Source organism: Biomphalaria glabrata, chromosome 3 (genome assembly GCF_947242115.1).
Source record: "Biomphalaria glabrata chromosome 3, xgBioGlab47.1, whole genome shotgun sequence".
Lineage (NCBI taxonomy): Eukaryota > Metazoa > Mollusca > Gastropoda > Planorbidae > Biomphalaria > Biomphalaria glabrata.
In genome coordinates, this window is record NC_074713.1 from 47,159,100 (window position 1) to 47,439,099 (window position 280,000).

A 280,000-nucleotide genomic window follows, 5' to 3' on the forward strand; every position below is an offset into this window, starting at 1 on the left:
CTTTTTGTGATGTTAAAGCGAACACATCTTTTTGTGATGTTAAAGCGAACACATCTTTTTGTGATGTTAAAGCGAACACATCTTTTTGTGATGTTAAAGCGAACACATCTTTTTGTGATGTTAAAGCGAACACATCTTTTTGTGATGTTAAAGCGAACACATCTTTTTGTGATGTTAAAGCGAACACATCTTTTTGTGATGTTAAAGCGAACATATCTTTTTGTGATGTTAAAGCGAACACTTCATCCACTGTGGGTCTATTCTGAACATTATCTTTGAGTGCTCGAAAGTATTTCAAATCTTCGTCTATTTGATCAGGCTTGCATCAGTTCAAATGATCCTCCAGCTTGGAGAATTTCATAGCATTGTTATTTAAAACTTTGTTGCACAAAGAGCACATAGTCATTGAAGCAAGGAATGGAATCAAATTTGAAATAATAAATCTTTATTATACTGTCTACAATTCTTTTTGGGTTCCGCCATGATTAATATTAGATTAAGATAAGATAACATTTAAATTTTATTGAAATAACAGGATTAAAATTTTAAGACTTAACTAAGCTACACATGATATGTGCATACAAATTAATTCCATTAATGTGAAATACAATTTCAAGTCTCGGACAGCTTAAATGAGATGTAGGGTACTATCGTAGACTCCCAATTCATTTTTTTTTTTGAGTCTTGCGTATTTTCTGGAACTCTTCGTAGACCCCTATGGTCTATATAGACCACTTTGGGAATCACTGGTTTAGGTCATGATAGAACAGAAATCCTTTTCACGAAATAAAAGACTTGAATACTCCAAGAAGAAATGACGAAACGATTGAATACACTTTATAAACACTCACTATAAATGTATAAGTTTATTTCAATATTTAATTCGTTAAAGTATTTAACATATCCACTGAAGGACGTATAATATCTTCCCTTGTATTTTAACTTCTTCATTGTACAGGAAAGAACGATAATTTTCTATTTGCAAAATGCTGCTAATTTGTTTTTAACTCCCTTTGCTATTTTTAATACTAATGAAAATTAACATCGACAAAATGTCTTGCTGTATCTCTGGGGGAACCTAGCCATGTCGTAAACAAGGCAGCATCTAATATCCTTTGTTATAGTGCGAAGCGTTTTAAATCAACTCGATTCCGTGGTCGTTATGTTTGAAATTACCTCTTGGATCTGTTCTAGCTGCTCCCTCCACAAGTACCGACCAGACAACATTCAAGTGTTATCATTGTGTTGATTATATTTTTTTCCCACTGTCTTCCAAATGTTTATAATAAACTTTATTGCTAAATCTGGGCATCTGACGCTTGGCCTAAGTTGTTTTCGACCATCTTTATAATGTATACGCATTTCTTGTAAAAAGTGGACAAGTTATAAAGTTTCCCTTTCAGACCTTGCGATCTATTGGTCATCTGTTTCTGTGCCCCACGGTTAACGAGGGTGTCATGTAGCCAGCACAACGACCAACCGCCTTTAACTATGTCATTACCCATTAGAGCTCGGTGGACTCAGAGGCACCCTAAGATCCCGAAATTAAATACCAGTCTCCACCAGGATTTGAACCCGGGACCGCCAGTTTCGAAGCCAAGCCTCCTCCTGACAAGCTATACTTAACCTTAAAATTTCAGGGATTGCATACAAAGCGTCGACCTTGGTAATCAAAGGAAGACCGGAATTATTTGTATTGCTATTATTTTAAATAACTTTTTAATGCGCATCTTTCATGCTAGACCATGCTCCGAGCGCTATGGTTGCTATGAAAAAGCGTTTCTAAAACGCATCTTTCATATTAAAGCATGCATAGAGTGCCATGGACTTGGAGTGGAGGGGGTATCTAAGAAAAGGTTTCCGGTGCTGCCCTTTAGGACCTCCACAAATCTCAGCTCGAGTCCCAGCCTCCACCAGGGCGTCAGGGGATGCTGCGGGCAAGGTCCGAACAGTCCATACTGGGAAAGTTTACATGTGCCGTTTATAAATAAATATGCATATCATTGACATTTCCGGTTATAAATTAATCTTAGAGAGAAAAAAAAAGGTTCAAACAGCTGTGTAGATATGTAAACATTATTTGTTTTAAAATCGTTTAACTTAAGAACAGAGAGACGAGGTAGATGGAGAGACAATTTACAAACAGACCTCAGAAGTGCAGACAGAGAGAGAGCTTAGAAATGAGTTTAAGTGCTTGAAGCGTCTGTTGAGGTCAGGCGAACTCAAAAGATTTAGATTTGTGAGTAGTTTGATTTGAAATTCAGTCTTTTCACCGAAAACCGCTGTTGTCGGGATCGGAAACCAGGTCGATTTATTGAAACTGAGTTTCGAATGGAAGCTAATTCAAGAAGCGCTTTTAGGGATATTTTATTTTGTGTTCGCTCGAGTTTCAATAGGGGAAAAAAACAACATAAAAATACTTTTTAAAAAAGCTTATTTTAAGTGCAATTGTATCAATTAGTTTGGATCAGTCATGTAATTAAATTAGCAATACATCTAACCGAGCAATAATAAATCTGTGCAATTAGAAATAGTTTTACCAATTGCTGTCGAGGACAAATGCAGACGGCGAAAAGAAAATCTTAATCGACCACCTGCGGACAATGGTTGTGCTTGCCCTGGATATGCAGGTGACAGCTTGGACTGCGCAGCCACGGGAAATACTGCATTCCTCACTAATTTTCGGACTCGAAGACTAGCCTTATTATATATATATACTAGCCTGACATTACCCGCGGCGTGCGGGTCTAAGTTTGTGTTTACTAATCTAGTGGATTGGATTTAAATGTATGTTAAACGTAGCTAATGATCCTTTCAAGTTTTTTTCTCTTTTGCTACGAAAATAAAATTAGTTTTGCGAAAATGGATTTACCCGAAGTCGATACATACATATCTATTAAAAACGAAAAGAGCGATAGCTTTGTTAAATGAATGGGATTATAAAGTGAACAATTAAACGAAATAATTTTTAGTACACGATTCATGAATGAATATAGATCTAGGCTTATCTCAACCCAGCTTCGCAGCTTTCGTAAACGAATGTAGTCTATTAAAAATGCTTTAGAAAACCAAATTTGAATGTTTATTTGATCAAAATAGGAAATGAATGGACTATAATTAGTAGTATAGTATAAAACTATCTGTGCTAAGAGAAGTTTTATCATCTTAGAGTTGAATTAGAGTTTTAGATCTAGGGATGGGATTATAAAGTAAACAATTAAACGAATTAATTTTTAGTAAGCGATTCATTACGGTATTGTCTAATGAAAGAATGTTTGTCAGGAAATCTGCAGTCACAGATATAACGAACTAATTAATTCAAAAAATGCTTTTGAAACACAAAATTGAAGGTTAATTTTATTATATAATAAAATCAATGGATCTTCTTTTGTATTTTCATGTGTCAAAGTAAAAACTATCTGCGCAAAGTGTATTTCTAAAAATTAGATCTAGGTCTAAATCCTTTCGATCTTTTCTATGTCAACATTGTAGACATGGCCTAGATCCATAAAATACTATAGCTGTAATAGAATTGGACAACTTTTTTTTTTTAGGGTCTTAAGTATTGTTTTAGGGCTACAATACATACACTAAGGTCTAAGTTTTATTTTATCAAGATTGGTTTTGATGTCTATAAGTAACATACATACATACACCTCACATTCTACTTTATAGTATAGATATATGCTGTACGCACGTTTATGCTTAGGGTTAGATTTTACTGGGCTTTAGGGTTAGGGTTTGGAAAAAAAATCGCCCCCCCCCCCACTCCAAAGTTCTGGATCCGCTAGTGAGTCAAACATCCCGTGATTGTGGATCCTTTTGGAAAGAAACACAACTATTTTGTTGTGCTTTGTTTAGTTGTTGTGTTTGTTCTGTCACTGTTTCATTAATTCAAGGCTCTTAGCTTCTAGTTGAAGAAGCACAAAACATTGTAGGCTCACAATACAAAGAAGATTTCGATCTAGTTCCAGTGGTCACAATCCTATTTGAAACCATTGCTGCGAAAAAAGGAAAACGGTGGGGAGGGGAAGGGGGTGTCGATTCAAGTACATCTTTCGTATATTATTATATCGTATATTTGGTCATCAATGTTAATACCGCCTTGTTTAGCTTTATAAGTTTCGTACTTATTCTCACAAATGATTTTTAGGCCTGTGTTAAAGTCCCTTCCTCCTGCAGGACAGCAGGGGACAATATTAATAATAATAATTAAATTTCTAGAGCGCTGTTAACCAACAAAATGTAGGCTTAAGACGCTGTGACAACATTACAAACATAAACACGAGAGAGAGAGAGAGAGAGAGAGAGAGAGAGAGAGAGAGAGAGAGAGAGCTTAAATGGCAAACTCATCTAAAAAAAAGTTTTAAACAGATAGATGTTAATGTTCCTCTTGAATATAGTGTAGCATGGTGTCTGTCTGAGATCAATGGGGAGTGAGTTCCAAACCACTAGAAGCGTTGAGTCCATTGAGTGCAGGGTTCTCTGAAGGACATATAGAGGGATCAGTTCACTAAGGTACAAGGACATGTATTTATTATAGATTACACTGATGATAAAGTGTGTCCACCTTGTAGTCAATTCTCGCTTTCACAAGACGCCAATGGAGTGTGCGCAAGAGAGCAGTAGCAGAATCTCGTCTTGTTTTTTCTTAGGACTATGCGTAAGGCGTTGTACTGAATACATGGCAGCTTGGCTATTTAGTTAAGGGATGGAAGTGAGCTCTATTCAAATTCGGGACCCTCATATCGACAGTCCGAAGGGCATCTCACGTGAACAGGCAGAGACCCCGACCTGTCTTCCAGATGTTCCTTCCAGTAACCAGTTGTTGTCAAATCTGTTTTGAGTAAGCTGACATCTGAAATGGTCTAAAAGGCGGGAGAAAAAAACTCTGTATACAGGGTAAGTGAGTCGCACGCCAAGTTATTAAACAACATGCTTGATCAAACTATTATAGTGGCCAGGTGCCACGAGTAAAGTGTCGTTTCTCGTTTCATCAATTTCTAGAACTTTCTGTTATGGCCACTCGTAAACACAGTTTTTGAGTTTAAACGTCATACCTGGCAAGCACACACACGCCCTATCTTACCTGGCCAACATTCCACACAGAGTTCATTGCCCGAGCTCGCGAAATGTCGCAATAGATCTAACTCTAACCCACAGAACTTACTTATAAGACATTTTTTTACGGTTAATGTAATACCATCATGGCTCTCTTTGGATTTCGCTTGCAACGATTCTCAAACGACAGTAGTTGTCCCTCCCCCGGTTCACAATTATTAACAACTTGGGTTCGTTTGTTATTTGTAACTAACATTCTAGCTAGGATTGTAATAACTTTCAATGTAAATTTGACCCTAGCAGTGCCGGTTTTAAAGAAGAACGAGGCTATCTGGTTATCAATAGAATACAAAGTTTCAACGCTTCCAGCAAAGACAAACGCTGACCCAGATCTCAACCACTAGGGATAAAAGTAAATAAAAGAAAAAAAAACAACTACAAATAGTACTAAAGACAAGGTGGTCAATAACTGGACTAATAGGTCACCGGGAAAGAGCTAGACATCTTTTTTTTTTTTTCACAAACTTTTAGAACGCACGCACACACAATCACATACACATTATATCTCTCACACACAATATATATTCACTCAGGTAAACACAGAAACATGAGCATAGTATGCGACAATGAGAAAAGGGTCTACTTCAATTAATATAGCAGCACTCTCCTCTTTGTTTACATTCTGGGGGGGGGGGGATAAGATCCACTTTTCTATTCTTTAAGCAATAAAATACAGCAAGAGATCAGGAGAAATATGGAGGCTAACTATGGAACCTTAAAAGAAAAACATTTGCCAATGAAAAGATGAACTCAAGTAAACAAAAGAAACGAGAACAGACACAAAATATATCTGTGAGATACGAAAAAAAAATTATTTTATTTTACTAGAGTATCACCATTTTTACAATCAATAAGCTTAGAGACACTTCAGCACAGAAGACTCAACAGTAATATGGGGATAGTATGATTACACATAAACACCGAAAAATAACTTACAAATGTTACAGAAAAAAAAAACTTAATAAAATAATCAGGCACATGAATATCTTACCCAGTGCCATTAAATCATGGAACGGGTTGCCTGAATCAGACAGGAAAACGAATGACTTAGCATAGTTTAAATCTCTATATTGAAAGGCCATTCTAAACTACCAAAACCTTAGAAATCTAATTAATGAAATGTGATGAAAAAAAAAAAGATATATGTTTATATACTATAAAAATAAAACCTAGCCTGTATACACAGAAAAAACCTAGCCTGTACACACACACAAAAACCTGGTCTTTACATATAATGTACTCAGGACCACAGGTCAACAAATGTTTCTAGAACTCGATTTAATGCCGAGGATACTCTATATCCCAACTCTCTCCTTTTTTTTTTTTTTAACAGACAATGACGTAATACTATTTGTGAGTGTGACGTCATAAATTGAATAGATGTTGAGATGGCGACACTGGACTTTTGAAACTAAGGTGACATAACGAAATGATGGAGAATAAAATGGACCTCCATAATGAACGGTCACGTGACAATATTGATAAAACAACGAACGAAACTGTCACGTGATAACCATTGTAGATCAAAATTAGATCTTAATTTGTATAGAAGAGATAGAGAAGCAATTAACTCAATGTTGTTTTGTGACGATTGCAGAATGAGGTCCATCCAGCCCTTATTCCTAAGAGATCAGTCCTGTCCTTTATATGAATGTAAGTTTGGCTTTGTTTTTTAAGTTTCGGAGGTTCGTTCAGAAATGAAGATTACTGCCACTTTACCTAAAAACAAAATCTGATGCGCTCGTTGGTCGTGGCCACATTCTTTATGCTTGCGAATCTTGGACTGGCTGCAGAACCCGAATTAAGTTGCTACAGCTTTGCGAGTCCTGTGGAGTTACCCTGTTTACAGATTTACTAGGTATCAAATATAAAGACTGCAACACAAACAAAGAGATTAGAAACAGGATCACAGCAGCAACCTGCTAACTACAGTCAAGAAACGCAAACTAAAACTTTATTGCCATATGAAAAAGTCCACAGGACTCGCAGAGCCCTTCCTTCAGGGAACAGTACCAGGAAAAAGGTGAGGCAGACAGCGGAAGCGATGATAAGAAGATAACATAAAAGAGTGGTCATTGAAAGAGAATCTATCCAAGGCAAAAGACAGGAATGGAGAGATATTGTTAACAGATCATGTGTAGTGCCCCATAGGTTCAACAGATAGGTGAAAGTGAAGGTGAAGCCCAAGCCTCCTACAAGACGTCATGGGCTATCAGCGAGCTGGATTTGAACTTGGGACCAATGTGACGACAATTCAAAGCTCATACCACACAGCCATCCCATTTTCAAACAGTGTATGTCATTGTAGTTCAAACTCGCTTAGAAATAGATATGTCTCAACATCTTTACATTCTGAAGGATCTACATTTCAAGAACCACTGCTTTAAAGTACATTAGATCTGTTGTATTTTTTAAATATATATTATTTTTTTTACAAACAACAAAACTTAACATACAAATAAATGTTTTTTATGTGAATGATTTTAAAAAGCTTCTTTAGAAACATTTCGGATTGAGAAGACGATTTTGTCGGAGCCTGTCAGGGCGCAGTTGATAACGTCAGACGATGAGTGTCATGAGGTGGGCGTGTTTCCTGCGGGCTGTTTCCGGCGTCACATTAAAATTTTCAGTAGTGTTTTTTTTTTCGTAAACAAAACAAAAAATATATAATAAATCGAGATTGAAGCCCTGGAAAGTAAATATGAGTTTAAAAATGGAGGTAACGGGGTCATGCGAATACAAAACAGCGGTTCTAGAACTGTTTAACATCTCATTATTTATGAAACGAGTGTATTTATTGAATTTTTTTGCTCTGTTTCTGGGGATGCCTGAGAAAAAAATTCAAAGAAAACCATTTTTTATTTTCAAATGAACTGTATGGTTAACTGGTGGTATGGGCTGCTGAGGGGATCCCTACCGCTCGGGGTTCATGATCGAATCCCGGCTCGAGCTGCTAGGATATCCCCTCTGCCTTCACCTTCACGTATCCCTAAGTCGGTTGGACCGTTAGGGCACCAATCACGATTTTTCAACCGCCTCTCTCCATTCCTCTGTCTTTAGCCTTGGATAGAACTTCTTTCGACGGCAGGGCTGTCCATTCTTTTCTGTTGCCATCACTTTCTCTGTCTCCCTCTTCTTCTTTTTCCTGGTACTGTTCCTTGAAGGAAGGTCTTTGAAAGCCCCGAAGACTTTGTAGTTGGGCCATAGAGTTTTAGTTTCCCTTTTCTTTTTTTTTACACTAGTTAGCAGGTCATGGTGGGGTTCCATGGCTGCAGTTACACTTGTCTCTAATCTCGCCGTTTGTGAATAGTCTTTACATGTCCACCAAAAGGAGGTTGGACAAAACGCCCTGAAGATGACATAGCATGAAAAAAAAAGCATAAATATATAGGTCGGTAGAATGTTGTCACGTGACTGTTGCTTCTAAAGACTCTTTAGCCCATGAAGTGTCATGAAGCCAGAAAGTATTTGAAGAGAACGACACTTAAGACAAGGAACGGGAGGGGGGAGGGGGGAAGTATTTTTGTGTCATCTTCACACATTCATCTATGTGGTTGTTTTTTGTTTTTTTAATTTATAATAGATGTCAAGCAGATCGCAGAGCTACATTACAGGATTGTCAGGGTAACTCATGCAGTGCTCAGTTTTAAAAGTCTTGGAAGAAAAAAATTACTACAGTATTACAAAGAGAGTTTGTGTTATCACACAAACTCAGAGCGCCCCCCCCCCCATCGGATCCACGTATTTGTAATGAATATTCAAGACACGATTTTTTTTTTATTTTCTAAAGTAATAATATTTCAACGTTTCATTTGGTTTTGTAAAAAAACAACATGTACCTTCAAAGTTGAAGATAATCTACTTGCTAGTTCAAATCTCCCGCTGGACGACGTGGGATAACAGCGAGAAGGTTATGAACCTCGAGACTATCGAACGACAGTCCAGCTCGCATACCATGTTACCTAAGGCCGGCCCTCCCCTCTATCATATATGACCATATGAGTCTCTAGGTCTAGATTCTAAGAAGTTATCATGTTATAAATTACAGACGTTCCTTCTCATCAGAAGACAATTAAAGACCTAACACGTATCCATGTGTCCATCTAGTCGTACATGGGAATAAGAAACTCTTGCTTTGATGTCGTCTTTCATTTTTTTTTATTTGAATACAAGTTTCCCATTTCAGACCAGAGGGCAGATGATGTAAAGGTCATCTGTTTCTATGGTCGTCTGTTAACGAAGGTGTCGTCTGGCCAGCATATCGACCAACCGACCTAACTTTCCCCAACTAAAGCCAGGTACCCATTAGAATAGGGTGGACTCTGGGCCAGGGGCATCCTAAAAAATCACAAAATTTTCGACTAAAAGGATTCAGATGGCTAGACCATTGTATGAGATGAACTGTTGGAGCTCTCAGATGACTTGACCAATATATGATATGAACTGCGCAGTGGTTTCCAAATTAGGGAGCTTTCCATATAGTTTTCTTTCTATTGGGGTGATTTGGGGCCAGTGTCTTGTACGTGCTTCTTGGTAAAGAGACCAGTTTTGAAGGACATGGTCAGCATTCTCTGGGGACACTCCACATGGGCATATTTCACTGGTTCCAATTTCCTTCTAGTTCTTTATGTGCTGGTATCCATTGAATAACAGTTTTATGGCTGTTGTTGTTGAGCTTTCTAAGTGCTGTCCTGAGTCGTTTCATATAGGAGGAATCAGAGTTTTCCAAACTTTGCAGGGTTGTTTTCGCATCAGTTAGAAAGACAATCTGACTGTGTGGGGTACTTGGATGATTTGCTGGCATGGTAGCAGCTAGTTCTAGTGCTTCCCTTTCTGCTCCCTTCCGCCCAGTGAAATGGGGAATGGGGAATGGGAATTTATTTTTAATCTAACGACCGTTTCCACCCGGGTTCCACTAAAACACAGAGTAGCTATGGTCATTGCATTTCCGAAAGTCCCTCATTAACGAGATGATCGTCTAATCACATCTGTTTTACGGGGTCACGGCTCCTTCAACTATTTCTTGCCTTTTCCTTGCCGTGGCGAGATCGTATGCCCGGTTCCACGAGGTAGTTTTTCATATTCCTACAATATATAGTCATTTACTGTTTCGTTAGTTCAGCGATGGTTCATATTACTTTCTCCCGATCCTATTTGCAAGGAACGTATTGAACTTTGAACTCTTGTTATGTTTAAATTCTTTTTAGTTAATATTTTTAAAAGAATGTTTATGGGTTAGGGTTAGAGCGCGTTTCACATAAATATAATTATATGATCTAGTTAAGAGAATGTTAGACTTTACGATACATAAATATGCGACATATAAATCATATAAATCAAGAGCGTTTGACCAATCTTCTATATCTATCTATCTATCTATCTATCTATCTATCTATCTATCTATCTATCTATCTATCTATCTATCTATCTATCTATCTATCTATCTATCTATCTATCTATCTATCTATCTATCTATCTATCTATCTATCTATTTATCTATCTATCTATCTATCTATAATATATATATATAAGCGGTTATTCTGTCAGTTTAATCAAGATATACACAAAACCTATATCTTGGTTAAACTGACAGAACAACCGCGCGCTCATATGGTGGCTCTGGGGGAGATTCCATAATTTGAAGATTTTGTTTTTATTTCAGAGAATAGATTACTCGAGCTAAGAGAAGCTGTCGTGGTGTCTTCCAAGTGCATGTAGTTTGTAAACTTATCATTTAGAAACATCGATAGGTGAAAGTACAAGAAAAACATTTTAAACTATATTTGTTTTAAAAGACAATAACTCCATCATTTAAAATTGATAATTAAAAAAAAATACTTTTAAAAATATTTGATTCAATTCGGGTATCGCACCCATGACACCATCAGTTGCTTGATTGCCTTGAAGTTGAACATTTCTGAATCGGCCAGCGGGAAGGCTAATGCGATTATTTATTGGTATGTTCATTATATGGACATCTAGATCTAACACTAGACCTAGAGTTATGACTTAAAACTCATAAGATCTATATTACATCAAATGCTTTATGTAATCTATATTACATTTACGTAAAAATATAAATAACGCTTATAAACTTTAAAAAAATTGAAGCAACTTTTAATTTTCTGTTATCGCATAATTACGGTAATACGTCCGACTACGTCATGTTGGCTCTAGACCTAGATACATTTGTTCGTTTCTAGCCGAATTTACATTTTTTATTTTTTTATTTTTTTTACTTTGAAAAATTATAACGGTCAAACTAGAGTTTTCCCAATGTGGTCAACGAGCTAGTAATCCTTTTCTCAGAGATATACATCAACTGTCTAGGAAAATCGTTAGAGCGGTATTAAAGATCACCCTCCATGATGGAGTGACTTGAACAGAGGTATTGTAAAAAAAGATTACCACTAGTGGTATGTCTTGTAATACTAGCAATGGTAAGCCTACCACAGTTTAAAAACCCTGTTTCTATACATTATCCTTCATCAGCATCATCATCATCAAACTCCATTTGAGAAAGGGCTTGAGAGGCTCAAATCCTCTCTTGCAAAAGCCCTGGACAGAAACCCTGCTGTCTTGCGTAGTGCAATATACATTATCCTTAGTGTTAGCTGTTAGTCATAACATCTTGTAAGAATTATAGTTCCAATTAGTCTGAAGAAAGTGGAGACAATTTTAGTAAAAGAAGGAATAGTATTTGTACAATTCTAATGAAAAACTTTTATAAAGGTAAATCAATAAGTTTTATTAGAAAATGTAAAATTAAAATATTTGATTTCAAAGTTTAAAAGATAAAGTTGTTTTTTGTTGTTGATGTTTTTTTTAGAGGCCCCCAAAAGGGGGGAAAACGCTATTAGTTAAGTGTGGAATGTCCATCTGTCCGTCCCGTTTATATCTCGTTAACTAGAAAAGATATTGAAAACCCGACATCAGGATATTTTAGATTTTAACGTGTTTTTTTTTACAAATGTATTGCCAAGTTATGTAAGTTCTGTCATACTAACTACTACATTTAGAAAAAATATATTCTATGCATATAAGTGGAACATAATTTAAAACAACAATTAAAAAGTAGTTTTTCATATTATCGCTTGAACTGCAGTATGATGCTGCATCTGTAAGACACTAAACTTAAATGTTTGTTTTTTTCTATGAGGTTTTGAATAAGAGATTGACCCTTTAGAAAACAATTAGAACAATAAGATAATCATTATATGAAATCAGTTAGGCCAGGTTCACATCTAACTTACATTCACTTTTACCTATCATTTGGCCTGCTGAACCGTTGGGGGCACCACACAAGATCTGTCAACCTTCTTTCTCCATTCTTCTCTGTCATTTGCCTTTGATAGTATTTCATTCTATTCTTTCTGAAAATATTGAAACCCGCCTTTTTACCTACCTGGGTGGACCACTTCGGGGAAGGATTTTGAGTTTGTGTTTCCGCACAGACTGTCTTTGTCACCTTGTTTTACATAATTTATAGTTTTCTTGTACAATATTTCAACAAATTTAGTAATTGGAATTTTGTTTTTATAATTTTGTAAAATTTGATACCTGATGGGGAGCTACATTGTATACCAATCCTCGATAATCTTCAAAGTTGATCTATCGACCGCGTTATGCAGTCTGCACGCAGACATTATTGTCTTGTGTGAGCTAGTGAAATGGATTGAGTTTAATTTAAGTTAAACAAAGAGAAATGTATCTCCTGATAATACTTTGAAACAATATCGACGGTCAGATGACAATCAACAAAAGGCTGTGAGAATGGAATAACCAAAAAGAGGCAGGTACAAATAGAGATCGAATGGCGGCTGATCATGCTTTTAGACTTAAGGCAGCAGACATCACATGTGAGTCCACATGTATTCCGATCACGCTAGACAACAACAAAAAATTCTAAACTAAATCGTGTGTGCAGATTTTTAAAACGGAAAACCGAATTGTAAACGTCTGAGACTTTTGTGAAGTTACATTTTTCCTTGAATGTAGATACAAATTGCATAGTTTGGAACCGTGTAGATGTAAACTCCGCTTCATTGTTAGGTGTTCTCCCATCTTTGACTTTATACTTAATTGAAAAGAAATCGGCTAATTGGAAGTCAGTCCTACCAGGTGCCAGATAATTTAAATAGATCGAACATTTCCTTGCGCAGTACTTCCCTCATCGATACAAACCAGTAGGTTTGAGGAGTTCACCCTTCCTCCAGAGCGCTGCAATCGATCAATTTCTAGGATCGCGTTGGACGTATGCTCAATAAGCTACGAATCTATCACTTGTCTGGTACAGTTGGAAAGGTCTGGGGTAAGAACGAAGGGGTCATCTAGGTGAACACTTTTTAAATGCATTTATAAAGAAAAAAAAAGTGAATGATCTGAATTCGAACTCCATGGCTTAAGCCCCCTCAAGCCAATACATTAAACACTGGACCAGAGAGAGAAGCTATGAAAACAAAGGTTTTATAGTTATCAATTTTTAATTTCAAACTTTTCTCTCTACAAATTATAAAGGGGACTAATTCAACTAATATCACTTTATCAGTCAAGTACAATTTCTTTCCTTTGTTCATGATAGGAAACAAAGTTGCCAAGAGTTATATAACTAATTGATTAATTTTTTAATTTTTTTTTTTTTGTCAGGTAAAAGGGTGTGGTAGAAATAGCATATATAAGATATACATCGGACATACAGCCTAATGCACTCTATATATGCTTTTAAGAAAGAAAGAGTATATGCTTTGCAAGGATTACTTTAAAAAAAAAAAAAAAAAAAAAACCCAGCCTGGCAATATTTGAAGTTTATATTTGTTAGAATGAACTAATTCAACATTTTTAACTTTAAAAAAAAAATACACAATAAGTGTAATCTCAACCTTGTTTTTATCTCCGAGTCATTTTAACTCTTAATCTCATCTTTACATTTTTATTAGACCAACTACTTATGTAGATCTACTGTTATTATCGCTCTTTGAACTTTGAGAACTATTTTTAGCGTTTACGTGATCTGCTGTTTACCTTTAGAATTTATCGTCTTTTTGTATTATCTTTTCCCAGCCTTTCACACAGCCCGGTCCTCCCCAGCCCCCATTTTTGTTTGGGTTGCTCATCCTTACATCTCATTAAATAGTAAATACGTTAAAACTCACACTCGTGAGTAAAAAAACAGAAACGCAAGTACACACGCACACGCGCACGCTCACGCTCTGATACATATATCCTGCGAGAGATAAGCCAGACCTCTTCATCCAGTGTAGGAGTCGATCAATATGTCAACACAGTCCTACCTGGCATTCAATCTCGCTGGCCAGATTGTTTCACCCATAGAAGTTAATTGAAAATATTTTTTTTTTTACTCTTTTTAAAATATAACTCTGGCTGATCCAATGCTTATTTCATTACCTTATTTCTATACTCTCTCTCTCTCTCTCTCTCTCTCTCTCTCTCTCTCTTTATCTCTCTCTCTCTTTCTCTCTCTCTCTCCTTTCCAACTCCATATAATACATTCTTTAGAAGATAGGATTTCACTTGGCTTTTCCATTGTTTGTTGAACAAGACTTAAGCTTAAGTTACATGATAGTGTTTTGTCTTGTCATAAACAAACTCAGAAACTTTTGTTAGCCTAGTTGAAAAGACAAAGGGATACGTCTGTTGTATTACCATTCAGTGTATAGCAGATTAGCAGTCAGACCGTGTCATCAATAGACAGATAGACAAATGGATAGATGGATAGATAGATAGATAGATAGATAGATAGATAGATAGATAGATAGATAGACAGGTAGACAGATAGATAAATAGATAGATTGATAGATAGATAGATAGATAGATAGATAGATAGACAGACAGACAGACAGACAGGTAGATAGATAGATAGATAGATAGATAGATAGATAGATAGATAGATAGATAGATAGATAGATAGATAGATAGATAGATAGATAGATATACAGACAGGTAGATAGATAGACAAATAGATAGATAGATAGATAGATAGATAGATAGATAGATAGATAGATAGATAGACAGACAGACAGGTAGATAGATAGATAGATAGATAGATAGATAGATAGATAGATAGATAGATAGATAGATAGATAGATAAATAGATAGATAGATAGATAGATAGATAGATAGATAGATAGATAGATAGATAGATAGATAGATAAACAGATAGACAGACAGACAGACAGACAGACAGATAGACAGACAGACAGACAGACAGACAGACAGACAGACAGATAGATAGATAGATAGATAGATAGATAGATAGATAGATAGATAGATAGATAGATAGATAGATAGATAGACAGACTATGGAGAGAAAGACAGTGAGAGAATGATAGATAGGTATATAGGTGCTTAACTAGGTAGGTACTTAACTAGGTAGATAGGTATTTAACTAGGTAGGTAGGTACTTAACTAGGTAGATAGGTACTTAACTACGTAGATAGGTACTTAACTAGGTAAATAGGTACTTAACTAGGTAGATAGGTACTTAACTAGGTAAATAGGTACTTAACTAGGTAAATAGGTACTTAACTAGGTAGATAGGTACTTAACTAGGTAGATAGGTACTTAACTAGATAGATAGGTACTTAACTAGGTAAATAAGGGGAGGGTAGTACGAAAAAGGATGGAGGAATGGATGCAAGAAAAGAACTTCTAGAACAGTAGCTGACCAACAAACGGACAGCCGTACTTTAGTTTAAACTCTCATCCTTGAGTGGACAAAAACAAACAAATCATTTTTTTTTTGGAAAAAAAAATAATTCGGCGTATCAGACGTAATTTAAGAATGTACATTTAATAAATACGTGAGAAGTTTCCAATGACCTTTCTTGTGTTTTAGATCAGCAAAACAAATCAAGAAAACATCAACAACAACAAAAAATTTCCACTGAAAGTGCTTAGGTACTCAGAACTTTATGCGCAGAAAGAGGTTAGGAGGTTGTGTTACACAGATACAGAAGGCGGTGGGGGAGCAAGGGAGGGAATACCTGACTGATTGTTTATTTCTGTGAATAAAGAACAACAGGGAAATAATCCTTCAATAACGCTATCGGAATTGATGTTCTCCCTTGGCAGGTTGAGTTGATGTGCTTGCAATGTTACAAGCAATCACTTCCATTACCCCAGAAATATCTAATCTCTACAGAACAGTCAGTTCAACTTCATATGACCTGGAACTGGGTTATACATTTGTTAAGGAATGCGTACACAGTTAAGTCAGTGCTCAAGTAGGGGTCGGCCACACTTGCCCTAAAAAGGGTTTTATGTGTCCCGACAATCTTTGACAATAAATAAAAAAAAAACAAGCAATAGAAACAAGCAATAGAAACAAGCAATAGAAAAAAAGAATACTTAAATTAAAACAAAAAAGCTCATCTAAGGGAAAGAACCGCTAATTACTGCAATTTATCTGTGGGTTTAGCTCCCTTTCAGTTCTTGCATGTATATGCATCTACCTATGGCTTGTTGACAGGGCAGCTTTCTTCTTCTTTCTCTTGCCTAATGCAGCTTCGTTTCTTTTGCACTTGGCGAAGTTCGTTCCAGCACGTACAGTCTGTCTCCATGCTGTCCGGTCTTGGACCATCTCCTCCCACATACTTTGTTCGATGACCGTGGTTCTCATATTTCGCTTACAGACATCTCTGTAGGTTTGTCTCGGGAGGCCCTTGGGCCTGACTCCCTCTGCAATGCTCAGCGTATAGGATTCTTCCATCTGGCACACGAGTGACATGTCACATGACCGAGTCAGCGTAGTCTTCTCTGTGTAAGATCATAGATGCTGTGCATACTGGCCTGTTTCAGAAGGTCCTGGTTAGAGATATGATACCTCCAGGAGATGCACATAATGCGTCACAGGCAGCGTAAGTGGAAGCTATTTAATATGTGTTCTTGATGCATGTAAGATGCCGAGCTCTCACTGCCATAAAGAAGTGTGCTCAGAACGCAGGCTTTGTAGACTAGGATTTTGGTTGCCGTAGTCAATTCGGTATTTTCCCACACACGTTTGGAGAGTTTTGCCATTGTTGCAGAAGCCTTTCCTATTATTTTTGTCAGCTCAGTGTCTAAATCTAGGTTGCTGGCTATTGTTGTTCCCAAGTATTTGAATTCCTGCACCACCGTAAGTGTGTGATTTCCAATATGTATCACTGGTATTTCTGCGACATATTGTGCCAGAATTTCGGTCTCAGAGAAGCTTATTGTAAGGCTAAACTCTTGACAAGCAGCTGCCAGAGCATTCACAAGCCTCTGCAATCCTTCTTGTGAATGAAATATGAGTGCGGCACCATCGGCGAACAGCAGTTCCCTAATCAAGATACGCGTCTCTTTGTTTTGGCTTTATGGCGTGCCAGGTTAAATAGCTAACCCTAACCCTATCTACTGTGGATATTATAAATAAAACATAATTAATTAGTTCTAAATTATTAACTAATTTGTTAATTTTTTAATTGATTCGTGTATTGTCATCGACTATAAATAATTATGCAAATTTTCAACTTGATCCGAGATTGGGACGTGGGGAAAAAAACGTGACAATCGTAATAACGGGATTAAATCCATATATACATGAAGTAGCATTTACTCTTTATTTCAAGAACAAAAAAAATAATTAATTACCAACAATTAATTTACTATTTTGGTTAAATTTTTTAAATTGATTCATGTCTTGCCAGAATCATTGAATAATTGTGCCAAGATTTTCCTTGATCCGAGAACGGGAGATGGAAATAAAAAAATATGTTCAAAATTTTTACCAGACAGACAAACAGACAGAGTGAGTTGATATAAGCTTTGAAAAAATATAGCCTTACTTTCATTTTTTTTTAGAAAATAATAACACAATATTAAGACTAAGACTAAGACTGCGTTATTGATCCTTACGGAAATTTGTTGTGATTTACAAGGACTCTGACCTAGTGAGGTACGAACGAGTTTTTGTACCGCTCCGTTCTTGTTTTGATTGACAGCAGTCACCCACTTCGCGACGACCTGACGTAGTTCTGATGAAGCAGGTAGCCGTTGTTTCAACAGAATTGTAATTAGCTTACTAATGAGATAGTCCGATCAACAGAATACAAGAAGAACAAAATAATTACCTAGTGCTTATAATCTTAAAAGTAAGTACAGTTCCTCTTTCAGACCTTGCGGTCTATAGGGCATCTGTTTCTGTGGCCCACGTCTGTCATGTGGCCAGCACAACGACCAACCGCCTTTACTTTTCCCCTTCACCGAGATTCGAAACTGGACCTTCGGTTAGGAAGTCAAGCGCTTTACCACTCAGCCACTGCGTCTTCCACTTATAGTCTTACTGCAACTAAAACCATCGCGAGCAGAGCTAGCAGTAACACTGGAATGAAGTGGATAATTTTATATATGTACTTTCAGCAACTTCATTTGATGACTGATTATCCAATTGTATGCGGAGATCTTCATTTAGAGGAGATTACAGAATTCCTCTTTATGAAATGAAATAGTTGAAGCGTTCAAGAAGAAATCGTAAAATAATCGCATAACACTGTCAGCAATAACACAGACTAACTACAGATTCTAATTCAATAATAGATTCACAATAGTAAACTGAACATGAAGCTTAAATTTTATTGACTCAAAAAGACGATTTTTTTTTGGGCCCTGAAATAAACTCATGTCCTCATTATAGATCTATTTAGGTGTTGTTTTTTCAAACTGAAAGCTCAAGAATATTTCTCTTGCCGAGAACGAATTATTTCCCTTTCATTAATTTACTCTTCTGTATAGAAACTTGAGCTACTAGATTACTAGATTGTAGATAACTTCTTGTTTACACTTTTCTAAAATCCGGAAAATATGTTTGGAGTTCTGGAAAGCGAGTGTTTTTTTTTTTTGTTGATGTTTTTTTTTTGGTAAGAGATTCAAGAATAATAAACAGAGAACTTCAAAGCGACATGTTTCCATTTTTGAATAAGTTTTGCATCGCCAATGATTTTTGCCCTTGCCAGCACATTTGGAATAATAAACTTATCAAACAAAAAATTTGGCTCTGTGTAATACATGTAGGCTACTGCCCCACCTGAATACTGATAACACCCACTAGAGGGCGACTTTAGATAATAGTGTCATTGTTTTAAATGTTGCACGAGCATTTTGTGCGGCCCGTTTTTTTTTTAGGCCCATCAAAAGGTTGCAGACTTTTGATGTCATAGTTTATAGTTCATGGGGCGGGGCCCAGAGACAGGAAGTAGATGAAGGAAAGGAATGATGAAGGAAAGAGAGATTGCCTGAAAATAAAAGCTTTTTAATGCCGTCTTTCACTTTGGTTTACATCGTGGCAGGGCCGGCCATAGGCATAGGCAAACTAGACAGCCGCCTAGGTCCTCCGTTTGGTGGAAACATGCATTAAATCTCAAACATAGTAGAACTCTGTGGCTCTATGTCTACTAGCCTAGCTCTTAACTTATTTATTGATTTAGATCTAGATTTAGGACAGTTTATAATTCAACTGTTTTAATTTTTTATTGCTTTTATATTTCAACCTCTCTATTCACTTCGTCTAAATCCTCCAATGACCTAAAGCCGGGTCTGATCATGGTTCAAATAGTTCTGATGAATGTAACGTGAGACTATACATTCGCTTCAATCAAAGTTCTACATGTTAAAAAAAGAGAGAAACCAATACAAAAGAATTAGCCTACAGTGAAGACTTCGCTATCAACTTGGTGCTAGTACTAGGCTAACTACAGACTTTGTCATCAATCTGTTGCTAGGACTAGGCTAACTACAGACTTTGTCATCAATCTGTTGCTAGGACTAGGCGAACTACAGACTTCGCCATCAATCGGTTGCTAGGACTAGCTACAGACTTCGCCATCAATCTGTTGCTAGGACTAGCTACAGACTTCGCCATCAATCTGTTGCTAGGACTAGCTACAGACTTCGCCATCAATCTGTTGCTAGGACTAGCTACAGACTTCGCCATCAATCTGTTGCTAGGACTAGGCTAACTACAGACTTTGTCATCAATCTGTTGCTAGGACTAGCTACAGACTTCGCCATCAATCTGTTGCTAGGACTAGCTACAGACTTCGCCATCAATCTGTTGCTAGGACTAGCTACAGACTTCGCCATTAATCTGTTGCTAGGACTAGGCTAACTACAGACTTCGCCATCAATCTGTTGCTAGGACTAGGCTAACTACAGACTTCGCCATCAATCTGTTGCTAGGACTAGGCTAACTACAGACTTCGCCATCAATCTGTTGCTAGGACTAGCTACAGACTTCGCCATCAATCTGTTTCTAGGACTAGGCTAACTACAGACTTTGTCATCAATCTGTTGCTAGGACTAGGCTAACTACAGACTTCGCCATCAATCTGTTGCTAGGACTAGCTACAGACTTCGCCATCAATCTGTTGCTAGGACTAACTACAGACTTCGCCATCAATCTGTTGCTAGGACTAGCTACAGACTTCGCCATCAATCTGTTGCTAGGACTAACTACAGACTTCGCCATCAATCTGTTGCTAGGACTAGCTACAGACTTCGCCATCAATCTGTTGCTAGGACTAGCTACAGACTTCGCCATCAATCTGTTGCTAGGACTAACTACAGACTTCGCCATCAATCTGTTGCTAGGACTAACTACAGACTTCGCCATCAATCTGTTGCTAGGACTAGCTACAGACTTCGCCATCAATCTGTTGCTAGGACTAGCTACAGACTTCGCCATCAATCTGTTGCTAGGACTAACTACAGACTTCGCCATCAATCTGTTGCTAGGACTAACTACAGACTTCGCCATCAATCTGTTGCTAGGACTAACTACAGACTTCGCCATCAATCTGTTGCTAGGACTAGCTACAGACTTCGCCATCAATCTGTTGCTAGGACTAGGCTAACTACAGACTTTGTCATCAATCTGTTGCTAGGACTAACTACAGACTTCGCCATCAATCTGTTGCTAGGACTAGCTACAGACTTCGCCATCAATCTGTTGCTAGGACTAGCTACAGACTTCGCCATCAATCTGTTGCTAGGACTAACTACAGACTTCGCCATCAATCTGTTGCTAGGACTAACTACAGACTTCGCCATCAATCTGTTGCTAGGACTAGCTACAGACTTCGCCATCAATCTGTTGCTAGGACTAACTACAGACTTCGCCATCAATCTGTTGCTAGGACTAACTACAGACTTCGCCATCAAACTGTTGCTAGGACTAACTACAGACCTAGCTAATGATGTAATGCACCACCCAAGTACCTCCACATTTAGGCCTATATCAAAATAAAGGTGTGAGCTGTTGAGTTTATTTGCAACGTATGGTATTATAAGATGAGCACAGCTCACAACAAAGGCGTAGTGTGAAAGAGAGAGAGAGAGAGAGAGAGAGAGAGAGAGAGAGAGAGAGAGAAGAAGAAGAAGAAAGGAGGAAGAAAGATGGTCAGAGAGGAAAAGCACAGGATGACATTCTCTCCTATACATATGTAAAGAACATAAGAAGCCAACATCTTCATCCTTCAGGGGAGGGGGGGGGAGGGTATTACCGATATAATGTGAACAAGACGATGGGGGTTTAAAGTAAATTGCAAAAGGGGGGGGGGAGATAGAGGTTGAACCACGATTACTCTTCCCAGCCAATTGACTTTACTGGATCAGGTCACGTGACATGAAGACATTGTTGAAGTTAGGTAGTTTTTGTTTTTTTGGCAACAATTTTTGTTTCAGTGAGATTTCAGTAAGAACATTTTTACAAAGCTGTCTGTCTGTCTGTCTGGTACAAATTGTGTACACGTTATTTCTTCCACTTCCCAGTCTCGGATCAAGTTGAAACTTGTTAATGGTAAGGATAAGATAATGGCTTTGATTCCGAAGAATTTGGAAGAGAGCATTGTATTAAACGACCCTGACCTGATTAGGATGACATTCAGATGACATTCAAACAACATTTCTTTTCTTATACCAAATTTAGTTATGTGTAACACAGACCAAGACATTTCTACAGAAATCGATTCACGTTGTTCCTTCACCCTTTAAATCATTTTTCGGATAAGATTCGAACTTCAAACGCTATGTGTTACAACCAAAACGCTATTTCCCGAGGCCTTAAATCTTCATCGGTTATCACGACATAGGCATGCTCGCTTTGGGCTTCTAACGCTGCTAAAACAATGCTGTGTTGTGTGTGTCTGTGTGTCTCTGTGTGTGTCTGTGTATCTGTGTGTGTGTGTGTGTGTCTGTGTCTGTGTGAGTACGTGTTAACATCATGTGTCAAGATGAGCTCTGTAGCCAGCCATTTATCAACCATCTTCCCCCCACTTCTTTCCGCAAGCCTTGGTAGACGGGAGGGTTAAAGGTCACAGACACATGCCAGGCAAGGTAAATAAAGAAATATGCTCGCCAATGATTAAGTTTACATTTTATGAACAAGTGCATCACGTGACCCAGCTCAAGACGGGAAAAAAAAAGGGGGGGGGGGTTTCTATGTTATAGGTACAAAAAACTTTGCAAGTGGAAGACAGATCATACACTTGAAACCATTTAACGTAACGCCGCTGATTGTTCACCTCCCCATTTCTGCACGTTATTTGTGTTCTCCCCTCCCCCTCCCTGTCCCTTTCTCTTCCTTACTTCCTGCCATTGTGGGTTAGAAAAACATTTCTCTCTCATTACGACTTGGATCTATTCCTCGTTCATCTTCTCTTTCTGTAGCCAGTGAGTTTCTCTTGCGTCTCTTTCCATCAATTGTCTAATCTTTCTGTCTTGTTCTGTCTTGCTGTGTCTTGTTTTTTTTTTTATCTTTTAATTTCACTTTCGTGTTCGCTCTATTCGTCGTCCTCCTCTCTCTTTCTCTCTCTCTCTTTACAACACCTCTATTCTAGTCACAACTTCATAAAGCAAGCTAAAATTTAGACACGGATCTCTCTCAAAAACAGCTTTAACGATTTCCCTAGAAGTTTAACAGTTGATGTGCATATCGCTGAGAAAAGAATTACTAGCTCGTTGGCCAGACTGGAAAAAAACTCTAATTTGACCGTTATAATTTTTCAAAGTAAAAAAAAAATGTACATTTGGCTTGAGAACTAGGTCTAGATCTTGATCTAACTTCGATTTTGAAAGGGCTATTGCCTTTATTCGCGTTCGGGAATATCAGAATGAAACGTATTATTGATTCAAGAGTTTAATAAATTTATGCTAAGGAAAATTTAGCGTATCATTACTAAGTCTAGATTTAAAGGCCTATCATTGTTTCTTTATTTCGCGGTTTGTGTTTTTATAGCGCTTTATCTTATAAAGAAACGTCCTCATTCAGCAGTTACAATAGTGGAGATTTTCACGCTGAAGTAAACAATGTCAAGGACACTTAACCGAACTTTACTGTTTTAACTCTCTACAGCATATCTGCAGATAGAGATATTTTTTTATTTAGCCTGTAAATGTTTACAAAGAAATAGAGAAATTAAAAGAGAGAGAAAAAGAGAGAGAGAGAGAGAAGAGAGAACAAAATTGTGAAATAGAGAGAGTAAATGAGAAATGGGAGAAAGAGAGAGAAAGAGAGAGAAAGTGAGAAGAAAGAGAGGACAGGGGAGAGTTGTGAAAGAGTGAGAGAAAGCTGAAATATGATTGTGAGAAGAGAGTTGTTAGGACTTTAAGATCCTCTTTTTGAAACAGTAAATGTGCACAATCTCACCAAGTGGGTTTGAGAACATGGCCAAGGAACTTAGGAACTGGTGTTTCAGAGGATAGAAAAAGGAACTTCTGTTTCGGAAGATAGAAAAAGCAACTTTTTTTTCAGAAGATAGAAAAATATTTTGTGTTTCAGAAGATAGAAAAATAATTTGTGTTTCAAAAGATAGAAAAAGCAACTTTTTTTTTTCAGAAGATAGAAAAAAGAAGATACATAAAGCCAAAGAACCTGTGTTCTAGAACATGGACAAGGAACATGTGTTTGAGAAGATGCTTCATAAGATGGCGAAGGAACTAGACCGCCAATCATTCATAACTCTAATTTTCAATGGAATTGAATACATAAATATAAGCACAAATAGACAGAAATCCTATGATATAGCTGTTATGGAGTGTGTGTAACTCTTTGGTGACGGTGGGAAGAGGTTAGCTATTGGTTGTGAACGATGCAAGATAGACGGAATTGTCGTCAGCCGTCTTAGATAGGGGAGACGACTTCATTTTGCCAGACTGAAAATTGTATTGTGCTATTGTAGCGAGTTAGATTTCATTCAAAATACCATTATATATTATTACTAAAGTCTAGTATGTTTTTACTGCATTTCATCTCAAGTTGAATTTGTTTTTCATAAAAGTTATATTTACTTTTGTTTACGAAGAAGTTATTCAAATTATTGTAAGTTGTAAAAGTTAAGTTGTCTACCAACAGTTTAGTGCTACAATACACAGACTGCGCACAGCATTCTACCCGTAGTATAATATAGGTAGAATGTATTAACATGTCGACTTACAATAACTCTTCCCACCGTCACCATAGAAACACAAACACGCGCCTTAAAAGCTTTAATACTATTACAAATAGCTCTAATTAACCTTTTGACATCAAGTTAGCCATTCATTTAACGAAATTACCTATACTTTATTTTTTTTTTAATCACGTCTATTTCGTCATCACATAATGTGCTCTTTTCTTTCTTCCCCGCTTACTCTCTTTCGAACACCGCTCACATATCCTCAAACCAAATTGTCTCAGATCTCCTGTCACCAAAATTCCTTCCACAGCCTGCAAAGGAAAGTTGGCCTTCCTCTGGCCTTGAAATACGTATTAAATCTCATCATGCAAACGTCCATCGATTCCTCCAGAGCCACGTGTCCAGCTGGTCTGCGTTCTTTAACCCCACGATCGTCCCCTATAATCCCCTGGACAAATCTGTGTCCAGATATAAAGATAACGCCTCGTTAATGTCTGCCCTCGGGAAATACGTGATCCTTTCCCCAAGAAAAAACAACTCTGTTCATCTAACGACCTGAAACAACAGCCCTAGTGATGTACTCATTATACAAAAATAAGGTCATGGTCTTTCGTTGGCTTGATTCAAAAAACTTGAAGCAGTCGCTTATCTTTTTGGGGAAATGGGAAATCCCATCATTAGAGAATTTACTTTTTGCTAATTATAGAATTAAGAGATGATAAATTGTTGATTCATTCCAGTTTCAAAAAAAAAAAAAACATTCCCTGCTTGTAAATTTCTAACGGAATGGAGAAAAGAACTTAGAAAATATAATGTTAAAATTTTAAAAAATATATATGGGCACTGTACTTAAAACAAAACGATATATAAAAGAGCACACGATATAAATATAGCATTTACTTTGTGGGGAAAATATTGAAAGGGTTTTGGAAATAATAAATAATGTAATATTTATGTACAGCAGAAATAATTAGATCAGGAGTGTTAATTATCGGAATGTTTTTTTTTTTTTTTAAATTGTATTGTGTGTGTGCTTGAGTGTGTATTTTGTTTCCCTATGTATTGACGTTACATAACGATATTTGTTTTTAAAATAAAGCCTTCTGGATAAGTAGAAACAAAAACTGTCTAAGGGCAGAGGTAAAGGAACTGTATAGGGGGTGTGCAGACATGGCAGAAAAACTATAAACAGTAAGCAGTTTGGTGTATCCGGTGTATAAAATAAAGAATGCCATGATAGGCTGTTATAACTTTTGTGCAAAGTAAAGTTCCCCTTTAAGACCTTGTGATCTATGAGGCAGATGATGTCAAAGTCATCTGTTTTTTTGTGGCCCAGGGTTAACGAGGGTGCCATGTAGCCAGATCAACGATCAACCTCCTTTACTTTTCCCCAATTAATATCAGGCACCCATTAAAGCTAGGTGGACTCAAAGGCACCCAAAGATCCAAAGATTTAAAATAAAAATCACACCAGGATTCGAACTCCGGACCCATGGTTCGGAAGCCAATCGCTTTACCACTCAGCCACCGCTATAGTTTTATCAATATCCCACTGCCTGGCAGTGGATATACTTACCATATCTTTGCTATTACATCTAGTTAGTTCCCCATTTGTTTTCAACTCAGTTTTAAGTCCTAGAGTGAGAGTCTAATACTTCCTTCATAATGAAATTACTTTGTCCTACAAATTGAAGAGCTTACAGACTTGTGTTCTAGAGAGCTAAAAAAAAACTCATATTACAATAAAAAAAAAAACCTAGCTTGCCAACACTTCCATTATGTCGTACACGGATACACCAAAGACACGCAAACTGTCTATACGTTTTCCGCCATGTACGACAATCTCCTAGTGAATGGAACTCCTGCTAAACACTGAAGCATCTAACTGAATAAGCAGATATGTAAATAACAGGATAAGCAGATATGCATAACAACTAGATAAACAGATAAGTACAACAGCCGGATAAAAGAATAAGCGAAAAAATAGATAAGTAAACAAGTGGATAAGTTGATAAATACAATGTGACTATATGTTGTCCTTTGTAATAAGAAAAAAAAAAGCATTTATTGTGACCAGTGTTAAAGTAAAAATGTGATCTCGATTTGATGTGAAATAATTCAATCTCGCTCTGTTACCCCTACCAGTGGTAAGGAAACTATTTGCACTTAGATCCCACTACCAATACGTTCCTAGACTGATTTGTGTTTCGTTTTGAGGTTCTAGTTGTCCCAACTAAAAATACAATCTGAGACAAACTCTCCGAACTTAAAGAGAACAGAAGGGAAGTATGTTCAGGATGAAAAGAAGAAAATAACTCGGGAAATTAATTATTCACGAAGACATTCGCAGAAAAAGATTAGTTCGCCCTACCCAGAGAAGTTCCCTGCGCGGCTGGCGCCCTACCCTGAGATGTTCCCCGTGAGGCTGGCGACTACCAATGATTGGAAAGGGATTAGCTTTGCTACGATTTATCTCCCTTACCCACAACTCTTCAGCTTGCAAGGTTCTGAATGAACTAAGACCCGGATAAGGAAACGTCAACAGTAAGACTCATCCACACAGACAGACACACACACATACATAATACTTTCAGCGTTACACATTGTCTTGCTTTTACTAGCCCACATTGCAAGATGAGTTAGCACTGCGTCATCACCGCTAATCCACAATAGTTGTCCAGGAAGTGTACAAATCACCAAATACTAATCCCAGGGCTTCTCCAAAAGTCGTCTGCTAATCCCAGAACCACTGATATATATAGAGAGAGAAAATTTAAAACGCAGACACCAATCAAAAGGATTTAATGTTTACACACGACATACTTACTAACCATGCAAAAGCACATTTAAATCATAAATATATATATATAGAGAGAGAGAGTGAGATGTCTCAATTTAATAGGCGGATCACATATATGGCATTCCTGATTAAATGAACTAATACTGCCATCAGTTACAGACATCGAACATTTCGTAGTATCTACACATTCTACATATTAAATGTAATTTCTTGCATAACGCAAATGTTGCTGTGCCTGTGTTTGTAGAGAAGATCTTATGTACCCGGTACATGAATGAATATAATAAGTGGTAGAAAATGTTCACTTGCTCATCTTCACCATGTGTTTGAGTAATCTCTGATCAGCCTCTGTCTAAATATCTACTGCTAGTATGTAAGACTTCACCACAGTATAAGCAACATGATAGACAGAGGTGCAGGTAATAAGGGGGATAACTACATGACAAGGACGGTAACTACATAACAAGGATGGTAACTACAAAAAGGGTGGTAACTATAAAACGAAGATGGGAACCATACCACAAGGATCGGAAATAAAGACGACCATGGGAACTACACCAAGGAATGTGACTCTGGATTGGTTGTCATATGTGTCAATACTTCTCCCTCAAAGACTATAAATTTAGGGACTTATTTCATACCAGAATATGCGACATTTAAAAGGTGAGGGGCCAGTAGTTTGAAAATATAAAGTGATAATCTGTAGCGTAGTTATCTAGGGTCTACATTTTACCTCGTGTCGGAATATCATGCTTACACGCATTAGTGCAATAATTATTTATTTAAAACAAAACTCCAGAAAATAATAATTATACTAAGAATCATTTATCATATTTTGTACTATTTATTGTAAGAATTTATATTTTTATTATTGCATTTGCAAGCATGCAAGATATATATATATATATAGAACCCCTTTAGGATCTTGCGATATATTGGGTCATCTGATTCAGTGTCCCACAGTTTACGAGGGTGTCAATTGCCTTTACTTTCCCTAATCATTGTCAGGTACCCATTAGAGCTGTATGGAAAAAGGGGCGCCCTAAAATGCCCGAAATTCAAATTCCCAGTTCTAACCGGGATTTTAGCCCGAGACCCATCCAAGCACTTTACCACTCAGCCACCAACCCCCCATTTTCATCAAATATTTTGACTTTTTTTCCCCGTTCAATAAACTTGTCTAGCTCCTACGGAAAAGTTGTTACATAATCCAACACACGCGTTTGTGTGTGTGTGCGTGTTGTGGTTATATAATACTGGGTTCTGGATGGGAAAAATAAAGATTCATTGAGTGTATGCGTCTTTGTGTGTGTGTGTGCGTAAAAATTACAGCACATGTTAGACGATAAATCTTCCTATTTACATTTGCCTAAGCAAATACTCTGTATTCACCACACTCACTTTTTTCTTGCTTTGATGTCAATGTTTACAGTGTCTAGTCTATTTACCTTTCTAATGTGTTGGGGCTACGTAGCAATAGGAGGATGGAAGTCTTTCATGGCTACATAGACTTAGGTAGACCAATAGTCAAACACTTTACAAGTGCAGCATGACATATATATTTCATAAGCGCATAGTGAAACCAATAGTTGACAAGGTAATGAAAAAAACAACATAAAAACAAAGCAGTAACTAGGAGAAAAAATCTTCGGTACATGAATAAGAAAATATTTGAGTGCATCAATAGGAAACCATTTCAATGCATCAATATGTAATAAAAATCCCGGGCATGCTACCCTGCCTCATAGTGGCGCCCGGGTGGAAACGAACGTAGGTAGCAAAACAAGACTCCCGTGGGGGTGCCAAAGGGGGTTCGAGAGCATTCTCATTGCACTGTGCGAGTTGTAAAAAAGCTCCCACAACCTTGTCACAATCCAGGCGCTGTTCCTCAAGGGGCGATTACATAAATGGCGTGTCCCGCTCGGTTAGCCTGGTATAGAAGACGAAAATGGCGGGGGTCTTAGTGTACGCGGCCTCTTGCCGTGAGTCTGACCCACCCGTGAGACAGAACAGTTTACACTGTTCTCTTTCAGGCCAGTGAAAGGGAGCTCTTGTTCACTTTTGCTGGCTTAGAGTTCCAAGAGCTGAAGGCTCAACTCTACCTGACAATTTCATGAAGAAAAAGTAATAAATTTAAAAAAAACATTTCAGTCCATAATAATCGTTGTTTTTTTTTTTGTTTTTTTTTTTGGGGGGGGGGGGGGGGGGGGGGGCTTAGTTGTTCGATGCTTAAGTTAAGCCTTCGGGACTTTAAGGGAAATACCGAAAATAAAATATAAAGGTTTGAGACAAAGCTGGCGTTTTTTTTTTTCGCGAATTGCAGGGTTCGGGCTGCGAATCTGTCAGAGCCGTTTCTTATCAAGGTCAAAGAAACTGGTGCACGAAATTTTTTGAGAATTTGTTTGACAGTTTCTGAGATCTCTTATAATAAGAACAAGGCTTCGAGTCCGAAGATAAATGAAGAGTGCAATATTTCACTCCTCAGCGCTTATAATATAGATCCATAATAAACGTGACCTCTATAATCTGTAAGAGAAGATGTAGACTGTGACGTGGAGAGTAAAGCGATTGGAACAGAGTCAACAGACACATCTAGTTTTACGTTTATTAGAGACATTGCGGTGAGCAAATCTATTCTGACTTCACATCTATCTCAATTATTACTTCACATTAGCCACAGAACATTGCATGTTAATAAAATACTTGCTAACGACTTTTACTGTTTCAAATGGCACATTTATTTATAACTGGAAAGTCCGTCTAGTCTTCATAAACGTCGCTACTTATCTAACTAACATCCGAAACAGCCTACTTCTATACTATCGCCATGTTGCTCTTCTTGTTCGCCTAGTCTACTACGTCATTCGTCTGTCTTACTACGTCACTACTTTGACCGTCGCTGAAAACAACACACACTATATTTGTCTAACAAAACTAACCTACTCTCTAAACTAGTACATAACAACATTTTTAGCTCTCCGCTTCACCATCTTAACAACAATCTTTTGACTAAAATGTCTACCAGATAAATTGCCGCAATACGCATGGCTGCCTGGTCGTGCGGTTTGCGCGCTGGACTATCGTTCGGACTTATCGATGGTCCCGGGTTCATACCCTGCCCTCTCCCATTCCACCATCGTCCCGTGGGAGGTTTGGACTAGGAAGTAAATTATCTTCAACTCTGAAGGAACATCTGAAACATGAAAAACAAACAAACAAGCCAAGCCAATTCTTTGGTCTCAGTTTCAAGAAGTATAACATTATAACAATGAAACTTAACAAAACAAAAACACTTTCATGAAATAACAACTCTATAACAATGGAACTTTTTAAAACAACACTTTCACAAAGTAAAAACAACACTATAACAATGGCGGCCAACACTTTTGCGTTGCCATGATGGAGCCCGCATCAACTGAGCTCTTGCAGGATGAGCGTTGTTGCTGCCGTGGGATTTTTACCTGAAGCAGGTGTTTGTAAACTTGCAAGACGACCTGGTCTAAACAAAGTCACACAAGGAGGGTAAACAAACCCCCCTCACCCTATTGAAACAAACACTAAAGCCGCTGTAGTAAAAGTCAGCTGCCACTGTTGTCATGGTTACAGGCTACGCTGAACAGCTCAGGAGCTAATTTTTTTTGAAAAGTTAAGATTATACTTGCTGTTATGTTAACATTATAACTAGAAAATAATAATGTTATTGTCTTATAATCAAAGGGAATTGAAAATAAACTAGCATCGTCCATTATTAGTCGAATAGCAAATTTTAGAGAGTAAAAAACTTTTTTTTTTCGCTTCGTTTTGATTAATAAATAAATGTTATTGACATGTAAACGCTGTGTCACGTGGTGTACGCACCAAGGTCTCAAGAGAAGTGTAAACAGGAATTTAAATTACATATTGGCTTCTCGCAGATTCAAGATTCTACACAAAATAGTAAACATGGAACGGGGGTAAATTAGAAATGAAAAGTTTTCTATGTTGTTTCTGCTACTAGAACTTTCGGTTTGAAAACATATATATAAATATAAGAAGTATTAGTTTCGGGTTCCACAAATCAGCATGTTCAGTCAACAAGTTTTAAGCTTCATGTTAAATACTTTTGTGAGTCCATTATTGAAACTAAGTTATATCGTGTGTTAATAGTGTGTGCTAAAACTCTTCATGATCTCTACTTGGAGAATTAAAATATTTTGTTTCGTAAAAAAAAAAGAAATCGTTCTATTTTTTTTACCTAAACAAAATTGTCCATCAGACTTTAAAATGTGGATTTATCCAATTCAACTTTTGAAAACACCCAGTCAACAGACCTATATATATATATATATATAACCTAGACTGGACATAGAGATCTCTAACACTACACAAAATGCTGAAACAAGGCTTTCTTTTGTAAAGTAGTTATGAAAAGTAAAGTTGTTGTTTTTTTTCAACCCTAACCTATGTAAGTGAGCATCGAAAATAAGATCACTTTCGTCTTTAATTATTATTTTGCAGTTTTTAGATACATAATCTAGATCTAGGTCATCAATCTATTTAAATCTAAAATCCTAAGATGATTAAAATCAACAGACTTAAATTATTTTGATCTAACATTTTCAAAACATTATCTCAATGAGGAAATGGCTTTATATCCTATATTTGAGTGAATATAAAATCTAGTTCTGTGATTACTATTATTAATACCCCATTCTATTTAAAATGATATTGCATAATTTCTAAACTTTGAAAACTAAAGATCATTACTTTTCTAGACAGAAAAGATCGATTTTTCTAAATTCGGGACGACTTTCATTACAGCTTGAAAAAGAGTTACGTAGATAAAATCTAAATATATAGGTCTGTGATCCGATCTTTATCAGGATAAGAATTTGTTTCCGATTCCCAGTCTAGGTATAATATATATAGGTTTGTGACTAAGACCTATTAATAACTCACTTTCATGTTGACTATGTTTTCAGCTTGGTTTATAATTTAATGTAAAGAAAAAAAAACTAAATTTTTATTTATGTATATATTTTAAATAATGATGGCGAGGATGGATAGAAGTTTTAGTTGCTCTTAATGCTGGGATGTTGTTTTTTTTAAGCGCTATGATCAAATAACTTTGGGAAGTTTGAGTTGGCAAGCGTCGAGACTCTAGCCGTGAGGGTCATTAAGCTCTTCCGCGATGCTGAGTACTTGAACTAGGAACAAATCCACAGGAGGTAACACCGAACTCAATGCTGGACATGAACACCGACGAAAGGTCAACAATCGATAAATGGAGTCGACTTTTAATACTCAAGAAGGGAACCGTCGAATGTCCTCTGTTACTAGCCGTCTGTCTATTACCTCTTATTTCGTACTGTCCTAATGAAGAGCGTCTTGTTGATAGCGTATCGAAGAGCATTCTTACTTTTTAAAAGATCTGTCACGTGACTTGTCACTAAGTCAAACTTTCCCATTATTCCCGAAACAAATAGTAAATCCTAATCATGTCATAACAACTTTAAAGATATCAGAGAGCTAACTGTCTGACAATGTCAACTAATACTTGAGAAACTTCATCGTGGCACTAATAATTGCAACTGAATTCACTGACAGATCTCAGCTGGATTAGCACACTGCTCATAAAATAATTATTCCTTTATTTATTATCTTATTATTAAAGCCAGCCTGGCATTTGACAGTATGTTTCCAGCCCAGCGTCACGTATTCATAAATCGAATCAAAAAAGCCAATTAGGCCAATTAATTTACTGCAGTTCTGCCGCGCCATTTTGTTTTTCCTTGAAGATGTGTTGACATTTTGCCGCGCTGAGCAAACATAATTTACACCACTTTCGCAGAACTAGACATTTCAATAGCATTCAATCTATTTTTAGACACAACGCTTTCCCGTTCAAATAAATTTCTCGGGAACTTAATGAGTAGCTCGTAAAGAGAGGCCGTAAAGTTGCCAGGAACTCGCCGACGAGACTCGCCAATCGCTGCAATGATTAGGTTAGAATGTATAAATCCGTGTGCGTGGTGTTATGGGCGGGGCGCGTTGATTGTCGCAATCAAACTATTCCTCTTAATAATATTGCCCAATAATACATTCAACAACAGAAAAATGGCTTCAGAAAATGTAAGGAAAAGAGAAAGCAGATTGCTAAGAAAAACATCGATGCCGTCTGATGCCGATATAGATAAGAGTTGTCCAACCTAAATTAAGCAAAGAGAAAAGTATAATTTTCGCTGCTGAGCTAAATAAAAATTTCGATGCTATGTAAGGCAAGAATATGGAAATCGTAACATACTATATAAATACAAAATATACAATCATTAAGACTATATATTGGAGATATATATTTATTTATATTTATCATGGTCGTAGCTAGGCGGAGTTCGAAAAAAAAATGGTGACAGTAGCTTTGCATTAGTTGTTTTTTTTTTAAAGAAGTTATTGTAGCTTCTCTATTCAGGTGGCTGCGCCCCAGTGGCGTAGATAGAGTATATGATGCCTGGTGCGGTACCTCATCTTGATGCCCCCCCCCCCCCAAAAAAAAAAAAAAAAACTAATTAATAACATTGCAAAACCTCTTCAAAATAATATGTATTCATAAATTAAATATTGTTAATTCAAAAAAAATCACTTTTACATAAACATACTACAAATTAATTTTACGCGGTTTCTTGCTGGCAAAAGTATCAATAATTTTATCGAAATCAATTTTTTCCACCAGCTCTTGTTCAATGGACAAAATGGCTAAATTAGTGAGTCGTAAATTTGTCATCGTTGATCGCAAGTAATTCTTGATCAGTTTAAGTTTGGAAAAACTTCTCTCGCATGTAGCGACGCTTACCGCAATAGTCAAAAATATGCAAATCATGATGACGATATTCGGGACTGAATCATCTAAATGATATTTTTTTTTTTTAAATTCAAGAGCTCAACAGGTCTTTGTTTTGGAAATTCGGAGGCTTCTGATGAAACTGTGACAAACCGTTGAAGCCTCTTTCGCTCCAGCAGAAATTCGTTTTTATCAATGTCGCTAGGAGTACTATCGAGATTGATTTCGACCTGAGGATTTAATAGCTGGGAAGGCGACAAAAATTCATATCTATCTGCTACATTATGAATTTGCTCGAATCGGGTGATTATTTCTTGAACAATCCTGTCCAAGGTAGAATAAATTTCCCTTCGTAGCTCTTCTTTGTGTGTAAGTACAGAGTAGTCACTTTTCTCACCAGGCATCTTTTTCTTATGGCCCATACGTTTTTGAGGTTCTGTACTGATTCTCAGATCTGAGCACACGCTTTCGGCAAAGGTAATGCTGGCTTCAGCGATGTCCTCTCGATTACTACTTAAAAATGTCTCTAATGTTTTTAGTTTGAGTGAGCAGTCTCGAATAGACAATCCTTGTTTTTGAAGGTAGAATTGCGCATCAATAATTTCAGTTAATACAGGAGCCCAAAATCCAAGATAGGTGACAAAATTAAAAGACTGAACAGCAACCAATAATCAACCTGCTTCAGATCTAGTCGATGAATTTTCATCTCTGCTAGTTAAACTCTCCAGGTTTTGTTGTCAATACTGTTCCCTAGTCTCAGGCAAACTTCAAGTTCCCTCCAAGCAAGCGATGACTGAATGTGAGCTCTGCTGGTCTCATGTTTTTCTATTTTCGGGGATAACCTCCACCACTCATTGAATCCATCTTTGGATTTAAATGAAGATGATGAAATCTTAACAAACGTGGCCCCTTTACATTTAAGGAGGGAGAGGGCTTTACTTACGGCCTACGAGCGCTACAAAAGGGGCGACTCTAGGCTACCCACCACAATCTTAGTGCAACAGTGGAGAGAGAGGAACCGTATAAAAATGCGATCGTTCCTCCACATTGCGGCCAATTTGTCAAAATAATCTGGGCTCTCCACTGATAGAATTCCTATTAGAAGAATTAATACTTGCCCACCGTGGAGGATATTTCCGGCCCCACAAATAAACATGTCCCTTATAGGGCAAGAGGGAGCCACCAAGAGGCGATAAACACCTGCCATACTCCAAAACTTGGCATCAGCTACACTAAAGTCCTACCCATCAGATGCCATTTTCTGCTATACCGATGGGTCGGTAATGAGGGACCACGATAGATCTGGATATGGGGCCCTTATAGACTACACAGACCGGACAGAACCAGAGATGCCGATTTCTCCGTCTGAGCTTAAAAGGGTTTTGAGGCGCCAGCCAGACTAGTCAGTCTTGAGCACTGTTCATCATTTTGTTTACGTTACAGTATTACAATTAACTAGTTAGTTTAAAAAAAAAAACTCGTAGAAAACAAAGGTTAGCTTATTTTAAAAAATTGACATAACAATAGAATTATTTCCAAAATTAAACTATTAAGAATCATAAAGAAATGAATAAACTAAGATAATTGTTTAGAGCTAGAGTTTAGAAATATATTTGTAAACTCAATATCTAGATTAAACCAATGGACTAAACATTGAAGTAAAAAAAGGTTGGCCTATCTTCTTCTTCTTCTTTATATTACAAAGCATCGATCAGTGTAGTAACAACATGTACCGTGTGTCCGAAATAAATTTAGTAAATTAGATTCAAACTGTTCTATAGCTTATATTGTATTGAAGAAATAGTCAAGGAGATGAAACAAAATAGCGACATGACTAGTTTATAAATCGTTAGTTCATGTTTAAAATACAGTTTGTATGTTTGTTCGTGTCCATACAATTAGTCGTTTTTACTGAAACGCTCAGGGAAATAGGAAATTAATACACACTGGGGGAATTTTGGTGCCCCTCTCCACTTGGTGCCCTGTGCGGCCCGCACCACCCGCACATTGGTAGCTACGCCACTGCAGTGCGCCCTTCTTGTGCATACCAAGCTGGAGCTTCGACGCCCACGAGTTTGCTGCCTCGTTTGGTGAGTCCATCAACCTAAACATAAAGGGGAGGTCATGCTTCAGACGTCCCCTAACGGAACTAATCCAGCTTCACAAATGGATGTAAATGGCCACTTCCATAATGTTGTTGACCACTTTGCCTACCTGGGCAGCTCGAGAGTCCAACGATGCAACACTGTCCTTAGAAATATACAACCGTTTCGCTAAGGCCGACAGCGCTTATGGTCGCCTCAAACTGAGAGTATGGCGGAATAGGTCTCTTCAAAGAGCAACAAAAATCAATGTTTATAAAGCAGCGGTTCTCATCACACTTTTGTATGGCTCTGAGACCTGGGTGTTCTATCAATATGTATCTAAGGCTCCTCTAAAGCGTCCATCAAAGGTGCCTTCGCTTGATAAGGAGAATAATGGTAAATATATATTGTTATGACTCTACATTTCGCACTGTCATTTGGCGCGACATTGTGTACCAGAGGACATGATAGAGAACAGAGGAAGGAAGATGGCCGATGATCAGCGATGTAAACAAGAAGGCCTGAGATGTGATTCTGGGTTTGGCTCTAGATGTAGTTTATAATTGATTATTAAACGTTCTGTTTTATATCACTTTCGTTGAGGTTAATTGCTAAGTTATAGCAATTGGTGTCAAAAGTGGGATCCTCAACGAAAGTGGAGAAGAAGGTCTAGATCTAGGTATAAGACATTGAACGATTCCATTTTCGGGTAGATCAACATAAGTTTTGGTTTTAGTTGATCAACGTTTTGATACGGGATGGCGTCTAAGAAAACACTTAGTCAACTGTCATTACAGGAACTTAGACAGGAACTGAGAGGGAGGGAGCTGAACGTAAGCGGCAACAAGAAGGCACTCATAGAACGTATTAGGCAAAGCATCATAGATGAAGAGCAGGATCCGGACACCTATTTGTTTGAAAAAGAACCGGATATGAGGGAGCATTTTCAATCGATGCAAGAACAAATGAAGGAAGACCTGAAATCAGTAAAGGATGAACTTAAAGACGAATTAGGTAATAAACTGAGCTCAATAGCAACCTTTGTGACCGAATAGAAAAATGACATAGACAGTTTCAAACAACAATTAAGAAATGAGGTCGCTGAATTAAGGTCCCAAATGGTGGGAGATGTTGATTCTAAAATTCAACAATTACGAAATGAAATGAAGGCGGAGCTGCAAAAGAAACAAGATGCGGGTGCCACTGTGACTGAAATGACAGGGAAGATTAAACCACCGGTGTTTGACGGCTCTGTGTCTTGGTCGGTGTATCGATTACAATTCGAGGCGGCGGCGCAAATCAACAGATGGGATACCCAGGCAGAGAAAGCAACTGGTCTTATGTTGGCACTCAGAGGCAAGGCAGCCGAATTGTTACAGACTATGACGGATCGGACAGACTACGATGCCATGGTCAAAACAATGGAACTACGATACGGCAATGAACACCTGCAGGAAGTTTTCAGGATGCAATTAAAGAATCGACAACAGAAAAACGGAGAGACATTACAGGAATTGGGAGCAGACGTAGAACGTCTCGCCCGTCTTGCCTACCCATCGGCAACACAGGAACTTCTGGATGTTCTGGTCACAGATGCTTTCATAGATGGAGTGCGAGATTCGGAACTTAAGAAAGCCATACGAATAAGCGGAAAACGGAAAATCAACGAAGCCCTCATCTATGCCCTGTCCTACGAGGCGGCCGAAGTTTCAGCGAGGAGCACACACTATTGTCGGACGTTAAATGTGGCGGAAGAGGAGGATCTGCCGAGGCGGATTCGAAGAAAAGGCTTTATGTGAACGGAAACATTATCAGACCTCAAGGCGTAGTAAAAAGACTTTTCGTTGTTGGAATTGTAACACTCCAGGTCATTTACGGAGGAATTGTAACATGTTGTTCCAAGGCCAAGGCTGTGCATCAGAACGTCAACCGCTACGATTCTACGGGCTTAGGGAGCAAGAACTGGCAACCCAGAAAATCGAAACTCCGAGAATAAAGACTCGTTTCAGAGTGTTAGAACAAAGCAGAACCTTGAGAGTGCAGGGAAAGATTGGTGCTGGTTCTTATAGGTTCCTCTTGGACACAGGGGCTACGCGGTCGATAGTTGGACCCAGTCTGATCGGATATCAGGAAATAATACGAGTGAATGACTACACTCTTAAAACGGCAGGTGGTGAACTGTTACCTATATTAGGACAGGTACGGCTTAATTTTAAAATAGGAAGTCAACCATTTAGTCATGATTTTCTGATCGCCAATGTTGTCGACGACTGCATCCTTGGTCTGGATTTTATGCAGGAATTCGGTTTATCTCTAAACATTGGAAGTGGAACTGTACAATATGGACACATAGTGTTTCCATTGCTTGATGATGGTGTGGAAGGCATTCAGGTGAAACGAATCGAACATACGACCATACCAAAATGGTCTAATCTGTCAGTAAACAGGTATCATAAAAGGGACAAACTGAAGTGGACCAAACTGGAAGGCCAGCTACATCCTAGAAGAGCGGAGATTGAAACATCAACCAATCATTGTTGTGGCTATACGGGTAGTTACAAGGAAAGTGTTGGTGGTGGCAGCGCCGTCCATGATCATAATGACAAATCAGATGCGTCTAGCTTTCAAGATAAAGAAAGTGGCACCCTTTTCAACGACAAGCGCAGACCCGAAAAGAAAACGCTAGATGAAGAAACTAGAGGAGTGACCTATAAGCAGAGTGAAACTATTGCTTTCGATGTCCTTGATATGAGTGCTTCAATGGGCATGATCAAATCAGACAACGTTGGGTCTGTGTCCAATACTACTGTTTGGCTACCAGTATTAACTGCAGACAGGAATCTAATAAGAACTGTACGGGCGGCACCTCGAATGAACAATGCAAATACCAGAAAAACCATCAACAGGTCTGGACTTGACAAACGTGTGTACGTCTGCCTTCACAAAGCAGAGTAAAAGATGAATCAATTTCAGCGGAAACTGGACACTGATAATGTGGGTAATGGACATGTGTAGAAAGGCATACCTTCTGGAGATGGCTGAAAATGACAGTGTGTTTATGACCTGGCCTCCAGTGGAACTCTAACTTTCTTGCCAGAACTTCATCTGCACTGACAATTCTGTAGCCCTGTCGAAAAGCTGGTCATGTTCGGGACGAACATAACTAAGGAGGGGGCAGTGTTATGACTCTACATTGCGCACTGTCATTTGGCGCGACATTGTGTACCAGAGGACATGATAGAGAACAGAGGAAGGAAGATGGCCGATGATTAGCGATGTAAACAAGAAGGCCTGAGCTGTGATTCTAAGTTTGGCTCTAGATGTAGTTTATAATTGATTATTAAACGTTCTGTTTTATATCACTTCCGTTGAGGTTAATTGCAAAGTTATAGCAATATAATGCGCCGTCTGTAAACTTATTTTCAATTTGATGTTAAGAAAACTAGTTATAGGACTAAATATTTAAAAAGAAATGCATTGGAGAGCTAACAAATTGTAAAATATAAATATTTTATACTATTTGTCTATATTTATTCTTTGTAAAATACTTTTTTTAAAAATATTTTTAAAAGATAGGATTTTCAGATTATTTTAATTGTGTAGTTTTTATAAATAAAATATGACATATTGATTATCCTCCCACTTAAACTATCAATGTGTTACATAAATTGTTTGACCATACATCATCACCATTACATAACAAGTCATACACACACACTGATATTATTTTTAAGAAATAAAAATACACTTAATGGATTCAAAGTTGCCCCTTATACCACAAAGAACGGTTTGACTTCCTATTTCTAGAAAGACTAACCCCCCCCCACCGGTGCCCCTCTTACTGCTACTGTTAGCGACGCCATTAAAAATTTAAATTGGACAGTTCCTAGCAAACTTTATCAAGGTATACATCTCTATCTCTATGGCCTCCTCAATCGCGAAACGACTATGGATCATCTCATGGAGGTTAAATGAATACCTGGGCATTAGCTGTGGTCGGGACGATGTCGTCCACACATCAGTTCCCCCCCCCCCCTTCACGCCGATACAGTTTGGGGTCAGCGGCATCGCAGGTTTTGCCAGGGTGTAGCACTGGGTGCTGCAAACTGCCCTAAGGTAGCCAGCATCTGATTTTTCCTCAGGGTTGACTCCCAAAGCCTTTCCCATGATTGGGTATAGCTGCAAGGCAACAGAGGTTTGTATTCAAAGTTTTCCTTCTCTTAGGTGGGTAGCCAGCCATAGCTAAAGAACCCCTCCTTCCCGAAGCTTACTGGTTAAGGCGCCAGTTACTTGCCTTTGCCCCGTCTCCTGTTTGTGAGAACAGTTCCGCCGGACTCAATATCTGAGCCACATGTGAAGGCCAGGAGTTGGACTGGTTGTCAGAGGCTATTTGAGACGCATGCCATTAGGAAGCATTTTATAGGTAGTGGAGTGCTTACATCCAGGCCCAAAAGTCCACACACAAAAAAAGGAGTAGACCAGAAATAAGAGGTACAGAAGCCAACAAAAAGATGCCAGGAAGCCCACAAAAAGGGAAAAGCCACCCCAACCCCCAACTCCACCCCCCCCCCACCCCAAAAAAAAAGGGGCTCAGAAGACCGCAAAAGGATGAAAGACCAAAAAAAAAGAGGCTCTGATGCCCATAAAAAAGGAGAATCCCGCAAAAAAAGGCCCAGAAGCCCACTAAAAATGAGGAAGCTCACAAAAGAGGCTCGGATGCCCAAAAATAGAGGCCCAGATTCCCTGCATTCAATGATTAAAGCTTTAATTGCTAATTTTAAAAATAACTTTTGTAAAACCAATAGATTATATCGTAATGGTTCTACATACTTCCCCCCCCCCACCCCTCCACTCCCTAGAGACTATAAAGTACATGAAGATCTAAAACAAATCCTCTCATTCGACCTCACTCGTGCTTTCTTTACTGTCCTTCAATCACGTGACCCTTTAATCTCAGTTTACGATTGACCCAGCAACTGGCCACTTCCTTGAATTTCCAGCGCTACTCTCAGCACCCAAAACCCTTCCAAGCGTCCTTCAAAAACAAACAAGCCGAGTGAAAGGCTCTAGCCAAGATGTTTCAGACGGCCTTTTTTTCTCCGCTAGCTCCCCTCCCATCTCTCTCTCTCTCTCTCTCTCTCATTATCCGTCCTCCTCAAGTCTCTTTTATTTCTCCTTCCATTTCAATGTGACCCAGACGAGAGTGTCTCTCAGGGCAGTGAGCTTGACCTTCAGTTTCAACTAGTTGAGTTTGAATTAAAATGTTACAGAATTATCTCGTAGCGGCTCTACGCCCCCCCCCCTTTTTTTTCCCCCCAAAAAAAGAAAAATACCTCTAATAGTTTTATGTTATTCGTCTATCTGTCTGTCCGTAGTAGGGATCTTAAAAACAATATAATAGTAGCGTTCCGACCCCGAAAAAAAACAAACCGCTATTAGTTTTATGCTGTTTGTTCGTCAGTTTGTTTAGATGTCAAAACTAAAAATCGCTATTTTAAATATTATTTCACCTTCTTCTGTATCGTGCTAAAAAATAGTTGACAAGTTTACTTTTTGTTTACTAAAAACTAACACTGTTGTTGTTGTTTAAATCAAGTATAAAGACTGTTTTTTTCATTCCTAAGCATATGCCCGAATCCCTCCCCCAACCCTTCTCTCTCTTCTCCCAAAACTTCCCTAAACCTTAGTGGGTGGGCTAGGCTGGAAGCAGACGTAGCCTACTTTTAGTGCAAAAAAAAAAAAACACACAACAAAAACACAATTTCTATAAAAATGTATTTCATAAAAAGTAAATAGAGATCAAAATTTAAACAACGTGCTGACACAGTCACGGTCTTAGAAAAAATTGTAAAAATAAATTTGGTTTTGAAAGGTCCAAACCGCACATTCATCATAACTCATAATGAGATACAGCCGTCTGTCAGCGCCGTTACTGTAATCAACACGGTAAATCGCTTCTTCTGGAGACCTTTTATCATCTCCCGCGGCCCCGTATCTCTACACCAGAAGCAATCCATGGAGAGCCTCCTGGTTTATTCCTGAATGGATGTCATTCACTCCAAAGGGTGGTGAGCGCAGACGTTCTCGTGTCCTTGACCTTGGCGCTCCTAGAATATAAATTAACAAAACAATAAAACTGACAGCACACTGTAAAAACCCAAACTCTGTGTACCTGTATATAGTACAAGCAGGGGGTACTGGTCGAGATGATCTTTTGTGTTAAGTTTTATGACTTAAAATAATTTATCATACACACACATATTATATTATTTTATCCATTTTTATTCTAAACAAATTGAGTACATTGATAAACCCAGAAGTCTGTGACCGACTGGAGTAGGCTACATTAACAAACCCAGAAATCTGTGTTAAACAAAATAAGTAGGCTACATTGATAAACCCAGATGTTAGAGTTTAATTAACACTTGATTTAAACATTGATAAACCCAGACTTTAGAATTTAACAAACTGAGAAAATTGACAAACCCAGCCTTATTTCATATGTTTTTATTTACTGAATTAAACCTTCTTATATTTTGATTTCCCCAAAAAATCGACTGAAAAAAAAAATTTGACTTTGCCTGGCTCCTGAGATCAGCCTAAAGACATTTAAAGTTAATGTGGAATCCTATATACCTGAACCTATTCCCTGCCCCAGTCTTCTAGTAATTTCTCAAATGAGTTTATCGGAAGGATCAGGAGTATACAGGGAGCCAACGGTGACTTGAAAGCAACCAACACTCCTTGCTGGGAATGTAAGATTTTCATCTATGATTACAACGTACAGAGCCTAAGAAATGCTTTGATTCTGGATAGAGGTAAGCTCAAACACGTGACTCAATCACGTGACCACGAACTCACGTGACCTCAAACACGTAATCTAATCCGAAATTTAGAAGAAGAAAAAAAAGGTCAAAATATTTTTTTTGTTTTAAACTATGACGTTCATTAGATGTGTGAACGTGCAGTCCAGCCAAGTCAAGTTCCCCTTTCAGACCTTGCGGTCAATGGGGCAGATGATCATGCACTGGCGGATCCATTTGGGAAAGGGGGGGGGGGGGAATTAGTTGCGATCGCCCCCCCCCCCCCCACTCGGTCGACTGCCCTGCCCACTCTAGCCATCTGCATTGGGGGGGGGGGCGATCCTATTTTTATGGAGAAATCATAGTTTGTGAACAAAATTAGTTGAATATTCTATATAAATAAGCTACATATTGATCTTTGAACCCATGTGTATATTATGTCGCACACAGACTCTGATCTCAAATGTTGTCAATAGTAAATATAAAATGAAAAAGGTTCTATCAGGTGGGAGGAACAATAAAAGGTCACTAATTTATATATGCTATAAATTAAATTCTTATATCGAAACGCCCCACCCCTTTTCTTTAATGCCAAATGCAATCATTAGCAGAGATTATAAAAAGGAGCGAGAATTAAACGTTTTCACTCTACCGCCCCCTCCCCTTTCCAGACGAAAACATGACGTTTTAAAACAGAATAATCAAATATGGCGATAGAGTTTATGTAATTGCACATGAATTTATCTTAGTCGTTTTAAACTTTGTTTTGGAAAATTTAGAATACATACGAAACGATTGAGTAACGATTGAGATTAGGGTTAGGGTTAGAGTTCTGAACCCAAATATTCTTTCCCTAATCGCCTTTTCCCAACCTTTACTTAATCTGATATTTTTCTATTGTATATAAAAAAAATTTGAATCACAATATATACTTGAATTCTAAAATTGCAAAAAATTTAGAGTAGAAAAATCTAATTGGTTTACATAAGTTCTCCTCCCACTTTGAATTATAGTTCTGTAACAAAACAAAGTTACAAACATGCCTATTGAACAAAATGCATCACTTACAAATGAGATTTTTTTTTACTAAATATTATTTTTCGATTAATTTTTTTTTTCGGCGGCGATCCTCAAAGTCTTAATTTAAATATGTTGAGTATCTTATCTTTTCAAGACCAAATCGGTTGTATTTGCAATGTAGTAAGGGCTTGTAAATTCATATTAGAATATTTTTCAAGTAAAACATTATTCAAAAGGTCCTTTTTAATAGGATGAATATTGAGCTGTAGATGTCAGGAGAATGCGTTTCTGCAGTGAAGAATTCAAGAAATCGCTTTTGACGTCGGGGCTCAGCCCCGATCCCCACTAGGAGAGCTTACAGCGCTCCCCAAGGCCCCCTAGCTGTTAAGAGAAAGGCCTCAACATGGCTGTTTTTGGTTTTATTTTTTTTATATTTTTTTTTTGGCGGTGATCCTCAAAGCCATAATCTAAATATGTGAGGTATCCTATATTTTCAAGGAACAAATCAATTGTATTTGCAATGTACTAAGATCCTATAAATACATATAAGAATATTTTTCAAGTAAAACATTATTCAAACGGTCCTTTTTTAATAGGATGAATAATGAGCTGTAGATGTCAGGAGAAAGCGGTTCTGCTGTGAAGAAGGCAAAAAACGCTTACAGCGCTCTCCCAGGCCCCCTAGCTGTCAAGGGAAAGGCATCAATATGGCTTTTTCTTTGTTTCGCCTAAGGTTGTGAAACACTGCTTTTTTTAAAAATTATAATATATATATTAGACATATATTAGACAATATTTTGTTTGCTGACAAATTTCTTTATGGACAATAAAGATTATTATTATTATTTTTATAATAATAATAATAATAATAATAATTATTATTATTATTATATACGCTGTACGCGCGTTTATGCTTAGGGTTAGGGTTTACTGGGCGTTAGGGTTAGGGTTTAGAAAAAAATATTCCCCCCCCCCCACCAGGGCCGGTCCTAACGATTGCGGGGCCCTATGCGAAACTGATTGCGCGGGGCCTAGTCTGGGTGGGAATAAGGATAATAAGTGTAAATTAAAATTTTGTATTAGAAAATAAATTCGACTTCAATCTTATATATTCTTTAATAAGTACAAAATTGCAATCAAATTAACTTTACTTTACGAACCTTGCAACCTATGGCACATTTATATGCCAGTGACTATAAAAGTAAATAAGATATTGGAACTTCCGATGAAGGGGAAAATTTAGCCCAATTATTACATTTTATTACATGAAAGCTAACAATGCTTTTGATCGCGCGTAGGATTGGCATTTTCCGCAATGAATGACACCCACAAATGACAATTCTGTCTATTGTTCGCGAGAGTTTAATAAATTCAGGAGATTTCCAGGAATTTTTCATATAAATTTGCAATTTAATAATTACACCTAGAATTAGCGCGGGGCCCACTGCGACCGCATCAACAGCATTATGCAATATCCGTGACTGTGGCATCTGGTGAAAGAAGCTTCTAGCGCCTCAATCTAATCAAGAATTACTTGAGGTCAACCATTCCTGAAGATAGATTGAAACATTTAGTAATTCTTGCTATTGAGCGTAATCTATGTAGGAAAAATAATTTTGATAATATACTGTATGACTTCGCTACATGCAAAGCTCGTTAGGTTAATTTGGTCGTGATTCTGTACGTAGTAAAGAATTAATACACTGCAAAGACGAATTTATTTTCAAATACAAACTCTTAATTTTCACTTATTATCCGTATCCCCACCCAACCCCGCGCAATCCATTTCGCATAGCGCTCCGCAATGGTTAGGGCCGGCCCTGGTTGTTAATACAATCAAAAGTCTGTTTACATTACAAGGTCTCTGAATTGATTTCAGCAGGAAAATCTCATCAAAGGGAGTCAAGCAGTCCTTCCCTCACGACCGGAACAGATTATCGCTCGCACTGGCCTTCACACACAAGATTACACGTGTAAAATACTAACCAGTCCTAGGTCAAGGGTCATAAAAACTATTTCTTGTGGCCGACTGATCTAATCATTCTCCCTACAGTCGAAGTGGCATGGGTCAGCAAAATGGCTGACGGTAGCCAGAAGCGACCTTCACATTGCGTCTTGCTATCGATAATCAAGGCGGAAATGATGTGTCCGATTTCTATTTTTGGAACAAATCGTTGTGTGTGTGGTTGCGACGCTTGGGGCTCAGATGTGAAATCGAGGCGAATCAGGACGCTGTTTGTTTGTAATGACCCAGCCAAAATATTTGTATCTGATATCTCAATGTAGAACTCTTAAACAAAATGTCTGTCATATAGTCACTATTGATAGCCTATCATTTATTGTTAGTATACCATTTATTTGTCATGGGGGGGGGGGGGGGGCGGGGAGGGGATGAATGGTTTAAACCACACTGAAGGCTAGATTTTGGAACTTCGGAATTTTCAGGAAGCCCTGCGTCCATCCAACTCTGATGGGTACAACACATAAGTTGGGGAAAGTAAATATGCTGGGTCGTCGTGTTGGCCACGTGACACTCTCGTTAACTGTAGGTCATAGAATCAGATCATGTTTTAAAAAAAATAATTAAAAAATTAACGACTTGGATAAGGTTGATGAGATTTTAGGAAACTAGTTATGTCCGGCTTAATAGTTGTAAGTAGCAAAACCTCCACGAGCAAAAATTTCTAGTCGTTTTTTAGCGGGAAATGACGCTATTAGTTTTATGTGGCCTGTCTGTCCGTCCTTCTGTACACCATTTTTACAACTATTTACTATTAATAGTAACAAACACGGGAGGCTCTTTATTAGGGGAGATGACGGATTACCATATTTTTTACAAATTTATGCACACAGTTTAACATTTTTTGCCCAAAAAATATTTTTTTTTACATTTTTATTGCTAAGGTAAATAAATTCTGACATACTAATTACTACATTTACACAAAAAAAAAGTTTACTTTTTTTTTAAAAGAAAAAAATCTATTTAGTATGCATATAAGTTTAGCATAATTTAAAACAACAATTAATAAGTAGTTTTTCATATTATCGAGAGACCCATCAAATCAACCGCAAGTTAAAATATATTTTTTTCTAGTGGATTTGATTAAGAGATTGACCCTTTTCAAAACAATTAGATCAATTACATATTCATTATAAGACATCAGTTAGGCCGGATTAACATTTAAATTCACATTCACTTTCACCTATCCTTTAGTCTGCTGGACAACTGGGGCACCACACAATACCTGTCAACCTTTTTTCTCCATTTTTCTCTGTCAATTGCCTTTGATAGAAATTCATTCTGATGTTCTTTCTGAATGACGTTTTACCTGCCTGGGTGAAACACTTCGGGGGCCGATTTTGAGTTTGTGTTTCCATACAAACTGTCTTTGTAACCTTGTTTTTATTATTATTTTACGATGAGTTAATATTGGCACTGAATCAACGTTCTACCAAATAGCAAGACGGGAAAGCAGTCAACAACTACTGCACATTGCACACTAAAATTGAAATCTGTTTTTTTTTTGTAACTAGAATGTTTAGTCAAATAATTTATCAGCTAAAAGCTAAGTTTATCCGATTGGATAATTTGACTACTAATCAACTCGCCCGTCACAGCTGTTGAAAACGTCCATTCCAAACTATTCTATGAAGACATAAATCAAAGATATGAAGGCATTCTTCGCTTGGATATTCCCGATTGAGTAGTGAGCTCTTTTGCGCGTAGACAAACTCCAATCCCAATCACAGATGAATCCATTCTAATACAGGAGCAGCTTATTGATATATCCCAAAAAACGAGGAACTTAAAATCAAACTTTGAATACCCACAAATCAAATTCTCGTTCCAATGTGTATATCCTGCCTAATGGCTCATTGTAAAGAAGTCCCTGACTGCTTTCTGTCTTCTTACTTTGGTGCTATGTGGATTTAGTGCCGTAATAAACCTCATCACAAATAGAGGAAACCGACTAGAAATTTGTGCTTGTGGAGATCTGCTGTTGGTATTTTCAGACATTAAGCAGGACGTTATATTATCTTGTTTAGCAAAGTCATTATTTCGCTTTAATTTTATGTTAAACAAAAGTTATAATTTCAATAAACAATAAACTTCAACAAAATTATTATTTTTTTTTGCATTTGATATTTATATACTATGCATTTCATTTAGGTGTCCGTTGTCAAACTTAGATTATAGAAAGGTGTGCCTGAGTAAAAAAAAAAAAAAAAAAAGATTACTTCTGTTTTAAGAAAAAAAGATCTTACAGTACTTAAATAAGCTTTGTTGTTGTTGTTTTTTTAAGTATGTTACATATTCTGCATGTTTGATAAATGTAACAGATAATTTAAGAACCAAAATATACAATTTAACAAGTAAATTATATAAGAATATAAGACATACTTATGTTTACAGTCATTTTTGTTTCCTTTTTTTTCTTAAAAGAGCATATTTAGGCCCCTAATACTTGTGGGTCTGTGCGCAATGTAACCCCATTGCGCCATTGCTTCTACGCCAGTGCTAATGTCTACATTAGGTTTATAGTTATATTTGTTCATTTCACCAATGAGATAACTTTTACTGGAAAACAAATTCTTTGCTATGCCCGTCAAGAAGAGAAAGGGATTTTTATTAACGTGTCTCTTTTTATTTATTTTTTTTTTCTTCGTAATTCTCTACACGTCTGATGATAGCCACGTGACTTTCATTTATAACGGTTCTCCGCAGAACCCCGCCATCTTAAAGGAATTTAAACAGTCTAAGCTAGCTTAGAGTGAACTCCCTTGCTGACATTTAATAACGCGTGCTAGAACAGAATGTCGGAAGCTAAGTAGTTGGTGACTAGTCATACTTTTTAATGGAGGAAAAGACAATAAATATAGACTAAGTATCACACCATCATATTTGTTTCGTTTATTTCAACTCGTAAGAAAATAAAAAATTAATTAAATAGAGATGTCTTGACATCAAAATATATCGAGAAATATCTTGACATTTACAGACAAAGATACCTTGACAATACTTGACATTAATATAGAGAGAGGGATATTTTGACGTTTAAAGACAGTTATGTCTTGACATCTCAATATATATATATATATATATATATATATATATATATATATATATATATATAAACATTTGCAGACAGTTTATTTTACATCAACATGTTCTTTTTCTTCTTCTTGAACTGTCAGGTACAGTTGAGCCTTCGGCTCCTGGAACGTAAGGCCATCAAAAGTGAACAAGAGCTCCCTCTCACTGGCCTGAATGAGAACAGTGTACACTGTTCCGTCTCACGGGTGGGTCAGACTTACGGCAAGAGACCGCGTACACTAAGACCCCCGTCTTTTCCCTTTTCTATACCAGGCTACCTGTGCGGGACACGCCATTTATGTAACGGCCCCTTGTGGAACAGCGCCTGGATTGTGACAAGGTTGTGGGAGCTTTTTTACAACTCCGCACAGTGCAATGATTATGCTCTCGCACCCCCTTAGGCACCCCCACGGGAGTCTTGTTTTGCTACCCTTTAGCCTAATCGTTTCCTCTTACGATCGTTTCCTCCCGGGCGCCACTATGAGGGAGGGTAGCATGCCCGGGGCATCAACATATATAGAGAAATATCTTGACATTTACAGACATTGATGTTTTATTAACATTATATAGAAATATAAAGACATCAATATATAGAGATGTCTTGACATATTTACATTTACAGACAATGATGTCTTCATATTAACATATAGAAAGGTCTAAACATAAATATATAGAGATGCCTTAACATGGACATTGTAGAGAGAAATCTTGAAATTTACAGACATTGATGATTTGTCATTAACATATAGAAATGTCTAAACATCAATATATAGATTTCTTGACATCAGGATTTATAGAAAGTTACAGAAAGTTAAATATATGTGATAAGAGTTGGTCTGCTTTGTCACACAGTAATAGTCACTGCACTCTTCCTAAGACGATTATTAATTAATATAACTTAAGTGATAATCATCATCACTAAATATGGACATAGCAAGCGAATAACTACAGGTGTTATCTGAAATATATTGACACAACTTTTGTGATTGAACACATATTGTTCAACTCAGTAGTTGTAGGCAACTTTAACATTTGAAGTCAATTTCAACTTCAACACACTTTCTGTTCTCTGTTTCAACACAGCTTCTGTAATTTATTTCAATACACTTTCTGCTATTTATTTCAATACACTTTCTGTTATTTATTTCAATACACTTTCTGCTATTTATTTCAATACACTTTCTGTTATTTATTTTAAAACAGCAACTGTAATCTTTTTTTTAGCAAAACTTATGTAATCTATTGAAATAAGTAAAGTTCCCCTTTCAGACCTTGCGATATATAGGGAAGATGATGTAAAGGTCATCTGTTTCTGTGGCTCGCAGTGTCATGTAGTCAGCACAACGACCAACCGCCTTTACTTTTCCCCAACTCATGTGAGGTAGGCTACACATTGGAGATGGGGCTCAGTGTTTAGGGCTGGGAGAAAATTAAAAAGAGTCAGCAGGATAAAGAATGATATACAAGGAAATAATAGAAGTTGGTCTGCAATGAGTGGCTGAAGTTAAAAGTGGCACAACTCACAAAATGAATGGATTAGAAAATTTGTTGGTATCATAATATTATTTTTTAAATTCTATCAACTACGCTAAAATAGGGCAGAAAATCAGTTTAAGGGTGAATATCTTAAGAAGAAGTGAGACCTAGTTATTATAATATATTAATTGTTAATGTTACAGAAATTCCATCAAATAAAAAAATCTTCTTTTCTTTAGAAAATATTTAAATTAAAAAAAAAAAAGCTTTTATTCTTTATTATTATTTTATCCTGTTGGGTTAGAGGCGAACCGCACACTCTCTCCCCTCCACGCTACGCCACTGATTCCAAGTAACCAAGCAGCCAATCTATATTAGACCTAACTGCAAAGTGCAAACATTTCAATGTTTAAAAGTAACGCGAGCTTTAAAATGAAACTGAAATTACAGTTTCTAGTTACGGATGAAATTTAACTAGCAGCTAACCTTTCAAACTTCATTTTATCTTTTCACTTTATTCTGGTCACTATATAACTTTTTTTGCTGTCGTTACGTTTCTGTTTAAACTAACTCAAAAGTAAAGTATCTGTAGATCTAGAGTGGCCTTCTCTTTTTGTTTGCTTTTATCTTTTCTTGCAGACGTCCCTTCATTTCTATCAATTTCTTTTTTTTCTCTTTCTCTCATCTCTTTGTCTTGCTATTCTCTATATCCGTCTCTCTCTCTCTCTCTCTCTCTGTCTCTCTCTAGTTCCTTTTCTCTTTGTCTCCTCTTCCGTTACTCTCGCTCTCTTTTTCTTTTGTTCTCTCTCTCTCTTTTTTTCTTTTACACTGTGTCCTTTTTCTTCACTTTTTTTAAAATTATTTCTTTATATATTTTTTCTATCCTTTTTCTTAATCTTTTCCCAATTTATTCTTTCAATCTATTTCCTTTCACTCTCTCTTTTTCTGTTACTGACGTTCTTCCTTTTTCTTTTTTTTTTCTCTCTCTTCATCCTTCATCCTCTACATCTAGACACTAGACCTAGACATTAGACCTAGACCTAGACACCAGACCTAGACACTAGACCTAGACACCAGACCTAGACACTAGACCTAGACACTAGACCTAGACACTGACACCGTTGGCGGCCTTAATTATTGCTTCGGCGGGAGTGTGTGCATAAGGGCCAGCAAGAGAGGTCCGAAGTCCACTCTGCTCATCACTTCCGCTGTTGGCTAGAGGGTCCTACAATGGGGAGTTGGTTTGACGAAGATTTTTTGACATCCCCAGTATCAGAACTGTCACTGGGTTCGACGCGATTCTCTACTAAGACGTTGGGGGACGGGCTAGATAGAACCTAGCTCATGGGCGCATAATGGCCGCCCGACTCAGCCCGCGAAGGCCGTGCCAGTCAGCCCAATTTTGCCCATTAGAGAGACCCGCGAATCAGCCGAGCTCCAGGAGAACCCGACCAACCCTCGAGTTGATGTCCAGCTCTATCCGCTTTTCGGAGAACCCGTAAGTTGCCGTTGCCCCGGGGCCTCACGTGGGTGGGGGTGGGGGGGGGGGCTGGACATAACCCCTTTGATTGCACTTTTACACTTGCCGGCTGCTCATTCATCAGCGGCAAGCAACCAGTACCCTTGGCCACCCCTCTGGAGAGCGGGGTGTTCATTCGGCGACCACGATGAGGTGGTAGTGGAACGCCGAGAGACCTAGACACTAGATCTAGACATTTAGTTTCAAGAAATACAACCAGGATAGAACTCTTACATGTAAGGCACAAAGCGGATCCAACTAGACACCAATGTCACCCGCCTCACCTTTTTTTTTACATTTCGCTCAACAGTATTATTGTATTCCACTATGGAGTTAGCTTTACTTCTGTCTGGTGCTCAATCTGGTCAAACAATTATGTCGGAATTGGACGCTCCCTTAACCCTTAAAGTGCTGAGCTGCGTTAAAATGAGTGCTTACAAAATGGAATTACAATTCTGATGTTTAGAGGCTAAACTACCACACGCGCTTTAAGGGTTAAAAAAGTTGACCGTCAACTAGATCTAGAATCAACAAGTAAATGATTTTCTTTTTTTTTTTTTCGATGAAATAAACAGCCTCGAGATATACTGGTTTCTATATTCCGTTAAGTATTTAATGTTTTAGGTTTTATATATAAAAAAATATTATGACTTTATGTTTTTATAACTTTTTTTTTACGACAGCAATTATTAGACAAACATCACAGCATTGGAAAAATACGTTAGAAAGAAAGAAAAAAATTATTATCGTTGTATTTCATCATCGACAGAGTTTCCAGTTACACACAAACTTGAATCTAGAACAAAACCCTGCCATTGTAATTGTATCTACAGAAAGAAACATAGATCCATAGCATAAAGCTTGAATTACTTGTATGTAGAATGATTATTTTATTTATTCATTTATTTTTACAAGATCGTTGATTGCGAAATACCCATAAATCTGAAAGTACATTTCGTAAATCCTGAATTCCTATTTTGTGTTGTTTTGTTGGTTTTTTTCTGGTAGCCTACATATAACAAAACTTTGAAACTCTTCATTGAGGATATACACAAAAAATTCACTACGTTTAAGAACTTTTGATTATCTTGAGTATATTGATTATGTGTATATTGTTATTATTTGTCATTTTGACTGCCTTTGTAGAGCTTGTGCTTTGTGACAAAACAAATAAAATGGTTCAACTTGAGAGTAAGAGTCCAAGTTCGGCATATGATTTCTTTGTTGTTTTTTAAGCAAGTTACTTACTAACCCCGGCGAAACTGATCTAACAGGTGAAGGGGTGAAGGCCTATTCCTGGCGCCTCAAAACCGGGAGCTTCTTACAGAAGAAGCTCGTCAGCCTAGTAAGGCGATCTAGGAGAGGGGTACCCTAGACTTCAAACCCCCGCTGCCTCGCGGTACTAAGCCTTCAGGAGACAACATCGAGTAAAAATCAGAAGTGAAACCTCTTAGGAGTTGGGAGTACAAACTATTATATCCCCTCCGGAGGCTTCTGCAACTGATTTGTTGCCAAATTTAATATGCGAAGCATTCCTTTGGATCGAATCAGCAAGGTCAGGAGAGGGACCATGACGCATGGGCCACCCATGACCCCTATGGTCCAGGAATGCGCCAACGAAGATGAAACTCTTGTGCTGCTGCAAAGCGGCTGAAAATTAGTGGTTCATATGAGTGCATCCAATGCCTTTCGGGACAGAAGTAGCCATATTTAAATGTTCAATGCCTCTAATATGTCTGTAAAGTTTTCACCACTCCTCAGCTATTATCAGACCTGGAAATATAGCTATGTTGGTGGACTTCTGACGTCACCCCATACGACTGAACAATGCTCATTTTTTAATGAGGATCTGCAAATGATAAATACCACCGTCTTGTTTGTTAGTACAGGCATAGCCCAGTAGAGTAGATAGTTGGAAAACTCGAGAACCTCTTATCGTGAGTAGTTATCGTAAGGAAGAACATTGTTGTTGTTATTATTATTATGTTACAAACATAAGCAGCAGTACCGCCCTCTGACAGACAATGAGAATGTTCCAAGGAATGTTAAGGACCTTGAAGGTATCTGTGATGTCAGTTGTTATTATCCCCTCGATTGATATTATTATTATAGGAATGAACTAATTTTCATTCTCTGGCACTGCCAAGGGTCGAGTTTCGTTAAAGAGAAACAAATTCAATTTAGTCTCCCTTTAAGTGTCCACTGAGAAATTTTCTGGTGATGTGGCAGGTCTGCAGCAGTGCTGCCCTCTGAAAGGAGAATTTTTTTTAGCATTATTTAGAGCCTCGAATGTGTTTGTGAGGTCTATAGTGTCCGTCACCTCGGTTAATATAACAACAGGGTATATTTGATTGCTTAGAGTATTTCCAGAGTCACTTAATTTCTTAGCGTAGGTTTTCATATTGTTATTATCATTATTATTATTAAAAGTTTATTATTATTATAATTATTCATCATCATTATCATCATCATCATCACACTCCATTTGAGTGAGGGCTTGAGAGGCTCAAAGCCTCAAATCCTCTCTTGCAAAAGTCCTGGACAGCAACCCTGCTGTCTTGCGTAGTGCATACATGTCGCCATACAGGTCGAGAATTTTTGGTTTCCCAGACCTGTCGAGGCGGAGATCAGCAAGTCTGGGGCAGTCAAACAGAATATGAGACACGGTTTCCTCTTCTTCCCCGCAGCGGGGGCACCGTGAATTATTATTAAAAGTTATTATTAAAGGGTATTCCCGATTCTTCCTTGTGAAAATAATAAAAAATTAGCAGAAAGTCTAAAATAGCAGACAGTCAAGGAATTATGATTATTTTTGACCCGTTGACCCCCTTAAATCAAACGAAAATCTGAAATCATTGTAACAATAATAAATAACACTGTTTAATTTGAAATGAACTCTGACACGTTCATTAATACTTTGAACACTGACTAAAAATATTTGTTTCCTCCACGTAACCGTCGGGCAATGTGTCACACTTTGAAGGGCATTCGATCTATAAATACTTCAAGTCTTCTGGTCGTTGTTTGACACTCGAGACCTGGTCAGTTCCTGACCTTTCAATCTTGAGCCTTGCAAACTTGTCATCTTTTAGACCAGTTTTCTTTCTTATAGGCCTGTGCCCTTTCCCCGAGGCGTTACAGAGACTACACAGTTTTTACAATATATATGTATTTATTATTATTATTTATTATTATTTTTGCGAGATTGGTGCGCGTGTGTGATGAAATCTATTACTTTTTAGACGAATTGGTGAGATTTAAGATTTCCAGTACCGTTCCCTATGAGAATTCTTACTATTCTGAAATCGATATAGTCACACTGTCTTCGGGCTAATTGGTTTAAAGCTTTTACAGATGCTCCCTCCTTGTGTGTATGTGTGTGCTAGTTTCTCCTGCCACTCTCTCAAGTGGAAAAGCAGCGCCAACCAGAACCACAGCTGACTTCAACTATGCACCATTCTACTGACGGATACACAGCGGGGAAAAAATGTATCACGTGACAAATAAATGATGTTTTAGAGCCCAGGTCTGATACATATATATATAATGTAACTAATGTTTAGAGCCCATTTCTGACAATGTTGCAGCGTGAGTTTAAGACATTATATTATACTATCTGCATATCACGGGTTGTTCTCAATAAACATTTCAAGCCATACAATTTTAACATTGATAAGTCAAATTGGTCCTGAATGTCCCCACTGGCCTTAATGTATGCCTGTAAAGATCAAGTATTAAAAGAAATATTATAATGATCACAGAGTTGACTTTAAAAAAAAAAAAGGGACCTCTGGAATCCCATAATGCATCATTAGCTTCGTGGGTTGAAAAAGAAAGCGTTTGGGAATCCAGTGTCCACGGCGCTGTAATACTAAATCAATAGAACCAGTTGTGCCCCCTGACAGTCCGGACAGTCCGGACACATACTCATTCGGGACAATTGTAACAGCAATTGAGTGACTCTATTCCTGTAGAACACTGTACACGCTCTTAACACTCCAGTAGTGTGGAATTCAAAGTTCAAGGCCGTGAGGATATGAGTATGTGTGCGCGCGCGTATGTGACTGTTGTATCCTCAGGTAAATGGAGTCTAGAAATAAACAAAATGGATGCCGGGAGAGATCTACACGGGGGAGGGGGGAGATTGAGAATTGTTAGCAAACTGCTTGACGGAAACACAACTGTAGCTCACAACTGATCCAAGTAAGCAGTCATGCCACGTCGATCACTCTTATTGTGTTTACAACATCCGGGTATGAAGTTCTGGAAACAGTCAGTGTCATTGAATGCCACTTTTAATGGCCGATCTTATTTCGTAACTAGACTTGTAGGTCAGTTTATGTTAATTTATGTAGTCTACAGCAGAGTTTCCCAAACTTCGGCCCGAGGGCTACATCCGGACCGTGACACCGGTATTATCCAGCCACACAAAACGTCTGCTTTTTGGACATGAATAACTTATTTTGTGTTCGAGAGTATATATACCTTTTATTATAATATAGTCAAAATCAAGTTAATATGAGATAAAATAAAGGTAGTAGACTTTAGGAATAATATAAATGGTATTCTGAACAAAATCTACAATAACTCTTCCTTTCAATCTCACGATCGGGAGTCGTCTGTCCTAACTAAGACCGATGACGACAGTACCACCTATGTTGCATCATTCAGAACCAATCGCAAACTTCTTCCCACCGTCACCATAGAAACACACACACTCCATAACAGTACCATTGGACTTTTTTTTCTGATGCCGCCCATCACCCGCGTGTCAGACCCTTGAGACGAAACTGCTGACTACTGTCTAAAAACACAAACTAAAACTTTATGAACACATCACAAGGTCTTCATGAAACAGTACCAGGAGAAAACAAAAAAGAGGCAGAGCAAGCGATGGGAAGACAACATCAAAGAATGGATGGGCCCGTCATTGAAAGAGGTTCTATCCAAGGCTAAAGACAGAGGAATGGAGAAAGACGGTCAGCAGATCATGTGTGGTTCAACGACTCCACATTCTAAGGGATAAGTAAATGTTTTCAGGGTCAGCCTTAAGCATAGGTAAAATAGGCAGGAGCCTAGGGCCTCCGATAGGTGGGGGCCTCGCACGGGGCTCAACACTATTTTGTTTTAGAGAAGAAAATGACCAAATCGGTCAACTTTGAAACGCTAATTGGAAGAAAAAGAAAAATTAGTAGCGCATCGACTCAAAATTCACATTTCCACCAAAAAATCTTGGTCCACTAATTGCCTATGTGCTTTCCCCCTAGCCTAGACGGATATATCCACGAGATGTCTTCGTAAACTCAAGTTGAGAATCTTTGACGTAGTGAAGGGGATATGCGACAGTTCAATATGCTATAAATAGATGTTTGCATAGTTACGTCATCGTGTTTCTTCTCCCAGAATTCAAGTAACATTGCCTCCCGTAGGGGATAAGGAATTACAGGCCATGAGTGGAGTCCCTTGGAACTGCCGACGGCTAAAGTAGATCCGATTTGCTCTCCATAGACAGAGATCTAGATCTCCAAGCCATCTAAACGTTCTAGGGAAAAGTCTTTTTTTTTTCTACAAATGTTATGTCTGCAACTAAAAGTTTATCTGTCTTTAATTCACACTGAAAAGAAAAGTGGAAATAACGAATCAGACACTAGACATAGATTGAGAGCTTTCTTTTTTCTCACAATCCAGGCGCCGTTCCTCAAGGAGCCGTTACGTAAATGGCGTGTCCTGCACGGTTAGCCTGGTATAGAAAAGGAAAATGGAAGTGGTCCCGGTGCACGCGGTCTCTGGTCGCGAATCTGACACCCCGCCAGACAGAACAGTGTACACTCATTCAGGCCGTGAAAGGGAGCTCTTGTTCACTTTTGCTGGCTTAGAGTTCCAAGAGCCGAAGGCTCAACTCTACCTGACAGTTTCAAGAAGAAGAAGAAGAATCCATTACAATGGAAAATGAGGGAATTTTCTTTACGTGAGTGATTGTATGTGTTTATGATTGTGTGTGATTGTATGTGTTTATGATTGTGTATGTGATTGTATGGGTCTCCTTTTTTACATCCATTTCACTAAGTATGTCCGTCTTTCCTGTGCGTCCTGTCTGTCCATTAGTAGAATGCCTTCTTGTAGCTAAGGGTACTAAACAGTTGAAGAAACAACAAACAATTGAAGGAAACCGTTGCGGGAAGATTCAAATGTTTAAAGCAAAGCGTTCTCATATTTTCTTATAAATGTTTTCATATATTTCTAGTCTTCTTTTTCTTCTTCTTCTAGCCAGCTTTATTGCTGCTGAGCTGTGAGCTCTTTTGCAGACTGTGACTGTGCCAAGGAAAAAAGTGTGCTGTTTTCTACAGTTGTTCAGCACTGCCGATATTTCTAGACTAAATTTAAACATTTTCATGATCAAGATTAAACATCAAATTGTTTATTTTAATACCATCATTTATTTTAAAAAGTTAGATTTTGTCTTTTAAGAGTTTTTCGAGTCTTTTTTTTTTTTTTTTGTTGTTTATTCGTTTGAAAATAATTGATAAATGAACTCAGTTTTTTTATACTCATTTGTTGTCATCGGCTATGAATAATTGTGCAAAGTTTCAACTTCATCCGACATGTGGGAGAAATAACGTGTACAAGATTTCAACTAGACAGAGTGAATCGATACAAAATTTGAAATAAAAAGTGAAGTCCAAAATTTTATACAATTTTATACATATTAAAAAAAAATTAATGTCAGCCATCGCTCAGGGGACACAATACGCAACTGGAATGTTTGATACTTGTAATTTCCACCGGCAGACATTCAAGTGTTGTTGCTGGCCCTGAATTTCCGCTGGAATCGAAGACCGAATTAGCTCTCGTAGCTTGAATCTGCTTGTCTCAGGCCGCTAGCCCTCCCATCTGGAGTATCGATTTAGCATTGCCCGTCCTGACAAGTAACGGCTGCTCAGCGCGCGATACTCTCAATGTCTTTTTTTTTCTTACCTCATCGTAAAATTAATGACATTTTTGGAGGGGGTATCGATACTACCTTTGGTTACGATATTATATCGCGTTTGATTCTTTGAGCTGGTGTTATTGGTGTAAACACTTCCTATGAAGCATAAGTATAAAAACTTTGTACATCTATATCTACACATTTAAGATTAATAAGGCTCAAGATTTTAGATATTAATAAGATTATCTTCGAGTTCGAAGATTAAGAATGAATACCGCGCTGTACAAAGATAAAGGCACATTCCTCTTTCCATATGCTAGGACAAATTTGTACAGATGCTCCTTCTTCCTAAGTGCTATTAGAGCATGGAATGGGTTGCCTGAGCTAGCCAGGAAAACCAGTGACTTGGCAGAATTTAAGTCATTGGTTAACATGCATGACTAGATGCATGACGCGTAGGACGTAATCATCTTTTTTTTTTAAGTAACGTCTGTATTTTATAAGATAAGATAGAAGATAAGACACAGTCATAGGACCTATAACATATTCGTACCACGAAAACAGTTCCCCTCTCAGACCTAGCGATCACCATGAAGACCAAAGGAATTATTATAAAATTTCAATTTCAAACAAAACCTGGCTGTAGGTCTACATTCTACATTGTATCGTCCAGTGTCGCACCCACTGACCTATATTTATACGTCTATGATTGCACCTAAAGTATTAGAAATGAATTGTGGGTATTTACCATGATCTTGTTAATACTAATCGTAATCATTATTATCCGTGAGGACATTTGTTTCGCAATTCTGACTTATTAATAACAATACATTAATAATGGCAATGTTTTAAGTTCCCATTCGATTTCAGGCGCAGAAAACGTACAATAGCCTACAATAACAGCAAATACTCAAAAACAAAGATTTACTGCTGCAGGGTAAAAGACTGTATTGAAAATACGAAAAACATGCATATATGTAAACATGCCGACCAAGTTAAACAAAGGACGTTTGGGTTACGAGGCCTTCATCAGCATACAAAACATAAAGACATTCGTAATTTTGCAACGAAGCCCGTCTCTATCCATTTTAATAACACACATCATAGGAGCACCACTGATTTCCTCGTCACTGCTATACAACAATGCAATGACAAAAAAGACCCGTCTGCAGATCGAAAACAAACTTATTTACATGTCAGGCACCCTCCAACCTAACGGGATCAACAATCATAACACTTTTATTTAATATGTGATGGGCATTAACACTAACTCCTTTTCCTATTCATCTTTGCCTGACATCTCCGCCCCCTTCCGATTTTTTTTGCGCTTTTACACCAGCGTAGCTCATTTCTTTTCTGCCTCGATAGAGAACAACATCGGAAGATAAGTTAACTTAAGACTATTTTGTGTTCATTCTTTTTTTGTTTGTTTGCTTGTTTTATAGCTGATGAAGGCCATGTTGCCTAAGTGTTTTTTGTTAAACTTGGTTTAGCTGGATTGCATATATGCATGCTTTTCGTTATGACTATTGGTAATAAATGTGTAACCTACGATGGCACACAATATATACTCATTACCTGTTCATTACTTGGTACTATTATTGTTTATTTTTTTTTTACAACTTTTTTTAAAATTTAGTGTGCTCAGCTTGTAGTAGCCTACTAGTTGAGTACGGTACATAAATGTTTCCTATTTTACAATTAAATCCCAGTGCTATTTTTTTTTTTATGTTTAAAGGGAGATAAATGAGGAAAATTATATGTTTACTACATGAACATCGGATTGTTTCCCTTTGTCTCTATTGTGTGGTACTTAAAAGCTAATACCAGTACTGTTTAATTCACATTATTTGAATAGTCAATATAAAAGTCTTTGTGCATATTTAGCAAATAAAATTATAATCTTTTAGACCTAAATACTACTTTTTTTTTTATGACCCTGCACCATTTCCAGTATCTTCCAATCTTGTGAATTATCTTCTTATCTTATATAATACAGACGTTATCAAATCCCAGTCCTAGTCCAAACCTCCTGCACCATGAAAGGGGTTGGGGGAATGACTGTGATAGTAAGTGTATGTGTTTTGAGTGGCTAGTAGTGCAGTGTGTGTGCCTGTGCATGAAATGACCAGTGGACCTTGAGTGTACATGGTTGAGTGAACAGCAGTGTGTCAGGACTGTGTGTAAAAGGAAGTCAGTTTAGAGAACATGTGGTTGGAGTAAAGAACAGAAATAGAGACGAATAAAATCATTGTGTTTAGTGTTGCTCATGTTGTGCTAGTGTCTATTACAATGACAGTCCAGAACAAATAGTGAACAACCAGAAAGTCAACTTATCCAAATAACAATGTAATGAATGTAAGCCATCTAACAAAGAATAATTTCTTGACCCTTTGATCATTGCACAATGAGACAACACGTGCACTGAAGAGGGGGAAAAAAACACTGACAATGCAGCTGTGGAGTGACCACAGAGGTTCCCAACCATGTCTTTCAAGTGCACATGCAGTATAGAGAGGCTCAGTCACTGGCCCAAGACAAACTCTGGAAAAAACATAAAATGTCTAGCTGGAATGGCAAAAACCACTTGGTTACCTATCCAGTTTAAATCCAGACTTGAACAGAGTTGTGTTTGCTAAACCCCTTAAAAGCAGAATGGAAACCTTCTTCCAGATACCAACGCCCCCCCCCCCCCCCCAACTGGTCCACAAAAAGAGATAGGACCATAGCACACTTTTAATAAAATCCTGATCTGGAAACAACTGGACAATTTATCCGATACAGAACGTAGGCCTATATGGATCACTGCTAATGACAGTTTATCTCTGATTTAGGACTAGATATATGACACGATCTTGAATGAGATTTACAGCAGTGCACATGGTCTTGAATATGAGAACATATACAGCAGTGCACAATCTTTTTAAACCCCTGCAGCTAGATACATTTCCAGCACATGTGTCACCAGCTACATCACTATGAAATGCAAAAGTTGCGTTTAATAATTAAAGATGTCCAATACAGAAGCAATCGTAAAAATAATATTTTTTAAATACCGGTACATTTAATAAATTATATACTGACCTATGCAAGTTGATTCATCTTTTGTCAAAATGTTTAAAAAATTATACCTAAGCTAAACAAAGAACTCTGAACAACAAAAAAAACAACCAACTAGCCCATTTCAAGTAAAAGTTTAATCATATAAAGTAATCAACATTATGTCCAACACAGTGAACTATCATTCATTCACTGACATTCCACTCAATAAATAGTTCAACTATGGTCATTATTTTTTTTTTTAAATTGTGTTCAACTAAATCACTCTGCTGCTATGGTTCTTCTTTTTGTTTGTTGGACTCAAGCAAGCCACTGATCAACTACATTGAGACTATTTATTTGTTCTTGGGTGGTGAAGCAAAGACAAACAGCTGATATGCTGACCACAGAACTCCTAAGGAAACCATTGAGACAACTGCTCTATATAATGGAGTATCAGCAGGCAGTTTCTGCCAGACAAGTAGGCCATCATCTCGCTGAAACAAAAACATGAAGATATTTTAAAGTTAATGAAAGAAGAATTCTGTAAAACTGTTTTTGTAAATGAAGCTTTGTTAGGTGAAAATGAAGAAATAAAATATAAGATACTGGTACTATTAACAGTTGCTTTATGTAGCGTATATTTTAATTAAAAATAGATAAATAAAACATACACAAAAAAGTCTTTGCTTTTCCATCAATTTAATAAAGTTGGGATGATTTGGAACAGGATATTTCCCTTGACCTGGCCTAGCAATTGGCTCAGCTAGTGAAGCAAATCGCCTAACAAGCACTCGGCTCATCATCTGAAAAAAAATAATTTCATAACCTGAGACAAACTTTATTTTTCTACTAAGTGGCTGGTAAAGTAATCTGACTCTTAGAAAGTGAAACATGACTCGTGCAAGATTCTGACATGATTGATCACATTGTGAGGGTCATCCAGTCTATTCAGCTTCTGTGTCAGCAAAGAAGTTTGATGAGGTTATACTAGAACCACTCCATTAACTCCAGTTTGGGCTAGGACATCTATTACAAGCACAATAGGCCTAGTTGATGCTTTTTTTTTAACATTGTAATTTTTATTAAGCATGACTTACTCTCCTTCTGAGGGAGGTACCAGTCAACTTTGAACTTACATATACTTGATAGAGAAAAAAACAATTTTATTTAAAATATTAAACCTGCAAAAAAAAATAAAAATGCTTGAATAGAATCTAGATCTATTCTAATTTAAAGATTAATTGTGATTGATGATAGCATGATCATATTTATATCATAGTTGAATCAATACCAATGTCTATCAATTTTATTCAATTCAATACAATATCTTGAATATAATAAACTCAAAAACAATGTGACAAAAAGTGAAAGATCAATAACATTAAATAACCCTAAAAATTCAGTATGGTACTACTAATCTAGATTTCAATTTTAATTTTAGAGTAGATCTAGATATAATATAGTAGAATTAATCTAGATTAGAGTAGAATATATTTGAATTCAAAGTTTTCAAAGGCCTTCTAGGTTGGTAGCCAGCCATGGCGAAAAAGCCCCTCCTGCCCAAAGCTTACAGGTTAAGGCACCAGTTACTCGCCTTTGCCCCTTCTGTTAGTGAAAACTGTTCCGCCTGACTCAATATCATTGAATATCTGACCCACATGTGAAAGCAAGGAGTTAGAATGGTTGTCAGAGGCTATTTGAGACGCATGCCTAGCTAGGAGAAGGGAAACTCTGAATTCAAACCTCTGCTTCCAAATGATGGAAAAAGCTTCAGAACGATGATCCATAATTTGCGACTGAAGGAGGCCATTAATAAGAGTAAAATAGATCTACTGTAGATTAGTACTCTAGAATCTAGAAAGTAAATTAAAGTTCTGTCTACTATTTCAGTATACTTCAAGAATCATGTGTACAGTGTTTCACTGTTTACACGTAGAGACTTAATTAGACTAAATTACTAAGAATCTATTCTATCTTAATATTAAAAGAATCTTAGTCGTCTTAGAAGCCTACTTTATAATTTTATTAACTTTAAAATAAAAGTGTAATATGAATATGATATATATTAGATATGTGAAAATCAGTAAGACCGGAAGTTAAAAAATGTCATTAAATTTTGAGATCGTTTTTTTCTTACTTTCTGTACATAGGCCCTTAATTGAAATCGATTATGATTTTAAATCCATTGGAATCGTGGCTAAAGGAGGTGAATATGGATACATTTTATATTGAGGAACATTTTTTTCATGTGGACTTTAAATAAAAATGTGTATTTTCTTACTTTTTGTGTACTTGAAAGTATATGTATTTTTCTTTTTACTGATACTCATTTCAGGCTACGTTTTAGAACTTGATTTTTTGTGTGCTAATAGAATATATATCTGGCCATATTTCTGCCAAGTTTTATCACGATACCACATTCACTTTAATTGTTATCGATTATAATGTTGATGCATAAATTTGCACTGCTCCCTATGGGATTTTTAATTTTTTTTGAAAACTAAACTATTTTAAGAATAAAAACTTGCATAGGCTAGTAGATATAGCAATTATGTATAGGTCTAAATAGATTTTAAAGAGTTTTTTGGGTCGCTTCTATTTTTTTTTTATTTTAAAGCGCGTTTGAAAAAAATTGTTTCAGGCTATTTTGATCCCACTTTTTAAATATTTTGTTAATTTCTCCCATCACAACGCCGCCATTTTGTCCACACCCCTCAGACATTTCTTGTAGCTCTAGACCCGATAATTTGTTTATTTTATCAATTTTTACATTCTAAACAAGTGAAGTTCATGATTATAAAGGAAATCAGATTTGTGAGCTAGAAATTTACTTATAATACTAGATCTACTATTAAATTTCTTATTTAATAAGTAGATTTATCCTCTACGAAACTCAATTCCAACTTTTTAACTTTTTGAGCGGGGCGTGTGTCTCGCTGGCTTAGCGAGCGAGACGCTCTCTACTTCGTTGTTCCATGTCAACCAATGTTAGGTCAAAACGCCACCAAAAAAATCATAACTTTCTAACTGTTTAACTTACATTCATAATTTATACACCATTGGAAAGTTCTTTCAAAGTATTTTAATAATGTACTAACGAAAAATTGTTTTTTCAAAGTAATTTTTTTATTTCACATCCCTATATTATATATATATATGAGTCTATTTAACTAGATTATAGAATATAGATAATATAGAATCAACATTTTGTAAAATTAATACCACCTCAACATCCCTAATAATAGGCAGCATTTACAGACCACCAAATTCTAGTTTAGAATACATGCAGGAACTATGTAATCAGATTACGACACTTAAAGAGACAAATAAAAATGCAGTTTTTTGGATTATGGGTGATTTCAACCTACCTGATATAAATTGGAAAACACTAACCATAGATAAACACCAAAACCTTAAGGACATAAATGAGCTTTTCATAGAAACTTTACACAACCTAAGTTTAGATCAAATCATTAAAAAGCCAACTAGATTAAACAACACATTAGATCTCTTCTTAACCAACAGACCTGGATTAGTAGTTGATTATGATATTATCCCTGGTCTATCAGACCATGAGATCATAAAAATACACAGTCAGATAAAAGCAGTAGCCAATATAAAACCCAAAAGAAAAATCTTACTCTGGAATAAATGTAACCTAACACAACTACACCAAGCTGCATTAAACTTTCAACAAACATTCTTATTAGAAAAAGACATTAACCATCCAGTCGATGACCTCTGGAATTTCATTAAAAACCATCTTAAAAGCATTATAGAAAATCAAATACCAACTAAATACACATCAAACAAAATAAATAAATGCTGGTTTAATAATAGACTAAAGAAGCTTTGTAAACAGAAGGAAAACCTATATAGAAAATTTAAAGAAACTAATGCAGAAAGAGTTTACAAAAAGTATATAAAAATTAAACACTTAACCCAAAAAGTAAGCAGACAGCTGCAGAGTGAATACATAAACAATGTAATATCTAAAGACAACAACAAAAACCTATGGTCATACATTAAGTCTAAGAAAATGGAAACAACAGGCGTAGCGCCATTAAAAGATGAACATAACATAATACATAATGATAATGAAACTAAAGCAAACATTCTAAACAAATACTTTGCATCAGCATTCTCAGCCCCAGGAGACAAAGACATATTACTGAATTTGAACCAAGTAGACAACATAGAAGATATAGTAGTACAAGAAAATGGAATTCAAAAACTATTAGCCAACACCAAACCAAATAAAGCTTCTGGACCTGATGGTATTCCAGCTAGATTACTCAAAGAACTAAGTAATGAGCTAGCCCCAGTATTCAAAATACTCTTTCAGGCTTCACTTAACCAGGGAAGAGTACCAAAGGACTGGAAAGAAGCTAATGTCACCCCCCTATTTAAAAAAGGAGAAAAATCTGACCCAGGAAACTACAGACCAGTATCACTTACCAGCATCACATGTAAAATCCTAGAACACATAATATGTAGCAACATCATAAACCACTTAGACAAACATAATGTCCTCACACCATACCAACATGGCTTTAGGAAATATAGATCATGTGAAACACAACTAATAGGACTAATTGATGATTTTTCAAAAGGTTTAGATAATAGTGAACAAATAGATGCTATCTTACTAGATTTTTCTAAGGCTTTTGACAAAGTTCACCACCATAGTTTACTTAAAAAATTAAAATATTTTGGCATTAATGGTCCACTGCATCAGTGGATTAAAGACTTTCTGATAGGGAGAGAACAAACTGTAATAATAAATGGCTCTAAATCAACACCGATAACAGTAAACTCAGGTGTACCTCAAGGAACAGTCTTGGGTCCACTACTATTTTTAATTTACATAAATGATTTACCAAATTGCATTACTTCAGGAACAAAAGTCAGATTATTTGCAGACGATTGCATAATATATAGAACAATAAAAGCAACACAAGACACAGATATTTTACAGAGAGAATTAGATGAATTACAGAAATGGGAATCAAATTGGAGCATGTCTTTCCACCCAGAAAAATGTCAGTTGTTAAGAGTAACAAAAAAACTAAAACAAATTAATTCCACTTATCTTATTCATGGCAAACCAGTAACACAGACTAAAAACGCAAAATACCTAGGTGTTATAATAAATGAAAAACTGTCATGGAATCCACATATTGATGAAACTACCAAAAAATCAAACAAAGCATTAGGATTTATTAAAAGAAATTTCTATAAATCAAATAAGAACATAAAACTAAAATGTTATTTAACCTTGGTTAGGCCAATAATAGAATATGCATCCTCTGTTTGGGACCCCTCAACTCAAGAAAACATTAAGAAACTAGAACAGACACAAAATAGAGCAGTGCGATTCATAACAAACGAATATTCACATTTGACTAGAGTAACACCTTTAGTAAAATCACTAAATTTAGAAAGCCTTCAGGACAGAAGGCTCAAAAGTAAAGTAGCAATAATACATAAAACACTGAACCATAATCTTCAAATACAAAAACAAAATTTAATAAAATACTCTGAAAGACACAAAGATAAAGGCACATTCCTCGTCCCATATGCTAGGACAAATTTGTACAAATACTCGTTCTTCCCTAGTGCTATTAGAGCATGGAATGGGTTGCCTGAGCTAGCCAGGAAAACCAGTGACTTGGCAGAATTTAAGTCATTGGTTAATATGCATGACTAAATGCATGACGCGTAGGACGTAATCATCTTCTTTTTTGAAGTAACGTCTGTATTATATAAGAAGATAAGAAGATTAGAGCTGGATCGATCACACTGACAATAATTTAGAACTTATTTTTATAATATTAATTAGAATCTAGATTTAGTCTAGAGTCTAGATCTGTCTGTTTAAGACTAGATCATCTATATTCTAGAAGTTAGAAGTATCGACGATCGTCAATCGTTATCGATAATAACTAAGCAAATGAGTATTTTTAATGAATCAGAATCGACATTAAATTTGCCTTATTATTTAGACTGGGACTACATTAACAATTCAGTTTAGTATGATATCATTAAATGGCGTTCATATTTGTTATATAAATTGGTTAAAATAATTAAACAAATAAGACATAGATCTAGATCTATAACAAACCTTGTAAGTTTGTACTTTCGATTTCCTAGGTTGTCCTTGGTCGGAGTTCGCAACGGTAGCCAGATTTTTTACGACCTCTGGTTTTCTTATCACGGCTCACGTAGACCATTTAATTTGGGCCAATGGTCCATAGACAATTACTATTATTATTAACATTTTACCACTTTTAATAACTATATGGAAACTGAAATCCTTTTATACTTGTTTTTATATTTTATTTCATTTTCCACACATTTCTGCACATTTTAGATCTAGATCTATACATTCTGATTGTTTTAGAAAATCTTTTCTTCTTATGTTTTAATGCCTACCTATTATGGACCAATAAAAAATGTATTAATTGTTTTGCCTTGTGGGCCGTAACATCTTCACAATACACATTATGGAACACGTCCCCTTCAATCGGGCATTATTATTATTATATTATGCTAGAAAAGAACGAATAATTATTCTCTGACACTGCCAGGGTCGAGTTTCGTTAAAGAGAAACAAAATCCAATGTTGTCTGATTTGTTGATTTTCTGGTGATGTGGCAGGTCTGCAGCAGTACCGCCCTCTGACAGTCAAAATAGTTCTATCCCAGTATAATAGGTAATCGGTTGATTCGAAGATCTGTTGCGGGGAATATGCCCTATTAGTAGTAAAGAGGCGTATCTTTCTTAATCAGATAATGTGTCAAAGCCAGGTGTTGATGTATTAATTTCGCTTCTTGGTTATGGCGACCGAAGTAGGCAGAATCTGATAAAGCTGAACATCCTGCCATCTAGTGTTCAATGGACTCACCCAACTTGTTTCCGCACTTTCGGCATTTGTCAACAACATCGAATTTAAGGATATTCTGTTCATAACTCTTAGTCCTAATAGCTAGGTCCTGTAGGCTATTACTATGTTACATCATTCTGTTTCAGGTTAGAGATGACCTGCTTTGAGCCGGTGACCTGTCAATTCATCCCCGGTCATTTCATCTTTGGTCACTTAATTCATCCCCGGTCGTTTCATTTCCAGTCATTTCATCCCCAATTAAATATGTTTTTTAGTCATTTTGTAATTGTGTTAAGGCTTTGACTTTAAGCCCTCATTTCATCTAATAAATAAATATGTTTGTTTAGAATATTTTTAAATATTGTTGACATGTTATTATAGTGTCCCCTTTTCTCTTCATACTTGTTGAGAATTGAAATTATCTTATCTTATTCTTCTTCAGCTGTCAGGTAGAGTTGAGCCCTCGGCTCTTGGAACTCTAGGCCAGCAAAAGTGAACAAGAGCTCCCTCTCACGGGTGGGTCAAACTCGCGGCAAGAGACCACATACACTAAGACCCCCGCCACTTTCCTTTTCTATACCAGGCTAACTGTGCGGGACACGCCATTTATGTAACGGCCTCTTGAGGAACAACGCCTGGATTGTGACAAGGTTTTGGGAGCTTTTTTACAACTCCGCACAGTGCAATGAGGATGCTCTCGCACCCCCTTAGGCACCTCCACGGGAGTCTTGTTTTGCTACCCTTTAGCCTAATCGTTTCCTCTTACGATCGTTTCCACCCGGGCGCCACTATGAGGCAGGGTAGCATGCCCGGGATCTTATCTTATATAATACAGACGTTACTTCAAAAAAAGAAGGTGATTACGTCCTACGCGTCATGCATTTAGTCATGCATATTAACCAATGACCTAAATTCTGCCAAGTCACTCGGTTTTCCTGGCTGGCTCAGGCAACCCATTCCATGCTCTAATAGCACTAGGGAATACATGTCAATAGGTGGATATATTGTAATGCGAGGTTTGTATTTAATTATATTGTTTCTGTTTGATGTAAGGATGTCAATATTATCCTGCGCATATTGATTGATGTAATGATCAAAGGCCAAGTTGTGGTGGAGGTAGAGACAATCTTTTGAGAGATACAAGTACGATTAGAATAATTATGATCATGCCGGTCTGCGCTCATGACGTATCATAAAAGGCCGAGGTTTGGTGGAAATGTTTTGAGAGATGAGAACGAATAGAATAATTTTTAATAAGTCCGTCATAACTTATCTCCTGACGGCCATCTTTCACTTTATCTTTATTTGTCAATCGTTCTTTCTTGAATTTGATAAATGACGTTGTATTCAAATTTGCCCTCACAAGCTTCTTTATTAGTATTTTTTTTAGAGGGGGGGGGGGTGCTGGCAAAGAATAGAATACGAAAAGTGGGGGTTGACCAAAAAAAAAAGGTTGAAGACCACTGATGTACAGCAATACGAATCAATGGATCGTCTTATGTACCTATCCATAGCCTATCTTATTGATTTCAATCAACACGCAAATAACAATTTTACATTATTTCTATTTCTAATAATTTCTATATCTATTGAGCCATGCCAAGAAAGCAGCCTTGTCACAATGTAATAGAGCCGGAAATTTAGTGGATGAGGTGATGAGAGCCAGTGTGGTTTTATAGATGGTACATCCGACATGAATTTCGTCAGTAGGCGATAGCTAGAAAAATGTAGGGATTTGAACCTGGACCTTTAAACTGTCTTGGTGGATCTCATTAAAGCTTTTGACACAGTAAATCGCGATAGTCTTTAGAGTATTCTTATCTAAGCTCGATGCGCTCCAAGGTTCCTAATTAATAGCTGTCTGGCTAATGGGAGCAGTGCTTTTGTTCGAGAGAGTGGCGGAATAAATCACCACTTTTGCCAATAAAAATTAGCGTGTAGCCTACCAAGCTGTGGATCTAACCTTCTGTATGGATCTGATCCACGGGGCTCGCAAAGACCTTCCTTCAGGGAACAGTGCCAGGAAAAAGAAGAAGAGGCAGACAGAAAAAGCGATGGGAGGACAACATTAAAGAATGGACGGGCCTAAACAAGGCAAAAAAAAAAAAAGGGAGGAATGGAGAAAGACGGTCGACAAATCTTGCTTGGTGCCCCAACGATCCAACAGACTAAGGGATAGGTATATTATAAAGGTAAAGGTAAAAATGGATCTGAGAAGTTGGTGCTACATAGAGCTAAGACTTCTTGAACGCTTTCATCAAAGGTATTTATACTTCATCAAGGGCCTACGTTAGCAAGACAGCTCTACAAATATTCTGGTGAGTGCCGGTACGGACCGTGTCGACTAGTGTAGAACTTAACGTGGTGCTGTTTATTCTGGACTGGGGAAGACCGTATGCCAAAGGAAATTTTCTGTTTGGTTAGCGGGAGAGTAGTCGGCTTAACAGAGCTGCCCCCGAAACACTTTAAAGACCATCTCATGCGCCATAGAGGTGAGCAGCAGTAGGGATCTCTTACAAAAGTTGCGGGCTACACATTGAGACCAAAAGGAAATGTAATACCGAGGCGTAGAAGACAAAAAGAACAAACAAAATATAACAATTTAAGAAAGATTTAAATCTATAATTTTTCTATGTGATCGTTTCCTTGTACTGGTATCACACTTGCGTGCAGTTTACGCTTAGCAGACCATCGAAACTAATCAATACCTCTAAATAATTAATTGGTACATATCACTGGCGATCCAGTTTTTTTTTTTTTTTTGTTGTTTTTTTTTTTGTATAGGCATTGTTAATTTCCTATTGGCTGTTTCCTAGGACACATATATTGGCGACAAAATGGAGGACCTAGAACATCTTGTCTTCCTGTAATCATACAGAATTCATAAGTTTCAATGTAAAAATTACCTGTGCACAAATGTGAATTTTAATCGACACAATTTATTTAAAGTTAGGTATTTTAGTTTCCATGAAGGCCTTTATGAAGGCTTACAAGATTGTGGATTATTGTAAATGGAAAGAAAACATAGGGCTTAAGACTTAGGCTAGTGAATTTAGTTAGTAAAAAAACAAAAACAAATAGAGATATAGACAATATAGTGATTATAGTTTAATATAGGTCTAATAGATCTATAGACTATAGCCTACTTTATAAACAAAATTTTAGAGCTAGATCTAGTAGTGAACATTTCTGACTCAAAATATTGATATGACTTTGATCTTATAAGTTTAAATACATTTCAAAATGCCGGTTGCTCAAGCTCGTTTGCAAATCCTGCAAGTTTGCAAACTACTGCAATGTGTTCGGAACAAAGATAAGCAACAGATTGAGAAGCTAATAGCTAAAGGAACACCTCATCTAATTAATTATAATGCCTCAGAACAAGGTTTAACAGCATTGACAGTAGCAGCAAAGGCCAACGATGATGATATGGTGGGATTTTTATTGGGTCTGGGTGCCCATCCTGATGTTGTGGACCTTCAGGGCAAAACACCATCAATGTGGGCAGCTGAGTTTGGAAATGTTGAATGTCTAGAGCGGTTGCTTGTTGCAGGTGCAGATATGACTGTCAGAGATATTGAAGGCAAAGGTAAGAGTTTTTTTTTTTATGACATACATAGATCCTAAACATATACTGTCTAACCTAATTTATGTCTGAAACATTTTAGCTTAAAAATATAGACCTAGACACACACAGGTGTTCATTCAAATTTATTAATTTTTTTAGCATGTAAAATAATTTACAGACATTATTTTTTTGTTCTCAAACTAATATCAGGTCCAGACACTGCTTATAACGTCAAGCGATGGAATAGCACACTCATGAAATAATTTCTTTTATATTCCCATTTTAGATATTTAAAATTGACAATTAGTGTCACCTGTGCTATGAATAGAAAAAAATGCTAATTTTTTAAATTGAAAATTGTTATGACTGTAATGTGCAAATGTTGAAAATTATAATCTTCAACCACAGGCATTATATTTTACTTGCTGACACCGACTGAGCGGCATTTGAAATGTTTAGACTTTGTTTTGAAACATGGAGCAGATGTCAACAGTACAAGTCTAGATGGCAATCCTGTGTTTGTTGAAGCCTGTAATCTTGCTGTCGACAATGAAAAAGCTTGTCTACGACTTTTAACTCATGGAGCTGACCCCAATGCTGCAGCGATGGTAAATTTTTAAAAAACATTTGTTTCAATATAGTTATGCTTAGCTTTAATAAATAGGAAGCACAGTGGCTTATTGGTAAAGCACTTGGCTTCCAAAGCAGGGGTCCCAGGTTGAATCCAGGTAATGACTGGGATTCTTAATTCAGGATCTTTAGTCTACCGAGCTCTAATGGGTACCTGACATTAGTTGGGGAAAAGTAAAGGTTGTAAAGGTGGTTGGTCATTGTTATGGTCACATGACACCCTCATTAACCATGGGCCACAGAAACAGATAACCTTTCATCATCTGCCCCAGAGACGCTGTTTTAATAAACATGAACAGAGCATAAGATTTTATTATATGTTCTAGATCAGTGATTGGTATGCATAATTCATTCTGTAGGAGCCTCATGCAATGCTTGTCAAAACCTCATTTAGGGTCGACTTCCAGTTTGGCATCAGATTTCCTTGTTTGAGACCCGATCTCTGTAACTGACTCCTAAAATCCATCTTAGTCATTTTTGTTGGGCCAAGTCTGACGGGTGCACCTTTTGCTTTATATCCCACTCATACATTTTTAGTTTTATCCAAGTTTATGTATAGGCTCTCTTATCTTATCTTATCTTATATAATACAGACGTTACTTCAAAAAAGAAGATGATTACGTCCTACGCGTCATGCATTTAGTCATGCATATTAACCAATGACTTAAATTCTGCCAAGTCACTGGTTTTCCTGGCTAGCTCAGGCAACCCATTCCATGCTCTAATAGCACTAGGGAAGAAGGAGTATTTGTACAAATTTGTCCTAGCATATGGGACGAGGAATGTGCCTTTATCTTTGTGTCTTTCAGAGTATTTTATTAAATTTTGTTTCTCTGTCATTTCTTGTATGCAAAAATAAAAATAAATTTCCTTATCTCCTTATTGTTATCATTCTTCCACTCAGTGCAGTACACTGTAGGATTATCTTGAAGAGAAAGCTGGAATTTGTCATGTGACAAGCTATTCACCTTTGATCATCGTAAGAACCATATTTAAAACTATTTTGCTGGACTCTTTATTGGTTCTGTTTTCTGTGTATGATCATAATAGGCAGCGCAGAAACCTTCTTCCAATTACCCCCTCCCTCCATGGGTCCTCAAAAGAGAATAGAAAACACTGAAGATCTTATCATGCCTCACACTTGTTACAATATCATTCAAGTAATTTTCTAAAACCTACTGGACAAAAACATACAGTTGTGAAACATTTTTTTTTTTATAAATTCTTCTTTTTGTTATAAATATATAGACAGTAATTTTGATGATGATTTCGATTCCACAGAAATCTGGCCGCACACCACTAATGGCTGCTTGCTCAAGTGGGGGTATTAAGGTTGTTGGTGCTCTGCTTGCTGCTGGGGCTAACCCCAATGCAATAGATTCAAAGAAAAATTGTGCAGGCCATTTTGCAGCAATGAATGGACATATAAAGGCTTTACAGTTAATGGCAGGTTATGGAGTGGACTTCAATAAAGTTGCCAATGATGGTGGCAATCCCATACACTATGCAGCTAAGACAGGGGAAGCTATGTGTATTAAATTCCTATCCCAAAGAGGTATGGACTTTTTAAATTTACAACAAAAAGGAATAAGGTGAAGTTGGGTGGGAGTTACTACAAAAAAAATTATGAGTGCACCTCCCCCCCCCCTTTTTTTAAAAATAAAAATAAAAGTGTATAAAGACAGCGCATTCATTCCATTCATAGAATTTCTCTAACAGCTGGTTTGTTTATTGGTTTTCAAACTCTGACCACATATGGACACTACATTAATGAAAAGCTGCTGGACTTGATATCCAACTTTCTCTAGTAGATCCTGTGGTGGAGTAGTAGAATCCAATGTTCAGATCCATACATTAGGCCTATACTTTTTTGTGTTTGTGGTGTCTTTTTAATATCAACTGGTTGTACAGCTAATATAGAATGATATAATCTATCATTTGTATTTAAATTGATCAATTAGAAATAAACTTCCTCCTATTGGTCCCTATAAAATCTACACACATCAAAATGGATTAAATATCTTTGAATAAAATGCACTTGCTAATAATAATTAGTATAAGGCATTTAATAGCAATTGATTTGGCTAGACTAGTTATAAAAATATTTATGATAATAATTTGGTTTGAAAGGAGTAGGCTTTATAATCTAATTGAATAGATTACAACAAAAAATTATTAAAATATTTTGAATCAAATTCAGCAAATATTGCTATGATAATGCTAGTTATCTGTGTTAACAGGTTGCAATCCTAAGATCAAAAATAATCATGGACATTTGCCCAAAGTGATAGCCAAGGAGGCAGGAAACAAAGCTGCAGGCACAGAAATCAGAAAAGCAGAAAAAAGTTTTGGCAAAGGCGGCAAAAATAATGACCCATGGGTTCTCCAGCTTTACGACTGGGCACAGGCCAGAAAGTCAATGCTGATCAGCGCATTTCAGTCTATCGATGTCGAAGATGTTGGCAAAATATCCATCACAGACTTTATTGATGTCATGACCACTAAGAATGCTCCTGTGGATGATGATCAACTCAAGATAGTCACCACCCTGCAGGATAAAAACAAAGAAGGCAGGATTGACTACAATGACTTCTTTGTGGCCAAGAAGTGGGTGAACAAAAACTTTGTGTACGAAGCGTTCGAGGGGAAAAAGAAGAAGAAAAAAGGAAAGAGGAAAGGTGGCAAAAAAGGAAAGTTCAAGCTGATAATGCCAATATGCATACAGGATGAGGGGCCTCGCCAGTTTGGAGGAGCTCCACCACTTGTCTATGTTCCTCAACACATACACTTCACAGACACAGGCAGATATGACAGAGACAAACCACCAAAGCATCCACTACAAGACGACTCAGGTAACATTTGATATAAACTTGGTTCTGGTACACAATTTTCTGTTTTTATTGTTATAATACAGTACCAGTGCCAAGTTATTGTGAACACCATAGTCATTACCAACATTTACTAATTGCTTTCAACCAAAAACTGTAATAGCACTGACACCCATTCATCCTTTCCATTTTCTCATTCATGGGTATATCCAACTCACTTATGTCAAACATGAAGTGTAGAGACCAAAATGGCAGATTGCTTGGCTACAGAGCTAAGGGTCTTTGGCTGGAGCTATGCCTGGTGCAGTCTTTAAAAATGTTCGGCCTTTTGTAAGTCACATTCTTTGCTGAAGAAACTGTTGGTGGCTTTTTATTGTTTTTTCTACTTAGACATAGCTGCCTGGTCATGCGGTTCTGGACTGTCATTTGGTTGTCTTGATGGTCCAGGGTTCATACCCTGCCTGCTGCCATCTCTCATCAACCTGTGGAAGGTTTGGACTAGGAAGTAGATTATCTTCAACTCTAAGGAAACATCCGATACTTGTAAAACATTTTACATTGTTATAAGCTTTTAATCATGGAAACAGATTAGGTCTTTCACCTTCAAGGTTTTGAAGAGAAAAAAAAAGCCCTTATGAAATAAAAACATTATAAAGTTCATATTTTAGTACAAGCTTAGCTTTGTAGTTGGATGATTATAATTAAATCATATAAAGATAAGATGACAAAGTCAAGGCTTTGTCATTAGAGCTTGAAATAGTATTATTGGATTTTTTAAAATTGATTAAAAAACAGTTTAAGTACTATTTCAGCTAACTAGAGTTTTTCTCCTTTACATTCTGTCAGAATGTTTAATTTAAAGTCTTTAAAAAAAATAAAAGAATATTTACAAAGGAAAATTTACTTTTTAAAGCTTCATATTTTTAAAAAAATGTATAACATTTAGTGTTGTTTTTTTTAAATATTAAAACTGTTTTACAATGCTACTGTTTAGTAAGTTTATTTTTCATATTACTTTCTCTAAGCTTGGTACATTGAAGCCCCAAGAAAATCTTATGTCAACATCAATGATGCTGTCAAAAACGGAGACATCGCTTCATTGAAAGATGCTTTCAAGCAAGGAGTCCCTGTGGACATAAGGGATAAATTTTACAAGACTCCACTGATGGTTGCATGCTTTATTTCTAATATTGACTTAGTCCGTTTCCTGCTGGAGAATGGGTAAGCTGAAATCTGTCTCTTCAGTACATTATTAATTTTCTCAGGTTTGTTGTACCTCTTGTTTTTTAAACAGAAAAATGTTCATATAGTCAGCCTAGCTACAGGGCAGTAACATGAAACCAATGGTTGTAATTAGTAGAAGTAGAAAACACCAAACTGTGGGAGATGGGTGGACAGAAAAATATAGAAGTGCAGATCTTAGAGAGGAAGTGGAGATGGATTGGTCACACCTTTAGAAAAGATACCAGCAACAGAGCTAGGCAGGCCTTAGAGTGGAACCCCCAGGGAACAAGACGCAGAGGAAGACCAAAAAGAGCATGGTGACGCAGTGTACTTGAAGAAGCAGAGAAGACCTGGAAGAATGGGAAACCATAAAAAAACTAGCAAGAGACCGTGGAGAGTGGCGTGTTTTTGTCGAGGCCCAAAGGAGTGATGATGATGATGATGATGATGAATGGTTGTAATGTTATAGGAAAGGGTCAGCTGTTAGGGTGTAACTTTACTTCATTTCTCACTGTTCTTCTGAACCTATTCTTTTATTACCTCATGTATTATCTTTAAAGTAATAGTAATATATTGTACTAGAAAAGAATGAATGGTGAAGCTACTGATATGTTTACAATAGGCTGTCTAAGTTGAATGTAGAAAAATTGTAAGCTGCACTGGTTACATGTTAAAGAAACAAGACCTTAATTAGTTTGTGTAAAGCTGGCTTACTAACCTTTGCTTGTCTTTAAAAGATAATGTTGTTCTTTCTAAAAATAAACTTCATAGAATCCTAAATGATGCTGGTAAAGTCATTGGCAAAAAACAAACCCCATTTAGGCCGTTGTTTGAGACAAACATCCATAAAAAAGCTTAAAAGATTCTAGAAATAAAAAATCACCCTTTGGGTCAGGATTTTGTGATTTTACCATCACAAAAGAAATACAAGACACAGATATCAAAGACAAACAGACACAAAAACTTTTGTGTTCCCCTGGCAATCAAATCATTAAATAGAAGCTATCTGATATAAACTTTTCACATGTAAATTATGAGTAAGTTTGGTGTGCATGTACATTTTGTTTTCTTATAGTTATAATATTTTGTTTGGTGTAATGCACAAATTGCAAGACAAATTTCCTTAAGGACAATAAAGATTATTATTATTATTATTAAAGGAATTCTCTGCATTATTGCTAAAACTTGCTACAAGACTCTGGGAGATGGTTCTAGGAAACAAAGTTGGATTATTAAAACGTAACTTAAAAACAAAACCATCATTTAAACAATCCAGAATGTGAATCATCAGATTAGCTGTTTAGAATCTGTAGATTATAGCTGACTTAAAAACATTAATTGGATTGTTTAGCTGCAACTGAGTTGTATTAAAATTTTAATTTTTCTTGTCATTAACCTGTCGTCTCTTCCAGTGCAAATGTGAATGCAAGAGATAACTTTAAATGGACACCTTTGCATCATGCTTGCCATGCTGGCCAGCTAGATATTGTCCAGCTCTTAATAGAGAATGGTGCTGAGATAGATGCCAGCTCTATCAACGGAGGCACTCCGCTTACTCGAGCCATTGAATGCTCCAAGGATACAGTGGTTCAGTATCTTATTGAGAGAGGTTGCAAGGTTCAGACTGAGAACAAGAAAGGTGACAACATGTTTGAATTTCTTTTCAACTTTAAACAAAATAATTTATTGGGTGCTAGTGTTAAAAAACCTATCATGATTATAAATAAGATCATCCTTGAAACTAATATTATTTTCTTAGTATGGAGCATGGTTACTGAGAGTGCAGGTTCAGAATTGATAACATTTTAAGAACTCAGTGATCCTAGCTCTATGGGTATATTTGTCGGGGAAAGAAGTACTTGCGTAGAGTAGAACACACGACTCTCTTTTGTTTCTCATTGGAGAAAATGTTAAACTTAAACTTCATACCAACTCTCCCAGTGTCAATTTTTTAAATTTGACAGTGTTGCTTTTTTTTTTTACTTAAATTTATATCATGCTTTTTCTGATTGACTAATTAATGATATTGTTTAAAAGCTTTTCTGATGTTAGTATTTATATTGAATTCTCACTGCCTTTGTTTATTTAAAGAGCATTGTAGTCCCAGCTAGAGCATGGTTACTATAACATGGATGACCAGAAATCAGAAATAATCAGAAGTCTGTATGGGGAGGAGTTACATCCTACTTATGAACTCTTGATATAAAACTGTTAACACATTTGGCTATCTAATTGTAGACATACTCTAGAGTAATTTGTAATTTATCAAGTGACACCAAACAAAGTATTAATACAAAAAGTGTGTGTTTTAATGTGTGAAGGGTGGAAGACAAGCCAAACTGGACAAGTTTAACAAGGGCAGAACATTGGGAAAAACTGACTTTTATTTAATAGAGCTGGAATTAATAAATGTAGCTTGTAAATTTTAAGATTTGAGGTGAAAATATTTAGGTTAACAATCTGTAAATTGAGAAGACAATAAAATAAATAAATTAATTAATTAAATAATTGATGTAACATAGACCTGAAACTTACTATTATGTTAAGAAAATAAATGCCATATGATATGTATATTGTTTTTAGCAGGATACCATGTATTTCTTTTTTAAAAAAAACCATTAATGGTTAATTTATGGGTATTAGAGCAGATGTAATTCTCTGTAGTAATTGTATATCATTGTTCATATCTCCACAGGATTAACGCCAATGGATCTTGCCTACTCCTGGGCTGACCCACGTGTTTTTGAGATTGTCCAGGCCAAGTGGGAGACTCTCAAGCCCAAAGATGACAAGAAAGGCAAAAAGCCAAAACCTAAAGCCAAAAAGGGAGAAAAGAAAGAAACTGGAGATTCAAAACAGGAACCGGTAGGTCTAAAAATAATGCTTATATTTATGCTTGCACATGAACATTTTTTACTGTAATCTACCATAGCTTTTATTTTTTCATTTAAAAGATCTAAATATCAGGGTTGCAGAAGCATAGTTTAAGTGTAGTAATGTGAGTCTCCACAAGTTTTTGAATAAAAAATCTGACTCCTAAAGTAAAAAAAAAGTAAATTTTCCCTTTCAGACCTTGTGATCTATAGAGCAGATGATGTAAAGGTCATCTGTTTCTTTGGGCCATGGTTAACAAGGATGTCATGTGGCCAGCACAATGACGAACTGGCTTTACCTTTCCCAAACTAGTGTCAGGTACTCATTAGAGCTGAGTGGACTCCCGAAATCCCTGACTCCCTAAAGTCACTCTGTAAATGCAATTCTGACTCTCTGACACTGCTAAATACAAATGATGCTGCTAAATACAAATGACAACTGTATTTACATTTTAATATTGGCTGTTTGTTTTTTTTCTAAATCAAGCTCAAACTGCCAGATGAAGATACATTACCTTTACCCAGACGAGGCTCTATTCTCCGCGCTGCCTCAGCTTTGGCTGGAGGTCTTGAAGTCATTGAAGACATCCGCTACATTCCTAAGAAAATCTGGACACCACAGAAAACTACCAAGGAGTTACTTCGAGATAAGGAAATCAAGAGAGAGAGGTTTGGCTGGGAAGTGGATTTCCCAGATTATGAGTCCCCCTTCCAAAAGAATATTTCTACAAAGCTGCAAGAGATCGCAGCAGAAGAGGCACCTAAAGACTAACTATTTATATAACACAGCGATGTATCAGCAATACTATTATTTTAATGGTGTAACTGTAGTGAGTTTTTTTCTGGGGACAGGGTGTTGGCTTCAGATACAAACAATCCCTTTTGATTTCTCTGTCGCAATTTTCAAGTTACTTTTGACTGTAATGTTTATTGTTGAGTGATTTGATGTTATTGTGACCCTGATGCTCACTGACCTATCAGGACTAAAGCAGTTATTGTTTTTTGTTTTTTTTTACATTCAACATGATTGAAATAGTGAATTCTTTTAAGTCTGGTCCAGAAGTTCAGTTGAAGAATCAGCCTATATGTTGTGTCCAGCTACAAAAGTTTTTCTGTCAGAATCAACACTATTCTTAGTGCTAAAACTATTAAAAAAACTATTTACACTTTTAAAAAATTCATTATTACATTTGTTTTCAATCTAGTCCAAAAATTAGGGAAGGCCTTGAGGAAAATCTTACAGATGAAGTTAATCATTGCTTGAGGGGAAATCCTTTTGGGTCTTGCTGTTTTTGTTAACATGATGTTCTTACCATTTCCACTCCACCAAAACATATTTTGTAATCCAAATGTAAACTACAACATTTACAAGTTGCAACAACAACAAGTGTTATATTTATTAAGTACTTTTGTTTTGTTGATTTTTTTTCTTTACTGTTAGCTATCATAGCTGCCTTTGAAGGGAAGCAAACAAAAAGTTCTTTTTTAAAAGTTGATTCATCTCCCTTTTGTTTTGTCTGTACTGTATACTCATTCCATTTGAAGGTAGCATATGTTTTACAAATGTCTGAAAGAAAATCTTTTCAAGTAGCACAAAGATTTATTTCATTTAAATTACCTGGATGACAATTTTGAGTATGCTTAAAAGACTGGCAATTAATTGACTTATTTTGGTACTCAAAGGCTTTAAGCCAACCAAGCATTAACCAAAATATTAGCACTAAATATTTTGGGACCAAAATTTTTTTAATTTGATTTCCCTATTTAATAGTTAATATTATTAATAAGCATAAAAATATGTAATAAAAAGATATAAAATACGTTTTCTTAAAGAGCTGATATTGAGACTGCTTAGTAATTATTGAACATTTCTACAACCTAAGAATCGACAGTTTATTAAAAATGTTTTTCTACAATGATTCTTTTCTTTCATACATTGACACAATTTTCGCCTTTACAGTTTTTGAAAATGATATAACTGTTATCTTACAGAAAAAGATATTTTTATTTTAAAATGACAAAGTTTTGCCCTAAAATGATACATTTTTACACTTAATTGACAGCATTTTTGTCTTTTACTGATGTGGTTTTGCCCTGTACTGATATTTCTTTGTCCCAAATTACATTCTTTTGTTTCCTTTACCCAAACTTTTCAGTATACAATGATTTAATCTACTCTCAAATGTGATAACAAACTTTTCCTTTATTTAAAAAAAATAATTTTTATATACATTTACAATATTAAACATAATATAATATTTCTGAAACTTTTGATATAATTTCTACTGTCTCTGTTATCATTCTGATGGATGTTTGAATAAAAACAGAAGCTAAACTTTTGTTTTAAATAATGCATTTTACAATCATTTATCAACGACTTATTGATATGATTCTTTGTTCCATCTTGCTGATGAAAAGCCAATCCGTTATTTTATTCCAGTGTTTTTGTTTTCAATACCAACAACAAAGCAATAAACAACGCCAATATGACTTGATGTTCAAACATTCTTTTCTTGTTCCATTGGTACGAGTATTTAGTATTCAATATTAAGAACAAGATATAAATCATGGGCTTATCTTGTATTAAATATGACTCCATTTTGTTTAATAGGTCTCTAAAGTTTTAGCTCAAATAATCACTATTATAACCATAATGGCTGACTTTTGGTGCTCTAGTCTGTTATTGTAATGGTGCTGCCTGCCAGTTTCCCACCACCCTTTGGGAGTTTTGGGCTAAGTAATAATTTTCAATTCTGAGGGAACATTAAAAACATATTAAAGTCAAAACCTTGACTACTGTCCAAACTATTTCTTTAAATAAAAAAAACATGATTTGTGACATATCCAACTCAGTTTCTAGGCTTCTCATAAAAACCTTTGTTGTTGATCCCAGCTCACTTTATATATAATAAAAGAGTTGTCACTTTAAAAAAATCTAGAACCACTAGTCTATGGCAATTAGATATCAATTTTATTCTTGATATAAGTCTGAAAGTAAAGATGTCAAAGATTTTTATTTGCATCAGATGTCCTTTTAAAAAAATGAAAAAGATAAGCTAGAATTGAAACAAAACACACAATTTTTGAGTCCAAATTGTGTTCGCCCACCTTTTGGGAAAATTCAGATAGCTAAAAATATTTTTGTGTATTTTGATTTTTGAAATACTATAATCATCAAATAATAAGAAATTATGTTCATAAGAGACAAAAAAAGAAAGCATTATCGATATTATGATATTAAAAAAGCTATATGGTATCATAAAGAGACAATTGCAAAGCAGCATGAAAATCATGAATCAATTTTACTAATTGGTCTCAGTTTACAAAACAATATTTTATAAGAGTTGTTACAAACAAGTGTAAAATTTACAATAAAAATAAAAGTATATAAGTTCATGGATTCTTGTTAACCACTTATGAAAAACAGTGTCTTTAAAAAATATATGTAAATATATAAATAAATTTAAAAAACAGGGACTTATTTTCATGTTAAAACCAGTTTTTAAATAATTAATAACAGAAGATTTTTTTACTAAAAAAAATTATATAAAAGAAATTAAATACATATTTCTACAAAAAATCAATGGTTGAGAAAGTGAACTAACTATATACACCACTTGTGAGGTTACACAAAAGAAATCTTGCACATACAAAAACATTTCATCAACATAAAAAAAATGGTTTCTCTTTGTTCAAAGACAACAACGTTGAGCTGATGCATCTATATACTTTTTATCAACACCTACTTTGGTTTAAAGATATAAAAAACTTATCCCAGAAGACCTTTTATAGATCTCCAAGCTCAACTAATACTAAACTTGAACAATAATTTAGAGTTATTAAAATGGAATGATTTTTATTATTTTATAGAAGAGAAGTTGATAGTAATTTTTCATCCTATTTCATGGGGAAATATACAACAAAAAGTATGGGTTATATTTTCTAATCTTGTTTTTATATCATGTTGTGTACACTGCAGTCTTCCCATCATCCCCCAAACATTTTCAGTTTTAACTGTGACAGACAAGATGGAGTTAGCGTCTTAGAAAATGAAGTATCTCTTGTAAGTGCCAGATTCTGTGATATTTAGATCACTTCATATTATTGCATTGTGATATATTTGCATTTGCAGATACTCTTGAGATAAGGCCAGTCTTTTGCAAGCAGGTATATTATCTAAAGTTTCTAAACAAATAAAAAACAAAAAAAAGGGTCTAAAGAATTAGCTTCTGAGTAAACTATTATTGATGTTGAATGTGCAACAATTAGAATTACAAGCAGATCTGTAGAGGAAAAGTTGGGATCCTTTAAAAGAATCGGAACAGATTATCCAAAGCACTTTATTTTTTTTTTTACAATAGATTAAGTAGTTGGACAAAGTCAAATGCTTTTGAGAAGTCTATTAAAATGGCATCTGTTCATTTATCATTATGTCAGAAAAATCTATTAAAATCTTTAATTTAAAGAAATATTTTAGTGTACAGTTTGAAATATATGTAAATGTTAATATGATGTCCCTGCACAAAACATTTTCTAATATTTTACTGGTAATGTAGGTGGTAAGGGAAGCTGGTCTGTTTTACATGGGGTCAGATTATCCTCCCTTTTTTTTAACATGAGTTGTGACATTAGCAAAGCTTTGTTAAGTATTTTGAATATTAGTGACAATTTGAAAATGTGTGAATTTTTCAGGTTACATAGCCGAAATCTCCAAAGAAGGTGAAGGTTTATAAAAAAGTGGAATTTGTTTATTGTTTAAACATTCATTTTTGTTCTACAAAAACATTTTCTATATGGCTCAATTAAGTAGGATGCCTTTGTATCCTGGTGTTGAGAAATATGATGTAATATATTTATGAAGTATATTATTTTGTGTTTATGTTATTATAGTGATAGATTGTATTAATACAGTTATAAATATCAATAATTATCAGTAATTTCTGCAAGAACCTTAAAATTATTTTTTTACATTTTAATACGTACATATTAACATTGTGAAAATAATACAATTGACATTAACTTCACATCAGGCATTAAAATAAAAAGATAGTGAAGAAATTATAATACTGTAAGCATCTTGATATAAACTTCACTTAGTAAAATTATTTTCACAATACAAATTTATTATACTCTCTAACCCAATTAGCTTTCTCAGAATACCAGTTTTAAAAAAGTATCAGTCAGGCTGATTAGCATAAGATATCTATTGAACCATTTAACATAAGGTATCTGTCAAACCATTTACATAAGGTATCTGTCAAACCATTTACATAAGGTATCTGTCAAACCATTTACATAAGGTATCTGTCAAACCATTTAACATAAGGTATCTGTCAAACCATGTAATATAAGGTGTCAGAAGTGAAAGCGGAAAAACAACCACTTACATTAATTCTGTTTGTACCATATAGGTCTAACATGCTTTTAATCTCACCAATCAAAATTAAGATGGATTCTTAATAAATACAATACTTTGTGAATATCACAGTTGAACATACTTTCAATAAATCAGAAATGTAAAAAAAGATAATGATAATAAGTAAAAATGACTAATAAAATAATTATTTCAGAATAGATTTATAATACAAAAATATTATTTATTCACATAAAAAAAACTTATATGAATACAAAATATTATTGCTGATATAAAATCACAGATAGAAATCCAACCACTTTTACCAGAATGAAAACATGTTTTTTTTAATATGCCATGTTTTAAGAAACATGTCGATGTTTCTATATAGAGATAGAGTCGAAATGAGAAAATTATTATGTGGAGGTTCCACTCAAAGGGTTTTATTAATGGACTTTTGATCTAAATTAGATTGCATTTTTAATTAGGCCTTTTGAATTATGTGAACATGCTTAACAGCATTTTTTAAAAATCTGAAGAACATAATATTTTTCATTCTATATAATGCACTTTTAAATAGATTATTATAGATTAATTTACTTAGTTTTTATAACTGGTGTAAGGAATGTTTGCTTTTGTAGAACTTTTGCTGTTTATGTTTAAAAAAAAAAAGAAAGAAAAAAGCTTTTCTACAATTTACATACAAATTAATGCGTTGAACTTTTTCATTAACAAAGAAAAAAAGAAACATTTATATCATCCAGTTAGGATCTAATAATGGTACATGGTAAATAACTCGGCCCCTTGACATCTACTATGTAAATCCTGATGCTTGCATCCACAATTGATCTTCGGCTTTTTCAGTGAGAATACAAAGAAAACACAAAATCTGGATTCATAGAGTTAAATTGTATATATTGTGTTGTTCTATTCACACTGTAATGTAGAGAATATGACGGTACATCCTGACCAGATTAAAGTTTGACAAAGACCAGCATGTCACATGACATAAAGCTACCGCCCTGGGTCAAGGGAAGGTAAGGTATACTGGTATGAGCTGAAGACTGCTTTGGAAGTCTTGGTCGGTGACTGATTGTGGAAGATAAGAAAACATTTTATACATATCAGTGATAATGTATTTAAAAAAGCATACAAAACTAAAGTGTAGGATGAGGACAGTTGGAAAATGTGGCAGACAGTTGATTGGTGATCAGAAAGATGATTTGTTTTTTAAATTTCACAAATAATTTTAGGTATTTTCTGACTTGTATCTCTTTGGAAAACGTAAATGACAATACAATAAAACGTCCATGAATTATTAACAATGGAAATAGGAGAACAATGTTACAATGTGAAGGCTATTTCTCTTAGTGTGAAATTAATAGAAAATCTATCAGGCAATCTATTTGAAGGAACTGTGTAGAGACGCACTTTATGTGACTGATAGTGAACGCATAATTTTGACAATATTAACCGAAAGCGAGACTGTAGCTTAGATAGATTAAATGGACAGTTGGGGCTAGGCTTTCATAGAGGTAACATCGTGCATGATAGTGACTGAGACTAGACTGCCCCCGTTATGAATTAAACAGTTATACTTCTTCATAGGACTGTTCGTTGTTCACTCTATTTGTGGAGTTATTGATCTGCACATCTCACTAGTAATCTGACACATACAGAAATGCACAACCTATTTGCTGAACAGTACAAATCATACAGACGCAGATTAGACATTACATTAAAACTGTGAGTGTGGATGAGTAACACAAACTAATTGGCTAAACTCAGCAGAGCTTTTTCAAATCCTGATGTAGACCAGGGACTTTTTAATAATGATTTGACTTGAGCTGAATGTGTTTTATCAATCAAGCAACCCAGAAACATTCTCCCAGATACCCCCTCTCCCATACATCCACAAAAGAGATTGAACCAGACTGTACTGAGCATGGAATAGGAGCATAGAAAACATGCTAAACAAAAGAAACAAGAATAATTCTAGTGACCAATAAGCTTAAAGCCATATAATCTCACCTTGTTAGGTTTGTAGTTGTTGTTGATTTTTGGTAGCAGAGTTTGTCCGCCAGGCAGTTTGAAAGATGTGGGGAAACTGGTTGTGTGGAATGTGGGGTTGAAGGTGGCAGGATGCATGGGCATTCTGGGTAGTGATCCATTATGGTTGCTGTAGTGTTGAGATTCTGTCATTCTCTTGATCTAATTGGAAAAGAGAAAAGAATTTAGTTTTTAAAGATATTATCAAAATCTCCCATGCATATGCTTAGTGGTAAATATTAATTGTTGCTATTGTTTTCTTTTTTAGTAAACCAGATAAAAGAAATCAGAATTTATAAAATATAACCTTTTTTTTTGCAGGGTAAATGTATTAATAATAATTTTATTTATAAAGTGCTGTTTACAAACAAAATGTAGGCTCAAGGCGCTGTAAAAAAAATGTTAGTAAAATGTTTTACATGTTTCGGATGTTCCTTCAGAGTTGAAGATAGCTTACTTCCTAGTCCAAACCTCCCGCAGGACGACGGGGGATGGGAGTGGGCAGAGCTTGAACTCTCGACCGTCGATAAATCCGAACGACAGTCCAGCGCGCAAACCGCACGACCAGGCAGCCATCCATATAATAACATTACAAACACAAACACGACAATAGAAATAAAAAACTAATCTAAAAAAGTTTTAAACAAGTAGGTCTTAATGTTCTTCTTAAAAGTGGTATAGCATGTTGTCTGTCTGAGATCAAAGGGGAGTGAGTTCCAAACCTTTGGTCCGTGCACTGAAAAAGCCTGCAGACCATAGCTTTTGAGGGAGAAATGTGGCACCACTAGAAGCGTTGAGTCCATTGAGCGTAGGGCTCTCTGGGGGACATATGGAGTAATCAGTTCTCTAAGGTACAGGGGCATCTCATTGTTATATATACACTGATGACAAAGTGTGGCGACCTTGTAATCGATTCTCGCTTTCACAGGAAGCCAAAGGGGCATGCGCAAGAGCGTAGTAGCAGAATCTTGTCTTGTTTTTCTAAGTACTATTCATGCGGCGTTGTTCTGTATATGTTGCAGTTTGGCTATTTTGTCATCAGGTATACCTGCTAGCATGGCATTACAGTAGTCAAGGCGGGAGAGTATGAATGCCACAGCTAGCGTTTTTGTTGACTCCGATGTTAAATATGGTCGGATCTGGCCTAATCTACGCAGCTGCAGATAAAGACCCTTGCAGAGCTGACTTATGTGTGGGTCGAAAGATAGTGTTGAGTGGAAGAAAACTCCAAGATTCCACACTACATGGACATAAGGAAGCTGGCAGTTTGTAATAAAAAAAGAATCTGTGCTTTCAACTTTCCTTTTAAGTTTCATTGTTTTTTTTTCTGGTTTTTGCTTATTTAATACATGTACATATAGTGTCAAGATGGAATAGCATCAAGATGGTCGACAAAAGGAAGAGTAATCCTTATATAAGGTTGTTATTACAAGACAGCAATGGCCTGATCCATAGAAAGGAAAAGCTTTTTGCTATTTAGTTTGATGATCAAATTAGTAAAAGAATATCCATTAGCCCCATTTCTAGACTTGCTTAAGGAAAGATTTGTTTAATGTTGGGATTTTCAGAACAGGTCGCCATTTATAAATGAGGGCTTCAGGTACAGTAGTGAAGAATATTAAAACTGGTTTAACATTACAGTATAACTGTGAGATGTTTTGTTCACTATTTTAGCTCACCATTTGGTTTTCCCAAAAATTCAAATTCAAAGAGTTAAAAATGATTATCCAAAGAAAAATTTAAAAAAAATATATTTTTGGCTCATGTTTATTAAAATTTTAAAATATATATTGTTTCATTGAAATAAAAAAAAAAAAAAAAAAAGGCCTTTATTTTACAGAAAAAATCTTTAGCGTGATATTTACTTTAAAAATAATCCAAATATGTTCCTATACCATTGCTTGATGGGTTGTTTATACTTATATAGTCTGTTTTTAAACACATTAACATTTTTGTTTAATTATTCTTATGAGACCTAAAGATTCACACAGCAGGAAGAGAAGAAGTCATTTTTTATTCTCATACAGCCTGTTATTTAAAAGAGTAGATAAAACAAGTATCAACTGCCTTTTTCAACTATTTATCTAAATAAACCAACCAAACTTAGGAACACTATAATATAATGGGTCAAAAATCTCAAATTGACCAAGAATCGAACCTAGAATATTTTGTTTAACAGACCAGAAAGCAATAAATCACTTTCCAAAAGATATGCCTTAATGAGATAAACAAGCACATGAAATAACAAATAAAAAGACACGTAAGTTCAAGCAACAAGGTCAAGTGATAAGATAAAACTCTTGTAAAGATTTAAGGTGTAATGCCTGGTGAAAGAGAGTGAGACAAGCACAAAGAGGAAATAAAATTATAATTTCAAAGTCTGACTTATTCTTCATGAGCTCTCAGATGGATAAATAATACACTTAGTGAAAAGCTTTTAAAGAAATACTATGATGGCTTGGTATAATTGCATAGTACATTAAATCAAGAAACTGTAATAGAATCATGTAATGTCATCATGACATACCCGTCTTCTGCCTTTGAAGGGGTGGGTAGGGTGGGACTGAGCTTTGGGCAGTGTCGGGTACATGGTGATTTCTGTCATTCTAGTTTTCAAGGGGGATGAAGGATCCTCATCTAACTGAATGATCTTCTCAGACACTTCGTTGTCTTCTCTGATTGAAGGCTCTCTTTCATCTATTGGTTGTATCATCCTCTGTCTCGCTTGAATGGACATTCTCTTCTCCATATCCCTAGACAAATCAAAAGTAATCCATTTTGGTTTGATTCAACAGATCAAATCACAAACACAATGACACTTTCAAAAGTTTAGATTATACCCACAAAATTAAACATTTTACTTTTCATTGAATAGTTAAAAAAAAACAGACTTGTGGCAGTCAAGTGAAAAACAGGATTTTGTTTGTTTGTTTTTTTTGTTTTTTTTTTTAGAAATTCCTGACCGGTGAAAACAGAAATCAGAGGAGATAATTAGGCAATATAGAGAAGCAAAACAGAACGTTGGAGGTGCCTTAGGACCAAATCTATTGTAGAGGCAGAGACAGCCCAAAAACCATGCCACTATCCACACACCATTCCTTAAGGAGATGTTTTATGATGGACACCCGTGTGCTTGTCCTTCGGCATCACTTCTAACCTGAGTGTCTTAGAATATGAGCCATCAATAGTAGGGAACATAACACATTTACATCTACGTGGATCTCTCCCAGACAAAACAGTTATTCAGACAGGGGAGCTTCTATGGGCCTAAAAGTTTTCAATTCAACTCTTAAAATAATTAGAAAGCAGGAGCCTGATGTTAGTAAAAGAAAGAAAATTAGATTGTGGTTGTGCTGACTGCATATTGATTTTGTCTGTCACTGACTATAAGACTACTGGCCTGGTCTGTTGTATAAATAATGGCAAGTTTAAATGTAGATTTTTTGTTACACACTATTAAATAACACTCTCAATAAACTTCACTATAAATGTCACATTGGTTGTTATCCTGTAGTCAACATTTTTTTCTGTTATCACACTACAATTAACAGAACCATTTTTATTGATTTGTCTACAGCAACTGCTCAAAATGATCTAGGAGTCTCCCAATAAGTTGAGAACAACTAATAAATGTAATATGTGCACACACTTGTAGAAATCTAAATCTTTTTACCAAATGTTAAAATGTGCTATACACACTGGTCAAAAAAAAATTAAAATGATATCTAGCCAGAAGATGTTTCAGTTTTGTTTAAACACACCTCATATCTTTAAAGTACGAGTGTTTTAGAGCCTGCCTGGCAGTGATTCGCTCCTCTGGGTCATAAGTGCACATAAGGTAAATGAGTTCAATAGCTTCAGGTGAGACGTGAGTCAGAAGCCTCTCTATTCCAGTTCCTTTCTTTGGTTGAAAGTTGAAATTCATACTTTTAGACCTGCATGCATTAGAGAATGAAAAAAATAATGAGAGACTATATAACTGACAGTTGCAAGTAGCATACTTTTTTTGTAACAACCTTACCATATTTGAACCTGTTAATTATATTGTCTATCAGAAGTAACTTTGATAAATATTGTCACATTGCACAAGTAAGTACTAATTAGCAAAACTGACCTTGAACCTGTTCACTACAAAGAACTACAATGAGGAGTACATACAAGAAGTGTTAAGAATGAAAAAAAAAACTGTTACAGAAGGAAACTTCTTGCAATGTCAAGGCCACGTACTCGAAGTGTATCTAGACTGTATGAATAAAGAAGAGCCATCAGGCTAGTGGGGTCAGTTTGTTCAGATTCAGTGGATTCTTTTAAACTGTATGAATTTATTTTTACAATATCAATATTGTGATTCTTTCAGACTTGTCATTCATATAGGAATATTAGTTAAACTGTTCAGAATTTTATTTTCACTTTTTAAGTTATATAATACAAGGAAACAGAACTGCTGAAGTCTATTAATACTACTGAAATAACCTCAATTAAAGCAAATAAATAACTTAATATCAATATTCAACTGGACAATTTGAGTATGATGTAAGTTGTGTCAGCGTGACAAACTTATTAAATATGTATGTTCATAGGTTGTTTCTCAAAATAAGAAAAAAATTTTTTTTTTCTTAACAACCAATGCAAATGGTTGATAAAAATGAAGAGTGAAGCTTTAAGGCTTAAACAAATGATAAACAAGACATGTAACATGCAGTATTAAGATAATTTAGCTATTGAGAGAAGAAAATAAAGAATGGTGAAACATAAACAAGCTCAGATGAGGATTTAAACCATGGACCTCCAACCTGGTCTTCTATCAGGGACTCATGTACCAGGCTAACACCATACCCCCCTTCCCAAAAAAAATAAAAAAATTTCAAGTCAGTAGAGTTATCTGGATCCAGATCTCACCCAGGGTTACATGGTTACATGACCTGCTTAAAGACCTACATATTTTTTTTCCATAATTGCTTTCAACTACAATAATATATTAAAATCAATGTATAATGGAGCCCTTGGCTTCTTACAAGTCCTCTTCAGAGCTGATCCATGTTTCACCATATTCTATTTTTATTCCAGTCCATTTATTGACTAAATCATTAAACTTTGGTAATACTTTTTAAAATGTTTTGTTTTTAAACTCTGTTCATGGTCAAGCTTGTGACAGAAAATAAAATAATCAACTTTAGAGTAGAACTATAAAATTTAGCAAATAGTTTCTTTTGTACCTCTTCAGTTTGTTAAGTACAGCAAGATCCGGTGTTCCCATGACATCATGAATTTTTGCAATCTGGTCAACTTCATTGGAGCCAGGAAACAAAGGATGCAAACTAATGAAACAAAAAAATATTTTTTAGGAGTGCCAGGAGGTAATGTACTACAAGGTTTCAAAGACAGTTTGTGTGGTAACACAAACTCAAAATCCGCCTACGAAGTAGTCCACCCAGGTAGGTTGAAAGGCAGGTTTCAATATTTTCAGAAAGAATATCAGAATGAAATTCTATCAAAGGCTAATGACAAAGAAGAATGGAGAAAGAAGGTTAAGAGATCCTGTGTGGTGCCCCAACAGTCTAGCAGACCAAGGGATAGGTGAAAGTGAAGGTGAAGCTAAATGTGAACCTAGTCTAAGTGATGTCATACAATGATTATCTAAATTTTAAAAAAAAAAAAAAAAAAATTCAGTAAAAAAGATTTCCTTTAGTTAAGTGTCTCATGAGTGTGTAGCCACACGGCAGTTCATGCGTTAATAAGAAAAACTACTTATTAATTGTTGTTTTAAATTATGCTCCACTTATATGCATATTATATAAATTTGTTCTCTTTTAAAAACAAAGTAGACATTATTTTGTAACAACTTATCTAACTTAGCAATACTTTTGTAAAAAAACTAACTAGCCTCCTGTGTTTGTTACTATTAATAGTGAATAGTTCAAAAAATGGTGTATTTTTATGAAAAAAACTGCTTGAATAGTTGATTTTAAAAATTAAATTTTTCACTTTAAAAAAAAAAAGGAGCCGTAGCATCAGATTTTTGAATGGACTAAAATATCATGATGTCAGATTTTCACTCTTTTCTAGTTTACAAGATCTAAACGGGACGGACGGACAGAAAAAACACACTAAACTAATAGCATTTTTTCCTCTTTCGGGGGCCGCTAATAGCTTTTTAGATTATGTGGTCAATGGTTTTCCAGTAGACATCAGAGAAAACAGAGTTTACTAATTCAAATTTTTTTTAATCTAAAAAAAAAACTATTTTTGTAGGACTACACAAAATCGTATGTTTAATTTTATCAAAGAAATATAAGGACAAAAAAAAAGCACCTGAGAATCTCAAAAAAAACACAGCCAACACTCCAAATATCCATTTTGTATGTGTAATACCCATCTGTGAGTAGACATTCTGGGGCTCGATACCTTGGTTAGAAGAAAAAAAAAATTATGATAAAATGTGAAAAAAAATCTTATTTAACAACAATGCTAAACTACTAAAGAACATTTCAACAAGTTTGAGAAAAAGTTTGCGCTTTTTTATAATAAACAATGAATAATAAGTTTGCTATTTCTTATTAAATTATAAGATAAAATGATTTTAAAAAAAAAAAGTTCATCTCTTTCCCCCTGTTTTATTCCAACTAAATTGTTTTATTTTATCATGTTTATTGTTTTAACTGGCAATGTTAAAGATATGGCATATGTGTATGTGCTACCATGCTGAGTGACTGTTTTTATTTGGTATGTTCACAATAAGAAGTGATTTTACAATTTATAGAAAAGAAGAAATACTTCTGACTTACCATCTCGTGGAAATGTATTCTGTGTAAGGTTGCTTAGAATAAATGCTTCGACATGAACCAAAGTCTGCCAGTTTTAACAAATCTTCCTGTCAAACAAAGGTTATTCTTTGAATACATTTTTAACAGTTAAAAGACATCTTCATTTCTCTTCTGTTAGTTACACAGACTAAAAACTTAAAATATCTATGGTTTATAATAAATGAAAAATTATCATGGAATCCTCATATTGATGAAATTATTTAAAAAATTAAAAACAGCATTAGGATAAATTAAGAGAAGCTTTTACAAATCCAACAAGAACATAAAACTAAAATGTTATTTATCCTTGTTTAGGCCAATATTACATTGTGCATCCTCTGTTTGGGACTCTTCAGCACAAGAAAACATAAAGAAACTAGAACAGACACAAAATAGAGCAGTGAAATTTATAACAAACAAATATTCTTCTTATCTTATCTTATATAATACAGACGTTACTTCAAAAAAAGAAGATGATTACATCCTACGCGTAACAACTTTAGTAAAATCACTAAATTTAGAGATCCTTCAGGACAGTGGACAAAAAAGTAAACTAACAATAATACATACAACACTGAAGCATAATTTACAATTTATACAAATGCAAGACCTAATAAAATACTCAGAAAGACACAAAGATCAATGTGAATTTCTTATTTCATAGCTAGGACAAATTGTTAAAGTGCTCCTTTTTCTCTAGTGTTATTAGAGCATAGAATGAGTTTCAGGAATCAGCCAGGTGAATCAATGACTTGACAGATTTAAATCACTGATTAACATGTATGACTACATGGATATGTGTAGGAAGTAAGGTCTGTAAATAATTAAGATATGAAATATCAGGGGATGCATTTTTTCCCACTTTTGCTAGGAATCAATGGACATAGAGTAATCACCCTTTTTATTTTGTGTATATGGTAATTGTTAAAGGAAAGAATTCAAAGCAGCTGTATACAATATATGATGGCCATGTAGCGCCTCATAATCTGTGGGACAACCAAAAGAGGAAGTTTCAATTCATCTTATGTAGACTTGGACAGGAAAATTTCAATACCATTTAGGTGGTATTGTCACACAACAAGAGACAATTCTACAAGACTAAGTAACAGGTGGAAGAAAGTGAAAAAGAAAAAGAGAATAGGTAAAGAGGTCCATTACAGACTGAAAACCACAGAGGACAAGGATATAGATAGTTGTGAATTTATGGGGAAAAGTCAATATTGATTTCCAAATAAATATTTCTATCAGTAGAGTTATAGATGAATACAAATATATTCTTGATAAAAATAAAAATCAGATTCCTAGCCAATAAATCATTGATTTTCAAATAAATAGCTTTGGATAATTTTTTTTTTAAATATCAGAAACTTACTTCAAGGAGATAAACTCTATAAAATAAATGTAAAAAAAAAGGTTAAAATAAAATAATTATACCAACCTTGATAAGAATGTTCTCTGGTTTGACATCTCGATGGAAGATACCATTCCTAAACAAAAAGTTGATAAATAATTTTGCATGATTTGAAAGAGGAGTAGCATTAGCATTTGAAATAAATTCCTTGAATAATAATTTATTTACACTAATAGTCTAGTGCCCAATTCTATTAATAAACTCTATGACTAGTTAATAAAATTGTGTCATTGTATTTAAGAGCTTAGAATGAACGTTTAAATGTAATATGTGCATCAAAATTTGCTCCCAACTCAAGACTTGATTTTGTAGTTTTAACATTCTATCTTTCCTTACAAAATTAAAATAGCCTAATATTTTATTATTCAAATTAGTGATTTAAATTAAACTTTAATAGGTAATATTGAAAAAAAAAAAGATGATAAAATTTTTGAACCTAGTTAGTTAGAAAAAGACAGATAGTTAGTACAAAAAAAAAACGAAATAATAATAAAACTGCATTAGATACAAGCAGAAAAAAAAAAGACTTAGAGAGATAATGAAATTGATATTGCAATAAATATGGTAGCAAAGCAGACGTCATGTCATAATAAAAATGTTTTAATATAGGCATATACAAGATATGCGATCTAATATAAAATATTTATTAAGAAAAAAATAGAGACAGAAATGTGTGTTAAGTTTTGGAGAGTATTTTTCTTTTTAGGCCTATAAATTGCGTAAAGTTTGCCACATGACCTAGATCTAAATATGTGTCACTGTGACGTCACTGTGTGATCGTGTTGACTGAATATCTAAACAGAGTCTATAAATAGATTTTAACATACCGAACTATTCACATAAATGACCGCAGGGGACCATTCGGTGTCGAATGTCGCGACTGTTTTATTGGTTGTAAAGACGATTATAAAACGATTTTTTTTTATCAGGATCTAAATTGAAACTAGACTACTTAGCGACTTAGGGCATTTACAACACCGTCTACCACTAATGGGTGATTAAATGTCAGCAAGGGGAAAGAACTACTTATGCAAAAGTGACTGTAAAATCGAAGACATCCACTGAACTTGAAACCGAATGTAAATTCCTATAACTTGTAGATCTTAAACACAAAAGTAGTTATAATTCCCCGTTTAGTAGATCACAAAAGTCAATGTAATCGACCCAAAGAGTGGTTTCACAGATAAACCGAAATTCGATACTCGTCCTCTTTTGTTACGTATCGATATGTCTCGAGCAAAAAAAAAATCCATTTAAACGCAACAAATGTTTAATGTTTATAATTTAAATTGTAGTGTTTTGATTTGTATGCATCTTTTTACTCGATCATTGCTAAAAAAAAAAACGCAAGCTTAGACTGTATCACGAGATCGTTATTATAGGGCTCGCAAAGACCTTCTTACGGGGAACAGTTCCCGTGAAGAGAAGGAGAAGCAGACAGAGGAAGCGATGGGAAAACATCAAGAAATGGACAACCTAATCAGGTGAAAGAGACCTTTAAGAGACTAATACTGACGAAAGACAGAGGAATGCGGTCGACAGATCACGTGTGGTGCCCCAACGGTCCTTCAGACTCCAGCTCCGTATTTATTTAATGACTCTATGTTGCAGTTTTAATTTTCAGACATTCTTTCAAACAATAAGATTATTACATTCAAGGCCAAACCCCCTGCAAGACGGAAGTGGATGAATATGGCGGCGAGGAGGCCATTCTATGTGTTCTTGAAAAAATATTAAGAAACATTGGATATGATCAATTTGAGACCCGGTCATTTGTCGGACAAGTCTATCGGGGCATTATTCCCAGACATAACAATGACTGCGACTTCGTCATTAAATCTGACACTGCATAGAGTTTTTTTTTTTTTAATTGCATTATCTAATACAGTGGTTCCCAAACGTTTTTCTTAACGGAACACTTCGCACATTCTAAGTATTTCGCGGAACACTTTGCTTATTTTTTTTACAGACGTTAATTCACGTGTTGGCCTACTAGTTAATTATTCCAGTAGTTCGCGGAACACCTATTAAGGCCTCGCGGAACACTAGGGTTCCGCGGAACACAGTTTGGAAAACACTGATGGTAATAATAATAACGTGAAGGTTAAGGAGAAGTCATATACCTATATATATACATATTTCCATGTCTATGGGAGGAGTGTAGTGGTGTATTATTATTTGCCTCTACGTAAACCCAGCTGTAATTTGCATGTTTGGTCACATATAAAGCAGACAAAGCCTTTGCCTGCTAAGGTCTATTTAAATATATATTTTGTTGTCGTCTGCCACTGTATGCTTAATCTACATACACATGTACATATATAATGAATGTTGATACGCTTAACTGTATTTTAAATGCCTAATTGCAATAATTATTACAATATAAATAACTAACCAGAAGCATAGAAATCTGTAAATTAAAAACTCTCTTGTTTATGTGTATAGACAGTGGCGTAGCATCCATGGCGCGATGGGGTTCAATGAACCCGGGCCCATGACCAAAAGGGGCCACATAAGCACTTAAAAAATCTAGACCAAAGGTATCAAATTCTTATATATACTTTTACTCGGCATTCGTTGTTATAAAAGGCAGTACCAGAAAATGAATGTTTTTTTTTTAATAACCTGCTGATGCGTACATGGTGAGTGGATTTCTTTTTCATATACCCTTCTAGTGGGGTGGGGGCACCATCGTATTCTTGAACCCTGGCCTAGGGCATAGGAGTACCCTGCTACGCCACTGTGTATAGAAATGTAGACTTGAAATTGTATTGAAACACTACAATTAAAATATGCTCTTTAGTTTTATATATATGTATGTTTTGTTTATGATATTTTAAAAAGGTTTTTCTAACTAGAAGATAAGATGGCCAACATGTGCTGGCCAACAGGAAGTTATCTAACATGGAGATAGCAAGAATAGGGTAAGCATATCAACACTCTACGACTAACACACACAATAATAATAATCAAACACACACACAATAATAATAGTGCATCATTCACAAGAGACATTGAAGAAATGGCCAATGGGGAACGTATTTTGCATATGAACAGACCGAGAGCCCCTACTTCACTTGATGTATCATTATTATCATTAAGTATTAAACTTAGACAAAATCAAGATCCAAGTGAATTCCCACCTAGTGGTATGCTTTTCGTAGTTTCTGAACCAAATTTCAATATTCCTTTATGTTTATTTACACTGAAGATTTCAAATGAAACTATTGAAATGGTTTTGCATTCAAACAAATACTTTCGAAGCCACAAAGCATCGGTGAGATTAATACCTCTTGGAACGAGCTAGTCATAAACGTCGGTTCAAATCGTTATAATCAACCTACCACCGCTTATTGCTAACCAATTGGATTAGTCTTTCCAATAAGTGAATGTTCCCCTTTGATGCGTTTCTTTAAGCTGTTGACTGGCGTAAACGGTCTTTGTTTCTGTGCGTCAAGTTTTTTAAGTAAATAAGAACCTGAAGTCGGCAAAGTTTGGCTTTCATGTCGTGGCTGGTCATTAACACATTATTGGCGAATTATAATCTAAGGGAAAAAAACTGGATGGAATACACTTTTATACCTTGTATTTTTTTTTTTGGTAAAAGGGGTGGTGGTGACTGAGTGAAGCGATACCATACAACCAAGAAGCCGGATTAAAACCATAAGACATAAGATATAAAGGTCTAAACAACAAAGTCTGGCGCGGACAGAAGCTTTATCAATGCTGTTTTTTTTTTTTTTGACAGTGAAGTAAGAAGAGGTTTACTGTCTTGACGTCCGAACAATCAGCTGTTTGTGTCTTTGCTGGATATGTCTGTGTGTACTTAGTGACAGACATCAACAATAACTTATTAGCTGGAGGGGAGGGACTTGGACTTTCGCGAGTTCAAGATAAGTGATTCTCAAACTAATTGCTAGCTGTAAATATAAGAGGGATAACTTGTATTCGTTACTTTTTTTGTTAAAGTCTATACTTTTTTTTTTCTTTTTTTGCGCCAATGATCAACAGGCCATTTCTGGTGATCATCAAAACATCTCTCTTGTAGTTTCTGGACTCAACAAACTGTTCTTACTCCATGGCGCACATTCTACAACATCCAGTAACTTGATAGCGCTAATGGAAGACTCGTTTCAATGATGAATCATTCCCCCAGAGTCTATAGATCTCTATGTCACTGGCTCTAATGTTCAGAACGTGTGAAGTATGTAGGAGTTGGAAAAGTATGTTCAGGTTATGGCGGACAAAGTCTTGTGGTCAATTTACTTTGTACTGGATGTGGGACGAGGGGCCATCTTTGTTTCAGGCTACTTCCTAGTAATCGTTTGTTCAAATCTCTCTTCCAAAAAGAGTGCTATCTCTTACTGAACTATTTGAGAGTCGTCATGCTCCGTACTGAGATTAGTCTCTTAATTAAGAGCATGCGTCAGGAAGTTGACATTGTTTTTTCAGGGTTTACCGTCTCCACTCTCTCTCATGACCACGCCCATTATCGAAACATTATTTCGCGGGTTTGTTGACAGTTAGTCTACACCTCAAGATACTCCCAAGCAAGAGCTAGGATTTCTCAAGTTATAGTTGAACACTGCAAGTGCTGAGGAAATGACACAACTACTCTAAGTAAGGCTTTGTTCATAGGTACAAAACGTTGGTTCTAGTATAGATTTTCGCGAGAAACTAAACAATCTCAATGACGCTAAATTGAGCTTAAAACTTGCCAACTCAATAAAAGTTATAAACGGAAGAGCTTACTAAATGTGATTCTACAGTCTTAAATTGTGCTTAAAGATTATCATGTAAAAATATAGCTTAACAGCATTTCCTTAATTTCTGTACACCGGATACACCAAAAAAAAAAAAAAACAACTCTAAGATAACCGACCATTAAAACATTGACTATATATCACTGTTGTTTGCATATCAAAAAATGCTGGATATGCATATCAAAAATTGCCTACATATATATATATATATATATCAAAACGTTGCTTTTATGTATCTAGACATTGTTCGTACATCAAAACATTCCCTGTAGGGCTTACTGTACATCAAGAGAAAGGTTACTAGATACATTTTCCCTCGCTTACTGAATTCTCAAAATTCAGAGTCAACGTGTAAAAATGCTAGGCCTATAATTCTGAAGTCTTGATTTGAAATATCAAATCTTTGTGTATATATTTTACAGATGAAAGCTTTATCGTAAACAGTTTCTTGTGCTGCCTATACCTAAACTTCCATTCAAAACTTGGATACAATGAATATTTGTGAGCAAATAGTCTTGAAAGTCAGATAAAAGCAAACAGAAAAATCAAAGTCAACATCACCGCAAAGCAAACGTTGAGTAATATCAAACAAATCAGGGCAAGTGACCACAAGTGACCGCTATAGGTGACCATTCAAAGTGGTGATTATATGCGGTTCAAGCCAATCATGTCCACACCCTACCTACTCTTACCGATGCATGTGATCGACAGACTTGACTAGCTGATACATATAACGCTTAACGGAGTCTTCAGGTAGGACTTCACTCTTGCCTGGAACAGAGCAAACAAAATGTAGACAAAACAACCAGGTGTGTGTGTGTGTGTATGTTTGACAGTCTGTGTGTGTCTCTGTATCTGTGTGAGTGACTGTGTGTGTGTCTGTATTCGTGTGTGTCGTGCGTATCTCTGAATAACAAGGATGTTCGCAATGAAGAGCGCCAAACGAAAGATCTGCCACCAGATAAACTTTGTAGCTCTTGTCCACTTGGAGTTCCTTAGTCTGAACTATTTATAATCCAGACATTTCACTTAAAGTGCTAAGTACTGATAAGTAATAAAAACGTAACAGCAACTAACAAGCGCAATAAAAATGTGATGTCCTGTTATAGTGTCTACCTAGTTACCTTCCTTCTACCGAAAAACATGTAACAATTTATACCAACTCATTTACTGATGGGGGTCTCTTTAGGTTTATATGTGTGGTTGTGACATAGCGCAACGTGCACTAATTTATATGAGACATCTACAACGTTGTGGTGCGTGTGTGTGTGTTGGGTTTGAAGAACATGAAGATTCCATTGTATGACACTTTACCAATATGTGTTGAATACAAGCAGTGGCACTTAGCGTTTCATCACAATGAAAAAAAAAATGAGTCAAACTTTGTCTTAAGGTTGTACGAGTTAAGGAACTTTGTTCAATGGGCGAGAAGATATTTTCAAACCAATGAATGAAAATTGCTCTCTTGATAAAAGAAACGTCAAATTTTTTGTTTTTTATTAAAGTTAAAATTTGACAGAAAAAGAGACTAAAATCTAATATAATAAAATGTTAAATCTACTGCAGCTTTGTTAAATATAATAGGCCTTTAACAAAATAACAAAATGTTAAATCTACAACAATTATTAAATCTAATATAACATTGTTTAATCTTTTAAAAAATGAATAGAAAAAAAAAAATCTAATCATAAGCAGATATTTCTTTTGATGAGGGCTACAGACAGATAAACAAAGAACTGTAAGAGAAACGAGAGGGGGGGATATAAAATTCTACGTAGCACTAAACACAACAAAATGTAGAAAAGTACATAGATGCAACATTATGTAATAAATAATTTTATGAACAATACATAAGCGTTGTAACGACACATATAGAAAAACTCAGTCTATTTATAGAGTATATAATACTTATAAAAATATTACAAAACATAATAGCTAGGAACTCAACTTTGATTTTATATAGATAGGAAACATTTTTCCTTTTAGTTGATACTATTATTATTATCATCATTTCGTTTCGTTTTTCCCCTCAAATTATATTTTCTTCCTAGTTTTTTTATTTTTTTATTTCATACATGAAGTTGGTAATGTCATTATAACAAAGATAGCCAATAGAAATGTTCTTTCTTTATCCACTTACCAAAGATAAAGTTAGGCCAATCTAAACAACAGGCTAAGCTACATCTAGCCACTGACACTGTCAGTGCTACAGCGCTACTTTATGACCTCTTACCGATGCATGTGGTCTATAGACTTGAGCAACTGGTACATATAATTTTTAATTTTTCGCTCTGGTATATAATGCCTTTTTCCTACAAATAGTCCACAAGTACAAGATAATCTGTTTTTTTTTTTTAATACATTATTTTCATGCGAAGAATAAAACAACAGTTAATAAATATTGTTTCGTAAAATATAATAGATTATAGAACAATTTCCATACCGTATGAAATGGAGGGTTAAGTAGCTTAATTATATAGAGTTGTGGAACTTTGTAAAGAGTTATGGAACTTTGCATACAAGTTTAACATGTTAAAATTGTGTTGAAAAAGTAACCCGATAAAGGCCAATGCATAGCATTTCTAGGCTATATAATCAATATTAATTTGGATACTATAGACGACAGTAAGTAAAGTATATTATATGCGAGATAGTCGTCTGCCAAGACATACTGATGTTAAAAAAATAAAAACGGAAAAGGAAGAGAATAATTAAAGCCACTTTTTCCATCTATCAAATCAGAGCAAGTTATCACTGAGATTCTCCGACACGTAACCCATTCTTAACGTAAACAGAGTGCCCCCCCCCCCAATATCACCCTTTTGTATTATACACTACATTGCCTTTTTTTATTTACGAGTTATGTATTTTTTTATGCATTCACACAGCCAACACAAACATCCCCATAATGGATGCTTGACATCAGCTTGAAACAGTGGGGGCTTATTCTAAACAATTCTCAATAATTTTGTCGACAGACTACACACAGGCACCAGAAATACGAATGCCGTTTTTATAAAAATTATATTTCAAAATTTGAGTTTAATTTTAAAACAACTAAAACACATTTCTATGTCTATAGTTACAATTGGGGACGTATTTTGCTAGTGCCGTGTTGTACCAAGACCAACCGTTGCACCCTGATCAACAAATGGCAATGGTTTCATACCGACGTACGTTTTTGTGAACACCGAACGGTTACAAAAGGTGAGTCAAAGGTCAAAGCAAGACACGTTAGAGTTCAAGTAGGCTAATATACAGAACCCTCCCTCCTCCCTTGTTGGTAGGGAGAGGGAGAGGGTCTATTCATTTCCATAAGTGTGTGTGTGTGTGTGTTACTATTTAAGAAAATTCCGTGTGCCCCAATTGTCGCCCAAGCTTCCACAAGCACAAAAACATAATGTATTAAGACGCTGTTTAATGTTTAATACATCCCTTTTTTTCGAAGAAAGTGAGCTTTGTTAATTTTGATCACTTTATTAGTATCCTTACATTAACAAAAAATAGTTCCAGATTCACGCCTTAAATGAACCAATCCAACGAAGAAGCCAGTGGCGTAGCTAAGGATTTGGGGGCCATGGGGGTTCGACCTCTATAGGGGCCTCAGCATTTTGACATTCAACATCAAGACATAAGATAATGGTGTAATATTAATGCAAAAATAAATTTCGGACACTCCTTTGGGGGACTCCCTGAAGTGATAGCCCGGGGGGGGGAGGAGTTCCAGAATGGGAGACCCTCTCACCCCGCACTCTAGCTACGCCACTGGAAGAAGCAGCTACAAAATAATGTTGTCAAAGAGTTGGTTTGACTTGATAGTCCTCCTGGTAATTGTAAGCACAACGCCTATGTTTTCTTTGACAAGCGTCTTACCAAAACATTTCTTTTACTTATAAAATTAACATGTAAAGATACAGCAAGGAAGAGAAAGAAAGACAGAGAGAGAAAGGGAGGGAGAGGGAGAGCGAGGGGGGAGATGGGAAAAAATAAAGAAAGGAAAATAAAAAGAAAGAAAGATAAAGAAACAAAACAAATAAAAAAGAAAGAAGACGAAAGAAGAAATAAATTAACTAAAAGGAGAGAGAGAGAGGGAGAGGAGGAGAGTCAATGAAAAACAAATCAAATTATTAGAACTAGAATAAAGATAATTAAAAGAGGCAAATGTAGAGGGGGTGTAGGGGTGGGCTGGACGCGACAAAGAAAAATCAAATATTTGATTTCACGTGGCCGATTTTGAACCAATCTATAGCTCTATCGATCTGCAGGCCCCAAAGGGTTAAGTATCTCCTTCAATGGACTGGGTGTAGGTAGGCTATACATAACACGGCCACGACGCCGGGGGAACAGATAGCATAAATAAATAATGGAGGCTCCACAAATACCCCAAGCGAAGGCAAAGTCATTAACAAGTCACGTGCGACTAGTCACACTCTATTTCTTCCCTTTTTCTTTCTTTCTGTTTTTTTACATTTTCAACTTGCCATTATGTTTTCCTTTACTTTGTACTGGTCTAAAATGTGTTTAGTTAAGACTTTGGGTAGAGAGATTTCTGTATATATATATATATAAATATGGAGGGCATGTTTCTTGACATGAATAGTCTGTCTAGGCGACTGCATTGATACGCAAATAGCGGAGACGCGTATCGGTATTAAGTATTGGCAGTATCAGCATAGGTTTAACACTGTGGGGTATAAGGCCCAGGTTTGACAAAGTTCAGTGCTCAGAGTTACACCACTATGACAGTTATCTAGGATGTAGGCTAACTCACCGATTTATGTGTCATGAATATTTACAAATATAATTTACAAAAAGAAAAGTTTGATATGCATGTGATCATCTCTAGTAAGACTAGCTGTTCCCCAATGCTGTCATCATACTTTCTCTAGTCCAAGGTACTTTAAGAACTGGCTAGACCAGGGGTCGCGACCCCCTTGGGGGTCGATTGACGATTTGCCAGGGGTCGCCTAAGATCATCAAAAAATAAGGATTGTTATTGTCTATTCTTCTATTGCTGTATGTGTGTGTATGGGGGGGGGGGTTGCGGCAGCGTGTGATATTGTAAAAAGGAGTCGCCGAACTTAGTAGGTTGAGGACCGCTGGGCTAGACCGTTAGAAGAACCAAACAGAAAAGCAAAGCCCGGTAAAGAAAAGAAAAATTAAAGGCAGCGCGTCTTTTTCTATCCGCATGCGCGAAATCTATCAGATTGGAATAACGCACGTGATTGTGTTTTGTTTTATTTCATACATCCCAGGGCGAGAGGATATATTTGTATTCCTTATAGGAAGAAAGTTACAGTTGCAAAACCTAAACATATTAGCATAAAAAAATGTTTGTTAAAATAAAAATACATTTTTATTGTACGTAGAGGGGAAAATATGAATTCACAAGTATTTAAGAAGTAGGACCAATTACGTTTCTTTGCCCAATGATACAAGAAATAGGATCCAATTACGTTCCTTTGCCCAAGTTGATACATGCGAAAATTGTACTTTCCTCCCTTTAATGCACCTCCCTTTTTCAGCTGACTAAAAACGAACAAAAAAAAAAAAAAAAAAAAAGCCAAAAAGTGAAATGAAAGATGTTCAGTGTACTGACCTCGGATGAGCTCATAGATGTTCATCTCCATCAACTCACAGATGAGTACAAGAGTCCCGGACTTCTTGTCACTGGAGACATACAGATAGACAGATTACACAAAACATGGATTACAAATACAGATTATAAAATCTATCCTAGAAGAGACATAGGTCTACAGATTACGGAACAAACCGTGGATGATGCATATTGATTGTGGAACACATCATGGACAATACAAACATATTACATCACACACATTGAACACATCATGGACAATACCGATTACATCACACACATTGGGGACTATACATGCAGATTACATCACACACATTAGGGACCATACATACAGATTACATCACACACATTGGGGACCATACATACACATTACATCACACATATTAGGGACCATACATACAGATTACATCACACACATTGGGGACCATACATTCACATTACATCACACTCATTGGGGACCATACATACCAATAACAAACTACTTAAAGGATGATGGAGGTGCGGTGGCTGAGCGATAAAGCGCTAGGCTTTCGAACCGGGGTCCGGGATTCGAATCCTGGTGAAGACTGGGATTTTTAATTCGGGATCTTCGGGCTCCTATGAGTCCACCCAGTTATAATGGGTACCTGACATTAGTTGGGGAAAAGTAAAGATGGGTCGTTGTGCTGGCCACATGACATCCTCGTTAACCGTTGGTCACAGAAACATCATCTGCTCTATAGACCACAAGGTCTGAAAGGGGAGCTTTACAAAAGAATATGAACATATTATTAAGTCCGATGATTTTAAGGAATGCAGAATTTTACTTGACTAGCCGCCCTAGCTGTGATCTACATATTTGCAATATCAAACAAAGACGCGGCTGCTGGTTGTCTTAAATTATTTGTTCTTTCGCCGTCTACGCCTGTCTTCAGCATTAACTTTCCATGTAAAACTTACAAAAACATTTGTTGCGGTCTATTTCGGAAGCCGCTTACTGACAGGTAATCTGTGTCTGTTACAGCAATGCAAGCTGGCGTTTAAAGCGTTTTCACAACTATCCTCCTTTATCCTCACCCCTTAATATGTGCCCTGCCCAGCGCAGCTGTCTAACAATAATCAGTGACTCTCCATTGTCAATACCGGCATTTGCCCAACATCGCTATTATAGAAAATACATTATGGATGGCACATACAGATTTACAAGAGACAGAACATTACACGCTTGCTAAATACAGATTTACAAGAGACAGAACATTACACGCTTGCTAAATACAGATTTAGAAGAGAAAGAACATTACACACTTGCTAAATACAGATTTACAAGAGACAGAACATTACACGCTTGCTAAATACAGATTTACAGAACATAACATGCTTGCTATATATTGATTACAAGACACGAATTAATTCACACACGTGTAAAAAAAAATAATTAATTTGAAGTGAATGCTGAGAAACAACTCACAAGATGACTTCCTGCAGTTCCAAGACATTTGGATGAGGTGCCAGGCGTTTCATGGCTTGTATCTCTCTCAGGTTGTTCACCTGCTCAATGCTAAAAGAAAACAGAAGCATCACGGTTATATTGAATGTCTCATTTAGGGAGACATTTGAGAAGACTTTCAAATTAAACGTTTATAGTATACATGCACTAGAGAGGAATGGAGAAAGACGTCAATAGATCTTGTTTGGTGCCCCAACAGTACAACATACTTAGGGATAGGTGAAGGTATAAATACATTGTGGAATGTAAGGCAAAAACCTTCTGTCTACTAATCAAGAGGCTCAGGTTCGAATCCAGACTCGAGATGAGTTTTTTATTTTAATTGAATGCCTAAAAACAGCACGCACGGAGACCTCCCAGATAGCTCCACATAAGAGATTGGACCATATCGCTTTGAGCATGCTATAAGTATAAATGCTGCGCTATACAAAAGCAGTTTAAAAAAAAACATCATCGTGCTTCAGTTTTTGTATTATGGACATTTCTTAAGGGTAATATTTCCATTTAAATATTAACTCTTGTAGTCCGCGTCTTTCAGGCTAGAGAGTATTAGAGCATGCTATAGTCCAAAGTCGTTTGTTGACATGTGTAAGGAGAGGGGTTAACTGGGTGAAAGTTTCCGTCTTCTTCTGGGCGCTCAGCAAACACGACTCGCCTCGACATTAATTGCTGCCTACATCAGGATTTGAACTCAAGCCCCCTTGTTATGTAACCAAGCCAGTTTATGCTACTCAGCCACACAACCAACTTAAAAAATTATTTCAATTAAATAACCTCAATGGAGCCATTTTAAGCATGTTGAAATGACAGCGGTGCGAGTGTTGCTGTTCTGTACCAGTTGCTATGTCTATGTTGTTATGCATGCATTGTTCTTGTGTCTGTGTGTGTGTGTTATGTGAATGTTGTAGTGAGAGTCATACACGAAGACAGTTTGGTGGAAAGAAAATATTCAACAAAATAAAAAGAGAACAGTGGAAACAACGGAACTGCCTTATACAGCGATCCTGAATCATACTTTCATTTAGATCTATGAAGCAAGTAAACTTCAGGAAAACACGTATCAGTCTCTTTTACATGCCAATGGGTATTATCACAATACATTTTCGTTTCCAAAACAATGTCAAGGACACTATATTAAAAAAAAAAAAATCCCTGTTGCCAACTAAATAATCAAATTAGTCCATGCTACAAGGGAAAGCTTAGACATTTATTGCACACAATGTATTCTAAATGACATAGCTAATCAACACTTCGTAGTTTTCTGTACAACGGATACACCAAAAAAAAAGTCTCCCTTTCAGTCCTTGTGGTCTATAGGGCAGATGGTGTAAAGGTCATCTGTTTCTATGGCCTAGGGTTAACAAGGGTGTCATGTAGCCAGCACAACGACCAACCGCCTTCTCTTTTCTCCAACTAATGTCAGGTACCCATTAGAGCTGGGTGAAGTCAGAGGCGCCCGAAGATGCCGAAATGAAAAATCCCAGACCTCACCAGGATTCGAGGCCCCGAATCCCGGTTCGGAAGCCAAGCGCTTTACAGCTCAGCCACCTCGCCCAGATGCACTAAAAAGCTTGTTATTTACAGTCACCCGTCCTAGATGAAAATCTATTGGGGGGCTGGAGTGGTAGGTTGAGAGGAGGCAACGAAATCAAACGTTGAACTATGTTAAGTTCTCAAAAGGGAAAACAAAATGGGGGGGGGGGAGGGGAGAGTAAACATCTCTACAGTGTAACATTTATTTCCCCTACTTTGAAGAGAATGCACAAGAACAAAGAAGACAAAGAAAAGAAGTGTCAAATAAAAACAAGCTGGAAGTCAATGATTGACAAGTCCAGGAAGACCGACTAGCCGTACACAAACAACATAATAATGGAAGCAATGTTTACACTAGAGAAGAACTTGCTAATCATTCAAGCCAGAGGGGGGAGTACGGCACAAAAGGAAACGATTTTTTAAAATAAAAACGGCACTGTCTTATCACTCGTGAAGGGCTCAGCAGGGGAGGTAATTCAAGAGTACTGTCAATTAGGATTATCAGTCTATCGATAGGCCTTTGATTTGAAACGGTTAATGATTGATACTTGATTTGGCACAGGAATGTTCGCTTTGGATTGTAGCGACGGTGGTTTCTGTCCCTTAAAGCCAGTTCTGGTTCAATTCAAACTGATCAACCCGTCTAGTAGTTCTCAGACTGTTCAGTGATCAAACGTTCTGGCACCACAGTCTCCACTATTGTAATGTTTCATCCCATCCTTGGCCATTCACCAATGGAAGTGTAAGGATCTTTCCAAAACATTTCTCGCATGCAGACTATAGGCCTACATCTCAGAGATATCTTAGAATCGTATTTAGATTTCCGCCTTTTCTTTTGCTCGCCTTACTCCCTTATAAGCTGGCGCCAGGGGCGGACTGACTATATGGGCTATATGGGCAAATGTCCGGTGAGCCGGTACCCAAATGGGCCACCAAAAGGGTCACTGTGACTCGTATGAAATTGTTTAAAAAGTTTTATAACATTCTGTAATAAAAGTGACCCTTTCAGCGTAGTGTTTAAAAAAAAAATTACCTGCTCGACATTGTAATAGTAATTTAATCTTAACATATTTTCCAAACTAATGTAATAGCCTACACTCGTAGACAGTGCTACTTGTAGGCTTCATCCTTGACACTTAGAGATTTTAAAAAAAGCAACATAAGGCCTATATATTTCTTATAAAGATATAGAGCCCGCTGTAAGCATGCATACAGTCATCGATACATTATCAAACTTAATATAATGATTTTGAGGACAGATAGACCTATAATTTGATGCCCATCAAATGATATATAATTTGAGGGACGGATGGTAGGCCTATAGAAAAGCCGGGCCGATTTGGAATCCTAGTCCGCCCCTGCCTGGCGCTGTAACTTTGCAAGAACGTCTGGGCAAGTCCTTATAATAGTTTGACGTGACTTAACTTTGATAACGTCAAGAAGTCATCATTAAATCCGAACTTTCGATAAGCTTTATGATCCTAACTCCTAGTATCACCTAATGATACCAGTGACAAGGATTCAAGGATTACATTGTCAGTCGCTATAAATAAACGGTATCACGTGACAGACTGTAAATGAAAGCTAAGTGAGATTAAACGGATTAACTGCAGTGGGCTGTATGTTGACCGTAATATTTTCATTATAAAGCTATCGAAAGATACGGCGCAAATAGCTAGTAGGTAGTTCGTTCTAAATAATGGGGAAAGAAGAAATAATGAATTAGTTATCAACTTAGTCTTCTGACACGAAAACAAAACATAGGGGCTAGGGGCATATATTTTTCTAGATCTAGATCTCAGTATCTAGGCAATCTAGGCCTACTTCAACTTGTATTCAAGTCAATCTGTTTAGTTAGAACTATAATTAGAGATTCATTTCAACCAAGATCTCAATATCTAAATATTCATTTTATACCCCTGTCACCATCGGAATTTGTTAAAGGGAAACAAAATTCATTGTGCTCATTCATTCATACTCTTATGTCTTCAACAACATTCCCTCATTGTATTGTTGTATCCATCTTTCAGTCGCGATAACCTGGGAAACGAGAACTCTCCCATGGAAAAGATTGCTTCGGCATGTGATTAAAGTAATACAAAGGGTGAGGAGTTATTGTGGTCAGTGACTTGCGAAGGAGTAACGGAGGGAGTGTGATGGAGATGTCGATTGTAATCAAACATTTATAGGTCAAGGTGGCAACGAACGACAACCAACTAACTACTCAAATGCTAGGTCTACTCTACACACACACACACACACAAAAAAGCTTGCAAAGGTATATATTGGCCAACATGTGTGGCGATTGAGCGAAGTAAAACGAATTCCGAGACTATCTTCCATCACTTCAAGTAAAAGGGTATTTGTATATCATTCAATTATAGCATGAAGATGATGCTTAGACCACTATGTTGGTGCAACTCAATGACTAAATTTTGAGATTTAAATATGGGATTAAAGTTTGCGCCCACAAAAGAAGTAACTCTTCTACGCTGAAATCAATAAAAAAAAAAGTAATTCTGACATAAAGATAAAGGTACAAGTAAACACTGAGGACTAGATCCTATAACATTAAAGTGATTTAGTTTACAAATATAGTTTAAGACTGACTTGGAAATTGTGAATAGGGTTACAAAACAACTGCACGTCCTTAGAGGACAAAAAGGGAGAACAAAAACTTCCAATGGAGGACAAAAACTTCCTATGGAGAACAAAAAGGGAGGACAAAAACTTCCAATGGAGGACAAAAACTTCCAATGGAGAACAAAAAGGGAGGACAAAAACTTCCAATGGAGAACAAAAAGGGAGAACAAAAACTTCCAATGGAGAACAAAAAGGGAGGACAAAAACTTCCAATGGAGGACAAAAACTTCCAATGGAGAACAAAAAGGGAGGACAAAAACTTCCAATGGAGGACAAAAACTTCCAATGGAGAACAAAAAGGGAGGACAAAAACTTCCAATGGAGGACAAAAACTTCCAATGGAGAACAAAAAGGGAGAACAAAAACTTCCAATGGAGAACAAAAAGGGAGAACAAAAACTTCCAATGGAGAACAAAAAGGGAGGACAAAAACTTCCAATGGAGAACAAAAACTTCCAATGGAGGACAAAAACTTCCAATGGAGAACAAAAACTTCCAATGGAGGACAAAAACTTCCAATAGAGAACAAAAAGGGAGAACAAAAACTTCCAATGGAGGACAAAAAGGGAGAACAAAAACTTCCAATGGAGAACAAAAAGGGAGAACAAAAACTTCCAATGGAGAACAAAAAGGGAGGACAAAAACTTCCAATGGAGAACAAAAACTTCCAATGGAGGACAAAAACTTCCAATGGAGAACAAAAACTTCCAATGGAGAACAAAAACTTCCAATGGAGAACAAAAAGGGAGAACAAAAACTTCCAATGGAGGACAAAAAGGGAGAACAAAAACTTCCAATAGAGAACAAAAAGGGAGAACAAAAACTTCCAATGGAGGACAAAAACTTCCAATGGAGAACAAAAACTTCCAATGGAGAACAAAAACTTCCAATGGAGAACAAAAACTTCCAATGGAGAACAAAAAGGGAGAACAAAAACTTCCAATGGAGGACAAAAAGGGAGAACAAAAACTTCCAATAGAGAACAAAAAGGGAGAACAAAAACTTCCAATGGAGAACAAAAACTTCCAATGGAGAACAAAAAGGGAGAACAAAAACTTCCAATGGAGAACAAAAAGGGAGAACAAAAACTTCCAATAGAGAACAAAAAGGGAGAACAAAAACTTCCAATGGAGGACAAAAAGGGAGAACAAAAACTTCCAATGGAGAACAAAAAGGGAGAACAAAAACTTCCAATGGAGAACAAAAAGGGAGGACAAAAACTTCCAATGGAGAACAAAAACTTCCAATGGAGGACAAAAACTTCCAATGGAGAACAAAAACTTCCAATGGAGAACAAAAACTTCCAATGGAGAACAAAAAGGGAGAACAAAAACTTCCAATGGAGAACAAAAAGGGAGGACAAAAACTTCCAATGGAGAACAAAAACTTCCAATGGAGGACAAAAACTTCCAATGGAGAACAAAAACTTCCAATGGAGGACAAAAACTTCCAATAGAGAACAAAAAGGGAGAACAAAAACTTCCAATGGAGGACAAAAAGGGAGAACAAAAACTTCCAATGGAGAACAAAAACTTCCAATGGAGGACAAAAACTTCCAATGGAGAACAAAAACTTCCAATGGAGAACAAAAACTTCCAATGGAGGACAAAAACTTCCAATGGAGAACAAAAACTTCCAATGGAGGACAAAAACTTCCAATGGAGAACAAAGAGGGAGAACAAAAACTTCCAATGGAGAACAAAAACTTCCAATGGAGGACAAAAACTTCCAATGGAGAACAAAAAGGGAGAACAAAAACTTCCAATGGAGAACAAAAAGGGAGGACAAAAACTTCAAATGGAGGACAAAAACTTCCAATGGAGAACAAAAAGGGAGGACAAAAACTTCCAATGGAGAACAAAAAGGGAGAACAAAAACTTCCAATGGAGAACAAAAAGGGAGGACAAAAACTTCCAATGGAGAACAAAAAGGGAGAACAAAAACTTCCAATGGAGGACAAAAACTTCCAAGGGAGGACAAAGCCTTACAATGAAAAAAAAAACAAAGCAACTTTAAAATTCGTTGCTGTTTTTTTCCACGTCGTTAATCAAAAGTTTTACAACTGATATAATAAGAATCATATTTCTCAAACAAATAAAAGCACAGTCGTTCAACAATTGTGCAAACATATGTGTGATCTCCATGAATGATGCTGTCTCTGTCAGAAAAATGCCTCTCACAAGAGAACTTAATTCCATTGTTTTGTTAATGCGATGTGTATTTCATGTGTTCAGGGCCAGATTTAAGGAAGGTAGGCAGGGCTGGGGCCTCCACAAGAAAAGAGCATCCACAAAAGAAATAAAATTATATCCAAATTTCGACGGGTCTGAAATTTTTTTTTTCATTTTTACGGCTGGCAAAAAATGTTGTGATTAAAAGTGGACGCTAGTGGCATGCCCGGAATAAGTAAATACACGAAAGTGCATCTACGAAAAGACATAGGAGCCATTACCCTCCACAAATCAAAAATATGAATTTTTAAAAATAATAATAAGCATATAAAAATTTTTTTTTAAAGGAAAGTGACATTAAATTTACAATAACTCTTTTTCTTTCTTCTAAACTATAGTCTGCTTTTAGATATATTTCCATTCATAGGTGGATCTTTATTCAAGCTTTTGAAAAATTGTAGGGGCCTCCACAAAAAAACCTGCCCAGTAGCCTCCACATACTTCCATCTGGCCCTGCATGAGTGTCACAATGTGTATATGCTGTGTACATGATGTGTACATGATGTGTATATGATGTGTACATGATGTGTACATGATGTGTACATGATGTGTACATGATGTGTATATGATGTGTACATGCATGACTCAATGTATGTGATGTTTTTGTCTATGCATGATTTATCTGTGTGTTAGAGAAATTAGAACAGTTCATGCATAAAAAAAAAAAGTTTACTTTTATACTTTACCTTTCATAAGTTTGTTTCATCTTTTTACAAGCTCTATAGGAACCATCCTTGATCGCCTGGACCTTGAGAACCTCTGAGAAGGTTCCCTCACCCTTCTTACCAAGGATCCTATATTCTGCAAGGAAAAATACAATAACAGTTAAAATATTTTATTTAAAAATAAAATAATTGCTATTTAGCGGCCCCCGAAAGGGGAAAGGACGCTATTAGATTTGTGTGGAATGTCTGTCGGTCTGTATGTCCCGTTTAGATCTCGTAAACTAGAAAAGATAGTGAAAATCCAACACCATACTATTTTAGACCATTCAAAATTCTGATGCAATGGCTACTTTTTTCTTTTCTGAAAAGATCATTTATGCAAGCAGTTTTTTTCATAAAAATACACTTTTACAACTATTCACTATTAATAGTAACAAACATGGGAGGCTCTTTAGTAGGGAAGAAGACTATTTACCATATTTTAAATACATTTATGCAAATGGTTTTAGATTTTTTGTAAAAATAATATTTTTTTTTACATTTGTATTGCTAAGTTAAGTAAGTTCTGTATACTAACTACTACATGTTTACTTTTCTTCAAAGAGAAAAAAATCTATTTAGTATGCATATAAGTTGGACATAATTTAAAACAACAATTAATAAGTAGTTTTTCATATTATTGCGTGAACTGCAGTGCCACCCTATAGCTATAGAACACTTAAAACTAAAGGAAACATTTTTTTTTTACAGAAATTTTTCTTGAGGATTTGAATAAAAGATTGACCCTTTACAAAACAATTAGATTAATTACATATTCATTATCAGACATCAGTTAGGCCAGGTTCACATTTAACTTCACATTCACTTTCACCTATCCTTTGGTCCTGCTGGACTGCTGGGGCATCACAAAAGATCTGTCTGCCTTCTTTCTCCATTCTTCTCTGTCATTTGTCTTTCATAGAATTTCATTCTTTGCCTTTTTACCTGCCTGGGTGGACCACTTCGGGGGCCGATTTTGAGTTTGTGTTTCCACACAAACTGCCTTTGTAACCTTGTTTAATTTGCCTTTAAAACTAAGATAGACTGTGTAAAGTTCTTGTGTTGTTGTTTTATTACCTAAGTTCAAGCAATGTTACGTATGATCAGTACACAGACTCCAATTAATAAATAAAAAATACAACAAAAACTGTATGATTCTGTTAAACAGCTGAGTCGAATATGGGCTATTGATATTATTAAATTCTTGGTAAAAAAAGATTATCTCATTTAAGACAACTGCTGACACTATTCAGAAAGGAGTTTAAAACATTAATTTAAAAAAAAATGCTTAAGTTGTAATTGAATGGACTTCATAATACAAAAGCAACTAATGTAGGTTACTAGATATTAAGATTCCATGCTTAATACTGTTAATGATCCATACACTCACAATATTAATATATATTTTATAAGTTCTTCATTATACAAATTTACTAATTAGTGTTCTAGTACATGCTATAAATACCCTATAGATTTTATCCAGAAAAAAGTTGTTTTGTTTACCTACAAGTTGAAATGGCTAAGTAAAGGATTATCTTGAATTTTAGTTGTCAACTAATAAACAGACAATTATCCCCTAAGCACAGCATGTTGTATGGATGTTCATTTTGTGCAGATTGCAACAAGACCTTAAAAACACATTGCCAAGTACAAAATAATGCATAATCTTTGCATACACAAGAGCTTCACACTGTCATATCTTTCTAAATTCCTTATAATGACTCAGTCAACACATGACTTATTTTACCCATCTGTTATTCCAAGAGAGATGTCTCACAATAAAATATAGCATACTGACTATAGGAAGGCATAAGACTTGAAGACCTTTTTCACTTCATTAATACATGTCACATTTCCTAGCTGAGGTGGTCACTTGTAGTCAAACTGAATTTCCATTTGATTGGAACAATAACAATTACATCTAATCTTGAATATCTATGCTTTTCAAACTGGTTGACCTTTTAATTAGATGACCACACCACTTTATTCTTTGCTAAGTCAAACATTATTATATGATTTGCTATACAGCCAGTTTCCATACATGTTCACAGTGTTAATTTTCAATCCCGTTAATGGACAACTTGGGGTGGAGGGGTAGGCTATCTGGAAGTGAATTACAAATTGAGCTCAGCTTGAGTCAAAATACCATCTTCTGGAATAGAAACTGATATTCCCAGTTTAAATATGGGATTAAAGTTTGCGCCCATAAAAGAAGTAACTTTTCTACGTTGAAATCAATAAAATAAAGTAATTCTGACATAAAGATAAAAGCACATGTAAACACTGAGGACTAGACCCTATAACACTAAAGTGATTTAGGGGTTTTCGCCACTTTGATTACTAAACCTATAGTCACAATGTTGAATGGTATGGAAAGAAGTAAATCATTGGATTTGTATTTTTGGGTACACACGGTACACATCGTTTAACATGTTAACCATGATTAGAATGTGGATGTTCAACAACAGTCTGATATACTTGTACACCTACCTACCATGTTTCCAATTTTACAATTGTAATAAATAATACTAAGTAAAATTAATATAAATATATAATTAATATAAATAAACATAGTCAAATATAGTGTTAATATAGAAACAAAACTTACTTTGTAAAAGGAGGTTCATCCAGGAAATAGTGTATAACACATAGACACTAACTTGAAATACAAGAATCCATTTGAAATGCTTTCAAAATAAAATAGAATGAATCAGCACCGACAGCATTGTCCAAACGTTTAATTCGGCATCACGGTGGTGTAATAAGTTTGTTTCATCTTAAATATAACATAGTTCTATTGTCTCACTGTTGAGAATGTCCAAGTGTACTCTAGGCTGCACACATTTTTCATTATTCATATCACTTTTCAGATACTAAAATAAAATGATAAAAGACAAAGTTCACTCAAAATATTTGATTATTTTTTAAACTAAACTACTAGCATGGGCATTCCTACCATACACATTTTTTTAGCCAGACAAAAATATGAATATAAAGTAACCCCTAACCAAAAACGACATTCATGTAGCTAGTTTAAATGCATATGTTTTGTAAATTATTTTATATACCAACTCATTCTGTCTCTCTGTATGTTAAAGAGCTTGTACATGGTATTTTTCCCACACCCAATCTCTGATTAAGCAGAAATTTTGAATACTTATATAATTTTTTTTTCCTGACAAAACAAGAAACAATAAAAAATTTAACTAATTAGTTAATTAATTGACTATTGGTAATTAATTATTTTGTCTGGTATTGAACAAGAAAAATAAATTGTACTTGATTGATGTGGTGGTATAGGTTGAATTAGTCCCCTTCATACTTTGCTTTTAAGTTTGAACTAAAAATCGATACATTTAAAAAGCGATCACTGTAATATTCACCCAGATACACCCTTTTATCCCCCCACCCCTTTCCCAACTGGTCCAGACAAGTGATAGGATCCTAGTATAATGAGAAAGCTAAAAGCATGAAATCGCGCAAGACATAAACAATTGTTAAAAATATTTCTAATCGCAGATTCGTTATTGTTAGTCTAGATCTATTACAAATTTGGTGTTTTTTTTAAATATTTTCTTGTTTCCACATCAAGCCCCAGCAAAAAAAAAAAAAAAAGCAAGGAAGTCAAGATGCACATTATGAACATTTCTGAGATACAGGAGAAAATTGAATCATGAATGTAGAAGAATAGTTCATTTATATTGTATAGAAAACCATGTTGCAAGAATGACTGTATAAATAATTTTTAGCTTATAACATAATAATTTTTTTAACAATTTTTTTAACGAACAGTAAATACTTAAAAGTAAAGAAGAATGCTTATTTGAGAGTAAATTTTAGCAGATATTTTTTTTATTAATACTGAACCAACATTTCATTTTATATAAGAAAAAGAAAAGAATATTAATATTTTACTTATTTAAAAATGGGTTTAGACTATTATATAAAAGAAGGCTCAATGTTATTATTTTATAATTTGGATTATATAGCCATTCCCATGCTTGTTCTGTATATATTCTGTGCCACTTAGCTTCAAGATCTATATTCACAATGTAGAAAGAAAATTTAGGAAATTATAGAAATACTATTGTTTGACAAATTACGGCCCAAGAGAACAACTGTTATATATATAGTGCATTTTGATGCTTCCAAAGTTACTTTATATAAGAAGATGCTTATGTCCTACGCATCATGCATCTAGTCATGCATGTTAACCAATAACTTAAATTCTGCCAAGTCACTGATTTTCCTGCTCTCTCTTTTTATTAATACTGAACCAACATTTCATTTTATATAAGAAAAAGAAAAGAATATTAATATTTTACTTATTTAAAAATGGGTTTAGACTATTATATAAAAGAAGGCTCAATGTTATTATTTTATAATTTGGATTATAGCTATTTAGTGATTTTACTAAAAGTGTTACTCTAGTCAAATGTGATTATTCTTTTGTTATGAATCTCACTGCTCTCTTGTGTCTGTTCCAGTTTCTTAATGTTTTCTTGACTTGAGGGGTCCCAAACAGAGGATGCATATTCCATTATTGGCCTAACCAATGTTAAATAATATTTTACTTGTATGTTCTTATTTGATTTATAGAAATTTCTTTTAATAAACCCTAATACTTTGTTTGATTTTGCTATGCCAGATTGATTACAATTAAAATAGTGAAAAGTAATGGTTAATCAGCTTAGTATGTAGATTAAGTAAATCTTTGTCATTGTGAATGATTGTGTGGCCTTTCTAGGTCTAGATTCTAGATACATACTATTCACATATGGACCTAGATATATTAAGTCTTAAGTAAGTCTAGAATTAGAATAGATCATGATTTTGTTTGGTGTAATGCACAAATAGTAAGACAAATTTCCATATATGGACAATAAAGATTATTATTATTCTAGGTATCTTTTATTAAAAGGCGTAAGGTTATGACTTGAAGAAAATTATCTTAGTACTCCTATTATTACAAGTATAGTATTAGATCTAGATCTATCATCTACTCCTAGATAATAGCGGAGATCTAGTATTAGTAACTATAAATAGATGTAGATTGTTGTACATATAATTATAATTGATATAGATCTATAGTTTATTATATAGTCTAGTAATATAGATCTAGTGATTGAATAGATATATAGTCAAATCTAGTCAATATACAATATAGACATAGATGAACTTTAGATCTACACTAGGATCTAGTCTAGTAACTGAATTATTATTAGTAATTCAACTCAAGCGTCTCAAGAACAATTTTTCAATCAAAAATTACAAGAGCAAAGCAAATGAAATATTAAATAATCATTTAAATTAAATTAGATCTAATATAAATTATAGATTCTATTTCTAAATCAATCACTTGAATGACCCATTCAATTCAAATTGAAACTCATTCGACTGGATTTAGAAATAAAAAAAAATATCATAAAATAAGCCTACTAGATTTAGAATGTAACCAAAAGCATGAAAGTTTTCAAAACGATGAACGATCTACACATTTAACTGTAACACTAAATGTGTCTGTGTTTGTCTACATTACACACCGTATGAAACCTTACCGATAAAAATGCTCTCCTTTTGCAAGGTTGTCATGTCGACAAATCAACATTTCAGCTCTTTCGTGTCGAAAGTCAAATAAATTATTCATCGTTTATTTGCACTCGCCTATATCAGAAAACTTATGTCACCTAGAAGTCCATCCATGATAACGTAACAAACAAATTTACCTAGAATCTACATGACTCTTTTAGGTTATTTGCTTTACTAAATATCTGGTGGAGCACAGTACGCTCCTCGACCTTGGTCGTCAGCCAGTCTAGGAGATGGAAACTCCAAAATAAAACCTACAGCCATCTGCTATGTACAGTCGTCTCAGACTACTGAGCCAATGTGGTTGGCATCTGGCCTAAAGAGTGGTTTTGGTCTGCGCATCATATTATTATTTTAAAGATATAGATAGATAGAGAGATCAGAGTAGTAGCCATCTGTACGATATCTTTAAATTGATCAAGTCTATACATATATACCGGTAAATATATAAGGAGTGCAGCCCCCCCCCTCTTTTTTTCAATGACTATCTTCACCTTTCATTTTAATTTTTTTCTTCTTTCAATTAAGATTTTTTTCATTCTATACCTAGAGATAGTTTGTCGTTCTTCAGAACATTAAACATTACTTTTGACAGTGGAGCGTTTGCTTTCAGTAAAGAATATAAGAAATATATAGATATTTAGGTTTTCTAATATTGGTAGTATGTCTCAACAGTTCATTCATGTTACCAAAAAATAGTTGACAAAAGTAGTGTGATATTTTTTTGTTTTTACTGAGGCTCAGCAGGCGATACGGAAACCTTCTGCTGGCCAAGTGTTGCTCACTGAGGCAGCTAGAGAAGTTATGACAGCAAAAAAATGTAGGCCTACTTCTATTTTACATCAATTGCAACTTAATGATAAGTCTTTGTTGTTAATTCAAAAATTGTGGAAGAGGACAGTCTTCAATTTATGACTGACACAAAGTCCCAAATTTTTGCGTTTCTTAATATCCTGTAGCAGGGTTTTAAAAATAAACTACCTTGAAAGATTGTACTGATAATAAGGGTTTTCAGCTTATAGTCTTTCTTATTTGATGTTTTGTAAACTAAATTACTAGTTTCTAGCTCTCAAGACAATGTTTCTAGTGCTTGATTTATCAGTAGTACCGTTAAGCTCATTCCTTTAAACACATAGTTTCCTTTTCATAAGTAGTATGATTATCAACGACTAGGTGTTGGTTTGTGTAGTAGCTTTTTGTATATATACTATCACAGGCTTTGACCATTAAGCATATTTTAATCGTTTGAATTTATTATGGTAAAGAACAAACCATTACACCAATTACAGTTACACTTTTTTAATTCTTAATATATACATGTCTACCTGAAACAACTTTTTAAACCAACTTTTTCAAGTTATGTAACATATTTTCTCCCACCCAAAGCAAAAATATTTTTGTTCTGAGATAACTAATGTTATAATTTGTTTTGTTTTGAACCATAAAATAAAGTGTATACAAATAAAAAGAAAAACAAAGTAACAATCATTGATATGAACTTTCATGTTTTTTAATGATGATTTTGTATTCAATTTATCAACAACAGATACATAAAATTTAAAAAAAAAAAAAAAAGAAACAAAAAAAATATATTATTAGAAGCTTACTGATGGCTTCCTGTTAATCACATTTCTTGGGCAATCAAAAAGAAATTCTTTTACATACAACAGTTGCACAAATGAATGGCTTTCATTAAACAAATAATACTCTTCATAATTTACTATTGCTGCATTAAAATGAGGCATTTTCATTCACAAATTAACTTTTTTTTAAAAATATGGTCTTTTTGTGTTATACTATTAATTCCCCAAAACAATCTGGTAAAATAATATTACTTAACAAGTCCCAACTTTTTTGCTTCTGTTTCATAGACTAATAACCTCCACATTTTAACCACAAACACTTCAGCTTCCTCGTCTAATATCTAGAACAGAAAAAAAAAAAAGAAACAATAAATTAATAATAACAGTCAACACACTGATAGACAATAATGAAGAAAATGTATTGGAAAATGTTTTCTAAGCAATGAGTGTGCTAGACTAGCAGAAACATTAGAACAGGGCATTTAGGAAAAAAAGGTATGAATACAGGAAGTTTCACTATTTTTAACATATTTTTAGAAAAATATAAATCCTCAGTATTATTATACATACCATAGCCACATCATTTTGTATACTCTGAGGTGTACTTTTGGCTACAACTTTCTGACAGATAAACTCAGTCAATGTTGGCTCTTCCTCTCCGATGTACTCAATGATTTTTTTGGTGACCCAAGGTTTAATACGTTTGTCCATCAAATTCTGCAGCAAATACAAGAAACAAAATAGTTTCATCAAAATACATCTGCATATGTAAACCTAAATTAAAATCTCATCTAGAATCACAACATAAACAATAGCTAGTCAAAGTTTAGATAAAGAGTTTGGTGGACATGAGGAATGAATGCAATCATAAACTTGAAACACAAATATGGCAAGTGGTGACCAAAAAAGATAACTTCAAGAGGACAGGATGTGTCCAATAAGGAATTTTTAAGAATGATGGTTGCACTAAACTAAATTAATCTTATTTAAATGTACCAAATCTACTGAGCAATTTAAGTGTAAGATTTACAAAACCAAAGTGTTTCTTTTTTCCCCCAGTAAAAGAACTTTGTATAGAAATCACAATATTCTATATAAAAATAGTTCATTGCTATGCATGAAGTTTACTTGTGATAATAGAAAAACAGTGAAAACAAAATATTATAAATTGTAATAATACCAACCTGATCAACAATATCCCAATCTACTGTGTAGGCATATAGTTCTTCTTTGGCTGTTGGAATGCTTTCAATCAACTGTTTTATTTTCTGTCTCTTCTCTTCAGCAGTGGCTTTTTTGTCCCCAGACATTGACTTATCATCATCATAATCTATAGGAATCAACTTCCTCTTCTTGGGCTCCATGTTGTCATCATCATCTTGGTTAAACACATCAGCCATAGTTAACTTTTTGCGTTTAGCATCTATTTGAGTTATTGTCCCAGATAAACTTGTGGGATCTGGACTTGCTGTTGGTACTAAATGATTAATGGTAATACATTATTAGAATTCAAATCATTCTTAAAAATATCAAAATACTTGACAAAAAAAAATAATTTTTTTAGGCTAAATGAAAACTAATAGAGTGGAAAAGAGATTTATAGTTAACTACAGCCTTAAAAAAGTGAAGAAAATTTTTTTTTAATTAGATATATAAATACCTGATCTAATCCTACTAGCAGTTACTGACTCTTCGCTGGGACGAGAGACTGCCTGTACACCGGGTAAAGATGATTGAGATGTTTCATCCATGAAAAGTCCTGGTGCGCTCACCCGTGAATCTGTAGAAATGGGGGATGTTGATAACGAAGGTGAATGCTTGGGTTCAGGAGGATTGAGTGGTCGCTGATAGTGGCTGCGTTGAGGTTTGGGAGACTCTTCAACAGGTTTCTCTGGTTCTGGGGGCTGCTCTGCCTCTGAATCTGATTCTACCACCATTGCTTTTTGTTGAGGCTGTTTGATTTCTTGTAAATGTAACCGGGGTTGAAGATGTTCTTCTCTTTCTCTTTCCATCTGAAGCGAGTCCATTTGGAACAATGTCATTTTAAGAGGAGGAGAGATATATTCATCACAATTACCAAGTAACAAGGAGAACATAATTATTGCCAAAACAATTAATAAAAATAACTGATTTCAGCATTTGTTTAAAAAAAAAAAAAAACGAAAAAATAAGTGAATTTTCACAAATAATGATTAGAAAAAGAGACCACAGGACCACAAATATTTTGTAATAAATCTCTGATTAGAAATTATTATGTTTAATTTTAAGGTATACCTTTCAGACCTTACAATCTATGGGGGCAGACAATGTAAAGCTCATCTGCTTAATGTGTATTTCTCATATTATTTCAGGTACCCAATTCCAGTTGGGTCCTAAAAATCCTGACCTTGGTTTTCACAGGGATTTGAACTTGAGACCCACCAGGTTCAGAAGCCAAGTGCTTTACCACTCAGATACTACAAGCCCCAAGAAATAATTTCCAATTTATACCATCAACAAAAACACTTACCCTTGCAACTTCAGTTTCAGCATCTGGATGACCTTCATCAAAGAGCTTTCTTTTGATTTCTTCAAATTCCTCTTTCTCTCTCTGTCTATCTCTGTTATCCAACTCTTTTTCTTTTTCCCTCTCTTTTAATCTCCTCATCAGCCCACTACCTCTAGAATGACAATAAAAAAGTTTTACTAAACCAACAAACTTGAGCTGGAACAAAAAAAAAAAGCTGCAGATCAACTATTAAAGCAGGCATGTCAAACTCATTAAGGTGAATGAGTCGCATAAATACTAACTACGACCTGAGGGGCTGCAGCCAAAAATCAATTGTAAAACATCCTACTTGTTTTATGTAAATTAGAAACAATACAATAGAATACAATAATTTATGGAATACCTGTCCCTTAGCTAAATTTGTAGTACAATTTGGTCATTAAAAGTTACTATGATTACGCCTTTATGTCTTTGTCCTGATGCTTGACATCTTTTCTGGGATACAAGTTTATTAATGTCATGTTGAAGTTTGTTTGCCACTAACACTATCATCACTGATGACAAATTTTGATCAGATAATCTCGAAAGGTGAGGTGTTTTCTAGCTTTCATTATAGAAAAGAACTGTTCACTGTCACAGAGATCAGTGCTTGCAAACATAGCTAGCTTCTGGCAGCGAATTTCCGCAATTCAGGTAAATAACTGTAAAACTTCTATTTACTTCTATATACTTCACTTTCAACAATAATTTGACTGCAATTCTATCAGCTCTAGTTGCACATTACCAGCAGCATTTTCAGAAGCAAATGAAAATGGAGATAAAAACAAAAAAAAATTCTTGCTCATATGAAACGAAGTCACGAAAATGGTCATTAAAAGCATCTACTAACATTTCCAGGTGTAAGACATATTTACCATATGTTGCAATCATATTTAATTCCTGACAGATTGAGAAGTGAAGAAGGTTTTCTCTTCATATTTTATTTATCCACAGTCGTAACTTTGCTTGAAAGCACTGCACATGATCACACGCAGTTGTGACAATTTTGTCTATACTTTGAAGTTTCAAGTTAAAGTCTTGCAGGTAACCAGAGAGATCAACTGCAAATGTCAAATCCTGAACCCATTCATCAGTTTGGAAATGCTCAACAGGTTCACAGAAACATAATACATTGGCAATGATTTAAGCCACGGGCACGAATAAAATTGATAGTGACTGAAACCAGTCTTATGACATGTTAGAATTGTAATTGCTTTGTGCGTAATGTTTCTTAGTGAATGGTGCAATGAAAATTAGCAAATTTAAAATTAGCATTAGTCTCTCTTATTTTTGCAAGTAGCTTTGCATCAAAACCATTTCATAATGGTTGGTGTGCCATCCGTTACTAGACTAGCTAGCTTTACCAAAGGTAAATTGTACTGGAACATCCCCTTCTGTTATTTCTCAAAAACATCCTCGCTACACCCGTTACATCAGTGGACTCATCGACAGCCAACGAAAAGAATTCAAAATCAACTGACATGTCATTTATTCAATCTGCAACAGTGTTCCTAGATAACGCTATTTCTTTGAATGCTTTCACCTTTTCTAGCAAATTAATTCGGCACACTCCTTCATAAAATCCCCTTCACTAAATGATTTGCTATGGCTTGCAATTAAGTTTGACAAAATGTAGCTGGCTTTCACTGCAGACTCAATCTCGGTGTAACAAAAACTATTTTTCAATTCAAGTAGCTTGTCATCTCTTATTTTCCAGCATAATAGTTTAACATTATTTTGATAATTTTTTAGATGGCCAAGCGGGCCGCATCCAGCGGGCCACATGCTAAGTGGTTGCTGGCCGCATGCGGCCCCCAAATGTGTTTGACATGCCTGTATTAAAGTATGAAACTATAAAATAAACTAGTTTCACTCATTTTTTTTTAAGTTGTTAAAATTTAAAACTTTTAATTGATGAATGTATTCTGCCAGAATTTTTCTTGTTTTTTTTTTGTCTAGTAATGTATAAATAATTTATTTTTAGCTGCTTATAATTACCTACATATTTAACTATATTTAACAAAAAGTTGACCAGATGCTATGTTTGATATTTAATTCTTCCTATTGCTCTTTACTCCCTCTTCTGTTTATGTAATACAGGCTGACTTTGTTCAATAGCAAGTCATCAACAGCTAATCAAAATGATTGACTTAACAAAACCATGTATTTTATTTCTGTGCAGTTCACATGGCTAATAAGAGAGTTCAGAAAGAAGGAATTTTAACCCAAACTGGTTTTTTTAACTTTATTAATCAGACTATATTAGAAATTAACTAGATGAATGTTCCTAACAATAGTAAAAAAGAGTGGCATGTTCTACTCTCAAATCTAGTTACAGATTCAAACTAATATTTTATTTCCATTTCCAATGCATTGTCACATAATATAACTCTGTTAAATGCCACAAAAATATTAAAAATTTTACAAGAATCTGTTTATTTGATTACAAAAACAAAATTGAAAAAATCACCTTTCATTTTTATCTGACTTTTCAATTACTGTATTTTATTTCACTTGTAACTATAACTTATCTGAAATGTCCATTTCTTTTTTAAATGAACAGAATTCTTAAGTCATAATTTTTATAAACTCTTTTTTTTATGGAATGTGACTTATCTAAAGAGTTATTTCACACAACTCAAAGCTTACTTGTAGAATTTTGGGTCATCCCGAAGATCATCATAGTCTTCCAAAAACTCTTTCAACCTTCTTGCTTCGCGAGCCTGGAAAATAGAAATAAAAATAAGATACAAGACCTCACTTTCAAGTATTATTATCTAACTTAAATTAGAATGTCTATTCATATATACTTGTATAAACTATACTTTAATCCACCTAATAAAAGTTGCCCTCTTCATACAACTGAATGTTTCCCATCTTCATAGATACATAAAAAAAAAATGATGCTTACAGTGGCTTACACTATCTGCTAAAAACATCTATAAGTGTCTGTGTGGAATCTAAGGCTCTGGGGGCTTGCACTAATTATAATATTCCAAAAACAACATTGTCTGACAGAGAGAAGTGGATACATAGCTTACAATAAGTAATCCAAGGATCAGGAAAGAAAGCCTGACTACATGGATAGTAGAAAGAGACAAAAGTAACTAGAGAATGACAAAAAAATAAAGATGGAGACAATAGTGAAGGAATGTAGGAATGCAAAAGGTAAAGGCCACAACATAATGAAGAAATGATCTTTGCAACTAAATGTTACACTGGAGGTGTGGAAACAGAAAAAAGAAGTGTATGTACTATATGAATGGTGTCTGAGGTTAAAGAAAAAAGATGTTGAAAAAATTTACATGTTATTTTTCTATTTCACAATTTACTACGTCCAACAAGAAAAAAGTGGGCACAAATATGAGCAGTGCTAAAGAAGGCATCGTTTGATTCATTTCAACTATTTTAATCAAATGAAAACACAATACCTCTTCAGCTTTTCTTTCATCTTCCCTTTCATTTTCTTTTTCATATTCTCTGGATTTTTTCCTTTCTCTGCTTTCCCAATTTTTGAGCCTCTACACAAAATAGAAATTTCAAATAAGGATAATCAAACTAAAACAAATGTAAGGATATATATTTTATACACAAAGACTAAGTGCGTTTATTATATAAAAAAATTCTCACTTCTTGATAAGCAGCTTCTTTTTCGCGTAATTTTTTCTCCAGTTTTCGACGTTCATATGCCTCTTCTTCTTCCTCAATTTCCTTTTCTTTTCTCCTAAAAAAAAAAAAAAAAAAAAAAAAAACATTTAACAATGTTATAATACACTCTATAAAAAATAATTAATATGTGATTTTATTAATACAGATTTTCCAGAACTTTGCAGGAATAACATTCAATTCAGCAATACTAATTGTATTTATTTAAAGTAATAATAGTAAACAAAATGAATACCTTTCTCTAGATCTGTCTCTACTTGTCATTTCTCTTGAGCGTGATCTTTTTCTTGATCTGGAAGGGGGTGGAGAAGAAGATCGTGATCTAGACCTAGAAATCCTTGTGCTAGCTCTGTCCCGATCTCTGTTGTCTCTAGTCACCTCACGATCCCTTTGATCTCGTAGCCTATCCAATCGTTCACGGTGCCTTTTTTCCTCTTGGCGACGTTGCTCTCTTTCCCTAAGCATGTTTCTTTCTCTGTCTTTGCTCTCTTTTTCTTTATCTTCATCATCATCCTAGAATAGCAGAATTACATAAAAAAAAACAACAATAAGTTGAAGTCATAAAAAAATCAAACATGTCCAGATGTGATGAGCAACACATTTAATGGTTGACAGACACACAAACACAATTAAGAAAGTTTAACTACAGGGTAAAATATAAAAATGCTAAATGAAAAGAAAATATCCAACAGAAAGAAGAAAAAAAAAAACTCATTGGATGATTTACTTATACTAGAAAGAAATAATTGGATGAAACGCTAGCAGACAAGACAAACACAAACAAGCATAAAGAGCAAGTTGTGATGAAAAACAAAATGAAAATGAGAAGGAAAACAAAGACATGTTAGCGAGTACTAAACTTAGGGGTGTATATTAATCTTACATATCCCCGACCTCACAGCGACCTCCGCTGCTTATTATAAAGCTGTATCCTCTGGACGATTTCTCATGACTGTTCTAGGCATGGGCCCAATAACTCGTGAGAGCCTGCTGCTTGACATAAAAGGGGCTATTATGCTTCTTACTGGCCTAGGATCAGGCCCATACAAATATTTAAAATTGTGACACATGTAAATACAAAACAATTACATTATTGATTAATATATTACATTTTGTGCTCTGTAAATGTACAAACAGTTGAATCAAGTGTTAAGTCAGTTTTGACTATCTTTTTAGATCTGTCCTACTTCTAAATAAAAGTTTTTTATCAATGATATTTATGTTGTGCTCAAACTACATTGTCACTTATTGAATGGATTAAATTATTGTTTTGGCATAAAAGCTTCTTGTACAAATACTCCAAATCTATCCTTAACTGTACCAAGATTTTGAAACCAGCAATGCACTTTTCAAAACAACTGTAAATGTACGTTCTACAAACAGGTCTGTGAGAAGGCAGCTCTACAACCTACAAGAATCATGCACTATGTCCTAGCCTCGAGGGAATTTTTACCTTCAGCAAAGATCTCTGAATTTAAAAAAAAGGTAACAAGTACCAAAACAAAATGAGAATAATAGCCAAAGACACGGTGTACTACTCGGCTACTCACCACCAGCTAAAACTGCACCCACCGACCTAAACAGAGTGTCACAAAAGTAAAGTAGAGGCACTCACCTGTCAAATAAGCCTGCTATTGCCTCCCCACACACATTCTCATGTTTAAATTAATTTTACTTGAACTTAATTTTAATTTATTTTTTTTTTGAGGACTATTTAAAAATTGTCAGTGTATATAGAAAAAAATTGTATTGGCCAGAAATAAATATTTTTACAGTAATAAGATTTTTAAAATTCTGTCATGATATGAACATTAGCCCATTATTCCACATAACATTTGCAACTATTGACTACACTAAAAAAAAAATATTTTATATATTATTTTTTTTTCTCTAGTGAATATACTTATAATTTAATTGTACTTCTTGCTCAATGAACTAGGAAATCAGTTTGGCTGTTAATCTATTACCTCCTCCTCCAAGTTCTCTCACCAATGCTGCAATGAGATCTAAGGTAAACATGTTATCCAAACACTTACCACCTCCAGCACTTTGATAATATTTATGCATGGGTCTCGGTAGCTTGCCATTTAGCAGAATCTAGTGGTTTTTTGTAACAAAAAATGCCTATTAAAATTTCTCATTATGCAGAGAAGAGTTATCATGGACACACAAAAATTACTGGCAATACTTTAAAAAAAAAAAAACTATTGGGAAAAAAAAATAGAAGTTTAAGTGCACTTGCACTAACTTTTTTCATTTTTAATGTAGAGTGATTTTTTTTCCTACATAAATGTATGTTTCAATTCGGGCCAACCACCACTTTAAGTTAAATTTTTCAAGTGAGTATAGGTCTAGAAATTGGCCAAGGCTGTGAATGCAGACAGCTACTTGAAACTTCTTGAGCCTTTTTATTTTAATTGAAGAATAACTGTGGACTAAAGTTTTAACAATTGACGGGAGAAAAGCATTGAACAATAAATACCCAAAAACCAGCAAACATAGGTCTTTAACACCCATCACTCACCTTGTGTCGATCTCGAAATTTATTGATTTCTCTGTTTATAATTTCTCTCTTTTCATCTTCCATTTCCATGTCCTCAAAGCCCTTAAGAAAACAAAGTATAAAATAGCAATGATAAAATGCATTAGGTTTTACTTCATACAGGTTATATTCATATAACAAATGATTAGATCAATGTATTCATTTATATCAATGGAAAACAACTTACAGTGTCCTTGGCATGTAAAAGCAGTTCCTTGTCTTTTTTTGGTAGTGTTTTTTCTTTTTCAGGAGCTAAACAACAAAGAAATTAGAGTTGCTCTTTCAAACATATATCATAGAACATGGAACCATATTTACTATAAATAACAAAATGTCCTTCCTTATAAAACAATTAAAAGCCTCTATTAGCTTTGTGTGGTCTGTCTGAGACCAATCATTATAGAAGGCCTGAACACATACCTGTGACATGGTAGCACATGGTCATTGGAGACCAATAGCTTATTGCCATATCCTAGGTCTGTATTCAGGCCTACTTTAACAATGGGTCTCTGTTTGTCCATTGGTCACATTCATATCTTAAAAACTAAAAAAAGCTATCTATAATCCAATCTTATATTTTTTTCCATTTTCAAAGTTTAAGTGCAACAGCTACTTTCTGTCTTTAGAAAGTGTACAGTTTTATATAACATTAATTATGCAAGCCTTTTTTCACAAAAAAATACACACTTTTATTGCATACATAAAATTGGGAGATAAAAATTGTCAAATGTTATGGTGGTTACAAACAGTCATTTCATTGGTCTATTAGTGTTTCTAATCTAACTTAATGGCTGCACAGCCCAGTGCATTATACTAGGAATAGAAAGAAAATGCTGCTCTATTAAGAATTAAAGGGTAAAAGGAAAGCTAAGCTTCACAAAAAGATAAAAGAATTCTTGAAAATGTAAAATAAATACCTAAAAGAATCAAAATGTGACATTTAAAAAAAAATTAGTAAGTTAGTTGTTATACAAAGCTTAAGTATTTGTTCATGAAATTGTTATATTTTATGTACCCTTTCTAATCTATTTATAATACATAAAACACAAATTACAAATAAAAAAAAAAAACTACAAGAACTCTCAGAAAGATACAATGATAAAAACACATTTTTTGAGCAATTGTAGGACAAAATCAGACACTTTCTTTTTTTCAAAGTGCAGCTTTAGAGCTAAGACTAGGTTGCTTGCATCAACCAGGAAAATATGTCACTTGACAATTTTTTTTGGTAATTAAAAAAAAAAAGGTTTTAAAGTCCTCTAATTAATGTAGTACAATGAACATCTCTTATTAATAATAATCTTTATTATTTTAATCAACATCGATATCACCTTGATAAACACAGGCAATATGCATGAAGCATAACAATTTATTTTTCTTGTAATTTACAAGATAGATTTTCAAATTCACTTTCTTACATATTACAGACGTTACTTCAAAAAAGAAGATAATTACTTTAAGCTCACATACAACCTAAATTAATTTTTATTTGGTTTGGAAAATATTAAAACGTCCTAAATATTTCAACAATTTATGACTTACTTTGTTCTGCTAGTTTGATAGGTTCCTTGGCCAATTCAAAAGCATACTCTCTCATGATTGCTTCAAGACCTGCAGATGCTACTCTGTCCTCTCTCTTGCTATCCTCATCAAGATCTTCTGGAATTTCTTCCTTCACTTCCTCCTCTTTTTTGATTTGCACCTCTTCTTTCTCATCCTTCTTTTCTCCATTCTCAGCAGTCTCCTTTTTATCAGTGCTCTCACTACCAACTTTTTTCTTTCTATAGTCATCCAACAATGTTTTCGTCTTAGTGTCAACTTTCACCTAAAGAGATATACATGCACAACTCTACAGTAACCTTTTCATATATAAGCCAGTGAGTTGTTTTTTTATTTAACCAAAGAAATCTATTATTAATTTGTAAACGATGCACTAACCATTAATTTCTTGTCAGCTATTTGCCATTCATTCAACAAACGAATACATCTGAGAGTTGCTTCTGGGTCTTCATACTCACAAAACCCAAAAGCTGGGGGGAAAAAAAAAGAGACAAATGAACTTAGCACAAACAATAAAATTGAGATTGAAATAAAGAGCATTTCGAGCAATAATGAGCTAAAAATATATGCTATTTATTAGAAGATATTATGCTTCAAGAAAGTTAATACCTTGTAGTTTTCCAGAAGCTCCCTGAACTCTCTTCCAGCTCAACACATTCCCGCACCTTTGTAACATTTGTTTGATCATCATATCTGGAGCTCTTTCACTAATATTACCAACAAAGACTGTTGTTACAGGAGGTTTTTCTTCTTTAGAATCTGACTGGTAACATATACAAAACAAAATTATATTTTTTCTATTGTATTATATAAGAGCATGAAATAGTGTTTAACAGTATGAGAGTTAACCATTTTAATTTTTGTCTCACTAAAAGTGATTGTTAATTATTGCACTTGTAACAATATACAGTTTTGTCAAGTGAAATCAACCCATTGTGCAAACAGGCTGGCAACTTTTATGCTGTAAATACTATTAGTTCAAAGGTTATAAAATCTTTCTACTATTACTTACAAGATGCACTACTATTTAAAATGTAAGACAATAGACAAAAACTATAATCCACATTCTTCTTCTTCTTCTTCTAGCCAGCTGTATTGCTGCTGAGCTGTGAGCTCTTTTGCAGACCGTGCCAAGGAAAAAAAGTGTGCTGTTTTCTTCAGTTGTTCAGCACTGCCGTACAGGGTGTTGGTTATGTTGGGCTGTAGTGAAAGTAGGGTCTGCCTAAGGTGGATTAGGTAGGAGCATTTAAAGAGGATATGGTTTACGGTTTCAAAGGGATGGGCGCAGTGTCTGCAAAGGGGGAGTTGTGTGGAGTTTATTTTGTTCAGGTGGTAATTTAATAGTGGTGTGTGTCCTGTTGTTAGTTGGAAGATTGTAGATTGTTCTTTGCGGGGGAGGAAGTTAATACTGTCCAGTTTGTTAGGCATAGTCATTTCTTTGTACATGGCTCTGCCTGTGTTTCCTGATGCCCATTGGTTGAGCCACTCCTCTTTGTGATTGTTGACTAACATTGACCTTAGGGTGAGGTAGTTAACAGATCTATCTGGTTGTTCCATAGATGAACCTGCCTTTGATAGCTTATCTGCCTTTTCATTTCCCATGATGCCAATGTGTCCAGGGATCCACTGTAGTGTGATATTGATATTTAATTTTGATATCATCTGATGGATTATCCCAATGAGTGTTGTCAACTCTCTTGGGGTGTTTGAGGTGCTGCTGTTAAGTGCTTGCAGAGTAGATTGGGAGTCTGTAAAGACAACAATATCTGATGGTGGTTGCACTCCTTCATATAATTTGTTTTCCACTGTCTGTAGTGCTATGGTAATTGCCTCAATTTCGGCTTGGAAGTTTGAGCAGTAATCGCCACAGGGTGTGCTTATCTCAAAGTGTTTATTTTTAGGGAAGACCAGGAAGGCACCAAGACCAGCATTGATGGTGGCTTTGAAAGCTGATCCGTCTGTATAAATATGGATATCTATTTTTTGATAGCTTTCAATTGTTTCAAGCGTGCCTACTTTGAGCTCCAGTGGATTTGATTCTTTTGTTAAGGTGTTATTTAGTAAATGTGTTTTGATGGTTGGTTGTTTGTAGTTTAGTCCGGGTGTAATGTTTGAAAATCTGGTAATTTTTTCTCTGTTATTGGGTAGGTGGTGTTTTAGGGCTAGTTCGTCAGTAAGTTGGATCAGAGCCCTTTGCTTTTTTTGGTTGTTTTTCCTATTTCTCTTGTGTTAGTAACTTATTTGGATGATCATCCTCCAACCTTCTGTATCTCACAATAGCTTTTAATGCTGCTCTGTTGCGCCTTAACTTAAGAGGTTCAATATTGGAGTCTAATCCACATAAATCCAAAATAGAAGATTTTATTTATAAATGCAATCTTAGCTTACAGTAGTTTATAAACTGATTTATATCAAGAATTGTGGTTGGTACTAGGCAATGTTTGCTGATGTGGAAACCCTAACAAGAATTGTGGTTAATACTCTTCCGGTCTTATTATTACACTGTCAATGTGGTAAGTAATAATTAATTTACATTAGGTAAATTGAGAACATAGACTGACTTGTGCAGTTGAAGTCTAAATTTAGTCTGGATGTGTTCAATGTGCAGATGATAAGATAAGAAGTTAGTGAGAACTAGAGAAGTAGTCAGGACAAGGTACCTTTGGAATTTCTTGAGGTACTAGTTTGTTCTGTTTCATGGGTTGCTGCATTGACATAGGTGGCATTTGTGTAGGCATCATATTCATAGGTCTCATCATCTATGTGGAAAAAATAACAATTGGATATCCAGATAGTTTCTTTCATAAGAACAAATTTTACACAATTTTTTAAAGAATGATATTCATTTGCTAATAATCAACAAAAGTTATTGTTAGGACAACACCCCTCCTCCCCCCAAAAAAAAAGATATTTTTAAAAACTTAAACATGGTATGGCTTACTTACAGGTGTCATCATTCCCATTTGCATAGGCATCATTGAATTCATTCCTGGCATAGCAGCTGACATGGGAAGAGAAAAAAAATATAATTTGATTTTTAATTAATAGATTATTATAAAATGTAAAAGCCATTTAAAAGTGGATAATTTTGTGAGCATTTTTTTAAAACAAAAGGGAACCCATAATTATTAACTTAATTAAATTCTTTCCCAGCAAAGGCTCCAATCCTCAATCAACATTATCAGTTCATTTACACAAGTAGGCCAACATTTACACTACACAGCAAGGAAACACAGTTCTAGATAAAAAGCACTGGTGTTACTGAGGATTACAGATACATTTAGTTTCACTGACATTTGAAATATCTGAAATTGAAATACAAGTAAAACCTACTCATTGGAGCAAATGCAAAACCAGGTGCCATCATTCTAGGTGCCATTCCAGGCATCCCCATTGGTGCTCGTCCAGGAAAAGACATGATCTGGAAAAAAATAAATGTCAAAGAATAAGCTACACACTAAAATATATATATATATTAACTAGCCGGATGCGACCCGCTATCTGCGGGACAGTTGGTGTACTACTCATCTACTGCAATGAATTTAGATCTTGTTAATCATGGAGAATATTCCTTTAACATTTTTTTTATATTTTGACATAAAAATAAAAGTAGAGTGTGAAAATGGGTTTACACATTCAGATGACATATTCATATCAAATATAAAATACTGTGAAAACTGGTTTACCTGATTTGTTAAAAATTTTCGCTCTTTAATAAAGATACAATTAGGTACTTTTTGTTTTTGTCTATTTTTAGGGCCCTCTGATTATGTGAGGGATATTAAACATACACTACTGTCTCCGCGATGATCTAAGGAACATTTATACCAAGTTTTATCAAGTTTGGTTTTTATTTTTATTCAGGAGATACATACATACACCTTACTATGTTATTTATATATATATTACTATATTATAGATATAAAGCGAAATCTAGAATTCTAGGGGGGTTTTTTAATAGAAAAAAACTAGATCTAGAGATGATTAGCTAATGCATAGTACTGTGCATTATTTGAGAATTGTAATTTATTTCTCTCTCAATTCAAGTAAACATTTGTAGGTTCTGAGTAATACAAAAAAGTAACACAGTATTGAAAGTTGATCAGAATTTAATGCCTTCAAACTCTATCACAGAAAAAGAATACACATGAACAAGTTCACTTCAAAAAAAAAATATCACATAAACAAATTATTCAACTTTCAATTCATTAGCAGCTTGGCTGACAATATGACTCGACTATTAGTCACAGTACCTATTATCTACAGAGCACCTCCAATGAACCCAAATATTTCACCTTATCTACCTAACACGATGTGCAGTCGGGCATGACGTGTCAAGTCACACATACCAAGAACCTCACTCTATTTTAAACCATTCTAATGTATTTCAATTGTAACTAAAGAATTCTTGTTTTGCAACAAGGCCTATTGCAATCAGGTTTTTTTTTGTCTGTGTATGCAACTACCTCATATATATATATTTAAATTAACAAAACAAAAACCACCTGCTTCACAATCTATGCTGTTCATTAGACTAAATAAGGGAGGAGAAAAGGGGTTTCAAACATTAATAAATTTCAAAAAGTCACAATGAGAACACACCAGTATAAATAACAGTTTCAATTAACCATTTCACAAATATAGCTGCCAGAAGTAGCCACTACTGAGTTGCCTACTTCATGTTGTTACATTTACACTGCTAGTTTTAAATTTCTTAATACTTTACTATCACTGATCTTTGAGAATGATAGTGAGCCTATTTTTTTTAGGTGTTTATTTGCTATTTATAACAAGTTGGGTAAATATTTATGATATTGAGAAAATTGCTTTTTTTCCCCAAACTAATCATCAATAATGGAACGAACATATTTGGCTAATGTTTAGTTTTTAGTTTATGATGACTACAATGGGAATATTAATGTTTCAACCGTATGATTTACAGCCATTTGATACCAGCAATAGTGAGGATAGTCAAACTGGAGAGTGGAATGCAACATAATCTGAAGTGATATTTAAATCTTATATATCTTATCTTATATATACACTTATTCATGACATGATGCTAATGCCTGGGACTAGTTCTATTACAAAAGGAAGATCTTTATAGGTTTGTTTCTTTAAATTTAATCTAAAATAGAAGTTATAATGATAGATACAGAGTTATACCCCTTCTCCTAGAGATGGAGTCAGAGATGCCTATAAGCCAAAAGGGAAATACATATTTTGAGGGGCAAATATAATATAAAGAAATATACTCAGACTAAAAATCATAATATAATGAAATGCAGCAATTCTAAGTTAATACAGCATTAAGTTATATAAGACATTCTGTACATTTGTCCAAATTTTTACACTTCTAGTCTTTGTCATATGTGTTTCTAAAATATGTTAGAATGATGCAGTTCTTGTCACTTGGCAAGGATTTTATGATCATAATATTCCATAATAGCGGCTATAGAAATTTCATTTTAAAACATGGGAATTTTTGTTAAAAGTGAAATTAGCTTAAACCCATATTTTAAGAAATCGGGACAAAAATGTCATACAAATGATTCTATGATAAAGTTTATTCAATTCCCTACAATTCTATGTATTTATTATTATTAAAATACTTTAAATTATTTTATTTTTTAATTTTAAAAGAGGACACAAAAGGTACATTTTAGCTCATTTAATTATGCAAAAAAATTCCAAACAGCTTAACTTTTTTTTACTTTTTAATCAATTTTCAATTTTTTTTTCACTAATATGTTCAAAATTAAAATACAAAAAACACAATTTTTCATTTATGTTATGAATGTAAACTTAATTTTCATTTGTGACTCAGTATTTTTGAAAAGCAAAATAAAATGCACACCTTTCAGCCAATCAAAAAGCGCCTTACAAAATTGGCATTGTTTATTTCCCATTGTTACTAATATTGCCAGTAATCCTTAACGATAGTGTCAATCATTTATCTTTTCATTATTCTTATCTACTTTATGTTCGACATTGTAGACCCTAGTGGTCTAGATCTAATTTGAAAAAGATTTAGTTGAAAAAGTCAAAAAAATACATCAATCAAGATTTAAATCTAAATCTCTCAGATCTAGACTCTACTCTCTGGAATCTAGTCAATGTCTCATGGGCGTTGGCTTCTCATGGTCAATGTACAGTACAGTACAGTCAATGAATACATTGAGCACAGTATAAGATCTCTAGATCTATTACAATTTCAACTCTGATAACAATGCGTTCTGCTTCTACTTCAACTACTAGATGTAGATTTAATTAACTAGTCAAGATCAAGATGATCTATTATTTAGATTAATAGATCTAGACTTTAGTCCCAATCATAATAATAATAATTTTATTTATAAAGCGCTGTTAACAAACAAAATGTAGGACTCAAAGCGCTGTAATAACATTACAAACACAAACAGGACAGCTAAAATGACAATTAATCTAAAAAAATCATGAAATTCTAAAGATCTACTTTAAATATAGTTAACAACTTTGGCTTCTTTTGGCAGTACAATTAATACTCAAGCCCTGTTAGATCTATACGTCTATTGCTCCAATAACAATGCCATTTTCTACATCAATTTGGCTACATCTAGTCATTATAAGAACAATGAAACTAGTCTTGATCCACAAGGTTATTCAACTGATAGATCTAGTCCCAGTGACAACACACTCAGTGTCTATAGGCATAAAGATTTATCAGCATAGAATTGATTGACGGCCTAATAGCATTGTTTCTTGTTATGAATCAGACAATATATTTAAATAAAATAACTGAATGCATAATCAACTCCTAATTTATAGCTGTATGCACTTGTTATAACATGGCATAAGCTTTGGGAAATAAACACTTGTGCTTTCAATTTGCATTCTGTGACATTCATAAAAATAAAGGGTGTTGCTGCCTTTGATATGCCTCCACCACTGGGCACCAGTTTCTAGGATTTGAGCAGCTGTCTTTAAAGTCAGAATGTTAAACTATAATAAACTATAAAATAAAATGTTTTGTTGAGTAGTATGTTGTTTTATGTTCTAAATGCTAATGATTTAATGAATCATTTCACCACATAATAATAAATAAATAACCTAAATTTTGTGTAGGCTAAAATGGATTAGAAATTGATTTATTTAAATTTATTATTGTATTTAAATAAAGGAAAATTGGTTAAATAAACATTTTCAACATTGTAAGCCTTAAATGTAATTATTTTAGTCACTCTGCGTTTAAAAATATTGACGCAGCATTACAAGAGCGGAAAAAAAAACCATTTAAAATCCACCAGAAAATAAAAAAAAAGAAGAAACAAAACCAATACTAGAGACCTAAATGATGATTATTATGTAGCATGAGATCATTAAAATAACATTGCCTAGAATTGTCTGCTTTTTAAATCATATTTTTATAATTTTCTCAAAATGCTCATTTTCAACAAAAATTATTCTCTTGTACATCATATCTCTAAAAGTTATTGATATATCTGTATGAAATTAGGCACACAACTGCAGGAATATATGTAGATCTCTGTGAACTACAGTTATTTCTATATCTATAACACTTTTTCCCCAAACAATTTTTTCTTTCCTCTACCCCCTCTTTTAAGAAAAAAGTCCATTGCAAACTTGTAAAATGAAAAAAACAACAACATTATTGTTGCTGCAATCATATTTATTCTAGTTTACATAGATTTGGATACAATAAACTATATATGTGCAAAGTTTTATTTGAATATCTTTGTTAGTTTTTGAGATACAAAAAATGTACACATGTTTGTGTTGTTTTCACCTCAAATTACTTTTTTTTTTTTATTTTCGTTATAAATATACACAAATTTGTAGGCAAAATATATATATTTTTCAAACATTTACATCCCATTAAATAATTTAGAACAGAAAAAATCAATTTCAATTTAGGGGTTTAAGCTGTCCTTAATTGCCTTAATCCAGATGTAATGGTGTGCTTAACTGGATCAATTTCATCTAATTCTATAAAAGTACTTTTGTTTATAGGTAATTTCTTTACAAGGTATCCAGACACTGGAAACATTTTATCACATTTTGAAAGAATTCAGATTTTCTTCTTTCAGACCATTCTTTGCAAAGTTAGCAATGAAAGCTTTGGCATCTTCTACAATCCCTAATAACAGACATTTTAAATATTTTATCAGACAGATAATCATAATAAGCCAATGAACTTGTTCCTAATATAAACGTTGGACTATTGATTCTGTTGAATAGCTGTTGTAAGATAAATCTATTTATTCTAGTTTCTAATGCTTGAACTTGTTTTATAAAACAAACAGATGTGTTGAAGGAGGGCAAAAGGAATCAAGAATTTAATAACTTTTATAATCATCAGCCTTGAATGCCCCTGATTTCATTCTTTGAATTTAGGCCTTCATGAGTAATGGGAGCATCAGTTTGATTCCATTTATCATGCTATGAGAGAGATTATCATTAAGCCTGATAAAGCTCAATAAATATTTCTTCTACTTCTATTAAAACCTCTGCGCTTCTCACTTTCATCTCAAAAAGAGCTATCTCCTGAATTAGGTGGTTTACAAAAAATCTAATCTAGACTAGATCTAAATCTGTAGGTAGTTTCATTAACAGTTGATTGTGCATATGATAGGGCAATCCCAAGAAATTGTAGTCTCTATTAACTCTATAAGTCACTCTATCATGAATGTGAAATATATAATTATATGCAAAGTTAGAACAGTCAATTTTGCCTCCTGCGTTTTTATTTAGATTCCATAAAGCATAAGAAAGGAGACCAATGAATCTCTTTACAAGATGGCAGAAAATGCTGCTTTTGAATGGATCTAGAATCTAGACTTTCTAGACTAATCTAGAGTCTTGAGCTACTAACCTAGATCTAGTTAGTAGTGTAAGTAGTAGTCACTAAGTAGTGGGCTAAGTGGGTTTAATTAAATCCATGATTAGATGATTAGAATAGATGTACTTTGATCTAGATTATTAGTTCTAAATCTAAGTCAATCTAAGTCTAGTAAACTCTAGTACACACCTGGTCACATCTAGCTTGAGAATCTAGATCTAGACATTAGTTAAATTAGTAATAAATAATGTGTAAGCCTGTAAAGCAATAGACACTGACTACACATACTGTGACACAGTGTCACACACTCATCACACTGACTTGACTGACTCACTCAAGTCAAGAGTCAAACTAAAGACTACTAATACTACTATTCATAATCAAGTATGAAGTAATTATTAAGTAATAAATAGTAATCTAGCTTATTATTAAATCTATTCTATTAAAGACGTAAAGTCATAAATACTGATAAATATTTTAAAGGTAATATATATACTAGATTAAATGTGTATATTTTCGGTATAAAATTAGATCATTTGAGTTTGGTATTTAATGTGTATTCGAAATCATCATACACAGTTCCACACCGGCATAGTGACAGTCTTAGTTTTGCAACACATCCAAGGGCTGTCACTGTTACCTGTACCGTAACATACTTTTTTATTTTACATACGACATACATAGATCTAGATCTACATCTATACAGCGATAGTTAGGTCAGCACTGCATCCTAGATCCAGCAGTACACTATATAAATCAAAATCTATAAATAAATATAATATTCATTTTGAACGAAATAAAGTATTTAATTACGTGTATTGCTGTAGAAGTAAAAGCGTCAACACTAAGCAAGATGGCTACAGTTAACCAATCTTTGCCAGATTTCTTTTAAACTTTCTTGTTAAAAAAAAAATTGACATCATGAGCACAACATTTTTGGGCCAAATTATTAGGCTACAAGAGACGTGCGCGTTTTCAGTGTAGCCTACCGTGACTTTGGAGAGCCGACGAACTAAATCGGCGATCTTTTTTACAGTTTACACATTTATAATATAGATCTACTAGTCGACGCCGCTATTTTGCAGGGTCGGTCTTAGGGCACTGCAAGTTGTCTGCAACCTATGCGATCGCAGTGGGCCCCGCACTTTCATAGGCCCCATGCTAATCCTAGGTGTAAATTATTAAATTAAACCATTTTATAACATAACAGATTTTCTGCGGCCTCCTGATTTACCATGAGCTCCTGGAAATCTCCTGAAATTGCAAAATATACGAAAAAGTCCAAGAAATCTCTGGAAATTATTAAAATCTTTTGAAAAGTCATAAAAACCTCATTAAATATTGTTAAAATTGTCATTTTGTGTGTCATTCATCATGGAAAACGCCAATCCTATGTGCGAATAAAAAAACGACATTATACAATATCCGTAATTGTGGAATCTTCTCAACAATTCTTGAAGATAGATGGAAACATTTGGTAATTCTTGCTTTTGTGCGTGATTTATGTAGGAAACAGAATTTCTATGATATACTGTAAGACTTCACTACACTCAAGGCTCGTAAATTAATTCTGTACGTAGTAAAGAATTAATAAAATGCAAAGACAAATTTATTTTCTAATACAAACTCTTAATTTTCACTTATTATCCGTATCCTTGCCCAAACTGGGCCCCGCGAAATCCTTTTCGCAAAGGGCCCCACAGTTGTTTAGTCCGGCTTTGCTATTTAGTGACGGGTGAATGTTACTTGTTCTCCCCCCCCCCCTTTTTTTTTTTTTGTTTCTCCGTGGGGTAGCTCTAGTCGGACTTGCCTGGGAAGCACAGTGTCCAACGATGCATCACTATCAAGCAAAATAGACCACAGTTTCACTAAGGCTAACAGAGCTTTTGGTCCCTCCGATTGAGTTCATTGCACAATAGGTCTCTTTATCTACAAACAAAATCAATGCTTATAAATCAGTGGTTCTCACCACACTTTTGTATGGCTCTAAGACCTGGATGCTCTGCAGAAGGCTTCTAAGGCTCCTCGAACGCTCCCATCAATGGTGCCTTCGCTCCATAATGGGCATACGCTGGCAGGAATACCTTACAGATAACCATGCTCTACTCGAGGCCGGTATGGACAATGTAGAAGAACTACTTACCATTGACAGCTGTGCTGGATCGGATGACCGCTTGCTAAAGGAGATTTTTGTTGGCTAGCTGAAAGGAGAATGGCGTAAAAGAGGAGCGCGCAATAGTGACTCACTGACATAGAGGAAAGTTTGCAGCAGATGGCCTCTGAAAGAGACAGTTTGGTGTGCTCTCACGAAGGCAGCGACACACACGAGGCCCATAGGAAAGTCCTTGGAGAAAATAGGTGCAGAAGACGTTAAGAAAAAGGCTTTGTCTGCATAAGATGTGGAAAACTATGCAGGTCGCAACTGGCTTTGCTTAGTCATATGAAACACTGCCCTTATCCTTGAGCTAAGGTTTCCCAGAATAATCTTTCTTTGTCATCAGTATTGAGAACAGTTGTGTATATAGTGTTCTTCTACCTTTTCTACCTCTTTGTAATTGTCCAAAAAGATGCCTGTCTGAAAAAAAAACTGTTTTGTCTGGGTAGGTGAAATGTGAATTTGAAAAGTGAATTATTTATATCCGTATTACTGATGGCTCGTATACCTAGACGCCAGGGCTAGAAATCATATCGGAGAAACTTCCCCATATTCTTTCTCTGTATAACATCAGCAGTGCAGGTATACTCAACCATAAAAACAGCCCCACTGAGGAACAAAGTGTGGACAGTGACATCTTTGTTTGGGCTTTCTTACATCCCTGCCAAAGCAATGAACTTGGTCATTAGGTTCTGTTTTACTTTCCAACTGGCCTAATTCAAAAATTATTAAGAGGTGCTTTCTGAAATTGATCTAAAATGTTTTGTCACGCAGTACGAGTTTAAGTGCGGAATTTTGGCGGAATATTATCATCAGTAGACGCATTTGGTGGCTTGGACATGTACGTCGGCTTCTACAGGACATAACCTTATAGATCTAGTTTGGTGGCTTGGACATGTTCGTCGACTTCTACAGGACATAACCTTATAGGTCTAGTTTGGTGGCTTGGACATGTTCGTCGACTTCTACAGGACAATCGTATAGATCTAGTTTGGTCATCTAAAAGACGGGCTGCAGGATTTACACTGACGTGGTTAAGCGTGACATGAAGCTTTGACAGTATAATCGGGAGAGGAAAAAAGCATATGATAAAGGAAGGGTAGCCTACTGGAACGTAGAAAGTTAACACAGCAGATTAAATTAAGTCAGGAAACACCACAGCTTCTGCTGGTTACAAATGTTTCATGTGACCTTGCATGTGAATCAAGGATTGGCCTCTTTAGTCACATATGAAGGGAAAAGATCGTCTCTCGAGATGAAAAATGCCTGACTTATAAAGGCATAGAGCTTAGGTGTTGGAGAAAGGTTGCTTAATGACAGTTTACTGGCCTGAATATGCTATGTTGTTTTCTGAATTGAAAAAAAAAAGTGTTTGGACACGTTGATTAGTTTTTAAAATTACTGACTAATAAATAAATTAAGCAGGTTAGCTACGACGTACCTTTTGACTCCCAATAGAGCAAAGGCCACAACAGTACTACGCCATCTGACACTGTTTTAGGAATTGAAGATGCGGCCGTTAAGTATTAAAAGCATTCCTAGCCTTGTGTAAGTTTCTTGGCAGTCATTTATTCTCATCACCTCAATGTTCTTTTTATGTATCTTTAAACCAGTTTTATCCGCTACTATTGCTAGCTTAATTTTGTTTGACGGTGATGTAGTTTATATGAAAGGAGGCAGATATTTACGAAATCAAAATCTCACAGCTGTAACCATCTTTGGTGGAGGTAGAGTTGGGACTTTCTTACCGTTCCGTCCATTGTTATCTTTTGTTTTGTCAGTGTTTTGACTTCTTTTTTTACAAGTCTGTTGTTGCTACCTTTCTAACAGGATACGCAATTAGTCATTTCATAGATGTACAGATTCTCTAGTACTTACAAAATATCCTGAAAAAAAATATATTCAGACTAATCCAGCACCCATTAAAAACAGTCCTAGTACATGGCCACTCCATTAGATTGTTTATAATGCATATTTGTAACATTAATTTTATAATTCAGTTTTTTAAAAAAGAAATATTACCACAAAATGTATAAGTATGAATTAGTCTTATAATTTTAAGTTCATAATTTATTAACTGGCTAAACTAACTTAGGCTTACAACTTAGTTTAATTATCTGGATAAACTCCTGACACTAAGCTGGAACCTAAGAGATTTTGACATATCTATCTAGCTCAATTGTATGAGCATTGTATGATACATACTTACATATGTCAATTTTTTTGTTTATTTAAGATAAGATAAAATAACTTTTATTGATCCAATCAAATGGAAATTCGGTTTGACAACAAATAAAGTTCCAGACATACAAACATAATAAATACACAAATATTTACTCATTTCAAGTTTTGTTAATGTTTTTTTTATTTATAACATTTTGGGTACAATAATTTTGTAACCACATCATCATTGCTAAAAATAGTTTTCAACTGCAATCATTGGATCTTAGTCTATAATAAAACAAATGTATTTCATAAAAGAAATATTAAAAATGTCCCTTGATATAAATAAAAAGCAGTGAGCCTTAACATTTCATTCAATCAAACAGCTTGAAAGCTTCTCCTTTCACCTCCTCTTTCTCCATGTCTTCATCCTCAACTTCATCGTCACTGTCTTGCATGGTCTGGTCAATGTGTGGGGGCAGGATCTGTACACAACTTGAGCAGTAGCTCCATTTGGGGTATACCCTCTTGTACAAGTGGAGCAAGATTGTATCCTCTGACTTCAACTGGCCATTGAATGTGCATTTCATATGACCATGTGTACCTGAAGCATTCAAATAATTTAAATTAAATGTCAGTAATAAAGAATTAAATAAACATCTCTGGATGGTATTAAAAATGTTCTTTGTGAGTCAAGTTTTATTAACAAGATAAATAGGTAATGGCAGCTGCTATTATCACAACTATATATTTGTGAGCATAATAATATGATTTTAATAGTTATCCATAATAACATGACCAAATACCGATGATTTGGTTTTGGCTGCAGAATTTTTCGTCATTTAGCTTACACTTGTGAAGATAAGTTTGGTGTTCTTATTTCAGATTTGATATATGTATATTTTCATTATCTCTGAATAAAAAATAAACATAGCCAAACTTATTTACATTTGGACTGGTCAAGTTTTTAGATCTGATTGACATGGAGCAACTATTTTTTTTTCTTCCTTGCCTACATTTAAAATTATGCCCTCTTGAACCGAACAAATAGTTGAACATAAAAAATAAGCCACAAAATTACAATAAAAGTAAAAAAAGAAACAATCATTAATGGCTAAACAAAATCAAGACAAAAGTAGTAAGTTCTACAGCATTCAGTTGGAATCTTATCTCAGAAAGGGGTTCAAAACGTTTGAAACTATACTATTATAATTAATATTTATATAGAGGCCCTGGTAGCCAAACGTTAAAACATCTGGCTTCCAAATTGGGGTGTCTCGAATTCCAATACTGAGAGCATTTGGATTTTGAACAGGGATACCCCTGAGTCCACTTAATTCAAATAGGCACCTGACATTTTTTGAGAACAGTAAAAGTGGTTGATCTTAAAGTTGCCTATAAATATGCTGCACCTAGAGCTGATATTTTTTTTTATAGGTTCACTATTTAGTCACATGACATACATGCTTAACAATGTTTAAGGATTCGCTAGCAGACTATCATGAGAAGACAGCAAAGATTTACCAAATATACCAATGCAAAACCTTATAAATCAAACTTCAAATAAGAAAAGTACATACCTAAGGCCTGTTTAATATGACCTCTTTTACCATACTTGGTTTTTAGTTCGATAGGTTTGTAAAAGTCTATGTCCTCTGAGAATTAAAAACAAGAAAGTTTTTATTAATACTAAAATTTTACCAGTACATAAGCAATACCTTAAAGAAAACAAAACAAAATGAACTGCAGGTATACCTCTGCTAAAGAACATATATCTAACGACAACAGATCTCTTGTTGATCTTGAATGGAGCACCACTCAACACCACTCGCTTGATGACAATCCTGTTTGTGTCTAGAGGTAGAAGAGACCCTTTGGCCACAAGATCACATTTTTCTAGGGAGAAAAAAAAAAGATAACATTTTCATTTATGATGTTAAAACTAAAATATTTTGAAAGAATGAAGCCTAAGACACCTTACTAGAAGAGACTCTCGATCCTAATATTCTGAGAAAAAAAAAAAGGGACGGGTGTTACAAAAGGAAGGAACACTGAAATCTATATCCACCGTTTCCCCTTTTTATAAACTTTTCTCAAACAAAGGTAAAAGAAAAATAAAGTAAAACCGTAAAACCAAACAGGATAGCAAAATCTGAGCACTTTTGAAATCGTCAGGGAATTCTGATATATGATCAAGTGGTGGTATTTCGCCTGGTAACCAGTGCTGCTTTAGCAAGTTTATCACAGGAAAAAAAACCCTAGAATACATAAAATGTCTTCATATTTAGATAGAAGGGATCTGATCTCCAAACAGAAGATGAATTGTTCCTCACAGCAGATTAGTCACAAGAGAAAATGTTTGAGAGTTGCAAGCTTTAAGATACTATCATTAAAATATAAATATACAGAGAAAGCCTATTCAAGACAGAGGTGCGGTGGCCTAGAGGTAAATTGCTTGGCTTCTGAACCAGGGATCCCGGGTTTGAATCCTAGTGAAGACTGGAATTTTTACTTTTAAGATCTTCAAGGCGTCTCTAAGTCCACCTAGCTCTAATGTGTCCTGACATTAGTTTGGGAAAAGTAAAGGCCGTTAGCCTTTGTGTTGGCCACATGACACCCTTGTTAACCGTGGTCATAGAAACAGATGACCTTTACATTATCTGCCCAATAGATAACAAGGTCTGAAAGGGGAACTTTACTTACTTACTATTCAAGACTAAAACTAAAAAAAAAATAAAGCTATCAAGCAATGTTTTTATGCCCCCAGATTTCGAGCTAAAATTGACCTAATCATTAGAGCAGACTTAAGAAAATGAAATCTGAGCGAAGTTCAAGAAGAAGTTTTGAATTAACAAGAATACATTTTTTTTAAAAGTCAAAAGTAATACTTACGCATGATGTTTTCCCTGAACACAAGAACTGGTGCAGGCGCAAACATAATTGGTGCATACATTGATGCTACAATGAAGCCTTGCTGAGGTAAAAACCTCTCCATCTGTGTAGACAGAAGGAATTTTAAAAAATTAAATAAGCTTAATTTATTGTTAGAGTTTCAATATTTAGTAGATAATAGGTACAAGTAGGATCTACGTACATGAATGGTTTTTAATAAATAACATAACTTCACACACAAATACATATTATAAATACAAGAACTGTAAAAGTATTGAATTGAAATAAAAGTATGCTTTCTAATCAAACCATTATATCAACATTTCCATCAAATATTTCATGTCCAACACTGAAAGTTAGCATAGAACACATTTTGTTTCATTTGTAAGAATGAAAATTCATTAAAATAAAAAAAAAATGAACCTTGAACTTATTCTGCAAAGAGTGCTCCGAGAAAATGGGGCACGCCACAAATCGACGGAATCCTATTTGAAAGATTAGTGGATCTTTGGCTTTCACCGGTGCTTTAAAGTGGCTCTCTCTAGAAATGAGTGTACTAATTAGAGTCATTTTCTGTTCATTTGAGAACAGCCCATATAATGTTGCTGGAACACCAGACTTGTAAGATTCTGTAAACGAATAAACTTTTTTAAAAAACTTAAATATTGTCATAAAAACCTCAGCTTTACAAACAGTGAACAACTGTAAGAGGAAAAAGCATTGACAACTAGAACTAATAAGTCAACCAAGGTTTTAAAAAATCAATAATAATCAAAAGGTTTAAAAAAAAAAAAAGACAAAAATGACTTTTAAAAAAACCTACATTTACTTTTATGTTCAGTAGTACAAGAGAGAAATTCACTAACAGAAGATATAGATATAGTATCTTAAAAGAAAGTTGTACACATGACTATTGATTTGGATAGCAAGAAAATGTAAATGCAGAGATGCCTACATGCCAAAATGGAAATGTGTATACCCAGACCTGGAAATGTGTATTTTGAGGGGCAAATGTGTATTGTCCTAAATATCAAGAAATCTACTCAGGAAGGACTAAAAATTGTTCAAACACGTAATGCAGCAATCCTAAAGTTAACCACAGCATAAAGTTATATCAAACATTTTGTACAGCTGTCAAAATATGTACACTTTTAGTCTTTGTCATAGACTTTTCTAGAATTTGTTAGAATGATGCTATTCTTGTCACTTGGCAATGATATTATAATCTGTAGTGTTTTCTACATTCCATAATAGCGGCAACAGAAAATTAATTCAAAAGAATGGAAATTTTTGTTGCAAGTGAAATTAGACTTAAACCAGATGTAATGGTTTGCTTAGCTGGATCAGTGACATCTAATTCTATAAAAGTAGTTTTGTTAAAAAGGTATCCAGACACTGGAAATATGTTATCACATTTTGAAAGAATTTATATTTCCTTCTTTCAGACCATTCTTTGCAGATTTAGGAATAGTATAGACCTAAATCTTAATTCTAGTATTTACGTAAATTCTATTATACATTTGTAAAATGTTTTACATGTTTGGGATGTTCCTTCAGAGTTGAAGATAGTTTACTTCCTAGTCCAAACCTCCTTCAGGACAACGGGGGATGGGAGCGGGCAGGGTTTGAACCCGGGACCATCGATAAATCCAAACGACAGTCCAGCGCGCAAACTGCATGACCAGGCAGTGCCTGACATTGTAAAATATCTCTAGTTCTAAATCCAGTCTAGATGAATTAGAACTAATCAATCAAGTAATTCCCAATCAGTTTGAAGACTTCATATAAAGTGACACATTGAAAGGAACTCCGCTTTTTTTTAGATCAGCGTGCATGAAAAAAAAAAGGGGGATATATACTATCTCGAGGTAGATCTAATAGGAATAGTCCATTTCCAGGCATTTAGGCAGTGATCTATATATATTACTAGCAAGAACGGTTTTTAATAAAAAGTTTTTTTTTTGCTTTAGAGGGGAAAATGCGTATTTTCAGATGATAAACTATACTCCCGTATTTTTGTGTCCATTTATGTACATAATAAGCACGATGCATACTTACTTGTAGGCAACTCTGTAAATGTTATTAGTGTTATTCAAAATGAACTTACCCGAACAAGATTTTGGAACATTTTTTACATAAACAGTTATGTAGTTTCCATTCTGCAGAAACAAAAATTTAAAAAAAAGTTACATCATTATATTAATAATTGTCAGACTTGGAATACATTTGTATGTTTGTTATTAACAACTAAAAATAACCTAAACTAAACCTTAAATAGGAGGAAAATAAAAAACTTTAAAATAAGTTGTGGCATGACAACATAGATTAATATATATATCTATATATCTATCTATATATATCTATATATCTATCTATATATATCTATATATCTATCTATATATATATATATATATATATATCTATATATATCTATATATATATATATATATATATATATATCTATATCAATCTATCTATAAACACATTTTTTTGTTAAGTAGGTATTAAAGAATCAAGGCAACGAATGTCAATGTTGGCCGAACACTTTTATTCATTCATCACTGGACGCCATCTTGGGCAGGAACTTGTTCACAACAAAAGACCCATAACTCACAATGACTAAGGACTATAACTTACATATATCAAGTATTAACATTTGAAAACAAAGCTATTACCTCAGCTAAGAGATTTCCATCCTGATCATCCTCCTCACTGACTCGCATTGAAATTTTGCGTAAAAGTTTATAATTATGTTTGGTCACTCGATATATTCTGGCATAATCATATGGGAGACAATCATTGGGATCCCATACTGTTGTCTGAAAACTGTCCATACCTCGGTATCTGCAACCAGATTTTGTAAGATAAATTTAGAAGCCACATTAGATACAAGATTACACAAGATTGTGATAACACAAACTCAGAGGCAATCCCTGTCAGATCCGCTATTTGCAAGGAATATTCAAGGCGTGATTTAATTTTGATGGTTAAAAAAAAGATTCATTTGCTGTTGTAAAAAAAAAAAGTTTTTTTGTTTTACATGTTTCGGATGCTCCTTCTAAGTTAAAAATAATTATACCATATTTTGATGTTAGGAAGTTGTTTTCCTTAAAAATTGGAACATAATATTAAAGATAATTAGATTATAAAACTTTTAGCTAGAAAATTAAAAGTAATGTACGACAGAAGTGCGATTTTACATAAATAGAATTAGAATTTTTTTCATAAAAATCCGGAACAACTGATATTCGTAAATAAGAAGAAGATTATTTGTTTTATTTATTAGAAGGGGATCTTAAACAGTTATTTGTGTCAGTAGATCTTTCAAATAAAATTCGGAACAATTTTGGCGACAATTTGTAAGAAAATTTAAGTAATGTAGGTTGATTTCTTTTTCAAAACCAAATCCGGAACATTTTTTACAGATAAAAAAAAAACCTCTGTTATGTTTCAGCAAGAAAAGTGTTTTTCAATAATCGTTTCTAGTAAATTACTTTCTTATTTTAAAATCCTGAACAACCTATTGTCAATATTTTTGAAAAAAAAAAAAAGCATATAACCTAAATTTGTTTTAAGTTGAAAATACGGAACAATTGGATATCGATAATTAAACTATAGTGACGTATTGTTCAAGAATAAAAGGGTATTACATGGAGTAAAGTGTTAAGGAATATCATTATGAAATGTATTTGATGTTTCACAAATAGTTCTGGAAGTTAGTGTTTATTAATTCATTGAGCTATACCGCTGGATTGCCAATATATATATATATATATATATGGCGGAAAACAGATTTTCTATTGAAAATGCATTTTTGAAGTTCATTATTCATTTTCTCCATATATACAACATCTGTGGTATATTTCCTTTTACTGATGGGTAGACCTATGTTTGTGGAAGCTTCATTAGCAATATTTTTTTGAAATTCGTTTTTATAAGAAATTTGTGCATTTGTGAATGTCATGAAGTATGCAAAAAAAGACACACAGGATTTACTTTTGGATTTATGTGCTCCCCTTTGAAAAGGTAAGAAACATATAAACCTATATCATTACTATGAAATAATGCATGCTTACTGTTTAGAAATGATTGTTCTAAATGATAGAGAAAAAAGAAAAGAAATTAAGTTGTTAGTTTATCTTAAAAATAAAAAAAAAATAGCCTCGATGCCATTTCATAATTTGTGCGTCGTGAAACTATGCATACAATTTTATAAAAATATCATTTAAATGGTACCAATTTTAATTTCAAAACACGTTTATTTTTATTTCAGCAATCATAGTGTTTTATTTTTTATTTTTTTGGTGTATAAAAAAAATAAAGTTTTTTAAAAAAAACATGTTTTTTTTAAAGCCCATCGGAAGTGTGTCGGGACATTTTGACCTCATCAATTTTTTTCATCGTGCTTAATTTTTTATTCATTCTCGCGGAATAAGTGGAACCGACAACATCTATTAAGCCTTATCATAGACTGAAACTATAACAGACCATTTTTTAAAATAATATCAACTGCTTAGGTAAATATTTTACATTTCACTACGAGTGTCGTTTGTTTTCATTTCAAATAACATCATGACTCGGGAAATGCGTCCTTTTTTTTGCGCTGCCAGCGTGCGATGGAAATAAACATGCGCGGATCTAGACTAGATCTAGACTAAGATAAAGATTTTAGATCCGGATATTTGTTTAAATATAATTCATAGTAATTTGTTATAGACTTAGATCTACATCTTAACGTGAAAAGGTCTAGAGATCTAAAGATAGTCACTTCTAGTTCTAGTAGTAGTACTAGTCGTAGCTAAGACTAAGTAGTAGATAGTGAAGTAGCGATGTACACACGCGTGGATCAGACTAGATCTAGATCCAGTCTAGTCTCTAGACTAAATTCACTAAATGTAGATCTAAAATTGTATATATCTGTGTCTAAATATAATAATATAATTCATAATAACTTATAGATTTAGGAAATCTGAGATGATTTAGAGCTAAATCTAGTCATTTCTAGTAGATAGTCAAGTAGCGATGCACACACGCGTGGATCAGACTAGATCTAGTCTAGTCTCTAGATTAAATGTAGATCTAAACTTGTATATATCTGTGTCTAAATATAATAATATAATTCATAATAACTTATAGATTTAGGAAATCTGAGATGATTTAGAGCTAAATCTAGTCATTTCTAGTAGATAGTCAAGTAGCGATGTACACACGCGTGGATCAGACTAGATCTAGATCTAGTCTAGTCTCTAGATTAAATGTAGATCTAAAATTGTATATCTGTGTCTAAATATAATAATATAATTCATAATAACTTATAGACTTAGGAAATCTGAGATGATTTAGAGCTAAATCTAGTCATTTCTAGTAGATAGTCAAGTGGCGATGTACACGCGTGGATCTAGAATCTAGACTAGCTAGATCTAAGTCTAAATGTAGATTAGATCTAAGATTTTATAATAGATTCTATGTCTAAATATAATTCATAGTAACTTATATAATTAGGACTAGAGTCTATATCAGTAGATTTTAACGTGGAAAAATTCTTAGATGATTTAGATCTAAATCAAGTCATTTCTAGTAGATTTAAGTAGATAGTCAAGTAGCGATGTACACGGGCCACACGCTTGGATCAAGACCCTAGCCTAAGTCTAAATATATCTCTACGTCTAAATATTATTCATAGACTTAAAACTAGATTTTAACATTGAAAAAATATGAGATCTAATTTATTCTAAATCTAGTCATTTCTAGATCTAGTAACTGCGATGTACACGTGTAGATCTAGAATCTTGTCTAAGTCTAAATGTAGATTAAATCTAAATATAATTCATAGGAGCTTATAAACTTAGGGCTTAATTAGATCTCTAAATCTAGAATTCTAGATCTACATCTTAAACTACTTAAAGTGGAAAAAATCTAGATCTAGTCAATTATAGGCCTACTATAGAGAAGAGATTCAAGTAGGTAGGATACTTGGTAGTTCTAGATTAATAGATCTAGAATTCTAGATGATAGAGCTAGAATGTAGATATATCGGCAAAAACACTTTTTTTTTCCTTTTAAAGATCTAAATCTAGGCATAAATCTAATAGATTACTAGATCTAGAAAGATTAAATAATTTTTAAAAACTATTAGCTGTGTAGGATAGAGACTAAATATAGATCTACTTATGGCTTATGGTTTATGGACATAGTTAAAAATAACAACAAACACATAGAATCTATAAACCAAATAAAAGTTGTTTTTATTTCTTTTCTCAGCAACAATTACAACAAATACAAAAATTGAGATCATATGAGATAGTAAACAGAATACATCATGTACTATGCAAAACCTATTATTAGGACTAATACCTATAAGCCTAGACTAGAGTCAGAGTATAGTAGTCTAGAGTCTAGACCTAGATCTAAAAATTGATCAAGAACTAGAAGAGATCTAAATCTTGATAATATTTCATTTAATATAAGATCTTTTCTAGTCTAAAATTATACATCTATAAACTTTATCTAAAATTGATATTAGTTTGTTAAAACATGAAGATATAAGAAAAAAAAAAGACTTTTTATGGTAGGGTGGGGCGAGGGGGGAGGGCTAATTTATTAGTTATAAATATTTTTAAAAATTGTTTGTTTGTTTTTTCAAATGGTCTATAAATATACTTTACTTTGTGACATAGTTTTCTGCTAATAATATTGTGAATTTGTAAAATTCATGGAATATTGGACATACCCTCTGTGAATGATGGATTTTTCATTATTAGGGGTAAGTGTGTTTGATCTCATTTTTTATGGTCTAATACTTGTCTGATGATAATGAATGAACCATATTTGGATTCCTCTGTTCTTGGGCATTAAAACTGATATATAATATGTCAAAACTGATACTGGTTTTGTTTTTCAGGATGATTATAAAGTATCATTTGCAACCATTTTTTTTTACGGAGGGGGTGGGGTCTGGGGAGGCTAATTAATAGGCATAAATGTTTTAAGAAACTAGTTTTTATTGTTTTTTTCAAATGTTCTATAAAAATATTTTACTTTGTGACACATTTTTCTGTTAATAATACTGTGAATTTGTGAAATTCATGGATTTTTAGACATATCTTCTGTGAGTGATGAATTTTTCATTATTAGGGGTAAGTGTGTTTGACCTCATTTTTTCAAGTTAAATAATTGTCTGTTGCTTCTGATTTTATTTTTTTTGAATTCCTCTATTCTTGGGCAATAAAATTGATATATAATATGTCAATAATAGCTAATTTGAAATTAGTCAAAAAAATGGTCCTAAAAGTAGAATGTTGAAAGCTCAATCTGTTTTCCGCCATATATTATTTCATCTTAATAAATATCTTGTCTGCTGATACAGTGTTAGCCTTTGAATTTCTTTGTTTGTCGTTATTGATAAGACTCGAAACATGCGCACAAGAATCCAAAGTAAAATCCAATAATATGAACCCAATGTCAACACGCATACATATAAAACAACTGCAGTGACATTTATGGTGTCAGAAAATTCACATTTTTGACACCTTTCTTTTAAAACAATATACGGAACAACTTCATAGTTCTTCATAGTACATAGCACGGAAATTGCTTATAATATAAGTTAGAAAAGCAAACAAACATTCATTGGCAATTGATTTGTTTTTCACAAAAACATCCAGAACAATCTATTGCAATGTTTTGGAAGGAACATAAAAGGTTAAATCAAATTTTCGATAGCGTTTAGTGTTGTTTTTTTAAATAAAAGTGACGGACAGACCAACCAACAAAAAAAACGCACAAAAATATCCTATCCTAATGGGGGCACTAAACAAAAAATAAATAACATTTTTAAAAGTTTAAGGAATTAGTTTAGCAACATATCATGCTGTGGCGTTACGCTACTGCACGAAAGTCGCTGCCTAAAATGTCCATTTTAAAAAATGTGCAATATATTTACATACAAAGTGCGTTCTTAGCCTGTATAAACAAAAATAAATGTTTTCTTTTAATTTTAGCAGCTAGTTGACCAGAAATAACACCTTTAACTAATATTTATATTTGTTGCGAACATTTCTTGTACATTTTATAAATATATAATTGACTTAGTGATACTGAAAATACACAGATAATTTCTTTCTTTGTTAACATAGTGTAACATTGCCTCCCTTACATTAAGGTAATTGTTTTAAAATTGGTGTATTTTTATGAAAAAATCGCTTGCATAATTAATTTTATAAACTAAACGGTTTGCTTTTAGAAAACCAAAAGTAGCCGTTGCACCTAAACTTTTCAAGCCGCATTTAATGGTGAAATAATATTTTTCATATCTCTTCTAGTTTTCGAGATCTGAGTGTGACAGACGGACATTTTGAACAAACCTAATAAGGGGGCTGCTAAAAAAGGAAAAACTTTTAAATAACAAATGCTTGCTTGATTATGCAGTGAACATCAGTGAGGCAAGCATTTTCACAAATATTGAGATTTTAAAAATATTGACATACCTCGCAAATCTTGTCCTTGCTGGTATGTCGACAGGAGTGTCAACTTCATCAGGAAAATGTACATGTAATCTTTCCTGTTTCCTCAACTCATACCTAATGAAACAAAAACAATGCAGTGCAACTATATACAAGAATATCATATGTTGACACTGGTAAAAAAAATATGCAGGTCACTTTCCTTCCAAAAACAATATACTTTTAAGACTACCTACATTTTTTTCTCTTCATCTAAATCTATTTGGTCATCATAGTTTTCATTCTCATCCACCTCAGTTTCTGTCATCTGTAAACATAATAATTGCTTTTAAAGCCAAATGTATCATAATAATAATAATCTTTATTATCCTTGAAGAAATTTGTCTTACAGTTGTGCATTACCCAGAACAATACACTAAAACACAATTATTCCTCTAGCAGCTTTTTGCTGCCAAGTTGTAGGCTTTTTTGTCAAGTAAAAAAAGGAAGCTGTTTTTTGTTGTTTTTTTCACCTGCTCCACACTGCCATACAGAGTTGGTTATGTTGGGTGTAATTAATAGGGTCTTATTAAGGTGAATGAAATTGGGGCATTCAAAGTGGGTATAATTTACACTTTGATAGGATAGGCCTATTGTCCACAAAGTGGTAGTGTGTGGGATTTATTTTGTTACAGTGAAAATTTGAAGGTGTGTGTCCTGTTCTTAGTAGGAACATTGTAGTTAGCTCTTTGCGGGGTAGGAAATAAATAATTTCCACATTTTTTTTTTTTGGATGGTTATTTCTTTGTAAAGAGCTCAGTCTGATGCCAATTGGTTGATCCACTCTTCTCTGTGATTGCTGACTGACTTAAGAGGGTAGTAATTAACTAACCTTTCTGAAATTTACATCAGAAAGTTGGATAGCCATGCTAAAAATATTTTATTTATTTGACCCTTGCATCAAACTTTTGATAATAACAGAATATGATGAAAATATTTAAGCTTAGTTTTTACTACAAGGGGATTAGCCTAAAACACCTTGTTTGATATCTGCACCAACAAGCAAACTATTTAGTGTATTTGTTTTTTACATTAATCATGGAGAACTATAGACCCTACAAGAGATCACAGTCAACAGCAGATGCAGATAATGTACAAAGCGATGAAAACAATTCACAATAGAATGATTAGCCAAGCAACTTTGTAACTAGAGACGTTGCCCATTAAAAAATAAAGATTTTTAAATTTAAAGACACATTATGCTTCCACAAAATTTTTTTAAAAAGTTATAAGGGGCTTACAGTGTCCAGATTATCATCTTGATCTGCATCATCTGCGTCACTTCCAGCAGGCACTTTGGCTTCAGCATTCATTTCATCATCCATCTCCTCATCTGAATCACTGCTGTCATCAGAGTCATTATCAGCCTTTAAATAAAATGTTGATAATCTGATTTACAGTTAACTTCATTTAAAACCATCAAAATTAGTAACCATATTCAAATCTTATAAATAAAACATTTTTCTAGTTTCATACTTACAATATTGTCATATGTACTAAAAAAAAATAATTCATCATAGACAGTTATATAACTCACTTTGTCATCCTCCAATCCTTCAATCCAATTACTTTGATAGTCGGAGATACCTTTCAACCTCTTTACCTTCACAACTGTAATAAAGATCAAACATTGAATTCACATAAATTACAAATGCAAATAATAAACTATGTTGGCATGTAATAAAAATAGAGTGAGGAAAAGACTGTAAGGATAATGTGACAGTAAGCCCACCAAAAGGTTGCCCCCCAAAATCAAGACTGCTAAAGAACTATCTTTGCAGCACAATGCCTGGGTACATGGAAGTAATAACGAAAAGAATTAATAGGACTTTTTTTTCATTTCAATATTTTCTTTTGAAATAACTACTTGTTCTGATTGATGTAACAAGATTTTCGTAAGACATTCTACAATTAAATATTTGAAATCAAACCCTATTAATCATCAATTATAAATAATTACCTCCATCGACTTTGAAATGAAATAGATTTAAAACCATACAGGAAAAAAAAAAGACCTACTCAAACCCATATTGCAGACATTTCTAGAGACATATGTAACCAACCTTTATCTTCTCCCAGCTCTTCAGCTGTTGGCCATGTCTGCTCCTGATCCATCTCATCTGGTATGACTTCAGACTGAAGAGTTTCTGGGTTAGTGGCTTTAGCAAGACAAAAACGTTTGACCGTTTCCTTTCATTGAAATTATAAAATAGAAAAAATTAAATGATTGACATTTAAAGTTTCATTCTTTCTTTCTATTTTTTTTTATAGGTAGCTTGCTTTATATATATATATATATATATATATATATATATATATATATATATATATGTGTGTATATGTAACAAATATTTTTTTAACTGTAATATAACATTTGTATTAAACTTTTCAAAGAATTATCACACTAATTTATATTTCTTTAAATGTTTTAATTTATTTATTTATATTTAAGAGCACTAATTTGAATGCATTTGCAGAGTTTGTGAAGGGATGTGTAAATTTCACAACTCAGGTGCAACTTTCTATACCATTCCTGTGGTTCAATGGTGTAGCATGGTGTAAATGCATTCATGAATGTGAAGATGAAAGATGGAGGATAAAAAAGTAGACACAGCAAAGGTTGATCAGTATTATTGCTTATGTGGATTTAGCTATAATAAATAACAAATCATTCTAATTTTGAACTAAACTAGGTGTTTATGTTGATTTCATATGATAGTGATAGATCTAGCAAAAGTATCAATCAATGGTGAAAGCATTCAACTACCTCTAGTTTAAATTATCAATCTTCACCAGTACCACTTATAACAAAAAATTTAAAAAAACTTACCTCTTTCATTTCTTCATCCCCCACCTCTCCTTTCTTACGCCTGTCTTTGTTGCCTTTTACAACCAGTGGGTGAGGATCTTCCAGCTGATCTATCTGACTCATTTGAAAATCCCCCCAACCAGGCAAATGAATAAGCTTGTTGACATCTAGACTTTTACCTCTCAGATAGCCAGTTAGCTTCAAGGTTCCTAATGTTTCTCTCTAAAGAAAAAAATGTTATAATTTTATAACATTAAAAAAAAACAACAGCTTCTACCAAACCAACTAAAGAAAAAAAAAAGATATTTCAAAATACCTCTGTTTCATCATCAGCTTCATTACTATCATTAGCCTCAAACTCAATCTTTTCAGCAATAAGATATGGTCGAGAATCTCTAAAATGAACTTCTTTGAGAGCTAAATTGGCCAGCATTCTCCACAGTGCCTGAGCATCTTGCCATGAGTCAATGTTTCGTAATTTTGTGCCAGGAAAACTGTTGGAGAAATGTAATTAAATAGATATTAGTTCATTGGCTGAATGATTAAGACTAAGACTGCTTTATTGATCCTTACGGAAATTTGTTGTGATTACAAGGACTCGTTTCTCATATAAAGACAACACAACAGAAAAATACACATAAATACAACAGACAACATAAAGAGTTCATTCAGCGACTACACACAGGTATCTTGGTGCATTTCATGTTCCCTGATCAATGAGTGGCGGTGATAGAGTCTGACCGAGTGAGGTACGAACGAGTTTTTGTACCGCTCCGTTCTTGTTTTGATTGACAGCAGTCGCCCACTTCGCGACGACCTGGCGTAGTTCTGATGGAGCGGGTGGCCGTTGTCTTCCAAGATTTTTTCGATTTTTCTTAGGCACGTTTGTTCAAAAAGTTCCTTTAAATGTGGTAATGTTGTGAGTGTAATTTTTGATGCTTTTTTAATGATGTTTTCTAGACGTTGCAACAGTTTAGATGAGGCGTTGCCTTGCCAACAACTTATTCCGTATGTTAGCAGATTTTGTACAGTCACGCCGTAAAATGTCTCAAGGATCTTCTTGTTTAATTTAAAACTGTTGAGTTTGTATAGAAAAAAGAGTCGCTGGGCTGTTTTCTTTGTCAGAGTTCCAAGGTGGTCTTCCCATGAAAGCTTGTTGTTGATGATAACGCCTAGATATTTATATGCCTTTACTTGTTCTATAGATGTAGTGTTTATTTGCAGTTCACATATAGTTTGTTTTTTCTTTCTAAAATCTATTATAAGTTCTTTAGTTTTTGTTACATTCAGTTCTAGAAAGTTGTCGGTGCACCAGTTTGTAAACTCTTCTATCGAGCTTCGATACTGAGTTTCGTCTCCTGAAATAAGACCGACTATGGCAGTATCATCAGCGAATTTAATGAGTTTAACTGAGTCATAGATGCTTCTTATGTCATTAGTGTAAAGAGTGTATAGTACAGGAGAAAGTACACAACCTTGTGGAGCACCCGTACATAGTACTCGAGTTGACGATTTGGTGTTGTTGACTTTAACATACTGGGGCCGTTGGGTTAAAAAGTTTAGAACCCATGCTTGCAAGTAAGGGCTTACATTTAAGTTACTCAGTTTGTTTATCATTCGATGTGGCTGAATGGTATTGAAAGCCGAGGAGAAATCTACGAAGAGGACTCGTGCATATGTTTTGGGTATATCGAGATGCTTATAAAGCTGGTCCAAAAGCAATAGAATGGCATCTTCAGTTCCTCTAGCTGCTTTGTATGCAAATTGGTGAGGGTCTAGGCTGTTATTGACTTTTGCTACAAGTTGTTTAAGGATATATTTTTCAAAACATTTCATAACAATAGGTGTTAGTGCTACTGGGCGGAAATCATTTAAGCAATCTATTTTTGGTTTCTTAGGCACTGGTATGATTTCTGAAGTTTTCCAGATGTTTGGAATTACGCACGTTTGCAATGACTGGTTAAAGATATGACAGAAGATAGAAGAAATTTGCTCCGCACATAGCTTGATCAGCTTGCCACTAATTTTGTCTGGTCCACAAGCTTTTGTTACGTCTACTCTTTTAAGCCAGCTTTTGATGACATTCAATTTTCACAAACATTAACCAAAAATATATATATTTTTTTACATTCAAAGTTGCATTTTAAGTTTAGTGACATATATATATATATAAAAGTAAAGTGGAAAAACAAAGGAAAAAAAAACAACAATTACCTTTTTTCAAATTGTTTTTCTATTTTTTTCTTAGAATTTGACAACTTCTTTTTACTTAGGTTTAACAGGCCCTGAAATAGAATACAAATATTTTAGACAATCTGTAAAAAGGAACAAAGAACATGACATGTGATTATTACTAATGAAAAGAACTATCTTATAAAGCTAGCATAGGTTTTTAAACAGTAATAGATCTAAAAATGTAGCATACTATTTATAGACATATAATAGGATAAGGAATTTTTTTCTCCTAGAAGATTGAAACTCACATTATTAATAATTATTTATAAGACAACATATAAAATAAAATAAAAAAGGTTAACAAGTCATTGAAATTAAGAAACACACCTAAATTGAACACCATAAGAACTGAAATTGAATTTTATATTAAGATGAAGAAGAAGAATTAGCTCTTAAAGAAATGTCTCCCCCCTCTCATTGATCACATTTTATTGCTTACATCTAAACAAACAAAAAAATAGCATCACATGCCTGACAAGCAAATACATTAGCAGGAAGTCCTTGTCCCATGATGCAAGTTAAACAATGCTCTCCATACTGATCCATTCCAGATGGGCCAACCACAAACAATATGATATCTGCTACTTTTGTTGCATCTAGCAAAGCCTGAAGTTCACCGTACACTGGCGTATAGAAACACATTCTGTTCTTCAATTTACTTGCACTGAGAAACAGGGACATGAGAATTGCAATAAGCAGGTTGATTGACAAGTGATTACATAAAAAAAAACAACTCACAACAAATAATAAAAAGGCAATAGAGTTAGTTGGACCATCATTGTCATGTGCAGCTCAAGTATTACTTTACTTTTTGTGCACAGGAAGCATTATTTTATGTGCTATTACAAAAGACTGAGAGAATCATTCCTTTGGCACCATATTTAAAGGAACTTTTTGAAAATAAAAACCAGAAAAATCTTGGAAGGCGGCAGCAGCCCGCTCCATCATAACTACATCAGGTCGTCATGGGGTGGGCGGCTGCTGTCAATCAAGACAAGAACAGAGCCATACAGAAACTTGTTCGTACCTCACTCTGTCAGACTTTATCAACCCTGCCCTTTGATCAAGAAACATGAAAAGGACCAGGATGCCTGTGTGTAGTTGCTGAATGAACTCTTTATGTTGTGTCTGTTCTATTTAAGTGAATGTTTCTATTGTGCTGTTTTTATATGAGAAAGGAGTCCTGGTAATCACAACAAATTGCCATAAAGATCAATAAAGTAGTCTTAGTTCTTGCAGATTGTTTTAATAATGCATTGTATGGATGCTTTGCCCCTAGTCATGCTGTGTTGCCCCCTAATAAGGGTAACTTAATCAGAGTTGAGAAATTATTATTTGAGATATTATTATTTGCATCACTGCTAAAAGCAGCAAACACACAAGTTTTTGAGTTTAAAGGGAACTAGAATTAGAATTTAATTTGAGGCTTTAGCTATATCTGTTTAATTGATTTGACTGATCCACATTAGAGTGTCCTGTTGGCCATGACTATGAAAGTTAAGAGAAGATATGCGAAAAAACAATGATAAACATGCATGACTAGATTGATACATGAAAAGCATAGGTCATCTTTTTGAAGTAATGTCTGTAATTTATAAGATAAGATTACATTTGAAATTGTTGGTCCATGTTAAGGAGTATGATAAATGCCTAACATTATGTATTAGCATGCCTTTGTTCTCACCATTCACCATATTTATCTACTTCATAAAACAAATTGTATGTTCATTACTGCATTTGTCAGTTATTGAATGTTTTCTTTTATTTCAACAATTAACCCTTGTAGCTATTTTACAATGCTAGAATATCAGAGGCATGATAGATTCAATAGCTCTGCATTATCTTAAAAATCCAACTTTCTGACAGTCACAGGGTCACATGACCAGCCCAAAGATTGGCTACACTCCTCACACCCTTTTGATTAACAAATATTTATAAGTCAACATAAACTGCAGCACAAGGCTTTTTCTAAAGATAAACAAAGACCCATTTAAATTGTAACATCACACCTTGAGTTGTCCAAAAGTTTGAGATAAATACATTTTACATATTCAAGAAGTGATAGTAATTAAATTAATGCACATAAGTGGAGTTTGACAAACAAGCAAAAAATCATGAATAAATACAACATGCAACAAAACTAGCAGCAATAGGTAAGACTTATTGAGAGAAGATGAATAAAATTTGGTAAAACAAGCAAATCACTGAATTCCTAATTGGCAAGACTGCCTAGTAATGACACAAGCTAATATCAGCTATAACCATCAAGGCAAGTCATGTGACCGTGTGACTTTAAGGTGGGGTGTGTGGGTCCAACTAAATTTACTGACTTGAATGGCTCTAATTTAATGCATATACTAATACCAAACAATGCTATAGCATTGAATAAATGATATGTACTATGTATCTAGCACTTACCTAACATGCAGCATTCCATTGTCAGAATGATAAACAGCAGAGTCATCAGCTTCTTGTAATAAATGTTCAATCTCTGAAGTGTTGACTGCTTTATGGAGACTAACAATAGCCTAGATTTAAAATGTGAAAGAGTATTAAAGCAAAAGCTCAAACCTATCTTTATAATTGCAACTGAACTATATAACTGAAGTTGCTAGAGCAATCAGTATAAACTGTCAAAATTAATATCCTTGTTAAGTGCATTTCTAAAAGTTATCTTTACAAACAACAAAACTTGCTGGGGTGAAGACCATTACAAAAATTATCACTTGTTTTTTTTTGGACCCTTACAATATTAGAAGTTAAAAATAAAAAAAAGTATACATACATAAATGCATAACACAAAGTTTTGAACTATGGGCATGATAAGCTATATCAACCAACATAAATTTGAATGGGAAAGATGATTTTTAAAAAGTCTACCACAACAGCGATTAGTTTAAGTCTGAAGCATAATTAGAAAAGATAAAGACTGATGTAACATTGTTTTTCATAGTAAATGAAACAATCCAATAGAACTAACAATTTTCTCTGTCCTTTTCATATCAATGCTTTGGATTTTAGCTTAGCCTCCATCAAAGCACAACAATTTTATGTGCCTCTTACTAGTTGGCCTCCTTCAGTCGTAGAACGACTATGGTTCATATCAAACACTTTTTCATGTGACTATTTTGGAGAGACACTCCCATTCACATCTATCGCCCTTACTAATACAAAACTAAATACTTGAAACAAAAAAAAAAAAGAAAACATTTCATCTCAACAGTTTCTTTTTTAAATCTACCATTATTTTGAGCAAAACAAATAAATTAGTTGTGAATTCTTTTTTTTTTTTCAAAAAATAAATAAATGAATTTAAATAAAAGTATGATGCTTTACACCAGCAAATTTATTCTTCAAGAATGAATGTACTGACCACTAGTCTGGGAGGTGCTGTAGCTGCTCCTCTCCTTTGGTCAAATGCCTCTCCCCTTTCAGACATTCTTTTCTGAGATGCCTAAAGAAATATAGCGACATCTTCAATTAATTACATTTTACATCTCTTTAATCCATAATGCTGTAACTTATTCTATAATAACAATCAGAGTTAAAGTTGTTTAAAAAAAAACAAGTAGATAAAAATTGTTACCTCAGATCGAAGAATTTCCTTCATCTTCTTTTCTTTTGTTAACTGCTTAACATTGACTTTCCCTAGGAAACAGTTGTTTTTTGTGTAAGAAATAAAATAATTTTAATTATAAAATTTATTCATTTTGCATCAAAGTACTGGTATTTGTTAAAAAAAAAAAAAAGATAAAATAAACATGCAAAGCCAATAGGCTTACATTGCAAATACTCAAGCAAGCAGGGACAATGTTCAATTCTAACTTGGAATGTGATGTTGTGATCTTTTGCTACACACCTAAAACTAGCTATAAATTATAATTTTACATTGATAAAACAACTAAATAGAAGTTAACTCTAAGGATCATTTTTAAGATGTTCCAGCTTAAATAAAAATAATGATAGAATATTCTAGGTATATTTTATAGAATAATGTAGGTATATTGAAAAAAAAAAAGCATTTCTAAATTTATTGAACACTGCATTGCCTTTTTTAATGCACTTTTATTTAGTTGGCTATGAGGCAACTAGTTTATTGTGCATGCTTCCATCTCTTTACAATGCAAACACATTAGTTTCATTTATCTCTAAATACTGTTAGACAGTATTTTTAGTTTGTATAAAGACGCACCATAATTGACAGACTTTGCACACGACTAGTGACGTTATGACTTAGAGGCTACCTAGAGACATAAAAGTAGTTGGTGATAGGATTTCATAGGGGTAAGGCGTATTTATCGACAAAGACATCAACTGTGGCCTTTTGCTGTATTAAAACCATCATATGATTTGTTTAACAGTTTTAGACTTGGCTTCTTCACTTGTTAACTTTGTGTAAGTCTTTTTTCGTCTTAGTGGTTAGTCGCATTGAATACACCCGCGCAAGAAACCCAGACATCTCCAAAGTAATCTGTCGAAGTCAGACAAGTATCACTAATTACAAGGCAGATAGGCATCATCACAATACAAAGGTCCAAGTCCACTGGTATGAAAATGTTACCTTTTTTCCCATCTTGGAAAAAGGAAGTAAGCCCAGGCTTATGGAGATTTATTTTAGTTTTAGCCCTAAGATGCTAAAAAAAACAACAACATGATATTAGGCCTCTGTAGAGATATATGATGGCTGAGTGGTTAAGTGCTTGGCTTCTAAGCTGAGGGTTCTCCGGTTCAAATCTCTGTGAAGGCTGGGATTTTGGATATGAGATTTTTAGGACACCACTGAAACCAGCCAGTTCTAATGGGTACCTGACATTAGAATCATTAGATGGAGAAAGTAAAAGCGATTGGTCATTGGGCTAGCACATGACAGCCTCAATAACTAAACAGATGTAAAGATGATCTCGAGACTCCGAGTCCAGATTAGTAATTATAGTATTAGTATAGATCACTATTAATTTTATAGATCTACATCTAGTAAAATCTAGTTTTATTTCACCAAATAATAATAGATCTAGATTCTAGATCTATATAAATATAAGTCTATGACAGTATCAAATTTATCAATCATCAATGATAGTCTATGAGTATGACTCTGAGTGTTACATACTACATACGTAACAAAGTATGACAGTATCAATAGTATCATGAGTTATTGAGTATGGCATGGGCGGCATGGGCATGAGACTTGAGTCATAATCATATTATTTAATATTTATTATAATTTTAAAATGAGTATGATTCAGTATGAGATCATCATCAAGTAATCAAGTAAATTCTATTATTTTAATTCTAGTTATAAATTACTAAATCTATTCTAGTATCCAGAGTCAGTCTAGACTAGCCTATATCTAGAATCTAAACTAGATTCTAGATCTAGATCTGCAGTATCTAGAGGACTAGATCTTGATTTGATGGGGAAAAAACTTTTAAAAAGGCACATTGACTATCGATAATTGGTACTTTTAGTTTTATGAATTTTAGCTTATAAATTTCAAATTTACATTTCATTATGATACTAATTTTAAAGAATACAATTTAGATCTATATAGATAAAGAGGCGATCTTAAAACTTACCATGACTTTCTCTCTTCAGGTTTCTTTTACTCCGATGTTTACCATGATTATGGGCTTTATTTTTCTGTTTCAAAACAGACCTGTGTCCACCTGCCATGTTTGCAATTTCGTTTTGTTTGTAAAAAAAATTATTAGATCTACAACACAGACCTATGTATAGAAAAAAAAGAGTTTGTCGGTGTATCCGGTGTAGAGAAAAACGATTTGTAGTAATAGTAGAATCAAATTGTAAACAAAGGGCAGACTACTGTGAAAAGTTTAGTATTCAAATTTTTATGATTGACATTGTGTTGTCATCAATCATTGTGATTGTAGTACTAGAGTCACTAAAAGTAGATCTATCATCTAAAAATAACTTGTCGCTAACTCAACTGTGAACTAGACTAGAACGGTAACCTGATCTCACCTGGCTGACCTGGTCCTAGACTAGGTGTAGTGTAGCCTAGCTAGAGTCTAACTGTTAAGCCTACTAACTTACTAAGTCACTCTAACTCACTAACTCACAACTGTCTAACTCTAACTGACTTATTCTAAGTCTTAAGTGACTTAAGACACTTATTTAAGTCGTAGATCTATCATCTAAGTTACATACTACATTATGTACATAGTATGATAATGATAGTATGACATAGTTAGTACAATAAGTACATACCCTATAACTAGTATAACTATGACTATACTATATTGACTATAACTATAGTGACTATAGTCATAGTATAGTGATAATTATAGTCAAGTCATAGTCTCTATAGTACATGTCATAGTAGTCATAGTCACTGTCATCTACAAGTCGTAACGTCATATAAACCCTAACTAAGTCATCTAAGTTAAATTAACTTTTAAGTAGTAATTTACTAGAGATCTAATTCTAATTGTGAATTTATCATCAAGATCTAGTAATCTAGTACAGTACTAGTACTAGTAAGTACTACTAGTCTAGATCTACAGTGAATGTCACATCTGACTCATCTGTCACATTCTGTGGTCCAACTTACACTTACACTGGTGACACATTCAACAGCCTCAGCTAAGGGCTGCTCAGGCATTATAATTAATAATAAAGTAACTATAGATCTAGATTATTCAAGATTCTAGTGAGTCGTAGTATAATACTAGTAATAGATAGTGATGGGCAAAAGTTAACTAAAAAGTTGCTAACTTTTAGTTTAACTAAAAAAAAATAGTTAAGTCCAAAGTTTAATTAAAAAAAAATAGTTTAGTTAAAATCCTAGTTTAATTATTTTTTTTTAGTTACAAACTAAAAAGTTTAATTACAAATTTTACAAACTTTTTTTAACATACATACGGTCATACCAATAAATATTTAGATCTATGTAGGCTAATTCGGAGAATATATATAATGAAGGATAGAGAGGAGAATAAACTAGAGGGTGCACAGGTCACTAGAAAGCCTTTTGACCTTTACCCTATAATGGCCACTATTCCCGCCTTTAAAAAAAAATACACGTGTTCATTATATTTATAGCAAGTTTCGCTGCTTGATAAATCCCGATAATTCCTTGCTTCTATAGATCTACATTTTGCTGCTTTTTTATTAAACACCAGTGTGTTCCTGTATAGCTGCAGGCAAAGAATTTTGCTTTACTAGATCTATATAGATCTAAAAAGTAAAAGAAATGTCGACTCTTTTTATTTTAAAACTTTTTACTAGATAGATCTAAAGTTAGAGTCTAGTGACGTCTAGTCTATTAGTATTAGTAGTATTACTAGTATTAGTCTATTACTACTATTAGATCTATAGTCATAATAGTCTATATTTAATTATTTTAGTCTCTTAGTCTTAAGTAGAGTCTAACTCTTAGTAGTCTTAGATCTAAAAGTAAATTTAAAATTATAAGTCAATAATATAAATCTATTAGTTTAGAGATTCTACTATTCTAGAATTAGAGTCTAGATTAGATCTAGATATATCTAGAAAATTCTAGAATACTTATTAGATTATTAAATTAACTAAATCTAGACTAGATCTACATCTAACTATCTAGATCTATTAGATCTAGATCTAGTATTATCTACTAGACTTAGAGTATATTGTATTATAGATCTAAATACCCATATCTTGTTATAATCATAATTATAATAATCTAAAATCTCTAGATAGATCTAGAGTTACTAAGATATCTACTAGACTCTATTTAGATCTAGTAGTAGTAGTAGTAGGCCTAACTAGTATTTCTTAAATTATTTTTAGATTAAAATATTAATTATTTGATCTTGGTCTAGTAGCTAGATCTAATTCTAGATCCAGATTATTTCGTTTGTAGAAGATATTAGATCCAGAATATTCTAGAATCTAGAGTTAGTTAGCGAGTCAACATGCAGTTTTATCATTACTTCTAAAAAATAGACAAAATTATATTAGAACTTGGACAATTACTTCTAATTTCTTTCTATAATAGTATCATTCTAGTCTAATCTAGTGATTCTATTAAGATCTACATCTATCCCATAAAGACATTTAAATCTTTTTTCATGTGCACAATTTAATAAATGTTTATTACATTTTGCTAAAGAGATTGGTTGTTGTTTATATTTTTCATTTTTGTCTGTTTCGTCCTTAAAAAAGGTCAAAATAGTTAGTAAAAGTTAAACTAAAGTTTCTTAGTTTAGTTTAACTAATTTTTTTAATTTGTGATTAACTAAAAGTTTAATTACTTTTTTTTAGTTCAAACTTAGTTTTAGTTTAACTAAAAAAATTTAGTTTAGTTCCCATCACTAGTAATAGAACAATAGATCTACTTATCTAGTAATCTAGTATCAACATTACACTCAATTTCTGTTTTGCAAGGATAAGAGGTTATAATAATAGTGTTTAGACTAGTTTTGAGTCACTTCGAAAATCCATGCCATAGTGGATAGGACTGTTCCATGATCCTACCCATGGACCTTTTCAGTGATCAGAATCATGAGGTCATCGTGGGGCTCTGTTACCATTGTGATCCTTTTTTGGATTTCCACATAAAAAAAAAAGTTTGTAATATTATAGTAATACACATACTATAGTGACACTAGAGTCTTTGTATGGGATACTTATAATCCTTCTAAGTTCTGTAACATCTCAATTTCATGGCCAGGATTAAATTCCTTTCTACTTCTGCAGTTAGATTCCAGGAATGCCAGGATTCGCTTGCATGCAGCAATGTCGCCATGACCAAAAGGGTGCATCAGTCTCTGATTTTTTTTCTGAGAGCTATGCTATTTTCTTTTCCTCCTAAACAGGCTTCAGGGTGTCCACTGTGTTGATTGAAGCTGTTATTTGATCTTTTATGCCATTGATATTTACAGGTTACGGGGTAAAAAAACTTACTAACATACTATTCCCATCTATAGGAAAAAGTTGCTCACAGTTAGGTCGAATGCTGGCTCCTCTCAAATACATCATGAATCTTCTCCACTTGCTTTGTTTCTTTATTTAAGCATCCTGTCTCTTTAACCTGTCTATCCCACCGGATGCTTGAACAAGTGGATCAATACCAAATTCTGTTCTAGAAGCATGCATTTGTTATCACAAACTGAAGCACACAAAACACCTTCTGCTGTGGGTAAATAAAAAGTGAATTTCCTACAAAGACTGTAAATGTCTTATGTGTTGCGTTTATAATGATTTACAGCCCTGATTGAGGATGACTTCATATTACTTGAATTTCTGCACTACTTGTTACGTCGCAAGACTACAGCTATAGCACAACAGTTAATAACAATCACGAACTGATTAAGTCCTCATTTTGCAGACAACATATAGGTTTATTGCATGATAGATAAAATAAGTTTGCTGGCAAACAGAGCCATAGAAAATATACACATAATTCAAGTGAAAAATATCTATATATCTAGTCCACAACTTGCAGTAATACTTTAAGTCATATCATAACATATCACACTCTCTTGTATAGCTCCTTACTCTCAGGAGTCCAAAGATCAACTAACTAAAATCACCCCGTGGTCAGTCACAGGCCCAACATCCCCTTGTGCATTAGCACGAAGTAGTTACATGATTGCTAAATCACTACTAGTTTACTTTGTGTCACAGTGGTTCTAAAACTAATGTGTGACAAAGACAAATTGAAACTAACCACCAGTTAAACAAGGATAACTCATGTATCAAATGACCACTAATTCAGTCCATTAAAATTCTTTTGAAATGAAAGACTTAAGAAAGATGGAATACAATGTTACAACTCATTGTAGATCTCAATTACAAGAAAATATTCATCACTGAAAATCAGCTACTTGAAATTCATAAATTTATTTAAATCCAGCGGCCTACTAGATATGGAATCTTTTAAAAGTCAAATACAGTATTATATAATGTAAATTTATTGCAATGAGAAATAAGAAAGAGGTTAATGTAACAACATAACCATAGCAAAGTAAACTCTTTAGAAATAATATAGAGGTAGAGATTTTTAAAGTTATGAAATTTATTTATTTTAGATTCAATCTAATTGGATATGTTGAAGAAACCCAGACAGACTACATTGTTCCAAAAATTTGGTTTAGCCTTAAAAATTGTTTTTGGATTGGAAGTAGCTGCCGTATTAGGATCATATTTTATTTGGAACAGAATGAACCATGATCAAGGTAAAAAAACTGATTTTTAAAATATTGAAAATTGTATGAAATGTTTTTTTAAAGTGTTTTTTTTACATTTAAAAATAGTTCTTTAAGAGTTTAAATACTTAATTAGTTAGAAATCTGTGTCGTTACTTTTAAAGTTTATCAGTTACCTGTGAATAATAATAATAATAATAGATTTTATATAGTGCAACTTTCATGCTTATAGCATGCTCAGAGAGCTATGATCCAATCTTGTTTGTGGACCAGGTTTTCTGTGCTGCCTTTAGGTGCTAAGTAAACACAGCTCGAGTTGGGTGTCGAACCTCGAGCCCCCTTCATAGGTAGCCAAGCCAAGTTCAAGTGTACTTAGCCTCTCGCCCACGCTTCCCACACCTTGAATCTTGAACTTTCACTCAAGTTCATGGAAAAATATTTATTAAATGGCTGAAATCAGTTCAGAAGCCTTTTAAATACCATGTGAAGTTAGAAATCTTTGATAATTAAATTATTTATTAAAACCTTTACATAAGTCATCTACAGTCACACAGAAAGTAGCTTTCTATTTATGTCTTGCTAGCTATGTGTTACACAAAGTTTATATAGTCTTTGAGAGCTTTGGGGGATGGGGACATAAGGAATGATATTTTGTACGCGTAGCCAAGTCATCAACATTTCAGAATTATTATATTTTGTTCAGCGATTGCATGCTGTCTCCCTATTTGATTTGAAATGCTTTTTTATACCCATGCCTTTAAGAGATATGCTTATTTGTGTGAAAAAAGGGATTCATAGCCAGTAAGCCTGGAAGTCATGACTACACCGTACATACTGAGGATACCTCTTAATTATATATGTATTTTCAAACATGAAGTCAAATACTGTGTAACTAAACAGTATGATCATGCCCAAACTAATCTAATGAATCAATTCTTGATATGTAACAAATATAAACCAGTATTTACGGCGCAACTATGCAAAATCTGCTGACATGCGGAATAATTTGTTGGCAAGGCAACGCTTCATCTAAGCAGTTGCGCCGTCTAGAAAACATCATAAAAAAAGGGCATCAAGAATCACACTCACATTACCCTATTTATAGGAAATTTTTGAACAAAAATGTCTAAGAAAAATCGAAAAAATCTTGGAAGACAATGGCCACCCGCTCCATCAGAACTATGTCAGGTTGTCGTGAAGTGGGCCACTGCTGTCAGTCAAAACAAGAACAGAACGGTACAAAAACTCGTTTGTACCTTACTCTGTCAGACTATATCAATGCCACTCGTTGATCAGGAAACATGAAAAGGACCAAGATGCCTGTGTGTAGTCACTGAATGAACTCTTTATGTTGGATCTGTTCTATTTATGTGTATGTTTCTGTTGTGTTGTCTTTATAAAGCAATCTTAGTCTTATTGGGTTTTTTTTATTATGTTATATTGTTTATTTTTTTCTTAAAATTTGTATTGTGTTCTTTTATTAGATTTCAGATATAAAGTCTACAAAATGTCACCACTTGCCTTACATTGTAAGTAGAAATCTTTGTCTACCAAGCACTTAATTATATTCTAAGTATTTGTAAAGGATGTGGGTCACCTGGAGATTTAAAAAAGGGAAAGTTATTGATTCGCTGTTGGTGAATAAGCTATAATCATTACTGAATTTAAACATTATATTAGATTGGGAAAAAAAAAATAAACAACTAAAATGTTATGATAATTTCAGTACATAATCTTTTGAGTGAGTTTTTATATTGAAAATGTTTATGTTAAGTAGAACACATAGACAAAATCCTACAAAATGAAAAGATCTGTCCAGTTTTTGTTGGAATCACAATATGGTGATTTTAAAATGCTCCTGTTTAAATCTTTAAAAAAAATCTTTAAGGCTGCTCTAACCAAAACTGGCTTTCTATTTTTAATACATTTTTTGGGATGTAAGATATATAAAAGTTTAAACAGTTTGTTATGTTCCCACTAAAAACACTGTATGTAGTCACCATAATCATTACTTGTATAACTGTTTTTGCAAGTATACGTTCATATTGTTGTAACCTTGGGGAATATTTTTCATTATTTCTTTTTTTTTCCCCAGATTATTACAAAATACCAGAAATGTTAGGGGGCCAGTCAACAAGGAGTGTGGATTATTCAGCTTGGGGTGTTGACAAGTGATTAATATTAAAAATATATTTATAATTTTTTTTAGATAAGTGTTTAATTTTTTTCTATTTTTACTGAAACTAGAGGGATGTATCACCATTTTTGTTATTTGCATCAAGTATGATATGGTTACCTACAAAGTATTTAACTGGTGAGACACTATAAACATTTCTTTGGACTATACATTAAAAAAAAAATCCAAAGCTCAGCTACTGAAAGCAGAGAAATGGCTATAAAGAGAATAGCTAACAAGTAAAATAAATATTTAAAAACAAAATCCTTTAAAAAAAAACAAACAAAGCTTATCCAAGGGGAAAGAACTCTGTGCTTATAACTATATCTCTCAACAATGCAGAAGTTAATTTCCTTATTGTAAATTGTATAATGTTTCAATCGATTCATGTTTTGTTAGTTACAATAAATTATTGTTTAAAGTTTCAACTTGATCAGAAAATGTGTGCGAGAGAAATATTGTGTTCAATTATCTAAGGGCACAAAATCCTACATTTTTAGCCGTATCTGTGAATACTGAAGGATTAATGTCCCTTGTTGGTACAAACAGAATAAAGAATTACCAGCGCGTTTTTTTTTTTTAATTTATGTCTTGTCTTTGCCAATGTGCAAAGTTTCAAATTGATATGAGAATTGTTGTTTTTACCAGAGTGAGTTGGTATAAGCTTTGTAAAAATACACCATCATAGACCATGTTGCTCAGGGCAGCAAGCTGTCAGCAATTATAGTTTTAAATATCTAAAACTTTTATGCATTTTTTATGTTTATTTTAAATATGTTTAAGTTGTTATAATCTGTCAACAAACATTAAATCATAAAATGCTAAAATACGGTAATAATTAAATAAATATTAGATAAATTTTTACATAAAGAACTACTTCACTCATAAATCAATATAATAAAACACTGTTGAATAGAGATGGTTGCAATTACAATTTTATTGTAAACAAAAACAATATTGAAGGACAACTTTTACAAGCTGAATAAGCTTTGATATTGTAAAAAAATACATTTAAAAAACAACATAAAATCATTTTTATTCTAAAGAAGTAATATTAATAAAAAAAAAATATATTGATCACATTGCATTGTTTGGCTTGGCATAAAAAATACTAATCAACACAAGAATAATTACAGGCCACCATAAACTTGTACAAGAAATTATCAAATGAAATATTTATACTTTAGAATGTGATGCTATTACTATGATGATATTACTATAATTACTTTGTGCATGCTCAGTGTGTTGTAGAACAGTGGTTCTTAAAATATTTTGACCAGGGGAACCCTTTATGTAGTCTAAACTAGCCCCACAGACTCCTAAGTGAAAACGCTACATAAATGCTCACTGTATACATTACAAATGTACCGGTATTTAAAAAAATAACTCACAATTTTAAATTTTGACATTATAACTTTTGTTTAAAGTAAAAGTTTAAAAAATTAATGACTGAAATGAGGTAGATAAGATTTTATGAGTGTATTTATTTCTTGCTTAATGTTTGTAAGTAGCAACGGCAAATCTCTACAAGCACAAATTTCTAGTCAGTTTCTTTTATTTGGATGAAGTTCATTACAACACTGAGTCCATATTCCACCAAATAGGAAGACAGGAGATCAGTCAGCAACTTCTATACAATAACCCTTAATATAGGATGGGAAATCGAAATCTGTAACCAGAATTTGTGGTATCCTTGTTCAAACATTAAGTTCCTTGTTCATGGATATTTTCATAAGCTGCTTCTATACTAATATGGATCTGTGATTGGGATCTGAGTTTGTTTAAAAGAGTTCAGTACCCAGTGGTGAATATTCTAGTAAAGAATGTCTTCAAATCTTTGGTTTAGGTCATCATAGAATAGTTCTTAAATGACAAAACAGTAGTGATGGTGAGCTGAATATTATTCAAGTTATTTGATCAGACCCCTGGTCTTGGGAGTTCTCAGACCACAGTTTGAGAACCACTATTCTAGATTATTCCTTTTTTTTTTTTAGACATTCTTGTGGGTTAAATTACTAGGAGAGGTTTCTGTGCTGCCTTAATGTGCACAAAAAACACAGTTCTTTTAATTCTTGAATATTGTTAATGTCAATTCAGATTTTAAGACTCTCACTTCAGCCTCCTAGCAGATTTTTTCACTCAGCTTCCATCTTGATTTATATTAAACTTAGCATTTAGTGGGCATTTTTACAATAGTATTTTATAATACTTACATATAGATATATTAACAAAACGCTTTTTTTTTAAAAATTACACACTACAAACAAGCCATCACTTTTTTTTTGGTCATGCGATGATTGACATGAGTGGGGCTGAGTATCAAGTTCAAGAAGATCAAATCTCAAAAAAACTTGGACTTTCTAATTCATCATTTCACTTGAGTTGTGTTTTATGAGCATATTCAAAGTAACACAGAAACCATATTCCTAAGTACCCCTACCATGTTCAGAAAAGAAGTTATCTTATTCCTAAAGAAATTATCTTAAATCCTATCACAGAAGCATTGATAAGGCTTTGTAGAAGTCTTGAACTAGATTGCACTAAGCATGCTAAAATAGAGATGCTCTGTGAAACTTAAAATAAAAACATCAGTGTTGTAAAGTACTACAAGCAAAAATTAAAGCCAAATGGTAGCAGTAATATAAAGGTTAGGCAGAAAACAATTAACATCATAGGCATTGCTCATCATCACAATAGAGAGACATAAAATAATCTCACTCAAACCTAAATATTACTTCAACAAGACTTAAAAGAACAACATTTAGTAAACCTTTAAGCAATTAATCTAATATATTATTTAAGCAATAATTTTATAAGAGCAGTACTTCTGAATTATGTTATCAGAGCAGTACTTCTAAATCAAAATGATTTAAATCATTCCTATCAAAGAAGCATTGATAATTCTTAGGTTTTATACAAGTCTTGAAAATCTTGTACTGAACTAAGTACAATGATAAAACAAATGGATGAACAAAAATATTTTTAAATAAAAACATTAATGCCAATGTGAGATCACCGGTCAGTAGGATATAATCAGAACTATATATATATAAAAATACACAAATAATACATTATAAAATATGTATAGTAATATGATTGCAGCACTAGTAATAATTAAATTTTTTCTTTGGTAACGTTAGTGACACCTACAGTGAGCAGTAATTGAGCTACGTAATACGTTGACAGAATTATACCCTCTGCTAAGCTAAAGCTTATTATCCATTTATTCACTGCGATGGTAAAGTCTGAGATAAGGAAAATGCTTGCGCCCAGCATTATAGAGAGGGTAGCAGCACAAGGTTTGCTTTCAAAACAAGAGAAGGCATAGAACAGCATTGTGTGGATGAGTATGTTGTAGAAAAAAACTATGATCTTCATGGACACATCTTGCATGGAGATAAACAAAATGATATAGATCATGATGCCTATAGGGATTGAGCTCCACGCTAAAAGGTATGTCTTGTACAGCCGTTTAAAATTCAGCAAATAACAGAACTGGGCAACAGCGAAGGCCACAACCCCAGGCTGAAAGAGGTTCTCATACACTAAGCATATATCTCCTAAGCTGGACATGAGTAATCCACATAAGAAAATATTCAAGTTCACGGCTGAATAGCTATCTTCTGCATCCCAATTACTTCTTGTGTTGCGAGCCTTGTAGACATAAAAAGCCAGGTACCAAATGGGCAATACTTTCAGCAGGGCGGCAAAGGGAACTTCATCTGGTCTTGCCACATGAGGAGAAAAGACCACCAGGTAGATCACCACAAAGACATAGAAAGGCAAAATGGATGGCTTGGTTAAGTATTTTAAAAGCTGAAAATGAAGAGATTTGCACACATTTAAAATTATTTAAATACATGCATCATTTACTATAATAAATCAATTTTAAATAGGAGCTGCAGGTTATTATTCCAACTATTGTTAAATATAATGTTATATGCTTTTGCTTGTGTGTTTGTGTGTGTAAGCTTAACAATAATAGCAAATGTGCAACTGTCATTATTGACTACTGACATGTGCAAATACTTCACAAATGCAGAGCCAATTTAGGTTATTTAGCCACATATGAAGCAGATATAAGGCCATATAATCAGCTATGGGTTAATCTAGGTTTCCTTTTTTTTTTGTCTGCATCTAGCTGTCTGTAGTTTTAAAAAAAATTATGTACCGGTACCATGATTTTTGTGGAATTATATCTCAAGGTTTTCATTTTTTTAAAAAACAATTAGACTATTTCTAACACCCTAATTGCACCTTATTAAGGACCCCCCCCCCCCCCCCAGGTAAATAACACAGAAGATTGCAATACACGAGACACTCTGCCTAAGTTTGTAAAATAGCAAATAAACAAAGGATATATATATATACTCACTTTGACAATTTCACTTTTAAACTTGAAATTCATCAGGTAGCTCTCCATTTCTCTTTCTAAAAATATATACAGATAAATTAGACAAGATGATAGATCTAATATTAATGTCTATAAACTATGGAGTATATTAGCATATGATAATTTGATATGAATAATTAAATATGAATTCTAAAAACATAGATCTATCGGTACCAATCATATTGATTTACAGACAGTCATTATGTCATATATGATTACACAAACATGAAACAAGATTGATTTTAATCTTATTCAATCAATGTTATTATCAATATTGAATAATTCAATATAATCTAGACCTAGAAATTTCTATATCATTATCTAATTAATAGATTATAGATCAACTACTTGACTGGTGGCGTAGCATACGCCGCTATTTTTCAGGGCCGACCTTAGGCCACTGCAACCTACAAGTCCGCAGAGTGCCCCACACTTTCATAGGACCTAGATGCTATTTCTAGGTGTATAAATTATTAAATTAAACCATTTTATAACTAATAACAGATTTCCCGCAGCCTCCTGATTTACCAGGAGCTCCTGGAAATCTGAAATTGCAAAAATTGTCATTTTGGGGTGTCATTCATTACGGAAAATGCAAAACGTACGCGCGATTAAAAAAAAAGGCATTATGCAATATCCGTAATTGTGGAATCTAGTGAAAGAAGCTTCTCGCACCTCAAACTAATGAAGAATTACTTGAGGTCAACAAGGTCTGAAAGTCAGATTTAAACATTTGGTAATTCATGCTTTTAAGCGTGATCTAAAGCTATGTAGCTGTGTGTAGTAAAGAATGAATAAAATGCAAAGACGAATATATTCTCTAATACTAACTCCTAATTTTCACTTATTATCCATATCCCTACCAAACTTGGTCTGGCGAAATCTTTTCCGCATTGGGCCCCACAATGGTTAGGTCTGGCCCTGCTATTTAGGGATGGGTGAATACAGAGTAGATTACTTGTTCTCTTTCTATGACTTCTTGGTCACAATGGTTAAGTCCGGCCCGCTGCTATTTAGTGATGGGTGAATACTACTTGTTCTTCCCCCCTCTTTTTTTTGCCTCTAAAATTACATGGGGTAACTCTAGTCCGTCCGACTTGCAGAAATAAAAGAGGGATCTTTCCATTACTTGGTGATCAAACTCTTGAGCCATGAAGAGAATTATATATATTAATATAGATACCTACGAATGTTTATAAATTATGTCATTTATGATTTACTTTTAATTTCTTTATTAAAATTTATTAGTAGAATTTTAATTACATAATAGATATTCTAGAATCTAGATCTATGATTTATTATTTATTTCGATTTTACCCCTATTCGGCTATTGCCTTCTAGTCTGTCTAGTATTGGCCATTGGCTGGTATAAGTTATAAGTAGTAATAATAGTAATATAAACATAAGTAGCCTATAAATGTAGGCCAACTTGGATCTAGATCTAGATTATTCTGGATCTATCTAGTTACAATCTAGTACTAAGACGACTAAGACTAAGTCCAAGTCTAAATTATAAATACTTTTAAAATAGTAGTTAATAATAATAATAATAATAATAGAAATAAAATCTTGACTTTTACGAACTTTTGCTTTACGTTAGTCTTCATTAGATCTAGTATATATATATATAATAATATAATACTAGTTACTAGATCTATAATTTCTATATTAGTAAATATTACTAATATTAGACTATTTTATTAGACTGTGACTATATATAGTATATATTTATACTAGATTAATACTTAGTTTAGATTCCTGAACTGAGGTTCTGTGTAATATAGGCAAGTACTTCAAGTAGATTTAGCATCTAGGTCTAGAATATATAATATATGGTCGACTCTACTAGACTCTAGATCAAATCACATTTTTTTCATTATGGATCTATATTTAAAAAAAAAAAATACTGAAAGGTCAAAGGTTACTTACATCTCGCATCCAAGTGCAGTAACCAACAGACGCTTTCGGCTTTCGCAACCAATGATATGTTGTATATGCAACAACGAAACATTCCCCCTCTCCTGCTACTTTATTTTCTACGTCCATTTTTTTTTTTAATCTTTATGAAAAAAAGTTAAAAAGCAAAAACAAATAAGAAAACGCGTTCAGACATCTGTCTTGCTGCTACCATTTTTTTTTTAAAGTCTGCATTAAAATTATTTTTTCTTTCAACTCAACCTTCCCCAATTACCCCCCCCCTCCCCCAATGATCCCAATCCCTTCCTTGGTGCTTTATTTTCTAGGTTGAAATTTTTTTTTAGGAAAATGCTATCTCTATAAGGCCAACAAGGTCTTTTAGTATTTTGTTACACTTCCTCTTTTATTGTCTTTCACATTCTTCATGGGTGGGTGGACACGGAATTCGAAATTGGAGAAAAAACGTAATAAGGGGATGAAATCCTAGCACATTCCTCGTCCCATATGCTAGGACAAATTTGAACCAGCCAGGAAAACCAGTGACCTGGCAGAATTTAAGTCATTGTTTAACATGCATGACTAGATGCATGACGCGTATAATAGGACGTAATCATCTTCTTTTTTTAAGTAACGTCTGTATTATATAGGCCTAAAATGAAAAGATAAGATATAGGCCTACACCCACATATCTCTCTAATTAAGTAGCATTTATTTTCCTTATTTCGATATCAAACAAAAAATTATTAATCGCCAACAATAACTTAACTAGCTGGATAATATTTTTTTTGATTGATTCATGCCTTATCAGGTTCAATAAATTATTGTTTTAAATAGTTTTAACTTGATCCGAGAATGAGGAATGTAGAACAAACATGTTCAAACCTTTTGCTAGACAGACAGAAAGAGTGAGTGGATAGATCTACAAGCTTTGTAAAAAAATATAATACTTGTGCAAGCTTGTTGAGTGGAGAGAAGTCTTACAGTAGTGAAGCGTTACAAGAAATAAATAGAATGAGATATTATACTAAAATATTATAGATTTATACTGGAGGAGTCGAGAAAGAAAAAGAATATAAAATCTAGATCTGGATGTAGTTGTTAAATGAAAAAAAAAGCATCGTAAATTGGCTTAAAAAGTAAATTATACATGCATACCGATTATTTGAAATGTTAGTAAGTGTGTAACACATAAATTTTAGGACTTAGTATAGTTGATTAAAATATTTCACTGCACTGATATTGTCATATAACACTTGAACGATTTGATTTATCGTCTGCACGAGTACTGTCTTCTGCTGATAAAGAAATAGGTCAAAGTCTCCAATTACGTCAAGTAGGCCTAGAATGTAAATATAGATCTATAGTTCGAATCAAATTCAGACAGCTGAGCTAATCATATCATAAATTCTCCAAATTTAAATTCATATACATTTTTATCGGCCCCGGAAAGGGGAAAAGACGCTATTAGTTTTGTGTGAAATGTTTGTCCGTCCGTCCGAATCAAATGTGCTTAAGGTCCGAGCTCGTCCCGTTCCCTATTATGGACCTCTTGACCAAGGAAAGGCTTTTATCCATGGCCAGGATGAGAAATCGGCTCTTCACCAATCCTTCTGTCTGAAGTCCCTCCTTATCCGAAGTGATCATGTATTCACACCCGGTGTGTCGCTGGTCACGACCCCCTTGAGCCAAGCACGAGTTCCCTCTCTCCTGAGTGGGGGCCCTTCGTATGCCTATACTGTCCCACCGAACCCGTGCGAGGGTCCATCACCGCCCGTATGGCCCCCGTTAGGGAACGAATCGGTGGGGGTCGAAGGCGCCGGTTGGACTGACTAGCGAGCCTTTGTTACATCCCTACCACGTGCAATGTACAATTTCTCGACCGTATCTGTGGTAGCCCACTGAGAGCTATGTGCGCTACCGTTCTTAGCCTATCCGACTCCCTTGGCGGACGTTTCCACGGAGGCGCCACGCTGAGGCGACGGTAGCTGGAATTTCCTCCGTCCGTCCGTCCGTCCCATTTAGATCTCATAAATTAGAAAAGATATTGAAAATCCGACATGATAATATTTTAGACCTTTCAAAGTTCTGATGCAACAGCAACTTTTTTCTTTTTAAAGCGAAAAATTTAATTTAAAAAAATCAACTATGCAAGCATTTTTTTTTTCATAAAAATCAGACTATATATATATATATATCATGGGCGTAGCCAGGATTTTTTTCGTGGGGGAGGGGGGGGTGTTTGGGGGGGGGGTTTTTTTCGAATTCGAAATTGGAGAAAAAACGTAATAAGGGGATGAAATCCTAGCACATTCCTCGTCCCATATGCTAGGACAAATTTGAACCAGCCAGGAAAACCAGTGACCTGGCAGAATTTAAGTCATTGTTTAACATGCATGACTAGATGCATGACGCGTATAATAGGACGTAATCATCTTCTTTTTTTAAGTAACGTCTGTATTATATAGGCCTAAAATGAAAAGATAAGATATAGGCCTACACCCACATATCTCTCTAATTAAGTAGCATTTATTTTCCTTATTTCGATATCAAACAAAAAATTATTAATCGCCAACAATAACTTAACTAGCTGGATAATATTTTTTTTGATTGATTCATGCCTTATCAGGTTCAATAAATTATTGTTTTAAATAGTTTTAACTTGATCCGAGAATGAGGAATGTAGAACAAACATGTTCAAACCTTTTGCTAGACAGACAGAAAGAGTGAGTGGATAGATCTACAAGCTTTGTAAAAAAATATAATACTTGTGCAAGCTTGTTGAGTGGAGAGAAGTCTTACAGTAGTGAAGCGTTACAAGAAATAAATAGAATGAGATATTATACTAAAATATTATAGATTTATACTGGAGGAGTCGAGAAAGAAAAAGAATATAAAATCTAGATCTGGATGTAGTTGTTAAATGAAAAAAAAAGCATCGTAAATTGGCTTAAAAAGTAAATTATACATGCATACCGATTATTTGAAATGTTAGTAAGTGTGTAACACATAAATTTTAGGACTTAGTATAGTTGATTAAAATATTTCACTGCACTGATATTGTCATATAACACTTGAACGATTTGATTTATCGTCTGCACGAGTACTGTCTTCTGCTGATAAAGAAATAGGTCAAAGTCTCCAATTACGTCAAGTAGGCCTAGAATGTAAATATAGATCTATAGTTCGAATCAAATTCAGACAGCTGAGCTAATCATATCATAAATTCTCCAAATTTAAATTCATATACATTTTTATCGGCCCCGGAAAGGGGAAAAGACGCTATTAGTTTTGTGTGAAATGTTTGTCCGTCCGTCCGAATCAAATGTGCTTAAGGTCCGAGCTCGTCCCGTTCCCTATTATGGACCTCTTGACCAAGGAAAGGCTTTTATCCATGGCCAGGATGAGAAATCGGCTCTTCACCAATCCTTCTGTCTGAAGTCCCTCCTTATCCGAAGTGATCATGTATTCACACCCGGTGTGTCGCTGGTCACGACCCCCTTGAGCCAAGCACGAGTTCCCTCTCTCCTGAGTGGGGGCCCTTCGTATGCCTATACTGTCCCACCGAACCCGTGCGAGGGTCCATCACCGCCCGTATGGCCCCCGTTAGGGAACGAATCGGTGGGGGTCGAAGGCGCCGGTTGGACTGACTAGCGAGCCTTTGTTACATCCCTACCACGTGCAATGTACAATTTCTCGACCGTATCTGTGGTAGCCCACTGAGAGCTATGTGCGCTACCGTTCTTAGCCTATCCGACTCCCTTGGCGGACGTTTCCACGGAGGCGCCACGCTGAGGCGACGGTAGCTGGAATTTCCTCCGTCCGTCCGTCCGTCCCATTTAGATCTCATAAATTAGAAAAGATATTGAAAATCCGACATGATAATATTTTAGACCTTTCAAAGTTCTGATGCAACAGCAACTTTTTTCTTTTTAAAGCGAAAAATTTAATTTAAAAAAATCAACTATGCAAGCATTTTTTTTTTCATAAAAATCAGACTATATATATATATATATCATGGGCGTAGCCAGGATTTTTTTCGTGGGGGAGGGGGGGGGTGTTTGGGGGGGGGGATTTTTTTCTCCCCGACCCCCCCCCCCTCGGCGAAAAAAAAATTATATCTATTTATGTGTGTGTGTGTGTGTGCGTACAAAATCTTTATTACATTCTGACCCTTCATTCTTTCGGAAGACGTTTATTGTGCCCTAGAATAGGTTCTTCCATGAGTTAGTGGAAAAATTGTAGATTCTCCGCCATAACTAGCAAAGGGGTCTGGGGGAGCGCTAGGAGCTCACCCAGCGCGGGGCGAAGCCCCGCCGCCAAGCACTATTTCTGATATTGAAAACCAACAAAATGCATATTCTGAGGTATCTACAGTGCATTTTCCTGCAATTAAAAAGTTCTATTTCAAAAACCTAATGTGTTATTCTTACTGACTTAGACCCTCCCTCGTCGTTCGGCGCATTTGCCATCAAGCTGTTTTCATAAAATTGTAGACTACCCTCCATTACCAGCAAGGGGGTCTGGGGGAGCGCTAGGAGCTCCCCATCGCGGGGCGAAGCCCCGCCGCCAAGCACTATTTCTGGTATTGAAAGCCAACAAAATGCATATTCTGAGGTATCTACAGTGCATTTTCCTGCTATTAAAAAGTTTTATTTCAAAAACCTAATGTGATATTCTTACTGACTTAGACCCTCCTACGCCGTTCGGAGCATTTGACGTCAAGCTGTTTCCATAAAAATCTGTCACTGGTAATGTCTGAAGCCTCTTCCCACCTACTATGAGGACCTCCATGAATGAGTGGCGTCAAGTTGTACTAGGATATCATTGCAACTCTTCTTATGCTTAATTCATTTTGTCGGAGAACATGTCCCGCAGACCTCATGCGTCGTTCTCTCACAATCTTACTAAGGGGTCGACTCCCAGTTCGGCATAGGATTTCCTTGATTTAGACCCGATCTCTATAACTGACTCCTAAAATCTGTCTTAGCCATCTTTCTTGAGCTACATTTAGTGTTTTTCGATTTCGGTAGATGACTATTCACTGCAGTTTATTAATGGAGCCCTGCCACTGGTAAAAATGTGTAACCTCTCTTGAATACGCTCTTGGAATTAAGTGACTGTAGTTTGCTTTAGATTTTATATCGAAAAGAGAAGTTTTAACGTCAAAATCTTCTGTTGGGGGTTTTCCACCTCAAAATGCTCTGTAGGGGGATCTGAAACTCAAAACCATCTGGAGGGGTTTTAAACTTAAAAAAAAAGCCATCTGTAGAAGAAGGATTTAAACTCAAAACCCCCGATTGGCTTGGCTACGCTCAAATAATTTTAGTGTGTAATTTGCTTTTTTTTTTATATTGAAGATGTATTTTTAGCACCAAACCCCTCTGAATGGGGGTTTAAACTCAAAACCCCTTTCGGCAACGTTCATAGCATTTTGAGTGCGTAATTTGCTTTTTTTCTTACACTGAAGATGTATTTAAATTTATCCTCAAACCCCACTGGAGGGGAGTTTAAACTCAAAACCCCTTTGACTACACTCATAACATTTTTAGTGTATAATTTGCTTTGTTTTTATTATTAAAGAGATATTTTTTACCTTCAAACCCCGCTGAAGTGGGGTTTAAACTAAAAACTGAGTCAAAACAATTTAGCCACGCTCATAACATTTTGAGTGAGTAATTAGCTGCTTTTTTTATATTAAAGGGGGGTTTATCGTAAATTTTAGACGGGGTTTTAAAATCAAAATCTTCCTTAACTGTGCTCTTGGAATTAGGGGATTTTCGTTTGCATTTTTTTTTGTTTTGTTTTATAGAAGAGGGGGAGTTAACTGCAAAAACCCCAGGTAGACGGTTTAAAACTCAAAACCCCTGGTAGGGGGTTTTAAACTCAAAACCCCTAGTAGTTTTTTTTTAACTCGAACCCCTCTGGTAGGGGTTTTAAACTCGAACCCCCCCGGTAGGGGTTTTTGAACTCGAACCCCCCTGGTAGGGGGTTTTAAACTTAAAACCCCCTGGTAGGGGGTTTTAAACTCAAAACCCCTTTGGTTGTACTGGGGCAAGTGATGATTTAGTATTAAAATCTCACCTAAAATAAACAAAATCAAAGCAAAAAATCAGTCACTAAATTCCGACTCCCCCCTTCGGGGGGGGGGGGGATTTCATTTCGGGGGGGGGGGGTTTGAACCCCAAACCCCCCCCCCCTGGCTACGCCCATGATATATATATATATATGTGACTATATATATATAGTCTATGATGGAAATACACCATTTCTATAACTATTCAATATTAATAGTAACAAAAAGGGAGGCTATTTAGTATGGGAGATGGCTATTTACTATATTTTTTACACATTTATGCAAACAGCTTTAGATTTTTTGTAAAAATAATATTTTTTTTTTACAAATGTATTGCTAAGTTAATTTAGTTGTATCATACGAACTACTACATTTTAAAAAAATGTTTACTTTTTTTAAAGAGAAAAAATCTACTTAGTATGCATATAAGTTGGACATAATTTAAAACAATAATTAATAAGGAGTTATTCGTATTATAGCGTGACTTTCAACTGTACAAAAGCATACACACTAATAGTTCAACTAGGTGGACCACTTCGGGGACCGATTTTGAGTTTGTGTATCCACACAAACTGTCTTTGTAACCTTGTTTAGGATTACTTTGCATCTCAAGGCCACTGGCAATTTTCAAATTTGGCCGAATACCTAACAAGCAAAATATTAAAAAATATATTTTTGAAAACAACAACAAAAAAAAAACTTTTTAAGGGGAAGAACTCCACAAGAACAACAACATGCAAGAGGTGCCCCCCCCCCCCCAATAAGATCAATTTAGGCGCCATTTCGCCCTCACTGGTATAGAGGAAAGTAGATGGCAACTGGAACCCAGGAAGAACATATTGTAACGCAAGTTTATCAAACAGTGAACTTCTTCTGCAGCAAACACCTATTAACTCAACGCCCATTCCAACACTTCCTGGAAGAGATCAAATTTAGTTTATTTAAAGCGATATTCCTGAGCACAAAGAAGCTACAAGGTTTAGTTCATGATAACTTATGCATAGATTGTTTTACTGGTCCTAAAAAAAAAAAAGAAACAAAAAAATTCACGGAAGAGAAATAAAAAGCAGTAGGCCTAAACCTAAATATAATACTAGAAACTAGATCTAGATCTATATTACTATTAGACTATTTTATTAGACTATATATTTATACTAATACTTTAGTAATACCGTAGCCGTACTTAGTTTAGATTCCTGAACTGAGGTTCTGTGTAAAATAGGCAAGTACTTTAGAACGATCAGATCAAGTTTGGCTATTGGACTTCTTGTACTGACATTACATGTTTGTTGATCTAACCATGATCTAACCAATCATCATTTTGCTACAAACATACAAGCAAAATAAAAAAAATCATTAAAAAAAAAAAAAGGTTTATCTAAAGGGAAAGAACTCCATCCTTTTACAACTATTTCTACTAAATCGGCTCATGCAACAACTAGAACTTAGTTTACTACCAGACAGCCATTGCGGCTTCAGAAAGGAGCGTGGAACCATTGACATGATCTTTGCAGTAAGGCAGCTTTAGGGAAAATGCCAAGAACAAAATGCTGACCTCTTCTCAATATATGTCGACCTAACAAAATCATTTGACACTGTTAGCAGAGAAGGACTCTGGGAGATTATGTCAAAGTATGGTTGTCCACGAAAATTCATATCCATGGTTAGACTTTTTCATGATGGCATGAAAGCTCGTGTCCAGGAAAGTGGAGAACCACCAGAGTCATTCGAAGCATCAAACGGGGTAAAACATGGCTGTGTCCTAGCACAGGGGTCGGCAACGTGCGGCTCGCGAGACACATGCGGCTCTTTGGATGTTAAGCTGCGGCTCTTTAGTTCCATGCGCAAATATTATTTATTTTATTGAAGAAAAAAAACACTTTTAAAATTGTTCTGATTCGATTCTATCTCTCAGCCACTTGTACTCGCTTTTCAGCAAGTGGAAGATATTCAATTTTCTTCTGCCTTATCACTTGATATAGATCTAGATAAAAGACACGGCACAAGTTGGCCTTTTTGTCAGATATATGTCTTCCCAAGGCCCCCCAAAAAAAAGAACTTCTAGGATTGCTAACGCTCTCGTGACAAACTAGAAGAAAAGATATAGCTAATGAAGTGCGAAAATAAATTGAAGACAATAAAATCGATATAAATAAATCGTTTCAATAGAAACTGATGGAGCCAGAAGTATGACAGAAAAAAAAAAAGGGTAACTACGATTCTTTGTCTCAAAATTCAACCATGACAAATTTGTACAAATACTCCTTCTACCCTAGAGCATGGAATGGGTTGCCTGAGCTAGCCAGGAAAACCAGTGACTTGGCAGAATTTAGGTCATTGGTTAATATGCATGACTAAATGCTTGACGCGTAGGACGTAATCAATTTTTTTTAGTTAAAGTTACGTCTGTATTATATAAGATAAGAAAAAATACTGAATGTCAAATGGCAAGAAAAAATACGAGATACTGAAGTCATTAGAAGAGCGGGTCTGCAAAGCATCCACATAATCCTGATGCAGTCCCAGCTGCGATGGACAGGACACGTCTGCAGAATGGAAGACCGCAGCATCCATAAATGACTCATGTATGGCCAATTAAAGGAAAGAGAGCGGACAAAGAAAACGCTTTAGGGACACCCTCAAGGCTTCTCTAAAAGCGTTCAGCATAAACCCAGCCACCTGAAGACAGAAGCAGTGCGCTACATGACAGAGCATCATGGCGTCGTGCTGTGAAAACTGGCGCACTAATTGCCGAGGAAAAGAGAACAGCGCTGGCAAAAGAGAAGCGCCAGAAAAAAAAAAGCAAGGCCAATGACACTAGCTCCAGATGGAATAACCTGACCAGTGTGCAGCCGAACATTACGGGCTTACATAGGTCTCACCAGCCACACGAGGAGGCACAAAATAGAATATGCATCCTCCGTTTGGGACCCCTCAACTCAAGAAAACATTAAGAAACTGGAACAGACACAAAATAGAGCAGTGAGATTCATAACAAACGAATATTCACATTTGACTAGAGTAACACCTTTAGTAAAATCACTAAATTTAGAAAGCCTTCAGGACAGAAGGCTCAAAAGTAAAGTAGCAATCATACATAAAACACTGAACCATAATCTTCAAATACAAAAACAGAATTTAATAAAATACTCTGAAAAACACAAAGATAAAGGCACATTCCTCGTCCCATATGCTACGACAAATTTGTACAAATACTCCTTCTTCCCTAGTGCTATTAGAGCATGAAATGGGTTGCCTGAGCTAGCCAGGAAAACCAGTGACTTGGCAGAATTTAAGTTATTGGTTAATATGCATGACTAAATGCATGACGCGTAGGACGTAATCATCTTCTTTTTTGAAGTAACGTCTGTATGATATAATAGATAAGTAGATAAATACTTGTTTCATGCTCTTGCATCGTTTTAGGATGTAAACAAAACTGATTGAACTGAGCATTAGTATTGCTTGAAAAGAGAGACGTTAATGAAGAAACTAACGAATCCAGTTATGGACTGTAAAGCAGTGTTCTTTAATAATCCCAAAATCCAAACAAATGTTTTTTGCTTGGTGTGTCTGTCGACTACAAACTATCAGCAACACTAATTCATTACCTAGTTTGTCTGCCAATAGTCTCTCCTTCCTCAAGATGCCATCCCTGAAGTGTTCCTCACCATGGTCAATTTGGTTTTTGATTATATAATTAATGTGACTGCTGGTGTGCTTTTGAGCGGCCACTTATGCTAAGATGGACAGACTGCAACGTACAACACGGAAACTGGTTCAAGAACAGATGAATAATTGATTACAATTAAAAGACACATCAGAAGCACACGAGAAGCAGGCACTGATTACACATAAAGCATTTTGTCTGGTTTTACTTATAGTAACTATTTTAAAATGTACCAAACATGTTGTTTTGTTTGTTTGTAAAATCTTTTACATGTGTAGTGGAGTGGATACCTTTTCAGAAAACACCGGCCGATATCCACGTGACCCTTCCCCCTAGATGGCACATTGTGTCCGCGCATAACAAGGCAGACCAACGTGGGCACTGTCCATTCGACCGGCATCTCTTGTCGCTGTAGTGTCCGTACGTTACTGGACCTACGTTGTCTCCACTCTCTGTTTGTGCCTGGTTCTACACCATGTGTTTATGGATGGCTGCAGGTAATTACATTTTATTTATTTATATTAGATTGTAATTTTAATTAGTAGTTTATATAGAATATCACTACCGCGGTTTTTGTTCATGTTGGACTATTCTTATTTTTAGCAGCCAGCATGTAGATGAATTTATTTATTGAAATGCGTACCTTTAGTATACTATACGAATCAGATCATATATAGAATGTTAAAAGTCAATCTTGTTAGGTAATTACTGTATCATTAATTTTTATAATGTTTCTGATGTATCATATCCCTCCTTATGTTCTGATAAGAGATGATTGGCTTACATTATTAGATTTTCTATTTGTTGATGTAGTATTTAGACCTGATTTTGTGTGTACAACCATTTAGGCTTATTAATTATGTTTAGTTTATGCCCATGTGTAATTATGTTTTATGTTTGCCTTTGGCAGGTCTTTAATGTATAATAAACAGTTTGGAATCGTCCTACGAGTTGCCTTCGTCATGTCATTTAGTTTGTTCTGTGCCAAACCCACCACACACACACACATATATATATATAAAGCTTATCTAAAGGGAAAGAACTCCGTCCTTTTAAAGCTATATCTACTAAATCGGCTTATGCAACATCTAGAATATGGTCTTCTACCAGAAAGCCAATGCGGCTTCAGAAAGGAGCGTGGAACCATTGACATGATCTTTGCAGCAAGTCAGCCCCAAGAACAATCAGGGACCTGCTATTTGCTGACGACTGTGCCCTAAATGCCTGCTCTGAAAATGATCTGCGAGCATAGCCAATGACTTCTCAAGAGCATGCTCAGACTTTGGCCTTACCATTAACACAAAAAAGACTGAAGTCTTACATTTGCCTGCTCCAGGGAATGCCTACTCGGATCCAAGTATCAAAATAAATGGACACGGTATAAGTGCAGTGGAATAATTCACCTATTGTTATGGGCTAATCTAATCTGACTTCACTTTTTACTAGATCTAATTTTTAATTCTCATTAGCCACATAACATTATAAAATAGAAATATACTTAATAGGCCTAACTAGTTTCACTTGTAAACAATGACACGTTATTAATCACTGTGAAATCCGTCCAGTCTTCCTAAAACGTCGCTATTTGTAACTATTATTCAACTACTATTCAAAATAACCTACTTCTAGATGAACGCAATGTTGGTCTCTTGTCGCCAAGTCTACTACGTCATTAGTCTGTCTTACCACGTCACTACTTTTACCGTCGCAAAAAACTATCTATACTATAAAGTAGAATGTGAGGTGTATGTATGTTACTTATAGACATCAAAACCGCTTGACCCATCTTGATAAAACTTGGCAGGAATGTTTCTTAGGTACCAACTTAGACCTTAGTGTATGTATTGCAGCCCTAAAACAAACTTAAGACCCTAAAAAAAAAATAAAGTTGTCCGACTCTATTACAGCTATAGTATTTTATGGATCTAGGCCATGTCTACAATGTTGACATAGAAAAGATCGAAAGGATTTAGACCTAGATCTAATTTTTAGAATAGGCCTACACTTTGCGCAGATAGTTTTTTACTTTGACACATTTAAATACAAAAGAAGATCCATTGATTTTATAATATAATAAAATTAACCTTCAATTTTGTGTTTCAAAAGCATTTTTTGAATTAATTAGTTCGTTATATCTGTGACTGCAGATTTCCTGACAAACATTCTTTCATTAGACAATACCGTAATGAATCGCTTACTAAAAATTAATTCGTTTAATTGTTTACTTTATAATCCCATCCCTAGATCTGAAACTCTAATTCAACTCTAAGATGATAAAACTTCTCTTCACACAGATAGTTTTATACTTTAACACATGAACATACTAATTATAGTCCATTCATTTCATATTTTGATCAAATAAACATTCAAATTTGGTTTTCTAAAGCAATATTTTTAAGAGACTACATTCGTTTACAAAAGCTGCGAAGCCGAGTTGAGATAGGCCTAGATCTATATTCATTCATGAATCGCGTACTAAAAATTATTTTGTTTAATTGTTCACTTTATAATCCCATTCATTTAACAAAGCTATCGCTCTTTTCGTTTTTAATAGATAAGAATGTATCAACTTCGGGTAAACCCATTTTCGCAAAACTAATTTTATTTTCGTAGCGAAAGAGAAATAACGTGAAAGGATCATTAGCTAAGTTTAACATACATCTAAATCCAATCCACAACATTAGTTAACACAAACTTAGACCCGAGACCCGCAGGCCGCGGGTAATGCCAGGCTAGTACACAATATATTTAACTAACAAAACTAACATACTCTCTTATCTAGAACATAACACTATATTGGCAGCACACTCTCCAGAAACGGAAAGATCGAAATGAAATCGACCTGCTTTTCGCCAAGACCAGTGCATCCTATGGCAGACTGTCTAAAAATGTCTGGAACACACGATTTTTAAATGAAATGAAGAAAGAAACATCTCTCTGTATTTTCTTAAAACTTCTTTAATAATACTTCTTCAACTTTCACATAAAATGACTTCTCAATTCCATAACAACTTAACTTGATACTTCATAAATAAAACTTAAAGATACATGAAACTTCACTTAGTATAACTTCAACTTCAACTAATAAAACTTTAATTAATGGACCCGCTAATATCACAAAACTTAACTAAACCTTTACTAAGAGAGGACTAAGCGATAACTAATCGAGGACCATCGCTCTACAAGAACTACTACTATGCGAGGACTAAGCGAGGACCATCGCTCTACAAGGACTACTACTATGCGAGGACCCCGTCTAACTGACTTTCCCCTAATTTATACTTTCTTTAATCGTACGTTCCAGAATCATGGAACCTTCTCAGATAATTTCGCATAGTAGGATGGCTGCCTGGTCGTGCGGTTTGCGCGCTGGACTGTCGTTTGAATTTATCGATGGTCCCGGGTTCAAACCCTGCCCGCTCCCATCCCCCGTCGTCCTGCGGGAGGTTTGGACTAGGAAGTAAACTATCTTCAACTCTGAAGGAACATCCGAAACATGTAAAACAATTTTTTTAGCAGCTTTGACCTTCTAGAAGCTGACGTGTGCTATTTTTTTCCCTTAACCTCTTTCTTTGATTGGATACCCAAAATTAACTTGTCATTAAAGCTGGACACTTGCACTGGTTTGAACTCCCTTCTAGATACTGGTCGAAATAGGTCACAGACTCGACTCGTGACATATATATATATATATATATATATCGACTCGTGACATATATATATATATATATATATAAGATAAGATCATTTTATTGATCCAATCAAATGGAAATTCAGTTTGACTACAATTGACATCCTCAGCGTAACTACTTTACAAAAACAATATGGATGAAAAATTCGAACAACATTCACTCACGAAACACATAGGCCTACACATTCCCAACCAGCGCTTTATGAGTTTGACTTCTATGTACTTCTGGATGACGACAGCTGATCTTGTAACACTCTGAACGATAGTGGGATATATATATATATATCATGGGCGTAGCCAGGGGGTAGGGGGTTGAACCGGCGCCTTCGACATAGAAAGCCTTAGCTCTGACCAGGTCGCGGCCTACGTCATCACTGGTCAGAGGCCAAGGTTATGCGTCACTGATGCGTGTGTACGTAACCACTCAGTCCACTGTGTTGCTGTGTAGTTTACATAGACAGAAAGATTTCTTTTGAAACAAATAGAATCTTCATCTAAATATATGATTTAGACTTTTCAAAATATTCATCATGGATTAAAACTCTAGATCTACAATGGTGAACAAATGTCTCGTTTTGTAAAGGATCTAGATCTAGCACTACTAGTAACTAGCAGATATCTGAGATATGCTTTCCGATTACCAAAAGATGATGAATGGTGGCTTAGAAAGAAAAAATGGCCAGCGGTAATACCTTTGGCTTAGTAGAAGGATTAGATCTACGTACCATTAAAGGAGTACTCTAAAGTAAGTAAATATTTCTAGATCCAGCATATTAACATTATACATAATTAATTGACTTTTATGCTTTTGATGATTAACATGATAATCATTATATAAAGTCAAAGTGGGTAGATCTAGAAATCTAGGCCTAGCCTAGGCATTGAATACTTGATCTAGGCTAGGACGATGTAGATCTAATTGTAAATCTATTCATTTAATAACGATTCTGTCAATAATTATAGAGTCTAGATCTAGTTTATATACCAATAGCATAGTATAGTCCGTATATTATATAGAAGTACAAATAGACAGGTAGTAACTTATAGATTTATAATAGATAGAGATAAATATATATTTTTTATATAGATATATATATATTATATATATTATATATATATTATATATATTATAGGCCTATATATATAACCAGTAGAAGTACAGATCTATAATCTATTGTAGTCTATTACTAGTATTCTATAGTTACATACACTCATAATTACTGTTAGACAGTTACTATTAGATCTGTCATATTTTATACCTCGGTATATACCAAATTATTCTAGTAAATGTTAGATGTTATATATAGGCCTAATATATACATTTTATTTTATATTTTATACAGTTTGCATTTCATTTCAAAAAAATTAATTGTAAACTTTCAGATCTGCCATTAACATTTTCAAGACGAAGTATCATGGACAGTATTGAAGGATTACGTACTATAAAGGAATACTCTAAAGTAAGTAATAATTATTACTAGCATCTAGTATATAATATTAGTATTATAAATAATTTAAATTTTTTATGCTTTTGATGATCAACAAGACATAAAAAGAGGCTATTGCTAGGAAGTAAATACTACTTTAGGCTAGAACTATGTAAATCTATTAATTTAATAACGATTCTATCAATAGATATTCTAGTAAATGTTTGATATTATTATATTATATACAGTATTTATTTACAGTTTGCATTTCATCTAAAAAATATTAATAGTAAACTTTATTTAACTTTCAGATCTGCCATTAACATGTTGAAGACGATGAAGTATTGTGGACTAGCTACTACACATGAAAGAGTAGAGAGTGCATTAAAAAAAGTGTTAAGTCTCAGGAAGTTGCAGGATGTCTGCCTGGTCTTGTGGTTTGCGCGCTGGACTGTCGTTTGGATTTATCGATGTCTCTGGTTCAAACCCTGCCCGCTCCCATCCCCTGTCGTCAACTCTGAAGGAACATCCGAAACATGTCAAACATATAAGGATATAATAGTAAAAAAAACATATCAGTGATTTCAGTGAATTTCAAGATAGTGTAAGAAATATAAATGTGTCTTCGTTTTGGATGTTCTTTGTCAAGAGGAGTGTATGATTTATGTACATTGTAAAGGTTCTGGTCCAGTTAAGGTAGTATATATATTCTATTGTTCTTGGTACATCTCTTTGATGTTTTTTTTTTAAACAAACAGAAGTATTTGGTAAAGGTGATAAGCTACTTCTTAAAACTGTATTTGTTAGAACTCATAGAACAATATTCTACAAAAAATTTTACCAACAATACTAACAGTTTTTAAATGCTATTAAAGAAAACACTAAGTACACAAATACAAAAAATGACAATGAAATAAATATATTAAATTGACTTAAACCAAACAGGACTAAATAAGAAGACCATGTCACTTTTTATGGACTATCTAAATTAAGTATTGTCTACCCACATCCTGCAGATTCCTGCTTATATAAGTTATTGACCATGTACACTACATATATTTAAAGGTTTAAGATACAGTGGGATAAATCAAAAAGATGAAAATATTTCTTTTATCTTTCCTAATTTTAAATATTCATCAAAACATCATAAAGGTTCTCTGTAAGTCTAACTGTTAGATGTTATGTTATGGGTAATTATCTTGTTTTTTGAAGTAACTTGTGTAATCTATAAGATAAGATATGTTGCTGGTTATTGTGTTCATGTGGTTCTAAAGAAATTTAATGACTGGGGATGGGAGCGGCCAGGGTTTGAACTTGGGACCATCTCCACCAGGCAGCCATCCATATATATATAATATATAATTTAAATAACATTAACATTATATGAGCAAACCGCTTGAACAGGCAGCCATCCATATATTTAAATCACATTAACATTATATGTAATCATTGTATTTTTAAAATTTGTATTGTAAATTATTGAAATTTTTTTTTTCCATATGTTCATTAAGCAATTGCAATAAAAACTTAACTCATTAAAGTGGTATCCTTTGTCTGCAAATAAAATTGCTATATAACACCACACATTTGTTTTCATGTTGTGTTATTTCTGTTGTGATGCTTGTTATCATTAGTGTGTACATTAAGTTGTAAAGCAACTGATCAATTTTATATTCTAATAACATATGTAGGTGTAATACTGTTTATAGAAAAGTCATAACATATATGACTACACGTTAATGAGTTACAGACTATATCACTTAGCCTAAGCACTAATGCAAACATTCAGCCAGGTGTGCTACAGTTCAGTTTACAACACACTACAGTTTACAACACACACAAAGCAGTCTTCAATCACTTAGTGTGTATATTAAGTAATTACATAAAGTCTAGACCTAGTAATTTGTCTACTTTAATAATACGTCTGTTTATAGTAATGAGAATCTAAGTCTAGACCTAGTAATTTGTCTAGTTTAATAATACGTCTGTTTATGGTTATGAGCATCTAAGTCTAGACCTAGTAATTTGTCTAGTTTAATAATACGTCTGTTTATAGTTATGAGGACAACAACTACATGTTGGTTGTGTTACCTTTTACACTTCGCCTAAGCGCTAATGCTAACACAATCACTTAGTGTGTATATTAAGTAAATACATAAAGTCTAGATCCAGTGATTAGTCTAGTTTAATAATACGTCTGTGTATAGTCATCAGGACAACTACACGTTGGCTGTGTTACAGTTTACAACACTTCGCCTAAGCGCTAACACACAGCCAGGCTCTGGTTACGATCAGAAACAATGGTCGCTGACCTACTACGTCACAAACCAGCCTTACGGCCTGGGGTCACGGAGGTCACGGTTGAACCCCCCCCCCCCGAAATGAAATCCCCCCTGCAGGGGGAGGGGATCGGAATTTAGTGACTGATTTTTTTTTTTTTTTTTAGGTGAGATTTTAATGCTAAACCATCACGTGCCCCAGCACAACCAAGGGTTTTTTGAGTTTAAAACCCCTTTCTAGGGAGTTTTGAGTTTAAAACCCCCTACCAGGGGTTTTAGCAGTTAAATCCCCCTCTTCTATAAAAAAAAAACCAAAAAAAAATGCAAACGACAATCCCAAATTCCAAGAGCACAGTTAAGGAAGATTTTGATTTTAAAACCCCCTCAAAAATTTACGAAAGACGCCCTATTCAATATACAAAAGCAAAATACACACTCAAATTTTTGAAGGGGTTTTGAGTTTAAAGCCCCCCCCCCCCCCCTAATTCAGTAGGGTTTGAAGCTAAAAATACCTCTTCAATAAAAAAAAAAAAAGCTAATTACGCACTCAAACTGTTATGAGGGTAGCTAAATGGGTTTCGACTCAGTTTTGAGTTTAACCCCCCCCCCCCCCCCGCCAGCGGGGTTTGCAACTTCTTGTGTGACTAAAGAGGCCGATCCTTGATACACGGCTGTTATTGCAGGTTGGGCATATGAAAACACCAGGCCCGTTGCATTTTCACCCTTCTTTCTGCTTCTGTTGTGTATGGCATCTCAGCATTTGTAATCCGAGACCCTTCCTTTATGCTCTCTCTCCATGTGGATCTATCCAGTGCTACTTTTTCCCAGCTGCTAATGTCGATTTTGAAGAGTTTCATGTCGCGTTTGCATACATCAGTATAACGTAAAAGTGGGCGACCAGCTGTTCTCCTGCCTTGTGGAAGTCGACATACTGGCATTCTACGAACGTGGCCAAGCCAGCCAAGGCGTCTGCTGCTGATAACAAGAGCGGATTTCCTGGCACCCTGTTCTTCCGAAGCAGGACGTTTTGGCGCCGCCGTTTTGACGCGAAGGTCATTTTGGCGCAAGGGACGTTTTGGCGCGAAATACAATATGTACGTTTATTGTATTATTTCTTTAAAAAGAATTATGCATATTTATGTTTTGCATGAGTGTTTGTGTTAAGGCATATTTTTTTACGTACAGAAGAAGAAATATTTGTGTCCGCTATTTTTGGTATTTTAGTTTATTATTTAATTATTTTTAAATCTCTAACATTACACAACACCAGGCTGCCATCCATACTTCACAATATGCATGCATGAAATAGTCTTTTTTTTCGTGGTAGCGTGGGGGGGGGGGAGGGGGGAGAGGGGGTAGAATATATGTATTCTCGGTATAAAAAAGTGAAAAATTCTGTTTGTTCTAAATTTTTAAACACATTTTTAAGCGAAAAACATTAGTAGCTTTCGTACATTATATATGTTATTTAAGTAATTATCTTCTCCTAATACCTTTTTTATGTGAGCTATAAGAAGTCCATTAATCAACGTGACTTATCATTTACATCATGTAGATGTGTGTTTGTGTTTCACATCATTGTCTAATAAACATTTTGGCTTGTGTATGTGTGTTTATTAAGAGGCACACTTTTATTTCAAATGTTTTTGTTTAAGGTGTTAAATCTACATTAAAATAAAAAATAAAAACAAAATGTAACGATGATAGACAATAAATTGATGCAATTATTTGTTTACATTAACATTGGAGTGAAATGTGCCCAGAAGAGAGGGAGCGAGATAGGTGTCACAGATAATGACCAGTCCCAATGAGATGATCGCCAGACGCATGACGCCAACGACCAGTGCTCGGTGCTTCATTTGTTTAATTATACCTGCGTCAATGCGAGATGTGTCACCCAAATCACCCCTTACCCAGTTTCTCAAAATATATTTTTTCAAAGTATCTTGAATTTGTTTCTATCTATTGTCGCCCCTAGTGTTTGTTTACATTTGTGGATTCACGTTAGAGTGTGTACTGACCACATTCCGTGTCTTGATCTTAACTATGTGTGGAGTTATTGTCGTCATTCAGCGTAATAGAGCTTTAGATGTTAACTTGGTTTTTGTTATATTACAATGTGACACTTAGCTAGTTCGTATATTACACTCATGTCAAATAAAAAAAAAAGAAATCCAAAAATGTCATCCAGTGCGATTAGCAGAACTCGCATATAAATAAAGGGGAGGGGATAGCATGTCATTACCATTCAGAAATCTGACTTATTATAGGCCTATATTCATGAAATAAGCAAAACCTTTATAATTTAAAAACAAATTCGCTGAACGGTGTTAGAATTCATACTATACATACAATATTATGGTAGAGTGAAATAAACATTGTTATAAAAGCTAAGAGCTTATTAAATTATCGTCAAATTATATCTCGCTCCTAAACGTCCCCGTCGCCAAAACGTCTCGCGCCAAAACAGCGACGCCAAAACGTCACGTACCGCTGCTCTTCGTAGCACTTCCTCATTGGTTATCCTATCTTGCCACCTTATTTAAAAAATCCGCCTTAGGCATCGGAGGTGGAAGACATTCAGCTTTTTTTTTCCTGTCATGAGTAGGTTGACCATGTTTTACTTCCATATAGCAAAGTGCTCAACACACAAGTCCGGTAGACTAGGGCTTTGGTATTGTTAGTCAGCAATATGTTGTCCCACACTCTTTTCTGCAACCGTGACATGGTGGCCATTGCTTTGGCTATCCTATTGTTGATGTCTTTATCCAGTAGAGTATTGTTGGATATGATGGAGCCGAGATAGCAAAAGTGATCAACAATCTCTAGTGGTTGGCCATTAATGTTTACTTGAGGTGCAGTATTTGTGTTCTGGACTAGTATCTTAGTCTTGCTTTGACTAATGTTTAAGCCAAACTTCTGGCAAGCAGCAGATAATTTGTCAATCAGGGACTGAAGCTGAATATTAGAATCAGCCTAAATACATCAGCATACAAGAGTTCCCCGATAAGTAACCTACTAACCTTGGTTTTTGCCCACAGCCTTGATATATTAAATAGTTTTCCAGAGGATTGTGTATGTAGAAACACACCTTCATTTATGTCGTTGTACGCATAATGCAGTAGACAGGAGAAGAATATACCAAACAGAGTAGGTGCGAGCCCTCATTCCTGCTTGACACCACTGCTAACCTCAAAAGGTGCTGATTGGGTTCCATTAAATTTGACAGTACATTTCGTTTCTTCATGAAAGCACTCAATGAACTTCAGTAGTTTAGGAGGGCAACCTATTTTCCTTAGGAGTTTGAAAAGGCCACTTCTGCTGACCATGTCAAAGGCTTTAGTCAGATCAACAAAAACGATGTAAAGGGGTCTGTCTCTCTCTCTCTCTCTGAATTTCTCCTCCGGTAGTCGTAGAGAGGATATCATGTCTATAGTATATAGTGGGTCTACCACTCCTGAATCCACACTGAGACTTTGGGTAGACTCTAGAAGCTATCACTTGCAGCCTGGATAGTGCCACTCTAGCAAAGATTTTGCCCACTATACTGAGGAGAGAGATACCCCTATAATTGTTGTAGTCACTCCGATTCTCTTTGTTCTTGAATATTGTGACTATGGTTGCGTCGCGCATTTCCTATGGACATGACCTGTTTCCCAACAGCGGCAGAGGAGAATATAGAGTTCAGGGAGCAGGAGTGATTCGTTGACTGTAACTACCTCCGCTGGGATACCATCACTCCCTGGAGATTTGCTATTTTTCATGCAGTTAATTGATTTTTTGAGATCACTAAGGCTCGGAAGCTCATCTAGGCATTCCAATACTGTAAGATCTGGTAGAGAAGCCAGGGCGACATCGTCTATTGTATTCTGTGTGGCATAGACATTGAGGTAGTGTTCTGTCCATCGATCTAGCTGCTTGGTTTGATCTGTAATTTTTTCTCGAGATTTCGGTAGAAGGGGGGCAGGCTTAAACAATGTTATACCCAGGGCCGCTTTAATGCCATCAAACAGAGCTTGGCAAAACCAACGACAATGGCCAAAGGCTACTCGAGTTCTGTAGTTCTCATGAACTGTGTGTAACAAATACTTTCTTCTCTGGCAAGGAACGCCACAAAGTCTCTTGGCAGCACCCACGCTCAAAAAGGTAGCACCAGCTTGACCTCTGCATCACCCGAAGGATGGATCTGAAAAGTGTCAACCACACCCGCTCATACCATAGTGCGGACTGCAACTCAGACCATTCACTAGTGCTAAGCAAGATCTAACTACTTCTCAAGAAGGCTTATACTTCCACTCAACCTAGAACTAGGTGAATTAACGTCAACCATGTAGATGACCCAGAGAAGTCTGCACTCTTTGGTGAGCTCCTGAACAGTTCAATCCCCTCGTTAATTGATGAAGACAAGAGGGAGCCACCGAAAGGCGATTAACAACTGCCATTCTTCAAAATTTGGCATCAGGAACAATTAAATCCTACCCATCAGATGCCATTTTCTGATATACCGATGGGTCGGTATTGAGGGACCCCAATAGATCAGTGTATGGGGCCCTTATAGTCTACCCAGACCGGAACACTGTCCTATTGGGGCATACTTTGCCCGTTCCGCGTGAACTTTGACTCCCGATGCCGTCACTGTGGAGAGAGCGCCGAAACAGTGTCGCACGTCTTGTACGAGTGTCCCCAGCTCCACGAGCTAAAGGGGGACCTGTCTGAGCAGTCATTCGACTTGTATGGTAGCTACGAGGCATTAAGCCGGACGGCTAAGTTTCTTGCCAGAGCACAAGGGGAGGATTGAGTCCTTCCTGCTCTGATTTTTCAATATGAGTTCATCTCAGATTACTAACACTAACAGTTACACTACACAGATCTAGACCTAGATATAGATCTAGATCTATTAAATTCTATTAGATATTTAGATCGTATTAAATTGTTCTAGGATTTAACAATGGAAAATCTAGATCTAATTTTGATCAATAGTCTTGAAAAACGAAATTGTCTTAATTCTGCCATTTACCGTAATATACGCGAACTAGGAGTAAAACTCCCGAAAGTTAAGAAATTGAATAAATTAGTTGAACCAGTCACACAGGACTCCAGGAGTAGGGGTTTATCAATATCAACACAGGCTCAGGTAAGATCTGATTTCAAATTATGTTGCAATTAGGTCTAGACCAGTGTTTTCCAAACTTTTTCTTTAAGGAAACCCTTCACACATTCTAAATATTTAGAAGAACACTTTGCTTATTCTTTAAAGAGATTAATTTTACGTGTGGCCTACTAGTATTTTTCTAGATATAGGCCTATTAAATATATACCTATATATCTAGATCTAATAGCCTACCTAGTAAGTAACATTATTATTATGATTGTTATGCATTAATATGTTTATTATAGTCCACATGTCCAGGCTAGACACCATCCTATATAATAAAGTATAATATACTATATTTATTCTAGATCTAGACTATATAGTAAGATAGTCTTCTTATAGTACAAAAGACAACAGTATCAAAAGCCTATATTTTGTAGCTAGCACAGTAGTATCGGGATGCCAACCAATAATCATTGATTAACAAATGACGACATTCTTCAGGCAAAGAATGGCTGGATGGCTGCCTGGTTGTAAGGTTTGCGCGCTGGACTGTCGTTTGGATTTATCGATGGTCCCGGGTTCAAACCCAGCCCGCTCCCATCCCCCGTCGTCTTGCGGGAGGTTTGGACTAGGAAGTAAACTATCACATTCAATAAATGTAAATTTTGTAGAATTCGAAAGTCAGTAAGTGGCCATTGAAATTTCTGAAGATCATGATGTAATTCCATTTTTCTGTCAAAGAAGCTCTAGCCAAGATGAAGGCAATGTTATTATGTGTCAGTCCAGTGATATACTTGAATATTTTAGGGGATTTGTCTTCTTGGCGTATGCCGATTTCACATGATTAAAGAAAGAAATTATCCAGAGCAAAAGGAAAATTATGCCAGATGTGAAAAGAATGGCTCTGATGCTTCATAATTGGGACGATTTAATCACTTAATAGCAAAAAACAAATGTATTTTTTTTGTCGACTATTTTCAACTAATTGTATAGAAATGAAAAAAACAATTTTGTGACTTAATTTAATGTGAGGTTTAAAAAAGTTTGTAATTGGAATATTAAAAGACATATGAAGAGTTCATCTGGATTGGATAATTGAAAAACAAGATCGTGCGGCTACAAATACAGTTGACAAGTGTTGCTATGGTTGATGTTAAGAAGGTTAATGAAAACAGAAATGGAAAAGTGGTTTGAGTGCTGGGACAAGTCCCAAAAAGCCCGTGGAGTCTGGGAGCGCATGAGGCGCCCTGACCGCACTTCCCCGTGGTGGAGGCTGTCCAGGCCTGAGCAAGCTATTATAGCACAGTGCAGGACAGGCCACTGTCCTGTTGGCTCATATTTCTCGCGGCTATGGCCAAATTTTGATTCACGGTGCCCCCGCTGCGGGGAAGAAGAGGAAACCGTGCCTCATATTCTGTTTGACTGCCCCAAACTTGCTGATCTCCGTCTCGACAGGTCTGGGAAACCCAAAAATTCTCGACCTGTATGGCGACATTTATGCACTACGCAAGACAGCAGGGTTTCTGTCCAGGGCTTTTGCAAGAGAGGATTTGAGCCTCTCAAGCCCTCACTCTAATAAAGTTTTATGATGATGATGATGACGTAAAGAAGAAAAACAATGGAAGGATAAATTGGATGGACTGTTTCTATAAAAGCAGAATATTTTACATTTTGTGACTATATTAACAATAAATAATAATGAGATAGAAATGCTATGTAAATAAAATCCATTGCTGAAAGTACATCTGTAATGTTAAAAAGTTTATAATGTTTTAGCAAATGACGTAAAAGAAATGACTATTGTTTGACAAACGAACTGACATACACACACACCAGGGGCGGACTGGCTATATGGGCATTTGGGCAAATGCCCGGTGGGCCGGTACCCAAATGGGCCGGTAGGGTCACCTAGAATGTCACTATAGAACGTTTTAAATTATTAAAGGTTTTATAATATTCTCTTGTAAAGGGGGCCCTCTGAGCGTTGTGTTTAAAACAGTGTAATGTTAATTTAATGTAACACATTTTCCGAAAAATATAATAGTCCACATCGGTAGACAGTGCAACTAGTAGGCTTCATCCTTTTAGGGCCCACGTTTTTAGCGATTTAAAAGCAACATAAGGCCTACTATATTTCTTTAAAAGATACAGAGTTGTATGCATGCGTTCAGTTATGGATACATTATCAAACTTAACAGAATGATTTTGAGAACAGGTAGACCTAGAAATGGATGTCCATCATATGATATACAATTAAAGGGCCGGAATGTATAGAGATGCCCGGGCCGATTTTAACACCCAGTCCGCCCCTGACACACACTGATCACAATCAGAAGCTAGAATATTTTAAGGGGGAAAAAAAGCTGATGAGATCAGCTTAATATCAATAAATGTCTAGAAAAGGGCGATTTTGAATTTATTTGTGAAGTTCAGGGTTATTAAAATGTATTTTATTTACCTATCTTTATTTTTTTTTAAGGGGTGAATGTACTAGAAGGCCAAAGATACACAAGAGTAGGCCTATCTTTAAATTATTGACAAACTGGTGACAAATTAAACATTTTCTTTAACAAAAGCATAACACGTTAGCGCAAAGTTTTATAAAAAAAAGGCTCATCTTAAAAAAGCATTTTGATTCAGAAGAAAAAAAAAACAACAAGAAGACAATGCCAGGCGAGCAATGACAAGATTCTGGAATCACTATTTAAGAAGTTCATTCTTAAGTGCATTGATCGTTTTTTAACGCTGAGCTTCAAGTCCTATAGTAAGCAATCATTGATTGATGCATTTGGAGCTATCCAACCAAAAATTATTTAGTTTCAAAATTTGGCGTTTATGATGAATTTTCAAAAGGCGACAATGTAAGCAATATCATTACCGAAAAAAGATTTAAAGGCAACAAAAGTTATTCTTGAAGAAAATAAAAATTGACGGTGCATGATTCATATGCCACTAAGATCTTTAAAAATATCTCTAAATCAAAGCCTTCTTACCATCAGCTTATCTATGGCGTCATGTGAAAAATGATTTTTAAAATGAAAATTTAAAAATCTTCACAACGGGTAATTTTATTGAACATGAAATCGTTAGAGACATTGAATTTGATCAAGTTAATGGTACGTTTTCAAGTTTTAAATCCAGAAAAAAAAGCAGTACTCATGGTTGCATTGTTCCAAAAATGAACTATATATTAATGACAATGTCTTTGATTCCTAAGATAAAGGATGAGTGCAAAGTTTCACATAAATACGCAAATACCTGAGCTGACCCTCCGGGTGACACCCACCCTAGTGACGCCACTGATCTTGATATCTATGTTTAGATCTACTGTTATATAGATCTAAGAGCATTAGTTTCACATAAATGCACAAACCCAGTGAACTATAGATAAATTGTATAAACATCTGAATTTTTTAAATTTAATAGACACTTATTTTATAGTTGTTCAACAATCTAATAACGTAGATAATTATAAACTAGATGCATTACAGCTCAACAAACAAAGGAAAAAAAAGATTTATTTCAAAGAAGGGGTGGGGGGGGGGTGACACCCTGAGCTGACCCTCTGGGTGACACCCACCCTAGTGACGCCACTGATCTTGATATCTATGTTTAGATCTACTGTTATATAGATCTAAGAGCATTAGTTTCACATAAATACACAAACCCAGTGAACTATAGATAAATTGTATAAACATTTGAATTTTTTAAATTTAAATAGACACTTATTTTATAGTTGTTCAACAATCTAATAACGTAGATACTTATAAATTAGATGCATTACAGCTCAACAAACAAAGGGAAAAAAAAGATTTATTTCAAAGAAGGGGTGGGGGGGGTGACACCCTGAGCTGACCCTCCGGGTGACACCCACCCTAGTGACGCCACTGACCTTGATATCTATGTTTAGATCTACTGTTATATAGATCTAAGAGCATTAGGAAAACTAACTATAGAAGAAGAAAACAAAAGCATCCACACCCTCCCTACCAAAAAAAAAAAAAAACAACATAAATAGACTTTGTGTTCGACTGATTGTAACAACCTGGTCAGATAGACTTAGTGAGCCTACACAGGTAGTCCAAGTGTAGTGTGTATCGTTGATAGTGTTGACCTTCACGCGTTTTTTTTTTTCATTGGGCATACGCAATGGTGTTGAGTGGTCAGGCAAAAAAAGATAACACATTGGCATGGTCAGTCAAGCATTTAGATAATTTATATCCGTACACCAGTTACAGAGGTCAAGTGTTTCTTAACATTCCAGCATATTTTTTCTTTCTTTGCTAGATCTAATTGTGGTGCTTTAGATCAATTTATTTTCTGCGATTTTAAACTTTACTGTAAGGTTTTCCTTTATATATTAAGTCAATAGAATTAAACAATGAAATTAGTTTTCTTTCTAAAGGTTTTTAATACAAGAAAAAAAAATACACACGCACACATGCCCATCTTTGTTTTATTTTACTGTGCAACGAACGTGTGTTCAGCGCCCTAAATGATATTTCTCTCCAAGTAAACAAACTTAGTGTCCTCATCTAGTGATGAATGGTCCATGTCTATCAATACATTGTCATGGATTAAACAAATAAGAAGTTGAGGGTGTTGAGTCTGTTGAGCCCTCCCTTTAAAGATACCCCTGGAATGGGCCTGGTCAGTGTCTTCTATACTAATATAAACAGATCCTTTCTATTTCTACATCTAAATTAGTTCCTAGCTTACTAAGCTGTGAAATATAATAATTATTAATAATATACTCTTGGTTTTAAGGTTGCAAAAATCACTCTTGTAGGTATGTTTTATGTTCAACCTCCTAATTGACATATTTCTCTAAGTTAGCAATCTTAGTAACAGCGAAGAGGTTTGGCTTGTAGTCCAGCCCCCTAATTGAGACTTAACTCAAAGTAAACAAACGTATTTCTCGGTCAACAGTGTAAAAGGTGTGGCTTGTGGTCCAGACCCTTGATTGACAACCTATCTCATAATAAACAAACTCAAACCAGGTTAGCCTTATAGAGATATGGCTTGTAGTCCAGCCCCCCTAATAAAAACTCTTCTCTAAGTAAACAAACTCAGTTCCCTCATAAGATGTGACCTCTTGACTGTGTCAACACGTTAACATCTGGCTTAATGTGGTCAGCTGTCTATCAGTGACTAAACAAATAAAAGAAGGTGGGGGCTGCTCATCTCTACTTCTGGAGATATACCCGCACATATAGACAGATTATCAGCGTGACGTAGTTAAGGAATATTACATGTTTACTCGACCACTCAGAGGTCAAGACAAGCTTTTAAAATGTGCCAGACATCGCTGCTACGTATGTAGGCCCTAATGCGAATTTATACTGTAAAGTTTCATTTCTATTTAGATTAAAACGCCTTGTCTTTGTACTTAAAGATATTGCATATTCATAGTTTATAGTTTTAAAAACAGATTCTTTTATTGGAAACAAAAACGTTAATATATTTCAGAACTGACATTATTGAATCATGTACCCTTTCTAAATATTGGTATATTTTTTATTGACGTGGAGATTTAGTTCGACAACATTCGGTGATTTCCTGCATTGAGTATTAATTTTCTTGTTCGACATCGTTATCAGCGTCGACTACCTTCATATTGTTTGCCTTTCGCCTGTGTTGTTTCGATATTTAAGTGTTACCTCCGTTTGGCATATCTGGAAAAGACTTAGCGCGGAGGCGCCTAACAATATTAATAGAAATATAGGTACTACACTGTAGTTTTTACTATCCGGTTTACTATTTGGTAGTGATATTCGTCCGGAGCCGAATACTGAAGCCGGAGCCGGAGCGACTGCACCCCTAATATATATATATATATATATATATATATATATATATATATATATATATATATATATAGGCCCCTATATATGTGTGTGTGTGTGTGTGTGTGTGTGTATATTATACATTTGAATAACTGTTATTTGATTAAATAATAACGAGAGTGATGGATGTCAAGGGGGGGGGGGGTATGGCGAGAAGGAATATGTTACTTATGTAACATACTATATCCCTTTGTTTATGTACTTCTAGGCCCAGGTTACGATGTTGAATAGTTTGCACGTGCTATAAACTGAATGGTTTACTCTTCTTTGAATGTGCGAGAGAGTGTATTAGCCAGTGAGGTCTTGTTCCCGGTCCAGGAAGGTTGGACTGTTACTTCCTGGACTGGTGTTTGTGTATTAATATTTCCTGAGAGTTGATGGCATTGTGTGCTTTATTGGATATTACAGTATTATTGTTATTCAAGGATAGCTGGAGTTGGAGTTGAAGTTTATCTAGTAATAATTGTTCTTATTTAAGTAACCCCTACGAGCCAAGCAAGAAAAGAATCAGACACCTAATATCATGGTACAAGTATCTGGCAGTGTTCTGTAGTGCAAGAACATACACCAATTCTATAATTCTATCTGTTACAAGACTAGTCGTATCTTTGAATGTGTTTCTGACCACTCTGCAGTGGTAGAGGATGTGTTCTACTGTCTCATCTTCCAGTATTCCCCCCTAAACACTTGTCTTGGTAATTGCATTGCACAGTTACTTTACAGCGTGATAAGTAAAACACAAACCCGTACTGTAAAAGTCATCAAAAATTATGTTTATTTGTCAACACATAGTAATAGTAATTTTGTACTTACATGTAATATTATCAAATAGACTATTCACATAAACACTGGTACATATAAAAACAGACACATAATAAAACAAAGCAAATGAAGAACAACACTATATACTATTGAGCTACGTTCATCATCTTCTTGCGTTAACTATACTGCTTAGGATTTCTAACAGACAGGGAGTGAACACATTTCTGTAGGGTAAGAAAAAAAGTTCTTTTGTTCCTTAGACCTTGAGAACTGAAGGCGACATTATCTTGAGTGAGACATTTCTCCATCTTTTTGTAGTAGTGAAAATAAATGGGATTTCTACATGGACAACTTAAAATGTTATGGTCATTCAAGAAATCTGCAGCCGTGAAACATCTGAAAATTTCTTTATCTTTATAACCTATGTCGTGGATGGTTTCGACTAATGTATCCAATGTGTCCAGATGGATTTTGTGTGACACAACCTCATGACTTAGTCTCTGAAGGTCTCCGTCAGTCCCGCAGTACTCTCCGACCTCTGGTATTATAAAGTCAGTACAGTACTTAACAGCCATATTCAAAACCTGTTTTAGTCCATGAAGAAAATTGATTTTCTGTGTCAAAGGATTTTTCTGTTTTCGGTCCAAAAAATCTTTAATAACGATTGGATGTGAGTTCTTAAAAAATGATCTCTGCAAGAAAAAAAATGTTAAAATTATTTTAAACAAACGTTTAAAATAAAAAAAAAATGAACATTGAAAGAAGAGAACTTATGCAAAATAGCATCAGAAGTCAACTTTGAAGATACAGACACATCATTTTTTGAAATAACAAAACTTTTTGTTTTTCATCAAACCAGTTGTACTTTTTGAATTATCTTCAAGTATGTTAAATGATTTTCATATCACAAATCTAACACTGACTGAGTGAAGCCACTCACGTCTGAAACTGAAAGTATTTTTTTTAAGAAACATAAGAGTGATAGCCGCCAATCAAAACAAATAGTTTATCAGTTATTAGACCAATATGTAGATCTAGATGTATCAATGAAATGAACGTAGGTTATAGATCTACTTTTAAAATATGTATTCTTAATTGATAGTCTAGTTCAATGGAGGTCTACAAGACATGCATTCTGAGCAGGCTACTGTACGGCAGTGAGTCGTAGACTACCTACACAAAACAAGAGATAAAACTAAACTCACTCCACTTGCGCTGCCTTCGAAGGAACTTGAAAATAACATGGAAAGTAAGAGTATGCAATACTGATATTCTTGCGAGAACGGGCCTTTCCAGCATCTTTACCGTCCTCAGGCAACGCCGCCTGCGCTGTTCAGGACACGTTCGCCAGATGGAGGACAATCGCATCCCAAAAAAATCATTCTGTACGGGCTACTCGCGTCTGGCTCAAGAAAAACTGGTCGCCCCCACCTCCGTTACGTGGATGTGATAAAACGGGATTTAAAATCAGTGAACATTGACACTGACCATTGGAAAGACATAGCCCTAGGCCGCACTAGTTGGAGAGAAACGGTGACCAAGAAAGCTATGGACAACGAGAAAAGATGGGCCTCAGCTCTGCACATGAAAAATGGCCAGCTCCTCTACCCCCAAGGCGGAAGCTACCTTGACATGCAATATATGTGGACGGGAGTGTCTCTCTAAAATAGGGCTCCACAGTCATATGAAAAAGTGTTCGAGATGAACCATAAGTCGTTCTACGACTGAAGGAGGCAGAGAGTCCAATGAGTAAATTATTAAACATTGAACGCCCAATGATTTAAATATCACGTGAAATAGAGCTTTTTTATTCAAAATTATTAGTCAAAAGTCAACATTTATTTTTATCTAACGCTGCAAGTTCATGACCTCAAGACGCGTTGACTTGGTCAGTATCGTAGATGGCGACAATGCGATAAAAATGCATGCGTCAAATAGTTAATTTTATTGTTAAAATACAATTTTAGTTAAATTTTATGTAAATTTAGAATCTGAGACATCAATAAATAAACACTTTGAATTATTGTTGACCTGCATCTAAAGAAATCCAAAATAAAGATTTTTTTTCACAACAGCGCTGCGATATTATAACCTTTAACGATAATTTCATTTGTATGCCTAACACTGCTCTCGACATTACAAATGGATCTATTAAAATGTATGTCAAAATAGCTAAACTCGCTGTTACAGCGAACGAATTAGTGAAAAAAATACTTTAAATGTTCATTTTTATTAAATAATGAAATAATGCTGGTTAAATATATTGGTCTGTAGTTTTCTGGTTCAGATTGTCTCCTTGTTTAAATAGGGAAGTGACGTCAGCTTCTTTCTAGTCACTTATGGTACTCTGTCATGATGCCTGAAAAAGTATTTGGAACACTGGTGCTTGTTTGTAAAAATGTTTTCCATGTTTCGGATGTTCCTTCAGAGCTGAAGATAAATTTAATTCCAAACCTCCCGCATGACGACGGGGATGGGAGCGGACAAGATTTGAATCCGGGACCATCGATAAGTCCGAACGACAGAAGACTTCGCTTTAAATATGTTAAATGTTAGCTCATTGTTTAGTTATTTGAGTTATCTAGCCGGAATACCATCAGGTCCATATGTTTTATGTTTGCTAATAGTTTTTAAATCCTATTTTCTTGTACGTCTATATCTTATATGTTGTTGAATTGGTTCGAATTAAGTGAAATGAGACCAGGAGACCTGGGGCTGAGAATGCTGATGTTTTCTAGGATTTTGTTTGTGATGCTGGTTAGTGACACTGGTCTTTAGTTTCCTGGGTCAGATTTTTATCCCTTTTAACAGGGGAGTGACATTAGCTTCTTTCCAGTTCCTTGGTACTCTGACCTGGTTAAGAAATGACTGAAAATGTATTTTGAACACTGGGGCTAGCTCGTCTATAACTCTTTGAGTAATCTAGCTGGAATAAAATCAGATCCGGTTTCTTTATTCTGTTTAATGTTCGCTAATAGGTTTTGGATTCCCTTTTCTTGTACTTCTATATCTCCTATGTAGTCGTCTTGGTTCAAATTATATATCTATGTCTTTGTCTCCTGGGACTGCGAAAGCTGATGCAGATTATTTATTTAGGGTGTTAGCTTTACTTTCATTATTATTATGTGTTAAGTTGTCATCTTTTCCTTTTAATGGTGCTACTCTTGTTGTTTCCATGTTTTAGACTTATTGTACGACTTTAGGTTTTTATTGTTACCCTTGGATATTACATTGACTATGTATTCACTATGCAGCTGTCTGCTTACTTTTTGGTTTAGTTGTTTAATTTTAATATACATTTATACATTTTTTCAGTTTTTTTTTGTGTTAATTTTCTTCATAGATTTTTCCGTCATTCTGCAAAATTTCTTTAATTTAATATTCAACCATCATTTATTTATCTTGTTTAAATGAGTATTTAGATGGTATATGATTTTCTATTAGGGGTGCACCGGATAGTACTTTTTTATATCCGGCCGGAGCCGGATATGACCGGATAGTAAAATTTGATATTCGGCTGGAGCCGGATACCTAAGTGTCTTGTTAATAGCTTGTGTTACTGAACATTTTACGAAACTGTTAAATAACATACCTATATTGGTTGGTTTTATTTTTCTTTCCTTTTATATACCTTATTGTTTTAAACTATGTTACTGATTGATTTATTCAAACTTAAAAGTATTTTTAAAAATCTGTATTGCATGAGTGTGTCTGTGTATGTACGATGCCACCAACTGTAATGGATGTATGTAAGAATGTTAATGTAAATAATGTTAGTAGTTAGTATATATTTAACTAGTTACTAATGTAAATCTATCATAAGTAAAGAGCAATCTGCCTTGTATAGTGGTCGGATGTATGGGTTCATGAATTTCAGACCAACAACCTGGTCAGATATACCTAGTGAGCCTACACATGTAGTCCTAGTGTAGTGTGTACAGTTGTTTGTGTTAGCCATCAAGCATTGTTTTTTTTCTTGAGCATACGCACGCAATAGAGTTGGGTGTCAGTCAAAAAAGATAACACATTGTCATGGTCAGTCAAGCAGATAGATAAATTATACCCGTCCACTAGTTAGAGGTCAGGTGTCGTTGTTGTTTTTTTTACGCTCCAGCATATTTTTTCTTTGTTTGCTAGATCTAACTGCGGTACTATTATTCAATTTATTTTATGCGATTTTAAAATTTACTGTAAGGTTTTCCGTTATTTATTAAGTCAAAAGAATTAAACAATTAAATTAGCTTTCTTTCTAAAGGTTTTAAAACAAGGCAAAAAAAAAATACACACACGCAAACATGCACATCTTTATTATATTTTATTGTGCAAAGAACGTACGTAAGAAACATTAAATGCAAAGAACGTATGTTAGAAACAACTTCCTTAATTATTACTTATTAATTATTTTATTCGTGGTTTCAGTAACTGTTACAAAAGGGAACACAGTAAGCCTATGGATGGCAGGTGTGTAAAAGTCGTCCTACCCTGATACACAGTGGCTAAGTACACATCTTAAGTAAAAAAAATAGTAATAACAAGGAGTTAATTGACTGTCACAAATTATTAAGAATATTGTTATCAAATCAAGACACTTAACTGCAGGAGTAATATTCAAGTTAACACGTTAGAAAAATTATTTAACCGTAATATTTATAGACAGTTGTTAGCACGTTGTGTTTTTTTTTTCATTCTGGTTTGAAAATGGTCAATGTCTATCAATAAATTGGGCGTCAAGGACCAAAGAAATAAAATAAGAGTAGGGGGTGTTTAGCGCTCCATTTAAAGATAGCCCTGGTCGTGTCTTCTACAAAATAATTAGTTAATGGCTTACTGGGCTATATAATCTCGCGGTTTGTGTTCTGTGTAGCTAAAGGTCACTCGTTTAGGTGTCTGTGATCTTTAGTCCAGCTTATGTTCAAGTAACTCGGCACACTTGAAAAGGCGTGGCCTCTAGCCCAATGAGATTTATAATTTAAAAAAAAAGAGTACTATTCTTTTCTAAAGGTTTTAATTCAAGGCAAAAATACAAGCACACATATTTATTTAGACATTTTATTTAAATTTTATTGTGCTTTAACGTTAATGTAAGAAACATTATTGCCTTATTTCTGATTATATACTATGGATAAATATTTCTACAATGTTAGAAGAATAAGATCGAACATAGGCATACAGTGGGATGATTATATCATATATAGGTCTAGTTCAACCCCGCCCTAACCCACCCCCCCACCCCAAAAAAAAAGTTCTGAAAAGTTTGTATAGTTTAATTAATTTTCTTTAGTTTAGTTTAACTATATTTTGAAATTCATGATAAACTTTTAGTTTAACTACTTTATTTTAGTTGAAAACTAGTTTTAGTTTAACTTTTAAAAGTTAGTTTAGTTCCCATCACTACTTGCAGCCCGCAGATTTTTGTTTGCGTATCACTGTCGATATTGTCACTGAGAGTGTTTTGTAAACACTTAAAGGAAATAGTAATGTTATAAGTAAAGCGAATGCGGAATGCGTAAATGTAAAAATAGTATGAATGGAGCTATCAAAATAGCTAATCGACTTAACTCTTTCTCTCCTAACTGACGATACCTGCGTTGATTCCACCAGAATGTGGTAAATAATTACGGAAAGAAAGAGTTACATCCATTTTTTTTCAAATAAAAACATTTGCTTGTAGGCTTACATAAATTTGATTAAAATTTGAAATGAATAGACTTAATTTTGTATGTTCATGTGTTAAAGTATAAAGTAGATCTTGAGTTAGACATAGATCTAGATCTAGACTAATCTACAGTTAAATATTGGCTTGGACAGAGTTCATTCTGCGCTGCGTGAAGGCTTTGCTCTGCACATGCGTGGCCTTTTTTAGTACGCAATTCATGAATGAATATATAGCAACACGACTTTGCAGCTTTAGCGAACGAATGTATTAAAAATGCTTTAGAAAAACAAACTTGAAGGTTAATTTGATTAAAATATGAAATGAATGGACTATAATTAGTATGTTCATGTGTTAAAGTATAAAACTATCTTTGCGAAGAGAAGTTTTATCATCTTAGAGTTGAATTAGAGTTTTAGACCCAAGAATGTGTAACATTACTGTATTGTCTAATGAAAGAATGCACGTAATGAATTCTAAATTCGCAGATATAAGAAACGAATTTATGTTAAATAAAATGCTTTTGAAACACAAATTTGAAGGTTAATGTCATTCAATAATGAAATCAATGGACAATATTTTGTATTTTCATGTGTCAAAGTAAAAAACTATCTGCTCAAATTGTAGTTCTTAAAATTAGATATAGATCCTTTCGATCTTTTCTCATGTAAACATGGCCTAGATCGATGAAGTTATAATGCTTTCATAGAGTTGGTCAACTTTTTTTTTAGGGCTACAATACATACACTGCGGTCTAAATTAGTACCCAAGGAACATTTATGCCAAGTTTTATAAGGATTGATCAAACGGTTTTGATTTCTATTCGGCACATGCATACATACATACATACATACATACATACAGACAGACATACATACATACATACATACAGACAGACAGACATATAATACATACATACATATAATACATGCATACATACATACGCCTTACATTCTACTTTATAGTATAGATAACAATTAAATTTTCTTGTGTGCGGAAAGGGGGGTAGTAATGGTGATACTAAAATGTACTACCTAGAGTATGTGTGTGTATGGAAGGGGGGGGGCGTTATGCAGTTGGCGATTCCAAGTCAAGTCAAAAGTATATTCAGAAAACATTACGATACGCTGGGTAAAATAAGATAAGATGATTTTTTTTATCCAATCTAATGGAAATTCAGTTGGGGTTAGGAATGAGGAAAAAAAGAGACAGATATTAAATATCATGGGCTAGAAAGTTGGTTAAAAGGATAATTAAAATAAGAACTATTTATTTAAGTTCAAAAAAAAAAAAAAAGGTGGGAATGTCTTGACCAAAATAAACAATATATAACCTATGAACAAATCAATTTTCGTAGCCGGTGTGTAATGTTCGTTAAAATATAAATGAACAAGTTACACATCTAAATTTTGTTTTCAATAAGATGAAAGCCATATACCAATTGTCTCTATCAAAGTTATAATAAAATAGCATTATTCTAGAGTCATAGTATTTCAATGTTTATGTAGTAAAAATGGAATTGTTTTCAAAGGCTGTTAAGAAAATCAATATAAATGCAATAAAAAATTTATATGTTTTTTAAAAGTTTGCAATAATTACCTTTCTAATTGGTTTTCCTTTCTTCAGAACATAGACATACCGGTATTTACATTTCTTGTTCACTTTCTTTTTTATTAACCCTAAATTTATCCAAGTTTTCATAGTGAAGAGATTAGTTTTGAAAAAAAAAAAGCACAACTTTCGGAGTTACAATTAGCTTGAGATAAAATGTGTATCTAAAGTAGGCATATATATATGTATGTGTGTGTGTGTGTGTGTGTGTAGGATGTGATCTCAATGTTGATAGGCATGTGACTGTTTTAGTTGTCTATTGTTTTTTTTGTATCCCTATTTAAAAATTCCCAGATGTCCTACCTAACAAAGTATTACATCGCGCGCGAGATTTTACTATTTACTTTAGGTCTGAATTTGAAGTGTCCTTTTGAGGGTCAAAGTATTGTTCTTAGGGATTAGATCTTGCTGATGTCCATATAATTCGCTCGACAATGTGACCAACTACCTTGTACATTCCTTGTACAATCTTTTGTTCTCGTTTTTGTTTGCGAGATTTAGCACTGACCAGGCTTTGTTCCCACGTGACCAACTACCTTGTACATTCCTTGTACAATCTTTTGTTCTCGTTTTTGTTTGCGGGATTTAGCACTGACCAGGCTTTGTTCCCACGTGACCAACTACCTTGTACATTCCTTGTACTATCTTTTGTTCTCGTTTTTGTTTGCGGGATTTAGCACTGACCAGGCTTTGTTCTCACGTGTCTTATCCTTATCTTCTTCTTATCTTATCTTATATAATACAGACGTTACTTCAAAAAAGAAGATGATTACGTCCTACGCGTCATGCATTTAGTCTTGCATATTAACCAATGACTTAAATTATTATTACTTCATTATTATTATTACCTTATTACTTCAACCAATGTGTTTCTAATTCTAGAGTGACATTTAGACATTTAACCATTCATATAAAAGTAGAGATGGGAACTAAAGTAACTTTTAAAAGTTAAACTAAAACTAGTTTTCAACTAAAATAAAGCAGTTAAGCTAAAAAGTTTATCATGAATTTCAAAATTTAGTTAAACTAAACTAAAAAAAAAATAATAAAACTATTTAAAACTTTCTTTTGGGGGGCGTGGGGGTGGGGTTGAACTATAGACATATAGAATATAGAGATAATCATCCGACTGTACGGTACCGTTCAATCTTATTCTTTTAACATCGTAATATTTATCCATAATAAAAATCACTAATTAAATAAGGAGTATGTTTCTTACATAAACGTTTCACCAATAAGACGCGTGTGGTAGTTTAGCCTTTAAACATTAGAAATGTAATACCATTTTGTATGCATTCACTGTAAAACAGCTCAGCAATTGAAGGGTTAATGCACAATACAATTAAAAAAAAAGATGTCTAAATAAATATGTGTGCTTGTATTTTTTGCCTTGAATTAAAACCTTTAGAAAAGAGTGGTACTTTATTAACTTATTATATAACGAAAAATCTTACTTATACCGGTAAAGTTTAAAATCTCATTAAATAACATAGATTTAGAATTTCAAATTTAGATCTAGTAACCAAAAGAAATAGAAATGAAATCGTTGGAGTTTTAAGAAACATTTGACCTGTATAACTATTTTATAGTGTAAAATTCATGCTTGACTAACCATGCCGATGTGCTATTTTCTTGTCTGACCACTAAAAATACAAATACCACTATTGCATAACCGTTAAACGCTCAAGGGGAAAAAAAACAGGGTGGTCTTGTCATTATGGACTGCACACTCAGTACAATATATAGGCCTACATGTGTACGTCTATCTGGCCAGGTTGTTAAAATCAGTCGGACACACCGTCTATTTAGGCTACTTTCTGGGCATGGAGGTCATGTAACTATTTTGAATTTAGGAAATTTAGGCACCATATATTTACGGATATTTAGGCACCTGGAAATTTAGGCACCGGATTATTAGGCACCGCATATTTACGGATATTTAGGCACCGAATATTTAGGCACCCGGAAATTTAGGCACCGAATAATTAGGCACTTTTTGACAAGGCGGAAAATCTAGGCACCGGAAAATTCGGCACTCTTTAATTAGCGACCTTACGTGACGAATCTTAAGGCTACACACGGGGGTCAAGGGTATGGAACAGTATATGTGCTAAATTGGAAGTCTGGAGAAACTTGTATCCTTACAGTGGCTATGGGAATTAGGAGGAGGGCTTTGCTCGCTTTACTTATAGGGATTAAATGTGTTGATAAACTAAAGTAGTGTTCATTTTTTCTATAACTGCATTAATCTCTATTATCAACACCCCTTTTTATATTATTAATGGGTAACCCTTTTAGGAAGATCTATTGAGTGAGTGTATAGGTGTATTACCTCCTTCAATTTTTTTTTTGTGGTAATTGATTTTTACCTATACGCATATATTCAATATATGTGTAAATTTATGTAATATAATATTTATATAAAATATATATGGTTGGACATTGCAAAATGGCTAGAAATCACGATAAAATATAATGTTTTGAAAAAAAAAATAAAGATCTTGAGTTTATGGAAAAGACTGATGAGTTGAAAATTTCTATATAAATTTTTTGGAATATTGATCTCTTTTCATCTTTTATAAACAGAATACTTACTATGGTTATAACAGGTGAAAATCTTTATTTTAAAGGCTAATGCCAGGTGTTCTTAATACAATAACACAATTCATAGAACAAAGATTAGTTGAAAACAAAACAAAAAAATGTTAACAGTTTATAGCTAATATATGGAGGCGCGGTGGCTGAGCGCTAAAGCGCTTGGCTTCTGAACCGGGGATCTCGGGTTCGAATCCTGGTGAAGACTGGGATTTTTATTTCGAGACCCTTGGACGCCTCCGAGTCCTCCCAGATCTAATGGGTACCTGACATTAATTGGGGAAAAGTAAAGGCGGTTGGTCGTGTGCTGGCCACATGAGAAAAACTTGACACCGCTTATGTCACTTGGCTTACAAGAAATTGGAAGAAAAAACTTGACACCGCTTTTGTCACTTGGCTTACAAGAAAAACTTTTAATGAATAAATAGGCCCTAATTTAACATTTGCGCACCATTCTATTAGCGTTGTCAACAAAGTAAGTCACCTACACGTCAGCTCTCCGCGATTAAAGTGTAAACAATTTATAAAACACTTAAAACACAAATGCCAACCATACATCGGCAAATTTAATTTAATAATTTTTTCTTCCATAGTTCCAGAATAAATCAATCTACATAAGTGTTTGTAAGAGTCTGTGCCATAGACATATATATATATAATATGTGTGTGTGTGTGGTATTTTACGTCTCGAGTGACGATCTTTTCCCTTTGCAACTTCTTGTGTGACTAAAGAGGCCAATCCTTGATACGATCGCAGGTTGGGCATATATAATCGCCAGGCGCCGTTGCATTTTCACCCTTCTTTCTGCTTCTGTTGTGTATGACATCTGCAATCCGTGACCCTTCCTTTATGCTCTCTCTCCATGTGGATCTATCCAGTGCCACCTCTTCCCAGTTGCCAGTGTCGATTTTGAAGAGCTTCATGTCGCGTTTGCATACATCCGTCTAACGTAAAAGTGGTCGACCAGCGGCTCTCCTGCCTTCTGTTAGATCGCCATACAGGATGTCCTGTGGAAGTCGACCTACTGGCATTCTATGAACGTGGCCAAGTCAGCCAAAGCGTCTGCTGCTGATAACAGAGCGGATGTCCTGGCACCCTGCTCTTTGTAGCACTTCCTCATTGGTTATCTTATCTTGCCACCTTATTTTAAAGATCCGCCTTAGCCATCGGAGGTGGAAGACATTCAGATTTTTTTTCCTGCTATGAGTAGGTTGACCATGTTTCACTTCCGTACAGCAAGGTGCTCAACATACAGGTCCGGTAGACTAGGGCTTTAGTACTGCTAGTCAGCAATATGTTGTCCCACACTCTTTTCTGCAACCGTGACATGGTGGCCATTGCCTTGGCTATCCTGTTGTTTATATCTTTATCCAGTAGAGTGTTGTTAGATATGATGGAGCCAAGGTAAAAAAAAAGGGAAGGGATCAACAATTTCTAGTGGTTGGCCATTAATGCTTAATTGAGGTGCAGTGTTTGTGTTTTGGACAAGTATCTTAGTCTTGCTTTGACTGATGTTTAAGCCGAACTTCTGGCATGCAGCAGATAGTTTGTCCACCAGGGACTGTAGCTGAATATCAGAATCAGCCACAATAGCTGCATCATCAGCATACAGGAGTTCCCTGATTAGTAGCGTTCTAACCTTGATTTTTGCCCGCAGCCTTGATACATTAAATAGTTTTCCAGAGGATCTTGCATGGAGAAACACACCTTCGTTTATATATATATATATATATATATATATATATATATATATATATATATATATATATATATATATATATATATATATGTCTCTCTTTCTCTCTCTCTCTCTCTATATATATATATATAGAGAGAGAGAGACAGAGACAGAGAGACTGGACCAGGGCCGGACTGAGTGTCAAAATCGACCCGGGCATTTCTCTACAATCCGGCCAATAAATTGTATATTATCATATAATGGGCATCTAATTAAAGACCTACCTGTGCTCAAAATCATTATGCTAAGTGTGATAATGTATCAGTATGCATTCATACAGTGAACTCTAAATCTTTAAAGAAATATATGCCTTATGTTGCTTTTTAGTCGCTAAATGTGAAGGGCCTAAAAGGATGAAGCCTTCTAGTAGCACTATCTACGGATGTAGGCCATCACAATATTTCGGAAAATGTGTTATATTAAAACAGTATTACACTGTAGAGTCTGTGAAAGTTGGTTTTTTTAACACAACGCTCAGATGGCCATTTTATAAGGTTTTATAAAACAAACTTTTAACAATTTGATGCGTGCCATAGTGGCATCCATGCGGCCCTTCGTGTCCCTACCAGCCCATTTGGGTACCGGCCCACCGCCGCGGGCATTTGCCCGAATGCCCATAAAGCCAGTCCGCCCCTGGATTGGACGATAGAGAAGATCATGTCTATGGCCTGTGCATTATTTAAGTACAAAGTAAGAAGAACAGGCAGGCTTCAGAGCAGGCAGAAGCACTGTTGAACAAATATTTAACATCAGACTGAAAAAATATCGTCATCACCAAAATTCTTTTTCTTTTCAAAGCAAATGACTAACTATTCCCAGTTTAAATCGCTTTGCATAATAATAATTAACATCTCTTTATGCAGGGTAATATTTTATTTTGCTGGTAAATTATTACACTTTGTTCAATCTTTGAAGTTTAATGTCCCATACCAAAAACAAAGGAAATGACCATGACACAGCTTTTCAACGCCTTTAACGTGGTAGACCACATATCTGGGAAGCAAATGACGCATTGCTTCAGAGGAAGGTTGACAACCGTCTGATCACAGCCAGTAGTTCTTTTGGATGCCTCCAAGCGAGAGTGCATCGAAATAAATCTCTCCGTCTGCCTACAAAAAATCAATGTCTACCAAGCAGTGGTTCTTTCAACCCCTCTATATGGACCTGGGACATGAGTACTATACAGAAAGCAACCAAGACTTCTTGAACGCTTTCAACAAAGATATCTGCACTTTATCATACACGTACGGTATGGCAAGACTGCACTTACTAACAGCGATGTCCTTGCGTATGCCGGTATGTACACTATAGAGAGCGACTTCTTTTAGTCCGACACTTAGGCTGGGAAGTGTATCCCGCATGTGAGACGAACGTATGCCAAAGGCAAAGGGTATCTTTTTTTTTTTGTGTGAGCTGCAAGGTGGTCGGCGTGTCGGAAACGTTTCTTTAGAATACTAACGCAATGTTTCTAAGTGTCTTAGGAAAAAAAAGCCATTTAATGACCTTGCTATAAAGTGCATGTTTTCCTTTATAACCTAGAAATATTGCATCACTTGATGTTTCGTACTAAAGCCATAATGAATAGGCCATATGTCCTATACTAATTTCAATATTAAATGTCTGAACGTACCCATGAGATTTGCAAAGACTCCAAGCCAATAGTTTTAAGCTAAAGATGCAACTTAAAACGACACGGCGTGAGTTGTTTTTTTTTTCTAGACTGTAGGGCCTATGTTTAAATGGGGACTTAAGCGACTTTCTTTTCTAATCGCCATGTACAAAGCCATTTAGAACTACAAGAACACATAAGCAACACTTCGGATTGGTAGTCTTAACCCGATCTCTCTTATATCTTATACAATACAGACGTTACTTTAAATAAGAAGATGATTACGTCCTACGCGTCTCGTTTTCATCATTACAAAAAAATGTTTCAAAAATGAGTTCGTGTTAATATCTTTCCTAAACATTATTCAACCGATCGAGACCCGGTCACCAGGCACAAAGTTAATATACCTTGAGGAATCTTTGTATTGAGGCTATGCTGTTAGTGTCACGTGGGGTGTCTGTAGACTAGACTGTAGTGTGTAGATAGGCTACTCTCTAAATCATTCTAATCAGATCATTTGATTTGATTACACGAGTCCGCAGTGTACTTCTAGAATCTAGATTTCTAGTCTAGGTGTTCACGAGAATGCTAAACTGACTTGTTTCAGTTAGATCTAGCGTTATTACTAACTTTCTAAGATAAAATCTTGTCTGATCGACGGCGACCATCGTTTGCGCTCTGCCCAAGGTTTTAACTTTTATTATAACTGCATTAGACTAGAGATCTAGAGAGAAAGTTCACAAAGCCACTCACTACACTGACTACTGTACAGTACTACAGTATCCCGGTGCATATTTTCAGAGTAATTTCGCGGTAAAACTCTTATTAGATCTATTCTATATCTATATTATATTCTAGGTCTAGAATACTAGAATAGTCTAGATTATTCTAGATCTATGAAGTATGACTATATTGTCTAGACTCTATTATCTTATCTTGGTCTTGGATGACGAAAGTGAAACTTATCATCCTTGCTTGAGGTTGTAGCATTTAGATCTAACACAGATCTAACTTATTGCAGAAAAAGCAATGAGTTGAACTAACACTAGATAGATCTAGATCTAGTAGATCTAAATAAATCTATTAGGCCTATCACTAGCAATGAATCGCTAACACACTGAGGTGAATACTTTTAGAAAGACTACCAGTGATCAGATCAGTTCTAGATCAGCATTGATAGCTGTCTCCACCTCCCCCCCCCCTCTCTAATCTTGCACATCAAGGAGCTAATTATAAATTTTCTGAGTAGAGTCTATCATCTTCAGTAATATTTGAGTATAGATTTAAACTTGACTCAAAATCTATTAAAATCAGACAGCCTGCTTGGAATGTAACCGGTATTGATTTAGACCTACAGCCTACATTGCATTGAAAGAACATGATCTGCATCTTTTTGTCACTGTAATGTTTTAATACTAGCCTACAAATAGGCCTACTTTAAGAAGACTATTAAATTAAGACCTATCCTTTTTATCTCTATGTCTATGTTCTCAAAATGCCTATTCAAACATAATATGTTTGTTATTAGTATTATATCCATTCATTAATGGTTAGTATTATTAATATTGTCTTACTGTATGGCCTGTTGCTTTACATTATAAACTAATTTTTTTGACCCAAATACCCTCTCTTTTTTTTTTCCCAGGCTAACATTGTCATTTTTTTAAAATAGTTAAATTCAAAACAATGGATCAAGATAAAGAACAGAATCAAATGAATTGTAATGCTTCACAAATAGTCAAGCAATGGCATAAATTTTTTAGAGAGCAAATGAAGGATTGCCAGGAAAAGATAGATGCTGTAAGTAGGTCAAGGTTAACAGATTAAAAACTATTTCTATATAACTTATAATCTACATTTAAGTTTAGTAGATCTAGGGCTATAATAATTTGCTGTTGATGGTTTTAGGCTGAAGCTGAGCAAAATCGATTGGTAGGATTACTGGAGAGTGCTTCCAAAGATAAGACCAAACTGTTAAAAAACAAATTAGACGTCATTGTCAAAATATCTATGGCAGATGATTATATGAAAACACTTGGTCTCAGTGTTGGCGACTTGGAAAAGAAAATTGCTGATGTGGAAATAGAAAAGGTTTGTTTTTTAGTAGTATCTTTAGGATAATATTTATGCTAGACTTGTCTTATCTTTCCTTATCTTATAAAAGAGAAGATAATTTTGTTGTACAAGTATCCTTGTGTCAATCTCATCATGCATAAATTTAGAAAAATTATTCAGGAAAGAAGACAAAAAGTAAAGTAGCAATTATACATTAAACACTGACCCATAATCTTCAAATACAAAAAAAAAAAAACCTAATAAAATACTCAGAAAGACACAAAGATAAAGGAAGATTTCTTGTTCCACATGCTAGGAAAACTTAGCATAAATAGTCCTTTTTCCCTAGCATCCTCTGTTTGGGACCCCTCAACTCAAGAAAACATTAAGAAACTAGAACAGACACAAAATAGAGCAGTGCGATTCATAACAAACGAATATTCACATTTGACTAGAGTAACACCTTTAGTAAAATCACTAAATTTAGAAAGCCTTCAGGACAGAAGGCTCAAAAGTAAAGTAGCAATCATACATAAAACACTGAACCATAATCTTCAAATACAAAAACAAAATTTAATAAAATACTCTGAAAGACACAAAGATAAAGGCACATTCCTCGTCCCATATGCTAGGACAAATTTGTACAAATACTCCTTCTTCCCTAGTGCTATTAGAGCATGGAATGGGTTGCCTGAGCTAGCCAGGAAAACCAGTGACTTGGCAGAATTTAAGTCATTGGTTAATATGCATGACTAAATGCATGACGCGTAGGACGTAATCATCTTCTTTTTTGAAGTAACGTCTGTATTATATAAGATAAGATAAGATAAGATATTAGAACATGGAATGAGTTGCCTGAATCAGCCAGGAAAACCAATGACTTGGCAGAGTTTTGAATGCATTGACCTAGGGATGCGAGTAGGATGTAATCTTTTCTGAAGTAACGTTAGCATTTTATAAGATAAGAAGATCTGAAATCCATAGCAGGTTCACAATAGCCAACGGGCCATGTATGTATGGCCGTATTATGAGATCCATGCACTGCTCACTCTGAGACCTTTCTTAGGGAAACAGGGAAAAGAGGCAGACAAACAAAAGCAGAAGAAAGAAAATGTTAATGGAAGAGACTTGCATCCATGCAGAGGGGAATGGAGAGAGATGGTCAACAGGTCATGTGTGGTACTGCAGAAGAGTAGGGTTTGAACTCAGGACTAGTGTAATGACTGTCCAAAGCACATATTGCATGACCATGCAGCTTTGGTTTCACATAAACTTTCATTGCTATGTTACGTCCATGGGAATGTTTCCTGTGTCCTTAGTTTGTTGAGTAGTGGTTGATTTTAGTTTGACTTTTCTAATGTTAATCAGCCATATATTTAATTTGATTTTAATATCCTTTTCATAGTTAGTTATCTAGAAAATGAATTTGTCTATAGTCCAAATAGAAACTGATGGGTTTTTTTTTGTTTGTAAAGTAATCTAATGAAATCTTTGTTTTTACAGCATAAATTGTTTTTGGAACTTGAAGCTGTAAAGAGTAATAACCAGGTGAAGTATAAGATGAATCTGTTGCTGAAAGGCTCTGACAAATTAAATAAACTTATTGGATTAAGATTACAATGGTTAGGTCGTAGGGAAAGAATTCCAAGTCTTAGAAATATATAGGTGATATCACTGGTGTACCTGTAAGCCCTGGTTCAAGAATACTGTTGTGGCCTCCCTTCCGTTAATCAGCAGATATCAACTGTCTATTTTTTCAGTGGATATGGTATTTGTTTTAAGTAAAATATCATATACAGTGTTAATATTTGTTTTAAGTTAAATAGCATTTTTTTTGGCCTTAGTTCTGATCTCAAGTAACATACAAAAAGAAGTGCTTTAGTTGCATAAACTTTTGGCTGATTTGGGCTCTAAGGAGAGAACAATATGGTTAAAGTGTTTAAGAAGTTAATACATTTAAATTTTTACAGTCAGCACCTTTTTTTTTTCTTTAAATGCTCCCTGTGGGCTCCTATCAGTCATGAGTGTGGGAGCATTGGACCTCTTAATGCTATGGCTGCTAGGCCACCAAAAGTTATAAAAGAGAAAATGCTTTGATCTGCAAACTGTATTGTGATAGGCCAACATCAGATGAGTGTCCAGACGAAAACAAAAGAGCTAATAGGTCTGAATGCAGTGAAGCTGTGGGCTAAAATAAGGGGATGAATGGCTAAAAAACATACACCAGTTTAATGCTCAGTTTACAAAGTAGTAAAACGAACTGTTCAACCAAATTGTGAAGTTTGAATTATTTTATTGAACATTTTTTTGTGTTCACTTAGGAGCTGGAAAAGCAGAAAGAAGAGGCAGCAGAAGTGATAAAAGAGCTGACGGTAACATGCAACCAGCTGCAATCCTCTAAGGAGTTAGTAGTTGAATTACTTTGCACTATTTTGTTTTTAAGCCTGATCAGAATTAAAGCTCTGATAGCAATTTTTTTTTAAATTCTTGAAAAAACAACATTTGTGTCACTATGAAATTTTGTTTTATAACTTTTTTTTCCCTTATTGTTTGCTCAGTAGTTTGTCTGGAAAAAAGTTAAGTTTAAGTTTCAGATCAAGTGATCTGATAATTTCATCTGTTTCTGTCAGTTAAATTTAAATGAAGAGTAATGTATCCAATGTACTGAGCAATCTATATATTGTGAGTCCCTTTTAAGTAAGTAGGACTGTGGGACATCCAAAGAATCCTTAAGTTCCAAATCAAAGACTTCAGTAGGATTTGAAATATTCACTCTGTTTGGAAGCAAGTTGCCTTATAGCCCTCAAGCCTCCATCTGTCTTGAGTGCAGCACATTTATTGGATTCCACTATGGGGTCTAACCAAAACAAAAAAAAGAAGGGGGTGTGGTCTAGTGTTTTATTGTATATCACATTAATCAATATATTGATTTTGTATCACATTTATGAATCTATTCATTCCAGATAATATTTTAAATGTATTCATCGCATATTTTTTATTTATACATCTTATACCATATTTTTAAATGTATTCATCTTAAATCATGATTTTATAAGTATTATCTCAATTCATATTTTTAAATGAGTTATCTCATATTTTAAATGAATTAATTGCGTATTAGGAGTTGGATAGTGATTTTGGCAGAACTGTTATCACTGAGAGTTGAATGGGAAAAGACAAGTAACTGGTGCTTTCAGGCTAACCTTGGCTGTAAGGAAAACTCTTGAATCCAAACTTCTGCTGCCATGTGGATAAACTCAAACATGGGAACAGCTTTGACAGTCTTCCCTGAGGAAAAAAATCAGGAACCATTGACCTTTATTCAATGCAGCACACATTGCTACACCATTGCAGAACCTTCTGTATTGACATTTTCCGTTCCTTTGGAAACATCAGCAGCTTGGAGAGGGGGAATCACTATGTGAGCAACATCCTTCCAACATAGCTAATGTCTCTTGTGATATGATCCATTGTCGCTTCATGATGGAAGGAGGCTATGGAATTAAATATTATATTTTTTAAGTATCCATTGCATATCTTAATTATTAATGTATTCATCCCATATATTAATGTATTCATGACGTTTCAGGTTGCTAGAGAATGAAAACAAAAAGCTAGTGGAAGGTAACTTTTAACATAAACAAAAACTCAAATCATTCTGATTTTGTTCATTGGTTGGTCATTGGAGCTAACATTTTTTACTTTTCTATTTTGTCAAAGAATCAAACTTGAAATTTCAAGAGCTGCAACAAAAGCTAACAGCTGAATTACAAGCAAAGCAGAACATCTACAGAGAACTGAATGACATGAAATCCACCCTCGATACAAAGATTCAACAAGAAATAGAACAAAATAATCTGCAGATTGAATTGCTCAAAACATGCCAAGCACAGGCCCAGGAGTTGGATGTTGTCAAAAAAGAGAAACTTGACCTGTTAGAAAAACTTAAGAACGTACAGAATATCCTTACCAATGTGAATAAAATCACGCAGACTGATTATGACGATGATAAGGGCCTAAATCAAAGCTGTGGTAAGTCATTCAGAATGTATGTGTTTTTGTTGAGCAATCTTTTAAATAACAATGACTTCATACTAACACACTGCAAGCTTCTTTAGTGGAGTGAGTTGTTGTTTTTTTTTTTAATAAAAAAAAGCTTTTCATAATAAGATTACATTAGCTAATAATGTGTAGCTTCTGCAATATATGTTACCTTATCCCTACACTCTACATTAGATGTGGCGAAATATGCAGGTTGCAACTCTGTTTGCACAGCCCTGTGAAATACTGCACCCAACTCTAATCTTTGGCATCGAAGATATTGTCATTATTGGTTATAGTGTCATCGAGATATGTAACACACCCATCAATTATAAAGTTGGAAGCTTATGCCTTCTATGATATCATCTGCATTTTACGGATGTTTAAGCTATTTTAAAAGCTAGCTTGTAGTTTACAAGTGACAAACTTTCATTGAGCTTTGACAGTGTTGTTCATTTATATTATATTGTATTTATAAGCAATAGAAAGGAATGAAGCAAGACTTATTCTTTCTCTTTATGCAGGCTCTGATAGTGCTGGTACACCTTCAAGTCCTAGAAAAACCAGATCACAGAAAAAAATGAAGATTAATGACAGTAAGTGGAATATTTATTGTTTGATTCTTCATTCCTAGTCAAAGATTTTGAAGGTTTTCTTAAAGCTATCTCTAGGAGTGGATAGAGAATGGATGACTACTTCAAAACGCTCTGCCTTTGCAGGTGGTCCTCCATTCTTATATATATATGCATATTGTGCCATTATTTATAGATGATGTACCAACTTCCAAGGGGCTAAGTAATTTATGCAACAAAAACAAATACAAAATCTCTCTAGCTTTGGGTTTAAAAAAAAAAGGCTTTGTTTTTGTTGCTGATTAACCCAAGATTATTAACTGGAATAAAAGAAAGCTTGTGTCTGTGTAGATTAGTCTCAAAATTACTGTTCTTGTTAAAGGGTTTTTAATGTTGTATACAATGCTGTCAATCAGTAGGATTAAGAAAAGAGTAGAACAAGGTCATGGGAGATGATTGGCAGAACTTTGATCTCAAGTTCTCATTTATTATTACATTAGTGTAATTGGTTGATTTAGAAACTGGAGAAAGTTTGTTTAGTTTTAACATATTTAGGATGTTTCTTCTAAATTGAACATTAGTAAATCATTGCCCAATCCTCCTGCAGGACGACAGAGGATGGCAGTGGGCAGGGTTTGAACCCTTGACCATCCAGATGATAGTCCAGAGTGCATACCACATGACCAGGCAGACATCAGCAAGTTTGTATCAACAAGTGATTTTACAAATTCTTATACTGACTTAGTGAAGACAAAATGTGTTAGAATAATTTTTCTTCATGTGTAGTCAGCTGACCTTAGACTATTGAAGAGCATTTCAATGCAATCATTCTGCTGCTATTTAGTTTAACTCATTCCACATTTTTTAACATGAATATTTTGTGTAATTTTTAGCAGAGTTACTTACAAAAGTTGCTATTTAATCATTACATCATTTGAAGGAGAAAGATAATGTTACATCTAATCCTACATCCTTTTGGTGTTTATACTCTGGATTAAGAGTGTCAAAATAGCACTTTCTTTTTTAGAAGTTTTATTAGTATTTTATTATAATACCTCTATTCAATTCACAATTCAGTGGAAACTTCAAAAACCTGAGTGGGTGGAAACTTCTGGGTGGGTGGACGCAATTCTTGAAAACGGCACTAACCATTTTCTTAGAAACTTGACAGTTGCTCTATATCATTGAGAAAAGAATTACAAACTCTTTGACCACACTGGGAAAACTCTAGTTTTACCGTTGTAATTTTTAAAAAGAAAAAAAAAAAAATTTGTTAATTTGGCTAGAGGAATATTTTGTGCATAGTCTAGATCATTAGAATGTTATAAAGTCTAGTAAATTAAAAAAATTTGCCAGAATATTCTTTTTTTTTTAAATCTTACATACATTGTTGAATAAGAGAAAAATAATTGCTCTGTAAGTTGGGTAAAGGAAATATTGTGTTTAAAAAAAAAAAATTTTTTCTTGTTTGATAAGAAGTCACACTGACCTGTTAATTATAATAATCTTTAAACTTTGTTTTCCTCTCCACAGCATGTCTCCAGTGCAGCAGTGACTACTGTAAGAAAAACTCCAAAAATTAACCCAAAAAAACCCATTTCTGATGTGGTTGCAGTTCTTTACTTTCTTTTTGGTGTTCTTGGTGCAGAAATTTGGGCAGCCAGCATTCAAGAAGATCAAAATCTAGTTTGTTAACAATGTACTGGTACAGTTCTATCATGAGGTCATATTTATCTATTGTTAGATAATGATAAATATGCATAGATTTTTAGATAATGATAAACATCTTACTAGACTAAGATGCACAGCCTTAGTATCCATTCAGAGTAATTCAGTGTTGTAAATCATTCTATAACATAAAATGTAGTGAGTTTCTCTTGTGTATGTGACCAACCAACTGTATCAGAGGTTTAATGTAGCCAGCAAAACAATCTACTCTCCTTATTTTACTGATCTTCTCTACTGCCTTTACTTTCCCAATTATTTGAGAAAACTGAGACAAGTGATCTCAGTACAATATGAAAAAAAAAATATTGACTTAAACAATTCTTACTGTTAAAAAGTTGTGTGTAAAGTTTTTAGAAAAATGTGTTATAACCCCAGCCAAATAATTGAGTAAGATTCATTTTGCATTGATCACTTTGTCATTTGGTAAACCATAACAATGTGAAACATTTATTTTGAAAAATATTTTTTGTATTCGTCATGTCATGCAGGTTTACATGACCAAAGGTTGATATTATTTTTGATACAAGCCATTTTTATAATTTTTTAAGTCCTTGTGATTTTTTTGAAAATGTTTTTATTTATGTAATATAAAAAGTAATCTAAATTTTTTTATTATACAATGTCTGTTGTATGGATTTTGACTATTTTTGGTCTTATGTTTCTGTATTTTAAATTTATTTTTTTGTTTTGCCGATACATCTTTCTTTTATGTCAATCAATTTTATGTGGCAAATATTATTTACATTTTTATCAATCGCTACCTCACAGGAGTCCTGGATACTTTTTTTGTGCATTAAGAACTCCCCCCCCCCCTTTTTTTTTTTAAAAATTAAAACTTTTAATATCCCTTCCATTCACGACTCTTTTTTTTCTTTTAGAAGTTTTTGTTTTGAATGAATGCTGATATACTTTATCTATGTCTAATGACCTGCTTTGTTGGCAATAAAAGTTGCCAACTCTGTGGCGCAATCTTCTATTTTTCCCTCGCTAAGATTCTTTTGGTTTAAGTCTATAGTCTATGCTAATGTCTTAATCTTCAGCAGTATATAACACATAATGAGACTTGTTTCCCCTTTACTAAACAAAACCTTCACTTTAAATATTTTGTTCAGTGGTACTGGTAGACAAATCTGTACATAAACCTCAACACAAATCTTTTCATTGCTTTACTGTTATATTTCACTAAACCATATCTCCAGTATGTACTGTGTTTAGCTAGAAGTTTGTTTGGAATGTGTACAAGAATACACAACACACTTAATGTTTTGTTTTTTCGCTGTTTATTGCATTTTTGTAAATAGTTCGGCCCTATCACTTTTTTATTAGGCCAATATTTAAAACCCTTTGTTGAACGAAGCTTTGTTATTTTATGAACCAATCAAAATGACATCAAATAAATTATAATTATTTAATTAATTATTATAGTTTCTTGTATTTATCATTAATTATCAATAATATCTAACTCATGGGTTCTTAAATTTTGACTCTTTGATAAAACTTGTGTAAAACGTTATTGTGGCTGCAGTTTGAATGGATGACTGCCTGGTTGTGAGGTATACACTCTGGACTGGCATCTTTTCGGTGCTGTTTGAGCTAGGATGTAATCATCTGCAAATCTGAAAGAGCTAAAAGAAATAAAACTTAAATTCATTATATAATGATTACCACAACAAATATTGTTTTCAGGGAATCTACATTGTATATTGATCTCTAGTCTTGTACAGCTAAAAAAAATATATAACCTTATTATAAGGGAGGTAATCATCTTTTTTTTTAAATTTACAGCTTTTTAAAGGTTACTTCCCTTTCTATTTCGTCTTGCAATAGTGTAGGCCCGTACATTATCTTCATTAAGTGAGAATCAATGCGACCTTCTGGTTACATGCGAAAAATCATGCAATGTTCAGACTCAGGATTTGGGCAGAAAAAAAGTAGGACGACTTCGTACAGTATTTTCACAGGTTCTGTATTGATGACAATAATAATTGAAATGTACGGGAAAAAATACATATTGAAATTAAATAACTGAAGAGGTTCACTCTCCGAAAACATTAAGTGGCCGTTGCACGCAGCTCATGCACAATACAGGAGATAGTGAAATATTCTTTTAAATATCCCATTTTAGTTTCGGAGATCTTGACAGGACAAGAGCGAAATGTCCCAGCTGAGGGTGGGGGAGCTGCTCAACATCTAAGTTTCTTTAAGATTCAGTGTTGTTGTTTTTTTTTTCATTTATTGATAACTTTTCTACTTAGGGGAACACAGTTTGAATGAAGTGTCAGAGGAAGAATAGTGACCCCTTGTTTTTTTCACTTGAGCTGCGTTCCAAGACCATCCGCCAAAATACGTATTTCCGCGAAGTAGAGGCAAGATCTGTTTTAATGTATGTAGCTAGTATTTGGACTTTGAAAACCCTCACTGCACAGTTCATAAATCACATAATTGCATTAACCTGTCATTCTAGAATGTTTTTCAGCTGGAACTAGGCTAATACCAGTTTCTTTAGGCTCTTAAGAGTCATTCCTAAGTTTTGATTTAAATTAATTAAATTTCACTCGGACTTGGACATGAAAATCAAAGTCTTTCCGTTCGGCATAAAATTAAAGCACATCGTATTCTTGAGTTTTGACTAGGAGATGGGAATAAAACTATTAGGGTATTTCAAACAAAACCATAGATTAAAAAAAAAAAGTAAAACTAAAAGGTAATAACATTTGATAAATAAACATTTGATAAATAAACATTTGGTAAATAAACATTTGATAAATAAACATTTGATAAATAAACATTTGATAAATAAACATTTGGTAAATAGATAAGAAACTCTACTTGTTTGAGAACTCATGTCCGATCGTTTCAATGCTAATCAATCAACATGACATTGGCAACAAGATTTGACCTCCCCCCCCCTTTTTCCCATTAGGTTGAAGGTCTTTACCCATTTCTACCCCTTGTCTGTTGGACCGTTGGGGCACCAAACAAGAGCTGTTGACCATCTTTCTCAATTTCTATCGGTCTTTTGCCTTGGATAGAATCTCATTTAATGACAGGCCCGTCCATTCTTATATGTTGTCTTCCCTTCTCTTTCTCCGTCTGCCTCTTCTTCGTTGTCCTGGTAATGTTCCCTGAAAGAAGGTCTTTGCGAGCCTTGAGTACCTGGTGATATGGCCTTGGGGTTTTATTTTCGTTTTTTTTTTGTTTACAGTAGTTAGCAGATGGCTGTACTAATCCTGTCTCTAATCTTTTCGTTTGTGATACGGTCTTGTTAGGATCCTCCTCTCTAGTTCTGCGGTCATCATCCAAGATTCGCAAGCATATAAGAATGTGGCCTTGACCAGGGGGCGCATTAATCTGATTTTAGTGTCGAAGGCTAAGCCTTTGTCTGTCCATATTGTTTCAAGTTTTGCAAGTGCTGCTGTGGACTGTGCAATTCGGGCCAGTAGTTCAGGTTTGGTTCCCTCATCTGAGACGATAGCCCCCATGGCCCCCAAGTATTTAAAACTAGTGACACTTGCCAGCTTTTTCACCTAAAATACTTATGTCCCTTTTAAAGCCTTGTTGGTTTAAGGTCTTCAAATCTAGATATTGACAATGACAAATTCAGACATTTTCAAAGAGATTTGACCCTCCCCCTACACAAAATCAGGTTGAAGTTCTCAAATCCAGAGATTTTCAAAGACATTCGATGGAGTTGGTGATACGTTTGGTGAATAGACCATTTAGTCACATAGACACACCCACAGGCCATTCAATCACATAGACACACCCACAGGCCATTCAGTCACATAGTCTCACCCACAGGCCATTCAGTCACATAGACACACCCAAGGGCCATTCAGTCACATAGACACACCCACAGGCCATTCAGTCACAGAGACACACCCACAGGCCATTCAGTCACATAGACACACCCACAGGCCATTCAGTCACATAGACACACCCACAGGCCATTCAGTCACATAGACACACCCACAGGCCATTCAGTCACATAGACACACCCACAGGCCATTCAGTCACATAGACACACCCACAGGCAATTCAGTCACATAGACACACCCACAGGCCATTCAGTCACATAGACACACCCACAGGCCATTCCGTCACATAGACACACCCACAGGCCATTCAGTCACATAGACACACCCACAGGCCATTCAGTCACATAGACACACCCACAGGCCATTCAGTCACATAGACACACCCACAGGCCATTCAGTCACATAGACACACCCAAGGGCCATTCAGTCACATAGACACACCCACAGGCCATTCAGTCACATAGACACACCCACAGGCCATTCAGTCACATAGACACACCCACAGGCCATTCAGTCACATAGACACACCCACAGGCCATTCAGTCACATAGACACACCCACAGGCCATTCAGTCACATAGACACACCCACAGGCCATTCAGTCACATAGACACACCCACAGGCAATTCAGTCACATAGACACACCCACAGGCCATTCAGTCACATAGACACACCCACAGACCATTCCGTCACATAGACACACCCACAGGCCATTCAGTCACATAGACACACCCACAGGCCATTCAGTCACATAGACACACCCACAGGCCATTCAGTCACATAGACACACCCACAGGCCATTCAGTCACATAGACACACCCACAAAGGCTACAGACTGTATTGCTCTCCCCCTCCATCGTACGTATCGGCCCACACATTGTTTGCCGTATGTTAATGATGGGCGCCTATTTATACCGGTTCTCACATTATGTAAGTTTGATGATGCATTGAAAACCTGAACTCATTCTTACGTGGGTCTACGTAACTATTTCGACATGTAAAATACGTACTAGGTAGGCTAGTAGTCAATATGGCCTATGTAGTCTCAATGTGTACGAGCGCAACCTTAATTATTTTAAAAAATGATCCGCCTATGTCCTTTCTAACTCTACCGTCTCAACCCCTTGGTTCAGGCCAGCTAACCCACACAGAAGTGGATTAAGTTTCAAAACGTCTTTTTTTTTGTTTTTTTTTTAAATAAACTTGGTTTCGTTGACCAGTATATAACTTCCAATTTCAATATCGAAAATTCTGAAAACACAAATTCAATTACAGGATGTCAAGTTATTGAAACACTTCAACTCTCTTCAAAATGACTAGCCTCGCTTTCAACATACAGGACTCGCACATGGTTCTATCTCCGATGTAGTCTCTCCTTCTTTCACTCTCTCCTATCCACTTATCTGCTACTATCCACCAATCATTACACACACACACATATATATACACACAATGTGAAACGTATTCAATTAGTACTTAGCAAAAATAAAATGATTAAAGTTTTAAGTTGGGAGATTCTTTTGTCGTTGTCAGCTGCACAAATGGCAGTATTCAGTTCCGCATAGGACACTCGCACAGGGCACTGCGTATAAGGCCGCATTGACTCTGAGACAGTGTTTCCCAAACTGTGTTCCGCGATCCCTGAATAGGGGTTCCACCAACTATTGGAATAATTAACTATATGCACTGCGTATAAGGCCGCATTTACTCTGAGACAGTGTTTCCAAAACTGTGATCCGCGAGCCCTGAATAGGGGCTCCACCAACTATTGGGACACTACGCGATTTAACTTCTCTAAAAAAAAAAAAAAATAAGCAAAGTGTTCCGCTAAATACTCAGAGTGTTCCGTTGAGGGAAAAGTTTGCGAAGCACTGCTCTGAGAATATGTCGGTTATTGTTACTGTAGTTAAGGCGTTTAGGAATTCAGTCAAGGAAAAGAATTCAGCTCAAACACAAAATAATAATAAATATATACATATTTTTAAAAATTTCCATTAAGCATAATTGTGTCAATTAGTTTGATCAGTAATTACGACTAACAATAATAAATCTTGCGATTAGAAATATTTTTTTACCAGTAGTTTTTGTTTAGCGCAATTTCATGCTTTTAGCTTTCTCACTGCGCTATGATCCTATCACTTGTCTGGACCAGTTGGGGGGAGGGGAGAAAGAAGGGGGTATTTGGGTCAAGGTTACCATCATCGCTTTTAAATGTATTTTATTTAAAAAAAAAGGTTCTGGGACTTGAACTCGAGCTTGTAGGTTCGTGCCAGTGAAGGGCTTTATGAAGGTTTCATAGCTATCTATTGCTAGTTTCAAACTTTGAAGCGACGACCTAATTCTCTACACAAAGCTCGCAAAGCTGATGAAAAAAAAAAGACCGAAAGGAACCACAGACCGAAAGTGCTGAGGGAACGATGAACTCCCCATTCTCGATAGGCGAGCTTAATGCTGCCATAAGGAAATGCCAGCTCAAAAAGGCTCCCGGGCCGGATGGTATTACCCCCGAAATGCTTAAAAATGTAGGGGGGAAAGGAAGGGCCGTGCTCTTGGCATTCGTAAATAGAACCTGGGCAGATGGTCATCTGCCCAGGGCCTGGAAACGTGCCACCATTATTCCTTTACCAAAAAAGGGAAAAGATGCTTCCACTGCTGAGGGCTACAGGCCCATCTCACTCACATCTTGTGTGGGAAAGATGGCTGAAAAAATGGTAAATGAGCGTCTGGTTTGGTACCTTGAGAGTGCCCGTCTTATAGCTCCAGAACAGGCTGGTTTCAGGACTGGAATGTCCGCTATAGACCAAGTCACCATCTTTGTGCAGAGCGTAGCAGATGGATTCCAAAGGACCGAAAGCACATACGCAGTCTTCATTGACTTAAAACAGGCATATGATAAAGTATGGCGGCCTGGTTTGCTTCATAAGATAAGAGCCGTGGGGGTGCGGGGACGGATATATTACTGGATTAGAGACTTCCTACAAGAGCGTACAATAAGAACAAGGATGTACGGAGAAGTCTCAGGGGAAATGACCCTCGAGCACGGCCTCCCCCAGGGCTCCGTCCTGTCATGCGCCCTTTTCACGGCCTTCATAAATGACCTACCGGCTCAGCTAAAATGCCAAAAGCTGCTATATGCTGATGTTATTGTCCTTTGGAAATCCGGAAGGAGCGCAACCTCTATACAAAAAGTGTTACAAGAAGACCTCCATACGCTCTGCTCATACACACAAAAATGGAGGCTAGAAATAAACACCTCCAAGACGGTCTATTCTCTGTTCACGCTCGGGACTGGCATTCTCGGGCAACCTTTCCAGCTCTCCCTCAACGGAGTGGCTCTCAGCATGGAAAAGCTACCCAAGTACCTTGGTGTAACTTTAGATCGCAAACTAAAAATGTGTGAGCACATCCAGGATGTTGTAAGAAAGGCCTCAGGGAAACTTTGCATTGTGCGGAAGCTGGCATCCACGAAGCAAAGCCGTTCATCTAACGACCTTCAAATCCTAGCTCTGGAGACCATTAATACCTTCAAGCCCAGTGCTATTTTTGCATACACTGATGGATCGGCATCAATAGATTCTGGAAGAGCAGGCTATGGAGCCTACATCGACTTTCTTGGCTCTCACACAGTCAAAATCTTTGGACCATGTGGTAGTGTTAGCAGTTTTGATGCGGAGACCATGGCAGTCTGTGAAGCCTTAAAAGTCATTGACTCTCAACTCGGCGAGGGACATTTGAGGGCAACACAGATTGTTGTGGTCACTGACTCAAAATCGGTACTACATGCTTTGCAAAGCCCCGGACCATGGCCCCCCAATATCAACACTGTCATCATGGCTTCACATAACATCAAACAACGCTATGGCACCCCTGTAATAATGCAGTGGGTACCGAGTCACATAGGTGTGACTGGCAACACAATAGCAGACTCTTTGGCCCACCAGGGAGGGCAAATTCCACCCACTGATCAGGCTGTAAGCCTTCATCAAGCCCTGGCTATAATACAAAAAACAGAAATGGAAAATTGGTTTGAGTGCTGGGACAAGTCCCAAAAAGCCCGTGGAGTCTGGGAGCGCATGAGGCGCCCTGACCGCACTTCCCTGTGGTGGAGGCTGTCCAGGCCTGAGCAAGCTATTATAGCACAGTTCAGGACAGGCCACTGTCCTGTTGGCTCATATTTCTCGCGGCTATGGCCAAATTTCGATTCACGGTGCCCTCGCTGCGGGGAAGAAGAGGAAACCGTGCCTCATATTCTGTTTGACTGCCCCAGACTTGCTGATCTCCGTCTCGACAGGTCTGGGAAACCCAAAATTCTCGACCTGTATGGCGACATTCATGCACTACGCAAGACAGCAGGGTTTCTGTCCAGGGCTTTTGCAAGAGAGGATTTGAGCCTCTCAAGCCCTCACTCTAATGGAGTTTGATGATGATGATGATGATGATGAATTCTCTACACAAAGTATAAAGGGGACTAATTCAACTTATACCACCACATCTGTCAAGTACAATTTCTTTCCCTTGTGTTGTTGCCGGTCGTTGACTTGTAGCACCAAACTGCTGGTAGACAACTAAACCGCTGGTAGACAACCAAACCGCTGGTAGACAACTAAACCGCTGGTAGACAACTAAACCGCTGGTAGACAACTAAACCGCTGGTAGACAACTAAACCGCTGGTAGACAACTAAACCGCTGGTAGACAACTAAACCGCTGGTAGACAACTAAACCGCTGGTAGACAACTAAACCGTTGTAGGCGTAGAATATCTTCACTAAAAAAAGAACTTTAAATAACTTGAATAACTTTCTTTTGATTGTGAACAATTATAAATATAACTTTATTTATAATATGAGGGGCGCGTTGGTTGAGTGGATAAGTTGAGAAACCTTGTGTCCTGGGTTCGAATCTCGATGAAGACTGTGATTTTGATTTTTAGGGCGCCCCTGAGTCCACCCAGCGCTAATGGGTACCTGACATTAGTTAGGGGAAGTAAAGGCGGTTGGTCGTTGTGCTGGCCGCATGACGCTTGCTAACCGTTGGCCAAAGAAACAGACTACCTTTGACTTTATCTGCCCTATAGATCGCAAGGTCTGAAAGGGGAACGTTATTATAATATAGACAACATCAACCGTTGAAATAAATGTAGTAGACTTTAGCAATAATATTTTTTGAACAAAATCTACCTGACAACAATAACACAATCTTTCAGTCTCACTTTGCAACTCTAACAAAATCTACCACACAACAATAACACAATCTTTCAGTCTCACGTTGCAACTCTAACAAAATCTACCACACAACAATAACACAATCTTTCAGTCTCCCGTTGCAACTCTAACAAAATCTACCACACAACAATAACACAACATTTCAGTCTCACGTTGCAACTCTAACAAAATCTACCACACAACAATAACACAACATTTCAGTCTCACCTTGCAACTCTAACAAAATCTACCTCACAACAATAACACAACATTTCAGTCTCACGTTGCAACTCTAACAAAATCTACCTCACAACAATAACACAACATTTCAGTCTCACTTTGCAACTCTAACAAAATCTACCTCACAACAATAACACAATCTTTCAGTCTCACTTTGCAACTCTAACAAAATCTACCTCACAACAATAACACAATCTTTCAGTCTCACTTTGCAACCTCTTCCCCCTCTCAAGGCACTAGTGGGGCGAGGCACAATGATTATTTTGATGGTCCCCCCCCCTCCCAGATGGGCTCCCCTCCCTTAAAAGTCAATTAGATTTTCAAATACATCGTTTTAGTTGTTCTGGTTCGTAAGTAGATCGACTAAATTGGCCTACAGTGAAAATAGTCTCCCACGCCATCCCTTCCATGCCTATCTTTCTTCTAGGCATCCACTTCTGTCTAATGAGTCAGTCCCAGGTCAGTCTGTGTGAGCGTGGTGAGACTTTATCTTACGCCACTCACGTGGTGACAGTCACACCACCATTACGACATGATAACAGAGAGAGAGAGAGAGAGAGAGAGAGAGAGAGAGAGACTGAGTTTTATTACAGCATTCTAAACATTAAAACATAAAGAAAAAAAACCAAAGCTCCCGCTCTGACCGGTGTCGTGTCACTTTGTCTCCTCTTTACAAAGACATAATGCATTGACTTCACAGCTAATTAGATTTTATCAGATAGAACATTCTTGTCTACTTCAAGCTTCTTCAACCTGGACTAATGGTCAATGGTTATTTTCTTAGTTCCATGGCGGGCCTGATCAGACTCTCATTTACCAGTGCTGCCCACTGTTTATGTGGGAGTTAGAGCAAAGGTGGTGTTTTATTTGTTCAAACGAGGTTCCGACTACTATCCATTTTTTTTGGGATGGGGGGGGGGGCAGTACTTTAAATTAGTGCTGCCCAAAACTAGAATTTGTTGGTCCTGCCCCTCTAAACTTCTGCCCATAGTGTCTAAAGAAGCTTCCGAAGATAGGTTCCATATAACTTAATCATCTTGATGACATGTGCCCGCTGTGAATAAGATCCACAGGGAGATAAAGTTTGAGCGACACCGGTGTAAAAAAAACACTTTACACCACTATAGTTATTTGTCAGAGGGCAGTACTGTTGTAGACTAGAGATAGGAAACGAACCGAACCCGAACCGAACGAACCGAACCCGAACCTCACTTACGACCGAACCGAACCCGAACTTTAAAACTAATAGGTACGAACCGAACGAATTGTCTTTACCTTGACCGAACTGAATCAAAGATTCTGCAATAGTTTTTTTTACTAAGAAAAAAATAAAATAAAAACTTAGTTTCCGCGAGATGATTTGGCAGTTATTTTTAATTTTTGGTCGACAATGAATTGTGATTCCCTCTAATGAATCTCGACCCTGCTGTCAGTGCCAGCTGTAGATTATGTTACTTTTATGTTATTTTGTGTATAATAATGCTGTAATAATGTAAAAAGAGCTGAGCTGGAAAAACAAAGAAAAATATGGGAACCTAGGCTTGGAGATTAAGCGTTCATGGTAGTTATCTAAAATAACAATATACTTGAATATACCTCATTGTTATATCAACCGAGGGGATAATGACAACTGACCTCGCAGATACCTTCAAGGCCAGGAACATCCTTAAGAAGATTCTCATTGCCTGTCAGAGGGCGGTATTGCTGCAGACCTGCACATCACCTGAAAATTCCTCAGTAGACACGGATAAAGGGACTACAATGAATTTTGTTTCTCTTTAACGAAACTCGACCCTGGCAGTGCCAGAGGATGAATGCTTGTTCGATTTTAACGTAATACTACTAATACTAATAATAATAAATAATAAAATCTTGAGTCCGAAATTTAGTCTACGAAATGTGGCAAACGATAAGCACTAATTATGTTCTCTTAATAATAATAATAATAATAATCATGGCGTAAGCATCGATCTGTGGCACTTGTGGTATTTTACGTCTCGAGAGACGATCTTTTCCCTTTGCAACTTCTTGTGTGACTAAAGAGGCCAATCCTTGATACACAGCTGCTGTTGCAGGTTGGACATATGTAATCACCAGGCGCCGTTGCATTTTCACCCTTCTTTCTGCTTCTGTTGTGTATGGCATCTGCAATCCGAGACCCTTCCTTTACGCTCTCTCTCCATGTAGATCTATCCTGTGCTACTTTTTCCCAGCTGCTAGTGAAGAGCTTCATGTCGCGTTTGCATACATCCGTATAACGTAAGAGTGGGCGACCAGCGGCTCTCCTGCCTTCTATTAGATCGCCATACAGAATGTCTTGTGGAAGTCGACCTACTGGCATTCTACGAACGTGGCCAAGCCAGCCAAGGCGTCTGCTGCTGATAACAAGAGCGGATGTCCTGGCACCCTGCTCTTCGTAGCATCGATCTAGTGTTACAGAATTGAACTAGAAATAAACATTGGGTTATTGATTTATTGGTGATCGTAGATCTACAGCCTTTTCTTTTCAAGCAGCGTGTATAGGCAACGTTTTGAAAGAATTTTATTTTCCTAAGAAATAGAGGATTACCTCCCATTTACTGTAAAACTGAATACTACTGTAAATAAATAAATACTTCCCCTCAGGGTTTTGGTTCTGTCGATATATTTAGTCGTTATGTTCTGTCGTTATGTTCTGTCGTTATGTTCTGTCGTTATATTCTGTCGTTATGTTCTGTCGTTATGTTTAGAAGAAAAGAAAGGGGAAACAAATCTAAACCTAAAGTTTAAAATGTGGCAAGAACTATCTTCGATTTCTGATGAATTGTAACCTGGCTTTCATTTGTACACAAGATCACTCCTTACTATGTCTCCATTCCAATAGTTACATTGCAAAAACGTAAGTTGCCTTTCTGTTTATAGGGTGCGACCGACTCAAGTAGGGAGTCGAGCCTGGGAAATGGGGATGCGTAAAGGGGAAAATTAGAACTAGCAGCAATGACATTAGTAAACCAACCAATCACGCTAAACAGTCAAATTATTTTCGCAACCAATGTCAGTGTTTCAGCGCCTAAAAAACTCCCGATGTGAAACAACTCAGGACATCTCTTGCAATAGAAAGAAAACTGTCCTCCAATGGATTCACACGTAGAAACAGAAGATAATCAGAAGGTGGATACACACTTGCCTAGTCCGGACGAATGGGCTCTGCAACGTAATATCGAGAACGCAGACGAAGAATACTACCTTTCTAGCCCTCTCTAGAGCTGGCCCTACAAAGTGTTAGTCAGAGGGTCTTAGATTTTTATATTGACAAGGTGAACATATGTCTACTGCTGAACATTAATGAATCCTTTAAATCTCTAAAACAAAAAAACAACAACACTTATGTACTCTAGAAACTATTCCACATTGTTTTCAAAGGTTAAAGGTTGCCCAGTGTTAGCTTTTGACCCTGTCTAGGTCAAGAATGTCGGTAAGTTAGTCCGTGACCATCTTGTCCCAGTAATCAAACAAAAGAGGGACAAAATTATACCGTGTGGATGGGAGTTTACTTGGAGAGGGTTGTAGTCATTATATAATGACAATTGACAAGAGTCAAACAGAATGCTCTTTACGCATTATAGACTAATTGTGTAGTCTCTTACTTATTAGATGATAAGATCAGTGTCAATATGTAGTCTTCTACTTATAAGATTAGATCAGTGCCAATGTGTAGTCTTCTACTTTATATCATTGCCAGTTTGTAGATTCTCCTACTTATAAGATTAAATCAGTGCCAGTATGTAGTCTTCTCCTACTTATAAGATTAAATCAGTGCCAGTATGTAGTCTTCTACTTATAAGATTAGATCAGTGCCAGTATGTAGTCTTCTACTTATAAGATTAGATCAGTGCCAGTATGTAGTCTTCTACTTATAAGATTAGATCAGTGCCAGTTTGTAGTCTTCTACTTATAAGATTAGATCAGTGCTGGTTTGTAGTCTTCTACTTATAAGATTAGATCAGTGCTAGTTTGTAGTCTTCTAATTATAAGATTAGATCAGTGCTAATTTGTAGTCTTCTAATTATAAGATTAGATCAGTGCTAGTATGTAGTCTCTCCTACTTATTATATAATGTCAGTGCCAGTATATACTTATCATATTAAAGGAGCAGTGCCAGTCTACAATGAGTTAACATATATTTTTTCGCTCAGAAAATGTCTACAAAGCCCGCATTCATTTGTATAAAGCAGATGCCCGATTTACGAAGTAGCATCATTATAAACTAGTGAGAGAAGCTTTCTTAATACCGTACATTAACTCTTATTGTCCTAGCTTCACGTTCGTAGATCTTATCTTTTTAGAGTAATGATAACGCCGAAATAATTATATTTAGAATGTTTAACGTATGCTTATAGTATTATAAATAGAACTTATCCAATACAAGCGTACTGTCAGTAGATGGCTACAGAGAGTTAATTTTTTTTTTACTTTATTCAATTGCAAATCGTCGCTTTGTTAAATTCTGTGCAGGTTTTACCATTTTTGACGGTAACAATAAACAAAATCTGATTCGCTCAAGCTGTTCCATTGAAATTGAAACAGGCATAATCATATTCTGATTTAAAAAAAAATTGAATAGAGTGTAAAAGTATGACTGTCTAGGATTGTGTGCAGGATTCCCCCCCCCCCCCCCCCCCCCCAAATATAACAATGATAAAGTTGTCACAGTGGTAATCAGTAAAAAAAAATCTCTAGAAAGTAAGATCTACATGGTTTCAATAAACGGCAAGGTTTATATTTGGAAAATACACATTAGATTTTAGTAGAAAAGCAAATAAGGACGACAGGAAATTATTGTTATTTAAGGTCGGGAGTTCGAGACCTCGCGAAGGCAATAGGATTCATAGTTTTGCGATTAGATGATTGAAGTTTCTGAGTTCACATCTTTGTATAATTGCTTTTGATTCGTGAAGATTCAGACGTCTTATTGGATATAAGGAATTGTTTGACAATCAGTTCAGCGTGGAACAAGTCTCAATATTTGGTTCGTGATCTCAAAATAATGTCACTATGGGTGGATGAGACTTGGTATAACTGTGACTTTTTTTTGAGTCTATGAAAATAACTGAATGAGAACCGCAAAGTATGTTTTTTTCGGTGAATTCTCTATTGATCAGCGTCTATGAAGTCTAATGTTTACATTTAAATTGGCCAAACTGAAACAATGTAGATACCTTTGCAGATCAGGCCCAACTATGAATAATTAACTATATGGTTCAATGTGTGATTAACTAAAGGATTAACTATATGATTAAGAATATGATTAACTATATTGTTCAATATATGATTAACTATAAGATTAAATATATGATTAACTTTATGATTTAAATAGGATTAAGGATATGATTAAGTATATGATTCAGTATATGATTAACTGTACAATTCAGTATATGATTAACAATGATTCTACTATATGATTAACTTTATGATTAAAATATATGATTACCTACATGATTAAAGTAGAAATAGAGACTTGCAAAGGTCATCTGTTTCTAAGGCCTAATTTCACCGAGGTTAATATCAGATACTCACTAAAGCTTGGTGGACTTAAAAACTTAGCCTTCAATGGTATTCAAACCCCTGACCCTTCCATTCGGAAGCCAAGCGTTTTAACACAGCCACCACACAGAATTAACTTTATATTTAACTACTTGATAAGGTTAGGCATAAAGGATTAATTACTTGATAAACTATATGATTGGAAGACAAGGAGCATAAATTCGATTCATTATATGACTAACTATGACTATTATTATTCTAGAACGGGCCCATCTTTCAATACAGGCTATGTGGATGGACATTTACCAACATAGTGTACTTTAGTATGTGTGTGTGTGTTAGACTTTAAGACAAATAAAACATACATCACTAGTGTAAAAATAAAAAAAATTGTTATTTATGTTAATTAAACACGGCGTTATGGCGTTAACCAGTATGGAAGCAAAATTTGGTGTTTTTTCCCGATGCTGCAATGAAAAAATTTTTAACAATATAGGTAAATATTTAAGTAAAACAAGTTATGATTGTTGGTAAAGGATTATTTGCATATCGGATGTATCTCTCGAATATTTGTTAAGAACATTTCTTACACGTTCACACCACTCATTGTTTGAGTATTATCTGTCAACTGGATGTGACCTAGATATATGATTGCAATCTCCACATCTGTGATGGATGTTAGCCGAGAGCCATAATGCAACGAAGCCCAGGTTTGTTGTTCTTAGTTTACTTAAGTGGATAGAACACCAAACATTTCGACTTCAGACCAGTTGTCAACACGTCCATCAGTGTAGAAATAGACAATGTATCAATACGATTTAAACAATATTTTCTAAAGCGACGATTTCATTTTTTTTTTAAATCTAAAAAAAAAAAGGTCTGAATTTCTCTAGCCACTACATTGCAATGAAATGACATTTAAATTTGCTAGCTTGACTTTCTATGACATTCTTTAAATTCTAACGGATATTACAGATATTAGATCTAGTCTTGCTTCAGCAAAATAATTTTTATTTAGACGCCTACGTTTGTTTAACACTAGAACTCTAGATGCAAAAAGGTATAGACTCTCTAAACACGAAGTAATTTAGCACTGGGGTAAAAACAAATCTAGACACCGGACGACTTTCCATTCTGTCATCTCACCGTCCCCTACCACCCCCTTCTCCCGACTCGCGTATGTACGAGGCGTTCCGCAAGACGCAATCAACTGGTGAGCACAGTGCAGGATCACTTATCGATCTGATCGAGTTATTTCTTTACCGGAGATATTCCTACTGGACTCATTCAGGAGAGAGAGAGAGAGAGAGAGAAAGTGAACAAAAGTAGATACGGATACTCTTTTGTTTTGGTGTTTAGTTTTATTAACATGAGGATTTAATTGTAACAGTGGGTAAGTAAAAATACGCCACTTTCTTTTTTCTAATTTATAACATGTATATCCGGTGAGTAGTCATAAAAAAAAGTGTCATAAGTAGCCTAGGTCAAACCAAACTTGTGCATAATCTTAAGTTTGACTCGAGTGAAAACATGTACAGAAGCTATGAAGACCCAACCCTTGTTCTGATTAAATTCCCTCCTACCTTTCTTTTTATTAGTTTAGTAAAGGGAATTCCCGATTTAAAAAAAAAATCGTTATTGTACTTTCGGTTTATTTGTTATTGTTAACAAAAGTGGGGTGTCATGTGACAATGAAAGTTGAGCGTGATAATTACCGACGTTAAATAATCAATTCAAGGGGCGTAATTCATTTGAGAGCAATTCGATCATCTTGTACATTAAGTGGAGGGGTAGATAATTCTGATTTACATTCACTGGATTGGTAGATAGTCCTAGTGTACATTCAGTGGACGAGTTGATAGCCCTTGTGTACATTTACTGTAGTGATAGATAGCCCTTGTGTACATTTACTGTAGTGATACATAGCCCTAGTGTACATTTACTGTAGTGATAGATAGCCCTAGTGTACATTTACTGTAGTGATAGATAGCCCTAGTGTACATTTACTGTAGTGATTGATAGCCCTAGTGTACATTTACTGTAGTGATTGATAGCCCTAGTGTACATTTACTGTAGTGATAGATAGCCCTAGTGTACATTTACTGTAGTGATAGATAGCCCTTGTGTACATTTACTGTAGTGATAGATAGCCCTAGTGTACATTTACTGTAGTGATAGATAGCCCCAGTGTACATTTACTGTAGTGATAGATAGCCCTAGTGTACATTTACTGTAGTGATAGATAGCCCTAGTGTACATTTACTGTAGTGATAGATAGCCCTAGTGTACATTTACTGTAGTAATTGATAGCCCTAATGTACATTCAGTAGATTGGGGGGGGGGGGAAGTCTAGGTGTACTTTCAGTAGAGGGGTAGATAGTCCTGGGTTACATTCAGTGGACGGATGGATTGTCCTGTTGTACATTCAGTGGAGGAGTAACTGTTACTGGTGTAAATTTAGTAGAGGGGTAAATGGGCCTGTTGTAAAGTGAGTGGAGGAGTAAAGGGTCCTGATGTAAATTCGATAGAGGAGTAAATGGTCCTGGTGTAAATTTAGTAGAGGAGTGAATGGTCCTGATGTAAATTTAGTAGAGGAGTGAATGGTCCTGATGTAAATTTAGTAGAGGGGTGAATGGTCCTGATGTAAATTTAGTAGAGGGGTGAATGGTCCTGATGTAAATTTAGTAGAGGAGTAAATGGTCCTGGTGTAAATTTAGTAGAGGGGTGAATGGTCCTGATGTAAATTTAGTAGAGGGATGAATGGTCGTGATGTAAATTTAGTAGAGGGGTGAATGGTCCTGATGTAAATTTAGTAGAGGGGTGAATGGTCCTGATGTAAATTTAGTAGAGGGGTGAATGGTCCTGATGTAAATTCAGTAGAGTAAATGGTCCGTATGTAAATTTAGTAAAGGGGTAAATGGTCCTGTTGTAAAGTCAGTGGAGGCGTAGATGGTCCTGATGTACATTCAGTGGAGTGTAAGATAGTCCTAGTTTACATTCAGCGGAGGGGTGCGATAAAGTAATTCTTTTTGTCTACTCTGATTAATAACAAAGACTTAAGTATATGAGGGGGCTAGCCAAATGAGTGTTAAATCTTTTTTTTACATTAAATATTGAACCAATGGTATGTTATCATGCTTATAATGTTGTTATGTAAATTAGTGACCCTGTTGCATGTGTTCCACACATTAGACTTATATATTTATTAAGTACATGATCTCATGTCATGATGTCGAATGTACCTCCAAATCCCTTGCTACGCCACTGTATGTAACAATCCCTTTCTACGCCACTGTATGTAACAATCCCTTGCTACGCCACTGTATGTAACAATCCCTTGCTACGCCACTGTATGTAACAATCCCTTTCTACGCCACTGTATGTAACAATCCCTTGCTACGCCACTGTATGTAACAATCCCTTGCTACGCCACTGTATGTAACAATCCCTTGCTACGCCACTGTATATAACAATCCCTTTCTACGCCACTGTATATAACAATCCCTTTCTACGACACTGTATGTAACAATCCCTTTCTACGACACTGTATGTAACAATCCCTTTCTACGCCACTGTATGTAACAATCACTTGTCACGTCATGGCATAGGACATTGTTACATTCATGTGTGGCTACATGGCATAGGACATTGTTACATTCATGTGTGGCTACATGACATAGGACATTGTTACATTCATGTGTTGGCTATATGACACACTACATTGTTACATTCATGTGTGGCTACACGACACAGTACATTGTTACATTCATGTGTGGCTACATGACACAGTACATTGTTACATTCATGTGTGGCTACACGACACAGTACATTGTTACATTCATGTGTGGCTACACGACACAGTACATTGTTACATTCATGTGTGGCTACACGACACACTACATTGTTACATTCATGTGTGGCTACACGACACACTACATTGTCACATTCATGTGTGGCTACACGACACAGTACATTGTTACATTCATGTGTGGCTACACGACACAGTACATTGTTACATTCATGTGTGGCTACACGACATAGGACATTGTTTCATTCATGTGTGGCTACACGACACACTACATTGTTACATTCATGTGTGGCTACACGACACACTACATTGTCACATTCATGTGTGGCTACACGACACACTACATTGTTACATTCATGTGTGGCTACACGACACACTACATTGTTACATTCATGTGTGGCTACACGACACACTACATTGTTACATTCATGTGTGGCTACACGACACACTACATTGTTACATTCATGTGTGGCTACACGACACACTACATTGTTACATTCATGTGTGGATACACGACACACTACATTGTTACATTCATGTGTGGCTACACGACACACTACATTGTTACATTCATGTGTGGCTACATGACACACTACATTGTTACATTCATGTAAAAGAATGATGTGAGAACCCTTGTGAAAGTGGTTAAGATGGTGTAAGAACCCTTGTGACCGTGGTCAAGATGGGGAGATAACCCTTGTGATAGTGGTCAAGGTGGTGTGGAAACCCTTGTAAAAGTGGTCAAGATGGTGAGGGAACTCTTGTGAAAGTGGTCAAGATGGTGTAGGAACCCTTGTGATAGTGGTCAAGGTGGTGTGGAAACCCTTGTGAAAGTGGTCAAGATGGTGAGGGAACTCTTGTGAAAGTGGTCAAGATGGTGTAGGAACCCTTGTGATAGTGGTCAAGATGGTGAGAGAACCCTTGTGATAGTGATCAAGATGGTGTGGGAACCCTTGTGATAGTGGCCAAGATGGTGTAGGAACCCTTGTGAAAGTGGTCAAGATGGTGTATGAACCCTTGTGATAGTGGTCAAGATGGTGTAGGAACCCTTGTGATAGTGGTCAAGATGGTGTAGGAACCCTTGTGAAAGTGGTCAAAATGTTGTTGGAACCCTTGTGAAAGTGGTCAAGATGGTGTAGGAACCCTTGTGATAGTGGTCAAGATGGTGTAGGAACCCTTGTGATAGTGGTCAAGATGGTGTGGGAACCCTTGTGATAGTGGTCAAGATGGTGTAGGAACCCTTGTGATAGTGGTCAAGATGGTGTGGGAACCCTTGTGATAGTGGTCAAGATGGTGTAGGAACCCTTGTGATAGTGGTCAAGATGGTGTGGGAACCCTTGTGATAGTGGTCAAGATGGTGTAGGAACCCTTGTGATAGTGGTCAAGATGGTGTAGGAACCCTTGTGATAGTGGTCAAGATGGTGTAGGAACCCTTGTGATAGTGGTCAAGATGGTGTAGGAACCCTTGTGATAGTGGTCTAGATTCTGTTTTTCCCCCTAACACGGTGTTTGGTCACAGATGCTATTCAACTTTTTCAACTTACAGAAGTTAACCATACAGAGGGAAAAAAAAACAACAAAAACAAATAACAATGAATTTAGGCTAACAATTTTACTGTTGAAACATACAATATATGGAAAACTACAATATTATGTATCTTCTCAGACGACAACATTTTTTCGAACGGTACCCTTTGAGAAGAATGTCTCTTTGGGCTGAAGGAGTGTCTACCTCTCACGTTGGTCTACAAGCCGCGACTGTTCGTTGATCAGCGAATAATATAAAAAAAAATATTCGTCTTAAATAAACGATTTCACATGAAGATTTTACATTTTAGGCCGATGCCTGTATGGCGAAGGATACCACCTCAAAAATGAGCACATGTCCTCCTTTTGCCGGACATCTGGTAACCATAAATTTACATGACCTCTTGCTTGATCCTTCAGTGTTCCCAAATGAGTCAGTAAGGATGATACTAGTGTTACTATCAGCCCTGTCTTTCTTCCGTTTAGCACCAAGATTATTATCATCAAACTCCATTTGAGTGAGGGCTTGATAGGCTCTTATCCTATCTTGCAAAAACACTGGACAAAAGCCTGCTGTTTTGCGCTAGAATCTTTCATAGCATCTGGATTCCAAGTGTAACAGTCTGATTTGAGTGCCCAGGGCTATGCCGTTTGTCTTTTCAGATGATCTTGTGATTAAATACCAACATGGATTGATAACAACAATGTCCCTTGTCAAATTAATTTAACACTCTCGAATGCAAAATCTCTCTCGTAAGATTGCGCTTGATGTTAACGGTCGTGTCATTCGCTCTTTTTAAATTTTACAATATATTACGTTTGCGGATGTATATAGATCAGTGAAAAATATGCTACTTAAGATATATTAAAAATAAGTTTTCTGGAATTTATTAAGGTAAACTGGTATGTTGAAAAATTTATTATACATTTTGTTCTTTTTTTATATCTATTTTTATAGTTTAATGTTATTTTACATATTATGCAAATGATGATTTGTATGTGAATTAGTAACATCTAAAAATATTACACAGGCCAGTTGGTTTATTTAATATTGTAAACACATCTCCCTTAAAAAGATTTTTTTTTAAACACAATATTAATAACAAGGTTACAAAGAGAGAGAGAGAGAGAGAGAGAGAGAGAGAGAGAGAAAACTATACATACGTGAACAAATATTTCAAAAGACTGATTTTATTTAAAGATATGATTTTTGTAACGTAGAACATAGATCTAGAACTGTGGAGCCAAATTTGGCGGTGTGACTTAATAATGATAATAATAATAATGATAATCTTTATTATCCATAAGGAAATTTGTCTTACAATTTGTGCATTACACCAAGCAAAAAATTGTAACTATAGAAAACCAAAATATACATTCACACCACTAGCGGATCCAGAACTTTGGAGTGGGGGGGGGCGATTTTTTTCCAAACCCTAACCCTAACGCCCAGTAAACCCTAACCCTACGCATAAACGTGCACACACACACACACACGCGCGCGCACACACACACACACACACATATATGTATATATATATATATATATAAATATGAGAATAAAAAAAGCAGCATTTCTCAACCTTCGGCGAAAAACAAAACAACTGGGGCAGCGCTATAAGGTTCTCTGGTGAAGTTCGGGGCGAAGCCCCGACGCCATAAGCGTTTTCTTGCTTTTTTCACTGCAGAAACGCATTCTCCTGACAAGTACAGCTCATTATTTATCAATGGAGTTCGGGGCGAAGCCCCGACCCCATAGGCGTTTTCTTGCTTTTTTGACTGCAGATACGCATTCTCCTGACAAGTACAGCTCATTCTTCACAATGTAGTTCGGGGCGAAGCCCCGACGCCAAAAGCGTTTTCTTGCTTTTTTCACTGCAGAAACGCATTCTCCTGACAAGTACAGCTCATTATTCATCAATGGAGTACGGAGCGAAGCCCCGACGCCAAAAGCGTTTTCTTGCATTCTTCTCTGCAGAAACGCATTCTCCTGACATCTACAACTCATTACCCATAAATGAAGTTCGGGGCGAAGCCCCGACGCCAAAAGCGTTTTCTTGCATTCTTCACTGCAGAAACGCATTCTCCTGACCTGAAGCTCATTATTCATACTATTAAAAAACGACCTTTCGAATTTGAATTTATAGGCCCATAATACATTGCAAATAAAACTGATTTGTTCCTTGAAAAGATAGGATACCCCATATATTTAGATTTTTACTTTGAGGATCGCCGCCGAAAAAAAACTTATTCGATAAATATTTTTCAAGAAAACTCTAGTATAAATTGTGAGTTATAGTCCCAAATTTATTTAGCTAGAAAAATATCAGATTGAAAAGGTTGGGAAAAGGTGACTATAAAAATCTTATTTGAGTTTAGAACTCATCTCAATCATGATTCTTATACTGAAAAATTTCGTTTGAATTCTAACTTTTCCAATGCAAAGTCTTTCTTAAAATACTTATGATAACTTCATGTGAAATTACAAAACTCTGTCTGGAAATGGGAATGGCGGTAGAGTGAAAACGATTAATCCTCGCTCCTTTACTAATTTCTGCTAAAGATTGCATTTGGCATTAAAGAATAGGTATGGGGCGACTCGATATAAGAATTTAATTTTTAGTATATATAAATTATATTAGTGACAGATTTTTTTAATTTTGTAATTTCTTAACTATAATACAAAAAAAAAAAGTATTGGTTTGTCCGATGGGGGAAATGCGATTGCATGTATCGCCCCTCCCACTTGGTACAACCCTTTTTCATTTAAATTTACTAATGATACAATTTGAGATTAGAGTGTGGTACGACATATTTACAATGGGTCACATATCAATACGTAGTTTATATTATATAGATATTCAACTAATTTTATTCACAAACTATGATTCTCCAGAAAAATAGGACCGCCCCCCCCAGCACTCAGAGAACTAGAGTGGGGAGGGCCGTACATGCAATCGCCCCCCCCCCTCACCCCACCGAATCGGCCAAAATACCAGAAAGGGAGAAACATAATATAAAATTTATATATTAATTAAACTAATTTTGTTCACAAACTATGATTTCTCCATAAAAACGGACCGCCCCCCCCCCACTCAAAGGGTTTAGGTGGGAAGGGCAGAAGAGGTATTCGTCCCCCCCCCCCCCCAACCAATCGGCAAACAGGGAACGACATAATATAAAGATCGGTTAAAATATCAATAACAAGTTACAAGGGTATAGATATTTAATTGATTTGTTAGCAGGCTGTGATTTCTACCAATAAATTGGACCGCCCCCCCACTCGAAAGTGTAGGGGGGGGGGGGCGGAATTGATACCATCGCCCCCTCCCGACCCCACCAAATCGGCCAACATACTAGAGGGGAGGGGCGAAATAATCTAAAAATAGGTTGAAATATAAATAATTAGTATATATTTTTAACATAAGTAATAAATTCGTATACAAATTGTGTGAATCCTATACTAAAGTTCGTCCGCCCCCCCCCCTTCGGGGGGTCGGCCGAGTGGGGGGGGGGCGATCGCCCCTACCGCCCCCCTCCTGGATCCGCCAGTGATTCACACCAGACTCACTCATAATTTATATGTGAAATGTTTGTATCAGATAGTGGAATTGTATTTAATGATTTGATTGTCAGGGCTACAAAAGAGTGTTTGTGTCTGTTTTTGCTGTCGGTGTCTTGTATCTCCTTTGACATGATAAAATCACAAAATCCTGACTCAAAGGGTGATTTTTTTTTTCTAAAATCTGTTTGGCTTTCTTATGAATGCTTTTCTCAAACAGCTGCCCAAATGTGTTTTTTTTTTTGTTTTTTTTTTTGCCAATGACTTTACCATCAGCATTTAGGATTTTATGAAATTTATTTTTATTTTTAATGTTCAGATTATCATACCAGGCAGCGATATTAAAACTTAAAATATTGCAGATGTGAGCGTGTTTATGTATGGTTGGGGGGGGGGGGGGGCGGAATCGACTAGCAGGGAGGTAAAGCAAAGGTATTTAATTAATTTTAATCTTTAATATCCACGAAGAAACTTGATTAGGTATAAATAAAGGGGCCTTTAAGGGATGATAAAAAAAAGGGTTGGGGAGGACTTCAGATAAAAAAATCGCCTTTAACTTTTACTTGCGTTGTTTTTCCAACTTTTTCTCATCAACTTAGTGTAACACGGGTCTTAGTTAGTACTTTAACATTTTCAGTTGTATGGTATCAATGTCTGTTGTCTGAGTATCAATATTATATTTCCATTTAGATGAGATAGTGAGTTTGCTGGTGCGTCTACATTGATTTGTTGTATTGACTGCATCTGTGTACAGGATATTCGTTCAATAACGTGATGGTCTTAAGAAAGCTACTTCGATCGGTCCAGGCTGGGAGGTTGGGGTGCGGAGGGTCTATTACGTTAGATAACAGCCTTTCAAGCAATGTAAATGTCGCCCTTGTACTTAGGTCTAGCAAACATCCCATTCTCGGAGGACTAAATTCTGGGTCAAGTCCCAATCATTCCCGCGGTGTCCCCGCATGGCCCAATCACGGGAATTCTCGCGAGACTTATTGGCACTGATGGTTGTTGAAGCATCTTCTGAATTGACGAGGATAAAGTTGGGGGGGGGGGGGGAGGCTTGGTTGTTTGGGGGAGGGGGGGAGACGAATCACTTCTTTCTTGGTGTATGGGTGTGAGCTGGTGTGTGTGTGTGTGTGTGAGTGAGAGCGAAGAGACTTGAATGGTGAGTGAAGAGCAAAAGGGTGTCTATCTGATCACTCCAGGAGGTCTTGATTTTTTTCTGATTTGATATTAGCACTTCAATGAGAAATTGATCGAAAAATGAGAAATACAGAAATATATAGAGAAAAGAGAGAGAGAGAGAGATAAAGAGAGAGAGAGAGAGAGATAGAAAGAGAAAGAGGGAGAGAGAGAGAGAGCGTGTGTTTAAAAAAATCCACATTTTTAGCCAGCAAGATGATCAAAAGAATTCAATGGACAACTTAAAGTCTTTCACATCTGTTAGCGATAATTTTGGTGGCTGTTCAACAGAGCTTGTGATTATAGTGAAAACATGTGTCCATATCTTCCTTTCAGAACTCTAGCTGCCAAACTAATACCCCCTCTTACCTACAGATTTTTATTGCTTTTACGCTAATTGCTGACGCTTCATCCTTAAGTTCATCAAACGAGTATTTTGAACACGTGAAACCTGTCCCTTATAGCGAGGTTTAACGGCATTTCATATCATTAGGTTTGCATTGTTTAACTGTATTTGATAAAGTGAGATTTAGCAATATAAAAATAATGACATATAAAATAATAAATGGACCTCATTCACCAACCGTAAACAAACAACATTTAGCCACGTGGTGATTTATCTCTTCTATATAATTTACGATCTCATGTTTAATTCATGATGGTTGTCACGTGACAGTTTTTTTTCATTGTTTTATCAATAAGATCACGTGACTAAATATGTTTGTTTACGATTGGTGAATGAGGTCCATTTACGTTTAACTATTTAGGCCAAATAAAGTTAGTTTTAACTGTATTTAGGTTTAATAAAGGGGAGTTTAACTGTATTTGATATTTATTTTAATGTATTGCTTTTATGTAGCGCAACTTTCATGCTTATAGCATGGTCAGAGAACTATGGCCCAATATCATTTTGTGGAAGAGTGGGGGGAGGAGCTATTTGGGAGAAGGTTTCCAGTGCTGCCTTTTGGCGCTTAGTAAACACCATCACCTTCCCCTTTCTGTTTTACCGTCGGGGCACCACCCATGATCTGTAGATAGTCTCTCTTTATCTAGATCTCTCTCCATCTAGATCTCTCTCCTAGATATTTCTCCATCTAGATCTCTTCATCTAGATCATTCTCCATCTAGATCTCTCTCCTAGATATTTCTCCCTCTAGATCTCTCTCCTAGATATTTCTCCATCTAGATCTCTTCATATAGATCTCTCTCCATCTAGATCTCTCAGCATCTAGATCTCTCTGCATCTAGATCTTTCTCCATCTAGATCTTTCTCCATCTAGATCTCTCTCCTAGATATTTCTCCATCTAGATCTCTTCATCTAAATCTTTCTCCATCTAGATCTCTTCATCTAGATCTCTCTCCATCTAGATCTCTCTGCATCTAGATCTCTCTGCATCTAGATCTTTCTCCATCTAGATCTTTCTCCATCTAGATCTCTCTCCTAGATATTTCTCCATCTAGATCTCTTCATCTAAATCTTTCTCCATCTAGATCTCTCTCCATCTAGATCTCTCTCCATCTAGATCTCTCTGCATCTAGATCTCTCTGCATCTAGATCTTTCTCCATCTAGATCTCTCTCCTAGATATTTCTCCATCTAGATCTCTTCATCTAAATCTTTCTCCATCTAGATCTCTTCATCTAGATCTCTCTCCATCTAGATCTCTCTGCATCTAGATCTCTCTGCATCTAGATCTTTCTCCATCTAGATCTCTATCTAGATCTCTCTCTATCTAGATCTCTCTCCATCTATATCCCTCTTCATCTAGATCTCTCTCCATCTAGATCTCTCTCCATCTAGATCTCTCTCCATCTAGATCTCTCTCCATCTAGATCTCTCTCCATCTATATCCCTCTTCATCTAGATCTCTCTCCATTTAAATCCCTCTTCATCTAGATCCCTCTCCATCTAGATCTCTCTTCATCTAGATCTCTCTTCATCTAGATCTCTCTCCATCTAGATCAGTGGGGACAGTCGACGGAGCTCCAAAATTCGCCAGGAGCCGCATGTCTCTCACGAAGAGTCATTGGCCTTGACTGTGCTTTGTTCGTTTTTTAAACCCAACAATTGAAACAATGTTAACCTGCGTGACGATGAGGTTTGCTTAGACGAAAAAAAGATTTTAAATCCGTTGGTCCGGGACAAAAAACACACAACAGCACATTTGTGTGTGTGTGTGTGGGGGGGGGAAGCCGGGTTCCTTTTTCCGCCCCAACCAATTTTTAACTTTATCTAGTACCCAGCCGTATCACTGCCTGCAATCAAATTACCGGTATTCAAATATTGTACAGAGACACATTGTCTCTGATTAAAGTTTTGTTCTACTTTTCTACTTTCTTACCTGTCAATGTGTACATGTCAATGTGACCGTGACCTATTTATCTTTGAGTCAGACGAGAATCTCATGAAGCAGTCTAAACGGAGAATTTTTTATTTTTTTTTAGGGTTGGGTGGGGAGGTGGTGTTTGAGGCATAAGGGTTAAGATGGAAAATAGTCTACTCCTTTCTAAATGTTTTTCAACTCTAATTCTCGCGATGCTATACGAGGGTCGATACTTAACGTATTCATCTTATCTATCTCGGCTGTCGAGCCACGCACAATTTGATGACGGCATCTTCGGTAAATTATGCTTATGCATCCCGGCTGTTAAGTCACGCACAATTTGATGACGGCATCTTTTGGTTTGTCTGTGGCTGCGAAATCAATGAACGCAAACGTGACCTACGTCACAGAACGTACGTTCTGACTTTAAGACATCACGAGGCAACGACTCTTTGACATTCTTACATAACGGTGTCAGATAACTCAAAGTCAAGGACAGCACTCTAATGACATTACGTGGCATTAACATCGGGACATTTTGGCATCTTTTGGGGGCGTTATTCGTTACAGAGTCGGTGAAAAGTTGTGTGTGGGCCGCCAACTTATTAAGTGTCTTATGTAATAAATGCAATGCTAAAAGATCTCAGCAATCTTGTCTTTGTTACAAAGCGTGTATCAACTCATTCTGTCTGTCCCTCTGTCTGTTAAAAATTTTATACTCTCTTTTTCTACCACTTTCCATTCTCGGGTCATGTTGAAACTTTGCTGAATCATTTATTGCCTCTAACAAAACACGAATCAATACAAAATAACCTATTAATTAATAAATTACTGGTAATTAATTAATTTTGATATAAGAAAAGGGAAATAAATCTTACAGTGTTGAGATATCTGACTCTTGAATGAGCTTTGTTTATATAAAAAAGTATTTTTATAAAAGCTTATATCAACTCACTCTGTTTGTCTGTCTGTCTTTCTGGTAAAAATTTTATACATGTTTTTTCTCAGACACAATCTCGAATCAAGCTGAAAATTTGCATAATTATTTTTTACCTGACATCATAAGAATCAATACAAAAAAATATAAATAATTAGTTAATTATTTATTGGTAATTTTGTTTGGTATATCGAACAAGGGAAAGAAATTATAATTGACTGAAGTGGTGGTAAAAGCTGAATTAGTCCCCTTTATAGGTCGCTGCCTGAAAGTAAGTTTTGAACAAACAATCGGTAACTATACAATCCTCAGTATTCATTAGCTCTTCACTAGCAGAGTGGTTAAAATGTCTGCTTGAGAAGGCTTGAAATTAGAAATGTGAGAAGTCTGCCGCTAAATATGTAAACCCATAGATGATATTTTGGTTTGAATCGAAAAAGAACTTTAATTTACAACCAAATCTGTTTCGCGATCAAAGTTGTACTGTGTAATTGTACGTCTTTCTCCTTGTACTCCTCATTATTACAAGAGCCGTTGATTGGTGGGTTGACCAAAATAAAAGCATGTTTACGGTATTAATCGTGTTGCAATTGCTCCTATAGGGTTCCGATTCATCACTTTTCCTCTTTATTTGTTTTGATTTGGCTGAGAAGGTTATTTACTTTTGCTGGGTGGATTGTGTCTATTTGTGTCGGAAGGTTGTCTCACTTGATATAAGTCTAGAATTACGTAAAACTAAAGTGGTCGTGGACACTTTGTTTTTTCTATAAACAAATAGGCTATTATGTTTCTACTCTCTTGCACACACTCTACTGGTTCCCTGTCAGTGCTAGGAGCAATTACAGCTGGTATAGATTATAGAAGACTTAAAAAGTAAAGTAGCAATTATACATAAAACACTGAACCATAATCTTTAAATACGAAAAATAAATACTCAGAAAGACACAAAGATAATTTCATAGGTTAAGACAAATTTGTTCTAATTCTCCTTCTTCCGTATTGCTATTAGAGCGCGGAAAGGGCTGCCCAAGTCAGCCAAAGACCTTTGAGATTTTAAGCCATTGATTAACAAGCATGATTAGATTGACTCAGTTCTAGAAAAAATACAAGATTTAAAAAGATAAGATCAATATACAGCGGGGCTAAGTTTGTTTCTAACTGGGCACCAGCTTAATGGTCACCCAAAGAAAAGCTGGCTGGACAATGGACCAGTCTCTAGCTTAATATCTTATCTTATCTTATACAGACGTTACTTTAAAAAAGATGATTACTTTCTACGCGTCATGCATCTAGTCATGCATGTTAATCAATGACTTAAATTCTGCCAAGTCACTGGTTTTACTGACTAGCTCAGGCAACCCATTCCATGCTCTAATAGCACTAGGGAAGAAGGAGCATTTGTACAAATTTGTCCTAGCATATGGAACAAGGAATATGCTTTTATCTTTGTGCCTTTCTGGGTATTTTATTATATTTTGATTTTGTATTTGAAGATTATACTTTACTTTTGAGTCTTCTGTCCTGAAGGCTTTCTAAATTTAGGGATTTTACTAAAGTCACTCTACTCTAGTCAAATGTGAATATCTTGCTAAGAACAGATGCTGACCGTGGAGGGGTTCGGTTAAGCGAACAGTCGCAGCACCCCTACCACGAAAGTCAAGGGACAGGTGGAGATGACGAGAAGTTAAGAGAGATATTTATTTCAGCGTTATAGTGAATCCTATTGAAACATAAATTCTATATTCATTTATGTTTTCAGAAAACAAACCATCGCGCCAGCATTGGACTCTAATCTTTGTCAAGGCCTCAATCGTGACACTTTCATAATCATGATGACAACGGGATAGACCACGGGATAGACCAAGGGATAGACCAAGGCCTTATCTCCAGGACTAATCGATTTGAAGCCTAGTCTTTAAGGCTATGCTTACCTAAAGCCTTGTTTCTAAGACAAGGCTAACCAATTCAATCAAAGGCTGTGAAAACTAAACACATTGTTTCTGAGGCCGTTTCAGCCTTAGAAAACCAAAAACCAGAAACAAGACAAAATGACCACCTGCTGCGGACAGTTCAAAGTTCAGTTCTCTCTCCGAAGAGCGGAGAACGACGGACCTGTGTTTAAGAAGCAAGATGGCGACCGGTTCGAGAGCAACATTACGGTCAAGCTGAACGTGAACACTAAGTATAGTGTCGTACTGACCACAAGGCCTGCTCGGACAGTACAGTAAGTACTTACTAACAATAATAATTAATAATAAGCTAGATGATTTGATGCTGGTATGGGGTGAACAGCAATGCGACACTTGAAGAAAGAGGAGGGGGTAGGCCTACCTGTTTTTTTTTCTTTTTTTTGGGGGGGGGGGGTGAAAGAACAAAAAAAATTCTTGGGGGAGATTGTAAAAGTGAACAACGCCATGGTGGGAGCAAGCAAGCAATAGTTGCTGTCTGGTTGTGTTACATGCGCTTCGGACTGTCCTTACTTTGTTCCTGAGTTTGACCCCTTCTTAATGTCATTCCCTGATGTCCTCGTGTATGTCCTGCAGGACGTTTGCTCCAGGACGTAATAATCTTCACGTCTGAAACTAAAAAGTAAAAGAAAAAAAAATGTTTTCGTTTCAATTATTTCTCTTTGTAAACAAAACAAATGTCAAAATCTAACATTTAATTTCGCAATTTTTAACAAGAAAAAAAAATTAATTTAAAAACAGATTGTCCTTTTTATACAACTTACAGAGCGATTGTTGTTGTTTTTTCCTTAATAACTAATGAATGCTGAATTCAACAACAAAAAGAACATTGGTTATTATGATTGTGTGAATTTAGGCTACAAGTCTGTCTATAGTTTTAATCGTCTCACTCGTCTAAATGTCTATTAAATATATCTTAGATATATATATATATAACTTGAGCTGTCCAAGAAGTACAGGCTTAATATGTAGGGAATAAAACTCTGTGACTGCAAAAACAACTAAGAGATGTAACTCTTCCACACTGTTGTTGTCGGTCGTTGACTTGTAGCACCAAATCGCTGGTAGCCAACTGTAGGCGTATTGTATCGTAACTTATAAAACTTGAAATAACACGAATAACTTCTTTGGGGAACAAATCTAAATATAACTTTGATGACACTATAGACCAATTTTAATTGAGATCAAACGAAATAAACTTCTATTTTAAACAAATCCAACTCACTACAAAACTACGTCCTTATACTCGGGTATGTACGACGTGGCAACGAGCTATTGGTTTAAACTGCCCACAGGTTGTGACGGTGTTTTCGTCGTGAATAGAGGCAGGCAGAGGAAACAATCTAAAGACAGCACAAGAAATAGATGAGCCCTACGCTCTAGCAAGATGGATGTCAGTCTTTTATTGAGTTCCAAAACAATTGTAGCAGACTATTTGAAAGGTGAAGGTGAAGATGATGCACAAAATAAGGACATTATAAGCTTGTGTCCTCAAACTAATGAGAGGGATGAAATTTGCTTTAGATTTCCACTACACTTGCATTAGCTTTGGAAAAAAAAGATAACTTTTGCTGACATTTAATTAAAAAAATAAAACAAAACAAAATCTTTGCAAGCTCAATTTGCAAACAAATTTACTTGCTCAGACTCTATTGATTCAAGCAAGTCCACTAAGTCTATGGATGCTACGACTAGAAAACTAGATCACTAAATCAATGTTGATTTATCAACTTTGGCTGGAAATATTTGCTTTAAAAGAATTGATTTTTTATTTGGACCTGGATGACTTAAAATTTCCACTCGACTTTCTACTGGTCACATTGACTTCTGATTCTGTTGAGCACGCGAAGGAGCACATGGAGGAGCGATGGTTGAGTAGGGAAGGCGCTTGGCTTCCGAACCGAGGGCCCGGTGTTCGAATCTTAGTCAAGACTGCCCCCCACACACACACACACACATTATATTGTTACTTCAGCCATCATTGGATAAATTCTAACTTAAGTTTTCAAACAATTAAATATAAATTAAGTATTCCTCAAAAACAACCCTAAAACTTGGATTCTTTTCTTTTCTTCTGTTGCTTTATCAAGTAGATAGTTCTGCTGTGGGAATCATCAGCTCTGAGAGACTATTCACCCCTGATAAGAACTACTTTTAATTTTATGATTTTACTACAAAATATAGAAATCGATTCCATGTCATATTTGTGCCACAGAAATAGTTAGATCTAGATTTTAAAACAAAATAAAGATGTCGATTACGTACTACCATCACTGTGATTGTCTCGTTTGCACTGTAGGCTAAGCATAAACTTATTTGCGGCAGACGATGACCTTCGAAGAAGCCTTTCTGCTTGACCTTTGCTCTATAGCATCCAGAAATGTGACAACGAAACAAACTTACCCCCCCCCCCCCCCCAAAAAAAAAAAAGAACAAATAATTATCACCACTGATATGTAACGTAAATAGGTAGTTTCCTTATTTATTTTTTTTTTAAAGACAATTTCAGTAACCTTTTGTATGAGCGATTACTTTGCGCTTAATAATGGATGCTAGATTTGATTTTTTTTTAAGCCTGGTTAAGCTCATGTATAAATCTACTCCAGAGTATATAAGGTTTTAGTTTGGTGATATAGATCCAGACATGACTGAAATTATAAGACAGTAGTCTAGACTAGAATACTGGATCTAGATATATGGTATAAAAAGTTCGAGTTTGGTGATACAGATCCAGACATGACTAAAATTATAAGACAGTAGACTAGACTAGAATACTGGATCTAGATACATAGATTATTCTAGTTTGTTGCTAGCCCTGTAGATCCAGACTTAGAAGACGGTGTGCAAAATGTTCCTCAACGTCTGTCTGATTGAACTCTTTAATTGCGGAAATACCGCTGACGTGCGTGTGTTCAAGATAAAGATTGTCCGGAACTCCAGACCAAATTTGATTGTAGGAGATACATTTTTGAAAAATTATAACGGCCAAACCACATTTTTCCCTGTGTGGCCAATTAGCTAGCAATTCTTTTCACTAAGATATACATAAGCTGTCAATCTTCTAGGAAAATCGTTACCGCCGTTTTCGAGATCCGTGTCCTCTCAGGTTCCAGGTTTTGCTGATGAAGAATTCGCAAACTGAAAAGAGGAATTGTAAAAATATTCTAGTATATAAGAAAACCTTTGTACACGGGCCTTTGTACCAAGTTGTTGCCATCTTTTGTTTACCCAATGCTAGTTCGATGTTCGAAATGTTGGTTGGGGCATGTACAATTCACCAGCATGATGGCGGCCTGTAATTTAATGACAAGATATCAAGCGCTTTCATTAGCCGAACCCAAAATGGAGGTCGTGCGTCATTGCCAGGGCAACAGATGGGCTGAAAGGAAACAGAATGTCTAGAAAGTGGGTTGAGGCTCTGGGTGGGGGACCAGAATGGACGTCTACTGGCAGTTCAGACAGGGCTGTGTCCCTGTGAGTAAATATCCATCAGCCCCCTTTCCTTCCTCCTCTCCTTGTTTAGAAGTTAGGAATTAATTATGTTTCTAAAATTAGAGTCAACGACTTCCGAGAAATTAAATATTGATTCCCGAGATGTTGTGAAATACACTTTTAATTAATGTATACTTTTGAAATGCTAAATGTAAGGGGAAAAAAAATGTAGTATTGCATGAGATCTCAAAACGGCTTTTTAGTTTTATGCGTTGAGCTCTGGTCGAATCGGAAGTTGTTGGGCTTAAGCTTAATGTTTCCATCTTAGCGGCGCCCGAAAAGGGATAATACGCTCTTAATTTTGTGTGACATGTCTGTCAGTCCGTCTGTCCGTCCGTCCCGTTCAGATCTCGTAAACTAGAAATGATAGTGAAAATCCGACATCATAATATTTTAATCCATTCAAAGTTCTGATGCAACGGCTACTTTTTTCTTTTCTAAAAGCGAAAAATCTAATTTTTTAAAATCACTTATGCAAGCAGTTTTTTTTTTCTCATAAAAATACACCACTTTTACAACTTATCACTATTAATAGTAACAAACACGGGAGGCTCTTTAGTAGGGGAGATCACAATCTACCATATTTTTAACACATTTATGCAAATGGTTTTAGATTTTTTGCCAAAAAAATATTTTTTTTACTTTTTTATGGTAAGTTATGTAAGTTCTTTCCTACTAATTACTACATTTACCCATAAAATAATGTTTACTTTTTTTTAAGAGAAAAAATCTATTTAGTATGCACATTGGTTGGGCATAATTTAAATTGACAATTAATAAGTAGTTTTTCATATTATCACTTTACGGGAATGTTTCCATTACCTGAATAGGAGATCGACCCTTTACAAAACAATTAGATCAATTAGATATTCATTATAAGACATCAGTTTAGGCCAGGTTCACATTTAACTTCACATTCACTTTCACCTATCTTTTTTCGTCTGCTGGACCGCTGGGGCACCACACAAGATCAGTCAATCTTCTTTCTCCATTCTTCTCTGTCATTTGTCTTTGATAGAATTTAATTCATGTACTTTCTGAAAATATTGATACCTGCCTTTTTACCTGCCTGGATAGACCACATCGGAGGCCGATTTTGAGTCTGTGTTTCCACACAAACTGTCTTTTGAGTTTACTAAATACATTGATTTGTTTATATTTATTGAATACACTTTGCGAGACCAAACTGTTGCTGCAGTAGGATAAGCCATATGAAACTGAACTAGATTAAGTAAGATTAGAAAGGTTAAGGGAGAAAAAGGCAATGTGCAAGTTGAATAAAAGATTTGTTTGAATTAGAATTTCAGATTTATCAAGGAAGCAAAATTTCGTATTTGTATAATGTGTCTCCGTGATTTGTTTAGAGGCGTCAGCGCGATTTGGTCTCCCTGCTTCTTTAGCAAGGTCGGTGCACATTGTGTCTGTGCTATTTTAACGTCTTCATTGTACTTTAGCAAGGTCAGTGCACTTTGGTCTGTTATACTTAAGCAAGGTCCTGTGCACTTTGGTCTGTTATACTTAAGCAAGGTCCTGTGCACTTTGGTCTGTTATACTTAAGCAAGGTCAGTGCACTTTGGTCTGTTACACCAAGGTCAGTGCACTTTGGTCTGTTACACTTAAGCAAGGTCAGTGCACTTTGGTCTGTTACACTTAAGCAAGGTCTGTGCACTTTGGTCTGTTACACTTAAGCAAGGTCAGTGCACTTTGGTCTGTTACACTTAAGCAAGGTCAGTACACTTTGGTCTGTTACACTTAAGCAAGGTCAGTGCACTTTGGTCTGTTACACTTAAGCAAGGTCTGTGCACTTTGGTCTGTTACACTTAAGCAAGGTCAGTGCACTTTGGTCTGTTACACTTAAGCATGGTCAGTGCACTTTGGTCTGTTACACTTAAGCAAGGTTAGTGCACTTTGGTCTGTTACACTTAAGAATGGTTAGTGCACTTTGGTCTGTTACACATAAGCATGGTCAGTGCACTTTGGTCTGTTACACCAAGGTCAGTGCACTTTGGTCTGTTACACCAAGGTCAGTGCACTTTGGTCTGTTACACTTAAGAATGGTTAGTGCACTTTGGTCTGTTACACCAAGGTCAGTGCACTTTGGTCTGTTACACTTAAGCAAGGTCAGTGCACTCTCAGTTCAACGTGCTACTTTAGCAAGGCCATTGTGCTTTTGTGTCTGTGCTATTTTAACGAGGTTAGTGCACTTTGGCCTACGTTTTAGCAAGGTCAGTGTGCTCTAGTGTCCATACTACTTTAGCAAGGTCAGTGCGCTTTGGACTCAATGCTTCCTTAGCGTGGTTTGTGTGCTCTGAACTCCAAGCTTCTTTAGCAAGGTCACTGCGAGCTGGACTCCATGCTTGTTTAATGACATCACTGCTCTTCGGACTCTGTTCTTCTTTGGCGAGGTCAGTGCGCACTTTGGCATGCTCGTTGACTTCCAATCTAACATTTTTTGTTGACACCTTGAGGAAAAAAAAAAGTGAGGCAGTGATATTTGGGAGACTTCTTCTTCTTCTTCTAGCCAGCTTTATTGCTGCTGAGCTGTGAGCTCTTTTGCAGAATATTTGGGAGACAGATTGTACTAATTGTGCCTTCTGACCAGTAGTAGTGGAGAACCTAGGTTACGCACATAGACCCTCAAGCTAAAATGTATGATCAACCGACTAAGCATTAGTCGAATCAAATTATAATTGTATTATCTGTCATATGTCACGTAAACACATTTATTTCTTAATGTAAGAGCGGTTAACATAAAAGTCATACTCATTGGCCTCCCTTTTTAAAACTTGTACACAACTCCTTGTGTTCTCTATTTCTATTAGATTGTTCACAAAACCTTTTTAATGTTATATTTTAACCAATAAATCTCTTTAATAGTAAATTCAATGTCTGAATCCCAACGTATTTCCGAGACGCCCTTAAGGTTATATAAAAATATCAACTAAAAATATGAAACGAAAAAAAAAAAAACAGTGTCCATATTTAACCCACAATCGATGATCAGACAGTTCAAAAATATCTTCCAATTTTCTCCCGGGATAAAAATAAAGACAAATGAAATCCTTTTTTTTTTTTTTTTTAGAAAGCTAATAAAAAAAAATGTTTCATTAAAACAACAACTAGAAGGCTTTGATAGGGATTTTTTTTTGTACTGAAGACAAAATCAGTATGTTTCTATATTTTACAAGTTACACCCCATTATAATTGACATATTCTTATTTATTGTTATTTATTGAATTATTGTTAATTAATGGTAAACAAACAATCCCTGAGTTCATGCAGTTCTATATAGTACATAGGTTTTGTAGGGTAAAATGAGGCTAGTTGTCTTTGTTATGGGACCACACAACTCCTAGACACAATCTTATCTTATATAATACAGACGTTACTTCAAAATAGAAGATTACTACGTCCTATGCGTCATGCATCTAGTCATGTATGTTGAACAATGACTTAAATTCTGCCAAGTCACTGGTTTTCCTGGCTGGCTCAGGCAACCCATTCCATGCTCTAATAGCACTAGGGTAGAAAAAACTTTTGTACAAATTTGTCCTAGCATATGGAACTAGGAGTGTGCCTTTATCTTTGTGTCTTTCAGAGTATTTTATTAAATTTTGTTTTTGTATTTAAAGATTATGGTTCAGTGTTTTGTGTATAATTGCTACTTTACTTATGAGTCTTCTCTCCTGAAGGCTTTTTAAATTTAGTGATTTTAATAAAGGTGTTACTCTAGTGACTTGTAAGTTGTGATTCTCTATCTCTTCTATACAAATTACGTAATACTCTCAGGCTGTCACGTGACAGTTGTTGTTTTTTTCGTTGTTTTATCAATATTATCACGTGGCTAAATGTTGTTTGTTTAATATTGGTGAATGAGGTCCATTGATTTTTAAAAGTAATTTTATATTTTACATGTTATATTACTTGTTATGACTTAAGCATAGATTTTGGATCTGGTATGTCTTCTCAAAAATTCCCTTTATAGAGTCATTTTACGGAATGCAATTCTTGCCTCACTGTGTTTGTCTAGTTAGTTGCGTCCCTTCATGTGCATCTCAATTGTTTAAACAGTGCAACGCGGTGCTATTGCAATCTAGAACTTGATGATGTCACGAGGAAGTGACGTCAGAGAGCCTGCACACAACAAGAAGCCCAGCCGCCATTGTTTTGTTTTTCTGTGTATTGCAGTATTATAAAGTAGGTCTGCAATTAAACAAGTTGTTTTACTCTTTTTTTTATTTGTGATCTATTGGACATTACTAGATTCTAGAATATCAAACATTTGTAGACAGCACAGATTGAAAGAATCCGGCCGTTTGATATTGGGTCTGTAAAATGGAACAGAACACGCAGGCCTATCAAAGGGACATAACTACTCCCCTTCAGTTTTGTTGCGATGCTTCGAGCTCGTCTTGCCACCATCTTGTCCATAAAGTCTGCCAAAGGTTGCGCTTGCACGGTCTATTTGTCACCGTGACCTTTTCATCCAAGATAAGTGTCTGGTTGACAAGATAAGTGTCTGGTTGACAAGATAAGTGTCTGGACTTACAAAAACCTCTCGCTGATTTCGTTTGTTTTGTTTTTTGAGTTGGTGAAAACGTTTTCATTCTATGATAACTCTGTGAAAATTGACATAATTGACTATTGAATATCTTTCTATCTATCTATCTATCTATCTATCTATCTATCTATCTATCTATCTATCTATCTATCTATCTATCTATCTATCTATCTATCTATCTATATTATAAAGTAGAATGTGAGGGGTATGTATGTATGTATGTATGTATGTATGTATGGATGTATGTTACTTATAGACATCAAAACCGCTTAACCAATCTTGATAAAACTAGGCAGGAATGTTCCTTGGGTACCAACTTAGACCGTAGTGTATGTATTGTAGCCCTAAAACAAACTTAAGACCCTCAAAAAAAATAAAGTTGTCCGACTCTATTACAGCTATAGTATTTTATGGATCTAGGCCATGTCTACAATGTTGACATGAGAAAAGATAGAAAGGATTTAGACCTAGATCTAATTTTAAGAAATACACTTTGCGCAGATAGTTTTTTACTTTGACACATGAAAATACAAAAGAAGATCCATTGATTTCATTATATAATAAAATTAACCTTCAATTTTGTGTTTCAAAAGCATTTTTTACATAAATTAGTTCCTGATATCTGTGACTACAGATTTCCTGACGAACATTCTTTCATTAGACAATACCGTAATGAATCGCGTACTAAAAATTAATTCGTTTAATTGTTTACTTTATAATCCCATCCCTAGATCTAAAACTCTAATTCAACTCTAAGATGATAAAACTTCTCTTCGCACAGATAGTTTTATACTTTAACACATAAACATATTAATTAAAGTCCATTCATTTCATATTTTGATCAAATAAACATTCAAATTTGGTTTTCTAAAGCTACATTCGTTTACGAAAGCTGCGAAGCCGAGTTGAGATAGGCCTAGGTCTATATTCATTCATGAATCGCATACTAAAAATTATTTCGTTTAATTGTTTACTTTATAATCCCATCCCTAGATCTAAAACTCTAATCCAACTCTAAGATGATAAAACTTCTCTTCGCACAGATAGTTTTATACTTTAACACATAAATATATTAATTAAAGTCCATTCATTTCATATTTTGATCAAATAAACATTCAAATTTGGTTTTCTAAAGCTACATTCGTTTACGAAAGCTGCGAAGCCGAGTTGAGATAGGCCTAGATCTATATTCATTCATGAATCGCGTACTAAAAATTATTTCGTTTAATTGTTTACTTTATAATCCCATCCCTAGATCTAAAACTCTAATCCAACTCTAAGATGATAAAACTTCTCTTCGCACAGATAGTTTTATACTTTAACACATAAATATATTAATTAAAGTCCATTCATTTCATATTTTGATCAAATAAACATTCAAATTTGGTTTTCTAAAGCTACATTCGTTTACGAAAGCTGCGAAGCCGAGTTGAGATAGGCCTAGATCTATATTCATTCATGAATCGCGTACTAAAAATTATTTCGTTTAATTGTTCACTTTATAATCCCATTTATTTAACAAAGCTATCGCTCTTTTCGTTTTTAATAGATAAGAATGTATCGACTTCGGGTAAACCATTTTCGCAAAACTAATTTTATTTTCGTAGCGAAAGAGAAATAACGTGAAAGGATCATTAGCTACGTTTAACATACATCTAAATCCAATCCACTAGATTATTCAAAAGCAAATGTTTTAATTTTAAAAAATGGATTTAAGCCTATTAGCTATTTTGATTTGATAGCTTCATTCACACTATTTTTACATTGACACATTCGCTTTACTTATTACATTATTATTTCGTTTAATTGTTTACAAAACACTCTCAGTGACTATATCGACAGTAATGCGCAAATAAAGACCCGCGGGTCGCGGGTAACATATGTCTAGTATATATATATATATATATATATATCGATGCATACATACATAGCCCTACATTTGATACATATATATATATATATATATATATATATATATATATATATATATATATATATATATATATATATATATATATATATATATATATATATATATATATACTATATATTTGTAAGTTACCATTCACTGACATACCACTCATTGATCACGAGATCGCTAAAACTATCGCACGCATTCGCGTCAAATTTCGTTACCAGGTTCCTTTTACCTCTTAGGTGCTCACTAAGAACGGTTTTTGAAATGCCCAATCTGACAGCCGCAATTCGCCATCATATATTGATATCAACCTTGTAAGTGTTTTGTTTCGCATTTTTAAACTGCTGGTATATTTGAAATCTACCTTTACACATTTTTAAACTGCTGGTATATTTGAAATCTACCTTTACACATTTTTAAACTGCTGGTATATTTGAAATCTAGCTTTACACATTTTTAAACTGCTGGTATATTTGAAATCTACCTTTACACATTTTTAAACTGCTGGTATATTTGAAATCTACCTTTACACATTTTTAAACTGCTGGTATATTTGAAATCTACCTTTACACATTTTTAAACTGCTGGTATATTTGAAATCTACCTTTACACATTTTTAAACTGCTGGTATATTTGAAATCTACCTTTACACATTTTTAAACTGCTGGTATATTTGAAATCTACCTTTACACATTTTTAAACTGCTGGTATATTTGAAATCTACCTTTACACTTTTTTTTTACATGCTTCTGTTTCAGGCGTGTTTTTATAAAGTCGCAAAAATTAGAAATCTCTCTGCAAAAACCGCAGCGAAACGATGACAACTGCTGTGTCTATCACGCTGATTGGTCAACGCTGGGTTATGACGTCAACAAAAGCAATATTCGAACTTACTTGCCAATAGTTTTAGAGGTCAGTGCAATTTTATTACTTCATCCCTACCGACCCCACGCCCCCTTTTTTTTCCACAATGATAAAAACCAAAAATAGAATCCGGTTGAAGACTTGAAGTAATATTACGTAGTAGCAAGCTCACGTCAGAAGTGACCTAGATCTGTATGCTGGAGATGTCTCAAGTATTGATCTATAAGCTGTTGATTAGCTATCTAAGGCTCATTCTGTATGGAGAGACAATGGATGCGCACAGACGAATAGCTGGCCCAGCGCTCTGCAACAACAAGATATTGTTTTCCTTCCGGGAACATTCCTGGGCCTAAGATAGAAGGATCGTAAGATGTGGGTTGCCGATTAGTCAAGGTTCTTTTTTTCTACCTTGCTGGTGTGATCCAAAGGAAAGCTACGTCGCTAACTTATTTGAAATAGATGTTGAAAATACGCCCGTGTTTGATAGGGCCAACCTCTAAGGGGCTCCACTCCTGATTTTTCCTCGCGGTTGAGTCATGAAGCCCTATTACCGCTTGGCTTCGGGGTTTAAAATCAAGTGTATCGGTACATCCATCCTAGATGAAAAGCTTGACTAGGCTGATAAGCTTCACCTAATCAAAGCTCCCGTCTTTATTGGCGCCTGGAATTAATTCACTTTCACCATTTCACCATTAGCTAAGAGCAGTTACGTGAGGCTGTGAGTTACTCGAGCAAGCCAAGGGCTGGACTTCATTACCAGTTATTTCAGACGCATGCTCTAAAGGAGCTATGATCTGGGTCCTCACACTGTTGATTACTCAAGTATTGACCACTGACCAGTATGTGTTTGATTTATTATGTAGTGACCGACTGTAAATACATCTTGAACCAGAAGTCGAGATGTTGATATTTACAATATTATACACACTTGGGATTTTTTATTTGCTTGTGTATTCTTTGGAATATGTCTTTGTAATGTGTGTGTGTGAGAGAGAGAGAGAGAGAGAGAGAGAGAGAATAAAGATGCATTTTATCGTGTGAGAACTCCCACTTACTAGATCATCATGGCAAATGGGTTTAAAACTTAGCATTAACTCTTAAATTTATAAAATCCCATTAAAAAATTGTGAAATGGGAATCGGGAGTTCTTTCCCTTGGAGAACTCGTAACCCATAAAGATTACAAGCAACTTAACACAATCTAATATGTAAACTAGATTAACCCTTTTATAAGCAAAGACAAAAATAACCTTTTGTTTTTACAAACTAATCCATGTATGCTACATGTTATCAGTAGAAAGGGAACGAATAGCATCTGATGAAACCTGAATAGCAAGAATCTCAGCATAAAATACATCTCGTGTGCATCTCATGGCAAAACTCAGTCATCTCCCTTACTTCGCTTTGCATATTTCGAATGCATCTTTTCTTATGAGATCAAACATCTGTCAGGCATAAACATTTCTGATTTAAACGTGAGTTATGTGTGTGTGTGTGTGATTCAGAGTCCTAGAACTACTTGTCTAAATTATAGCATTATTATCTGAAACCTGGAGGAAATGGAGCGCATAATTACACGTCATTTAAATACAAGTTCTGGAACAAGGCTGTTAATATTTGATTGTTTGTCGAGGACTTTGTCACCCACACTCATCGATCTTTCAAACCAATTTCCCCAAACGCCTTTTTTTTCCCCTTCTATTTTTATTACCCCGGACCTGGAGTGTTGTTTCAGCCGTTGAAACAGAAGTCAGTGTCTCGCTTCATTACAAGTGGTGCGTCCATTTATGGTCAAGAGCAGACGACAGGCTTGAGGGAGAAAAAAAAAAGAATTGGGACTTGAAAAGGGGGGGGGGAGTCAAAGTCAGGGGACACTTTTAATTTCCTGACGGTGGGTGTGATTTTGTCAGAGAGCCAATCTCTCCCCTCCTAGTTTTTTTTTTCTGTGACTGCTGGGTTTATCTGGTCTGCATCAGCACTTAATGGAAATCTGAGAGTGGTATGGAAACAAGGGACTTGGTGCCATGTTCTGTAACAGCCTGGTGCTATAGTGAGTTGGCCAGATTTCGAGGCGAAATGTTTTGTTATTGCTGTTGGATGTTTACTTGAAGAGAAATCTCAAACACGTTTGTTTATAAGATTAGATAATAATAATAATAATGATAATAATAATAATAATCGTTTATTGTCCGTACGGAAATTTGTCTTACAATCTGTGCATTACACCAAACAAAAAACATTATAATTTAGAACTATAACTCTTTGATAGTCTTGGTTAAATGAATGCTCGCCTTTTTTTTAAGTTGAAGTAATGACTTAGTCTATCTTATCTTATCTTATACAATACAGACGTTACTTCAAAAAAGAAGATGATTACGTCCTACGCGTCATGCATTTAGTCATACATATTAACCAATAACCTAAATTCTGCTAAGTCACTGGTTTTCCTGGCTAGCTCAGGCAACACATTTCATGCTCTAATAGCACTAGTGAAGAAGGAGCATTTGTAAAAATTAGTCTTATGTTTTGAGCATTGTATTTTCAAACATTATATCGAAGTGTCTGACAATTTTATCCCGATGCAAACAAGTTGAAAGCAGGCTCATTGTTTTAGTTTAGTTGCCTCTTTGTATCATGATAAATGTGTTCCTTTTCAATCTTTCTCACCATTGCATCGTGCTATTTTGTTTTCTATATTTGTCCTACCCTGGGAATACATGAACAAATAAGTGTCACTCTTTCATACATAAATATCAACAACAACTAAAAAAACTGCGTCCAGTCGACTATGGATTCTTCATTCTAGACTTGAACAGGACGAAGCCACACTGAGCATGTCAACAACTTGATCATGTCTACATCTCTTCTGTTCGGATTCCCACACACACAAAAAATGACCCCCAACATTGACCACTGCTATCGTATTGCAGAAGAAGGCTGCGGCTAAGCGCGGGTGTGGGCTGGTCAGGATCTGACAGGCCCGGTGGGCAGTGATCGATGTCACGAACAAATCGTCTGCTGGACTTAGGTGTCGCGGAATTCGTGAAAGGTCACCGAGCCTCGATGTGGAAGATATTCCATATCACGTGATTTACAGCCACTGTTCAATGACTTCCCGTCAGCCCCCCCCCCCCCCCAACCTTCTCCCCGGAGGGGGGGGGGATAATCCTTTTTTTTTTTTTTTTTTACATTGACGCTCAGGGATCCTCAAAAGGATTAGCCAAGTTTTAAAGCATTTATTAAGGGATGTTGAAAGAAATATCTTATATTAATGTCAGATCAAAGTGTTATGTTTTTTTTTTTTGTTTTTTTTTTGCTATGAAAAACAATAGAAGATTGTAGGGTATATGAACAAGGGCAATAAAAGACATGATCTTGATATAAGCTCAGATTTCGTCACACAAACAAAAGACGAGAACATACGAAAGCTTGAATTGTTTGAACACATATATCATGGTATGTCCCTGTTTGCATGTGGTCCGGTCTGGGGCATAGACCACCAACCAGCTTCCTCCAGGCGTTTCGGGCCAGTATCTCCAACTTTCCTCACGTCTTGTCCATCCTCTTCCAAATCGCGGCGCCACGTATTCCCGGGTCGTCCCCTCTTCTTCTTTCCTTGGGGGTTCCTGGTGAGGGCTTGTGGTGTTGGATGCAGGCCTATTCATCGCCAGCGCCTCTGAAGGATATCCTCTTAAATAGACTGCTGCTTTGTTCATTGCTACAGTTCCTCAGTCCAAATCTTGTCTGGTTAACAGATTTTAAAAAATCCATCCATTTGATATTAGGTGAGTAAAATAGAACGGAACTTAAAGGCATATCAAAGGGACACCAACTACTCTCCTTAAGACCTCCATTTTTTTGTTGAGATGCTTAGATCTCGTCTTGGGACTGGAAGCGTAGGTATGGAGGTGACGTTGGTTATCGGGGTCTCTGCTTCATCAAGTAATATAGTTGACATTAGTGGGGTCAAGTTAAACCTTGAAAATAAACTATAGAAGCTAAACAGAAACAATTCATAAAAGAGAATCGTTTGATTGCAGAACATGAAAAGTGTCCTCCAACATCGCTCTTGATTAATCACGCTCAAACCAATGGGTTATGACGAGTTGAGAAACTTAGATGCAGGCATCATCCCAGATATCCGACGATGCCAATCAGTGTCCCTGTGTTTTCACAGACGGAGAAGGACCACACAGAGAACAAGGATGATGACCAGAGAATGTCAATAAAGAGAATGACCGTAAAGAGAATGACGACAAAAGGAATGAGCATTGAGAGAATAACTATGTCGGTAAATTGAATGACCAACCAAATAGAGAATGTCGGTAAATAGAATGACCAACCAAACAGAGAATGTCGTTAAATGGAATGACCAACGAAACAGAGAATGTCGGTAAATAGAATGACTAATCATACAGAGAATGTCCATATAGAGAATGACTGCAAAGAGACTGATAAAGAGAATGGCCATAAAGAGTATAACGGACTATATAGAAAATGTCCATAAAGATAAAGCCCATAAAGAAAATATAGAGAATTACGGTAAAGAGAAAGACCAGAAATCGTCTTGAAAGAGAATGTTTATAAAGAGAAATAATTGTATTTGAGTGAATAGTTCAGCCCTGTTAATATATACCTCTAATGGATGTCCTCAACACACTGAGAACCACTGACCTGTCAGTAGATGTCTATGTTGGATAAGTTCCTGTGCTGACACTCCACGGAAGTGACGCAAGGTATCTATTTCCTTTCAGCCTCTTCTATCTCTGCGCATTGATTTGAACGTGACATCATGTCTCTTTTCAACCTAATTCTCGGGGGATAAAACTTAACATTATAATAAAGTGTAAAAACCGTGAAATATGTACCATTGTGAGTAAAGTAGGTTTAAATTCTGTCAAATATATAAAATAAAATACTTATTTTAAAATAAACTCGTTTACTTTGAGTGAAATTACATCAATTTCTTTGAATCAATCGTATAATTAATTTCCTAGTAGATCTAGACTAATAATAATACAATTGTGCGATTGGAAATATTTTAGCGGCCCTCGAAAGGGGAATAGACGCTATTAGTTTTGTGTGGTCTGTCTGTCCGTCTCGTTTAGATCTCGTAAACTAGAAAAGATTTTGAAAATCCGATAGTTCTGATGCAACGGCTACTTTTTTTTCTTTCTGAAAACAAAAATTTAATTTTTAAAATCAACTATGCAAGCAGTTTTTTCATAAAAAATGCACCATTTTTACAACTATTTTCTATTAATAGTAACAAACACGGGAGGCTATTGCCATTTACCATATTTTAAACACATTTGTGCAAACGGTTTTAGATTTTTTACAAATGTATTGCTATGTAGGACAAGTCCTGTCATACTACATTCACAAAAAATGTGCAAAGTTTCAACTTAACCTGAGAATGGGAAGTGTGAGAAATAGGGTGTAAAAGATTCCACCCAGACAGACAGACAGACTGAATGAGTTGATATAAGCTTTGTAGAAAAAAAAATTTCATTCATATTTCTTATTAATGACAAAATCATTTTATATTGATTGTAAGCCAGATGTCGATAACAGAAAGAAAAACTAAAATCATCCCAATGGCGATAAATCATTTCGTAAAAACACAATTTGGAAATAAAATGAAATAGAGAAAATAAGCAAAAAGAGGAACATTAATATACATTTCAAATAAAAATTTAAACATTTCAGTTTTAAAAAAAGAAGTCAATAAAAATCCACTCTTCAAAGTGCTAAGCAATTTCAGAAAACAAACTAAAATTTTAAACGAAATAAAAACGAAAGGATATAAAAGTGAAATCGGAATAATCCGGTTTTACGGTTATACGGAACAAATATCTCTTTTAGAGAAGATGTAGAAAACAGTCCTGCGTATGTGAGCTGACGTTTTTTGTTGGCTCTAGTTTTTGATTTTCCGAATTATTTTCTTTTATATGTTTTATATTTAAAACACAAATATTTTCATTGCCGTTAGAGGTCACCACTGTTTGAATTAACAAACAAAAAATGCGTTTACTGGAGTCAGTTTTATATTAAAAGACGTCTCGCAACGCACAACATCATGAAAGATTGTCTTTTGCTAGAACTCCGTCAAAAAATGGCAGCATAAAAAAGAGCGGAATAAAAATAGAATCATCAAAAATGGCAGAGAAAGGTGAAAAAAAAAAATTAATGTTTTTAAGTTTCTATTTGTATTTAATTCTATCGTGTACTTTGATCTCATGACGTCTGCTTTAATGACCTTGACATTTAATGATGCGCGGTAACGGCGTGAAATGCATTTTTTTTTTTGTTAATTGAGATTTTATGGGAAGTAAAATTATTTCTGTGGAATTTCTGGGAATATGACGTCATCAAAGTCTGTGGCCAACTCATTACTTGAAAGTCGCATTCACTTCACGTCAGGTATTTTATTCTCATCGATTCTGCTCGCCATCCCTTGAAGTGTTAATGGATGGTAGAGATGCGGTTCACATTTATTTAATAGCTTAGCAAGCTATTGGGTCGTTGGAAGAAAAAAAACCCTGGGAAAATGTGATAATTAGCCTAGGTTTAAACCAAGACGTCACAGTATATCGAAAACTGGGTAATACATTGAGCAATGCAGGCCTACGTTTCTTGGGCTTAATGCGGGCGCCCTCTGGTGTCAACGTTGAAGAAGAGATAAATAGAAGTACAGAGGACCGAGGGATGGCTTCCGGGAGGTTACCATGGTAGTTACCATGGTGACATGGCGCTGTGGGGGGGGGGATGAAATAGATTTGCAAGGCGAATCTAACAAATTACATTTCCCTCAGCAGAAATGTGCTGGGGCTTTTTTAAGCCTCCCTTCATATGAAGTGACAGTCTCCCCATTGGAAGAGGTAAAAATCAGAGATTTGATAAATCCGGTCTGTCTGGCCTGCGGGCCATAGGAGCGAATCCAACGTTGTGAGGGAAGACTGCCCAAATGATTGTGATCCAAATCATGAGTTCCAATCATAGTGTGACTTAGGACAAAGCGAAAATTTTGTTTTTTTATTCTTTAGGACAGTGAGAAATCAATCCCAGTGGTCTAGGGTCTCACGGGATCTTGACAGAAGAACAAATCATACACGGACACTTGGTCTAAAGTACATGGTCTTCATAACCTATCATTGCTAGACAAAAGTAAGCGTTTTGTTTTGGTCTGAAACCTGACACTGACAGCACAACATTTGGTTTGGTCTGAAACCTGACACTGACAGCACAACATTTGGTTTGGTCTGAAACCTGACACTGACAGCACAACATTTGGTTTGGTCTGAAACCTGACACTGACAGCACAACATTTGAGTGGGATACGAATCATGACTGCATATGGAGAATGTCATGCATGGCGGTGTACAAACTGAAAGAACTGTTGAGAAGCTATGTTTTGTTTAGGGCTTCTGTTTGTAGCATGCTTCATTTTAATCTTGAGAAAGCATTAGACTGTGACTTTAAACTTAATTAAGAAGCAAAATATATAAAAAATACTTTAAAAGCTTATAGAAGGGAAAAACTGTACATTTACACACATATATCTATACAAACTAAGTCTCTCTCTTTCTCTAGTTTCTCTTTACCTCTCTCCCCTTCTTTAGTTCTTCATTTTAGTCTCTTCTCTCTCTCTTTCTCTCTCTCTCTCTCATAGCCTCTCTTTCCTTTAATCTATCTCTCCTATAGTTCTATCTCTTCCCCCCCTCTCTCTCTCTTTCCGATGGCCTCTCTTCCTTTTCTCTCTATCAATGGACCTCATTCACCAATCGTAAACAAACAACATTTAGCCACGTGACAATATTGATAAAACAATGAAAATTACGTATCACGTGACAGCCTTTATGGATTACGTAATTTGTATAGAAGATATAGAGAACCACGTGGCAAAATGTTGTTTTGTTTACATTTGGTGAATGAGGTCCATTATTTCTCTTTCTCTCTCTTTTTCCAAATGCCTCTCTTCCCTTGAATCTCACTCTCTCTCTCTCTCTCTCTCTCTCTCTCTCCATTTGTTTTATATTTCTATATATTCGTTTCTCTCCCTCTCTCTTCATTTGTTTTATATTTCTATATATTCGTTTCTCTCTCTCTCTCTCTCTTCATTTGTTTTATATTTCTATATATTCGTTTCTCTCTCTCTCTCTCTCTTCATTTGTTTTATATTTCTATATATTCGTTTCTCTCTCTCTCTCTCTCTTCATTTGTTTT

At 35.4% G+C, this 280,000-nt stretch overlaps 8 protein-coding genes and 2 long non-coding RNA genes across 18 annotated transcripts in view; 5 read left to right on the forward strand and 5 right to left on the reverse strand.

Moving 5' to 3' along the window:
* The first annotated feature begins 71,837 nt into the window (after positions 1–71,837).
* On the forward strand, positions 71,838–82,631 carry LOC106069561 (ankyrin repeat and EF-hand domain-containing protein 1-like). The gene is made up of 8 exons (XM_013229251.2): positions 71,838–72,607; positions 72,995–73,194; positions 74,498–74,771; positions 75,457–76,068; positions 77,070–77,265; positions 78,681–78,907; positions 79,964–80,133; positions 80,629–82,631. The coding sequence occupies exons 1-8, from the start codon at positions 72,262–72,264 to the stop codon at positions 80,911–80,913; spliced, it is 2,310 nt and encodes a 769-aa protein (XP_013084705.1). The 5' UTR covers positions 71,838–72,261; the 3' UTR covers positions 80,914–82,631.
* A 462-nt stretch (positions 82,632–83,093) lies between these two features.
* Positions 83,094–120,371, reverse strand: LOC106069562 (MAPK/MAK/MRK overlapping kinase-like). 2 transcript variants are annotated; one of them, XM_056022366.1, is made up of 14 exons: positions 120,271–120,371; positions 117,321–117,585; positions 114,695–114,809; positions 107,564–107,653; positions 106,120–106,190; positions 101,213–101,291; positions 95,785–95,833; positions 94,329–94,414; positions 93,856–93,948; positions 92,760–92,861; positions 91,305–91,478; positions 90,071–90,296; positions 87,526–87,705; positions 83,094–86,583 (listed from the first exon to the last, which is right to left on the reverse strand). In XM_056022366.1, exons 2-14 carry the CDS (start codon positions 117,337–117,339, stop codon positions 86,509–86,511), a joined length of 1,359 nt encoding a protein of 452 aa, XP_055878341.1. In that variant the 5' UTR covers positions 117,340–117,585; positions 120,271–120,371; the 3' UTR covers positions 83,094–86,508. The 2 variants fall into 2 exon arrangements, with proteins under 2 accessions (XP_055878341.1, XP_055878340.1); XM_056022365.1 differs by lacking the exon at positions 101,213–101,291 and adding an exon at positions 102,754–102,832.
* A 1,422-nt stretch (positions 120,372–121,793) lies between these two features.
* Positions 121,794–141,950, reverse strand: LOC106080256 (RNA-binding protein 25-like). The gene is made up of 18 exons (XM_056022367.1): positions 141,832–141,950; positions 135,513–135,600; positions 135,125–135,180; positions 134,840–134,938; positions 132,789–132,942; positions 132,558–132,649; positions 132,162–132,444; positions 130,807–130,871; positions 130,602–130,682; positions 128,313–128,590; positions 128,042–128,135; positions 127,843–127,932; positions 127,061–127,134; positions 124,394–124,544; positions 123,545–123,896; positions 123,069–123,361; positions 122,455–122,601; positions 121,794–122,225 (listed from the first exon to the last, which is right to left on the reverse strand). Exons 2-18 carry the CDS (start codon positions 135,595–135,597, stop codon positions 122,133–122,135), a joined length of 2,487 nt encoding a protein of 828 aa, XP_055878342.1. The 5' UTR covers positions 135,598–135,600; positions 141,832–141,950; the 3' UTR covers positions 121,794–122,132.
* Positions 141,951–145,505: 3,555 nt separating this feature from the next.
* On the reverse strand, positions 145,506–167,485 carry LOC106080257 (pre-rRNA-processing protein TSR1 homolog). Its single transcript, XM_013241599.2, has 20 exons — positions 167,348–167,485; positions 165,360–165,421; positions 165,147–165,227; positions 164,192–164,301; positions 162,245–162,437; positions 161,753–161,823; positions 159,855–160,032; positions 159,560–159,760; positions 158,793–158,919; positions 158,267–158,340; positions 157,971–158,096; positions 156,927–156,997; positions 156,715–156,807; positions 150,904–151,072; positions 150,336–150,387; positions 148,652–148,857; positions 148,229–148,331; positions 147,092–147,232; positions 146,917–146,991; positions 145,506–145,940 (listed from the first exon to the last, which is right to left on the reverse strand). Exons 1-20 carry the CDS (start codon positions 167,442–167,444, stop codon positions 145,711–145,713), a joined length of 2,460 nt encoding a protein of 819 aa, XP_013097053.2. The 5' UTR covers positions 167,445–167,485; the 3' UTR covers positions 145,506–145,710.
* A 43-nt stretch (positions 167,486–167,528) lies between these two features.
* Positions 167,529–174,382, forward strand: LOC129924923 (uncharacterized). 2 transcript variants are annotated; one of them, XR_008776793.1, is made up of 4 exons: positions 167,529–167,603; positions 171,803–171,949; positions 173,404–173,448; positions 174,015–174,382. It is a non-coding gene; the product is annotated as an uncharacterized LOC129924923 (long non-coding RNA). The 2 variants fall into 2 exon arrangements; XR_008776794.1 differs by having other exon boundaries at positions 167,599–167,738.
* Positions 174,383–175,008: 626 nt separating this feature from the next.
* LOC106080251 (lysoplasmalogenase-like) lies at positions 175,009–187,711 on the reverse strand. 7 transcript variants are annotated; one of them, XM_056022371.1, is made up of 4 exons: positions 187,662–187,711; positions 179,125–179,200; positions 178,471–178,525; positions 175,009–177,911 (listed from the first exon to the last, which is right to left on the reverse strand). In XM_056022371.1, exons 3-4 carry the CDS (start codon positions 178,516–178,518, stop codon positions 177,210–177,212), a joined length of 750 nt encoding a protein of 249 aa, XP_055878346.1. In that variant the 5' UTR covers positions 178,519–178,525; positions 179,125–179,200; positions 187,662–187,711; the 3' UTR covers positions 175,009–177,209. The 7 variants fall into 7 exon arrangements, with proteins under 7 accessions (XP_055878346.1, XP_055878348.1, XP_055878344.1 ...); XM_056022373.1 differs by lacking the exon at positions 187,662–187,711 and adding an exon at positions 181,561–181,662; XM_056022369.1 differs by lacking the exon at positions 187,662–187,711 and adding an exon at positions 180,234–180,303.
* Positions 187,712–194,178: 6,467 nt separating this feature from the next.
* On the forward strand, positions 194,179–196,850 carry LOC129924925 (uncharacterized). The gene is made up of 3 exons (XR_008776795.1): positions 194,179–194,584; positions 195,223–195,299; positions 195,578–196,850. It is a non-coding gene; the product is annotated as an uncharacterized LOC129924925 (long non-coding RNA).
* A 12,393-nt stretch (positions 196,851–209,243) lies between these two features.
* LOC129925172 (uncharacterized) lies at positions 209,244–216,729 on the reverse strand. Its single transcript, XM_056023932.1, has 2 exons — positions 216,501–216,729; positions 209,244–209,940 (listed from the first exon to the last, which is right to left on the reverse strand). Exons 1-2 carry the CDS (start codon positions 216,600–216,602, stop codon positions 209,425–209,427), a joined length of 618 nt encoding a protein of 205 aa, XP_055879907.1. The 5' UTR covers positions 216,603–216,729; the 3' UTR covers positions 209,244–209,424.
* Positions 216,730–223,184: 6,455 nt separating this feature from the next.
* On the forward strand, positions 223,185–231,662 carry LOC106064245 (RUN and FYVE domain-containing protein 1-like). Its single transcript, XM_013222739.2, has 9 exons — positions 223,185–223,268; positions 224,128–224,255; positions 224,364–224,546; positions 226,014–226,058; positions 226,832–226,914; positions 228,100–228,134; positions 228,231–228,542; positions 229,076–229,147; positions 230,657–231,662. The coding sequence occupies exons 2-9, from the start codon at positions 224,142–224,144 to the stop codon at positions 230,704–230,706; spliced, it is 894 nt and encodes a 297-aa protein (XP_013078193.2). The 5' UTR covers positions 223,185–223,268; positions 224,128–224,141; the 3' UTR covers positions 230,707–231,662.
* Positions 231,663–260,825: 29,163 nt separating this feature from the next.
* Positions 260,826–280,000, forward strand: part of LOC129924929 (CB1 cannabinoid receptor-interacting protein 1-like) — a 34,874-nt gene continuing 15,699 nt past the window's right edge. The window contains exons 1-2 of the mRNA XM_056022380.1: positions 260,826–261,197; positions 271,670–271,823. Of these exons, the coding sequence (XP_055878355.1) occupies positions 261,022–261,197; positions 271,670–271,823 (330 nt within the window). The 5' untranslated portion in view covers positions 260,826–261,021. The remainder of the gene's footprint in view (positions 261,198–271,669; positions 271,824–280,000) is intronic.

Bases quoted from the DNA above. Each gene is read 5' to 3' on its own strand.
- LOC106069561 (XM_013229251.2), top strand. From the start codon at position 72,262: ATGCCGGTTGCTCAAGCTCGTTTGCAAATCCTGCAAGTTTGCAAACTA. The intron at 72,608-72,994 runs GTAAGAGTTTTT...CTTCAACCACAG, and splicing joins CAGAGATATTGAAGGCAAAG to GCATTATATTTTACTTGCTG. The intron at 73,195-74,497 runs GTAAATTTTTAA...TCGATTCCACAG, and splicing joins ACCCCAATGCTGCAGCGATG to AAATCTGGCCGCACACCACT.
- LOC106069562 (XM_056022366.1), bottom strand. The intron at 101,292-106,119 runs GTCAGTACACTG...GCTCTGTTCCAG, and splicing joins CATCTATGAGCTCATCCGAG to GCAAGAGTGAAGTCCTACCT. The intron at 87,706-90,070 runs GTATGTCATGAT...TTTTCCAATTAG, and splicing joins CCTTCAAAGGCAGAAGACGG to ATCAAGAGAATGACAGAATC.
- LOC106080256 (XM_056022367.1), bottom strand. From the start codon at position 135,597: ATGTCTTTTCCTGGACGAGCACCAATGGGGATGCCTGGAATGGCACCT. The intron at 127,135-127,842 runs GTATTGTGTTTT...TCTATTTTCCAG, and splicing joins ATGAAAGAAAAGCTGAAGAG to GCTCGCGAAGCAAGAAGGTT. The intron at 124,545-127,060 runs GTAAGCTTTGAG...TTGTCATTCTAG, and splicing joins GATGACCCAAAATTCTACAA to AGGTAGTGGGCTGATGAGGA.
- LOC106080257 (XM_013241599.2), bottom strand. From the start codon at position 167,444: ATGGCAGGTGGACACAGGTCTGTTTTGAAACAGAAAAATAAAGCCCAT. The intron at 165,422-167,347 runs GTAAGTTTTAAG...ACTGTTTCCTAG, and splicing joins CCTGAAGAGAGAAAGTCATG to GGAAAGTCAATGTTAAGCAG. The intron at 147,233-148,228 runs GTAAGTATTACT...TTTTCTCCCTAG, and splicing joins GTTCAGGGAAAACATCATGC to AAAAATGTGATCTTGTGGCC.
- LOC106080251 (XM_056022371.1), bottom strand. From the start codon at position 178,518: ATGGAGAGCTACCTGATGAATTTCAAGTTTAAAAGTGAAATTGTCAAA. The intron at 177,912-178,470 runs GTGAGTATATAT...CTTCATTTTCAG, and splicing joins TTAAAAGTGAAATTGTCAAA to CTTTTAAAATACTTAACCAA.
- LOC129925172 (XM_056023932.1), bottom strand. From the start codon at position 216,602: ATGAAAACTTGGATAAATTTAGGGTTAATAAAAAAGAAAGTGAACAAG. The intron at 209,941-216,500 runs GTAATTATTGCA...TTTTTCTTGCAG, and splicing joins AAGGAAAACCAATTAGAAAG to AGATCATTTTTTAAGAACTC.
- LOC106064245 (XM_013222739.2), top strand. From the start codon at position 224,142: ATGGATCAAGATAAAGAACAGAATCAAATGAATTGTAATGCTTCACAA. The intron at 224,256-224,363 runs GTAAGTAGGTCA...TGATGGTTTTAG, and splicing joins GCCAGGAAAAGATAGATGCT to GCTGAAGCTGAGCAAAATCG. The intron at 229,148-230,656 runs GTAAGTGGAATA...TCCTCTCCACAG, and splicing joins AAAAATGAAGATTAATGACA to CATGTCTCCAGTGCAGCAGT.